A 229,612-nucleotide genomic window follows, 5' to 3' on the forward strand; every position below is an offset into this window, starting at 1 on the left:
CAAAGATTGTTCAAGAATGTAAGAAGAGGCTTAATTCTGCCGCAAGACAAAACAGGTTTGTACTTATATGGGTTCCGGAACACTCCGGTGTTCAAGGAAACGGAATTACCGATGAATTGGCCAACCGTGGATCAACGGTTCCCCCACAAGGGTCAGAGCCAATAATCGGAATTGGATCAGCGATCATGTATGCAATTTACATAAAGAGCGATGGTCTAGAACGCTGCAGAGCTTCAAAGTGTTTTGTGGCAAGTCCGAACAGAAAACTGTCAAACTTGTGATTAAAACTTGGAAGGAAAGACGTTTGGTTGATGCATATGACCACCATTGGAATCATTGGGGACCCGATTTGCCTGTCTTGCTTAGAGGAGCGGGATAGCACTGAGCACTTTCTCAGCAAGGCGACGAGTTTTGGGTTCCGCTGTCGTGAGAGGGAGTAATATTCGATCTCTAAAACTGGAGGATATCTACAGATTTACCAAAGATTCTAGAAAATTCTCACAGGACTAACCACTTTTATCTCTGTCTCTATTCTTTCCTATCTCTTTCTCTGATACTTTTCCTCTTCCCTCCTTGACTATCTACCGTCTTTCCAGAGCTCTAAGTACAATGGGCGTTTTACCCTGAGTGTTTTAGAAGCCACCAAATCTCTTGGTGCACCTTGGCTCGACCTATTCAAATTTCAAAAATTTCAAGACGATCTGTCAAGTTGGTGATCTTCCTTGAATAACATTCTTGCAGAATCGGTGTGAGAGAAAAATTTTTGGACATTTACACACTGGTGACGGCGAGTATCGTAGGCGTTGAAACAATGAGCGGTATGAGCTACACGACGACATAGACGTAGCGCAATGAATAACGATCCAACGGCTTCGTTGGCTGGGTCGATGCGATACCAGCTGGTGGTAGCAGAGGAAGAGAAAGGTCTTCTCTGTGTTGGAAAGATCAGGTGGAGAAAAACTTGGCTTCACTTAGTGTTTTCAACTGGCGCCGGTTGCCAGAGAAAGAAATGACTGGTGCGCTTTCTTGAACTCGGCCAAAATAACGTAAGCAGTTAACGCACCCATCAAGAAAAAAAAAGAATCAGTATTCGCAGCAAGAATGTAAACTCCTCAAACTACCTACGAATCGGCGATTGTAGATTGGGGATCAAACAAACTGCAAAGCTAGCAGAACGTTATGGCTCATCGACAACCTCACACAAACGTGAACATTGACAAATATGCAAAAAAAGGAATGCCTGCAGAACCACGGCAGTCATAACTGGCTTCTAGTCCCATACAATTCATACTGTCACAGTTTTAATCCATCGGAGAAAAAGGAAACTATCTTCCACTTCCTCTATCAATGCTCTGCCCTATGGAAGGCGAAGATGTTAACCCTTGTCAAACCGTTTTTTTGGAAACATCGAAGAGCTGACCGTAGATGTAAGCAACCTTATATGGTTTCTTAATCCCACAGACTGGATAGAGTCGTGAGGAAGTAATCGTATAATTTGTTGGTATAGAGGATGTGGTGCGCAGGCACTAATTGGATTCTTCGTGAATCATCACTTCAACCAACCAACCAACCCTTTTTTTGTGTCATCTTTGACTTTTGTCAAGTAGGCAGATGTACAATTTTTCAGGGTGGAACAACGCGTTAAAATTATTGAAACTTAATATAATATATTATGAAAATAGTCGATCTGTATGAACAACATATCGACAATTTATAATTTTTTTTGTGGAATTAATCGTGCGAATGAGTCGATAATTCAAAGGTTGTGTCGAGGATAGAAAAAGGACTGGCAGATTAAAAACTGGATGTTCTGTTGAGAATATTGCTGCTGTAGCGCAAAGTGTTGCTGAACAAACTCAACCTCGATATCTCGACGATCTGAAAAATTAGTCATTTATGAGTCGAATGGTTGCGAACTTCTCCTGTAGAATTGCCCATGGTGGACATTTAAATGATGTCAATTTTCATATCTAATTATTAAAAGCCTTATTTTGAAAAAAAAAAAAAAATAGTGAAACCTGAATGACCCCAAATTATTAGCTATTTCATTTTAAAACAGCAACTAGGCGCCCTTTTAAAATACCCATTACATATTTGCCTAATCCTCATTTCGTTGTATAGTTCAACAAAAGAAGGTATCCCTAAATTGGTCACTTTATAACTGCTTCAATTTTAGTCACATTTGTAGTAGTCAGTGCGACTTGTTCTTACCAACTACCAGTTCATGTACTAGAAAGTTTGCTGTAAAAAGCTAAGCTGTTTCACTGCAGGGTATCGCTTCCTGCGAAGGGATCCCTCTACTCGTCCCCTTCTTACCTCGTGCTCTAGGCTCACACATTACTGTCCTATGAGGTTTTGTTTTTAATTTTCTTCTTGTAAATAAGTATTATACACACAACACACACACACACACATTGCGGTAGTCGAAATGAAATTCCGTGGTGCACTAGCAAAATATTCTCACTCCTTTTTATATAACTTTTACACTAATACATTCAACTTCTCGTTTGGGCCCTTGGTTAACTTCGCAATAAAAAAATACAAACTTAATGATTTTTTCGGGCCCCTTTTATACATAGTTTTTATTTTATTTTTTTTCGGACAAAATTTAACAAAATGTCGCCACATTTATGGTGATGGCCACCTTTTTCGTGGACACAACATTTAGCAAGAACAACCACATACCGATGAGAACCGAAGCAAGCCAGAATATACACTCACACATATGTAGATGCAGAATCTAAAGCTGATCTACCCTGTAAGAATATTTACTGGTAGTGTACTTAACTTGAAGTTCATGACTTATGTTGGTTTTTTTTTTTGCAACATGCAATGATGAAATTGGCGGCCGTCTACGTCAAGTGGTTTTGTATGTGGTTATTATTGCTACGGCTTCGAAGCTCGCCATTGACACGAAATATAAAATGGGAAATGGAATAAAGGGAAGCCGCATTCAATGATAAACCTCAGAACGTATTTCTGGCACAAAAAGCTTTTGCCGATCATTAAACTATCGGTCCCTGTATTTGTTTGACATCATTAAGTGTAGAAGCTGTACAACCCAACAAGCTTAGATGGTGTTATTAGAAGCTTTTCACGAGAAAAATACGCTCGCTGTTTGCGATTTCTTTCCTGCCAAGGTATGATTACAAAAAAAAAAATTTTCAAAAATTTTAAACAAATAAAATAAAATAAAACTTTTTCAAGGGTATGAAATTTTTTCAAAACGAAATTTTCTGAAAACCAAACAAAATTTAAAAATGGTGTTTTCAAAACATTTCATATTCCACTATTAATAGAGAATACATTTTTCCAAGGGGTGTTTTTCAAAGCGGAAAAAAATCTTTTTTAACAAATCAATTTAAACTTTTACAAAAGTATGAAATTTTTTCAAGAACAAAATTTTCTCAAAAACGTTAAATTAAAAAAAAAAATAGTTTTTTCAAAATATTTAATTTTCAGCAATCAACTGAGAAGAAATTTGTTAGAGCGAAGTGTTTTTCAAAACTTCAAAAAACACTTTTTAACCAAAAAAAATAAACCTTTTTTCAAAAACAACAGGAATGATAACATTGCCTAACAATTTCTGCACTTTTGCACAGTCTAAAGAGGCATTGATACAGAGTGTATTTCCAAACATAGTTCAACATTACAAAAACCATGATTGACTCAGCGAAAGAGCAGTTTTAGCTGGGAAAAATAAGGACGTCAATGATATAAATTCAGCTATGTATTTTAGATCAAATACCTGGTGACATAGTTGCGTTAAAGTCTATGGACACTATTACTGATCAATATGAGGTCGTAATTATCCAACTGAATTCTTAAACTCACTCGATTTGCCAGGTCTACCACCTCATAATTTACGATTAAAAATTGTAGCACCGATTATTATGCTGTGCAACATTAATGTGCCACGACTTTGCAACGGTACCAGACTCGCTGTGAAGAAGCTAATGGGTAACCTTATCGAAGCAACAATTTTGAAAGGGAAGTACAAAGGAGAAGACGTTTTGATACCTAGAATTCCACTGATTCAGACGGATTTACCATTCGATTTCAAACGTTTGCAGTTCCCTATTCGCCTTGCCTTCGCTATGACAATTAATAAGGCGCAAGGACAGTCTCTACAAATGTGCGGTATTAATTTAGAATACCCAATTTTTTCTCATGGACAATTGTATGTAGCTTGCTCACGAGTAGGCAAACCATCGTCATTATTTATTTACGCGAAAGATAGAAAAACCAAAAGCGTTGTCTACCAAAAAGTGTTACAATAAAGTTCGAATGAAATTGTATCAAAGAATTTGCTTTGTTTCGTATTAATTTTATTCTCTTTCAGCAAATCATTGAATTTTTCGCCTAGCGAAGCAGGCGAGGGTACGCTAGTATCATTATAAAGCCAATTTTGCTATATGGAGTCATAGGCTGATGCAACTCAATAGAGTCGGCAACATCGGTGCAGAAGCTGAAGAGAGTTCAAAGGACTGCACTCTTTGAAATCAGTGGGGCGCTTTGTGCTGATCAGGGGCGCTCGAGCACTCTTCTGAGGTTAGCAAAATCTCAACTTTCGAGCTTCGTGTGTGTTCTCACAAGATTCTATCCGCGACGTCTGCATGCTGTGAGACTTGGAATTTCCTTTAGTAATTTTTGCGTCAGCTGTATGGAGGATGAGTTACTCTGTTCTGTCGGGTCTAAGATTTAGGCATCTTGGCTCTCATTTCTTTGCCACGCCTGCTGGTGTAGCAGATCTTGACATTAAATATCTGGCGAAGTTCATCAGCAGCATAAGCCGGTTAAAGCAAACGCAGCACAATTATCGTTCATAATCTACATACCATACTGCTATACTTAACACATTCTTTTATACTAAACATTGCAGAATGTCTTACTGCAATGTCTTGAGCTCAAAAAAATAAATAAATAAAAAATAAAAAAAAGTAAATTGAGACATCAGTTTTTTATTTGAGTACTCCCCTACTTCGAGACTAACATCGGCATCTCCTTTACAGACACACATATTTGTTTCCTCGTCGATCTTTTCTATGTTTTATAACTCCAAACCTTAAATTTATCAGTAGCAATAAAATCTCAGCCTGACTGTTTGGAGCAGTCTCATTAATTTTAATATAAACATTGCTTTAGCAGAGAAGAAACAAAAAGCATTTAAGCCTTCCTATAAACTGCTGAATTTATCCAAACTCTCCCGGTTCGAACTTCCGATTTTATGCGCATCTACTTATATTTTAAGTTACTTAGAAATGCTAAAGCTAGGAAGACATTAAGGATGCGTTCAAGTGGCATAATTAATACAGCTACACTTAGTTTATTACTTGCAAGCTTTCCCAATACTGATCTCATGGGCCAATGTGTTAATAAGTCATTATCATTCGGTTTGTCTAAGAAACCACGTTTGCTGTCCCCATCATTCTTCAAATGATAAAAAGCGTTTCTTCGAATGGCAGTCGCTCCTCAATGACAATCACCAATCTCCTCTCATAAAAGCAACTATGCACAAACTTTTCAGTACTAAATTAAAACGCACACCGCTATTTGAAATTCAAAAAGATTACCAAAAAATTTCACAATGATATTGCACCGAATTCATATTCATATTATTAATATTTCTCATTACAAATAGCCACCGATGGGCAGACACATCTTAAGTTGAAGAAATGTGATAGACTCCAGAGAGCACTTGAGCCACAAACGTGGCCGTCTATTTACTTTTTCTCGACCACAGATGGATATAACCATGTAACCAATGGGTAACTTTTAAGCAGCACAGGACTTCGTTTAATTGACAACTAATGCTTTGACATTCAACAAAGAATCTGTTTCTTTTTTCACCGACTATTTCAGTGGTCACTGCAGCCGAAGAGTTGGTGCGTGACTACTATTCGGAAGTGAACAGGTGCATGACAAAAAAAGTTTGTTTCTAACATCGAGTGAATTTCTGCCACGAAAGGGTTCCTTATAAAAAACCATCTGCCGTTCGCAGGCGGTATAAATGCTGTAGGTCTCCCCGTTTGTGGAAAATATCAAGACGAACGCCATAAGTATGATACAAGGCCGCTGAAATTGTGAACGGTGCTTATGATGCCGACACTGTAACCGCTAATTGCGAGCAATTTTGGTTTCGTCGATTCCGCTCAGGCATTTTTTATGTTAAAGAAAATGGCAATAATGTCGTTAAAATCACAGAAATAATCGAAATTGACCGGCATATTAGTACTCGTAGTATCGCACAGGAGCTAAAAATCGACCATAAAAGAGTCTTAAACCATTTAATCAAAGTAAAAAATAAAAATAAAGGATTTATGCTTCCTCTTCCTCTTTTCAAAACAGTTTTTTTGTACTGAACAGGCAGCTGAGGAATAAAATTATCTCATGACGATCAAAACCCTTATAAGTTCCTTGCAGAAAGATTTGGTGTGAAGTCTATGAACTTTTGCATTTTAGCTACTGCGAATATCGGATAGGAATAATGAGGGGTGCGGGGGACACAAGTATAGCGGCGTGATTAAAGAACTAGCTATTCTGATGGCTGGATTTTACCGGTTTAGAGATGAGAGTATGCTGGAAAAAGAAAAATAAGCCTCTTCTCTACTAAAAAAAAACTAATGGAGATGCCTTAAATGATCTCGTATGCTTGATTTTCGCTCCTTGGATCTTAAGATACAAGAGGAAGCAATGAAAGCTATGTGCAGCATCCATAAATATGGCCGCTGGCATGAAGACGCGACTTCGGGACACAGATAAAACTTTAAGGTACTACCTGAGCATCATCCGCTGTTTTTGGCACATAAGGACGACCTTATCCCCAAAGTTTCATTTGGAAGAAAATTTGATGTCAAATACACATTGCGTGAGCAACGGAGTAATCCAGCATACATTCAAAAAGGTTTGACGGATATTTTCTTTGCGGATGGGTTCAAGATTGAATTAGGTTCTGGAGCCGGATGGTACTTAAACGAGAGTACCTAATACATGTCATTATGCTATAGGAGGAATGACACTTGTTTTTCAAACGGAAATTTTTGCCATCCTGAAAATAGCCGAATGTATAATCGAGAGGAGATGGGGCGGGAAACAGATTGGAGTTTTCAGTGACTGTCAGGCTGCACTGAAGGCTCTGGAGAACGCAAAGCGAACCTCGAAGATTGTTTAAGAATGTAAGCAGAAGCGTAATTCTGTGGCAAGGCAGAACAAGCTTGTATTTGTATGGGTTCCAGGACACTCCTATGTTCAAGGAAACGAAATTGCCAATGAATTGGCCAACAGTGGATCAGTTGTGCGGGAATCAAGAAGTGGACTAGCGATTATGTATACAACTTACATAAAGAGCGATGAATTGGTCTCGAACGCTGCAGGCCTGCAAACTGTCGGTCTTTCTTCTGTAACTAGGAAGAAAAGACGTTCTGTTGACCGGTATTATTAACAAGACATAATCCATGGGGTAAACGTATGAATACCATCGGCATTCTTGAGGACCCGATTTACCTAACTTGTTTAGAGGAGGCGGATGGTATTGAGCATTTCCTCCGTGAGTATCCAGCATTTTGCTAGAGAAAAGTTACGAGTTTTATTTTCGATGTCATGAGAACAAGTAAAATTCGTTCTCTCAAACTAGAGTATATTTTCTGATTTATCAAAGAATCTGGAAAATTTTCACTAGTCCAACTACCAATATTCTTCTATTCTATCCTATATTTTTCCTTCTGTAATTCTCTCCGTTCCTTCTTAACTATCTGCCCTTTCATTTTCCAAAAATTTAAATACAATGAACTTTTTAGCCTGAGTGTTTTAGGAGTTAGCAAATCTCTCGGTGCCTCTTGGCTCGATCTTTCACATTTCAATTTAAATTTTAACTTTCAATCAAGATTAAATGTAATTTTGCTCATCTAAGGATGACAGATTATCCGATTTGGCCATGAGAAACAAAATTGTGAGAGTAACTTTGGCTGCTATGTCATTCGACAGCAGAACTTTGCTCGCTCATTTCGCACGTATTCTTACGCTCGTTCAACCAGTCGTCATTCAGATGGCAGCAAATTAATATGAACAATGGTTGCGTTGATTTTTTTTTCGTATATCACCAACACAATCGCAGTCTTTTCGTAAACACATCGCTGTTATGATCCCGGTTACGTCAGACAATCAAAATCGCTGAGAGCCGATGAATGCCCTGATGTTGGCTACACCTCTGTATTACGTATATCGTGTTTCTCATCCACCATAGAGATCATAACGAGCTTATTGTAGGCGCAGCCTTTCCTACAGTGCATTAAGTTGCCCTCATACGTATGTATGTAAGTGTGCGTAACATGTTTAAGTACCGTGTTTATGTGCCGTCGTAAATTGCAGCATTTACTTTCAAGATGAATAGCTTTACCATTTTAAATTACTCTACACAAATATGTGTGTGTGTGTGTACGTGTATTTTTTATTTATATATATTTGCACTTACGTAATATGTTTTCTGAAAGTTTTGCAACACATACACTCACTTACACGTACTTAAGAATATATTTATCGCAGAACTACATACAAATATTCGCACAACATTCTCACTTCCTTTTACATTAAATCACAGCCGCAGTGACACTCCAAGTGGGAGTAAGAAATTTTATAAAAATGCTACGCATTTACAGAAAAATAAATAAATGTGTATAAATAGATGTGTATATGGAATAAATATGAAATAAATATTTGATACAATAAGAAGTGACTACAAATAAAATCTGCGGATGCTGTAACCTGTTTGTGGTATTTGCTGAAGTGGAAACTCGCTCGAGTTTGTAGTTTGTTAGATAATGAAATAATGTTCTCAACGACCCTTGAAAACAGTTAGAGCTTAAGCTACAGTTAAACTGCGCATTTTGAAGCTAATTTTGCTGGCCTAACAGAAAGTCCTACAGTTATGTTAGCAGTGCGAGCAGGGTGTTAGAAAAAGAATATAAAACAGGTAAGAAAAAGAAGAAAACAAGTCTTAAGCTAACGGAAATAGCAACAAATGTTAGAGGTATAAAATAAAAACATGTAATTTCTGCTTCCTCTTCTTCTTGATTGGCACGATATCCGCTTAAGGGGACCCGGTGGTCTAGAAATTTCAAAAAATCGATTTTTTGTTTTTTCGATACCAGGTAGATACCTATGAAATGAGACTTTTTTTCAATTTCAAACGTTTACTAACAAATAATGCTTACAAATTTAATCTACAAAATAATAGCAATCGTTAGCGACACATTTTTCCCATCTCTCAGGCAATGGATGTGGATGCCGCGCCAAAAAATTTTCCGTCTTTGGCCACAAACCAATCATCGAGCCATTTTTTGGCTTCTTCGTGAGAATTGAAGCGCTGTTCAGAAAGTGCGTAGCCCATCGATGCAAGGAAATGATAATCGGAAGGCACCAAGTCTGGTGAGTAAGCCGCATGCACCAGCGATTCCCAATCGTACGTCTCCACCAATTCCCGGGTCGCTCTTGTCCGATGTGGCGGTGCATCGTGACATTGTCAGTTCACGCGGCACCCATCTTCCGACCTTTAAAATCATCCCCATGTCTTTCAAACATTTGGAAATGGTTTTTTGGGTCACTTCCAACTGCTCTGCCATCATTTTTTGCATTTGACCTTCATCATTATCCAACACTGCTTGCAATTCGGCGTCGTCAAAGTTTTCGGTGGCCGGCCACGGTCCCCGTTCTCCACGCTAAAATCGCCACTTTTTCAAACCACCTGAAGCACTGTGCTTCGAGCATGTCCACCATAAGCTTCTATTAGCATTTGATGAGCTTGAAAAGCGATTTTCTTCAATTGATAACAGAAAATAAACAATGTCCGCAAATCGCAGTTTGAAGGCACGAAATTCGGCATTTTTAAGAGCGACAAAAATGTATTGTTGATTGAAACGTAACAAACAATGATCTGAATATTGTTGACAGATGTTAGACGGAAAAAACAAGACATTTGGGAAGGTTCAAAAATACTCCTGGCGACATCTGTGGACTAATAGCTGAAAGTCTCATTTCATAGGCGTCTACCTGGTACCATATTTTGAAAGTAAGAATATTTTGAAAGTAAGAATATCTTAAGAATATACCACACTGTGAAATTTTCGTGCGGAAATTCTCAATATTATATCTTCTACAGCCCATTAACTAGGAAGAGAGCGGTCCGCGCGCTCCTGTACCTCAAACTCTAAACTCATTTACCTCGAAAAGACTTTTTTCCGCCTGGTGTTGTCAAAAAAACACAAACTATTCAAGCGAATCATCTGAAATTTTAATTAACACTACATGAATGGGTATCGCTTGTACTAGAATTATTATAATATTTCAATTATTTCGTTTTTTTTCATAAAAAAACTGAAAAACTTCCGATTTTTAGAGTGTCAAATTAAAAACGGCGCCGTTTTGTCAAATTGTCTAGTACGGGCCATACCTACATTCATATTAATTCATATTTTTTTTGTTTTTTTGTGTTTCAGATAAATAGAAGAGCCAAAATGGATAATACCAATTTTTCGGGAGAGTCAACTTCAGAGCCGTTTTTAAATTATTAAAATTAAAAATTTTTTTTTTGTCATTTTTGTGTGTAAAAGACGTTAAATAAAAAGCCTAAAAATTTTAAATATCGTTTTTAATTTTTTTTATTGTAAAAAAATTTCCTGAAAGTACCTCAAATTTTCGAGCTCTAGAACACCGGTACCCCTTAAGCAATATGGCCAATTTTAACAAAATGCGTCAGTCGCCACTTTCTCGTGAAAACCGTTGATGATTAAAGCTAATTTTGACAAAAAAAAGAAGTTTCTTTAGCGCGTGTTCCAATGTACTAAAAACTGCGTGATGCAGGTAGCATTGCCACGAGATGGGTGGATGCGACATCAGGCTTTACAAGGCCTGCAAAAACGAAGAGGAGGAAGAGTCCCTAGGTTTAGATACTTTTTCGCATCGTTCTTGAATAATATTGATGATCTTAGGGATATAAGTATGAGTCAGATCAATGGATTTGCACTTAAAACATAATGGTTTAGCGAGGAGTGGCTGGTAAACTGCTACTGTGGTACCACAATGAATCGGCAACGGTCCAAGTTAGTTGGTTTAAAGATTGAATGCCATTACGCCCTCTCAGAACGAACTAAGATGGAAAAAGATGATTGGAGGTAACGACAAATACCTTACGATGCCGCATAATCTCAAATAGAAATTAAATTAATAAAAAGGTCGCAGATTTGGATTTTCTTCTTCTCTTTGATTGGCGCGATAACTGGTTAAGCGATTTTGGCCAAGTTTAACAAAGCGCGCCAGTCGTTTGTTTCTCGTGCTAACCAGTGCCAGTTGGGCACACCAGGTGAAGCCAAGTCCTTCTTCACCTAATCTTTCCAACGCAGAGGAGGCCTTCCCCTTCCTCTGATACCACCAGCTGGAACCCAATCGAATAATTTCAGAGCCGGAGCATTTGAACCCATTCGGACGACATGACCCAGATAATTCGCTGCGCTATGTCTATGTCTTCGTAAAGCTCATAGAGTTCACTGCTCGATCGCCTGCGATATTCGCCGTCGCCCAAGTGCAAAGACCTAAAAGTTTTTCGCAGAATCTTTCTCTCAAACTCGCCAAGGGACGCCTCATTGAATGTTGCCATCGACCAAGCTTCTGCGCCAAACGTTCGGACGGTCATAATGAGAGCTATGTAGAGTATTTTAGAGGTGAAAGAAAAATGTTATTTTTTAATATAAAGAGGAAGGTATGCCGGTAATAGTGGAAAATAACATCAGGTAAATGACCCCCACGACCACGCTTACAGGACAATATCCTTTTCATTGAATTTTCTATAACTGAATTGCAAAGTGGCTGCCCTATGTCCTGGATAGCCTCACGAATTCCATCTTTGAGGTCTTGAATCGACCCTGGGCTCCTGGCGTAGGCATTCTATTTCACGTGGTCCCAAAGAAAAAAGTCACAAGGTGTTAAATCACAAGATCTCAGTGGCCCATTGTGATCACCTCTTCGAGAGATAACACGGTCCGGAAACTTTTCCCGTAAAATATGAATGGTTTCGTTGTTTGTGTGGTACGTAGCGCCGTCTTATTGAAAATAAACGTTCTCCAGTTCAGTAACATCCAATTGCGGCCATAAAAAATCGTTAATCATCTCTCAACAGCGCAATCCATTCACCAATAGCACCTGTTATTGGAAAACCCTATATTTTTTTTCGTCGAGAGAGGACTTTACTACTCAATTGCCTACTTAGTCCAAAGTATCACTTGTTGGCAGGAGAGATTTCAATGGATTTCAAGGCTGAGGGGACCTGCCACGTAATAATCCCGCCCATTGAAAAGAATTACGAAGCAGATTTGGTTCATGCAAATTCAAAACCTTCTCTATTCTGATCGTCAATCCAATTTTATTAGTCTGTGTAATTTTCAACTCTACTAAAATACAATTACAGCTTTACAGGTATTCGCAAACTTTTCGCTAAACTACTCCCAGATTGGATATTTGTTTTGCTGAAATTGCGCATAACTCTCAAATAAATATGACCGTTTTCAAATACTCGTACACACAGATACATACATACATACGCAATAAAAAGAAGGTCAGCTCAGGCAAACCACACTCGCTCCAGCATCACGCTCTCAGGTGACCAACAATCGTAAAATGGGAAGACACTTGTGCCAACTTGTAATTTATTTACTCCATAGGCCAAGTTGGAGCCAGAGAAGGCACAGCAGCAAAACACCAAAGCAAGGTGTTTAACGAACATTTGTTGTTGGCTTTGACTCAAAATTATTTGAATTTTCAACTAACAGCTACTTAGGTGCGTTTGTAAATAAATGACTGCTAGATTATTTAGTTGCATTTAAATGTAGTCTCCTTGTAGTCCGCTGGGGACCGAATCTAAGAACACAGCAAATAAAGCCAACTGAAGGCAATGGAACTGAAACTGGCTTGGAGACAACGGCACTTCGGTTGGCGCAGGTAAGTCAAGCAGCGTGTGCGTGCATGAAAGGAGGGCACAGAGGAGGTGTAAAACATGAAAATAAATGGAAGTAACTGCAAGCGATGTTGTTTTGAACTAAATTACACAGAGTTATAAAATATATTTGCAAGTGTCCGTATACTCGTACATATTACACTTGTATTTGATCGTACATATTTACGAGTACTTAGCAGCAAACTAATAACAAAACATAACCTATAAATTTTGTCTCTACATTCACACGCACGCACACACACCTGCATACCCGACTATAACTGGTTGTTATTTGTAAATGCAAGCTCATCTATGTAAGCGCGCGTGTGTGTTTGTGTGTGAGAATAGTGTAGAGTTGGTGATTATTGCATATTTATGTTTGTCAGGAGGATTTGGAGGAATGAAAAAATAAATTACCGTAAAATAATATTTTATGTTCAAATATTTCTAAATTAACCCAATATTCTATGACTACGCATTAATTATGGCAAATGTCAGTTGAACGAGAAATAATGTCTAGCTGCGGCTGAGGCAATAACAGCAACAGCAACACAATGAAAATGAACAACAGCACCAAATATCAAATGAAAGCAAGTTTCTCGTGTTCGACAATGCAAGATTCAATTGGGAACTGCTGCATTAGCACACACACACACACGCGCATGCAGCTAAAAACTTACACAATACTACTCGGAAGCAGAGATGCTTACTTAACAAAATAAATTAGATGACAAATAACGACAACCACAATAATACAATCATGCAATTGGAAAAAAAGAAAACAACAACAAAAGCAAGAAACATAATATTATAATATTCAAAAAGGAATGAAAAGGGCATTTGGTTGTTGTTAGCAACCAAAGTACAAGGAGCGTCTGGCAACAGCAACTCATTTTCTGTATATCTGCTCGTAGTGCATTAGGAAATGAAGTAAGAGAAAAGCAGTAAGGCAGTCTAAATTCAGTCCGCATAAAGCTTTATATAGCCGCGCATATTTTAGTAAAATTTAATCTAGGCTGACTGTTTACGTTTGGAATCAAAAGAATTCTTAGACAAGGGAGTGCCTCCCAGGCACGTCAGGTGACACCTCTTCAATTACGCCGACGAGATCCACAACAAAACAAATCGACAACTAATGGAAAGGTTCAAATGGATGTTTCCACGACAGTCGGTTCTACGTTACCGAAACGACCCGGATTTATATCCGGCCAAGGACTGTCACCCCAGCAGCATTTCCCGTATGTAAGTATGGGGAATGTTTATGCTGCTACAACAACAACAACAACAACAACAACTAATGGACCGGACAGTATACTGACAAACATTAAACGACTTTTATCGGGAGACACTTACCTCCTTCTAAAGCGCCCGACCCCCGAATGCCGTAATCGGAGTCCAACCACCATCCATAGCAGATGAAGAGCTCCAGCTACCCCGAGAGAGCCGCGTACCCTTCGCAAATTACGTTCTGAATACTGTAGCAGGTTAAACTCCTACCTATCCGGAATCTACCCCAACTTACTAAACATAAGTCCAGCAGGTGAAGGCACCCCGCACGACACTAACCACGCACCTAACACCCCTCTCCTTCTGGACCCAACCTGTTGAAACAGCAAGTTTCCTGGGCCTACCGTTAGTTGAGCTAGACGAAGACAACCGGTGATATACACTACACTGACAGGCTTAAGTATGATTCTACAACAACAACAAGGCAGAGATATAGCTTGTAAAATCACATGAACTGACGATGATTGTGGCTTAGCTTATGGAAAAGTTTATCTTCAAGTCCAATCAATGGCAATCTCCTGTAGGATATGACAGCTTTTTCAGGAAGATTTTTCCTTCCTTCTTTGTACTTCGTACGGATCTTTTCATCCGAAAACTGGGTTTTGAGGGTTGTGCTCGAGCTATCTTTCCAAACCAGCTGGATTGGAGAGAGTCTGCGCGGACATAGGTAGGTGTTTTCATCGACGGATCCAAGATGGAGTCCGGAGTGGGAGCGGGGATTTTCTCTTAATTAGCCAGGATTTCAGTCTCCTCCAAAATATTTAGGGATCGCTCTTAGGAGTGAGACTTAAATATCTTTTCCCATAGTCAAGCTGCGATTAAGACCCTGTCGACACCCTGTTGCAGCTCTCTTCTGGTCAACTTCTGTAAGGAGGAGATCAAACGTCTTGAATGCGCAGCAAACATTTCACTTATGTGGGTTCCTGGGTATTGGAACATAGAGGAAAATGAAATTGCCGATTAGCTTACCAGGAAAGGGTCGACAGAACCAGTTTCAGTTGACCCAATGTTGTTGTTGTTGTAGCAGTATAATTAACGTTGTCAGTGTAATGTAGATTTCCAGTCGGCTTCGTTTAGCTCATCCAATGGTAGGCCCCGGAAACTTACTATTTCGACAGGTTGGGTGCCAGATGGATAGGGGTGTTAGATGAGTGTGTTTGACGGGCATGTGAAAAGGTGGTTAGTGTCGTGCTGGGTGCCTTCACATACTGGACATATGTATAGTATATATATATATATATAATTAGCGCGTACACCCTTTTTGGGTGTTTGGCCGAGCCCCTCCTCCTATTTGTAATGTGCGTCTTGATATTGTTCCACAAATGGAGGGACCTACAGTTTCAAACCGACTCCGAACGGCAGATATTCTTATGAGGAGCTTTTTCATGCAGAAATACACTCGGAGGTTTGCCATTGCCTGCCAAGGGGTGACCGCTATTAGAAAAATGTTTTTCTTAATTTTGGTGTTTCACTGAGATTCGAACCAACGTTCTCTCTGTGAATTCCGAATGGTAATCACGCACCAACCCATTCGGCTACGGCGGCCACGATATGTATAGTATATTAGAGTCCACTCTAGATAGATAGAAGCTTAACCTGCTACTGTATTTAGAACGTATTTGTTCCAAGGTTCCGCGGGTCTCTCGGGATAGCTGGAGCTCTTCATTTGCTAAGGGTGGGCTTGACGATTTGTTTTGTTCTTGATCTTGTCGGCGTAATTGAGAGGTATCTTCTGACGTGCATGGGGAGGCAGCTCTGGTTCAAGCAGGTGTCTATATTGATGAAACCTGCAGTAGCACTCAAGAAGAAACTGTTTGCTGAGCAGTTTGTTGTGCTCCTTCACAAGGAGCATCTGTGCCTTATTGTAGGTGTTGTAAAGGGGACATCAGGAGGCATCCCGTCGCTGTCCGAATAGAAGAGTTTTGGTATATCTGAAGCTACTGCGTATCAGGCATTCCAGGCAAGGAAACAGGCAGAGCGCAATGTAGTACCAGCCGGTCATTGCTCCAAGTACTGCCGGCTAGCGATTTGAGCTCCTTGTTGTATACAAAAAGGACTGGCACCTCAAATTCAAATGGCTTATATTGTCGATAATAAAGTAGAAGATCGGAACATAATTCTAAGTATTTTCAAATGAAAGGCGAAGTATTAAAAAGAATTCAATTCCTCTACGGATTAATAGGTGCCGCTTCCAGTATTTTTTAACCAACCTGTATATACGAGTATATAAGTATGTGAATTAAACGGAGGTCAATGCTGCTCTAAAACTTCATATTCAAACATCAAGAAACTAGCTTTGACAAGTTTTTTAATACATGTCTAATCAAATGAAAGAAATATCACAGCAAACAATACAATCACCATCAGTACTCTGCTTTGAACTAAGATGACAACCCACCGGAATACCCTGTCAACACTGAAAAATAATGAGTAAAAATAATGAGAAAAAAAATGAACAAACAGCAACGAATACAGGGTTGCCCATATTCGACGGACCTATCTGGCAACCCTGTATCTTTTGACAAAAACGTCAAATCGCTTAATGACATACCGCGTTGGAAGCGTCAGTCCAAGCAGATTTTTACCATGGAACAGTACACGCCACGCGAGCGCTCCCAAATTGTTGAAATTTACATTCAACAGGAGAAGTCAAAGGAAAAAGAAGAAGTACAAAATCATCATGTCCGATGAGGCTCATTTCTTATTGAAGGGAACGGTAAACAAGCAAAATTGCCATATTTACGCCACTCAAAATCCTCACGGAATTCAAGAGGTACCTCTTTACGACGAAAAAGTCACTGTTTGGTGCGGCGTTGGTGCGAAAACGATTATTGGGCCGTTTTTCTTCGAAAATGAAGATGCTCAAGCTGTTACCGTTAATCAGGAGCGTTATCGCGATATGATAACCACTTTTGTGATGCCAATTATTCGTCGTGAGGCAGTTCTGGTTTCAACAAGACGGCGCCCCACCACACACAGCTCGCACTACAATCGATTTTTTGAAGAAATTGTTTCGTCGTCGTTTAATGTCGAAAAATGGCGATTTTGACTGGCCACCGCGTTCGCCCGATTTAACGCCAGCTGACTTCTTCTTGTGAGGATATTTAAAATCAAAGGTTTATATTAATAAGCCAAAGACCATAGAAGAGCTCAAGAGCAACATCCGTGAGGAAATAGCCGCTATTCCAGCCGAAATGTTAGCTAAAACTATGGAAAATGCTGCAAAACAGGCACAATACGCCGTAGGTGGCCATTTGAGAGATATTATATTAAAAAAGTGATGTGAACAAATCTACTTGAACCAAGTAAAAGGATTATTATCGTCAACATCAAAAAAATTGTGTTTTTCTTTGATTTAAAAAAAAAACACATGGGTCCGTCGAATATGGGCAACCCAGTATATCTCGTGCTTTTTAGCTGCGTGAGAACTATTGATTTAGATACTATGGTTTGACAGCAGAGAATGGCAAAATACAATATGTTGGCATTTCTGTTCAGTAAAGTTTGCTTTTAACGCCAGAACAGTGATTCCAAATTGTGGAAATTTACTTTGAAAAAAAAAATATGTTCCCGAGATTCAGAGAGCAAAGTGTCGAGAAGACGCCAAAATATCGGTTCATCGCCGTTCTCAGCTTACTGGCCTTTGTCCTTCGGACGTGGATAATTTTACTTACAATCTGAGCTTACCTGCCTATAAAATACAGCTTGGGCAATGAAGCCAAGTTACCATAGTTTGCGCCGCATTTTTGCTGATTGGGCTCAATTAGATTGTTTATTCAGATTTATTGGAAAAAGTAGTCAAAAATTGGACTGATTGAATGGACCGTATAATTTGCAGCCACGATGGGAATATGCTGGATATTATGTCCCAACAATAAATGTTATGAAACTGTCTGCCAAACTATAATAAAAAAACAAAATAATTCCAACAATTTTTCTGTTTTGTGTTATCCTTTCAGGTTCTCAAAGCTCCTAAAAAAGATCTTTAGAAAAGCTCCTTTTTTGGCGAATTCAAATTATTCAATTAATAAGTGATGACTACAGGTTGTTTAATAAGTTTTGCGGCTCGATAATAATGGGACTATGAATAAGTTCGTGCGGTTTTACAACAGATGGCGTAACTTGATTATTATTCCATCGATCCACATTTCCAAACATTCATTGGAGAGCTACTGTCGTAAGGCACAAACGTCAGTATAAGTTTTTTATTTGAAGCGTAAACAACAATATTTTTACCACACTTGAAAATGTCGAATTTCGTGCCAAATAATGTGTTTTTGCGGGGAATTCTCCTTCATTATTTTAATATGAAGAAAAAAGCAGCCGAAAGTCATCGTATCTTGGTGGAAGTTTATGGTGAGCATGCTCTAGCTGAGCGAACGTGCCAGAAGTGGTTTGCACGCTTTAAAAGTGGTGATTTTGGCTTGGAAGACGAAGAACGCGAGGGTGCGCCGCCAAAGTTCATGGATACCGAATTGGAGGAATTGCTCGATCAAGATCCGGCTCAAACGCAAGAAGAGGTTGCAAAAACTTTGGGAGTTGATCAATCAACCATTTCCAAACGTTTAAAAGCCATGGGAATGATCCGAAAGGTAGGCCATTGGGTGCCGTATGAATTGAAGCCAAGAGACGTTGAACGCCGTTTTATGGCATGCGAACAACTGCTTCAACGGCACAAAAGAAAGGGTTTTTTGCATCGAATTGTGACTGGCGATGAAAAGTGGGTCCATTACGACAATCCAAAACGTCGGGCAACGTATGGATACCCTGGCCATGCTTCAACATCGACGTCGGCGCAGAATATTCATGGCCTGAAGGTTATGCTGTGTATCTGGTGGGACCAGCTGGGTGTTGTGTATTATGAGCTACTGAAACTGAATGAAACGATTACGGGGGATGTCTACCGACGACAATTGATGCGTTTGAGCCGAGCACTGCGAGAAAAACGGCCGCAATACGCCGATAGACACGACAAAGTTATTTTGCAACATGACAATGCTCGGCCACATGTTGCACAAGTGGTCAAAACATACTTAGAAACGCTCAAATGGGATGTCCTACCCCACCCGCCGTATAGTCCAGACCTTGCGCCATCCGATTACTATCTCTTCCGATCGATGCAACATGGCCTGGCTGACCAGCACTTCCGTAATTACGATGAAGTCAAAAAATGGATCGATTCGTGGATTGCGGCAAAACCGACCGAATTTTTCACAAAGGGAATCCGTGAATTGCCAGAAAGATGGGAAAAAGTAGTAGTAAGCGATGGACAATACTTTGAATATTAAATTTGTAACCATTTTACGTCAATAAAGTTTCAAATTTCAAAAAAAAACCGCACGAACTTATTCATAGTCCTATTAAAATTCAAATTTAATAGCTTGAAATACACTTTATTATTCAGTAGAGTCTCTATGGACATCAATGCACTTATGATTTATGATTTCCGTCCTTGAAGTGAGACTCTGGAAGGGCTGCAAAATACGCTTCCACAGCTGCTGGGAACTCATCATGATGAAAAACGCTTTCCATGCATGAATTTGTTCAGACCTGGAAGCAAAGAGAAGTCGCTAGAGGCCAAATCTGATGAATGCCATGGATACTTTAACAATTCGAACTTTAATTCGATAATAATATTCAGAATTTATTGTTTTACTAGTTTGCAAGAAATCCACAAACAAAAATACTTTCGAATCCCAAAAAACTGATCCCAACACCTTCTCGGCCGATTCCTGAACACGAACTCGTTTGGGAGGCGAATAATCAGATTCACACCAGTCTTTAGAGTCTTATTTTCTAGCCAGAGTGATGAATCGACGCAAAAAATCCACTCTGTCCTTTCGAAAACGCTCTAAATGTTCTGAGAAAGTCGTATTCGAATGTGCTTTTGTTTTGTGGTTAGCGGATAACGAGGGCTTTCCAATAGGTTATAACGTATTTCTTCTACGATTTATTATGCTGTTGAGGTTTTTGAATGCCCTTGACTTACATCGTCCCTTTGCCTTGAAACCTTCAAAAAAAAAAAAATCAATCACTGCACGACACTTAATTTCTTCCATTGCATTCCATAGTAACAAATAATATCGCCTTCGGTCTTACCCAGAGCTGTTCATTCGTTCAAAGTCCCAGTTGCTTTCTATTCCATATACGCAGAGCTACTGCATGACATCCCAATCGCGTAGAATATTTCGAGATTTCCAGTAGTATTCATATTTACACTATGGGAATCCCACTTTTATTAGTTAATAATTAAAACCCTTGGGTGGGGGTTTTCGCCATTGCTGTGTAGAACCGCTTCCCACCTCTCGACCAATTTCTTGATGCCAAAAACCGCCCAGTCTGTTATCAAAAAGTTGTTGAGCCAGTTTACAAGGACCTCTTTGTTATCCAAAGTAACGCCCTTCACATGGTTTGGCAGGGAGCAGAAAATATGGTAATCGGTTGGTGCAAGGTCCGGAGAATACGGCGTATGCTAAAGGACCTCCCATTCGAGCTTTTGGAGTGAGGCTTTGACGACTTGTGCAACGGTTTGACCATGTCAAGTAGGTGTTTTCAGTCGAATAGTCTCATTCACGCGGTGAAGCTGGGAAATGTAGATATCCTTGTTGGAGGTGGCATTCTCTTCGAGAATTTCTTAGTACTCCATGACCTCCCAGTCAGACCAAACACATATTTAGATCTTCTCTGGATGAAAATCCGACTTGGCTCTCGGCTTTTGCGTATCTCCTGGAGCTACCCACTCCTTTCATTGCTTTATATTGATGTATAGACACCATTTCTCATATCCCGTGGCGATTCGGTACAAAATCGCTGTTCGCTGTTTATGACTGCGTGTTGCTCGATAGCCGGCGAGATGTTGAGAAGAAATTTGAAGACCACTCGAATACTTTCAGAGCCGGAGCGTTTGTATCCATTCGGACGACATGACCCAGCCAAGGTAGCCGCTGGATCTTTATTCGCTGCGCTATGTCTATGTCGTCGTAAAGCTCATACAGCTCGTCGTTCTATCGTCTGCGATATTCGCCGTTGCCAACGTGTAAAGGTTCAAAAATCTTACGCAGAATCTTTCTGACTGCTTAGAATAGTGCTGCCTAAATTTGCCGTTACCTTCCTTCAGACGAGTATTGCTTCTATCAGGGCAACAACGTGTGGTTCAACTCCAAAGTCTTCTAAAGCATATACTATAGCGCTCGCCTTTATATTGTTGAAGGCGCCTTCTGTATATACGAAGGCAACCATGGCAAAATCTTTATCTGATAAACATTTTTCCACCAACCCGATAAGCGAGTGTAAGGCGGTTTCTGTAGATTTCCCCTTAGTGTAGATATGCTGCGCCGAGGAGAACTTATTTATTGGTATAACGCCCTGTATGTACTCGTCGATTATCCTCTCTAGAAATTTGAGGAGGAAAGACGTAGACTGGTTGGTCTGAGGTCTTTGAGGTTAGTGTGTGAAGACTTGAGGTATGAAAGAGACTTTTGTTTCTCTCCATTCTAACGGAATGTGGCCCATGTTAAGACAACTTCTGATGATAATTTTGATAAACGGTGAGGCAATATTCCGTGATTTGTGCAATTCCGCAGGATAGATACAGTCTAGTCCAGGTGATTTATAAGGACCAAAAGTATGGATCGCCCATTTAATCTTTGCGTTTGTCACTAATAGACCTCCTAAGTTGGATTGCCTTTCATGATTAGCAGAATCGTTTTGTTCCACCGGCTTGTTTCCTGGGAAGTGTGTGTCTAGTAGAAGACCTAATGATTCCTCACTTGAAGTAGTCCATGTATTCTCTTCACCTTGTAGATAGCCTAGGTTACATGGCGTCTTTGAAAGAATTTTTCATAATCTGCCCGCTTCTGAAGTGTTTTCAATTCCTTTGCAACAATTTTGCCAGGATTCACGTTGTGCAGTTCTGACTGCTTTCTTATACTTTTTCAGTTCGGCCTTATAGGCTTGCCAGTCCTCTGACCTTCTCGTGGCCTTGGTGAGATTGAATAACGTTCTATGGTATTTTTATAGCGAGCTTAGTTGCTTGGTCCACCAAGGTGGTTTAGACTTTCCTCTGGACCTGTCAGCCGGGCGGCTAGCTACTAAAGAGATATTCATTGCTTTAGTTACCTGACTAACCAATGTAGTGGGGTATTTGGGGGCTATCTTTCGCAGTAAAGTTTTTAGTTTATTATTGTAAGCTCCCCAGTCGATTTTTCGTATATTTCTAAATTTACCGACTTTAGGGGATCTTATGACTATTTCAAATTCGATGTATCGATGGTCTGAGAACGAATTTTCGTTTGAAATGCGCCATCTCTTAACGTAGTTGGAAAACATGTCGGAAGCCAGGGTGATATCCAGAATTTCCCCTCTATTCATTGTGACAAAGGTCGGCTCTGAGCCTAAATTCAACACACTAATTTTGCTTTCTAAAATAAAGTCAAGTAAAGACTCACCTCTAGCGTTAGTGTCGTTAGTGGTTCGATGCTCTTTACTAAAATTAGATGAATTTTATCATTCCTTGTTAAATTTGTATTCAAAGATGCTTTTAGAAAACAGCAGTCATTAGTATGGGTAGTATGAATATATTTTGTTCGCCATATGGAGGAAACCAAGTCATATGCAGCTATTGAATTTTACCTCTTTGCAATAGGAGGTGTTAGAAAATATGAAAACCCACTTAATTTCAGTATTCAATGGCGTTCTACTCCAATTTTTCGCTTGTGACAATGCCAAATACTGCAATGTTTTTTCGCTATCAATTTGCAAAAGTATTTCATGCATGCACTACCCCTTACAAACAAACGGACATACATACACTCCAAAACAAACAAATTTGAATCTACAACTATAAATACATGCAATTAAAATGTTTGCTAGCTATAGTTTTTAGTCACCAGCAGCAGCTGCTGCACATAGTTTTAACTGTCGTGACGCCTTGGGAGTACCCCGCAATGTCTAAGATACCAGCAAAATAGAGAACAGCACAAATGAATCGGCCTTCAAGTGGCGCATGCAAGTCGAATATATGCGCTTTTAGCTGATAATTCAAAATTGCCTGCACAATTTAGTAAGCATACTTGCAGGCGCCGGAACTTGAGTGCACACATTTGTATGTGAGTTAAATGTGATATATGTGTGTAAACGGATATGTAGATGCATTAGGATGGCCCCCAGGAAATTTTAATATTAGTATCAAACTGGTGTTCCACTGGTGTTCCACTGGTGATATTACAATGGAAGCGAGTGACCATAGTGATATATAATGACTTAATATACAGCAGATTAGGTCAGGTTAGCCTGTTGGCAATAAGCCACGCATAGACTTAGCGATACCAGATGGAGACCGACCTCTATGAATACCGAAAGTAGACATCATTTAGGATGTCAGCGCTTTTGGCGAATCTAAGCAGAGCTAGGAGATCCGCTTTTGAGACGTCCTCCAGACCCTCAAACAATGGGGCTCCCAGGCATTTTAAACACATTTTAATAATGGCGGACAAACGCACAAAAGGTGTTCTAACTTTTCCTCAACATCCTCTCTCTGCATTTCCTGCACTTGTTCGTGCTAGCAATCCCTATCTTGTACGCAAGTGCAGCCAATAGATTATGACCTGTCAGCATACCTATAATAACGGCTGATTTTTTAGCTATTACCTTTCTCAACAGTTGGTTTAAACAGCTGACGCACGTTTCGTGTTTTCCCTCACTGTCAAACATCTTCAGCTTGGTCTATGATTTAACCATGAATCGTCTTACAAACGAACAACGCTTGCAAATCATTGAATTTTATTATAAAAATGCGTGTTTTGTTAAGAAAGTTTATCGCGCGCTTCTTCCATTTTATGGGCAGTTTAATCGACCCACTGAAGCGGCTATTCGAGCTTTTGTGACTAAATTTAGAACTAAGTTTACATTATTGGACATCAAACCACCAACACGCGTACGTAGAGTGCGAACTGAAGAAAATATCGCAGCTGTTTCGGCCAGTGTTAATGACGGTCATCAATTATCGATTCGTCGCCGTTCGCAGCAATTGGGCCTCTGTTACTCAACAACGTGGAAAGTTTTGCGAAAGGATTTAGGTGTGAAGCCTTTCAAAATACAGCTGGTGCAAGAATTGAAGCCGAACGACCTACCGCAACGCAGAATTTTTGGTGAATGGGCTCTTGGAAAGTTGGCCGAAGATCCACTTTTTTATCGAAAAGTTGTGTTCAGCGACGAAGCTCATTTTTGGATAAATAAGCAGAATTGTCGATTTTGGAGTGAAGATCAGCCAAAAGAATTGCAAGAGCTACCAATGTATCCAGAAAAGGTCTCAGTTTGGTGCGGTTTATGGGCTGGAGGTATCATTGGGCCGTACTTCTTCAAAGATGCTGCGAATCGTAACGTAACTGTGTGAGGGCTTCGTTTTTTTGCCCAAAATACAACAGATTGACTTGCATGACATGTGGTTTCAGCAAGACGGTGCCACATGCCACACAGCATGCGTAACACTGGACTTGTTCAGAGGCGAGTTCGATGAAAAATTTATTTCACGTTCGCGACCTGTCAATTGGCCACCCAGATCGTGCGATATCACGCCTTTAGATTATTTTTTGTGGGGCTATGTTAAAGCTCATGTCTATTCAGACAAGCCTGCTTCAATTAACGCATTGGAAGACAACATTAAAGCATTTATATGTGAGATACCGGCCGAAACATTGGAAAGAGTATGCCAAAATTGGACTACGCGGATGGACCATTTGAAGCGCAGTCGCGGTCAACATTTGCATGAAATAATTTTCAAACATTAAATTATATGGACTTTACTATCGAGTTAAATGAAAATTGCATGCATTTTTCTGAATTTTACGTGTGGTTTTTTGAAAAACTTTCCTATAGCTCTTAAAAAATCACCCTTTATATGAAAAATTTCATTCATCATTTTGTAAATGAGTCTTGCAGTCGTACTCACATACTATGAAAAAGTTCCTGGAACAATCGCCATGTGACGCTCTAAATCAACTGATTTGAGTGCTGTTTTTTTCTTTCTTTTTTTAAGGTTGCCACACTTGTGATTAACATTTCTACTATCGCCATTTTTCGCAATTGCCATTATAGTTTTTTCGTCTCTAGTAACTACGCAATTCATATATTTCTACCGTCTAGAAATTTAATTTTTATTTCGCGTCTACTCAAATGCGAGACCATAAATCCTTAGTACGTTGCTTTTAATGGAAGGGACTCATATGCGACGATCTTAAACAAGTTCCAGTCAAAAATATGCACTAAGTACAAACAAAATTTGCCATTGACTTGAAACTTCTACGGGATCTAATGAAAGATGCCCTCGGGTGAGCGCCAGAGTTATAGCTAAATTCCCGGGACTAAACTGCCACATCTGGCAAAGTTATAAATACGAGCCATTTTGTAATTTGGATTATCACAGTATCATTTTAAGAAAAATATGCTCCGAGTATATGTATTAAGGGGCCTTGGTAGTCTAGCATAAGTGCACCTGCCATACCAGAGGTTGTGGGTTTGAGTCCCACGTAAAGAACAGTCCTCGCACTTTTCCCTACTTTCCCTGTTTCGAACAAAAAAAAACGAATTCCTCAACCCCAAAAACTTATCCTTTCCATCCTTACTTCCGCACAGTAGTCAACGCATTATTTTCATTGCGATTGTGGCTGCTAAAACAAGCAAAAACAAAGAAAACACACAGTTACACATTGCATCTGTCGCGCCAGCAAGAGGAAGCGGTAATCGCACAGACACACCAAATTTAGCGAAGTTCTCAACCATCTGTGCGATCCTTCTGGCAGAAAAATGCGATACACAGATGGCGCTCAAAGCAGTAAGAAGTCGTTGTCCCTAAGCAACGACAGGTAGCGGCAGGCTCATTACCTACCCTGTCAGAAAGCAAATAGATTAACAAAACCAACGCAAGACTGAGTCTTGTCGAGGCCCTATGCTCCCGAGAGGAGTGAACAAGGAAAAAAAATATGTATTAAGTACATACAGTTGCGAACGAATACTTTTGAACTTGTTTCCAATCTATCTCAGTTTCAAGTTTTTTCAGATCATTTGGCCTGTAATTTCTTAAGATTTCTGCATAAGAAAATTTACAAAACTGCGTCGAATTGGTAGTGCGTTAAAAAATTCGACCCACACTAACAATGGACTCCCAATTATACAAGGGTACAAATGTCTATATTCATATTAAATACACACACTCACACATACATGCATAGACTATTCAGCGGCACCCGGGAGACTAGCTAGTTCTTTCTCATATTCAGGTTCGCAGCCATTCCAATGCAATGGTGACCATTGATTTGGTGCCTCCTCCCAGCGTAATTGCACCCTTCCCGCCGCTCTGCCTCCATCCTTATCATGCGCACAAGCTCACAAAGCATTTTGCAACAACTCCGACCAACAACCAATGCCTCGAATGCTCAATGGAAAATGCAAATTGACTCGTAATTAATGAGCGACAGATTTGCTTTAATCTCAAATTGCTTGCCGTCGCTTTACTTTTTGCTTTGCAGCGGCCCGCCTTAACTTCATAAAGTAGTAAATGTCTTCATTTTTGGTATGGTTTTGCTACAGTTTTTGTTGCATTTTATATGCGTCACTTAAATTTATTTGCATGGGTGCATTGAGGAAGAAATATTTGTCAAATGCTTATCGCATATTTTGAGTGCAAACTTAAAGCGCATTTCCGCTTTAAGTCGGATTGCTTCACTAACTTTGGAATATTTTTACATACCGAAGAATTTAAAAGCATTTTTGGGACCAGAGAAGAATGAAAACCTAAACCCAGTTCTGTTGCTGGTCACTAAATAGAAAAATAAGGGAATTTCATAATTTTGTTTTTATCAAATAGCTGATAGTCCAGCAACTAAAGTAGTCTTTCGGGTGTACAACATTTTCACGCAACTTTAGCCAGCCGGTATAATAAGCAAAGATCAGAAAAAGATTCCGTAGAAAGTATTGTACAATTCGTCTTCTTTTACTTTTGAATTAATCATTGGAGTGATACAGGATACATAAATTAACTCTGAGGCAAGAAACGATAAGAGAGAAAAAACAGCTGCTACTTAGTAGCAGTTCTAGTTAGCAAAATAAAACCTTTCCGCCACTAAACCTTCGTCCCGGTAATAAGCACTTTAGTGCTACTCAAAAGCTGGAGTTGCAAGCAGATGCGCTTTCCTTTAATAACATACTTCTTTACAATGTCTCTGGAATATGTATGGTGGGTCTTCCCAATCCAGGCCTTCGAAAAACTGTGCACAGTACCTCACTGGCACATAGTCGTCTATTATGAACGGGCATTTTCCCTTTTTATTCGCTACTATTCTGCACTACTGCCTTTAAAGTTCAGGATAAGCTCGATGCCATTTTTCATGAATTAATTTGGGCAGAGACTTATAACTTTAAAAACCACAGTTTTGAACATGCAGATACTCATATATAAGTACAAATTCACGTGATCAACAAGGACAAAAACAAAGCTTACAAAGAACAAACATTTTGATCAAGAACATTTTGATCAGATAGCCATGATGAAGGCACTTCGGTAATATATGAGGTGTGTTCAAAAAGCATCGCGAATTTTGTGTTTTTTCAAAAATTATTTATTTATTCATTAATATCTACTTTCTTCCCTTCAAAGTAATCCCCATGAGATATTATGCACTTGTGGCAACGTTTTTTCCAATCTTCGAAGTAAAGGGTGCTTAAGTTTCAAGAGCCGGTGTTGATTTTGAATAAAATACAATTTTTTTTTTTTAATTATTACCATTTCTCTTTATTATGATAATACTGATATAGCTCAAATACGTATGCAACAAAATATTGGCCAAATGGCCGCCACAGCCTCGACGGCACACCTCCATCCTATGGTTCAAATTTTCGATGACGCTGAGGCATAATTGAGGTTCTATGCCATTAATGTGCCAAATTATCTCATCCTTTAGCTCTTGAATTGTTGCTGGCTTATCGACATACACCTTTTCTTTCAAATAACCCCAAAGAAAGAAGTCCAACTGTGTCAAATCACATCATCCTGGCGGCCAATTGACATCGCCGCGACGTGAGATAATTCGGCAATAAAATTTTTCGCGCAAAAGAGCCGTTGTTTCGTTAGCTGTGTGACAAGTGGCACCGTCCTGTTGAAATCACATATCCTCCACATCCATATCTTCCAATTCGGCCCATAAAAAGTTCGTTATCATTTCACGATAGCGAGCACTATTCACAGTGCCTGCCTCACCGGCCTCATTTTGGAAAAAAATACGACCCAATGATGCCGCCGGCGCAAAAACCGCACCAAACAGTCTCTCTTTGTAGGTGCATTGGTTTTTCAGTAATCACTCTTGGATTATCATTCGCCCAAGTGCGGCAATTCTGCTTATTGACGAATCCACTGAGGTGAAAATGTGCCTCATCACTGAAGATGAAGTGCGCGATATGTATTTTCATTTGAACGCCCGGTTACATAAAAAGCCTGAATAACTTTAACGCGTTGCTCGATTATGTGTCTTTCCATGGTTCACATTGAGTCAGTCTGAAATTGAAAAATGTCAAATGAAATGTAAAAAAAAAAACTTGACGTTTAGGCGTGGTTCACATTCAACATCGGTCCTTGAAATTTAACCACCCTTTACTTCAAAAAATCATTTTTTTTATCTAGTTCAGCTCCTCCTTCGTTGCCGTCTTTATCTCGTCAATCGTAGCATAGCGTCGTCCTTTCATGGGCCTCTTCAGTTTCGGGAACGACAAAAAGTCACAGGCCGCAAGATCTGGGGAATACGGTGGCTGTGGCATCATTACTGTGTTGTTTTTGGCCAATTGAAAAAAATCGAACGGCACCAGCCAATCGATATGTCTAGGTCCTCAGCAACTTCTGTAACGGAGATTTGACAATTGGACAATACCATTTTCTTCACTTCATCAATTTTTTCGTCTGTTGTTGAAGTTCTCGGGCGTCCGGCACGCTTTTCGTCGTTCACATCTTCTCGTCCTTCTGAGAGCATTTTGTACCACCCATAAACGTTGCTTTGGTCCAAAGTAGCTTCTCCGTATGACACAGTCAACATTCGGAATGCGCACTTAATTTCGTGTTTTACACAAAATTGGATACAGGTTCTTTGATCCCTATTTTTGAATAGGTAAAAATCGAAGACGAGCCGAAACACGTGCAAGCAAAGCAGCTGTCAACAATTAACCCTAGAAGGGTACGGTTAAATTATAGGCGCTTATAGGTACCGATGAGTAAATTTTACTCACTTCAGAATTTTTACGTTATTGTCTGATTGATTTTGTAAAATAGTAGTTTTAAATGAAAAAAATTTAAAGCCAGTATATAATATAAGTGTAATTTTTTATTATATTGTAATATGTAAAATAAGCAAAAATAATACTTCATTATTGATTTTTGACGATTATGAATACATAAAAATTGTTTTTCAAGCACATTCAGGGCACTTTTTGTGTGCATGTTCACCGCAAATAGCTAATCCACAATTGCAATAAGTGGTGGTGTATCTACGTTTGGTATAACTACAAAAATTACAGTACTTTCTTGGCCCCTTTTGGTCTTCTCCGGCACTATGGGCCTCTTGGCTTACGCCTACAATATTCTGAATGGATTTTTTCAACGCCAGGCTTATGTTTGTATTAGTTGCTAATCTTTTACTTTCAAATCCTTCCGTTAACTCCTTGTGTAGAGATATTTAGCATAAAATTAAGTCGGGATTCTGGCTTTTGCCCACGGATAAACATGTTGTGCGCGTAAATGATGTATGCGTTTATTGCAGCTATGTTCATCATATTTTGGAAAAATGCTAGAGGCTACCTTCTGGTTTTCCTGCCATGGTTAATGTTTTGGCACATCTGGTCAAAACTGTCAACTCCTCCTTTTGTTGAGTTGTACACATGCACTATTTCTGGTTTTCCACCGGTCTCATGAATACTACCCGTACTGTGCAAACTAGACGCCAATAATACAAGTTTATTATTATTCGGCTTGTATGATACAACTGTCAAATCCTCATGAAATATAAACAATGAAGTGGATGCGGCTCGTTTTTGAAACTTTATATCTGTAGCTTCAATAGGCGATTGTGGTTTATTTTTTTTATTGTGCCAACAGTTGTTATTTTGTATTCATGACGGAGACGTTGAATGAGTGGTACTCTCGTAAACTAATTGTCTATCGTGACATTTCGGTTGGCGCCCTTTACATTTTTCAGCAGTTCAAGGAACACTTCCTTTTCCAAGGTAAACAATGGCATCCAACATATACTTTGTTCCGCTATCACAAGACATGACAATTTTGATGCCATACTTGTTGGGTTTAGAGGGAATATACCTACATCCTAAATGGACATTTGCCTCTAAATCCAACTAGTTGCTCATCAATGGTTATATAGCTTCCAGCCTTCTAGTTCACTCTGCAGTTCTTTAGAAGTTTGTCCCAGATAGAAGAAACTGGAGCTAGTTTGGTCATTTCTCTTCTAGCAGTTCTTGTTTCTTTGTCATCGAACCTTAGACAATTTAGAATAAATTTGAACCTTCTCTCAGGCATGGTTGCCTTGTACCTTTCCCCACAGTAGGGGGGGTGTTGCCAAGTGATTATCTTTGACAGCAGCGGACTAGACTAACAAACCAATAAATGCTTCAAGTTCGTCCATTTCCAAATTTGACAAAACCGCGTGAGATTTATCGTTATAGTTCTCCCTTTGAATGTTTATTTCTTTATTTGTATAAACCAAAATCTCTTCCAATATGTCTGCGGTAAAAAACAGTTTGAAGCAGTTGGCAGGACACAACGAATTTTTTGCATTTGCTGTTGGGCCAGGGCGAATGTGAACAATATTTTTTGAGGGAGTTTTTTGACCTAGCGCAGCAACAGTTTCCTTACTCCAAATAAAATTTCCATCTTTTCCGATCAGATTGTTGGTACTAGGTGTAATAATTGTAATTACCTCTTCTGTTTCACGAATTTCTTAGGCAGCTGATCTTTCATTTCTTCTCCCCTCAATAAGTTTCTGTTTTTTACGTTTGCTGCTTCCAGGTGTTTCCTCCCTTTCTTCCTTTTCAGCTTCTTCTGCATTTATGATTCCGTGTATCAAGTTTTCTTCGACACCATTTAATTGTTCCGGTTCTGGTTGATATTCCGGATCTGCAACACTGTCCAAAGAATCCTCATCAAAGTTACAAAGCTCCAACTCCGAATTGTCTTTTTCCTCAGATTCTAGTTCAAGTATTGCATCCAAAATATTTTGTTCTGATAGCCCGCGACCTGCCATTTGTATGTATGCTCTGTAGTTTTCTTTCCGGCAACATAATACAACACTTAAACACAATTGTCATAATTCAGCAAAAAAAATATTTTTTAGACACGTAGTAAGTTGCTGATAAATAAATTTGACTCACACAATTTAGTACGTAAAGGGTACCGATGAGTAAATTTTACTCACTAACTTTTTTTTAATTGTCCACAAGCGCGATAAATCAAACAACACCATTCAAAGCTTGCGGCAGCCGACTAATGACAGAGTAAGCCAAGCACTGCTAGTGGCTTGACTTTCAGTGTGGCCAACCTGCAGATTTACGAACAAATCTATTCCTTATGTGAGTAAATTTTACTCTCAGTACCCTTCTAGGGTTAAGTGAACATTCAAAATGACCGAATTCGTCGGCATGAGTGAGAGACATGAGTACCAATATATCGCCAGAAAATTCGAAATTCGCTATACTTTTTGCCTACATACATGCGGGCTTCATATATCCTTGAGTATGATAAAGCGGAATGTGGGCAACGGTGCCATTCACCAGAAGGATGATGAAGTCAGGGTGCAGGGTATCTCCAAAACATGATTTTCAAGGCTGTATCCGAACATTCATCAAATGCAACACTATTGGATATGAGACGAAGTTTATGAGTGCGACACAAATAAAGATATCAGGGGAGTGAGTAGAGAGTTGCGAATGAACCAAGACAACAAAACACCACATAGTTTTCAGTAAAAAAAGACAGCGATGCTCACGGTTTGATGGATTGCAACGGTATTGGACACCAAGATTTTTTAACAGGAAGTCAGACGGTTAATAAGGACTATTATTTGGGCTATACGAGATATTTAAGGGAAGCAATTCACCAGAAAATATAGGGTTTGCATTATCACCGTCGCACAGTGCCTTCATTATTCGCTTATTTTTAACCAAAAACGAATTGAATAAACTAGACATGTAAACGTCAAGTCCTTATTTTTGGCAAATTTAAATCAGGCAGGCAACGACTTTCTTTTTAATTGACTCGTAATAATATCTAATTATAAATTTAAATTTCAAAATTATAAAATTTTTTAGTTAAATTTGCAGAAATGACCACATGCACTTCTTATAACACAAACACTGATGTGTAAAAAATTCATGGAAAAATCTGTTAGCAGTACCTCGTTAGATCAATTTCAGTAGATATTTACTTTGTCACAGGCAGGCATAGTAACTTGACAACTTTGCAGCTATCTTTCTCGATATTTCGGTTTTTTGAATTATGGACCATTGAAGTAAATGAGCGATAGATTATTAGCAATAGAATTAAGTGTATAAATGGAAGAAAATAAAAATAGTTGTTTTTGAGAAACCTCAGCATCTTCGTTTCGAGCGAGAAACAAGCAAGTAAAACCCAGGTAAGTATCCGGTCAGTCCATAAGTTCGTGCTTTTTTTAAAGGTGGTTTTAAAATTAATAAAAAAACATTTTAAAGTATTTGTTAATCAATGATATATTTTTCTTCATTATTTACAATGTCTTGCCAACGTTTAGGCAAATGTTTAATTCCTTGCTCAAAAAAGTTGTTGTCCTTGGAGACAAAATACGTTTCGATATCCCTTTTTATTGCTTCTTTTGAGGAGTAGTTCTTGTTACTCATATGGGATTGAAGTCCACGGAAAAGGTGATAATCACAAGGTGCAATATCCGGAGAGTATGGTGCATGCGGCATTAGTTCCCATTCGAGCTCGTTCCGTTTGCCTAATGTTGGCCTTGCGGTATGACGCAAGACGTTGTCGTGGTGAAACAAAACTTTGCGTCTATTCGCTAGAGACGGTCGATTTTTGTTAAGTGCCTCATTCAGGTTTGATAGCTGATGGGAATAATAATCAGCAGTTATCGTCTGGTTTAAATTGAGAAGTTCATAATAAACAATACCGGCCATATCCCACCAAATAGGCAGGAGAATCTTCTTGGGGCGAAGGCCATCTCTAGGGGTCGGCTCTGGTGTCTCATATTTATCTAACCATTGGCGTTTGCGAACAGGATTATTGCAAAGAACCCATTTTTCATCACCAGTAACGATACGGTTCAAAAAACTTTCATTTTCAAGCCGTTGCAGCAGTTAAGAACACACATTCACTCCCTGCTGCAGGTTGGCGACGGAAAGTCTATGCGGAACCCATTTTCCCAGCTTTGAAACCTTTCCCAACTGAACCAGGAACCATGGAACCATGGAACCATGGAACGAAATTAAATTACTGGCGCAAAATCGGGACCAGTGGAAACAAATTGTTGAGGCAATATATTCCATATAGGAATAAAAGAATCAAATATAAATATGTATGTGTATGATCGGTATGCTCAAATGCTCGACATGGAAGTTCAAGTTCTTGAATGCAATATTTTGAGTTGTTTGACCGCAAGAGGTTCGTATTCATGTTAAAATTGCTAAAGTGGTAAGCTCCAAAATATTTAAAAATATGACAAGCTGCCACCAACCAAGTCACTGAGACCAAACAGTCTGGTTGTCCCGAAATACAATTCGCTTACTTCCAGCAGATGGTTTTTCTTTAGCGCTGCAAGACTGTGGAACTTGACTTATGAATCTTTAAAAAGTGAACTAAAGCGCAACTTCAAAATGGGCATAATTCAATGATTCAGTAGCATAGATTTGTCGTCTGTCTTTCGGCTGTAAACAATCTCCGTAATAGACTTTATCTGGAACTTTTTCTTTTCTTCATGCATCTATATATTCCTAAAATCAACTTTCTTCTAGCTAAGCTCTTGACAAATACTAAGTTTTCATTAAACATGAATGTAATTATATAAAATTTTTTAGTTTTTTCCTCTTTCTTAAGGTATTTTTGTCTTTATACAGGGTACGCCATCTTTTATGTCGGTATGAAAACATTGAATAACTTTGAAAAAAAAAACAACTGATTTGTATAAGTGAGGTATTTTTATTTGGTTTGGCTATTTACAATTTATTAAAATTATTTTTTGAATACAATATCAATCAAGTGGCCCCTTTTATTAGCAATCACAAACTGCGATCTTTGTTCTGCGTTTGTTATCACTTTGCCAAGCATTTCAGGTTTTATAGCGTCGTTTTCCGCACGAATGTTTCCCTTAAGGTGGTCAATAGTCTGCGGCTTGTTTGCGTAAACCTTACTTTTCAGATAACCCCACAAAAAGAATTCCGGGGGTTAAGTCTGGTGATTTGGGGGGTCAGTGGATGTCGCCTCTTTTTGACACTAGACGTCCCGGGAATTTTCGTTGCAGAAATTCAGTTGTTGAAAACTGCATGGCGCAGCGTCTTATTGAAACCAGTAACCGTCTAAACCTTTCTCACGCATTTGCGGGCAGACATAATGAGCCAACATCTATCGATATCGGTTTCCATTGACTATTTCGTTTTCTTGGTAAAAATATAGCCCAATGATGGTGCCAGCCCAAACAGTTATCTTCCGGACATGCAATGGCGTTTCATGGATCTCGTGTGGATTCTCAGTTCCCCAAGTGCGGTAATTTTGTTTATTCACGCTGCCAGAGAGGTTAAAATGTGCCTCGTCAGTCATAAAAATTTGCTTCCAAAAATTGGGTTCAGTGTCAACCATTCGGCCAACTGTTTGGGCATATTCCATGTGGCGTGAATGGTCTGTGGGCAATATTCTTTGTGTTAATTGCACTTTAGACGGAAAAAAATTCAAATAATCCTTTAAAATGCGCCGCATTGTGGTTTCACTGACGCCAAAATGCAGAGCGCGACGACGATATGACACTGTTGGCTCCTAGGCAACGCTTTCCCTCACTGCTTCAACAAGTTCATTGGAACGTCTTGGTCGTTGATGAACTACAGGTACTGTCCCGTGCTCAAAAAACTTCGGCACCAAACGACGAATAGTATTGTCAGACGATGCCTGTTTGCCGCGATATTTTGGCGATATGCGCGTTGAGTTAGAACAATAGAACGACTATTTTCAATGTATAGCGTCACTATTTCAGTGCATTGTTTCGGTGTAAAGCGATCCATGGTTGAAATTGTACTGATTTGACGTATCGAAAACAAGTATGTTGAAGTCGATCGGTTGCTAAATGACAAAGTTATTCAGCGTTTACATACCGGCATAAAAGATGACACACCCTGTATAAAATGTATTATAGTAAGCGTTTAAATATTGGTTGATTTAGATACTTATAAAACTCAGATTAGATTAGGTTAGGTTGAAATAGTTGCCCATAGGGAAAACACACTGGACGAAAATTAAAAACCGTCCTTTGTGATACCATTATAAAGGATATAAGAAGACAGGAAAGAGGGGGATGGATGTGTATTTAGTGATAACAACCAGTTACGGTCGTGTTAGCTGCTTCGTACTGCTGATGAAGTTTCTCAGGTTTTTAATATCAAGATCTGGTATATTAGCAGACGTTGCAAAGAGATGAGAGCCCAGATATTTAAATCCTCATGAAAGCAAAGCAGCGAAGGAGGAGATGATGAGATGATTCCACATCATCCTCCATACAACTGACGCGAAACGAACTCGAAGTAATGGCGAGTCTCTCAGCATGTATACCACATGGCCAGTTTCCTGCAAGGGCGCCCACGAAATTTGAGAGCTGATATTTTGTCGACCTTAGAATATTCCTCGAGTACCACCGATCCACGCGAGGCGAGAGAGATTTCGCGACCTTCCATGTTTGTATACTTGCCCAACATTCGCTGAGTTAACGCAAAGCCTATCTCTCCAGGAGCAGACCGCAGGTAGTCAACAGGAAGCTCTCCTGTCTGGCCAACTGATCCGCCTTGCAGTTTTCTGAATGTGACTATGACCTGGCATCCAGATTAGCTTTATATCGAAGAATTTGGATGCGATCGAAAGTGAAGTCAGGCATGCCCCAATCAGTTTCGAGTGTACCATCAGCGAGTCCCGCGTCCTAATTGCTGCTGTGCTGTCGAAGTAGATATTAACAATTCGTGACAGTTATTACGCAAGGGTGCAACAATTGCGGGTACCTCAGCTTGCAGTACACTACAGTGGTCTTGAGTCTGATGGAAAGCTCCTCGCAGAGTACGCCTTGGCCAACCCTTCTATCCAACTTCGAGCCATTCGTACAAAGGCTTACCAGGTCATGCCTCTAAATATTGCACCCTGCCCACTCTTCCCATTAAGGAATGTGAGTGAAGAATGTTTCACTCGGGCTAAGCAGGGATTCGCAGTGATCAGTTTGCAAGTAGATGAACCCAAAATTTCTAGGGAAACTTGAGTACCTTAGTTGTTCAAGTTATGAAATAATTAATTTAAAATTTAAATCGAATGATGAATAAAACTTTAAGCTGTATACCACATTAGTTTTCCTTGTATTATTTCCTGCCAAAATCACTAGAAGATCGCAAGTTGCCCGCAGTGAACAATTCCTACAGGGCATGTAAAATTGTCATCGATACATCAGCATAATAGCAGCACTTTTGTGATTGCGCGACAAACAGTGGACAAAAACCATTCATTAATGAGCCCAGTAATGATAGCTGGAACAATAACGAAAACAGAAACAATAAAAAAAGCATTAGAGGCTACAGCAGTAAATGCGCTAATAAATTCTATTAATTGCATTTATTATCGATTATAATAGCAGACTTGAATAATACAAAGCTTCGTATAATAAAATTGCAATTTTATGCGCTCTTAACTTATCTATTTGTAGTCATTAAAGATGAGATTATTGTGTATAATAGGGAATAATATAATATGTAGAATATGGAGAATAATATGACCGAAATAAAAGATGTAATAGCCCATGAAAGTAGAGAACTATTTTTCGAATTAAAACTATCGAAAGCTTACTGCCTTATTTATTTTGTGTTTTTACGCATTTAAGGGTAGGCAAACGAAATTAGCAGGCAGCGAGTGGACACATAAATAAATTAATTCGTTTGTACTCTTAGGCCACACACCGAAACCAAGTAGGCGTGCGCGCGAATCAGGCTTGATGTGTCTTGTCTTTGGCACTGATGTGTTTAGAAGCGACCACCTTGGCTCCTTGGTATCTACTCAGATTTCTTCGGAGGTCCGGTAGATATAAAGAAAATTAAAAAGGAATTCCGAATGCAGTACAATGGGCTTAATGGTGTCTGAGTGCTGTACTTGCTAGTATCTTTCGTCAAAAAAAAAACAAAGGCGTACCAGTATGTGCGATTAGCATTCAGTTTGCGCAAAGTTTGAAGCCCACTGTGTACTTGAAGCGTCAATTGGTAGACGAAGTATTGTTACTTGGCACGCACTAAGAAAACTTCAATTGCATTTCTTACATGAAAATCTGCTTAAATAAACTTGATTTTCTCTCGGCTGCTGACAGTTAGAATTTTCAAAAAATCAATTTTTTTAGAGTTTTTTCTTAATCTATGCTATAGAGGTAAATAATGTCTGTACGTTGTCCGGGCATCGCTACGAAACGACAACACCAAATGACGTAACAATGTTTATCCATTCATATTTTCACCCAATGAAGGTTATAGGAATGTTTTTATGATGGAACTCACTTCCCACATCCCCCAGGCCGCGCCACCACTCTCATTCGTCACTAGTAATCGAATATTTGCTCAAATTTAATCTAAACAATCTTAGTTCTCACTATTTATAGCACACTCTAGACTTCATAATCCGCATAAGCTGTTCAACTATGACCCAAATGCAAAGTTCAAAAACGGTTTGAGATATTGTAGAAAATTTATAAAAATAATTTTGCTTGATATTTTTCTGATTGGTTGTTTTGATTTTATTCAACGAGGGATGGCAACGGATGCCGGGTATTATAATATTATGGTTATTAATAAAAAAATATTTTCTATCAAATTATTGTGTAATTATTTTATATAGTACATATCCTAAATCCCTCAAAACTACTCCTACGCGAGCGGGGCCGCGGGTTAAAGCTATTGTACACATATTTAAGAATACACACAGAAAATTTAAAATAGTTCCGGTGAATATTTTCAAAGTTACACGCAAATTTGAAAAAGCGTTTCAGAGTGCTTGAAAGTACGAGGCCGGAGTGGTAGCGCGTTTTTCTCTAAATGGTGTTTTCAAAGCCGGTGACCAACATTACTCGAAAACGGCTAAACCGATTAGTCTCAAATTTTAACACTTAAATATATCTTTTAGTAATTAATCAAAATTTTTTTCTCACTGAGAAATATTTTTTTACAAACAATTTAAAGCCGTAATTTTGGTCAATAATCGATTTTTTCTTTTTTTTTTTGGAGAAACTGCCATTTTGTCAAAAAAATTTATTTTGCTTATTCCTTCGATTGATTACTAGACTTAACATTACTTTAACGAAATCTGTTTGGTTCTTTCATTTCAGAGGATCCAGTTCAGAGATATAGTGGTCACCGCAAAACGTCTTTTTTGAGAAGAGCTCCCGTAGATGAGCTGTAGATCCTTTTCAAATAAATATTTTTACTAATACTAAGTCTTAAGATACAGTTAAAAAATAACCCAATATGTGTACAAATTTTTAGATCACAAAATTTAAAAACTTTCTCAGAAAAAATTCTGGAAAATTCGCTTTTTTTCGGGCTTCTAACTGTATATAATCCCTTAAAGGCATTGGTGTTTCTTCTTCTTCTTCTTAATTGGCGCGATAACCGCTTACGCGATTTTGGCCGAGCTTAACAAAGCGCGCCAGTCATTTCTTTCTCTGGCAACCGGCGCCAGTTGGACACACCAAGTGAAGCCAAGTCCTTCTCCACCTGATCTTTCCAACGCAGAGGAGGCCTTCCTCTTCCTCTGCTACCACCAGCTGGTACCGCATCGAATACTTTCAAAGCCAGAGCGTTTGTATTCTGGATCTTTATTTGCTGCGCTATGTCTATGTCGTCGTAAAGCTCATGTATCTGCACGCCAATAATTTAAAGGCCCTCTGAGCTGCAGATTTATTTATTTTTGATTTCCTTTTTATAATTTTTTTACGAAAATATAATATAGTTGATTCACGTATAAAAACCATATAACTTAAAATATGAAACTGTACAAAATTTTAAAAATGTTCCCAAAAATTTAAAAATTTTTACTCAGAACAGTAGCTTTTTTCTCAAAATTCTGGGTATGCAGCTTAACTCTCAAATTGGAGTTAATAATTTTTTTGTTGGCGGTGCTAACCATTTTTTTTTACGGTGGATATGCAAAAGACCGATCTGCAAAATCTCTAGTATACCTGAACTCTTTGAAAAACTGGTTCATGCTTTGAATCTCACCAGAAATGTCGTCTTATCAGAATGGCTTTGTTAAGGGTTAGGTCTGCTGTTATGACATATTCACCAACTTTCGAAAGCGTTCGGTAGAGTCGGCCATAGTATTCTACTCAATTGGTCTTCACGTTAGCTTAACTAAGTGGCTTGCACCAAATTTCGTTCATATAAGCAATGTAAAATCGAATGCCATCAAAGTTACTTCAGGTGTACCTTAAGGTAGACCCCTCGCTTGGCTATTGTTCTTAAGGGGTTAGAGGTAATCAGAATTTTCAAAAAATTTGATTTTTGCATTTTCTTAAAGTATAATATCTTAAAAATAGTGTGTGGAAATTTGAAGTGAATCCGACAAATACTTTTCGAGCTATTCAACAATTAACAAAGTTCGCAAAACTTTAAATATATTTTTCTTTTTATAAATGGTATTCGAGACGTTTTTTGACATCGCGTTGTCTGATGTATTCAGATCACAGTATCTAGTGCAGAGGAAGCATGTGACTGGATGATACTTCAAGAGCGCTTAACAAGATTGGAAGCTTAGTGTGATGCTTAGAGTAAATTCCAGCACTTGTTCTCCAGTAGACGCAAAGTTGCGACTGATTTCGAGTATTACAAGTTGGGCACTACCATCCTCAAAAAAATGTATGAAAAGAAAGACTTAGGGGTAAAATTTACATCGAAAACATCGTTTGCGAAACATATAAACTTTATCACCGCCAAGTTTAGATCTGTGCTCGGCTTTGTGGTAAGGAACTCAAAGGAGTTGTAGGATCTTTCAACGCTGAAGAATTTGTAGCTTTCTCTTGTTAGCTCAAACCTCGGATATTGCTGCATCACCTGGGATCCAATCTATGTTAGTTTGAATGCTGGGGTGTAGAGCAGATCGCCTCCGCGTGGTGCACCCTGGATAGCGCAAAATGATCTGCGGCCTGAACGGCCTAACAACCTGAACGGTGACGACCCTTGCTTTCGTCTTTGGACTTTCTTTCTGTACGATTTGGAATCCTTTGAACCTGTGCCGGTGGTTGCGGCATTCTGCCACCTGAGTATGTTAGGGTGAAACTTAACAGAAACGGCTGGTGGGCTAATGCCGTGACCGCCCCCGTCCCGTTAAAACCCTGGCAGGCCTCGGAGTACGTTCCAAACCCGTCGCCATTGGGTTGGCGGTGTAGGTGCGGTTGAGAGGACTCCCGTCTTTGCGTCCGGTCTGGCTCTGAACGCATGCCTCATGAGGGCATGCGTCAACCCTCGCATGGCCTCCCTGCCGTGGCATAGACAACCATGAGACCTCTAAGGGACGACTACACTTCTACGGGCTTTGGATAGCGGCTCCGAGTGGGGACCCTATTAACATAAAACATGAACAACACAAAACAAACAAAACAAACAACAAAAACTTCAGATGGTAGCGGGAACTCGGAACCGAGTCCTAAAACCATCTCTCGCAGGATAGGAGGGGCGAAATCGCCCCCTCGTAAACTCTCCCGGGGTCTTACCCTGAGGGCTGAAGTTCCCAGTGGCGGGAAAATGTCGGAAGCGACTAGTAGAGTAGGGGGGGACCCTGAGGGGAAGTCGGAACCGACTTCCAGCAAGAACGTGGGGGTCACAAGCGGGAACCCGCTTATGGTAGGTAGGAGGCCGCAGGCGGAACCGGCTGCGTCTCCTAATTTAGCAGTACTGGATGGGATGGCCAGTACCAGCAAGGGGTCCTCCATTAGTTTTCCGGGGGCTTCGGGGTTGTCTCTTCGGGGACCCCCTGTTAAGCCTAAACGGCAGAGAGGGCAGAGCAAGCGGTCCTTCTCCGACCTCCGTCTAGCGTCCAAAATCTTGGAGCGCTACGGCGACCAAAGTGCTTCTCAGATATCTGAGAAACATTTTCAGACGCTTGAGTGGGCCAGGAAGGTTCTACGGGGGGCGGAAGAGGACAGAGAAAAGGGAGCGAGTGCGCCACAAGTGGATTCGGGGGCAAAAAGGCAGCGATCCCAGGAGGAGGATGTTTCCCTCGAAAAGAGACCCAGGACTGATGGCGGCATGCCCAAATCATTTAGCGAAGTCGCTAAACAGGCAGGCCACATCACTCTTGGAGTCATGGACAGTGCTAGGGAGGACGGCGCCATTTCCAGGGAGGAATGGAAGAGAGTAGCGTCCGCCATCTCCGCTGTCTTCATGAGGGTAGTAAGGGAAAACCCTGGACCCCCCCCCCCTGCTGTGAAAGCGCCGGATGGCACTACGGCACGTTTAAGAGAATTGTCTGCGCTGACGAACGGTCAGCTACTATGTACAGGGCGGCAGTGGCCTTGGTGGGAGAGGTATGGAAGGGAGCTAAGCTGAAAGCGGTGGACAAAAAGGATCTACCTATGCGTCCGCGAGCACGTGTCTGGCTCCCTTCCGAACCCTCTACCTCAGAGGAAATGGAGGAAATCCTCCGGTACTGCAACCCGAAACTCCCCACGCACAACTGGAAGGTGGTTATGGTGGAGAAGACCGAGAGATCATATCGGCGAGCGCTGATTCTGCTGAATGCAGAGTCTCTCGGCCCTCTTGCTGAAACAAAGGGGGTTATCAGCTATGGTTTCGAAAAGGTAGTCCTTAGGGTCTACCAAAGCGATACCAGAGCGGATGCCTCTGCTCATCCGGAGGTGCGGGAGGAAGAAGGGCCCACAGTTGAGGAAGCTCCTGTGGACATGGAGATAGACTCCGTCACGTCGGAGGCTGACAGTGTTGGTGACGCTCCCTCACGACCAGGGTCCGTTATCAGCATAGGGTCATTCTTCGACAGGGCGGAGGAGGAGAGGCTTCTGGCCTCGGAATGTGAGGACACCGACCTTGGGATGTTGGAGAGGATTATCGAAGATGATTATTCTTCAGATAAATCTTCAGCATTCTAAGGCGGCGTCCGCCAATCTACTGCTCCACCTTGAACAAGGTGGAGTTGATATAGTTCTGATCCAGGAACCGTGGCTGAGCAGCAGCGGCATTTCTGGACTCAGGACGAAAAGATACAAACTGATGGCGTACAGCGGGTTAGGTAAACCAAGATCTTGTATGCTCATCAGGAAGGAACTTAATGCATTTATCTTGCCTAATTTTAGCAATGAAGACATTGTGACTGTGAGCCTAGAGGGCCCTGCGGGGAAGCTATGGCTGATGTCGGCATATATGGCGCATGAGGACGAGGTGGAGCCACCTCCAATGATGCTGAGGGAAGCCCTGGCTGAAGCGAGACGCAGGAAAACCGGCGTAATTGTAGGGACGGATGCTAACTCCCACCATACCTGTTGGGGAAGTTCCAACATAAATGCAAGAGGTGAGTCACTTTTTGATTTTATTTTAAACGAAGACTTGTTTATTTGCAACAGGGGTAAGGACCCCACTTTCATTACCGCAACCAGGGAGGAGGTGCTGGATCTTACTCTGGCCTCCTCTTCACTGTTAAACCGAATTTTCGATTGGAGGGTGCTTAACACTCACTCCTTCTCGGATCACAGGTATATTCAATTCTCTCTCACTGAAACTCGTCCAAAAAGACTCTCCTACAGGAATCTGAGGAGAACGGACTGGGATATCTACGGCAGGAATCTGCTGAACCTTCTCCCCGAAGCACCCAGGGAAAATTTAGATCTCTCGGAAAGAGCGATCGATGATCTGGTGGAGATCTTCACCTCAGCTTGTAATAAGGCTCTTGAAAGCTCCTGTCCACTTAGAACGCTCCCTAAGAAGGAGAAACCACCTTGGTGGACAGCAGAGCTCTCTGAGCTTAGGGCCTCGTGCAGACGCCTCTTTAATAGGGCTAAAAGAATCAAGTCTCCCTCAGGATGGGAACTGTATAAAGTAGGACTTGGAATCTACAAGTCCGAAATTAGGAAGGCCAAGAGGGACTCTTGGAGGAACTTCTGTGGAAGCGTGGAGGGCTGTCATGAGTCTTCAAGATTCAGACGAATACTCACGAGGAGCTCGGCTCCCTTGGGATACCTGAGGGATGAATCGGGACGTTGGGCGATGAGCGGCGAGGAATCACTAAAAATGCTTCTCGACGCTCATTTTCCAACGAATCCGGTATCTAGCAGCACCAGCTCGGGAAGTACACCAATCGGTCTTCAGAACCGGGGCTGGCTGCTGGATGAGCACCGCTTGGCCTGGGCCATTGGCTCCTTCGGGCCCTTCAAGTCACCTGGTCCTGATGGCATCATACCTGCCCAACTGCAGAAATCTGTAGTGGTGTCATGCCGCTGGCTGACCCCCATCTATGCGAGCTGCATAGCCAGGGGCCATATACCGGGATCTTGGAGGGCTGTGAGGGTTGTGTTTATACCCAAGGCTGGCAAGAGCTCGCATGTCTCCCCAAAGGATTTTAGGCCAATCAGTCTCTCATCTTTCTTGCTGAAAACCCTTGAGAGGTTGATTGACCTACACATAAGAAGCGGAATTCCTCGGGGGCGTTTGTCGCACGCCCAACATGCATACTGTAAAGGCAGATCAGTGGAATCTGCTCTGCACACAATTGTTAAAGATATTGAGGAGTCTCTATATCAGAAAGAACTCGCAGTCGGCGCCTTCCTCGACATTGAGGGGGCTTTTAACAACGTTCTCCCGGAGGCAATCATTAAAGCTCTGGATAGACTGGGGGTCGGAGCCGATCTCTCCAGGTTTTTCTACAGAATGCTCAGCGACAGAACGGTCGTGGCAGAGTGGGGCGGCGTCTCTCTCCGCCGGCAGGTGAGCAGAGGCACGCCGCAAGGCGGGGCCCTCTCACCATTCCTCTGGATCATTGTTATCAATGACTTGCTGGAGGAGCTGGTGAGGAGGGGCTGTAGGGTGATTACCTACGCGGATGACGTGGCATTAATTGTTAGAGGAAAGTTTATAGATACCCTGTACGATTTAGTGCAGGGATATCTGAACGTAGTTGTTCGATGGGCAGCAGATTGCGGCTTATCGGTGAATCCTCTTAAGACGGAGCTCGTCCTATTTACGAGGAAATATAAAATACCCAGAGCTCAACTCCCCTCGATGGGGGGCGCTCCACTGGTGCTTTCTGACAAGGTGAAGTACCTAGGTCTAATCCTTGACAGCAAGCTGACGTGGAAGCCCAACATTGAGGAGAGAGTAAGGAAGGCAACAATCGCCTTGTATGGGTGCAAAGGCGCAATTGGCAAAAGGTGGGGCCTTTCGCCCAGAGTTGTATTCTGGCTCTACAACACCATAATAAAGCCAATTTTGTTATATGGAGTCACTGTCTGGTGGAACTCACTGGAGAGGACGACATCAGTCAAAAAGCTAGAGAGAGTCCAGAGGTCCGCTCTCATTGGGATCAGTGGGGCGCTTCGAACTACTCCTACTCTGGCGCTTAATGTAATGTTAAATGTCGTACCTATAGACATCGCAGGCAGAATTGCCGCTGCTCGTACCGCAATCAGACTGAGGGGCTTGGGCTATAAGCTCAACCTCACATATGGGCACTCAAGCATCCTCAGAAACTTTGAGTTCATCCCCTCGTCGACGGACCAGTGTGTGCCTTCGCTAAGTCCAAGCGGAACTTTCTCCACCTATACTCCACCAAGGGAGGAGTGGAGCGGGGGCAACACCTGGGGACAGGGCATCGTTAACCTGTTCACGGATGGCTCGAAGTTGGATGGCAGGGTTGGAGGAGGAGTATTCTGCAAAGAGCTCCCCATCAAACTCAAATTCAGGCTACCGGATCACTGTAGTGTGTTCCAAGCAGAGGTGGCCGCAATTAAAGAAGCAGCTGACTGGCTACTTACTTGCGTAATAACTGCAAAAAAGGTAAATATTTACTCCGATAGCCAAGCGGCCATCAGGGCTCTAGGCTCTATTATGGTGCACTCGAAGCTGGTCAGGGAATGCCTGGTCTCACTCTCGATTGCATCAGAATTCTTCGACATTAAGATAATTTGGGTACCTGGTCACAGTGACATTGAAGGAAACTGCGAAGCCGACGAGCTGGCCAGACAGGGGACCTGTGAGGCAATGTGTCCGCGAAAGGAGAGAATCGGGATCCCCCTGACAACCTGCGCTCTACTCCTGGAAGGATGGGCTATGCACCAACTCAGCGAACGCTGGGCAAGTACACGAACGTGTAGGGTCGCGAAGTCCTTCTGGCCACGTTTAGATAGGAGGCGCTCGAGGGATATCCTGGGGATGACAAAATGTCATCTCTCAAATTTCGTGGGCATCATCACGGGGCACTGTCCGCGAGGTACCCATGCCGTGAGACTCGGAATTACTTCGAGTCCTTTTTGCGTCAGCTGTATGGAGGATGAGGTGGAATCATCTCAGCACCTGCTCCTAAGCTGCCCAGCCTTCGCAGGACTAAGATTCAAATACCTTGGTTCTCACTTCTTCTCTGCGCCTGCTGATATAGCAGGCGTTGATAACAAAAATCTGATGAACTACATCAGCAGCATAATGAGGTTAACACAACCGCGGACTAGTCACCGTTCGTAGTCCACAAGCACTCACCACTCCCCATCCCTTCCCTTCCTCCCCCCCTCCTTGTCCTTCAATGGTATCATAAAGGACGAACCAAACTATTTCGTCCAAGTGGGCCCTATTGGGCAACCATTACAACCTAACCTAACCTAACCTAGTTTGAATGCTTTATTTGCTATTTGGTACTCACAAGTGCCTTTTCGCTATGCTTTCTGTTGTATTTGGTATTTGACTCTGTCAGCAAAGGCCGTGCCTGTGCATGCGAAGGCTGTGCCACTGCGTACGCATCAATCGTCGAAAGTTAGTTCGAATTCTGAGCCCATTTCATTTAGATGTTTATACCAAAAAAATGATTTTTCATATCACAATTTATGCGCGAGTTTGCTTTCTTTAAATTCATATAAAGTTTTAAAAATATATTTCATGTAAAATGTAAAAAAGCGACTTTCTTCAGCCGCGGTTTCCAGCAATATTGCATAGTTTGGCGTGAAGTCTGCTGTACTTAGGACCTTTTTTATGATGTATCTTTGCAATTTGACGACCTCATCCGATAATGTATAACCCCGCACTTGAACAGCACAAGATTGTATGGATCTACAAACAGCTTGATAAAGTTTCCATATACATATTTCCATTTTGAGCGATACTGACGGCTTAGCAAGAAAATCCTTCAAGGTGCAATTAATGCTTGCCTTGGCTGCGTTGTTTCTGGCTTCCAAATGTTTTCTGAATGTCATTTTTGGCGATATTCTGCCACCACCCTTACATCTTCGTCATTGTACCACCAGTTTTCTAAGTGATATCCAGTCGGCTTTTCTAAGCATAAAATTTTAACTTCCAGATTCCATTCCGTGCAAGATTTTTCTAGTCTATGTACCATATCATAGCTTGCTTGATATTTGGATTACCTGTTAGTACAATATCGGCCGCGCAGAGTAGTAGTCTTATATTAATGCTTTAAGCCATTAGACTAGTTCCCAAATAATCAGAACGAGGTCGTTCAGGTACAGCGTAAATAAGAATTCTGGCCATCCTTGATTCACTCCTGAGCTAGTCTCAGAATTACTTGACACTTCTTGTCCTGTTCACACAGCCGTTTTTAGTTTTGGTATATATTTTCTATAAAATTAACGAGTTTATGCAGCAAACGTAGTTTATGCAGCAAACGTTTTCTAGGGGCTCTGTCAAAAGCCTCTATGAAATCCACAAAGTAGGCGTACCCTTTTTTGTTTTCCTTGAATTTTGAGGAAAGTTCTTGTGTTGTTTAACGTACGCCAAATTATAAATAATATATTTTTGCACAATTGAAACTTTTTTTCTGAATTTTCCTGAAAACTTTTATATCCTTAATACACTCTTTAGGAGACTTCTGAGTATGCCATTTTATAGCCCAGTTGTTTCTGGTATAATGTTGTAGGCAGGCACCGTAGCCGAATCGGTTGGTGCGTGACTATCAAGCGGAGTTCGGAGAAGAATTTCCGAGAAGCACCAAATGATAGAAAAAGTGTTTTTCCTAATAGCGGTCGTTTGTCGATAGGCAATGGCCTTCTCCGAGTACACAAGGTGATGTCCAAAATAAACAAGACAGGCGTCATAAAAATGTTTTTGATGGCGCCTTCTTTTTAATGAGTTAGTGCATTGGAAACTACATCTCTAACTGACTTCCAGTGAAAACTTGGTGACATTCGGTTGAGTGGGAGCGAAGTTATTACGTCTAAAGTGTCAGTAGGTTTGTGTCATCGGTAAAAAAATGAGTTTCGAATAAAGAGCTAATATCAAGTCTTCTTTTGAAGTCGGGAAAACGTTTACCGAAACATTTGAATTGATGAAAAAAGTTTATAGCGATGATTATCTACCTCGTGCCAAAGTTCATTAGTGGTTTACACGTTTCAGAGTTGGTTGTGAGGACATAAATGACAATGAACATACGGGCCGTCCGAAATCAGTAATCATCTAAAGTTCCATCGAAATTGTTCGTAAATTTAGAAAAAATGAACCGAAATTGTTGTTGAAATTCATGGAATCGGAGTTGAATATCTCCAAAACATCGATTTATCGCATTTTAACTGATCATTTGGGTTTACGAACAAAATCGCTTTTGGAGCAGTCAAAAATCAGGTCGATGCTTATTTGTTTTTACGATTCCGAGGGAATAGTTCACAAGGAGTTCATGCCAATGGGCCAAACCGTCCATGCAATTTTCTATTTTGAAGCTTGTTGAAGTTTTTAAGCGTTTGTTGAATTGCATTCGTTGAATTCATCTTGAATACCGCGAATGGCGCTTATTGCATGATTATGCACCATTTCATCGATCCACTCTTGTGGCCGATTTTTTTACATCGCATTTCGACCATCAATCACTCACCGTATTCGCCTGATACGGCTCGCTGTGACTTGTATGTATTCATAAAATCACATTTCGCTATGAAAGGAAAACGTTTTGCGTCCGTAGGGGGTATCCAAAAGGCTGGTACCGACATCCTGAAGGACATTCCATATTCCGGTCAATGACTTGAAATTCTCTTTCGAAAGGCTTTTAGATCGCGCAAAATAGTATATCGAGGCCAGAGGGGACTATTTTAAATAAATAAGCTCGAAGTTTTCAGAAAAAAGCTCCTGTCTTTTCTATTTTAGTTCAGTGTGGTTTATTTTGGGCTTCACCTTGTATTTCTGCATTAAAAAGCTTTTTTTGTGGGCGAAGCCATACATTTGGTTCCATATAAGGAATGCTCCATTTTTTTTTTTTTTTAAGGAATCAATACACAAGACCACCTGCAAAAACCAATGTGATTTTTCAGCCACTTCAACTTTGCATTTTGTTATGCCACAATTGAAGTTTGAAACTTTGAATTTTAAAGTTTTTGTTGTAGTTTAACCCTTAGAGTAGGGAGTCTATTTTGTAACATAAAGGACGGAGTGGGCTCACTAAATCCCCGTACACAAAAATTGTTTTGTTTTGTTTATAAGTTGGCATATTAATATGATATTACAAAGAGTGTTGGTTAATTAAAACATGATTATTTAGATAAATTTACAGCATTTATTTTTAATAAACAAATAAAATACTTTGCACTTTCAAACATTTCATGTTTTGACATAAAATAAACTTCTTATTATAATTAATAATTAAAATAAGGAACACAAACTCAATTTTACTTCTTTCAACAATAAAAAATACAAAAAAATTAATATAATAATTCATTGCATCAGCTCCATCTCCATCCTTATCACCAAATTCTTTATTCAGTGTCACTAGAGTCCATAATATGTTGTAGACAAGCGATTTTCTTCAGTCCTATGTTCATCACAAACAAAGTTAGAGCATGTGGCACACTTCCATTTAGACTTTTTATCTTTATTTCTAGGACACAGAAAGCAACGACCACATTTTATTCCATCCTTTGTTATGAGATTTTCACATTTTTTCTTCAATTTCACCTGCAACAAAGCGCGTCGTAAGGTTGGAACGGTTTCAGTTTCTTTTAGCAAACGTTGTCTTAGGTTTGGTTCAGCTAATTTTTGACCAAGATTTAATATAAAGATCTTTTTTCGTTGCTGAGTTAGAAAGTTTCCATTCAGGGTTCTTCTCATAAATAAATATTCTAAATGGCCAATGTGCTGTTCATCTGCCACATGAGCATTCTCTTATAAGTTTGTCACTATTGTCTACCGCTCCTTTAGTTCGATTATAGTCCATAGTTATAATTGGCTTGAAATGAACTTCATTAGAGCAGTATTGCCTACATTCTGGTAAGACAGAGGACGTACCATCTGGTTCTTTTTAGGAATATATGATACCATAGATATGGTCTTTGGGAAAGAAAATATCAAAGAATACTCTTTCCGATTTTTTGATAACTTCAATTCCTTGGGTGTGTTCGTTTTGTTTTTTTCTGACAGTACCCAAGAGCGTCGTATTTTTTGTAAGAAGAGCTCCTTCTGTCGCCAAATCATAAGTTGTGAAAAAATTACCAGTAGTTATGCCCATGCCAGATCCAAACAAAGGCTCAGCGAGTTCTTTAAGAGCCCGTGCAACTTGATTTTTTTCTACATTTCCACCAGGAAGCTTTCCCGTATACACCTGCCGATTGTACAAATATGACGTTTTCACATCAGCGGCAGTCTAAATTTGTATACCATAACTTCCAGGTTTTGATTTTATGTATTGTCGAAATAGACATTTTCCGCGAAATGGTACCAATTGTTCATCAATGGCTATCGCACCAAAAGGATTGAATGACTTTCGGCAATTGTCTACAAAAGAATCCCAGATTTCCCTTATGGCAGCTAACTTGTTAGTCTCTTTTCGAGAGTCTCTGGTAGCTTTATCATCAAATCTTATATACTCAAACAATGCAATAAATCTATCATGAGGCATGAATGCAGTCAATATATAATATTACTGCGAATGGATTCGTCCTAACTCCACATTTCTTTCACATTTTTTCTTCCATAATGTAGCGCTTCAGCTGTTATAAGTACTCCGAGAAAGTTCACCTTCAGTTATTACTTTCCAGTTTTAGTTTTGCCTCTGGGGATATTTTTCATTGTACTTATCAAATACTATTTCGGCTTCTCCGTTAGTATGAAGACAGATTTTCTGTTTCATCATTGGTGTTATAAGATGATTGAATACATCATCAATTTCGGTTGTAATACTTATCCCTTTAATGTCAAATGTTGCTTATAGGCAACGTTATATATTTCTACGCGTAGTTTCTATAGTTGTTGTTATTTTTGCTAACGGTTTTTTTTACAGTAGCTAATGTGTGTGGACATTTTCTTGAGAATTTATATTTAGAACAGCTTAACCCTTTCGACCCCAATGTTGCCTGTGAGCAACTTCGGCAGTTTAACAGCTTACGGAAAGCGTTCGTTTTGTTTTTGTCTGTTCGTTATAAATGATAACGGTACTTTTATGTATCTACTCAAAATATGAGCAAAAAAAATATCAGTTGTAGATCATTTAGCGAAGTTATGTTGAATAAACAGCAAGTGCAGCGCAGAAAATATTGTTGTGAAATTCAAAAGAGTTTTTAAAGTGAGTGATTAACTTTTATAATAATGAAAAAAATTAAAAAGTTTATATGCCATGTTTTTTAGCAAGGATTTAGCTTTCTGAAACTGAATTTAAATTTGATTAGTTAAAAATATTAACCAGGTGAGTAATTTTTAAAGTTGCAATGTTGCCTGTGGGCAACCTTGGGCCATTGAAGTAATAAATATTTTTGTACTTAGTTATGAGACCGAAAGAGAAAGGATTGTCAGATGACGACATTGAGAGGATTGTTAACTTTGATTGGGATGCCTCTTCTGACGACGAAAGTGATGACGAGATGGATGACATTTCTGCAGTGCTAGAGAAGAATTTGGAAGGGATCGTGCAAAGAGGGGAAACTATAGAGATTGACCTTCTCGAAAATATGATTGCAGAAGAATGTGAGCCGAAATCTTGTGTGGCTAATAATTGCTTTGAAAAAGTTGACCCCAAGACACTAAAGTGGGAAAAAAGGCCATTTGCACCTTTGGAGACCAGTTGGGAAGAAAATACTTTGAAGGTCGACGATGTGATGATGCCAGTAGAATATTTCTGCACTTTTTTTAGTAGCCAAGTTTTTGATTTGATCACACAACAAACAGATTTATATGCGCTGCAAGAACACGGCATTGAGCTCAAATGCACTGTTGAAGATATTAAACGCTATATTGGTATTTTGTTGTACATGGGTGTTTTAAAATTGCCTCAACTCAAAATGGCATGATCAAAAGATTTAAATCTTACCGCTATAACAGATTCAATGCCGCGCGGAAAGTTTGAAAAAATAAAACAATGTTTACATTTCAACGATAACACTAAACAATCCAAAAAAGGCGATTTGAACTATGACAAGTTGTACAAAATACGTCCTTTACTAGACAGTCTCAAAGAAAATTTTGGAAAGCTACCCCAGGAAGAACATCAAAGCATTGATGAACAAATCATTGCGTTCAAAGGTATACATTCATAAACGTCATAATGAACATTTTAGTTTAAATTTTTGTTACAGGTCGATCGTCATTTAAACAATACAACCCTGCTAAGCCTCATAAGTGGGGTCTGAAAATGTTTACGCGTGCTGGAACCTCTGGATTAGTGTACGACTTTACGTTGTATGTTGGTGAAGGTACCTGTCCTGCTTATGGATTGGGCCTATCTTCGGATATAGTTTTATATTTGGCTAAAGGTCTTCCTAAGGACAAACATTTTAAGCTTTATTTCGATAATTGGTTTACGTCAGTAAGCCTTCTGATCTCGTTGAAAGAAATGGGCATATTTGCAACAGGAACTGTACGTAAAAACCGCATAAGCAATTGCCAACTACTTTCAGATGCTGAGTTAAAAAAGCGTGGAAGGGGATCTTTCGATATGAAATGTGAAACCAACAATAATATTGCATGCGTCAAGTGGTTTGACAATAAGCCAGTTCAAATTATATCTTCGTGTGAAAGCAATGAACCTGTTGGTATATGCAAACGTTGGAATCCAAAGGAAAAAGCTTATATTGATGTTGCAAGACCTGCGATTGTTGCTTCTTACAATAAGGGTATGGGAGGAGTAGATTTGGCTGACATGCTCATGGAGCTCTACAAGGTCAACCACCGTTCAAATAAGTGGTACATACGAATCTTCTATTGGTGCCTCGGAACATCCGTAACAAACGCATGGCTATTGTATAGAAAGCATTTAAACTTGATAAACCCGAGACAAAAGCATATTCCTCTAATAAAATTTCAACTAGAAATTGCTCATGAGTTGCTTACTGCCACTACTTCGCTCGGAAAAAGGAAAGGCAGACCATCGAATGTTGAAAAAGCTACCTCGATAGTATCCCTGAGCTCCCCATCAAGCAGCGTATCTTCCCAACAGTCCAAAAAGTACAGGTTCCAACCGAATCCTTCAGTCTCACAGCGTTACGATAAAATGGAACATTGGGTAGTCTTTAGTCAAAAGGGACGTTGCAGATTGTGCAAGACAGGAACCCCAATGTCCAAATGCCTTAAATGCAAAGTCCACCTTTGCTGTAATAACAATAAAAACTGTTTTTTGTCATATCATACCTAATTTTTCAAAATAAATAAAAATCATTAAAAGTTGTTCGAAAGGAAAAATTTGTTTATTTTGTATACCACCATTGCCCAAAGTTGCTCACAAGCAACTTTCGGTAGCGCTCAAACCGTGGGGCGTGACGACTCAAAATTTTGGGCAACTGCTTCTTAAACAAATACAAAAGGATTAAAATTAAAAAAAAAATTTTCGTTCCACAGGAAAAAAGTTGGGGTCGAAAGGGTTAATAGGGGTTCATTTGCGAGCTAGTTGAAGTGGTGTGCTGACGTGTGCAAAAAAAGTGAAAATAATCGTTCTATAAAAATTCAAATAAAAACGTAATACGTAAGATTTTCTTATAAAAGGTGAATTTTATTATAAACTAGCATTACCCAGTGGGCTTCGCACCACCATGCATAAAATGTTTTTTTATATCGCAAGAAATTTTTCATATTAAGTTTTCTTTATAGAACTCGTAAAATGTTTAAACAGTTGAATTAGTTGATTTTTTCATTCAACATACTTTCTAAAGATGTCACAATAGCCTTTTCTGTACTTTTTTAAAATTTGATTGTGGTGGTCACCTATATACAGGTAAGGTGAAAGAGCCGATATAAAAACTTGTAATTAAACTTTGATTCTTTAATTTCCATTTCAAGTTTTTACGCTAAATAAATTATGCTAAAATAAATTAAGTTAAAAATGTTTTTTCAGTTCCTCCTGGAGCATTCAATTTTTTATTATATTTTCGTCCAAAATGACTTGCAATTCAATAAAAAATGTATTGCTAAAAAGATTTGATTTGTGAACACAATAACGTACAAAATAAAATGAAATAATTTTTATTTTTATTTCGGAAAAAGAAAAGCAACGTTTAATTTAATACAATTGTATACACAACATTTTTTGTTTTATTTTGTGGTGCATAAATAAACACATTTTTTGGCGCTCCACCTCTCGAACATGTAACGTACAGTTGACCGTGCGAAAAGCAAGCTTCCTCTAAATTAACTCCAGACACCTGGAACGTTTGCCCTTGGGCTTTGTTTACGGTCATACCAAAAGATAGCCGAACAGGAAATTGAAGACGTTTAAATTCGAATGGCATGTCCGTTGGTATTAATGGGATGCGCGGTATTGGTACAATTTCACCTTTTGCTTTGCCAGTGACAATTGTTGCTTGAATTAAATTTGGCATCAATTTCTTCACTGAAAGTCTCGTCCCATTACAAAGTTTCGGTGCATTAAGATTTTGGAGAAGTATAATCAATGAACCAACTTTCAAATTCAAATTATGCGGTGGCATGCCTGGTGGTTCCAAAGAATTTAAAAATTCGACCGGATAATTGACTGCTTTTTCATTATTCATAGCAGTAGCAATGGAGTTATACGTTACCGAATCACCTGGCAATTTTTCCTGGATGTGGAAATTGATTTCATTGAGATTGATATTTTTTGGTGCTAAAATTGCACGTTCTCGTAACCAATCATGGTTATTGTAATTTTGAACAATATTTGGGAAAACGCGATCAATGAGTTCTTGTTTTGATGATACAATTATGCAAAAATTATTCGGTAACATGATAAACACATTGATCACTTGCAATTTTTCCATCGCCAATCTTCAGCAATTGCTTTGAAAACTTACGTGCTGATGAATCATTTTGAAGACGCACCCACATATTGGTCGTCAACGAAAGCCTTTGTACGTGTGCCCACAAAAATTAACTTTTCAAACATGCACTAATTTCATCAGCTGGTGTTGATCTCGGAATAACAGGCAACGTGTGACGAAAATCACCAGATAACAATATTAATGCACCGCTAAACAGCTGTTGACTCCGTCTCAAATCTTGCAATGTTCGACCTAAGGCTTCCAAAGATTTTTTATGGGCCATTGGACATTCGTTCCATAAAATAATCGATGTTTGTTGCAAGACTTTACCCATTCCAGAACTCCTTGAAATATTGCATGTTGGTGTTTCAATTGCTTGCATGTTCAATGCCAATTTCAAGGCGGAATGTGCTGTGTGGCCGCCATCAAGTAATGTAGCTGCAATACCGGAAGAAGCAAGTGCCAATGCGATTTTTCGTTCCGACCGAATCGTTGCCAATATCAATTAAATAAAAAATGTTTTTCCAGTGCCGCCAGGTGCATCCAAAAAATACAATTCACCAGTGTTGTCATTGACAGTTTGCATCACTTTGTCATATGCATCTTTTTGTTGATCATTTAATTGTGGAGTATACGTTTGTACGAACGCACGCATTTCATCACGATCGAATTGCTGTTCGCGTTGCAATTCTCGTTCAAATAAATCATGCATTGGACGATTTGGTTGAGTCAATCCTAATTGCCCTAATGCTTTATTTGCAATAGTAAGGCACAAATCTTCGATCATTATCTAGGCTTCATTATACATTTCCAATGTCAGCAGCAATGCAGGATCATTGGAACGATGTTGAAGTCGAATCAAAATGTCTTCAGCCATGAAATCTTTGTATTTATTTCACAATTCCAGTGGATTTGATGGAAAACATGTTGATATTATGATCGCAAATAACATACGAATTTGATTTGGTGGAGATGAAATTGATGTATCACGAAGCGTAGCATCCCAATGCGTATCATCTTCCAGCAAATACCTACAATTGTTGACATGCTTCGCGGTATGTGGCGCACATTTCACTATTGATAGTTTGGAATGATTGCGGTCCATGTACGTTTACCAACAAAAGTCGCAAGTAAAAACATTCAATATTAGCTGGACTAACTGTATAAATGCGTCCCAAAGCATCTGTTCGAAAAATACCTGGATAACCATCAACAAATGTGCCTTGTTTGCGACGTTGAAATTTTTTTGTTGATGCATTCCATGTGAAATAGTGTGGCACTTCTGAATATAGCAAAGTCCTGGCAAATTCATCCGTTTCACATAACTGGAAATAAGCTGTCAGTGTAGTTGCTCGTGGCTCTACTGCTCTTTGTTCGGCATTTGCAGCAGTGAAGTAAACACGTTGCCCGTTTTCAAGATGAACTGCCAAATGGACAACAACCGGATGTCTGTCATGAATTGGAAACGATAAAATACGCCATACAGCTTCATTCGTACTAATATAGCGCCCCATTTGATACTGCAAAATTTCATCATGACTATTTTTAGGAGCCACTCTAAAAACAGCCATATCGCTGCCCTTATTCACATGCTTGCAAATATATTTGATTGATTTTACAAAATTGCAATATTCTACATTTATGTGAGCGTTGAACATTTTTGACAGTATCGGTGAGTACGGAACTATCCACCGGTTATCGATTTCAACGTCTGGATTTTGAAGTTTAATTACAGTTGATTTACCTTGTCTTCAGTTGATCGTCGACGATACTGTGGATATCCATCATCTCCTGTAATTGTTTCAGCAATCAATTGTTTTGGAAAATGTTTCGGCTGTGTATTTGTTGTTGTTTTTCCCATACAGGCATTTCTATGAGAGGAAACTATTACTCACATAAAATGTCATAACTCAGGAACGGCTGCTCCGATTTCAATCAAACTTCACACAAATCTCCTCCTAAAAGATAGAAAAGAACTCTAAAATTTTTGTGTCAATCGGTTCGACGGTTCTTGAGTTATAAGATTACCAAGGAAATGTAACTTCTTTTTATATATATAGATAAATGGTAAGAAAATCAAATAAAGTTTACAAAACTAAAATAAAATTTTTTGTTTTATGTCAGGAATTTCGCGAACACAATGTTGCTTATAGGAAACATTTGGCCATAGTAGCAATAATATTTTGCATTTTATTCTTTTAGAAATGCGTCCAAAAGGTCTTACAGATCTAGAAATAAAACAGATAATAAACTTCGATAGGAATAATTCTGATGATGAAGAAGATGACAAAGAAGAAGAAGAGTTATATGATTCGAATCTGGAGAAATTCATTGAAGAAACGATGGATAAAGTAATAAAAAAAGAGGGGTAAACGTTGAAATAAATTTGATAGACGGTATTGTTGGAGAAAATGAGCATGCTGATGAAGAAGTTGAAAATGTTGCGGACACAGAAAACATCGCCGAGGTAAGTTATGAAAAAATCAATCTGGAGAAATTGAAGAAGATCAAGTTTGTCGAGAAGTCAAAGTGCCAATCAAATACTTCAATGAATTCTTCGATGATGAAATAATAAACAAGATTTGCAACGAAACAAATCTGTATTCAATGCAAACTAAAGGAGTAGAGCTAAACTGTTCGCCATTCGAAATTAGGCGATTCTTTGGTGTACTTCTTTATTTAGGCATTATACAAGTTCCAAATTTGAGAATGGCTTGTATGCCAAACTTCAGGTTAACGGCTGTTGCAGATTCTATTTCAAGAGCGCGTTTTGAGAAAATCAAAGAATCTTTCCACATAAATGATAAATCTCAATAGGCGGAGCGCGGATCAAATAATTTTGATAAACTCTATAAAATACGACCATTATTAAATAAAATGAAGGAAAAATGTAACAGAATAGACCAGGAGGAATGCCAAAGTATTGACGAACAAATGATTAAATATAAAGGACGTCACAATTTGAAACAATACCTCCCAATGAAGCCCAATAAGTGGGGCTTTAAAATGTTTACGAGAGCTGGAGTTTCAGGTATCGTATATGTTTTTACTCTCTACGTAGGAGAAGGAACATGCCCATCTTTTGGACTAGGGATATCATCAGATATAGTATTGGATTTAGCCTCAACTGTTCAATGAAATAAAAATTATAAATTGTTTTTTGATAATTGGTTCGCTTCCATAAGCCTGATGATTGCGAATTGCGATTGCGATTGGAAAAAGGTATATTAGCAGCAACAACAATAAGAAGCAACCGGATGAAAAACTGTTGCCTTACGGATGAAAAGGAACTTATGAAAGAAGGTCGTGGTTCTTATGATTTTAAATATGAAACAACATATAATTTAGTTGCTTGCCGCTGGTACGACAACAAGAGCGTTCAACTGGTATCAAACTATATAGCTGAAAATCCAGTTACAGGATGCAAACGCTGGTGTCGTAAGCAAAAAAAGTACATAAATATAGCTAGACCTGCTATTGTTGGCTGTTATAACAAGCATATGGGAGGCGTAAACTTAGCTGATATGTTGCTAGAGTTGTATAAAATCAACCACCGTTCCAAGAAATGGTATATGCGTATAGTGCACTGGTGTCTTTGCACAGCAGTAGTCAATAGATGGTTGATGTATAGAAGGGACCTAAAAAATCAAGCTTGGAAAACAAAACATATGTCATTGTTAAACTTTCAACTGATGATATCAAACTAGCTTTTACACGCATCTGATATGGAGCCAGTAAACCAACGCAAAAGAGGTCGCCCATTGGCAGCACTTTTAAGCATATACTCAGATTCATCATCACCGTCGTCTTCAGCACCGTAAAATATTTCAAGCGTTTCATCACAAGGTTCATCGCATTCTACAAAACGATCATATGTATCAAAACCTCCAAAATCCATGCGCCTCGATCAAGTCGGTCATTGGTTGAATGGGGAGCAAAGGGAAGGTGTAGGTTATGCCATACCGGAATACCAAAATCCCAATGCTCAAAATGTAAGGTGCATTTATGTTGTAACCCCCAAAAAAAATGTTTTGTTTCATACCATACATAAAAAGTTAATAAAAGTAATAAAAAAATAAATAAATATCAATATTCCTTTGTGTTTTGAGATATAACACTATGGCTAAATGTTGCTTATAGGCAACTTCTCATAACTGTAAAACCAAAAGCCCTAGAGCCTTGAAATTGATATCAGTTCATATTTAGGACTCTAACATCAACCTTATGTTGTAAAAATATGTTTAATTGCGCCCTTATGTAAAACTACTTACTCTTAGAGTTACGTTCACAATATTGCATGCTAACCTATGTGTATGTGGAAATGGTTTCGTAGACCAAACTCGACCAGACTCGTTTTCGTATGCTGGTTTCACTCGCATAAATATCAGGTATAAAATTGCAGTTGTCACTGTTACAAACTGCTTCTGCATCACAAGGATCCTCCTCACTGTCACTTCTGTCATCCAAATAGTCTTCTATCTGTTGCTGGGATAGATTTTTTTACCGGTTGTCCATTTTTGGCCCTAAAAAAACAAAATCTGTAACGTAAAGTATGAAGAGGGGTAACTGGGGTCCCCCAAACGAAAAACTTGCCCTATAATTATAAATAATTTAATAATAGAATGCCATTAATAAGTTTTTATACAGGACTTGAAATAAAACTCGACTAACTAAAGCGAATTTATTAAAGTAAAACTAATCTTGGGGGCCTAAAGCCCCCCCACTCCGTACTCTAAGGGTTAAACTATATTTTTATAAAAAAAAAAATAAAAAAAATGTAATAAAAAATAAATAAATGACCAAAACTTTGCAATATGTCATGCTGCTACTATTGTAAGCACAGAGGAATATATGTATGTATGTATGTATGTGCATAACTCTAGGCTGAATTAATTATTTGCGGATTGTCGTGAGCAGCGAATGAAGGACAGGAACATCAAATGGCATCACCAATCCAATGTTGTACTCGTAATTATTTTCGCCCATCAATTTTACTTAACGTTTTTATGCAATGTCATAAAATTCATTTTATTGTGGCGTACCATGAACGAAAGTGCATAAAATTTCCCAATCGCACACACACAAACACACTTGCAAATAAATGAAATGGAATGCTTAGCCACCCGATTAAAGCGTACAGTTCCTATAAACTAAGAGAGGTTTTGCTGAATGTCGTGAAAGATTTTTGTTTATGCCCAATACTAAAAGGTAACTTTAAGTTTGCTTATGATCTAGAAAATCTAATACGTAAAAAATATGTATTTGAAGTGCTTTGTTATCGGAGTTGTTAATGAGGTAAGTTTTGTGATAGAAATAAGTATAAAATAAAAATTTGTGGTACAAAATGACACTTTTCTTTCTGAGAATATTGCTCATGAAGAGCAATAAATTTAGGCATGCGCTTGCACCAATTTTCGAAGTACTCAACAGAAGCCTTTTGTGAACGATTATTAAATTTTGTGATGACCAACTCGTGCAAGCATTTCTCAATATCACAATCTCAAGCTAGATCACATGGAAATCGCGTAATATTTGTTCACTTACAGCAATAATTATTTTTACGTAGAGCAACCAATGGATTGGATGACCTTCGCAAAATTTTACCTGTAGCGAAATGCGTCTGCCGTTGAATTCGAGTACAAGCGGAGACTGGGAATTGATCGGAATAACGCTTTTGTTGGCTTTACCCACATCAAAAGGGTTGACGAGCTTACCTAGGATGAGTGCGTCGAACATACAAGCTGAATTCCATAAACTAGACTGAGCTGGCATAGAAAGGACAAGAGTTTTGTTCTGATAACTTCGAGTTTATTTATTCAAAATAGTCCCCTCTGGCCCCGACACATTGTTTTGCACGACCTAAAATCTTTCGGAAGAGTGTTTCAGGTCATTGACCGGAATTCGGAATGTCCTTCAGGATGTCGGTACAAGCCTTTTGGATACCCTCTACGGACGCAAAACGCTTTCCTTTCATGCCCAAATGCAATTTTCCGATTAGGTAAAAGTCACTAGGAGCCATATCAGGTAAATACGGTGAGTGATTGATGTTTTCGGTTCAGTTTTAATAAATTTATGAATGTATGTTCATTGTCATTTCGTCTTCATGTCTGTGGCGCGTGATAGACAATCATCACCATAAACTTGTTTCATCAATGGAAATGTAAACGTTTTACGTTACATTTTAAAACCAAATTTGATATTAGCTCTTTGTTAGAAACTCATTTTTGTACCGATGACACAAACATACTGACACTTTAGACGCAATAACTTCCACTGAACCGAATGTCACCAAACTCTCACTGGACGACAACATCTAACTTCTAACACACTAACTCATTAAAAAAATGGCGCCACACAAAACAGATTTACGAAAAACAAAATAATGCTACGAACTTGCAACACGAAAACAACCAACTTTATTCTATCCCTCCCAAGAAATAAAGTTAAAATATTCTTTGGAATACTGACGGAAAATTGTCTCCCTCTACTTTCTGAGTACGATTGCCATTAATAATGGTAAGCTTCACGATGACAATGCCATAAAATTATTTTAATATATTTTTTTAGCAATTAATTGAACACAAAAATAAGGCATATCACTGTTTATGACAGAACTGAAATAATTTTCAAATTAAGGAAGTGAGACGTTCAAGAAAAAGCTGCTATCTTCCAAAAATTTAATTTTCCATTGATTTATGAATATAACCTTCCAAAAAGAATCCTCGAGCAGAACGAAAAATGGTCAGACCCGGGTGCGCAACCGAAGGTTTAAAAAAGTTATCCAATGGAGGGTTAAGCTACTAGCTTTTTATAAATTACTAAATTCCATTCTCTATTACTAATTTATATTCACTACTGCAGCCACCGTAGCTGAATGGGTTGGTGCGCGATTACCATTCGGGATTCAAAGATAACGTAGGTTCGAATCTCGGTGAAACATCCAAATTAAGAAACAGTTTTTTCTAATAGCGAGCACCCCTCAGCAGGCAATGTCAAACAGCCGAGTGTATTTCTCCTCTAAACTATTTCTGTCGCTAGGAGTCGGCTTAAAACTGTAGGTCTCTCGATTTGTGAAACATCATCAAGACGCGAGAAAAGGAGAGAGAACTCGGCCAACCATCAAACAAGAAAAAAGGGTGTAAGCGCCAATTAAATTGGGTTGGCAACTAAGTAATTTTTTTTAGAAAATCAAAGACAATATTTTCATGGAACTAAATAACTTTATTCTGTAATGTATTGCCCATTTTGATCAATGACCTTTTTCCATCTTTCAGGCAGCATCATCAACAACCCACGTTCATAAACCTTCTGGTTTGTATTAGCAAAAAACTGAATCAGGTACGATTTGACATCTTCATCATTATTGAAATTTTTACCATTCAAGGAGTTTTGTAAAGATCGAAACAAAAAGCAATCAGATGGTGCAAGGTCAGGACTATATGTTGGACGTGGCAAAACACCCCAACCAAGTTCCAATAGTTTTGGCCGAGTGGCCAAAGATGTGTGTGGGCTTGCATTGTCATGATGAACCGCTTTTCTACAACTGCATTGTTTAATTTCGTTAGTTATTCAATGTAGACATCAGAATTGATCGTTCGGTTGGGTGGTAAGTAGACAATTCCTTTGTAATCTCACCAAACTGGTGATAAAATCTCCGTTTGATGAATTTCTGTTTTCGTTTTCGTTCTATGAACTTTCCCGCTTGATATTGTTGCAAGTAACCCATTTTTCATCGGCAGTTATCAGTCGTTTTAAAAATTGATCACTTTCATTACGTTTCTTTAGAAGATCGCAGCTCGTAAAGCGTTGCGTTAATGCGTTTGATTATTACTGGACGACCAGATCGTTTTTCATCTTTGAGTGAAAAATCACCAGAACGAAATTTGGCAAACCAATTTTGACACTGCCGTTCTTTTAAGGCTTCGTCACCATAAACAGCACATAACTTTTTATGAAATTGTGATGCGGTTTTCCCTTTGCCGAAATAAAAAAGCAAAATATGCTGAAAATGTTCGTTTTGATTTTCTATTTTTCAACGAACGCCAAATGAAAACTAAGCAACCGATCAAAAAACCTTTTTTAATGATTGATAGCTTAATCGAAAACTATCAAATAACAAAATTGTTTTACATTTGTACTACGTCTGCAAATGTAAAAATTCAACTGAAGCCATCTGTGAGTGAAATCCGTAATTACTTAGTTGCTAACCCAAATATGTATATATCTTCAGTTTGGTCTATAATTTAACCATGAATCGTCTTACAAACGATTATCGCTTGCAAATCATTGAATTCTATTATAAAATTGCGTGTTCTGTTAAGAAAGTTTATTGCGCGCTTCTTCAATTTTATGGTCAGTTTAATCGACCCACTGAAGCGACTATTCGATTTAATGATGACCATCAATTATCGATTCGTCGCCGTTCGCAGCTATTGGGCCTCTGTTACTCAACAACGTGGAAAATTTTGCGAAAGGATTTAGGTGTGAAGCCTTTCAAAATACAGCTGGTGTAAGATTTGAAGCCGAACGACCTACCGCAACGCAGAATTTTTAGTGAATGGGCTCTTGGAAAGTTGGCCGAAGATCCACTTTTTCATCGAAAAATTGTGTTCAGCGACGAAGCTCATTTTTGGATCAATGGGTACGTAAATAAGCAGAATTGTCGATTTTGGAGTGAAGATCAGCCAGAAGAATTGCAAGGGCTACCAATGTATATAGAAAAGGTGGCAGTTTGGTGCGGTTTATGGGCAAAGATGCTGCAAATCGTAACGTAACTGTGAATGGTGAGCGCTACCGTGAAATGATATCCAACTTTTTTTTGCCCAAAATGCAATGCACAGCACGCGTAACAATGGACTTGTGGAGAGGCAAGTTCGGTGCACATTTTATTTCACGTTCGGGACCTGTCAATTGGCCACCCAGATCGTGCGATAGATTATTTCTTGTGGGGCTATGTTAAAGCTCATGTCTATTCAGACAAGCCTGCTTCAATGAACTCATTGTAAGACAGCATTAAAGCATTTATATGTGAGATACCGGCCGGAGCATTGGAAAGAGTATGCCAAAATTGGACTAAGCGGATGGACCATTTGAAGCGCAGTCGCGGTCAACATTTGCATGAAATAATCTTCAAAAATTAAATCATATGGACTGTACTTTCGATTTAAATAAAAATTTCATGCATTTTTCTGAATTTTACGTGTGTTTTTTTGAAAAACTTTCCAATAGCTCTTAAAAAATCAGCCTTATTTCTCAATCTTTTGCAGTAAGTTTGATTGCATTTTAATATTATTTTTCGAAAATTTAATAAATTTTAAGTTTTCGGAAGTTAAACGTCGCATTTTTATTAAAGCGGGAATAAAACAACCAAAGTACATATTTTGTTTTCCATGAAAGAAGTCGATAGCTCCTGCGATTAGTGACATTATTCTTTCATATTCCTCCAAATATTGAATTTTTTCCTCATTACAAGTAGAAATTTCCTGCTTGTAGAACTTCCAGAGTGCCAAGTATAGGAGTCTGCTGTTGACACCGGGAATTCGTGATTTATTTCTCTAGGTTGGCTTACTGACATCGTTTAATTACAGCTCCTATCGATCAAGAAGAAATTTTATCAACAAACTCGTTCACCAGAGATTGTTGTTGGCGACAAAACAACTAAAAGGCCACATGGCTACATGGGTAAATTACCATGGCAATGCAACAACTAAGTGTATCCTTATTTGAAAAAGTTTACCGTGTTTGAGCCGAACCTTAGGAAAATTAGCCAAAACTCGGTTCTATTCGATTTTAGGCCTCAAAAAGTGGTGTTCAGTCGTTCTCTAGTAATATTGAACGTTTAAAAAATTTAAATTTTTTTTCCTTGTGCACTCCTCTCGGGAGCATAGGGCCTCGGCAAGACTCAGTCGTTAATCTATTTTGATTTCTGGCAGGGTAGTGGGAATGCCCACCTGTCGTTGCTTAGGCGTAACGCCTTCTTACTGCTTGGAGCGCCATCTGTGTGTCACATTTTTCTGCCAGAGAGATCGCACAGATGGTTGAGGACTTCGCTAAATTTCGTGTGTCTGCGCAATTACTGCGAGCGCCCGCTTCCTCTTGCTGGCGCCACTGACGCAATGCCACTGATTTTGATTGTTTTAGGGCTCACAATGAAAATAATGTGCTGGCTGTTGTGCGAAAGTAAGGATGGACCGGATAAGTTTTTGGGATTGACGACTGCTTTTTTTTTAGGGAAAGCATTTAAATTTGGAAAATTGCGAGGACCGTGCTTTACGTGGGATTGGAACCCATAACCTCTGGGATGGCAGGCTAGTGCACTTACGCTAGTCTACCATAATTTAATATTCTAAGCAAATGTGAATAAAAATCAGCTCCACTGAAAAAATTTGAAGAGGAAAAACTTTATTAAAAGTTTTGATCTGGATAATTACTACAAAATCCGTTGTATATCTGCTTCTTGTTAACTTAGTTAGTAAGAAAGGAATTCCTGGTATATTTTGTGTTAGCGACTGCACACCTACACAACTACAAAAGCATAGCTGAATTTTCGAATATATAAAATATTCGTCAGCGCGAAACTTTCAAGGTGTACACATATCAATTTATGGCAATTTTGTAGCTGTCACAGTTGTTGGCACAATAAAAATTATTATCAAAAAACAATAAAAGCGAAAAACGACCACGGAGAGTTTCTAACCAGAAATAACACCAAACTCATACTCAAATATTGAAAATTTAGAAACGGTGACAATAAACACAAAGGAATGCACAGGGTCGTCAAGGTGAATGCAGAAGAGTTAACTTAAAAATAAAAAAATAAAAAAGGGATAAAGTTAAAGTTACAGACATGAGCAAAATTCCATTATTTTTCCATTTGAAAAATCATTTTCATAATGAAGGAGTCTTCAGAACGTCTTTGGCATTATGAAGGTTTGCCATACCTTTTGCTTCAACTATGGTCAAGGGAGATTTCTGATCAGACTTGAAGGTGCCCACTAAACTGGCGGTTAGTATTAAGAAAGTATTCAGCTGCCGGTAATAATCCCTATGATTCACTCGAGGAAATAGAAGACGCGACGTCACCATCACCACTTACCGGTATTGCAGTTCTCCTGCTTCCTTCCCCCATTAATCTTCGTGCTAATATCTACTAACGAACTCTACTGCCAATCAAAAAACAATTCATTAAAAATATACTGCTTTTTAGCAATTTTTTTTTCCTAGCACCACTGCTCCAGCCTATTGTACAGGGTGTTACCAACTTCACACCATCTGGTCCATTTTGGAGAGCAAGGTGAGCACTAAAAAATATGCCAGTATGGATGCGCTGAAAAAAGCGATTATACGAGAATGGGCCAAAATACCTCAAGATCACATTCGTACAGCATGCAACTCATTTTTTGACCGTTTGAAGGCTATAGTCAAGGCAAATGGTGGTCATATCGAGCTAAAGTGAATATTTGTTAAAATTGTAATCATTTTTTAACAATTTTGTCTTTGAAATCAATAAAAACTAATTTCACACAAAAAAGTTATGGTGTTTTGAATAGGTAACACTTCATATCGTTCACCCGTAGATATTTTTCGGATTTACTTTGACGGGCCTGTACAGTAACTGCTACGGTAATACGGCAGGTAATATCAACAAGCGACATACCTACATAACAAAGATGATAATAAAAACAACTAAACGCTCTAGCAAAATAACTAAAAATATCAAAGCAATATAGAAAACAATAACAATAACGACGACGTCCAGCTAAATATGAAACCCTTTGGAAACTCAAATTACTGCCAACCACCAACTGCCAACTACTGATATTCCCACCACCGTTCAATTTAATTGCCAACTCCCACACAACGACAGCTGTTAGGTTGCCATATTGGTTTTGTAATTTGAATCCGTTCAAAGGCGCCGCAATGGAAGCCAGCAGGTGTTTGTCATCAGAAAGCCAGGCCAGTCATCGAAGTAGCGGAGCAGTAGAACTTGGGTTCCCGTAGGAATCACGGATACCCCTTTGACGTCGCCCAATGGTATTTTACTTGTTTTTTTTTTTACAAAATGAATCGCTTTTTGATATCGCCATAAATGTTTACAAAACGTTAACAGTTTTCAACGCTGGCGCAGTTAGTTGTAGTACAAAAATGCGAGCCAAGTGTATTGAAGGCATAAATGTTGTTTTTAAATTTGTTGTTGTTGGAATGGTGGATGTAAGCATTGACGTTCAATATTATTATTGCTTTTATTGCTTTCTTGATTTGTTGTGTTTTTTTTTTTTTTTTTTTTTTTTTGCTTGCAGCCGTGCCGCCATTCACTATTAAATTGCGCCTAATGTTGGAAATTGCTGTCAATTTAGTTTGTTTGTTTACTTTGCCTTGCTTTGGCTTCACTGAACTTATTCGCGGAAACAAAGTGCGTGAGATTCAAAATAAACAATGCTTGTATCTTTGATTTTGTTTGTCCTTTTGGTTTTTCACAAAATTTAAAAAACAAAAAAAAAGGAATCCATGTATGTTAATGTGTGTGGGCGTGTTAGCACAGGACGTCTGCATGTGGTCAATATATGTCATTCATTATGTACCATTAAAATAAAATAAAAATACTTTTTAACTAGCTTTTATGCGTCTGTTCTCATCTGATAGCTGTATAAGAGAAGAAGTCATTTCTGGGCCACGTGTGGCATTTTCAGCATATAATAACTACTTTAATTATTTTCTATAAATATATGCATTTTGGATGTTTTAAGAAAATTTATATTATTTTCCAAATTATTAATATTAAAACGGCAAAATGCGCAAAATAACAATAAAAAATTAAATTTATTTCACATTGAATAATTGAAATAAAAATGATGCACAAGAGACAATATGAAATGGAAAGGGACATATCCTATATTTCACTTATCCTTTCACATAGCGATGAATTTTGTTAAAACATTGAATACATAAGAATGGATTATTAGGGCAATCACTGCAAAATATCATCTCCCCTTTTGTGGTATTTCATGCGATTACACTTTTATAATTTTAGTCCGTGATCTCCACAGCATTTAGTTGCAACAAAACGGTGCTATTTGCCATTCAGCACGTGAAAAAATTTATTTACGGCGTCGTCGTTTGGACTTTTATTCGTGCGGTATGTAAGGTCTGTACACCCATTCTAGGTCCGTTTTCTACTCATATTCCCTCAAGGGATGAGTGGGCGGGGTGCAACATTTGGCGGCAAGGCATGGTAAACATGTTCACGGATGGCTCGAAATTGAACGGAAGGGTTGGTGGGGGAGTATTCTGTAAGGAGCCTCCCATCAAACTTAAATTTAAGCTTCCGGACCACTTTAGTGTTTTCCAAGCGGAGGTATCCGCAATTAAGGAAGCAGTGGACTGGACTATTTACTCCGGTAGCCAAGCGGCAATTAGGGCCTTGGGCTCGTTGTTTGTGTGTTCGAGATTGCATTCGAATACTTCGACATCAGGCTCATTTGGGTTCCCGGTCACAGTGGCATGGAGGGAAACTGCTAGGCTGATGAGCTGGCTAGACAGGGAACTTTGGCGATGGTTTCGTCGCGAAATGAGAGAATTGGGGTCCCCTTAAGAACCTGTGGTCTGCTCCTGGAAAGGTGGGCTTCGAGTCAACTCAGCGAGCTCTGGGCTAGTACTCAAATGGGCAAGGTCGCGGGATCCTTCTGGCCACGGGTACATCGGGGACCCTCGAAGGAACTCCTAAGGCTAGCAAAGCCCCAGCTCTCGAATTAGGTGGGCATCCTTACTGGACATTGTCCATTAGGTGTCCATGCCGTGTGACTTAGGATTGCCTGAAGTCCGTTCTGCAGAAGCGGTCTGGAGGACGAGGTGCAATCATCTCAACACCTTCTTCTCAGCTGCCCTGCTCTCATCTGGCAAAGATTTAGATATCTGGGCTCTCATTTTTTCGCTACACCTGCGGATATAGCGGGTCTAAATATCATAAATTTGGTGAAGCTCATCAGTAGCTTGTTGCGGCTAACTACGAACGCAAATCAGCCACCGTCCGCATCGTCGTAAAATGCATGGTCATCATCGTCTCGAATCCCAAGGCTGCTTCTTCCTTCCCTTCTCCTTTTTCCTCTCCCATGTATGGCATTACAACGGACGAATTTTCAATATTTGTTCAAGTGTGCCTTAAGCTAGGGCAGCCTAACCTAAAGTCTGAATACTTTGTGAATAAACCAGCTTTGATTGAGACATTGAAAATCAACATAACTAAAGTCATTCACGAGATACCGAACAGCGACCTAAGTCCTGCAGCGACTCATTCAAAATTGATGTCTACGGATGGACGAATTACGACAAAGTTGCGGCCAACACTTGAAATGGATTATCTTTAAGGGGTTAGGGGTAATCAGAGGCCCGAAAAAATGATGATTTTCAATATTTTTTTGTGTTTTGGCTGTTCGTTGGCTTTATTTTACAAAAATAAAAACATAGCATTAATACGTTATGTTTCGAGGGAGTTAGATGTAGATAATTTGTCATCTTTTTCAATAGAGTGAATTAAGTTAGATGGGCGGTGCCCGTAGAGTAAGTTCACTTTGTTTCGCAGGACTTTCGATGGAGTGTTGCAGTTTATATCCTTAGTGAAATTTGTGAAAGCCACACGTTGAGAAATTTTCGTTTCTCGTTTAAATTTAGCATTTGCCTTTTTATAATTTATAATTTTTAGTGGTGGGGTGTTGTTTGACTAGTTTTTTTCTAAGATCATGCAAGGTATCATTCCACCAATATGTTGAATATTTTCTTTTCCTATGGGTAGACATAGGAATTGTATTGTATGCACTTTGCTTAATTTTTTTGGTAAGGATTGCAACGGCTTTGTTTGGATTCATTGTATCGATCCTCAAGTTTTCCAGACCGTTTGTGAAGCGCATTTGGTATTGCTAGGCCAAATTGCATTTTTTAATATACATTTTTTGGGAGTGTGGTAGGTCGTGTTTGAGGTCATGTTAAATAGTGTTATGCTGACAGGAAAATGGTCACTCCCACAAAGTTTCTCGTTTACTTTCCAGCTGGATGCAATGTTTAGTGGTGGAGTGCACATGGAAATATCAATGTGTGAAAGTGTGAGGTGCGTGGACCAATGGGTAGGACTTTTGTCGTTTAAGATGATAAGGTGAGTATTTATACTAATATTATAAAGAGGAAAACTTTGTTTGTTTGTTTGTTTGTTTGTTTGTTTGTAACGAATAGGCTCAAAAACTACTGGACCGATTTTAAAAATTCTTTCACCATTCAAAAACTACATTATCCAAGAGTAACATGGATTACATTTTATTTTGGAAAAAAATAGGGTTCCGTAAGATATTTGTATTAATAATAAAGTCAACTTTTTGTGTGTGTTCGCTAACCGGCCGTGTCTGCACCGAATTAAACCAAACTTACACACATTGCTAAGAAGGTATTGAAGATGGTTTCCGTATAGCTTGGATACCTATTGGTGGATAGGGCTCGAGATATAGGTCAAAACGTGGACCCGGGTAACCTTCGAATGTGTATATACAATATGGGTATCAAATGGAAGCTGTTGGTGAATGCTTTAGTTCAGAGTATTTTTTATGCCGCTCCGTGACTAGGGTCTTGAGATGGAGACCAAAACGTGGACCCTAGAATGTGTTTGTACAATATGGATATCAAATTGAAGCTGTTGGTGAATGCTTTAGTACAGAGTATTTTTCATGCCGCTCCGTGACTGGGGTCTCGAGATATAGGTCAAAACGTGGACCCGGGTAACCTTTGGATGTGTATGTACAATATGGGTATCAAATGGAAGCTGTTGGTGAATGCTTTAGTTCAGAGTGTTTCCATCCGCTCCGTGACTAGGGTCTCGAGATAGAGACCAAAACGTGGACCCTAGAATGTGTTTGTACAATATGGATATCAAATGAAAGCTGTTGATAAGTGCTTTAATACGGGGTAATTTTCATACCAATTGATGACTAGGGTCTGGAAATATATGCCAAAACGTGGACCCGCCGTGTCTTTGCACCGAATTAAACCAAACTTACACACATTGTTAAGGAGGTATTGAAGATGGTTTCCGTATAGTTTGGATACCTATTGGTAGATAGAGTCTCGAGATATAGGTCAAAACGTGGACCCGGGTAACCTTCGGACGTGTATGTACAATATGGGTATCAAATGGAAGCTGTTGGTGAATGCTTTAGTTCAGAGTATTTTTTATGCCGCTCCGTGACTAGGGTCTCGAGATAGAGACCAAAACGGGGAGCCTAGAATGTGTTTGTACAATATGGATATCAAATTGAAGCTGTTGGTGAATGCCTTAGTACAGAGTATTTTTCATGCCGCTACGTGACTGGGGTCTCGAGATATAGGTCAAAACGTGGACCCGGTTAACCTTTGGTTGTGTATGTACAATATGGGTATCACATGAAAGCTGTTGATAAGTGCTTTAATACGGAGTAATTTTCATACCTATTGATGACTAGGGTCTCGAAATATATGCCAAAACGTGGACCCGACGTGTCTTTGCACCGAATTAAACCAAACTCATGCACATTGGTAAGTAAGTATTGAAAATGAGTTTCGTAAAGTTTGGTTGTAATTCGGAGCACTGGCAACGGGTACAGCGTTCTTTGAGCCAGCCATAATGTCGCTTACTTTTTTAACGCTTGGGGCGGAACTGAACTGTCAAATTGACAGTGTTAGTTACAATGTGTCAATATTTCTTTCTGATTTGGATGCCATAAGGAAAAAACGTAAGTGCAACATGTAAAAATTGTTTGTGAATTTTTTTGGAGTGGATTTTGGAACAGTGAATAATTTCTTACGAAATTTGAGAATTTAATGTGAAATCCGAATGAAATTATGTGTTCGTGGAAAAAACAATTTTTTTCGTTTTTTTTTTTTTTGAAAAATATAAATGGATAGTGGTTAAAAAAGCTCCAATGCTTAATAAAACATATAAATTGAAACAAAAAATTCATGGATGATCAGGAAAAATGACGATTGTTTATTCATATGCGTTGATTTGAAATTTAAAAACAATCTTCTTTTTTCCTGATTTTCAATTTATATTTTATATTTACTCGAAAACAAATAGAAAAACAAAAAATATTGTTTATGCCAAAGCGCTTGAATAAAGAATAAAGAAATAAATAATATGAAAACCATATATTTTCTGTTCTAAACCATATCTATTCTATTTTAGTGTGCCCAGCGAAGGGGGCCGGGTTTGCTAGTGTTCAATAAATTTGGTTTGGTATTGTTAAACCTTGGAGATCACCATAACGGGCTCCAAGCATTTAGATCACCCGCAATTAGCATAGGTCCATTTATTTGTGAAATGAGTTCGTGCAAATCATGCTCAGCAATTTGCTCGTTTGGTGGTGAATATACGTTTAGTAGAGTAAAATTGATTTTGGATTTATCTTGATTGCGATTGCAAGTAACTGAGTGTGTAGCTCAAAGGGAGTATATTCAATATTATCAGCAACAAGAACAGCGATTCCCCGTTTTGCGTTTTCTGCTGTTGTAATGTTATTCTTTCCATACACAGAGACATTTTTGGGTATAAATCTTATGGAAGGGCTTTCCTTAATTTGGGTTTCTTGCATTGCTACGATTTTATAGTTATTTTCTTTTACTAGCAAGCATAATTCATTATAATTGTAAGTACCATATTGAAATTTAAACTGTACTTTACTCTTCTAACGTATAACGATAAAATCTATAGGTGAGAGGAAGTTGTTTTACTTTTGTTGCATTTTTGCACTCTCTTCTATTGTGGAATTTGTGGGGTCTATATTGTGAGTGAGACATGTATGATTGTGGTCATTGGTGTGTTTGATAAGTTATTGGGCTGACTAATAAATTTGTATTGTTCATAAAGTTGTAAGAGATTCGGATCTAAGTGTAATTGGGTTGATGTTAGTGCAGAGTTGGTTGATAATTGATCTGTGTTTTCTTTGTTATTTGATTCGCAGCTTACGCTCTGGGAGCGGATTGTAGTTGTTGAGTTGTGTTTTACATATATTAGTTGTTGTTTTCGGTTTTGGTTGTTTGAGCTTCGACTTTGACCTTTCAAATCAATAATTAGATCCTCGCAAACACTTTTTGCCAAACCGACTTCTCTCAATCCACTTGATGACTCTCCGGAGTATATTTTCAACGACCAGGTGAATCCTTCAGTAGCGCAGAGCTTAAAAAGCTGTATAACATAAGGATGAGCTTTATTTGGTATATATTGTCGGAATGATAGTCTGCCTCGCCATGGAATAAGGGTATCATCAATTACTATGTTTTCACCTGGTACGTAAATTCTTTGGTATCTCATTTGTAGCATGTCCAATAGTGGTTTTATTTTATCACCTGGTACAATAGAGTTATTGTCTGGGAAGTGCAGTAGCCAGTTCTCTTCAATCAAGTCATCGCAAGAAAAATCATAGTCATCACTTTCTTCCAACGCTTCAAGTATTTCACGATCTCTAAGGTTCCGCTTCGCCATTTTTCAAATTTACAAAAATAAAAGAAAAAAAAAAATAAAAAATAAAAATAAAAATAAAAAAACAAAGAAAATAAAGAAAAATAAATATAAAGAAAACAAAAAAAAAGACAAATAAAAATAAAAAAAAAAAAAAAAAAAATTGAAATAAAAACAGATATAATAAAAAATTTAAATAACATTTTATTTCACATTTTCGTACGACAGTGATTTTTACGATTACAATTCCGTCGTGCAGTGCCATGTCATACGGACACGTGCGACATAAAAAAACCGCTATAAAATCCTAAATAAACCACAAAATCATCCGGGATTGGAGCAGAACTGAATATTTTCTACTTTTACACCAGTTTATAGCAAAAAATGTTCTTGACACCCGGGGAAGGTTTTCGTCAAAACCCCTTGGCGCTCAATGTGTTAAGGTATTTATTCGCCTGTTGTTGAGTTCTAACTAGAATAAGTAAGTCTGCTTCTTTAGTGAATGATATTTCTAAAGGTTTTCCTGTTGTTATCGATTCTAGTGCTTTGCTGACTGCGAAAATATTGTATGTTTTAATTGATTTCTCGGTTTTGCTTTTTATTAATACGAATTTTGGGCATGATAAGTTTTGTTGGGTACTTGCGGATTTGATAGTTTTCAGCGCTAGGCTGAGGGTTTTCGTTTAGTTTTTGGTTCTTTGCCTAAGATGGCGAAGTAGTTACTTCTGCCCCTTTCGGGGTCTTCTTGTGGTTTGTCAAAAATAAGCAAATTAATTTTTAACCTGTGTTATAAAGAGAGTTTGAATTAATAATTGGTGGCACCTTGGCACGTAAAAAATACGCTTGATCGAGTTTTATAATACTGCACAAGCGACTGTTCTAACGTGACCGCACTGTTTTATTTTTTTTAATTTAATTTTTATTCAATTTCCAGTATTTGAAAAAACAAATTAGATTAATAAATCGAGAATTCCCTCTCTACGTTTACGGCCCTAAAAATAATTCTATACAAAAAAAAAAAAATAATTGCCCAATCAATTTGAATTTTTCCTGTTTTATTTCAATTAAAAATCCAATTTATATACTTATTTTGAGAGAGAAACCACGCTGCCGCTCTAGTTTAGGTTTGTCCGTAGGTGCTGCGTTTTATAGTTGCGCCTACAAGAAATGCCTTTGTGTCATAATTTAACAGAGTCTATTGTCAAGAAATTTAAAAACAAACATTTTTATTTACTCAAACTTATTAATCAATTAATTAGATTCAATTAAATTTCAGTAAAGACCTTCACGTAACTTTTGGATATAATTAGTTGATTATTTAGTCGAACAGTTATTGTAACAAATCCTAATTAGTTAATTGGACGATATTAAGAGCGTGTTTTGAAATCCATTAGTGAAAGAGGATTCATTAAAATTTTCTGCTAAGCCAGATTTGTGATTTGTGTAAAGCGCGGTAATATCGGAAGATCAGCGGGAAGCAAAAAGTGTTTAAGATATGATAAACCCAACTCACTATTATGACTCATTTTTATGTTAAATATATTATAATAAAATATATCATGTATGTATGTATGTATCTATGTATATATGTATGCATGTCCATTGCAATGCATATAAAACCCTCATGGAATCCATTGCGTGCACGATGTCCACAATACACTGGCCCATGATTAGCTGATACTGATACAATTTTTAAATTGCCTGTTCCCAGCTAGCGGACAATCCTCTTCTAACTGCTTGTCCCCTCTCTCGCACTGCCACTGCCCTTTTCCGGTCTGCACCTATACTTAGAACAACATCACAAAAACTATGTGACAATGCAATAGTGTGGCACGTAAATAGCGAGGCATGAACGCAGCAAATATGCGTGCAAGAATACAACACAAAAATTAGAGAAATGGATGTTACAGGGGGGTAGGGAGTTAGGTAGGGTCGACACACCGGCTGTTCAGTTGGTCGGTCAGCTTCATTATGCAGAGAACATACGCACTTTGCATAAATCAAAAATTGCTGGCGCGCCTCAAACTATGCAAATGCATCTACATATAACTGTACATGTACATACATACTTATATATAGCCAGGTGTATAAACCCAGTTGGCATTTGTAAAAGAGTTTCTTCAGCGAAGTTCTTCTGACTTGCCTACACATGGAAGGTCTTTATTGCCCTTCTGACCAAGCTTACGGAAAAGCACAATTGAAAATTCTTAGCTCAAATGCATTCCTGCTCAACCCGCAAAAGCTGCCACAGCTTAGGATAGGATAAATGGCTACCCAAGGGAGGTACGCACTTAGAAAAATAATCAAAATTCGTCCGATGTGATATCATAAAGGAGGGAAACCGAAGGAAAAGAACCAGACAGGTGGAAAAACGAAGAAGAGGCTTTCGGATTAGAGGATGATGACCAACTCTGGCTAACTACATTTATATTAACCGCTTCAAGCTGCTGATGAAATTAAACAGGTGTGTGGTATTTAAACCTCCTATATCCGCTGTATAACGGTCGCTCCTCAGCAGGCAATCGCAAACCTCCGAGTGAATTTCTGCCATGAAAAAAGCTCCTCATAAAAAATATATGCCGTCGGCTTAAAACTGTAGGTCGCCACAATAGGAGGAGGAGCTCGGCCAAACACCCAAAAAAAAAAAAGTGCAAGCACTAATTATATATATATATATCCGCATGTGTAGCAAAAAAGTGAGAGCTCAGATATCTGAATTTTAACCCGACGAGAGCAGGGCAGCTGGAAAGCATGTGCTCAAATCATACTACCTCATCCTCCAGACAGCTTCTGCAGAAAGCATATGTAGCAATACTATGTCTCACCGCATGGATACCTCACGGACAGTATCTGGCAAGGACATCCAGCAAATCTGAGAGCTGCGGTTTAATTAACCTTAGAAGTTCCCGCAAGTGCCTTCCATCAGCCCCAGTCCAGCGCTTGCTGAGTTAACGCGAGTCCCATCTTTCTTCGAGTAGACCACAGATTCTCAAGGGAATCGCAGTCCTCTCATTTTAAAGTGAAACCGTCTCCAGCGTCCCATGTATAGTCAGCTCATCAGCACATGAGCCCAGCTCTTTTTCGACATGCCACTGTTACCGGGAACTCAAATGGGCCTAGTATCGAAGTATTCGGATGCAGTCGAGAGTCACATCAGGCATTACCCGGCTAGTTTCGAACGCACAACTAACGAGCTCAGTGCCGTAATTGTAACCTGGCTGGTGGAGGAAATATTTACATCCTTTAGAGTCACTGGCACAGCTTACATCTGATTTATTATTATTTGCATTTTTTTTATATTTTGTTAATTAATTTATTTAGTAAAGTTTTCAATTAAGCTTTGATATTGAACTAGAAACAGTTTAAAAATATTTTATGAGGATCTTTCGTAATTTACCTAACTTCTTTTCTTTAACAATTGGACAAATTTGCATATACTTTCCCAAAAAGACCAGCAGATTTTTTGTAAAATTTCATTTGCTCCATTTGCAGGAAAAATCCACGACGCACACCATAAAAAGGAGGAGGAGCTCAGCCAAATAGTTCTCATCCGAGATTTTGCGTAGTTTTCCATTCGAGGAAATGTTTACGTGGCGGCTTCCACACACAGCGCACAACTAATTATCCTAGGATGCTTTGCTTTCTCACATTCGCTCGCTCTCAAAAGGATGCTTGGAGCTACTCAGAGAATACTTGGGAAGTTGTGAGCTGCTTGGATCGTATGCAGAAGACTAGTCCTGGCCACTCTCAAGCGAATGGCAAACAGGGACTTTCCCCACTTGCGTGAACTTCTACACACGAAACCATCCTCCATCGTAGAATTTCTCTTACAAACAAGTGCTACAAAACTAACACTTTATAAAACTCTCATCGCGCCCGGCCTATCGTATGGCGCGGAAGCTTGGACGATGACAATATCCGATGAGGCAGCGCTTGGAAAGAAAGATTTGTATACCTTTGCACGTTAGCGATGGCGGATATTGTAAGCGATGGAGCAATGAGCTGTAGGATCTTTACAACGACATAGTACAGCGAATAAAGATCCAACGTCTACGTTGGCTCGGTCATGTTGTCTGAATGAATACAAACGCTCCAGTTTTGAACGTATTCAATGCGGTGCCAGCTGGTGGTAGCAGAGAAAGAAGAAGGTCTCCTTTGCGTTGAAATGATCAGGTGGAAAAGGACTTGGCTTTGCGTGGTGTTTCCAAATGACGCCGGTTGGCACAAGAAAGAAATTACTGATACGCTTTGCTAAACTGGGCCAAAATCGGGTAGGCAGTTATCGCGGCATTAAAGAAGAAAAAGAATCTCGGCCAAGCGCAAAACCGATAGGAGGATATAAGCCCCAATATACAATTCCAAATTTGTTTTCGAATAACTTTTTTACTAAATATCAAAAACCAAATTATTTTGAGTGATGGAAATATTTATTTGGACCTTTACGCTCTCCATCCAGAGCTGTCTAGTTCTCAAGTGTCAAATACGATTGACGAACGTCCCTATTTGCAAGAATTATAAATCTTCCGATGGAGTGATTTATTTTTCGCCACCCTGCATATATGAGTGGAAATCTTTCTAGGGAATGAGAGGTGAAAGGCATTACCAAATGAATCTTCTCGTATAAGAGAGCGAAAGACCCGCGGTCTGTCAAGGAATGTACCAGAAGTACTTCTAGAAAGAGTTTCCGCTTCTACCACTGCCAGCTGGATAGTTATATACTCGTATATATTTACTTATATGTATTAAGTTGCGTTGAACTAACGGCGCTACAGTTAAAAAAAACCATGAAAAAAAAGTTGAAAAAAAACGGTATGCTTTACAGCCAGTGCATGTTAAGTGAACAAGGAATAGTTCTATTGCACGCATAACTGTTAGGTGTAAAAAAACTACATACACATGTATGTATGTATATTATTTGTTCGTGTGTTTGTGCGTGCACATAAACATTTTCACTTGAACGCTAAATGAATTGCAAAGTTTTATAACGAAAAAAAAAAAACAGAAAACGACGTAAAAGGGGTCTAGTGCCATAAGTGTGGAGTGCCAACAAAATGGTATGAGTAGAGTTATATACATATACATACACATACATATGTGTGTCTGTATGTATGTATTTAGGTGTAAATGCGCATGTGTGTGCGGCAAACGAACGCGACATAATGGCGTCCACTTTACGGATACAAAAACGCTTTTATGCTTAATTTACTTAAAAGGCAGAGTCTTGTCATGAAATATCAGCGCAAAATTGAGTTGTGCGGTTACACTGCTTGTGCGGTAAGGTTAGTAGCGTGCGTATACGCCATGTTGTCACATGCCATTCGCATGCAACCACTACTTCCTCTTCCACCAACACTGAGTGTGCGCGTATGTATGGATGTACCACTTTTACTGCTCAACATATTGGCTTACTACCGTATAGTAAAGTCGGCTGTAGAGTGAATGGGTCATTGAAGAACGACGAATGTCCACGATATAAACCGGAAAAGCACTTACCTGTGTATGGGTTGGTAGGTACAAATGTATGTTTATGAGGGGAATCTAGCTGAAAATGCGCTGAAATGGAATAAAATTAAAAAATAAGAAACTCACTAAAGTAGCGCTATTATGCGAAACAAAAATATGTTTCCATTTACAGCGTGTGTGTGTGTGTGTGTATGTGTGCGTGCGTTTATGACTAGACGTGTGTATTTAGCTGGTTAGTGCTGTAATGAAACACGTGCTGCATAACGCCGGGCTATATGGTACGCCGCTGTCCAGCTAAAGGACCTTCAATGTCAACCCCAATAACAGTAGCTGCGTTTTTTGTTTTTGTTGTACTCAGTACTCAGAGTATGCTAATCTAATTTCGAGTAGACTGAGCAAGAGGTTTGCTTAAATAAATTTTCATTTATTATTTGTGAACGATGAGAAGTACATATTTTATGTGCCACGTAAGCAAAATTGTTAAATGTGACAGGCAAAAAATATTAATTAATTAAAATCTTATTTAGCTATTATGACATCTCTATATATGCAGTTGGTTCTTCAATCAATTTCGAGCTTCGATAAGAGAGGGCGTTGCTACTAACCTAGGTTGGTTTTTTTTTTTGTTATGTTGGGGCCCTCTTCATATGACTGTATGTGAAGTTTCATTTCAGTCTGCCAATTCATTCTTCCTACAATAGAAAGCATTAAGTATTGTGCTGTGATTGAATTCTTATTCTTGGATTGTTTAAAAGCAAAGGAAATTTATGCACGAATGTTGCAAGTGTATAGCGGCTTTTGGTCATAAATTAATGAAGCAGCAATATGGGTTGCTGAATTTAAAGGCGGTTGCACAAGCTTTGGAAAAGATCCACGTCAGGGACGTTTAAAAGCAGCAACAGCAGCAATACTCAAAATCATAGAAATACTACAGGATATCGAGTTGGAAAATCGTGGTGTGGCTGAAACAGATTTCGTAGAATCTGTAGGCATCTCAACGGAAAGTTTAAGCAACAGTTGTTGCTTAAAGAAGAAGTTGATTGAGATATTAGATTTAAGAAAGCTGTGTGCCCAATGGGCGCCACATTCGCTAACAATGGCACAAAAACACATTCGAATGCGACTTTCTCAGCAAAATTTAAAGCATTTTCGAAAGAAAAGGTGAATTTGGTATGTCAATTCATCACTACGGATGAGACTTGGGCCCATCATCGTGATCCTGAATATTAAATAAGAGACTTAAAAGTAATGCAAACCTGGTTCCTCGGCTCCAAAGGGAGTTCGTGTTTAGAAATCGGCCAAGAAAGTGTAAGCCTCATTTTTTGGGATTACAATTTCGTTTGTGGATTATAAACCATTAAATTGTGTTTTTTTTATCGAACTGCAAAACGTTTGCACAAACTAGAGTGTACTTCTTTGATCTGGTAGAAGCACGTCGAGCAGAAGGTCTCTCGAACACTAAAAGTCTTCTGGCAGTGTAAGAGAACCTTTCGCAAGACATGGGGTCAAAGACCGGCTATAGTACCATCTGGCTTCGATACACTGTTTTGCACGATCTAAAAGCTTTTCGAAAGAGTGTTTCAGGTCATTGACCGGAATCTGGATTGTCTTTCTGGATTTCGGTACTAGCCTTTTGGATGGCCTCTACGGACGCAAAACGTTTTCCTTTCATGGTCAAATGCAATTTTCCGAATACGTAGAAGTCACAGCGAGCCATATCAGGCGAATACGGTGAGTGATTGATGATTAAAATGCGATTTCTAGTAAAAAAAAGAGGTTGTCTGTAAAGTCGGTTTACTGACGATAGTTTAACGTGATAACGTCATAAGAAAATACTGATTGAATGGTTGCATTTTTCAAAAGAAAATTTTAATTTTATTTGTTTGATAGATATTTTGTATGGATATAGAGAATGAGTTAACATAACATAACATAACATAACATAACATAACATAACATAACATAACATAACATAACATAACATAACATAACATAACATAACATAACATAACATAACATAACATAACATAACATAACATAACATAACATAACATAACATAACAAATTACCCCGTATTAAAGCACTTATCAACAGCTTTCATTTGATAGCCATATTGTACATACACAACCAAAGGTTACCCGGGTACACGTTTTGACCTATATCTCGAGACCCCAGCCACGGAGCGGCATTAAAAATAATCTGGACTAAAGCATTCAGCAACAGCTTCCATTTGATACCCATATTGTACATACACATCCGAAGGTTACCCGGGTCCACGTTTTGACCTATATCTCGAGCCCTATTTCCAAAATAAGATATAATCCATGTTACTTGTGGAGGATGTAGCTTTCGAATGGTGTAAGAATTTTTAAAATCGGTCCAGTAGTGTTTGAGCCTCTTCATTACAAATAAACAAAGTTTTCCTCTTTATAATATTAGTATAGACAACATATCTTATAAGGTATATGGTAAATATTACCATACATTTTTTCCTTCATATATAATAAAAAAATTAATAATAATAACATTAAAACAACAGGTATTATTAACAAACTTGGTTTTATTTTAAATTCTTCAAGTGAATCAAATTAATAATAATCAATAAGAAGGCATATGCAAATACAAATACGTGAATTTATATATGTACGTATGCGCATATACATACATATATATGCTCACTTAAGTAGGAGAGAGCAAGATGTCGAACGTTGCCGTTCGTTTGCTTTGTCGTTCGTTTCGTGCTTTCGCTTGCAGTTCATTCAATGCAATAAGCAAGGTAACGACAAATGAGCAAGGTAACGGCAATGAGCAAGGTAACTACATATGGGCAAGGTAACACTAATGAGCAAGGTAACACTAATGAGTAAGGTAACTACATATGAGTAAGGTAACACTAATGAGTAAGGTAACACTAATGAGCAAGGTAACACTAATGAGCAAGGTAACGACACATTTTTTCGTGCGTGCAGCCTGTTAAATCGAATTATAAGACGTTATCACGTCAAAATCAGTCACAAGAGTGGATCGATGAGATGGTGCATTATCATGCAATAAGCGCCAGCTTCCTCCTACGCGGCATTCAGGGCGAATTCGACGAATGCAATGCATCAAACGCTCCAAAACACTAAAACAAAAAATTGCATTGACGGTTTGGCCCTTTGTTGCGAACTCTTTTTAGACAATTCCCTTGGAATCGTAAAAACAAATGAGCATCGACTTCAGTTTTGACTTCTCAATTTCCGCGATGATTTCGGTTCATTTTTGATAAATTTACAAAAACTTTCGATGTAGTCTTAGGTGATTTTGGGCGGGCATCTCTAAAACGTATTAACCACTCATGAACTCTGGCACAAGATAGACAATCATCGCCATAAACTTGTTTCATCAATGGAAATGTAAACAGTTTACGTTACGTTTTAAAACCAAATTTGATATTAGCTCTTGGTTCGAAACTCTTTTTTGTACCGATGACACAAACATACTGACGCTTTAGACGCAAGAACTTCGCTTTCGCTGAACCGAATGCCCCCAAACTTTCACCTAAAGACAATTAGGGATGAAACTTTCAACGCACTAACTCATTAAAAGAAGGCATCAAAATATTTTTATTTGGACTTATTTATTTTAGACTTCGCCTCTTTATTTCTGCTCCTACTATCTAAGGGTTTTTCGTTCTCCAGATATAGCAGTTTTGCTTATTAACATAGCTTATTATCTTTCCCACAAACGGACAGTTTGGACTGCACACCACTGAACTTGTAAATAAGTTTGGAATATTTTCCTACACGAAGACGTCGTACTGACTTTCAAGATTTCCAGCATGAAAGAGCTCTCAGTCTCAAAATGACATATGAAACAAAAACAAACAAAAACACTAAATGGATTACCCTCTACCTAGGGATAAATAAAAACAACTAAATTCATTATATTTTGATGTATCCTCCATTGGAATAGAAATCTATACGTGAGATACAGTCAAATCGCGTTTGAGACCAACTCGAATGCAGTTGATGACCGTTTTACGTTCGAAGTAAAGATCTAACCAGAAACCTATGTATTGACTGCATGCCATGCGCAAATGTACGAGCCACAGCGGCAACTTTGATTTTAATGTCTGGAGGTAAAACCTACCATGAAATGATGCAAATTGAAAGTGAGTAAAAATTTTCCTTACGAAACTTCATACATTTCATCGTTGCACTCATTTCACCTTTAGGCAGGACCGGATCAACCATATAGGGGGCACTAAGCAATGCAGTTTTCAGGGTTTTTTTCTTCATTTTCTTATATCATTGTTCACTCCGCTCGTGGGCATAGGGCCGACTGCGGCCTCTGCTCCCTTGGAGGTTTCGTTTCAATGCCATTCTCATGATGCTATCTGGTGGTTTTCTAACCGTGTGACCTATCCATCGCCACTTTCTGCATTTGGTTTGCCATAGGATGGGCTCCTTATTCGTTGATGTCCCCAGTGCATCATTGACCGCCTTCGCTTGCATGCCACTGAGTTTGTGAGAGAGGAGGCAGATGTGATCGGCGAAGTCCAAGTCCTCAAGATGTCTGGTGAGACTCCATACGGTGCCTCTTTTGTGCAGAGTCAATTCATTCATAACGTTGTCTATAACGATAGCGAAAAGAAGGTGGGCGGCAGGGGACAACCTTACTTTACGCCTGCGTTGGTGGTGAATGGATCCCTGATGTTTCCTTTGTAGAGTACTGCCAGTTCGGAGTTCTCGAAAAGGGTGTTCAATACATTACAGTCCGCCTTGTTTGTAGGGGACGTTGAGGTTATTCCTCGCCAGTTGCCGCATTCTTGCTCATCGCCCTTCTTGGACAGCTTCGCTATGATGCCTTTTGTCCAGACTTCGGTGATGCGGGGTTGCAAAATTTCGGCTGAAAAATGCGCGTAGACGATCAGTACTTGTGGCTGTATGCTATATTTGCCCGCGGCTTTGTTGAGCTTCATCCTTGATTGCTTCTTTGATCTCCGCTAGACTGGGCCAAGATGTTGTTATTTTGTTGCTGGTTATTGTGCTGCCCACTTTGAAGGTAGATTCACTGCTAAGAGCGATATTGCTAATTGCTTCAAAGTGTTCTTTCCATTTACTGATCTGGTCATCATTGGAGGTCAGTAAAGTATCAGGCAGATCTCATTGGAGGTCAGTAAAGCACCATTCCGATCTCTGATTACTAATACTTCAAAATACATTTGCACTTTATGAAACAGTTTTTTTTTCTTTTTTTCAGATAGTCCGGCTCTGCCTACACGTGCTTTATTTTTAGGTTTGTGCTACAAAATATTTTTCTTTATATTTGGCATACGAGTATTAGATATATATTTTTAGTAACGCACCCCAGTTGTCTTTAAAGGCTCCCTATATGTATTGCCTTCATATGCACTACAAACATTTTCTCTGCCTTGCGGGACCGCGGTAAATGCGTAGGACATAAATGAGTTTCATTTTACGCTTACTGAAACTCTTTACAAAAACAGAAACAAATAAAATTTACCTCACGTGACATTAACAGATATTCTAAAAGCCTGCCCGGCACAGTTGAGGGCTCCTTATTTAACTATTGGCACAGGGCGACATTCACAGTCCGTAGCAACTGAGCGGAAAAGGCACTAACAAAACTTAACTTCAAGGGATAGTAAAAACTTTAGAGGGCGCTATTGCACTTTGCAGGAAGTGTTGTACTAAAGAAGTGTTTTATATTCCCCCTCATATTCCGATGTCAAATGGCAGAGTCGTGTCAAGAGAATGAAAAAAAACTACATACATATGTGGAGATATATTTAACGTATGCCGAGTAATTTTGCAATACCATTTTTTTCTGATTTTACTTTTAAAAGAAAATAAAAATTAAAAAAAGTTGAGATATCTTTTTTGGAAGTAAATGAATTTTCAATTATTGTCTATGCCCAAGAAAACAAACGAAAAAAAGACGAAATACCGACAGTAGCATGGAAATTAAATTATTTAATAAAAAAAATTGTATTATATTATATTAGCGAATTTTATTTGAAATTGAAAGGCTCATTAATTAAAACATTTCCATTTAAATGCACCTCTGTGTTATTATAACGTCAAATTTTCGAATGAAATAAAAACAAGAAACATTAATTAAAAACAAGAAACAATAGGCCAATTCACTATTAAGAACAAATTGTCCAGGTATCACTTTCTCTTGCATTTGTTTGTTTTGTTCCTATAATAATTTGTAGTCACCGCGAACCTGGTTATTTTCACGTAATTGTGAGCTTTGCTAATGAAAAATGGATACCTAAAAAAATATTTATAAAGAAAAATTTACAAACAATGAATTTATTTCATTTTACGGTATAAAAAGTAGCAACAAAAAGTTTTATGTGAAACGAAAACTTTAGAATTTTTTTTCAAAATGCTACGTTGGTTTTCGAGAAATACATATGTAAAAATGTTTTTTGTATTCAATATTAATATTAATAAAATAGGTATCCACCGCACGTGCGTGTTTTTAAACACCCTGTAAAATGTGAGAGCCCAGCATGAGTTGGGAGGTATGCAATGATTTTCTAATTGCTTTAATTCTAATACTAATTTTACAATAATTAAAATTTTATGGTCGATTAAAAAATTAAATATATTTACTGAACCAATTTTAAATTACAACAAGAACATCTTTGAATTTGCAGTCGGCGAAATTTTTTTTCTAGTAAATACAAATTAAAGGTCTAATTATTTTCAACAAATATAAATAAATATCAAGAAATATATAATAATCTTTTGATCTAATTCAAATCTTTTACAAATGAATTGCACAATAACAGCAACAACGAATGTAGAAATATAAGTTTGTCCTGTTTTTTCTTAAAACAGCCCTTAGTTTTCGAAAAATCTAAAGTAGCCACCGGGTTGTGGGTATTCGGAATTCTTACTTCGATTTAAGATTTAAAAAAACTAACATAGTCGGCCCTACTAACTATATATGAATATGTTTGTGACCTTGTGCCGATTTATATGAGTACGAGGAATGCTGCTTAAGGTTTAGTAAAAAATAAATATTTTTAAATAAAATTTGATTTACTGACTCCGTTAATTAACTATAGCAAAAGGTATTAATGACAAATTTTACCAACCTATTGGCTTTTTATTTACTTTTAGTAATTTTCCCATGATAATATAGTTGATTCTGGTACAGAAAACATATACCCCTAATGGTCATCTCTATTTGATGGGCATCTATACGAAGTTTTAAATATAAATTTCGGCACAAATTACTTTTAAGCGCACCCTCTCTTGGCCGAACGCCGACATTTATTCAGTTATTGACGTGATAACGTCTTATAATTCGATTTAACAGGCTGCACTCACGAAAAAATGTGTCGGTACCTTGCTCATTAGTGTTACCTTGATCATTGCCGTTACCTTGCTCATATGTCGTTACCTTGCTCATTGCCGTTACCTTGAATGAACTGCAAACGAGAGCGCGGAACGAACGACAAAGCAAACAAAGCAAACGAACGGCAACGTTCGACATCTTGCTCTCTCCTACTTAAGTGAGCGTATATGTGTATGTATATGCGCATATGTACATATATAAATTCACGTATTTGTATTTGCATATGCCTTCTTATTGATTATTATTAATTTGGTTTACTTGAAGAATTTAAAATAAAACCAAGTTTGTTAATAATACCTGTTGTTTTAATGTTATTATTATTTTTTGACGTGATTATGTTATGTTATGTTATGTTATGTTATGTTATGTTATGTTATGTTATGTTATGTTATGTTATGTTATGTTATGTTATGCTATGCTATGTTATGCTATGCTATGTTATGTTATGTTATGTTATGTTATGTTGTGTTATGTTATGTTATGTTATGTTATGTTATGTTATGTTATGTTATGTTATGTTATGTTATGTTATGTTATGTTATGTTATGTTATGTTATGTTATGTTATGTTATGTTATGTTATGTTATGTTATGTTATGTTATGTTATGTTATGTTATGTTATGTTATGTTATGTTATGTTATGTTATGTTATGTTATGTTATGTTATGTTATGTTATGTTATGTTATGTTATGTTATGTTATGTTATGTTATGTTATGTTATGTTATGTTATGTTATGTTATGTTATGTTATGTTATGTTATGTTATGTTATGTTATGTTATGTTATGTTATGTTATGTTATGTTATGTTATGTTATGTTATGTTATGTTATGTTATGTTATGTTATGTTATGTTATGTTATGTTATGTTATGTTATGTTATGTTATGTTCTGTTATGTTATGTTATGTTATGTTATGTTATGTTATGTTATGTTATGTTATGTTATGTTATGTTATGTTATGTTATGTTATGTTATGTTATGTTATGTTATGTTATGTTATGTTATGTTATGTTATGTTATGTTATGTGATGTTATGTTATGTTAATGTTAACTCATTCCCTATATCCATACAAAATATCTATCAAACAAATAAAATTAAAATTTTCTTTTGAAAAATGCAACCATTCAATTAGTATTTGCTTATGACGTTATCACGTTAAACTATCGTCAGTAAACCGACTTTACAGACAACCTCTTTTTTTCATAAAATTGACACAAAAGCTTCTACTGAGCAGATGCGCACCTCTTTCCAAAAGACATTAAGATTACTTTTCATAATAAATCAAACAAAAACTTCTTTTGCGAGACTTCAAGCGGACGTAAATTCCATATAGGCGAACAAAATATTGTTAAAAAAATAGAAAAAGGAGATTTTCTGAATAAAGAATGATGTTTCCTCAAGCTAAATGTGTGCAAGCTTGATTCGCGCAGTGATTTGTGTTCAGTTACAGCGGATATACTTAATGCAATGGGAGGAGACCAATTCTTAGTGATATGAGAAAAGGAAAACAATTTGTCTATCCAGGTAATGGCCAGTAACTGTCACTGGGAAATGTAGATAAGACAGGTCTTTACTTCAGAACATTGCTAAACAAAATTTCACGTACAGCTTTAAAAAATGAGGTATAACGCGAAGGTAAATTAGTACAGAAAAAGCTTACTATATTATTGTACAGGGTGGGCCATATAGCATTTGCTTTTTGAACCACCTATTTTTTTGAGAATGAGAACACAAATGACATGTCAAATGTGTTCATAATTTACTTAGAGGTTTGACATTTACGAAATGGGACCCTATACGCTTGAAGAAAATGGGGAAATATTGAAAACCTATTTCCAAAGTGGTGAGTCTTCTCCTTCTTTTCTGATTTTCACATCGGTGGCTACGTCAATAAGCAAAATTGTCGATTTGAGGCTCAGAAAATCCACACGTTACTGTAGAGAAGCAAATGCATCCACAATGAGTCACTGTTTGGTGCGGCGGCATCATCGGACCATTTTTTTTCGAAAATGAGAGAGAAGCCGCGGTTACAGTAAATGGCGAGCATTACCGTGACATGCTCAACGAGTTTTTGTTTCCAAAAATTGAAGAGGATGACATGGGCGACATTTGGTTTCAACAGGGCGGTGCAACTTGTCACACTGCCAAAGTTACACTCGAACTTTTGGCTACCGATTTTGAATTCCGATATGAGCTGTGATTTAAGCCCATTGGACTATTTTTTTGTGAGGAGCCGTTAAGGACAAATGCTATGCGAACCATCCAGAGACGATTTATGCTTTAAAACACGAAATTGAAGTTGCCATTCATGAAATTGGAGCCCAAACAATCGAAAATGTGCTTAAAAATTGGGTTGATCGAATGGCCTACTGTAAAGCCAGTCGTGGCAGCCATTTGAATGATATTATTTTTCATTCATAAATGACAATGTTCAATCTTCAAAATAAAAAAAAAATTTTGAAAAAATATTGATTAGATTTTTTTTTATAGCCGATTCGAAAAGCAAATTTTACATGGCCCACCCTATATTATCGCCATTAATTTCTATATTCCATTTTTTGAACCAACCCAGAGTTTTGTTTAGGTCGTTTTGTAAAATTATTTGTGCTATGTTCGGCTCTCTATGAGACGCCATTAGGACAGTGTCATCTGCAAACGTCGCAATCATGTTATTTCCTGAGGACGGTTTCGGTAAATCTGCGGTAAAGATAAGATAAAGAGTGGGTCCTAACACTCTACCTTGGGGAATTCCTGCGTTCATGGGAACATGCGTCGTTATACTTAACATACAATTTTCTATCTTGGATATAACTTTTGAGCATTAGGAAGCAGTCATTTAACAACCAGGATTGAAGCTTACGCAGTAGTCCAGGTTGCCATACTTTGTCAAAGGCTTTAGCTAAGTCGAGATATACAGCCAAATATACTTGTTTATTGTTAAAGTCTTTATTAATTGTGTGAGTGACTCTGTGCACTTGTTGGATTGTCAAATGTTTTCGTCTAAATCCGAACTGATGTTGGGGAATTAAATTAATTTTTGTTATGTTGCCTCGGGCAACACTAGCTCCGTTATTTGAATTATCAAAAACTCTTGGGGAATTTACCTCAAATTCATTGAATTTATAACTATAATACAAGCACCGAAAACTTTCTGATTTCCTTTTCAACACGCTTAGAATATTAAAAAGTTCTAAAAGAAGCTACCACTCCCTTGAGTGGATATCTCTCTAGGGCGGACAAAAGTTGGCTGACGGTGAGGGTAACCTCAAGGAAGGTTTCAATGGCAATCCAAGTTGCCAACCTTGGGCAAATTAAAAACAAACAAAATTTTTAATTTCGAATTTTTAATCTGAATTTTTACAGAAATTTCTAGTATGCAGTTTTATAGCCCATGTAATTTTAGTTGAATAAAGTGCAGATTCCGCCGCGGCCGCCTTAGCCGAATGGGTTGGTGCGTGATTACCATTCGGAATTCACAGAGAGAACGTTGGTTCGAATCTCGGTGAAAGCAAAATTAATAAAAACATTTTTCTAATAGCGGTCGCCCCTCGGTAGGCAATGGCAAACCTCCGAGTGTATTTCTGCCATGAAAAAGCTCCTCATAAAAATATCTGCCGTTCGGAGTCGGCTTGAAACTGTAGGTCCCTCCATTTGTGGAACAACATTAAGACGCACACCACAAATAGGAGGAGGAGCTCTGCCAAACACCCAAAAAGGGTGTGCGCGCCAATTATATATATATAAAGTGCAGATTCCAGTTGCTCCCAAATTGCGTTGATTTTTGATTTTTTTTCTTACTGGTGGTCTTGCGCATTTTGTCCATATACTGACTACATACTTGACATTTTTTTTGCATGGAAGGAAACACCAAACATTGCGAGCTTGTCAGCAAAAAACTTTGCCAAAAATCAGCACGACTTTTGAGTTACTTGAAACTTAAACTTTATTTATTTATTATATTTCTACCAATTCTGAATTGAAATTGCGAAGTTTTGAGAAGTTTTTTAATGTAAGCCCAGAAGGTTTTATAAAGGCAACTAATATTAAAAAAGTGTGACTATTTACCTATCTATTTTGCAACTTCAAATTAGTTTCTTTGTAAAAAATGTTAGTTCATTCCATCATCTTCTTCTTTCACAGCACTACAACGCGAAGTGCGTCAAAGCTTCCATCGCAAAGCTCCTCGAAATCGATCGACCTTGCACTTTAGCTTCGTAGTTACGTATTCCAAAGTCCTGGAGATCGTTTTCCACTGCGTTTATTCATCTGTTCCTTGGTCTGCCTTTGGCTTTTACGCCCATTAGCTTTCCTGTCACGGCTTTCTTCACGGCACTGTCAGCATGCGCCAGGACTTGAAGACACTTGAACAAGAGCCAGAACTTGAACAAATTAAGGTGACTTGAACAATTCATTCTATAGTATTACATAAACTTGCAATATCTTCGGGCGACAAACCATTAAAAATCAACGAACAATTTTAACTACTTCTAAAATTCATTTTATTATATTATATAGTTTGCTATTCTCAGCTGCAGGCCCGTCGAGAGGGGGGGATCGGGTACTTTTTCCCCGGGCCCGGAGTTTTCAGAGGGGCTCGGACTCGAGGCTCACTATAACATAATATGCATTTTGATAAATAAAAAAAATTTGAAGGGGCCCGCATCTCAAGTTTGCCCCGGGGCCCGAATACTCTCTCCACGGCCCTCCTCAGCTGTGAAACTATATTTATTGATATCGATAGTTTCACAGCTGAGAATAGCAAACTGTTTTGACATCCCTGTTGAGTAAGATTTTCCAAGTCATCATGAATCCTTAAACGCTCCCAAATTGTGGAAATTTGCTTTGAAAAAAAAAAACACCAGTCTAACGGTTAGACGCGATAGAAGTGAAACCTTCCGTAAAACAAACTGAGAGAGAATAAGACGAAAGCAGCATTAGGAGCAAGATAATTATAGGTTCATTATAATTTTGCTATAAAGTTCATATTTTATTTTCTTCATTTTATTATTATTCATCCTCAATATTTTCAATTTCAACAAATGATACGAGTGGTTTATGACAGCTAAAATATGATACAAATGCTTTGGTTTCGATGTTGTCAACATGTCTTTGAAATACCGCGTCAATGGTTGTTTTTGATCGTGTTGTCGATTCAGTGCGATTGTTACACATTTTTAAATTGAATGTTGTATTGAGAACGTCAATTAAAGGAACCGCTGTGTCCAATGCAAAATTTACGTTAAAATCGCCACTTAAAATCATTGGAACTTTATTGTAATCTTTTCTAAGTATCCGCGATACTTCTGGTGTATACTTTATTAAATTTTCGTGAATGAATTCCGTGATGCTATTTATTGATTTTTTTTTCTGTCGATATTCACGACACTTTTCTGCATTATTTTTCGGCATAATTGCGGTAAATATTTAAAAATGAAAATATTTACGAATATAAAAATACACACGCGGTTGCTATTATGAGCGTCCCCAGCAAAACCTGCGTGACCGAAACTCTAACACAATTACATTTTTTTGAATGTTACAAACACATATGCACGCAGGTTTTGCTGGGGCGTGACCGAAACTCTAACACAATTACACATATGCACTCGTATTTGTTTGAAAATCGACTTTTTTTTTTGGTTCTCCGTCACCTTTGGAAAATGTGTAAACAGTAAGCAAACTTTATTTATATATTTTTCCTCATTTTTGCATCAGTAAAATTAAACAAACGCCGTAGCCGAATGGGTTGGTGCGTGACTACTATTCAGAATTCACAGAGAGAACGTCAGTTCGAATCTCGGTGAAAACACCAAAATTAAGGAAAACTATTTTTCTAATAGCGCTCACCCCTCAGCAGGCAATGGCAAAACACCGAGTGTATTTCTGCCATGAAAAAAAGCTCCTCATAAACATATCATAAAATAAAATAAAATAACTGTATAAAAAAATTTTTTTCTTGTGATTCGAACCAAGAATTTTGGATCGGAAGCTCACATTGCTAGCCGCTCGGCTATCGCGCCATGCTGTCGGCGCTGGCCTAAAAGTTATTTAGTTCGTCGCTACGTGTATATGTAATATTCGTAACCAAGAGTGTCGCTTTTTTCGTTTCACTTTTTCTCAAATCACTCCCAACGATTCTAAAGAAGTTTTCACTTCAAAAAAAAACAACCGTTCGCGAGATTCATAGAGCGCAGTGTTGAGATGACGCCAAAATGTCGATTCATCGTCGTTCTCAGCTTGCTAGCATTTATCCGTCAGGCGTGGACAATTTTACTTACAATCTTGGCTTACATGCCTACAAACTACAGCTCGGGCAATTGAGGCCAAATGATCATCGTTTGCATCGCATTTTTGCTGATTGGGCTCAATTTGACTTTTTATTCAGATTTATTGGAAAAAGTAGTTAAAAATGTGACTGCTCGAATAGATTATGTAACTCGTAGTCGCTACGGACATACGCTGGATACATTTTTTTATGTATCTATTTATTTATTTCAAAAATGGGGCTGTATCTGTGAGGTTTTAGGCTTTTAGACTGTAAGTCTTTTAAAACACATCGCTATTAGAAGGTACAAAATTCCAGATCAATTATTTTTTTATGATATTCAAAACATATATGCCATGAAAAAATGTAAAAAAATTCGTTCCAATAATATTTTTGTGAAATTGAAATTTTCAAGCTTTTAAAGAACATTCCTGCCAAAATTTTAATTAAAGGTTTCGAAATTTTGATGAAAATTTTTACGAATTTTTATAACATTTAATTGTAATGGCTTTTGTAGGAGAATAAACTATACTTTTATAAAAAAATATTATAATAAATTGGGAATAATATGGAAAATATATTCCCTAGTTCTTTAATATTTCATTCGTATTGTAATTTTTCAAAGTATTGAACACGATTATAAATGTCATACTTACGCCTCACAGCCCAACATAATTTCCCAATACAATAGTTCAGCGTACTATTGTCGCCTGCCATTGTGGTGACTTTTAAATTGCATTAGGCCTATATTTGAAGTATGGAACCCCCCAACTTCGCGTTTTAAGTCGTGTATCATAATGAATGACATTTGCATATATCTATCTATGCATTAAACAAAACTATCTTCTCTTCTCTTCTGCGCTAACTTTCCCTTAAACTTCCAACACGTTCACTTTGCGGAACTGTCTACACTTAATTCTCAGTCAATTTGTTGCGCATTGTTGATTGTATTGCCGCGCCATCGTTAGCGCCTGGTCAGTTACATCACACGAGAATATCCCTGCAGGAAAATCTGCTAGTAGTAAACTGGTTCGTTTCTAGTGAACTTAGTAGCATAGGTAGTACATAGAAAGTATGCATTTCTCCCCTTTTCATGTATGGAATTGGAGAATTTTATTGAATGATGTCTTAGGAAGTGTCAATGCCGCACGCTGCATCCTTGTTTCGCTATATTTGAATCAGTGTAAAATGCAATAAAACTATTTTCTAGCTCACGCCGTGGTTGCTACCGTAGTAAAAGGTGGTTAAGTTTCAAGAGCCGGTGTTAATTTTGAATCAAATACAATTTTTTTAGAAAATTATTGGCATTTTTCTTTACTATGATAATATTGGTACGGCTCAATTACGAATGGAACAAAATATTGGCCAAATAGCCGCGGCAGCCTCGGCGGCACACCTCCATCCGATGGTCCAAATTTTCGATGACGCTGAGGCATAATTGAGGTTCTGTGCCGAATTATCTCATCCTTTAACTCTTGAATTATTGCTGGCTTATCGATGTACACCTTTTATTTGAAATAACTCCAAAGAAAGAAGTCCAACGGTGTCAAATCACATGATCTTGGCGGCCAATTGACATCGCCGCGACGTGAGATTATTCGGCCATCAAATCTTTCGCGCAAAAGAGCCATTGTTTCGTTAGCTGTGTGACAAGTGGCACCGTCCTGTTGAAACCACATATCGTCCACATTCATATCTTCCAATTCGGCCCATAAAAGGTTCGTTATCATCTCACGTTAGCGAACACTATTCACAGTAACTGCCTGACCGGCCTCATTTTGGAAAAAATACGGCCCAATGATACCGCCGGCTCATAAACCACACCAAACAGTCATTATTTGTGGCTGCATTGGTTTTTCATCAATCACTCTTGGATTATCATTCGCCCTAATGCGGCAATTCTGCTTATTGACGAATCAACTGAGGTCAAAATGTGACTCATCACTGAATCATGAAGTGCGCGATTGATTTGAACGCCCGTTTTCATAATAAGCCTGAATAATTTTACCGCGTTACTTGATTATGTACTTTTCCATAATTGAAATTGAGTTAGTCTGAAATTGAAAAATGTCAGATGCAATGCAGAAAAAAGCTTGACTTTTAGGCGTGCTTCACATTTAACATCGGCCCTTAAAATTTAACCAGCCTTTAGTTGGTAGTGTTCGGCATAGGCGTTTTATTGCTGGTCCTAAGTTCGATACTTGGGAGGCCAAATAATTTTCAACCTCTGTTTTTTTTAAGTTATTGTATTTCAATTTATTATTTTTTTTAATTTTATGGAATTAATTTATTCCTATAATTAACATTTCATTAAAAATTCAAATGTGAAACAATGATTTACCTTCCTTTCTTTGTATATTCAATTACACCATTAGGTATCTGCCAGGCCGTCTTAAATCTATTAACCACTGCGTCAGAAATTCTAGTCATCATCAGATTCTAGTCATTACACGGCATCTCGAAAACTCTTGGGTATATAATTTTAAAGATCATTGAACTTTGGTAAAGTGTAAATCTCAATTGGCTCAAAAATCACACTGATTTTTGAGATTTTTTTTCGGACGGTGTCTTGTCCATTTTCTCCATTTATTGACTGCTCCATATTTTTTCATATGGGAGAAAACTCGCCACACCGGCAGTAGAAAATATTGTGAAGAATCAACGCAATTTTTGATCTACTGAAAATTTGCACTTTAACCACCACACCAAAATTCAATGATCTTTAAAACTGCATACTCGAAATTTTTCTAAAAATTTTGAGTAAGTAGTTTGAAATATTTATGAAAATTTGGCGAATTTTTACAAATTTTATACACAGTTCAAAACATTGCTTTATATGGTACTTTTTGCAGCATGAACTATATTTTCGTGAAAAAAATATTTCAAATTACAAAATAAACAAACAAATAGTCAAACCATATCAATATGTGGTGTACACTTGATTTTGACTTCAATCTGCACGTTTCTGCTTTAACGCTGTTAAGCTTGTAGACCAAATGCCCCTAGTATCAAAAAAATTTTGTAAAAACAGTTAACAATTTGCGAAGTGGTACGAATTCTGAATTGTAAATATATTCGACTAGGTTAGGGTTTTCCTACAGCGATACTAAGAGCTGTCATCTACATGCAATACAAACAAACAAACATTTACCAACACGCACAACTATCACTCCCTCACACACATTCACGCAGTTAGACGCATTCAAATATTTATATATAGATAAGAAGCATAGCAAGTAGTTTATTCGCAGAGTGGCGAGTGCTGAGTGCTGAGTGCTGAGGGCGGCGGGCAAGTACAGCCTTTCACAATAGTTGTCATTCAAGTCAATTGTGTTACGGTTTCAACAGACATACATATTGCACATAAATAAGTGTAAATGTGTGTGTGTAGCTATGCGTATATCTATAGTGTACTGTCGCCATTCCGATAATAACAATTTCAACATGCACTCCTACTATGCACGTCAAAAGGGAGTCAACACTTACTTGTACTCGTAAAGTCATAGTAGAGTTAGAATCAACTTTGACTCATAAAATCGACTTTTACTGACAAAATCGAAAATTTGGAAAAAACATTTCATAAGCCTTTTAAAATGAAATATGTACATTTTTTAGTTGCTTTTCTCAGTCGTTTCTTTCACGTGTTAATCAATTAGATAGACAAGTAAAGCCAAGTCCTTCTCCACTTGGTGCTTCCTTCTGCTAGCAACTTCGGGCAAAGTATCGGGTTTCAGAGCCGAACCGTTGGTGTCCATTCGTATCACATGACCTAACCAGCGGAAAAGCTCAGTCTTATTCAGCTGCATTATGTCTGCATACAGCTCATTGTTCCATTTTTTTTCTGACAATATAAAAAAGAAAATTAAGTAACCTTACAGTTTAGTGTGGTTCCTAGTCGGAATATAAGACGGAGACTAACGCATTCCATCTATCACGCCTTTGTGCAATTCCTCTAATATAGGGTTTTTCAGTAAGAGCGCTTCAACTTTTGAACTTTTTTGAATAAAGCACAAAGGGTTTGACTTTTTTAACTATTTTTTTTTTTTTATTATCGAGTTTGAACATATACATTTAAGTATGAAAGCCGATTTCTTTTGCATGACCACCGCGTGCACGTTTTACGAAGTCCAATCGTTGAACCCAATTTTCGACCACTCTTTTGCATAAATCGGCCGAAATTCCAGCAAATCCAGAAAAATCGGCAAATTTGTGGAAGACATTTATTTACAAAGGTTTACATACTCTGGCTGATTATATTAGTGACTTTTCGGGTTTCATTGCCATTTACAGTGTACAAAAGTCCTTAATCGTTCCACAGAATCTTTCTCTGAATCATTCCAAGGGCTGTTGCATTAAGGCTAAATCAAGTGTATGCCAAATCTCTTAAAAGACCCACATTGTTGTAGTCTTCTAAACCGGATATACAGCATATTTAATGACAACTAAACCAAAAATTCAAAAACAATTACAATAATCCGTCAGTAAGCGGCGAAGATTCTTTCCATGTGCTGAAATCAGACGCCTGTCAGCCGGGTTAAATACTTGACCTCACTTTCGGGCATTCAAATTTCTTCTAAAACTTTGAATCCATTTCTCTGGCTACTGATCAAGGCCCATCCTCACTTAAATTTTTCGATCGGGACATTATCCACTCATATTCCATATTCCCTCTTCCTCAAAAGAATGATGCCTATAATTGAAGAACGAGATATAATCCCAAATCGCCAGTTTGGTTTCAGGAAAAGACACAGTACCAGCGAACAAGTACACATACTCATAAACAGCATACACAAAGCATTTGAACAAAAACAATATTGCACAGCGGCTTTTCTCGAGATATCTCAAGCCTTTGACCTCGTTTGTCATGGTGGCTTACTCCATAAAATGAAAAACACTCTACCAAAGACACACTACCACTCTACTACATATTTATTTAGTCGAAAATCGATATTGCTTTGTCAAACAAGGCGAAGAACAGTCTGAACTAAGTGAAGCTCAGCTGGTGCACCCCAAGGGAGTATTACACTCGCCACCCTAAACTTGCTATACACATACGATCTACCAGCTTCCGAAGCAACAATAGTTGAAACGTTCGCGGATGACACTGTTGTACTCACAATTAACCCCCACCTCCATGTGGCCTTGCAAAAATCACAGAAAGGACTTGATAAAATAACTCATTGGTTGAGAGAGTGGCTCATTAAGCCAAACAAGACAAAATATTCCCAAGCCACTTTTACACTAAATCGAAAAACTTGCTCACCCGTTAAGCTCAATAATATAATCATCCCTCAAACTAACGTCATAAAATATCTGCGTCATCTTGATAGAAAATTTACATGGAAAACCCATATTTTCGCCAAATGGATGGCCCAAGGAATAAAACTTAGCAACCTAAATTGGTTACCTAAGGGTTTTCCAATAAGAGAAGCTATTCCCGTAAAAGATCAATGGTTTCGTTGCTTGTGTGGCACGTAGCGCCGTCTTGTTGAAAATAAACGTTATTCAGATCAATACCATCCAATTCCGGCCATAAAAACTCTTTCACATCACATCATAATCGTGCTATTCACCGTAACTGTTGCTCCTGCTTCATTTTCGAAAAAGTAAGATCCCATGACTTCGCCGGACCATAAACCGCACCAAACAGTCACACGTTGAGGATAGTGAGGCTTTTCAACAATAACTATTGGACTTTTTGAGCACCAAATCCGACAATTTTGCTTGTTGACGAATCCACTGAGATAGCCTCATTACACAATACCATTTTTCGATGGAATTTCGGATCATTTTCATGCATTTCAACGACCCAATCTCCAAAGACACGACGTTCTTGATGATCAGCCAGCTTGTGTTCTTGTGTTAACTGGACTTTATAAGCCTTAAGACCCAAATCTTTAGGCAAAACACGATGTAATGATGTTTCTGGAATGCCTAATTCGAAAGAACGACGAGGAATGGACAAACCTGGGTTTTCTTCAACACTTTCGGCTACAACAGCAATAATTTTGGCTGTTCTTGAGCGAAGTGCACGGGTTTTATTCTTCACATCACTAACTTATCCCAACAGCTCGAATTTTTTCAACAATTTCTGTATTGCGATCCGACAAGCTGCTTCACGATGATCCAAAAATGTTCGGGCTTTACGAACCGTCTCTGCCCAATTTTCACCATTTTTATAGAGAATTTTAATAAGTTCAATGTGTTGTGGAAGCGTAGTTTCTACTCGTCAATTATTAAAAAATAACAGCTTCAAAAGAGACATCTACCGAAATAGTGAGATATGCAAAATAACACCTGATACTGGAAAACCCTTTATTTGTCATAAAATTAGTAAATGGTTGCACCACTGGGTGAATTCCACAAATGTTTTTCTTCTAAATGAATTAAATGGCTTTGAGTAAAAATATGCATTTAAAAAGCAGATCGCAATAAAGAATTGGGTTTAAAAAACTATTCCATTAACAGAAAGCTGGGCTGAATGCAACATTTGCGTCCGTCAACCTGTTCACGGATGGCTCGAGTTGTGGCGCAAGAGAACTCTGCGAGGAGCTGTCCATCATACTCAAGTTAAAGCTACCGAATCTGTGTTCCGAGCAGAGGTGTGATATAATTACCATGGAAGTAAATATCTACTCTTGTAGCCAAGCGAAAATTAGGGCCTACGCTTAATGATGGTGTGCTCGAAACAGGTCGCCGAATGCCTAGCTTCTCTTGCGATGGAATCTGAATTCTTTAATATTTGGTTCATCTGAGTATTCGCCCACAGTGACATTGCTGGCAACTACTGGCAAAAGAGCTGCGAATGTAATTATGCGAATGATTAATTATTAGTACACTAACAGGGGATTTTTCAAGCTCAGTTTGAAGCTTTTTCGAAACGAGGGAGAATTTTATTATCGAACATATTTTGAAATCATCAGCATATAGTAAACAAATTACGAGTCAATAATACCTTTTTATGCCATTAATGAACAAAACAAGTACCAAGGGATCCAAAATACATACTACCTTGGGACCAGATGACGCGATAAAAGAATGCAACTGCAAGCTATCAATGACAGACACACATCTTCAATCCGAAAGATATGACTTGAAGCAAAGAAGAAATGTGGAGCGAAACCTAGGATAGCCTAGTTCTTTTAATTAGGATTTTATATAAAATTTTAGCAAATTCTACAGAAAAATCTGCATCGACCAGTGCAGCCGTCTATCCAAAGCCGACTATCGAAAGCCGACGTGAGTAAATTTAAACACTTAATATTTTTCTAACTTAAAAATCATTTTACACACTTTCTTTGTTGGACATAGTTTTGGTAATTATTCAACTTCCTATTTGTATAGTTATAAATAATCGGTATATATGATTTTTTTCTATTATAATAATTTTGCAAAAAACGCATAACTGTTGACTCACTTTTGACGCTCATAGTACATTTAAATACTCTTCAACATGACGGTCACGTATGTTGACGATTTGTCACAAAATAATTTTTACGACATCATTTCTTTAAGTGCGTGTATTTTGGGTTAAGCAGTTGCGCAACCACATTACCATTTCAGGCTCATTTCAGTGCACTCGTACAATACAAGCGGCGCAGTCATTCAGCCCACAATCCGGCTTTATTTAGCTCTTCATCAGCCAGGCCGTAAGTCAGTCAGCCAGTTGTTTGCCCCATTTCGTGGTTACTTAGACACTCCGTTAGTCAGTCATTCAAGGCAGGAACTTGACTTTATCTACAAACGCATTTTCGCGGCATGTGCGTATCCGGTCCCTTCCACGCTGTTCTAGCTCAGTGGGTGACAATATTTTTTCAGTTGTGCCAAACGTTGTCAACTTTGGGGATGGTGTACTTGTCTTAACAAATGTATTCGTATATTTAAGCTTGCCTTTCACATCAATTTTCCAAGGCTGAATGGGTGATTTCATGTTTCGATCATCAATTTAATTGTAGTGACAATTGACAAGTGGCTCGCGCGTTGACATGTCCGCGTGACTGTAGTTAAAACGCAGACAGACATGCAAAAGCATGTACTTTGTCAACTCATTTTGTTGGCCACTTAATGCTAACTTTTCCTTGGAAGCTCACGAAAAGTGGTTTGAGAAAGTTCTTTTTAACGTTTCGGCAATTAAATTCTTATAGAAAATGTGTGTAATACTCGTGGTGTTTTTTTTTTTTTTTGTGTCTAGAAACTATTTAAGGTTATATTCTGTGGTTTATTACATACAAAAATTGGACTCCTGAACTAACCGTCAAAAAAAGTTCACATAGAAGCAAACAAAAAATGTTTTTTAATTAATCCTCAAAATGGAATATCTCGAAAGCGGTTAAGTTTTAGATCTCATGCCGTGTTACCAATTTAATCGGAAATCATCTAAATAATATTGTCTTTAAGCGTTTATGACGACTTTCTCGGTAGCCCTACATACGTACGTGGCGCAAATTTAATCACCCTATTGGAAAATTTATTGAATAATTTTTGGAAATGGCGTCGTACGTCAATCACTTGTGAACTGGACAGAGAGAGCTCCAAAACCTAAAAGGCTTTTCTTCTTTTATTTATTAGGTGCGCCATTAAGTTCTCGTTGTTTTTTTTTCATGAAAATACCACTTTATTCTGAAAAACTGGTTACAAGTGAATCATTGAAAGTATTGCACATCGCCGGCTACTACTTTTTCCCATCTTTCTGGTAGATCTCGTATATGTATATGTATATATATATATATATTTGGCGCGTACACCCTTTTTGGGTGTTTGGCCGAGCTCCTCCTCCTATTTGTGGTGTGCGTCTTCATGTTGTTCCACAAATGGAGGGACATACAGTTTCAAGCCGACTCCGAACGGCAGATATTTTTATGAAGAGCTTTTCTATGGCAGAAATACACTCGGAGGTTTGCCATTGCCTGCCGGGGGGGTGACCGCTATTAGAAAAATGTTTTTCTTAATTTTGGTGTTTCACCGAGACTGGAACCAACGTTCTTTCTGTGAGTTCCGAATGGTAATCACGCACCAACCCATTCGGCTACGGCGGCATTACCGTCGCGGTAAAACTGTTCATCTTTTGAGGCTATTCACGGATCAAGCCATTTTTTGATGTCTTCATTTCCATTTCAGTGTTTCCAGGTAGGTTTTAACGGGTTTGGCAACGTGAGGCCGAGCGTTGTCAGCTTCATGCCTCTCCGCGTATTGCGGCCGCTTCTCGTACAGTGCTCGGCTCAATCGCATCAATTGAAATCGATACCGATCCCCTGTGATGGTTTCGCCTGGTTTTAAGAGTTCATAATAAATAACACCAACTTCGTCCCACCAAATACATAGCATAACCTTCGCAGCGTGAACCGGGCAGTCCCCATGACTTTCTTTGCTTTGGCTTGCTGTAATGAATCCATTTTTTATCACCCGTCACGATGCGATGAAGAAAACCCTTCCTGGAGCAGTTCTTCGCAGGCGAAAAAACGACGTTCAACATCCTTTGGTTTTAACTCATAAGGAACCAAAGTCCCCCGTTTCTGAATCCTAAAGTATGGCTTGGGAAATGGATTGGAAATGGATTGGCGGGTAACTCTTAATACTGAAGCAAGCTCTTCTTGCGTTTGACGCGGATCCTCATTGAGCAATGCCTCCAATTCAACGTCTTCGAAGGTTGTTGGTCTTCCTTCACGCGGACGGTCGTCAACATTAAAATCATCGGCTTTGAAACGACAGAACCAATTTCGGCACGTTGTTTTTTCGAATGAAAGAGGAGAATCAACACAAATGACGATCACTCGGCCCAAAATCAGACATTTTCACAAAACCAAAAGTATATGATACCAAAACAAAAGCACTAATGTGTCGCAGAAGTTTGTTTACCATATGTCTAAGCTTGGTTTATGATGTTCAGGTTATGTTAGAATCGACTAGCACACACTGCTGGCGGCATCTATTGACAAACAGCGGGAACTTAGTTGCGCACCTAATAGTAACAAAGTAATTTTAAACAAAATTAAATAATTAGTTTTGCACCACCTTGTATTAAGATGAAAATTAGGCACTGTATGCGCATCACATTCATTCATCTGTTCATACTTAGACGGAAATACAAAATACTTAGAGCGCAACTGCGCTCAATAGCGGATGCCCTTTGGTGCTCTCTGATATGGTAAAGTACCTGATCCTTGGCCCAACATTGAAGAGAAGATTAGGAAGGCAACAGTAGCATTGTATGGATGCAGTGTTGCCATCGGCAAAAGGTGGTTCTCTCGCATGTAGCTATATTTTGGCTATATAGCACAATTATGAAGCGATTTCTGTTGCATGGAGTCTTTGTCTGGCGGAACTAACTGGAGACGGCGCCATCGTTTAAGAAGCTGGAAAGAGTTCAAAAGTCTACCCTTATTGAAATCAGCGGCGCGCTTCGAACGGCTCCTACTCTAGCGCTTACGCAATGCTGAAGGTCGTAACCATTGTCGTTGCAGGTAAAACTGCCGCTGCGCGTGCCGTAATCAGGTTAAGGTAATCGAGCAAAAAGTTAGACTTAAGCGACGGCCACTTTAGCATACGTAGACATTTTAAGTTCACCCCAATGGCGACTGGTCAATGTATACCCTCGCTGAATATGAGCGATATTTTTTCTACTCATATACCCTCAAGAGAGAAGTGAAGACGGTGCAACATTTGGAGGCAAGGCATAGCTAACATTTTCACGGATGACTCAAAGTTGAGGGAAGAGTTGGGGGAGGAGTTCTGCGAGAAGTTTTCCATCAAGGTTTAATCCAGGCCGCCGGACCACTGTAGTGTTTCCGAAACGGAGTTAGGCGCAATCAAAGAAGCAGTGGACTAGTTGCTTACTTGTGTAATTACGCTCAAGGAGTTAAATATTTGCATCGGTACTCAAGCCGCAATTAGGGCTTCGTAGAATACCTAACTTCTCCGTCAATTGCATACGAATACTTCGGTATTAGGCTTATCTGGGTTCACGGCCACAGCGGCATAGAGGTAACCTGCTGGGCGATTGAGCTACCTAGATGGGGGATCCCCACGTTGGTTTCCCTACAAAATGAAAGGGTTTGGGGTTGTCTTGAATACCTGTGGACTGCTCGTAGAAAGATGGGCTTCACGTCAGCTCAAGAAGAGCAAGGTTAGTGTGCAAACGCGAAAGGTAGCAAGATTCTTCTGACTCTTGGTAAATCGAAGGAGCTCGAGAGAACTTTTGAGGCGAAGAAATCAGCAGATGTGAAATTTGGTGGTCGTCCTTGCCGGATATTAGCTGTTAGGTATTCATGCGGTGGTAATTACTATTACTACGAGTGTTTCCTGCAGCAGCAGTATGGAGGATGAGGTGGAATCATCTCATGCCCTTCTCCTTCGATGTCTTGCTCTCACCGATTTGAGATTCAATTACCTAGGCGCTCACTGTTTTGCTAAACCTGCGGATATAGCAAATGATTTAGCAGGTTTAAGTTTCACACAACTGATGAATTTCCAATTTCCATTTACCCCAAAATAAACTATTTTTTTTAAGCCAAATTATATCAGATGGTGCAACGATTACTGATATAAATGCAAGAATTAAAAGGGCCGAAGCGGCATATGCCAGCCAACTGACAAAACGCACTAAGTTAAGTACTTTAAATTCAAACATAAAATTAATTCTTCGCTATGGTTGCTAAGCTTGGCTCGTATCATTATCTATTACAGAAAACTTATAATAAACAAATAATTGGCGCTTACCCGTTATTATGTGTTTGGCCGAGCTTCTGCTCCTTTTTGTGGCGTGCGTCTTGATATTGTTCCTCAAATCGGGGACTTACTACAAACTCCACATTAGATTGGGTTAGGTTGAAGCGGTTGTCCTGTGGAACACACTCAGGCTCATGGCCCATTGTGATGCCTCGTGGGGAGCTTGTTCCTATCTCTCCTAAAACCAATGTGTGCTTTTCAGAAATTTTAGAACTATAGAAATCTGTAGAACTGAAATCATCCACATCATTCAAAAATTTTCTACCTAGAATAGTAAATCTCCGTCGGGATAGAGCTGGACAATTGCAGAATAAGTGCGAGATTGTCTCTTCCTCCTCCCCATCTAGACAACTTCCAGAGAAGTCAAGTGTTTGCACACCCATCCTTTGGGCGTGTCTACCTATTAGGCAGTGCCTCGTTATGACTGAAATCAGTGCGCTAAAATTGTGCTTATTTTGGCTTAGCAGAGCTTCTTTGCGTTTAGCATTGAGATTCGCCCACAGTTGCCAGGCGATTCTGCAGGGGGTTCCATTACACCATCATTCGCTTGCTTTCCTTCCGATTTCTTCAAAGATAAGTAGCTTGCGTGTTTGTAAGGTATGCCTATGTCATTGCCTATGTACTAATCGGTCAATTTGATGCTGAGTCTCGCTAGTTCATCGGCTCTACAGTTACCCCCAATGTCGCGATGGCCAGGAATCCATGTAACCTTTAAGTGAAATTACTCAGCCATCTCGTTAAGAGAAGCGCGGCATTTCTGGCTACCCTGGAGGTGGTCGACTGTTTTGTGAGGCATTTTATAGCCGCTTGGCCATCAGTGAAAATGTAGGTATCATTTCGTAGTAAGATATCGCTCTGTATCACTCTGTATCAGTGTCGCGGCTTTCATTATTGCTATCAGTTCAGCCTGAGACACACTACAATAGTCGGGGAGCCGAAAAATGAAGGAGTATATACTACCGCCCACCCTGCCGTCGAGCTTTGAACCATCTGTGTATACCTGGATAGACTCGCCCTATCTTAAACTGTCCCGTTCCAACTCTTCCCACGAGGGTAGGATTCTCGTGAACGTTGTAATGGCAAGTGTAGGTCGAAGTGCATAGTCCACCAGACCGGGAAGCCCCAAAATGCCAGCTAGGATTTTACTGTGACCGTGATCCGTGCTTGTCTACTTACTTAGAGGGTCCAGTTTTGCCTGCAGATCCACCGAAAGGAAGTTCCACATTAGCGCTATCATTAAAAATACTATTACTAGTGCCATTACCAGTACAATTACAAATACCTTTGAATTTACCATTATCATTACCAACACCAAAACAAATACTTTGCTTTTAAGATGCCTTTTACAATACATATAGGGTTTTTCAGTAAGAGCGCTTCATTTTATGAACTTTTTTGAATAAAACACAAACGGTTTGACTTTTTTAACTAATTTTTTTTTTATTATCGAGTTTGAACATATACATTTAAGTATGAAATTCGATTTCTTTTGCATGAGCACCGCGTGCACGTTTTACGAAGTCCAATCGTTGAACCCAATTTTCGACCACTCTTTTGCATAAATCGGCCGAAATTCCAGCAATTTCGCGTTCAATATTGGCTCTGAGCTCACAAATCGTCGCCGGCTTGTTACTGTAGACCAATGACTTCACATAACCCCAAAACGGGACGGCTTGTTAAATGGACCGTAAAATGGGCGTAATGCTCTTAAAGTAGCAGCAACAGAACGATTATTTTCATAAAAAATTTGCACGATTTGCAATCGTTGCTCAATTGTGTAGCGTTCCATGATGAAATGTATACTAATGAAGTTTACAAATGACAAGCGAAAAATAAAACATATTGCGTCGTTCGCCCTCCCTATCGGAAAAAAGTTGAAGCGCACCTATTGAATAACCCTATACAATTACGATTACCAATACATACTTAAATATAATATTACTGTTACCATCGACTTTATGAATTCTCACATTTTCAATAACTTTAAAGGCCATCAACTAACATTGGAAAAGTTTTCATTGCAATTATTTTTAGACCAAAATAAATGCCTACTTTAAAAACGAAAAAAAGATAAGACAGGCACATACATACAAACAAGCACTCACACATGCATAGCTACATGGATACATCTCGTACATTGCGGCACAAAAGGCTTATTTGTAACCTCGAAAACTGCACGCTGGCAATAAAACTTCAAAATTTTATGTGAATGCGTAATGTTGGTACTTTTGCTACAAAAACTAAATGTAGACATAAAGTACTGTGTCGTATACTCGTCTATGTGAGTGCGTTTGTATGTTGGGCTATGTGAAAATAAGCTAAGTGGCGAGTTATTTATTAACACAGTTTTACGCCAAATTGGCAAGCAACCAATAAAGTTCAATTTACCAAAAGACCGGCCACCAACCGTAACTACCACGAGTAGATCCCATACACACATACAGGCATATATGCATAAAAAATGTGTGTGAGTGTGTGTGCACCGAACGTAACAACAAAGCAAAATTCCAGCAGTCATTCAATTGCGCACATATTCAACTTAGAAATTATGTTTGTATGTGTGTGTATATATAAAATTATACTCGCATGGATGTGTGCAGGGTACAAGTATTTGTATGAGTGAAATATGTGCCAAAAATTCTCGAGAAACGTAAGAAGAGCGGCGAGGATGGAATTACAGTTTGTCAAGAATGAGTTTTCACACTGAAAATAAATTTAATTTTTTGTTTTAAGAAGCATACAAGTTCATTTATTTATTTGGTACAATTTTTTTTTAAGCTATTTATATTTAAATAAACATTTATAGTTACTTCATGGGAAAAGAATTAAAAATTAAACGGAAAGAAAACAAAAAAATACAACAAAAAGATATATTAGCTCATTTTGTAAGTGTCAAATTACTCTTTTCACAATTGATATTGTTTGCTTTCTTAAACAAGTTATTAAAGAAATGCATACTCTTTTGTAAAAATTAATACTTGGTATGGTTACCCTTTGCATCTATTACGCATTGTAGTCTTTTTTTCATGGACTGCACCAACTTTACCAGGTCATAATTGTTTGGTATATCATGCCACTCTTCTAATATGGCAGTTTTAAGTGCTGTTCGGTTTTTGGGCTGCCTCTTTGCTACTTTTTTTTTTAAATGCACCCATAGATTTTCAATGGGGTTTAAGTCGGGGCTCTGAGCTGGTGTATCCATAACTTTTCCGCAGTTATACAGAAGCCACATACGCACTCTATGCTCTTTGTGTTTGGGATCATTGTCTTGATAAAATTTAAAATAAGGTTTGTTGTTTGTTATGAACCCAAATTTCGTCGCACTGCTTACTAAATGTCTCTTTAAAATCTGCAAGTACTGCGTAGAATCCATAGTATCCTCTATGAATGCCAAATCTCCTACTCCTCTGCTGGAAATACACCCCCAAATCATGACTGACAACTTTCCAAATTTTACAGTCGGAATAATATTGCGTCTTTCTAGCGATGTTAATGCCTTGCGCCACACTCTTGCAGGCCCGTCGTTATAATATAACATCATTTTCGTCTCATCACAGAATATAACGTCGTGCCAATAGTCAACAGGCTCGGAAATCAGCATAGTTGCGAAGGACAAACGTTTTTCCACATTCGCTGAAGACAGCAACGGTTTTTTGCGTGCTGACCTTGAAAAATATTTGTGCTGCATTATGGTTTGGCGTACTGTTTCATGTGAAACAACAATTCCGCACTCTTCCTTAAGTTCTCTCGCAAGAGTTCTGGTCGAAACCTGAGGATTTTGATTAATTTTTCGCATGATTACGCGCTCTGCACGTTTTGTTATTTTTTTCGAGGGACCTCCTCCACACTTTGGCTCTAATCTATTCTCATTTTCAGCTCGATTTATCACATTATATATTGTTTTTCGACTTATGCAAAACATTTCAGACAATTCCCGCGCACTTTTACCCAATTGATGGTTATAATAAATCAATTGTACCACATCAAACGATAATCTTTTTCCGGGCATTTTAGAAGCACAATATTTTAATAATTTCCGTCCCGTTAAAGCAAAAACTAATGAGCTATTGACAGAAAGTTCATAGGGAATAGGAATGTAAAGCTTTTGTAACTTAAAGTACCGCTCTTCCGTGAATAAGCTCCAAAAAATTTTAAAAGCGATGTAGTGAAAACAGTTGTTTGACACTAACAAAACAAAGTGGGATAGGTTTTTGTTGTATTTTGCAATTTTATTTATATGAACTTGTGCTATTTTTTGCATACCTTTAAATTTATTGTATTTATAAATAAAAATCATCAAAAAACAAGTTCCAAAGAAATTTAATTAATACTTCTCTTGATCACTTTAAAAAAATTTGTGTTTATTTTCAGTGTGAAAACTCATTCTTGACAAACTGTATAAGAATCTATACGTACAAACAAATTTTTTAATTTTGTTGAATTTTTTTGGCAATAATTGGAATGATTTTCTACTTTCCAACATTCTTTGATGGCCATTCATTCATAGATTTTAATTTTTCTTATTTTTTTGTAACTGAAATTCCCTTTTTGATTCTGCTTTTCCGTTTTTTGTTTTTTCTCCTTTATTTTTTCCCAACAATTTCCGTCGTACGCTTGATTTGCTTTTGACAAATGCAAATAAAAATTTATTACTTGCGAAGACAATGAACACCATCAATAAGTCAGAGGCAGGAATTTCATTTCATTGTCTGAAAAATGAAGTAAAAAGTATAGATTGCGTGTAACAGTGTGTCAAAGGCAGTGTATAATGGCAGTGGGACAATTGAATATCTGAATATGCTTTACATATTGGTACTGAGGCGCATACAAGTATGCGTACAAACATACCCACGTACAAACATACTTACCAGCATATTACATTTTCTTCTAAACGTATGTCAGTGGTTAAAGAAGGCCAATTAGAAATTTCAATGCTTAGATGCAGTTCGATTTTAGGAAAGTACCTGGCGACTATACATTGAAAATTTCAATACTTTGGAATCCGAATTTGTGGCTAATAAATTTTATTAATTTTTTAAATATATGTATGTATACTCAACTTTTTTTAATAAAATATTATTATTGTTAATATATGCATTAGGCCGGGTCGATTTATGGGGAGGCAAAAAAATCGCCCATTGCTCTGTGAAAATCATATTCTAGGGATCAAAATAAGAAACTTTGCCGAAGGAACAATACCTCTAAAACGAATTCTGATGTTCCCTAATGTCCTTTTTCAAGGACCCTTTATAATATTTTGTGACTGCGATAGTGTGTTACTCAGACTACCTCGATTAAGCTGCTCTCTTCAATATCATCAATTGTTGAATGTACGTAAATATCAAGAGGAATATCGTCCAAGCTCACAGTATTACTTTACGGGGCGATAATCCAGGTTTTGCTTAATACAATTTGAAAAATTACAATCTGCTTCATAGCCGATATTTTTTCTACATAATTGTTCCTTGAAACAGTAGCCCACTCCATTTGAGGAACAACATTAAGACACACGCCGCAAATAGGAGGAGGAGCTCGGCCAAACACCCAGAAATTATATATATGTACATCTAGTAGTGGCATGTGTGGTAGCCACCGTAGCCGAGTATTTCGCGTATGACTACCATCCGAGTGTTCGCTGATTTCACGCATCTGTAAATAAGTATCATACATGAAATATCAAATGATAAAAAAGCTGTTTATAAAAGCGTCCACTCTTTGGTAGTGGCAAACTTCCGAGTGCATTTCTGTTATGAAAAAAACTTCTCATGAAAATCTTATACTCAGAGGGCAGCATAAATCTATAGGCCATTCTAAGATTGCTCCCTGATATTGAGCTTCTTTTGGTATCCAGGTTTTTTTAATTACTCTAAACTACATATATGGCAAAGAATGCTTAGATTTCCATGTTGTGACTTGTTAAGTGCTGGTATTCTTCAACACTTAGCGTTATTTTATAGACTGATTTGCGCGACCGAGTAAAATCACATACACATTTTCTAACATATCAAAATTTTGAGTATTCCAGAGAATAATTTTTAGATTTTTCGAACGACTTTTGCATCCTGTGCATGAACAATGGGAACCTCAGACATAAGGGAACGTTGAATTTTACAGCTACGCTACGTACTGCAGCTCATGACCCGTGGCGGACTGGCCTAATTCATTTCGCACAAATATATTTAAATGCTTCATTAGCGAAGGTTTTGGATGCGGTGTCTGCTTTTGGCGGCAAAAGATTAGAAAGACCTTGCGAGTGGAGAAGAGTTTGTTTCACTTGATGTTTCTACGAGTTACTGGGGCTTATTTGCGCTAATCGCTTATGGGATAGATTTAAAGACCTCTCTATTCTTCATTTATTTTTCTAACCAATCCGATTTCCAACTGTCTCTCTGGTTATCCGGTACGTTTCTATGAATTATCGTTCACATACATCCATGTTTGTATAGACTTATGCATATTAGGGCATGCCTTAAAAAATAAATAATATTGCATTTATAAAGAGGTTAAAGCTGAAATCTTCACATTTTTTATATCCTTTGATTGACCAAAGAAAATTCTAATAGCTGGAAGATAGTAACTTATTTAATATAATTATAGGACTGTTCCATCTAAACAAAAAAATATTTTTGCGTAAATTAGTAACTTTTACCAAATATTTTCTTCTAAGTGTCTTTAGCGAGCCATATCTGTATGTTTTTTTAATAGATAAGGTCGTTATTGCGAGTCAATGCTTTTCAACGCCTGAAGAAGCTGATGAAGCGGTTAAACTATTCCTTTTGGAGGAGATACTTCTGAGTGGCAAAAGTGCTTTGACTTTCAAGGAGAATAGTTTCAAAAGCAATAAAGCCAGTTTCAATATTATTTCACTCTGTTTTCATTATAGGGCGCAAAATATAAAAGACAACCCTTGTTAAATGTTTCAAGAACAATATAATTGAATAGATTCGGTCCCACATAACAAAACACCAATTCTAAACACTATCTGTTTAGTAGCTGACATCATTTAAGAAATCGAAAAAAAAATTTTAATAACTTAAGCAAAATAAAGCAAATTTGTATCGTAAATAGGAGCAGTCATATTGAGCACGAACTATAATGAATAAAAAAAGATTAAATTGCTAAGTTTTTGGTTTAGTCAGGTATTTTTAAAATTGTTTCTAATGAAATTTTACCCTCCACTAGTTGAACCCGAAAACCGCCTACAGTCAATTTCTTTAGTCTAAGTATTTTAACTTTTTGGATTGTCTAAAAGGCATAGCGGTTTCTAAAATATTTGAAGTTTCCATATAACATTTTTTCTTGTTAAAAATGTGAAGTAGGAAACACTTAATGGAAAATCGTAAACTCAGAATGTATCAAACGGCTTTTCTCAACTCACAGGGGTTGGTTCTAATTTTATGGATGATTTTTATTAATTGACAAATCCTTTACCTAAACCTAGAAAAAACATCAAATCTTTGAAATGACAATTAGAAAAAGTGGGCGTACAAGCAGAAAGAAAATAAATATATATATTTTTAAATCATTGTTAAAATCGTATGTCTCGGGCATTGTGTCATCACTAAATTAGTCAGAAATTACCTCAATAATAATGTTCTTAAGCAGACCCTGTATACATATATATAAGTCGCATCGGGTCATAGATTTGGTGAGGTTAGGGGAAGTGGTTGTCTTTTGACGCACCCAGGCCAGTTTGAGACCCCTTGTGATACCATCGGAACTCTGTTATCCTTACTCAGCTTGGTCCTCTCTGAAGCATTGTGTGGTCTTTAAAAGCTGGATATCCTAGATACTTTGAGATTTGCAACAACCGCAAGATTGTCCAGAAAATTAAAATCAGAGCCTTGCACTCACATAGAGGGTTTTAGACTGTGTCTTCCTCTTCTATATCCTACAAAAGTCAGTGGATGGTGCTCCTAATCTACTGGCATGTCTTCCAATTAGACAGTGACCAAAAAGGGTGTTTGGCCGAGCACCTTACGATTCTTAAATTTTCCTACTCAATTTCAGTAGGCTCTTAGTGCGATCCATGTCCCATTCGGGCCACGTTTGTCTACTCATAACACGGCTGTTTAAATGTTTCCAGTTAGTTTTAGCAACAGCAAAGGCAAGGCTGTGTATTAAAGGTTTACATGTTGCCAAGGACACGGGTATGTCGATCGTGTCCTGACAATTTGGAGCGAGAAGCCCAACAAAGCTAACTCATCTGCCTTACAGTTATTATGTCCTGGCACTCAGAGCGCCGTTGCAGCCTTCTTTATTATGTTCTGAACATTCGATTTCCGTGAACGATTCCTGTCAAGGATTAAACCAAGGTAGCTTGCCTTGTCCCTGACCGGCAGAACAGTTCCATTGAGTTTTGGAAGCCGAAGACCGGGAGTTTTAAGTTTCCTTGCAAACAAAAAAAGTTCCGTTTAGGCTCAGGTGTATATGTACTTTAAGGTTTTTTGCATTAGACTACAGAGAGTGCCTGGATATCTCTCCCTTAGTAGTTTAGCAACATCGTAAGCATAAGCCACAACCTGAATTCGCCTCTCCTCTAGATCTAGCAACAACATGTTCAGCATAGGATTAGCATCGGGTCATATTATTTAAAAACATTCTTTATCAATATGGAACGCGGGCTTCGTCAATCGCAGGATCATGAAATTTCTCACGAAATGAACAAAAGTTATCTAACAAAATGGCGCATAAATATTTGATCTAAGTCGGGTCTTTTTAATTTTTTAAATTTATTAAGCAAAAAACCAATTAAATTGGTAAGGAACACCCTAATATGAAAATACGTATTGGCACACTTTGAGCCACCAGCATTCCTTGGCATTTCGGTTTTGCCAAAAAGCTATTGTCAGTAATGGAAGTGACATTGACTGCATGTGCACAGTGAAGCCTCATTTAAAAGAAGTGCACAAGTTAATGGAAAGATTCTAAAAAAAAGAAGTATTTTAGTAAATATGAAATAGGTATACGAAATTTTGATAATTATTAATATATATAAGCGTTTTTTTTAAGACCAAGCTAATTGTAGCCTAATTTCGATTAGCGAGCTTACTCTGTATAATCACAGTAACAGTTAGTGCCCGCCCAGAATTTATGTTGAGAAAGTAACCCAAGTACAAATACAAGTACAAATTCGCCCGTGCATGCATACACACACACATAAATGCATATAAGAAGATTAAAAGAAAAAAAATGAAAAGAAAAAAGTTTAAAAAAAATTAAATCGTTTCGGATACGAAAAAAGAAAATGAAATTCTTGTTTCGCACGTCATTTAGATTCGACATTGTCACGCTGATGTTATAGCATAAATGCATATGCACATACACACACATTTATGTACATTAGGGTGAGTTAACTTGTGTGGTTTTTCCGATGTTATTCCAGATTCGTATTCTAAAGGGTGGTTAAGTTCCAAAGGCTGGTGTTGATTTTGAATAAAATACAATTTTTTTAAGAAATTATTGTCATTTCTCCTTACTATGATAATACTGGTATGGCTCAATTACGCATGGAACAAAATATTTTCGATGACGCTGAGGCATAATTTAGGTTCTATGCTGTTAATGTGCCGAACTATCTCATCCTCTAGCTCTTGAGTTGTTGCTGGCTTAACGATGTACACCTTTTCTTTCAAATAACCCCAAAGAAAGAAGTACAACGGTGTCAAATCACATAATCTTGGCGGCCAATTGACATTGCCGCGACGTGAGATTATTCGGCCATAAAATTTTTCGCGCAAAAGAGCCATTGTTTCGTTAGCTGTGTGACAAGGGGCACTGTCCTGTTGAAACCACATATCGTCCACATCCATATCTTCCTATTCGGGCCATAAAAAGTTCGTTATCATCTCACGATAGCGAACACTATTCACAGTAACTGCCTGACCGGCCTCATTCTGGAAAAAATACGGCCCAATGATGCCGCCGACCCATAAACCGCACCAAACAGTCCCTCTTTGTGGGTGCATTGATTTTTTGGCAATCAGTCTTGGATTATCATTCGCCCAAATGCGGCAATTCTGCTTATTGACGAATCCACTGAGGTGAAAATGTGCCTCATTACTAAAGATGATTTTCTTCACGAAGTACCCGATATGCATTTTGATTTAAACGCCCGTTTTCATAATAAGCCTCAATAACTTTAACGCGTTGCTTGATTTTGTATCTTTCCATGGCTCAAATTGAGTTAGCCTGAAATTGAAAAATGTGAAATGAAATAGAGAAAAAATGTTGACGTTTAGGTGTGGTTTACATTCAATATCGGCCCTTAAAATTTAACCACCCTTTATATAAAATTATTAGAAAACAAGTCCACTGGCGCACAGCTCTAATATCAATTTCGAGCCTGCTTAAATTTAAAAAAGAGCTACACAATATTTGCAATATCTTTCATGCAACTAAATTCTTTTCGTTCAGTTTTGATTAACAATGTTTTCATTGTTTAATAAAAACCTTATAAATCAAAGTTTCAAACTTACATAATACACAAAAATTAAATAAATATCATAAATCTTTTATTTGTGTTTAGAAAACTTCTGATTATGCAACTTAATGATCCATTCAATTTTAGTACGAAAAGTAGAATATTTGGTGTCGCTTAAAATCGTTTTGATTTCTAACAATTTTCTTTGGGAGTTGAGAATAATAGTCCAAATTGCATGCGAAACATTTTTTATTTGTGGTGCCTATTTTCTTTTTATGGACTTACAAATATCAAATTATACGCAATCTGTTGGTATTTTGAAGTTGAAGTGACTGCATGTTTAAGTTTTTTTATACGCAGATCAAAATAAAAATCTCAAAACATAAAAAAAAAAATACTTTTAGCATTTAGTATCATCTTGCAGTTTATTGAATAAAAAATAAATATCACAAATAAATTTTTCATACCAAAAGATCTCAAGTATAGTTTTCTATAAAAAAGAAGACTTAAGTAAATATCTATTAACCCGCAAATTAACTTCGTATTAATTAAAGATAGCCTCTCTTAAAAATTGTGGAACGCAAAATTGACTTTGAATCTTTCTTCTAATGGATTTTATTTTTAAAATGCCCTATAGAATTTAAAATTTCATATAGATTTCATCAGAATCTACCAAGAACGAAGTCGGAGAAAGCCATTGTAGCAAATTGACCCGTCCTAATGTGCATGCATACCTTCAAATGACAGAAAGGCGAAGCTACTACATTTGTGGTAGCAGCAATAGGCAAGCAATAAAATTCAAGCAGCTCCTAGCTACTGGTTAGGTGGCATTTAATTTCATTTACGGCGACAACGATGACGACAACACGACAACGCTGTACCAGCGCCATAGAGCAACACATGGAAAATAAACAGCCAACGAGTACACGCCTTACTTGGCATATTACTTTTACTCACACAGAAACAGAAACAGCGTTGAACACTTGAAGTGACATGGAAAAGTTCGTTATTGCGTTGATGTGGTGAGCTGATGGCGTTATTGCCACTTTATTTGGAAGACGCTGCAGGCAATGTTCAATGGTTTGGTTCACAGACACACACACACACACACATACGCATGCTTGTATTATATTCGTATCAGTGAAAACGCTTTGTCAGAGTCAGTCGCCATGGCAAATGATGAGCAAGGCCAAGTACTGCTTACACATTTGAGCTTAAATTAAATAAAATGAAATATATATGTAAGTCAATGTATGGCAATAAACAGTTCTAGTGTTAATTTTACCGTATGGTGGTGGCATGGCAGCATATGAGCACTCACTACATGCACGGATACCTGTGTTAGATTTGAGGGTAAACTTGTTTTTGAAAAAAAGAAAACGTAAAATTATGTTAGAAGAAATTAAAGCTATTATTGGCTTATGCGGCTATTAAATAACCAGACTGACACATTCACAAAACAAGTACACCTGTGCGAACTGGTAGCGATCGTCCGCTATCCCACTTCTGTAAACAAATCAGCAAAGCCCGTATAGATAATCACGCTTGTTTTTTTAAGAACACAAAATGAATTTTTATACTTTTTAATGCAAACTCATATATATTTCTTTTTTTCTTTTTTTACAGAAAATATTTATTTTCTTATTATATTATCATCATCAACCATTTCTTCCACCACTGTCTATAGGCCACAGTCAAGCGCTTTGTCAACTATCTACAACTTCCGTACAATTTCCGATGACGCATTCTTCGTCATTGCAGGACTAATACCGGTAGACATTCTGGCAAAAAAATATAGGGAATTTTTTATTTAAAAAGCGCGCGTTACACATATGCCTAATTTTTTTTTGCTGGAATGTGGGTACTACTGTCCTCTATAGTGTCGCAGAGTTTCAGCGAGATCTGTCAATTAGCTTTTTTTTGGCATTTTATCATATCAGTCAACCGCAGGTGAGCTCTGCGACTTTCACTATGGATAAAAATATCGAACAAAGAATTTGTCTGAAATGTTGTGGTTTGAATGGGATTTCGTGTGCTGAATCGTTGAAAATGTTTCATAAAGCCTATAGCGAGTGTGCTTTATCAAAAACACGATACACGGGTCCACGAGTGGTATAAGGCTTTTGCAGAGGGCCGAGAAGTCGTGGAAGATTTGCCCCGATCTGGTCGTCCATCAACGTCTTCAACGGATAAAAACGTCGACAGAGTCAAGGAAATGGTGCTGAAAAATCATCATTTAAGTTTAATGGAGGTAGCTCGTGCAATAAACGCGTCTGTCGAATCAATTCGCAACATTTTACACGATCAATTGGGCATGAGACACGTGTCTGCTCGACTCGTTTCAAGAGAGTTGAATGTCTTTCAAAAAATTTATTGGAATAAGGTGGCTGAAGACATACTTGAGCAAGTGAATTCGGGCCCAACAATTCCAGCGCTTCATAGAGGTGATGAGACGTGAGTATATGAGATGTTTGACATGCAAACCAGTCAACAGGCGACTGCATGGCGCTATTCACATGAGCCGAACTCGAAAAACCATGTCAAAGTCGGTCAAAAGTGAAAGTTGTGCTACTCATTTTCTTTGATTATCATGGTGTTGTGCACTCGAAATTCGTTCCAAATGGTTCAACGCTAAATAAAGAATATTACATTCTTGGAAGTTATGTGATGTTTGTCAGTGAATGTGCGTAGGAAACGAGCCAATTTGTGGTAAGAAAACTCATGGATCACGCCCCATGATAACGCACCGTCTCATAAGGCTCATATTGTGAATACTTTTTTTCATAGAAAAACCACCGTATTCACCGGATTTAGCCCCCTGTGACTTCTTGCTTTTCCCAAAATTTAAATTGCCACTCCGCGGACGCCGCTTTGAGTCGATAGAGACCATTAAGGTGAATTCGCTGAAGGAGCTGAAGCAGATCTCTTCCCACGCGTTTAAAACGTGCTTTGATGACTGGACTAATCGTTGGCATATGTGTATTGCTTTGAATGGAGCCTATTTTGAAGACGACGAAATATATTTGGATGATTAAATAATTATTTAGGGTATTATTAAACACTTCCCGGTACTTTTTTGACAGTATGTGTATTAGGCTAAGAGGAAAGGCAACGTTTGATAGCCCACTGGTCGGACTGGTGGAACAGGTCACGTAAGGGCAGATGGGCGCATGAGCTAACACTTCTCCTTACAACGTGGCTAGAAAGAGAACAAGGGGCATAAACTACCACTTAACCGAATTCCTTTCAGGGCACGGAGTTATTAGAAAATACCCCGATTCGGTCATGACAGTTCACACCAAACTGCCTAATCTGCACGGAGGGGAAAGAAGATGTTGATTACATCTTATTCCAATACCCACGCTATGCTTCCGAAACCTTTAAAAGTTTAAGCAAAGAAAATATTGGGGATTTTATCAACTAATCACTGGAAGAGAATCTGCGCGCATATAACACACATTTATAACGATGAAAGACGCGCGGAGTTTCCTAGGCGTCAACAATAACTTGAAGCATTTGAGCTAGCTACCACCGTAAGTCAATACCTTTTTGACAGTTGCGCGGGTGGAGTGCTAGAGTTGTTTCGTACGTAGGTGTAGCTGTGAGGCCACAAGTCATGTCAGCATGAGAGTTTCCTCTCCACGGGCGTCATCCCTAATCGCATGAACATTGACATACTGACAGACAGAGAATACCATTACATATCATTCACAAAAATATTAAACGAAAGGCGATCAAGACCAGAACCTTGCGGCACACCGGAACCAATAAAACAAGACGAGGAAGTGTTCTCCCTGAAAAATAGCTGATCAAAAGCTTGAAGAGCTATCAGAACATCGAAAAATGTGCTTAAGCCAACAAAGGTCATGATTTACCGAATAAAAAGCCTTAGAGAAATCCAGAAAGCAAAGACGAAATAGGTCACCGTTGGAAAACTGTATCCTAATGTCACCAAGTATTTTTATCATAGCCGTAGAGAAGCTATGCTTATGTCTAAGACCAGACTGCAGTGGAGACAATAAATTATTATCTTAAGTTATCTTCAAAAAGCATTATTAGGTACAGGGTTATGGACAGCGTTGACAGCAACGCTATACAAGCCGCTTGCATCCAGGTGAAGTGTTTGCATTTTGATTTAAGTTTATCAGCCGTGTATTTTCCACCAATATTTTCTATAAATCCCAGGGAATACTGGGACTTTTTCCAGAAGCTTGGGATAAGATTTCTTGCTGTTGGTGATTACAATTCCAAAAATCCCTGGCGGGGGTCAAGACTAATTAACCCAAAAGGCAGGCAACTTTATAAGTGCATAACTGATAATAATCTCTCCACGCTGTCTACAGGTAAACCAACTTACTGGCCTTCCGATCCTAGGAAGATTCCTGACCTACTAGACTTCATTGTATACTCAAGTATACCCCAACACCAAATAAGTATAGCTGAAAGCTTTGACCTGAGTTCGGATCACTCGCCACTCATTGTAACATACAGCTCCGTATCAGTAAAATGGAATTTTCCTTACAAGGTTATTACGTCGAAGACAGATATTACTACGTTCACTGTCTTGAAAATAAAATTGATATAAATATGCCACTAAAAACTGGCACAGAAAGTCTGTCGAAATGTTGACCAACAACATACACGAAGCTGGATTTTTGTTTGCGCCACCTCCAAAAGAAAGGGCAAGAAGTAGCGAATTTATATCTTTAGAAATCAGACGACTAATCAAACATAAGCGAGCTCTGAGGAAAAAATGGCAAACAAGCCAAAATCCTTTGGACAAAACAATGTTCAATAAGGCAAGAAATGATCTTAAGAAACGAATGGCTGAATTAAGAAATGAATCAACAGCTGATTTTCTAAAAAATCTTGATCCCTTTACAAATGATTATGAATAGACCCTATGGAGAGCTACGCGATATCTAAAGCGTCCTACTAGAAGAAATGTCGCTATTAAAGACAGCAATGGAGTTTGGTGCAGGTCAAATGAAGAAAAAGTGAAAGAAAATAGATGGAAAAACTTTAAAAAATCTGCCCCAGAAGTGTCTTCAACTATTAACGCGTATATAATATACAATGCTATGCTGAGACTTGACCATTACCCAACGCAGTGGAAATGTGCGGAAGTTATCATGATAAATAAGCCCAATAAACCTGAAAACATTATGTCTTCATACAGACCGATAAGTTTGCTGATAACATTCTCCAAAGTATTTGAAAGAATACTTCTAAGAAGAATGCTGCCAGTACTGGACAAGCATAATATAATACCGGAACACCAGTTTGGGTTTAGAAGAGGTCATGGAACAGTAGAACAATGCCACCGAGTCATCAATCATATTACAGAGGCACTGGAAAGTAAAAAATATTATACAACAGTTTTTCTTGACATACAATAGGCATTTGATCGAGTTTGGCCCCCGGGAATTTTATATAAAATTAAGAAAATACTTCCCACTCCATACTACTTATTACTGAAATCATATTTAACTAACCGAAAGTATTATGTTGTAAATCAAGGCGTAACATCTAATACATGCTCCATAAATGCTGGTGTGCCGCAAGGCAGTGTGCTAGGTCCGGTTCTGTATACAATATTCACTGCCGATTTGCCAGTGTTGGCAAATGTAAGCATTGCAACGTAAGCTGATGATACAGCTATAATTGCAACATCTCTGACCCCAGAAGGAACGTCGCTGAATGCACAGAAAGAGCTTTATGAAGTAGAGAAATGGATGCACAAATGGAGGATTAGAGTCAATCCCAAAAAATCTTCATAGGTACTTTCACTCTTAGGAAAGGAGACTGTCCTCCTGTTAATCTTTGTGGTACTCAAATACCACAAAATACGACTGTGAAGTATCTTGGTGTACATCTTGACAGAAGGTTGACCTGGAGATCGCATATAAACTCTAAAGTGAAGCAACTTAACCAAAAAAGAAAAAAGATGTATTGGCTTTTTAATAAAAATCGCAGCTAAGCCTGAAAAATAAAGTAAGAATCTATAATGCAATCTTAAAACCGATTTGGACTTACGCTTTACAACTCTGGGGAACAGCAAGTCACTCCAATGTGGAAATAGTCCAACGTTACCAGTCAAAAACTCTAAGACTAATAACAGGTGCTCCTTGGTTTGTGAAAAATGAGGAGATACATAAAGACCTCAATATTCCTTATGTTAAAGAAGAGATAAAAAAATATAGCAAAAACTATATTAATCGACTCGACAATCATTGTAATACCCTAGCTATAAACCTGTTAGATAATAGTCAAGGTATACGACGACTAAAACGATTCCATATACTAGATTTATCAAATAAATAATATAAAATATCCCAGCATATAATGGTTAGTCTCAGTGGAGACTAAACCATTTCTGTTAACTACCTAGGTTAAGATTACAAAAATTATAACATTTGCTTATTGTCGTCAAGATAGATTGCAAATAAAAGTATACATAAAAAAAAAAACTAAAAAAGTTATCTTCTCTAACCAAAATTTACTAAAGCATAGACAAATTGATCATTTTGCTACTAGTGTTTTTTTTTTTTGTGGGAAGGATAAATATTTTCGCAATAAGCCGAAAGCTTATAGTTGTTACTCTTTCAGATAAATAAATAAAAAATTAATAAAAATGTCAGAAAAATTTCGATTGATGCCGTCGCGTGGGGCATGCTCCCCTCTTCTCCTTACTTCCACCCCGAGACCTAATTTGCGCCACATCGAGGGTGAAGTCATGGTTGTGGCTTTCAACCGCAAAAGAAACCTGCGTCCAGGCTCTCTGCCTATGACGTATGAAGGTAATACGTCACTGATAGTCTTCATTATTTTCGTTATGAAGCAGATGGAACTTCGAAAGTGTGCGGTTATGTCATGTGCATTACAGTTTTGTCTGCGCATGATATGGTAATGAGTCGTTAACTCAAGGTCCGTAATTGCCATCTGAGTCGACCGTTCCAAAAGTGGTCGTTTCATGTTCAATTCAGCACTTGTTGGGAAGTTCGGTGTGATCAGACGCGGTCCAGGGCGTTGATATTATTTAGCTCTGGCTGCCGGTACTGAATCAGCTCTGTTGTTCGCCTTTCTTTGTCCTGCTTGCGTAGCATACGCAATAGTTGCTTGGCAAATTTGCCTGTAGCATCCCAGCAATGTTTTGAAGTGCACATATGGTACTGCCAGTTAAATTTGTCTCACTTGGCTGTCTTCCAAGGATCCAAGGGGCTAACTCCTTAAGTTCTCTTGCGAGTCTTGGACAGTAGAGGAGTACGTGTCGCGCGTCTTCAAACTTCTCTGCGCAGGTAGGACAGTGTGGTGAAGCGGAGAGACAAAACCTATGCAGATAATACTGGAAGCAGCCGTGTCCACTCAGCATCTGAGAGAGGAACTAATTCATTTCTGCGTGCCTTCATCGTAACCACGTGGCAAGGCAAGGGATGAGTTCGTGTGCCCAGCGACCTTTAGAAGAAAGATTCCCATTTTCGCTGTCATTCGTTAAGTGACACAATTCGCACCTTGCCTTGGATAGAAACGGTTTAGTGCACGTGCCCATGGATATGCAGTCGGATTTATCCCGAAATCTCGCAAATTGCATTCTCCGATACTTTGCGGTAAGCATATGCTACTCGCAAAGCATTCACCCTATAAACCTGCTTAGTCTCTCTGAGGTATGTTTCTCGGGCTTGGGGCCAAATCAGAGTGCCATATAACAGGATGAAGTCTGTCACAGTAGATAGAAGCCTCCGTCTGGCACCTTGGGCTTCCCCAGTGTTCGGAAACTACCATGTTAAAGACTCTGTAACTACAGCGCCTTTCGCGCTAACTTTCCCCACGTGGTTTCTGAAGGTCATGTGCGAGTCAATCCTAACCCCTAGATACTTTGTAGCCGGTTTAGATTGGATGTTGACACCTCCGACAATTAAAGGGAAACTCTCGCTCTTATTCCTTTTGCTCAACAATAATGTTTCTGTTGTTTGCGCTGCTAGCTGAAGTTTGAAATTCTAAAACTAGCGCTCAGGTCTCGCTATAGCAACGTTTTAGGTGAGTTCCGCATCAATCACATCTTTTCCTGTTACAACCAGCGCAATATGGTCTGCGTATCCCACCAGTGTCGCATTACTCGGCAGCTCTATTTCGAAGATGCCGTCGTACATTGCGTTTACAAAGTAAGACCAAGCTTTGCGGTTAACGAATTCTGAAACTGCTGCAGGCTTAATTTCTACGAGGAGGTTTGGATCTGTAACCGCTCATCTTCAGTCTTCATTGTGCCACTGCTGGGTAGTCGTATAAACATGTTCGGTTGTTTTTTGTGCCTCTTTACAGAGTCTACAAGAATAATTTTCTACCACACGAATTTTGTCCTGTTAATAGTTCAGTGTCATTATGTCATTTCTGCCGAGGTTCATGACTGCCTTTATTTTTGCGCGTTCTGAACTAATGAGTCGTTTTGGGTGCCGCATGCTCGTTCGGGCTCTCCAGTACTCGATTGTGTCGTGTTGTTGCCACTCAAATAGAAAGACACTTTTGAAGCTGTTATTTACCCCGCAGAAAGGTTCAGGACCTATGAAGTGAGTTTTTGCACCCTTTTTCACTAAAGTGTTCACAATTGATTCGCTTCGTGCACCTCATGTCACGGTATCCAAATCAGAAGTAACAAAGTTTTTTGATGCTACAGTATCCAGAATTCTAAAAACATTCCCAGACAAACCTTGATTGGAATGAGAAACTATGAGGCGATTTAAGGCCTGCTTGACTGTCAGAGAGAATCTTGACATTGGCACTACCCGTTCCTCGTCGAAGACATTCTCTGGCACATAGCTCATAGATCGTGTACCACCGCCTGAAATTAGAGGTCGATTTTTCCATTGCAATTGCATTCTTGAAATGTGGTCCGACAATTCTAGCCCCGGAACTGCCGTCTTTCATTTTGCACCCATCAGCACTCACACCTGTGCGCCCTGATTTGAAGACACTAAATTATTTCTCCTTGAAATGCCAGGAGAATTCTAATTTTCTTTCCATCTTATCATAGACCGTCAGGAACGGAGAGTTCAGCATTCAACACTGAATTCTTCCATGCTCGCTAAGATTGCCTTCTTTAAAATAAAGTAGATTAGAAAGCCTTAGAGCTGCACTAGCTGTCGTCACTTTGGCTACACGGTGGAGTGGAATGAGTCCAGTGACCATTCCTAAAGGCGTTGTGTGGCCAGTGCGCATTGTTCCCGTTGCGCCTAGACAGGCTATTCTGTATACCTTGTTTTTATAAGGATGATTTTTATTATATGAATTGTGTCTTCGAAATGAGACGAAAAAAAACTTTGAGAAATTTTTACTTTATCAGTTATTTACCTCTACAGATTAGAAAACCCTCATACCAGGGATATTGCAGCGCTCCTTCAGCCGAATTCTCAATTAATTTGGGCATATAAATGCATGTTGCTATAAATTGACATACTTCCAATAACCGAATGTGTCTGTAGATATGTTTATATGTACTCACGAAGAGTTTTTAGACATAGTCTTTCATTATTTCTTTGGTTGGTTAATTGGACAAGTTGTCAAGTGTTGTTCTTCTGTTTTATCCGTAAAATTCCAGCTTGTGGTTGATTACTTGGAATTAATTAACGTGACAAAAAGGTATTAGACACGGCCAAAAGCGATTTTATATTGCCACGGAAAACATCACATCGTGAAATATGAAAGTGATAAAATTCTGTTGGAATTTAGAAGGGGAAGAGCGTTTTTTTTTCGTTTTGTTTCTTCTGTGCTACCCCATTCAGTGTCCGCTAATCATATTGTGGTTGACAACTCATTGAAACTCTTCGTTCATTCTGTTGTCACTTTTGTTACTTTCGCTGTTGACATTCTTGTTTTTATTACTTTTTCATACTTTTAATTCCAACATAAATGCGCCAACATAATTTACAACTTTGCGGTTTTTAGCTATTTTGACGCTTCAATGCCTCGCTCAAGTGAATAGCGGTTGCTGTAACTTTGACTATAAAAGAGCGGCTACGAGGGGAAGGAAATCTATGTATGTAAATATTTGTATAAATATGTTTGTATGTAATATATAAGAAATGCAAAAAACAAAAAAAAAAACAAAAACAAATATCCCTACGAAAATTGCAACACAAAGCAATCCTACCAAAAAAACAAAACACAACACCGGCGACCGAACTTGTAAAATACCGCAAATGGAAACCGGAAATTTCTTTAAGGTAAAATATCACTGAAGCGTAAATCCGCTGCTGATTTGTTGCATAGATAGAGCTCGAGTAAGCTGTCTTTGAACCCCCGTTTGCGAAGGTTCTTCATTTTAAAAGTGAAGATGCCAATGGCAAAATTTATGTTTGTGTGTGGGTGCAACGAAAAGTCAAAGCGTTCTTTGCAGCAACATTCAGCAGCTGGAAAACATGCGAAAATCATTGAAAACGAATAATAAAGCGCCAAAGGTAAAAGGTAGAAAATTGTCGAATTTCCGTTTCAAATGCGTAATTTTACACAGAAATAATTTCAGGCGAGACGGAATTTTAGACTGCTTCTTCTGCGCTATTAATATTATTTTTATTTTATATTTTTTTGTTTTTATTTTTAGACAGAAACAGAAATCGATTATTAAATTTATTCGAGGAATACACGTAAGGTGCCTGAATTTCTGTAAATAGAGAGAGATTCATTCGTGCTTAATAAAAAGCGAGTATGTAATGGTTAATGGTTAATGGTAGTAAAGGGTTAAGGTATGGCCCTTTAGCACTGCGACCATATTGATCTATGGTGCACCCTTTGCTGTCTATTGACTGTTAAGTATGCTTATGAATTGTACCAGCTCCTTCTGAGGGAGTGATTGTAGGTCTCCATATATAAGCATGCACTTGTTTAAAAAATTTTTCCTTCTATGCGTCAGCCCCGGACATTCGATGACGAGATGTTCTATAGACTCCTCATCTTCGCAGCAAAATCTGCAGGCGCTGGTGTTAGTTGTGCTTAATTTATGTAGGTGTTTATTGCAGGTGAAGTGACCCGTGAGGGCGCCTGTTAGAGTGCGAGTGCTCTTTTTGTTTAACATGAAGGCCATGTTAGCTCTTTTAGCATTGAAACTTAAGAACTTTTTGGAGTGTCTACGTTGTTCCAATGCTGATTTATTAGAGTTTTGGCCCAGTATTTTACTTTTTGTTTTAGGCTGTTTTTGTTGAAACCAAACATGGGACTAGGTCCGATGAAATTTACATCTGCTCCTTTTTTGGCTTGAAAGTCTGCCTTTTCGTTGCCGTTATATCCCTCATGTCCTGGTACCCAAATTAATGAGACATTGTTTTTGGATGCCAGGTTATTGAGTGCCTTGTGGCATTTTAAGAGAGTTTTTGAGTTGTAGGTATAGCTATCTATAGCTTTTAGAACTGATTGGCTGTCCGAGAGTATTTTGATCTTTACTCTCTTGTGGTTTCTACGTTGCATGATGTTTGCTGCTTCCATTATTGCGTATAATTCCGCTTGGAAGATGGTGATGTCCCTGGTGAGAGGGAATGATTTGTGGATTCTGGGCCCCACTACTGCAACTCCTAAACCATAAGGTGTTTTTGATCCATCAATGTACCATTTTTGTGAATCAGCATTCATCCATTTTGGGTTTGTTTTCCACTCGTTCCTCTCAGGAAAGGTAACTGTGTATCCTTTTGTGAAACAGAGGGTTGGGTCAATGTGGTCTGAAACTTGAGCCATGCTTATGGTGTTTTTGATTTTATTTAGGATACTTAGGTGACCGGTGAGGTTGCCTAATTTGAAATTTTCTTTCCTGTGTAGCACGAGTGCTTGCGTAGCTGCTTCCTCTTGCATTGCTATATGAAGTGGTGGGAGATTAAGGAGTGCTTCCATGCCAGCTGTTGGGGTAGTTCTTATAGCTCCTGTGATGCATAGGCAAGCAAGCCTTTGTACTTTTCCCAGTTTGGTTATCGCTGTTTGTTGGATAGATTTGCTCCACCATACTAGAGCCCCATACAGTATGATTGGTCTAACCATTTGGGTGTATATCCAGTGGACAATACTAGGTCTGAGGCCCCAGTATCTCCCTAGTAATTGTTTGGTTATCCACAAAGATTTCGTGGCTTTTTTTGTTATATTATTTATATGTGACTCCCAAGTGAGTTTTTTATCTAAGGTTAAACCTAGATACCTGACCTCTTCCTTTAGTTCTATCACTGTTTCATTTATTTTCAATGCAGGAAACTCTAACTTTCTTTTTCTTGTGAAGGGGATAATTGTGGTTTTGTTAGGGTTGATCGACAGCACCTCCTTTTTACATCATTTCCATGTTGCGTTCAAGGCAATTTGCGTTAACTCTGTTAGTGTCCTTTCATGATTGCCTTTTATTATAACAGATATGTCATCTGCATAACCAGTGGTTATAAATTCTTTATTGTTTAGGTGCTGCACCAAGTCATCAACTAGTAGGGACAATAGCAGTGAAGAAAGAACTCCTCCTTGCGGACATCCCTTTTCTGTTGTTACCTTAAGTTCAGCTTGGCCTAACGAGGCTTTAAGAATCCTCTGATTAAGCATTTGGCTTATCCAATGTGCTAGTACAGGGTTTGCACCTCTTTTCTCGAGTGCTGTTTCCATGGATTTGTAATTTGTGTTGCCGAAGGCTCCCTCTATGTCCATAAAGGAACAAAGGGCTATTTCTTTTTGATTTAGAGCCTTTTCTATATTGACAACGTGTGTGTACAGTGCTGTGACTGTGGATTTACCTTTTTGGTAAGCAAATTGCAGCTTATGAAAGGGTTTTTTGAAGATTACTTCTTCTCTTAGATGGTATTCAAGTAGTTTTTCCATTGTCTTTAACATGAGCGACGATAGACAGATTGGTCTGTAAGATTTTGGAGAATCAGGGAGTTTGTTTCCTCTCTTAGGAATAAATATTACCTTCACTTTCCTCCATATCTTTGGAATGTATTCCAATATTAGATGCCACAATGCCTTTGGATAGAAGTGCTGGGAATATTCCATCCAAGCCTGGTGATTCAAAGGGTTTAAAGGAGTTAATTGCCCACTCTACCCTTTCAAAATTTATGATTTTATTGACAAATGTACCGTCGATCTCCGTTGATGGTGAGTTACCATGTCTAGACTATTCTCGATTGATGGATCATGACTTTTACAATCTGGGAAGTGAGTCGTTAGAAGAAGCTCTAGTGTTTCTGAGAATGTGTTGGTAATAGGTAGTTCCGTTTGGACCTTTTAGTGTCCCTATGGGACTTGAGTCACCTTTGGATGGTGATTTTTGAATTCTTGCTGTTGCTGGAGTATCTTTTAGATCCTCGCAGAAGTTTTTCCAAGAATTTCTTTTGGACTTCCTTAGTTCTTTGTTATATAGGGTTTTTCAATAACGGCGGGTAGATGTTGCGATGGAATAAAACAAGCTGCGTGTGAGTTATTGACAAAATTGTTTTTTTATTTGAAAGGCGCATATGGAATATGACATCATTCAAATGCCCGCATCGGCTTCTTATGGTGGAACGGATCCGAGTGGTCCAATTTTTAATGACTCTTCCGCATAGATCCGGCTGAATTCGAGCGATGGCCTGTGTTATGTTCACCTTTAGAGCATCGGTCGATTGTGGTTTATTTGCATAGACCTGAGACTTCAAGAAACCCCACAGGAAAAAGTCTAGCGGGGTCAAAGCGCATGACCTTGGTGGTCAATTCACATCACCCCTGCGAGACATAACCTTACCCTCAAATCGTTTATGCAGAATGTCAATCGTGGCATTTGCTGTGTGGCACGTAGCGCCGTCCTTCTGGAACCACATGTCGTCTAAGTCCATATGGTTCAATATGGGCCATAAGAAATTGGGTATCATCGTTGTGTAGCGCTCGCTGTTGACGGTGACCGCCTCACCAACGTCGTTTTCAAAAAAGTACGGACCAATGACCAACTTTTTGAGGATGCATTATCACCTGGTGAACCTCGTGTGGATTGGTGTCGTCCCATATACGGCAATTTTGTTTGTTAACACAGCCATTCATCCAAAAATGCACCTCGTCACTAAAGATGATTTTTCGCCCAAAACTGTGGTTCTCTTCCAAACGATTCGAAGCCCTTTTCTAGCTCCTCTGTTGATGTTGTTTTGCTTACGCTGTTATTAAGCTTAGCTTAAAGACATTCATTGTATCTTTTCCGGTTTGCTGTTTTTGCGCGTAAAATGTGGAAAACTTTACCACCCCATTTAAGTCAAAGAGTATGTAAACTACAAAACAAAAAAATATCTGCCGGTCGGAGCCGGCTTGAAACTATAGGTTCCTCCATTTGTGGAACAACATCAAGGCGCACACTACAAATATGAGGAGCAGCTCGGTCAAATATCTAAAAAGGGTGTATGCGCCAATAATATATAGTATATATATTTGTAGTTAAATCTGTATGTATTGTATGTAAACCTGAATTATGTATTAATTTGATATAATATATTTATATTTTCAAATGCCTCATCATCATGTATAGCACTACAGTTCGGTGTGGGCCTTAACTTCCACCACAATTGTTTTTCACATGCATCTCGATCCATAGCCATACTACTGTGTTTGGTCGCACATATGCGTCTTGGATCATCTTCAACGGCATCTAACCATCTTTTCCGCGGACGCCATCTTCGCTTTTTACCCCAAACATATATTTAATTGTGTAATTGCATCTGCTTTCAGTGTTCATCTTCGACATTCATATGTTGCCACTGGTCGAATCAGTGTTTGATATATTTTGATTTTCATTCTTCTACTCAAAACTTTACTTTTTAACAGTGGACCAAATATGCTCTGTTGGCAGCCTACCCACGTTCTTGGATAGCGATCGTTGTACTATCCGTTCTACTGAGAAGCAGTCTTAGATGTTTAATTTGATCCACGCTTTCAAATTTATGATCACCATTTGGAAGGTCTGGCGCTTTTCTCTACGTATCTTGCGAAGTATTTCGGTATGCTTTCACTGCTCATTAATCCGAAGAATTTTGCTTTTAATCGGAGTACTTGAAACACTTTTCTTGGAACTTTCATATTTCTCGCGAGTATAACCAGGTCATCAGCAAAGCCACATATTTGGGAAGTCTTAGTGAATATAGTCTCTGTTGGAATAACATCTTCAATTACACATTCTAGAATCAGATTGAACATAAGCTTAGACAAGACGTCTCCCTGCTTTTTTCCTGTTTCAACTCTGTGTAAATCAGATGCTTTGGCTTGTAAGAGCACTTTGGAATTGGTCTCAGCGTGGGTAAGACTTACTAGTGGGCCCAAATTTTTCGGTATTCCTTGCATGCGTCACAGTCCACGTCCATACATAGTCGATACATTACACGGTCAGTATGGTCTGAGTGCAAACCCAGAAAAGCAGAACTTTTACTCTTCACTACTAAGCTCAAGATACCAAGCAGCAAACAGGCAATAGCAGCTCAAGCTAATTTCTTGGCGTAATTCTCCACACTGAAATTAGACGAAAATCCACTATCAAACGTAGAGCTAAAAAGGAGACAAAGCCACAAAGTTAAAAGTGGGATATCCGATCAAGAATCTCACTCTGGTCTTACACTGTAATTTTGAGGTCTATCTTTATAGGTATACGGGCTATTGTTTCCGTTGCCTGTACTAGCTAAAACGCTCAGCCAAACCAAACTCAGGAGGAAGCAAAGATCAGCTTATAGTCTAGTAAAATTCTCATTATGTTCGAGCCAAAGCACTGCACACAACTTACTTATCCATTTAATACCAATAGTTTTTCACAACAGATGCACATTAGCAACTAGCGTAGTCAGCTGCATAGAAATAAAATGCTGGCCACAGATACTTTTACAAATATTATCATTTGCTAACACCATCACCGACTACTCATCACCAAACCTTCACATCCTTAAAGGTTTATCTGCGGTACTTCCATCTAAAGCAAATTTGCGAAGAACCGAATTTTCAGAGATTTTGATGCAGAAATCTACACCATCGGTCCAAGTAGACTACGGCACCGGTGCAAGATTCTTGTATTAAAGCCCAACGAAAGAGTCCAAAAAAGGAGGAGGAAGAAAGAGATCCCGACCAAGAAAGAGATGGTTTGATGACGTCGAAGCAGACTTAAAAGCGATAAACGTTCGTAATTGGAGAAATGAGGCAACAGATAGACTGAATTGCAGGAGGATTGTTGATGAAGCTATGGCCCACCACCGGCTGTGCAGCTAAGAGAGAGAGAGAGCGGTGTCAAAAATTCAAAAATCTCAACTTTCTTTAAATATCAAAAATTGCTGTAATGCCAACTTTTCCAAAATCCCTTTCATACTTTTTATAGCATATCTAATATCGTCCTTCAATCTATCAATGAATCTAAAGAGTTGAATGTAACTTTTGACAGTGGTTTCTCATTTAATAGACACATTCATTTCATCTTATCAAAATCTTATTCTGTCTTAGGCTTTGTATGACAGAATAGCTCAAATTTTACGGACCCTTATACCCGGAAATTTTTGTTTACTGTATTCGTTCGCTCCAGGTTGGAATACGTCAACTTTATTTGAAAGCCATATCATAAATTTTTAATTGACGGGATCGAACGTGTACGTTCTGATCATATCTTACACATCTCGTTTGCTTTTGATTAACCTGAACTCCGTAGAAAGTAAAAGATCGGTTCTTCCTCTCTCATTTGTTTTCAATATTATTAAAAGGCCAAATTTGACTACCCCTTTCCGCCTCAACGTAATAATTTTCTTACACCTCCTAGAATTCTTCGTAACGCTCTTACTTTCTATTTAAATAAGTTCAATACCAATTATGCTCGGAATGCTCCTATTGAACGTGCCCTTTGTGATTTGAATGAGATCTGCAATTCTCACGTGCTAGATTTTTCACTTTCTAAGAAAGAATTTTCTGTACTAATGAAGTTTATGGCTTAGTTAGTTAGATGTAAGTTTGTAATTGAATTATATAGTATATATTTTCATTATTTTTTAGTTTTAGTAGTCAGCCCGTAGTTACACTTTCTTGACTTCTTCAAATAAATAAATAATTGACAAAGGCCTAACAATTAACCACTGAAATGATTTCCAGAAGTTGTTTACGGAGCAGGACTTAATTTCTACCAGCAGCGCTATGGTTGGCGCTTGAGCTACCCCATGGGAGTTCACGGGTTCAAAATCTCTGGCATGAAACACCGAATGATAGAAGAATTTTCTTTCTAATAGCGGTTGCTCCACGGCAGGTAATGACAAACCTTTGAGTGCATATCTGCCATGAAAAAACTTCTTCTAAAAAGCAACTGCCGTTCGGAGGTGCTAAAGATTGACCATAGAATAGTTTTATTGAGGCATTCAAGTTTAGAGGCATGCATTTCGCTCGGTTTTTGAAGCGCGTTACAAAGGCAACAAAGATAATTGGTACTACCCTTTTTTTTATCATTTATTTATTAATTATTAATTATTACATTAAAAACTAACCTAAAAAAAAATTTAAGTTGACTAAACACACAATTGACACAGTCAAAGTAGGGGGTCCAAAAAAATTGAGGGTGTCCTGGCGTGCATGATTCTGACGCTCCTGGTGATCTGAAAAATAAAAACCTAACGGATTTTTTTATTATTATAGATGCTACTATCGAATGAAAGATAGACAAGTTAAAAAAAATTGTTTCACAATATGGCGGCTGTTTGAAAATATTTTTTTTTTGCAATTTTTTTATGAAATGAAACAAAAATTTTTTGCATTTATGTTTAATAAAAAAAATTTATTTAACTTTTTTTGTATGAAAACAAATTTTTTTTGCACTTTTTGATGGAACAAAATTTTTTTTGCATTTTTTTATGAACTTTTTCTTTTTGCATTTTTTCGAAACTGTAACTTATCATTTAGTATTTCAAAAAATCGGAACTGTTGAAAAAATATGTAAAAAAAAATTTTCATACAACATTTAGTATTGAAAAAAAATCGGAATTGTTGAAAAAATATCAAAAAAAATTTTGTTTCATACAACAACAACAATTCCGATTTTTTTTTAATAATAAATGAAAAGTTACAGTTTCGAGCTAGGATCATCCGGTGAAGGTCTATATAAAGAACAGCCTCCGCAAATTTGAAGTAAACCGGTTTACTAGAACTCGAGATATCTTTACCACCAGCTCGAAAAAGTATTTTTGAGAAAAACGCGTTCAAAGTTTTCAGACAAAACGGATCGGAACTGATGCCATGTCACCAAAAAAGCTATAACTCATGAAATAATATAATATATGGCGCGTACACCCTTTTTGGGTGTTTGGCCGAGCTCCTCCTCCTGTTTGTGGTGTTCGTTGTTGTTCCATAAATGTTGTTCCACAAATGTAGGGACCTACAGTTTCAAGCCGACTCCGAACGGCAGATATTCTTATGAGCAGCTTTTTCATGGCAGAAATACACTCGGAGGTTTGCCATTGCGTGCCGAGGGGCGACCGTTATTAGAAAAAACTTTTTCTAAATTTCGGTGTTTCACCGAGATTCGAACCTACACGTTCTCTCTGTGAATCCCAAATGGTAGTCACACACCAACCCATTCGGCAACGGCGGCTGATAAAATAATAGGAATTTTAAAAAATCCTAAATGTCTAAACATTGAAAATATGCGCACAAAAAATTTTGATTTTCTCAAATTCTACGCTAGCATACGCTTTTAAACCATTTGCGCAAGAATTTTACGGAAAAATAATACATTTATATTCTGTAAACCAGATTTCGAAGGGATCCATTGCGCTTTTCAGAAAAAAGAAGCTTTGAGTTCAGGTTCGGTTATCTATGTAAAGGGTGCATTTTTGGTAATCCCGCTTTTGCACTCTTCTATGATGTGAGTTTGATCTCAAAGTTGTAGTTTGAACAGAATTAAATAAATGTTTGCGCCTGAGTTGCACATAGAAAATATATATTTTATTAATCAAATTGAGTCGTAGCTGAATTTCACTACTTATGCAAAACACCTATTTTATTATTTTTAATCCTTCTCGAATTTACCTCAAAAATGTTGGCTGTAGGGCTTTCAAGGCATTAATTTAGAAAAATTTAGAAAATCTCTACCCACTCCAGCTTTCTATTACATTTCCTTTTTTTGTAATTTCTTTTTTTTTTGTATTTTTTTTTTTTTTTGGTGCTGTAACGTTTACAACTTCACATTTTTAGCCAAGTAAATTCCTGACAAATCCGATCATTTGCAAACTTGTTTCTCGAATAGGCTTTGTCGTACTTACTCGTATCAACGCACACACCCATTCACGCTTGCTTGATGTCAGTACATTTCACCTACGCATGTAATGCCACATCTTACATGCACCAAAATATATGTATTTCATCAACACTCAGCTCAGTTGTGACACTTGACCAATAACAACTTCTGAAAAAGCCGGAGCACACTCACATACATACATACACACTCACATGCACAGCATCCAAGTGGGAACCGCAAGAGTTTTGCAAGCACTCAAGCAAGCAGGAATCGGCTTTGGCCTGCCTTTGAGTACCTCTTTGTTCGGGCATGTTCATGTCAAATTGCCACTGACACTGCGAATTTGCGGTTGCCGTGCACATTCACACTCACTCACTCATCGCAATAAACACATAAGTGCATAGGTACGTACACTTCCTTCCGCAACGAGAGCTTATGCTGGCATGAAAGCCATACTTTTAAATTCTGTGCCTATACTTATATATATACATACACACACACATGCATACATTCACACACATATTTATATACGCTGTGAGCTAAAGGTGAAGCAAAAAGTAAATGTCCACGTAAGAATGTTTGTGAAATGAAATGAATATGAAATGCCAACGCACACACCGCAAAGAATTTCTTTCACTGTTGCTACCAAAATTGTTGTTGCTACAATATAAGCCCACTCACTGTAAAGTATGGTAAGTAAGGATGGCCGAGGTAACTTGCGATTGTCAGTGTATTATTACTCCATCATTTGTTTCATTTGTGTGCGACTACTTGTACATATTTGTGTAGGTGAGTGTTTCATCATGAGTTTCCACTTTTGCAATACTAACAGAATATTTAAAAGTAGACGAGTATAGCAACACAATTTGTTGTGCCGAAAATTTTAACACTCTAGCACTTAAGTGTTGTTGTAGAGCAAATACATACTCGCACATAAATCGGGCTAGGTACATAAATGCTTTATTTATTGACTAACCTGTTCGACGGTGTGCGTGTGTTTCAGTGTAAAATTGTTACTCTTGCTCGGCCATGATTTATGAGAACGGGACATGTGTAATTTAAGGTGCATAAATTTATCTGCCGAAAATTTCTGTGAAATGAAAATTGTCACAGAATTTTTGTGCACCTTCGTGTGAATGCAAATGGATGAATTGTAAAAAATTAAAATGTTGTCTCACGTTAAAGGAAATTGGCAACAAAAGTACACCTAGGAAAGCGGGGAGTGTATTAGGTATATTATATGGAAGACACTGACAATAATCCAAAAATGTTTTAACTACATGAAAAGACTACATAATTTTTTGGTAGATTTCAAAGAAATTAATTAAAAAAGGAAATGTAATTAAATATTGCAGTGACCTGTGTAAGAGTGAACAAAATCGTTTCACTAACTAAGTAGAATTCAAGCTGCGATTTATTAAAAAAATGCATAAAAAATAAAGAGTCTTTCAACAGTGACATCTAAATGTCCCAAACGGTATCTTTTTTATGTCATCTACAATTCAGAGCAATTACGAGCTCGGCGTAGTCAAGGACTTAGTCTACCTAGGATCGAACATTAGTTTAGGTTAAGTTAGCCTCGTTGACATTAAGCCGCGCATAGACCATTTGGTCTCTAGCGATACCAGATGGAGACCGACCTCTATGAATATCGAAAGTAGACATCATTTAGTATGTCAGCGCTTTTGGCGAGTCTAAGCAGAGCTGAGAGATCCGCTTTTGGGACGTCCTCTAAACCCTAAAATATGTAGTTTGTAATAATGCCGGGCATACGCACAGAAGGCGTTCTATAGTTTTCTTAATATCCTCTCTGCATTTCCTGCATTTGTCCGTGTTAGCAATCCCTATCTTGTACGCAAGTGCAGCCAATAGATTATGACCTGTTAGCATACCTATGATAGTTCTGCAGTCCTTTCGCGAGAGCGTAAGTACGAATTGAGTCAGTTATTTGTTGTTAGTTCTGCACATGACTTTTGCTGTTTTGCATGTGGTCAGATTAGTCCACCTAGCTTCCACTCGCCTTTTTATGTAGTCGTCCATTTCATTATATATTGTATTTAGCGGTTTTGGTATGACGTTCTCTTGTTCAAATGGTAATCTAACAGCACTTTTTACTATCTCATCTACTATTTTGTTCCCTACAATGCCTTTGTGACCAGGTACCCAATACTGTTTGCAGCTAGCTTTTCTATGGCTTCCTTGCTCCGCTGAGCATTTTTGAACTTAATACAATATGAACTCCTTGCTTTTATTGCTGTTTGACTGTCCACGTATATATTAATTATTGAGGTCTTTCTTGCTCTTATGTAGACTAGCTCCGCGGCTCTCTCCACAGCAAAAACTTCCGCTTGGAAAATACTGCTGTGGTCTGGCAGCTTGATAGGCTGCCTTTGAGCAGTAAATACGCGCTCCCATTCCGTCTAAAGTTTTAGAGCCGTCTGTGAAAAGTTCTATAGACAGGCTTCATGCCTTTGTACCATTCCTCTCTTCAATTGTAGTATGAAACCTTCTCTCCCAATTAAAGTACGGAGCCATGTATTCTGTGCAATCTACCCTCCTATTTTCTATTGAATTATGTCCGAAGGTTCAACAGGTAAATATTCTAGATGCCACTGACCTCCCCGCAGATTTCGCTGCCAGATTTTCCGCCATAAGGTCAATAGGTGGCATGCTGAATATCATTCCCAGCGCCGTCGTTGGAGTGCTTTTCATCGCTCCTGTTATGCACAGAGCAGCGAGTCGCTGAATCCTTTCCAGTGGCATTAAGTATGCCAGTTTTCTTGTCGCAGTCCACCATACTAGGGCCTCATACAGCAGTATCGGTCTAACTACCGCCCAGCCTTATTTTACATGCGTACAGCGCATTACTGGCTTTTTTCACCCTTTCCTCAATATTGGGCATCCACAGCAATTTACTGTCCAGTATTACCCCGAGGTACTTCGCATGATCTTTGAGAAGTAGTTCCTTGTTGCCTTACTTCGGGAGGTTCCACGTCGGGACCTTGTACTTCCTGGTAAAAAGTACCATGTCCGTTTTTCCGGCGTTTATCCCTAGTCCTGTGCGAGATGTCCATTGGTGTACAGTTTTAAGTGTGTTGTTCATCACATTACTGATGGTGTCCAGGTACTTTCCCGTAACTACTCTACCTATGCCATTTGCATAAGCCATTGGTTTGGGTGCCCCTCCGTCAAATTTCTTGAGCAGTTCATTTGCTACGAGTAACCATAATAGCGGCGATAGTACCCCACCTTGCGCAGTATCTCTGCATGCATATTTGGTAACGCTCGTATCGTTCCACTTCGCTCTTATCAGATCGCATTAACACAAACAACAACGTCCGCCAAGAAATCCAGCGAAGAAATACTCTTGCCAACAGACGTTACTTTGAGTTGAGTAGGCAATTGAAAAGCAAAGGCTGGATGCTCGAAAAAGAAGCTCTGCCAATCACTCATCCCCCCCGGTTTTACTGTATGGCGCTGAGTTCTCGACATTGACGATTCTTCACGAGATCTAAGGCCCAATTTGCATAAATGATGCATATCGAATAAGTTGGAACCACGAGCTGTACGCCGACATCGTCGGCGGCTGCGTTGGCTCGGTCACATTGAGTGAATGGACTGTTGTGTTCCAGCAAAGAAGGTGCGCTTTTCGAAATACACTGGTGGAACACGCAAAAAAAGACTTACTCATCTACGTTGGAAAAATCAAAGCGACGACGACCTGACCGCCCTTGGTATTTCTAACTGGCGTCAACGCGCACAATGCAGAGGCGAGTAGCGCAACATTTTGGTGCCGGCCAAGACCTGCCATCGGTTGTAGTTGCCAGCTGTGTAAGTAAGCTGACAAAATTCCAAGAAGGCAGATGTATAAACTTACACGATAGAATATCCCTTTTGAAGAAGTGAAACTTATTATGAAAATTGTCGATTTTTACGACAACAACATTTCGTAAAATTCGTAATTTTTTGTTGGCAATAATTGTCCGAATGAGTGAAGAATGCAAAGTTTGCTCAAGAAGTTTCGAGAAACTGCTTCAGCCGAGGATAAAAAAAGAAGTGGCAGACCAAAAATTGGAACTTTTGTTGAGAATATTGGCGCTGAGCAACATTCAACATCGATATCTCGCCATTCTCAACCATTAGGCAATCAAGAATCGCCTATCTGGGGCAATTTATTTAAAGACGTGCTCCTGTTGGTCATTCAAATTATGCCAATTTCCACGTCTAATTGCTAAGAGCCGTATTTTGAATAAAAATAGAGAAACCTGAAAGAAAACAACTTATAGAGACCTGTTTTGATAGACGCTTTATAATTTTTTTCTGCTCTTTGCACTTTACTAAAATTTTAACAAGGAACCCAAAATTTCTATTGCACTATGCGGCACGATTGTAAAAGGATGGCGGCGGATGTGAATATAGCCAAACTTCCAAAAGAGCTCAACAATATCTTTTGGTGGCACAGTTAAGTTCTCATATTTGTGACCAAGGTTATTTCAAAAAATTAGAAATAAAGTTAGGCCAGAGCCAAATTTAATGTTCGGTTCTATGGGATAAAATTTCAGGGAGAACCCACTGTTATCTCTTATAATACGTCGATTTGACCCTTGATAAGTACCTAAAATGTACCGTTAAGAAGGATGAGAGACTCCACCCACTCGTCAACCCTTCCGTCCAGCTTCAAGCCATCCGTAAACATGTAAGCAATATCCTGTCTCCAAATATTGCACTCGTCTACTCCACCCTTGAGGGAACATGCATGGAAAAGTATCACTCGAACACAGCGACGGTGTACATTGAGCAAACTCCATGTGGAGGAGTTAGAAGGTTAAAAGGTTCCAAAAATATATTCCGTAGTAAATTTCACAATGGGTCACCTATCACTGAAACCGGTATATTTGCACAAACTAGACACAAAGTACATATGTAGTTAATATTCGAAACCAAAGGCAATGGAATAATGAGCTATAAAGGCAGCAATTAAGTGCTATATTGCACTATTGTAGGGTTTCTTGCGCTACGCTCCAACCAGAGTTTAAGAAAATTGTATACACATTTATCTATATGAGGTTTCTAGCGACAGGTCGATATTGGCCGACTGCGGCATCAGTCTCGTAAATCTGTTGTTTATTATTCAATCACAGATTCCCATGAAAAGTTGTTCGATAGAGCTGCACGTGCATTTATAATATTTTATTTTGAATGATTGGAAGCTATAGAGCAGATGATGTTAAATGTTCATCTAGATTATGACATTTGTCTCTGCCGATTTTTCGTTAGCCGATGGTTACTTGTGCAAAAACTAACGTTAGAGTAAACAAATGTTTGATAACCATTCATTCGGAAACAACCAGAAAATATTCTTTCGCAAACGCTTCAAGCAGCTCGTAACCTCCAACTGATTCCACTTAGTAAAGTCTGGGTAGCGACTTATTTGGAAGCGATATATGTTAAGATGAACGTATTTTCTTAAACAGTTAACTAAATCTGTAATCTCTATTAACTAAATGTGGAAACATCAAACTTTTGCTGGGCTTAAGATTCCCCACCTATACATATACACTAGGCCGGGTCGATTTGTGGGGAGGCAAAAAAATCGCCCATTGCTCTGTGAAAATCATATTCTAGGGATCAAAATAAGAAACTTTGCCGAAGGAACTATACCTCTAAAACGAGTTCTGATGTCCCCCAATTTGGGTCGAACTTTTAGTGTCTTTTGTGGTGAGGCAAAAAAATCGCCCATTGCTCTGTGAAAATCATATTCTAGGGATCAAAATAAGAAACTTTGCCGAAGGAACCATACCTCTAAAACGAATTCTGATGTCCCCCAATTTGGGTCGAACTTTTTAGTTTATTTTCTCATGTAAAGGCCAAAAATGGTGATATTTTGAAATGATTGCATAGGGAACCCCCCAGGGGAGTTCCAGGGGGTGTGCCGCTGGCATGGGTGGATCGGCCGTCCAAAGTTAGTGGGGGTCGGTTATACATTTGGACTCGATTGGACCACTCTAAATGGGTCAAAGTGGGATTTTTCGTTCGACCCAAACTGGGGGACATCAGAATTCGTTTTAGAGGTATGGTTCCTTCGGCAAAGTTTCTTATTTTGATCCCTAGAATACGATTTTCACAGAGCAATGAGCGATTTTTAAATCGACCCGCCCTAGTGCATACGTAGCTATATACTCGAACAGTGGCGCTCTTTGTGGTTTTTTGTAACCGCCTACATCTCAGTCTCATCCGAATACCTCCGTCTCCGCAGCTACCGTTTTTTAATTTGAAAAAAAAAATAAATTGGAAAATGCCACTGGGCATCATTTTCCCACCGTGTGGCCAATTTCTGTGAGTCTCTCAGAATCTGTCTCTCACTGTGCATCCCGCACAATCCGAGCGGGAACAATATTCCGCCAACTTCCCATGCCTTTTCTTCTCTTCTGCCTCACGTGACTGATGCGCCATATTAGCGTAGTAATTTTACATTCAATGAAGTCCCTTTAGAGAAGTACTCAGAAAATAATAAAATTCCTTCCATACCCCAAAAATGATAGCCAAAATCTCCGAAGGTGTTTTTCAAACTTTGGATGCATTTGGTGGACTTTCTTTCTTTTTTATTAAATTTTCCACTCCATCGACTCTTGCTTCGACTTCAAATCATATTGACGTATCCGACTATCACCAAGACCCACAAAATATTTTTCATGTAAAATTTTCTTGTGAAATCTATCCAGTTCATTCTTTATTAATCTGTTGTTATTTTGTTATTGGCCGCAATTTAATTCTTCAATCGATCAGTACCATTTTTTTCTATCTTTTTGTACTTTGTCTTACGTTACTACCATCACTAGGCGACACAGGCGAGGATCATCGTCGAAGGTTGATATGTCTTATTGAAATAGTCGAAACCATTTTTAACCATTGCATAGAAAGATGGAGAATCCTTAAGGTACTTCTTCAAAAACTTTTCTCTGCGTATTTCTGTTATAAGCAAGGATGTTATGGATTTTGCTAGAAGGAATGGTTCAAGAAATAAATAAAAAAATGGTTAGTAATGTAATGTATTATTAGCAGAGTTGAAGTACACATCACTTGTAGAATGATAGATGTCCGAATATATTCGATGAAAAACTGAATGAGGTTATTAGAAACTTTAAGGCGGATTTAGTTTTAAAAGAAAATAAGACACCAGTTTTTCATGCCGCGTATACTGTTCCATTTAAATTGCGTGAAAAGGACGGTCAAGAGCGTTTATGTAAAGAAGAAATTTTAGAACCTGTTCAATATAGCCAATGGGCAAGTCCCATTGTAATTGTTGCGAAACCAAAGGGGGAATAAGGATTTGTGTCGATGGAAAAGCATCGCTAAATAAATGTCTCGAATTTGCTCATTATCCTTTACCTTTGGTAGAAGATATATTCGCAGAATTTGCAAACTGCAAGTATTTTCCTGTTATAGACTTAAAAGGTGCATACCAACAATTGAAATTATCCAATGATTCTTAAAAAATTCTGGTAGTTAATACCCAAAAAAGTTTGTATGCTTACAAGCGATTAACCTTTGGAGTAAGCTGCGCTGCGTCTATATTTCAATCTGTTATGGACCAAATTTTAAATGGTTTGCAATTCGTTAGAGCCTTTCAGGACGATATACAGTACCTGGCCATTGAATTATGACCGATGGCATTTTTTCTGAAAACTTCAAATATCAGGTAAAATTTTCAATCTAATTTGGTCTTTTCCACATAAAAAAGGCTATTAAGGGGTTTTTAACTTGTTCGTAGATGTTTTTAAGAGTTTCCGGTCAATTGGCCCGCGACGATTAGAAAAGGATCCGTTTTTTTTTGCTTATAAGTGAAAAGTAAAGTGTGCAAGTGCCAGTGCGAATTAATTCGATCTTGTGCGAGCATAGGAGCATAAAAGAACTAATTGAGATCGTCTGAAAAGGGAAAGAATTGAATAGTGTATTTACATATATCTAAAATATAACAACAGTAAGTACAAAATATACATATCTTTTGAATTTGTCACATGGATTATCCTTTTTTTCAATTTAACCAGTTTTTTTTTAAAAATGGGTCGAAAGCCGGATTTGAAATCGGGACAAACGCAACAAACTTCAGTTCATTTGAAAGCCAAGAAGCTTCAAACAATCGCCAAAATTGTCGCCGAGAACGCATCACCTCAACCAGGCAGGATCACAAAATCATCCAAACAGTTCTCTGCAACAGAAATGTTTCAAGTCGGATGATTTTAAGAGAGGTTCAGGAATCTGGAGTAAATATATCGGAAAGAACGTTACGACGACGCTTATATGAAAATGGACTTTTTTGCAGACGACCAGCAAAAAAGCCAAAACTGACACCCTGTATGCGAAATCGGCGCAAACTTTGGGCACAACTTCACAGAGACTTCGACGCGGAATATTGGAAAAAAGTAAGTTTAAAAAAACATGTTTTTCCTTTGTCAAATAGCAGTAGTAAGAAGATGTGAATATTCACACTTTGGTTGTATTTTTCTTCTTACAGATCGTCTTCAGCGATGAATGCCGATTAGAAGCGGTCACAAAAACAGCAAATTTTGTTTGCAGAAGAGACGGAGCCCCTAGTGTTATGGTTTGGGGCTGTATAACCTCAGAGGGACCAGGTCCGCTACATTTTGTTGAGAGAACAATGCGCTCTGTCCAGTACGTGGAGGTGCTGAAAAACGTTTGGATGCCATATTTAGAAACCCTGAAGTATCCGAGAGACGAATTCACCTTTATGCAAGATGGAGCTCCATGTCACACATCCAGGAAGAGCATGCATTTTCTGAATTCAATGGAAATAATGGTTTTGCCATGGCCTGGCAATTCATCGGACCTTAACCGCATCGAAAATTGTTGGGCATACCTTATATCGGCAGTATACCAGCGGAATAATACCACAATACAACAGCTTAAGGAAAACATCGAAGATGTGTAGTATAATGACCAAAATCTTAAGAGCAAGATAACACAGTGCGTAGTCAGTAGGCCTCAATAAATTGCGGCCGTCTTAACAGCAAGAGGAGGAGCCACGAATTAATTTAAAATACATATTTTTAATGCAAAAATGTCAAGAAGCTTTTAATAAAAACAAATATCTAAGCTTTTTTAAATGCTTTAAAACCGTTTGCTTTTTATTCGCTCTCAAAGCCATAAATATGTAATTTTTATCATCGGTCATAATTCAATGACCAGGTACTGTAATTATTGGAGGCTTAAATCAGCAACAAGCCATTTATAATGTTTACATAGTCAGCGATCGTCTGTCAAAATTCAATGTTAAAATTTATTTTGAAAAATCTCGTTTCTTAAAAACATCTGTTTTATATTTGGGTTATTGCTTAACAGATGCTGGGGTCAAACCGAATCCAAATAGAGTCAATGCCATTGTACCATAAGTGCCCCAGAACCAAAAAATTTGCAACAACTACAGTCGTACTTGGGTCTTATAAATTATTATAGGAAATTCGTTCCAAACATGTCAGCTGAACTGCTGCAAAAAGAAACTCCTTTTCACAGGAGTGAAGAATGTCAAAGGGTTTTTGAAAAAAGTAAACAGTTCATTGTTGAAAATAATTTATTAAAACTTTCTGACCCTAAGAAACCTATTGTTGTATGAACTAACGCAAGTTGTTACGGCGTGGGCGCAGTTCTCTCACATATCGTAAATGGTATTGAGAAGCCCGTCATGTTTGTTTCATCTACACTGTCACCGGCAGAGCAAAATTATTCACAAGTTCACCGTGCAGGATTAGCAATTATTTTTGCTGTACGAAAGTTTGGACAACCATTCACCATTTTTACAGATAACTCAGTAATTAAAGAAATTTTCAGCCCAACAAAGTGGAATAGTGCGGTGGCAGTGGCACGTTTGCAGCGATAGTCGGTTAAATTCTCTATGTACCTATCAATATGAAATTAAACATAAGAGTGCTAAGCAAATGTCTCATGTAGATGCATTGTCTCGTTTACCATTGGAAAATGAAAAAACGAAAATAAAATATATTTCAATTAATTTTTTAAATGCTTCCAATAAATTACTTTTAAATTTAAAATAAATAGCTAATGAAAAAGAGGTTGATGCAATTTTGTCAAAAATTTATTATTTCGTTAAAAACAAATGGCCAATTAAAGTTGAAGACAAATATAAAAAATATTTTGCTAAAAGGTCCAGATTGTCAATTGTCATATGTTCAAAATGCTTCATGAGGGTCACTTTGGCATTATTCGTATGAAAATGGTAGCAAGATCTTATGTTTGGTGGAATAATTGCGATAAGGACATCGAGAATTATGTTAGCAATTCCGAAGTATGCCAACAAACTAGAACACCAAATAAACTCAAAACCAAAACACTTTGGAAAAAATCTGAGTTTCCATTTGAGAAAATCCATACTGACTTCTTTGATTTCGCAGGAAAAAAATTTTCTTAATAGTAGACCCATTTAAGATATTTTGTGAAATAAAAATTATGAGTACTACTATAGCATCACGCGTCATAGATCAATTAGTTAGTGTATTTGAATGCTTTGGTTATCCTAAAAATATAGTTAGTGATAATGGTCCACCATTTCAAAGTAGAGAATTCATTCAGTTTCGTAGAAACGATGGTATTAATGTGTGTAAGCGTCCACCGTATCATCCGTAGCGGATTAGCGGAACGCTGTGTTCGTACGATAAAAACAGTTTTCAAAAAATATTGCTTGAGTAAAGAAAGTTCACTATCCACGGAACAAAGAGTAAAAAAGTTCTTGCTTTACTATCGTACTACATCCGTACGCAGAAGCGAACGCCGAGCAAAACCAATTCCTTGTTACCAATCATTCGATTTTAGAAATAAGAAGGGGAAGATGTAATGTATTATTAGCAAAGTTGAAGTACACATCACTTGCTTGCGCATACCTACTTATACATTAACATATCCAACACTGTAAATGATTTATGACAGCATAGAACTGCCAAAATGAATTAATAGGAAATAAACGTCACTTGCATTCTTCATTATAAAATGAGCCGACGTGTTTCTTCTCACACATTTTAGGTGTTAATAGTCAAGTAGATAGTTTTATATTATTTTTTATTCAATATAATATTCCTCAACTTCAATTCTTTTATTCCAATGATATTCAAATAATTTTATACCTTCGCTGTAATGATTTTTCGGAAGCTCTGCAAAATAAATACTAAAGGGTTTTTCAATAAGGGCGGGTAGATGTTGCGATGGAATAAAACAAGCTGCGTGTGAGTTATTGACAAAATTGTTTTTTTATTTGAAAGGCGCATATGGAATATGACATCATTCAAATGCCCGCATCGGCTTCTTATGGTGGAACGGATCCGAGTGGTCCAATTTTTAATGACTCTTCCGCATAGATCCGGCTGAATTCGAGCGATGGCCTGTGTTATGTTCATCTTTAGAGCATCGGTCGATTGTGGTTTATTTGCATAGACCTGAGACTTCAAGAAACCCCACAGGAAAAAGTCTAGCGGGGTCAAATCGCATGACCTTGGTGGCCAATTCACATTACCCCTGCGAGAGATAACTTTACCCTCAAATCGTTCATGCAGAATGTCAATCGTGGCGTTTGCTGTGTGGCACGTAGCGCCGTCCTGCTGGAACCACTTGTCGTCTAGGTCCATATGGTTCAATATGGGCCATAAGAAATTGGTTATCATCGTTGTGTAGCGCTCGCTGTTGACGGTGACCGCCTCACCAACGTCGTTTTCAAAAAAGTACGGACCAATGACCAACTTTTTGAGGATGCATTATCACCTGGTGAACCTCGTGTGGATTGGTGTCGTCCCATATACGGCAATTTTGTTTGTTAACACAGCCATTCATCCAAAAATGCGCCTCGTCACTAAAGATGATTTTTCGCCCAAAACTGGGGTTCTCTTCCAAACGATTCGAAGCCCAGTCAGCGAACAAACGGCGTTGTCTATGGTCATCAACTTTGAGCTCCTGGGTCTCGACGCAAAATTCGCCAAGTTGAAGTCTGCGAAAGGCCAAGTTCTTGTGTACACTTTCACGGACCGCGTCATTGTTCTCGGCTGATCTTGCGTTCCTTCAACGTACGGGTGTTGGCTGATTGTTTACTGACCCGATCGTCTCAAATTTGGCCACCAAACGTTGAAGAGTCGACTTTGAAGGGCCGCCACGTCTACCGAAAAATGGGGGCAATGCGCGCAACGTTTGCGTTAACGAACACTCATTTTGATAATAAAGTTTTATCATTTGAACGTGCTGTTCAATCGTGTAACTTGCCATGATAATTTGGCATAAACAACTGAATAATAAACAAAAGATTTGACAGATGTCACCAAAACAAAATGGCTGCCACAGGGCGCCAAAATCGACCCACGCCAATTGAAAAACCCTTTATTACTTGGCGTTGTGGTGAATTTGGCATGAAAGCGGCACTAACTTTTCACCCATTTTTCCAGTATAACTCTTTCTATAAAATATCCAGTGCTCATTCATCATCTAATACCTTAGACAGATGAAGGTGTTAAACGGGGTCAGCAGCGCAGTTATTCCAATTAAAATTTTGTGCGACAGACGGCTATTACGCGGATTAGTGAACAGCTGGTTTGTTTATAGGATAGTTTTGTCAGTACAAGACATTAGCTGCCCTGATACTAAAAAATATATATTTATTTAAAAATGGAAATGGAATTTCTGAAACTGCTCCGATATATGAACACAATTAAATCTTCTTTTAAAAACTTTTATAAATCTTCATTCAGAAAATTATTAATTATCATTTTCGGCAATGTTGTCATCGAAAATTCCCCTTATCCGCTTAAATTATGAGAAATAAGTTTAGTAGTTAGCCGCATTAGTTTGATTTTATGAGGAGTTTTTTCATGGCATATGCACAATCGAAGGTTTGGTATTGCCTGCCGAGGGGCGACCGCTATTAGAAAAAACTTTTTGTTCATTTTAATCTTTCACCGAAATTCGCACCGACGTTCACTCTCTGAATTTCTAATAGTAGTCACGCACCAACCCATTCGGCTAGGGCGACCGCATAGATGCCTATGGTATCAGCAATTTCAGGAAACTTGGATATTCTCAAATAATATCATAAAGTTTCTCAAAGGTTTCTGGTGTTGTTACACTTTTTGTGCGTCTACTATGGTTCATCTTCAACCCTTTGTCTTAGGACAACATGTGGGAGACGTGAAGCCTTGTTCTTGTCCAAAGTGAGAATCTCATTTCAAATACGAAATTGTTTTTACACACGAGGAAAGTTTACAGTGAAAGTGGCACACACAATCGTCGCTCGATTCATAAGGCCAGAGGTTAAACTCTACAACCCAGCGATGTGTACAGTTAGAAATGAAAAAAAACAGATTTTTTTTATTTATATTTACCATATATCGCACTAAGTTGGATTTGTCTATCTTGTATCGGTCGCGTTCCCAGGCGGCGGATAGGGCGGATATGTAGCGTAGGTGGGAAGTAAAATACCACTCGTGGACCAAAACAGGCAAAGCCGGCGTCTGTCTTGTAGTAAGCGGCTCACTATATAAATGTGACCCGGTAAGTAAACTCTACACAAATCCCCAATCCAAGGTGGAAGAGCGTATGCCGATGGATGAGTGGCTGGGGGCATCTAGTCGCTAATATGCGAACTTGGAGCGCCCTGGCAACGCTCGATTTCAATAAATGCCAAAAGTCCTAGTAGAGTGTAAGAACGCACTCAACAAACTGGCCACTCATAGTTAGATCTCACTGATTTGGGTACCGGGACATGAGGACACGAAGGAAACGAGAAGGCAGACTTTTATGCAAAAAAAAAGGGCAGAAGGGCTATTTATTGATCCAACTCCATTTTCAGCTTAAAACAAAAAATAATATAAAACGGGAAATCCAAAAATTGGTCCGAACAAAAACCAGGGAACACTGAAACGGATAAAAAGGGACTCAAATAACTCTGTGGAGCACTTACAGGTCACTTTGACTGTAATAAACACTTCACAACAATAGGGTTATCTAGTACAAGATCATACAGTTTCTGCTGTGATAAAGAGGAGTCTATGGAACACTTAATCACCAACTGTGAGGCATTAGGGCGCAAGAGACACAGAATCTTAGGCTCGTACCTACTTAAAGCGAAAGACCTACAATTGATCCCTTCTAAGGAGCTAGTTCGGTATACGCGGTATACTAAATAATTATAATTATTTAGGTCGTAGTGCATAACGGCCTTAGTCTTACCCTTACAACCTTTATCATGTATCCAAAATGGCTGAGCTGCTAGATGTAACGCTGAACTACAGACGTTCGTGGAAGGTAGCAAAAGACGGAAGGTCGCTCTCGAACCCCCGTAAGAACACTGCCAAACAAATAACAGATACTCCCACCTCTGCGACGACGAACCCGAAGCGAATAGCAACCAGCCCGGCTGCCCCTGAGAGCTATAAGAAAGCCAGGGCAAATGGACACACAGGGAATAAAAAAGGACAACCTGAGAAAACGGATGAAGGCTGGCAGAGAGTTACCAAGAGGGACAACCAAAAGAAGCTGAAGGATAAGCTAGCCGAGCCAATCAAAAGGAGCAAGCCGCGAACACAACACTTCTCCACTGGATAATAGGAAACCTTTAAAATCTACCTGTGTTCACTTACTCTTATATTTCTTTACATGAATAACGAAGAGCGCGAAGAGCCTGAAGAGCGACACCTCAGCACAACGCTCCTGGGCACATATTGACAAATGTGGATGGATTATTAGGAAAATTACGCTACAGAGTGCATGGGATGCGTCTAACAAAATGAGGGAGCAGATCAAGGTAGCCTTTCCGGGGAAAATTGCTGAATGGTACACTAGCAGAATGTCCATTGAAAGAAAAAATTATCATTGCTGTAGCCAAATCGCCTCTATTGAGATTAATAACTAATAACAGCCGTGTGCACTAGTGGCCACTAATATAAAGACCAGCTAAAAATTAATATAAATTAATTGTTGTTAAATTTTTAATGGTGCTTTCAAAGTTTGTAGAGATCTCCGGCATATTATCCCCGCTCTGTGAAAATTTTTTCAAATAAATAGTCTATGATAGCACACTTTTAGGCTGACATAGCGGCAGCGTAAACGGAAACGGGCTAAGAGAAAAGTTGGTGTATGCAACACCTGCGAGTGACGACGATTGTGTCGCTGGGGATAAGTACACAAATATATTTTCATTTTAAGTGCTCATATTTTTTTTGGTTTTTTATTTTTGAAAATGTCATGCGATATTTGCACTCCTACCAAATATTTTCTCCGCGCATTCGACGGCTACAAACATACTCGTATACAAAACAGGCAACGACAGACAATTCAGTATAAAACAATAAAATTTATCATCCAACCACAAGTCGCAAAATACTAAACAGAAACGTGACATTTGATATTTGGCTTGACAATGCTTCGGCGGCAGCGACGGGAGTGGCGTTAGCGGCAGCATCACACGTGCATCTGCATAAGTATTTCTCAGCAAGGTGGCATATATCAAGCCAATCAGACGTACAGCAAATTCCTATATTTTGTGCATATATGAGTGTGCGAATGTGTGTGGCATATGCTTGGATGCATATATGAGATTTTCATATCTCCACACACATGCACATCTGCACACAAACAGAGACAAACAATTTTTTTCTATTTATTTATGTTAAACATTTCGGAGTTGCAACTGTCATGATGCTACTAATATATGCACAGCGCATTTACATACTCATTAGGGTGGTACAACAAAAAAATTTTCTTCAGCCAAGACCGGAGTTGTAGAAGAATACTACAATATGAAAACAAGCAACAGAAGAAATATGCTACTTTTTGTTAATAAATTTTTGCTTGGAATCATAAGCAGTTCGAAATGTTATAAAATAGAAAAAAAATGCAAATTCGTAGCTGTTTTTTTAAATGACAAATACCATAAATATATTTTTTTTAATGCTTGAGCTTTTCCATTGAAATTTAAATTGTAATTTTAATAGGTTGAGCCAAGGAGCAACAAGAGATTTGATGGCTCCTAAAACACTCAGGCTAAAATGCCCACTAAAGCTCTGGAAAGTAAAAGGAAGGAAAAATATAGAGTAGAATAAACACATTGAGATAGCTAGTCCATTAAGAATTCACCAGATTCTTTGGTAAATCTGAAAATATCCCACAGTTTTAGAGAACGAATCTTACTGATTCTCACGACATCGGAACCCAAAACTCATAACCTTACTCTAGCAAAGGCAAGACAATCACAGAGAAAGTTCTCAGTGCTATCCGCCTTCTCCAGACAAGACAGGCACATTGGGTCCTCAATGATTCCAATGGTTGTCATATGCTGACTCTATGGGTGGTGTTCTGTAATAATACCCACCATCAACCGAACGTCTTTCCTTCCAAGTTTTAGTATTAGGTGCGGAACTAAGGTCTCCATGTTTTTTTGATGAAAATACAACTTTATTCTGAAAAAATTATTACAAGTGAATCATTGAAAGTATTGCACGTCGCTGGCTACTACTTGTTTCCATCTTTCTGGTAGATCTCGAATATCGTAGCAGTAAAACTATTCATCTTTTGAGGCTATCCACGGATCAAACCATTTTTTGATGTCTTCATATGAATGGAACTGCCGATCAGCTATACCATGTGCCATCGATCGGAATAGGTGATAATCGGACGGCGCAATATCTGGAAAATATGACGGGTGGGGTAGGATTTCCCATTTCAGTAGGTTTTAACGGCCAAGTAGGTTTTAACGGCCAACAGTTTGGTAACGTTAGGCCGAGCGTCGTCATGCTGCAGAATCCCGTTTTCATGCCTCTCCGCGTATTGCGGCCGCTTCTCGCGCAGTGCTCGGCTCAATCGCATCAATTGAAATCGATACCGATTGCCAGTGATGGTTTCGCTTGGTTTTAACAGTTCATAATAAATAACACCAACTAGGTCCCACCAAATACATAGCATAACCTTCGCAGCGTGAATATTCGGCCGAGGCGACGACGTAGAAACATGACCGGGCAGTTCCCACAACTTTCTCTGCTTTGGTTTGCTGTAATGAATCCATTTTTCATCACCCGTCACGATGCGATGAAGAAAACCCTTCCTTTTTGCCGCTGGAACAGTTGGTCGCAGGCGAAAAAACGACGTTCAACGTCTATTAGTTTTAACTCATAAGGACCCCAAGTCTCCTATTTCTGAATCATTCCCAAAGCATGCAATCGCTTGGAAATGGATTGGCGGGTAACTCCTAATACTGAAGCAAGCTCCTCTTTCACTTGACACGGATTCTCATTGAGCAATGCCTCCAATTCAGCGTCTTCGAAGGTTGTTGGTCTTCCTTCACGCGGACGGTCGTCAACATTAAAATCGTCTTTGAAGCGACGGAACCAATCTCGGCACGTTGTTTCACTTAAAGCAGCATCTCCATAAACTTTTTATAGCTCTCGATGCGCTTCAGCCGCCGTTTTTTCGATTGAAAGAGGAAAATCAACGCTTCCCGCAAATGACGATTATTCGGCACAAAATCACACAAAACCAAAAGTGTACGAGTATGATACCAAAACAAAATCACTCAAGTGTCGAAGTAGTTTGTTTACCATATGTCTAAGCTTGGTTCCTGACGTTTAGGTTATGTTAGAACTGACTAGCTCACATTGCTAGCGGCATCTATTGAGACACAGCGGGAACTTAGTTGCGCACCTAATAGAAAGTTTGACAGTTTTCTGTTCGAACTTGTCACAAAACACTTTGCAGTTCTGCAACATTTTAGACCTTTTTCATTAGTCTTTCATTTCTTCAAATTTATGCAACTTTGAAATACTCAAACTGATATTTTTACGTGTGGGGTTATTTATTTCTTATTATTATTATCTATGGTTCCTAGGAGCACATTTCCCACGCGCAAGATTTTAATACCTTTGAGTGGAAGTCAGAACTTCGGTCATTTTAAACTTTAGGTACCACGTGAACGGGAGATTGACTTTTAGGAGCGATGGTTAATGGGCTGAGAATGAATAAAACTAAGAGTTTATAAGTCTCTCAACATGACCGCCCTAACGTATGGCGCAGAGCTTGGACGATGGCAACATTTGATGAGGCGTCCCTTGGAGTGTTTCAGAGAAATATGTATACGTTACGGTGCCAGCTGATGCTAGCAGAGAAAGAGGAAGGCCTCCTATGCATTAGAAATATCAGGTGGAGAAGAACTTGGTTTCACTTGGTGTGCCCAACTGGCACCGGTTAGCACGAAATCGTTATGGCTAGCGGGCAAAATCACGTAAGCGGTTATCGCGCTAATCAAGATGAAGAAGAAGAGTCAATAAAAGAGATGAAATGCAATAAAATGAAACTCCAAAGCCTTGGCGACTACATCATTAACGGTTAACTTACGGTGTGGTAGTAAATTTTACAGTCACTCCTTTTTCTTCAACTCTACTGTTTGTTTGTCTATGAAAGGCTGTTGAAATAAACTACCAGTTTTTCAGAGAAAACCAAACATTTTATATTTTCTTTCCGAATAATTTAATTGTAATTTGAGCAAATTTGCAATGTTTTCGTAAGAAGTGAACTGCTCCCCAATGAGAGCTAACTACATTGATCTGAGTAGATGGTAATAGAAAGGTGCATGTCTGGGATATACGGTAGGTGGGGCAAGATTTCCCAATTCAGTCCCTCTGAATATTAATGAACAGATTTAGCAACGTGTGGCCTGTCTTTGTTATGCAGCAAAATCAATTTGTCATGTCCAGCGTCCCATTCCGGCCGCTTTTCTTTGGAAGCACGATTCAAACGCATTAGCTGCAGTCGGTAACGATCGCCAGTGATGGTTTCAGATGGTTTAAGGAGTTCATAATAGATGACACCCTTCTGATTCTACCAGATGCACAACATAACCTTTCAAGCGTGAATATTTTTTTTCGCTGACGATGGACCAGGTTCACCGGGCAGGCTCCAACATTTTGGACATTTAGGTTTATCATAACAGATCCATTTATATCGCCAGTGACGATGCGATGCAGGAAACCTTTTCTTTTCTGCCGTTCAACAAGCAACTCACACGTTATCAAACGTCTCTCGAAGTCCATCTGCTTCAATTGATGTGGCACCCAGTTACCTGCTTTCTGGCCCATTCCCATCGCGTGAAAACGTTCACCCCCGGTTTATCTGTCAACGTCCAACTCTTTAGACATATCATCAAGGGTTCGACAAGCGTCTTCATCCCATAATTTTTGTAGTTAAGTATCGAAGTTCGAATTTTTTCGGTGCTTCACGCTTCAAACGAATGCCAACTACTGCGGTCGCGACCTCACATATGCACCTTCAAATCACTAGAGCGAACACAAAAATAGTATCAACAGCGACACCTCTTTACGACGGCGGAAACTTATTCCCATACCCAATATGCAATTTTGGACCACCCTATTATATGTATATGCATATCCTCGTCCAGTTTATGGGCGCATGTACACATAAAAATATATTGTTGCTTTTCGTATAGTTGTTGTGCTTGTTGTTGTGTCGGTTTCCCTCATTTCAGATAACCGGTAACTTGTCTCTATTTATTTCATGCCACCTACCACAAAATTTAATAAATCCAGTTATGTCTTTCATAACTGAGACACGTACACTAAACTCACACACACACACACGCACGCATATGCAGTCTTACAGATAACGAGCTCTAACGAGTAACAAACGTTTATACATTTGTAATTGCTAACACAAAACAGCCAACTCTGAACTGTCGGACACTCTGAACAGTTGGGACACAGCAGCGTTGAGCAGTTGGACAGCCGTAGAGCGTTGACTATTTGTTGTCAGTTGTATGCGTGCCGGTGTGGCATTTAAGTCCTAGCACACACACACACATTTGAACATATAACTGTTTAGTGGTGTTGCATATCCTTTACATCACTCGTATGTTTGATTGTCAAGCAATCCGGCCAATGTTGTCGCATATCCTTTTCACTTACGTGTTGTGTCCATTCATTGACCTGGAAAACTCAAAGTGAATACTTTTCTTTGTTGTAAATGTTGGATAATTTGTGCGAGTGTGTTGATTTGTTGAGAGTCGCATGTCGTGATCGCTTCCAGATTGTCTTGCGGTGGTTGTGGTTTTGGCTTTAAAAAGCAACGGATCAAATATAATCATTGATGGAAATGGCTGTTTCTATTTTCTTTAATTAATTTTATCAAAGCAAATGAGAATTTAAAGAAATATGGTATGCACGGATTAGGATTATTTTTGACAAATATTTTCTCATTTTTTCACGACTTCTCAGCTTTCCAACAGATTGCGCTTGGCTAACCTCACTTTAAAGTATTTTCGGATTCTTTTCGTTTGCTCAGCAATTCGTCAAACAAAAATTTATTCGTTAAATGTAGATAAAATTACGAAACTGTGGCAATGCAGGAGCAATTTAATTTAAACTTCCAATTCGAACTCAAACTATTAAAGTGGCCTGCCAAGTCAGAGGTTAGTCAGGAAAACGGCCTTTGGATTATTTTGTATAAATTCGTCCAATTTTTAAAAACTATATCTGCAATTAAAATTCTTTAGTCCGGCTTTGGTAGTGTCGATAATAGTTAATGGTTTGAGGTGATACATTTACGATGCAATTTTATTCAAATTTGTTTTTATTCTTCATTCACAAAATTTTCTTCTTTAGTATTTTTGACTATAAAACTCCCAGACGTTACAACTGCAAACGAAAACAACAGTTTCGAGTTTTCTATAACACCTCCCAAACTCGTATTTTTTTTACAGTGGAGGCAAAGATACCCATTTCTTACAATTGACTTATCTTTTCCATGGTAACCTTTGCTGTACACCAATATTTCTTTTGGTTTTAGCATAGCACATCGACAATGCCGTATAGGCAAAAGATGGAATAAGTATCTACCAGTCCATACATATCGCTAGAAGTATTTTTAAACCTTCCCAAATGCCTTGTTTTTCTCGTCTGTCATCTGTCAACAATATTCAGTTCATTGTTTGTGACGTTTCATATGACAATGCATTTTTGTCGCTCTTAGAAATGTCGAATTTCGTACCTTCAAACTACGATTTGCGGACATCGTTGATTTTCTGTCATCAATTGAAGAAAAACGCTTCTCAAGCTCATCAAATGCTTATAAATAGAAGTTTATGGTGGATATGCTCTAAGTAGAGTACAGTGCTTCAGGTGGTGTGAAAAATTCCGAACTGGTGATTTTAGCGTGGAGATCGAGGACCGTGGCCGGCCACCGAAAAAGGTTGAGGACGCTGAACTGCAAGCATTTTTGGATGAAGATGACGGTCAAACGCAAGAAATGATGGCAGAGCAGTTGGAAATGACCCAAAACCCAATTTCTAAATCTTTGAAATACATGGGCATGATTTTACAGGTCAGAAGATGGCTGCTGCATGAACTGATGATGGCATGAACCGCCACATCGAACAAGAGCGACCCGGAAATTGGTGGAGATGTAGGATTGGGAACCGCTGGTGCATGCCGCTTTCTCACCACACTTGGCGCCTTCCGCTTATCATTTGTTTGCTTCGATGGGCCACTCACTTTCCGAGCAGCGCTTCAATTCTCACGAAGAAGCCAAAAAATGGCTCGAAGATTGGTTTGCGGTAAAAGACGGCCAATTTTGTTGGCGCGGCATCCACATCCATTGCCTGAGAGATGGGAAAAATGTGTCGCTAGCGATGCCTATTATTTTGAAGATTAAATTTGACACCATTTTTTGTTAATAAACGTTTGAAATTGAAAAAAAAAGTCTCAGGTATAATCAGCTGAATTTGCTAGCCAGACTTTGGACGGCTGCTGTATAGGCTTTGGGCTTCAACCACAGAGTTTCCACTGAGCAAAAGTTATAATGCATTCATAGCTATATTATATAAATACAGTACGAGATTTGCTGGCATATATTTTATGTGCTTAGGTTCAGATATTTCAAACTACAATTCAAACTACTCTTTACATTACTTAGAAAAAATATCTAAAATTGTTTGATACTTTAAGTAGCTAAAAAAATTGTGAAAAATATCTTCTAATTGAATATTTTGAAGGTCAGAATCATATTCTAAAGTCAGAATGTGTACTTTAGGAATCAGTAGAGTTGAGCAGTGTAGTGTACGCCAAGTCGATGTTTTTAAGGGGGAATGCCATTTGTAAATTAAAAAAAAAATCGATTTTTTTCGCATAAATTGTTATTATAACTACTCAAGAAAATGTGGTAACAATTTTAAAGCGAAATTCACTTTATTCCCGATTCTATGTGCACTTAAGTGAGCGCCCGTCGGTTCGGCCCCGTAGCCCATACGATACGATGCTTTATTTCAAACGCGTTTTTCTCAAAACGATTTTTTTTGATACTCGTTACGAAGACTAGTGAACCGATTTTCAAAATTTTGAAAATAACTATTTTTTTGGGCCTGTTGAAAATCACTAAAATGGTGAAAAACACTCATCGAAATTTAAATCACCACAATTTTGTCAAAAAAAAACAAAAAAAAAACAAAGGGTACGTACAACGATAGCCACCATTAGATTAAGATTAATAGAATTTTTGGTTTTTGGATTTCAAATGATTATTCATTGCTGTATCGCTGCCACCAGATGAATTCATTTTTTTTACTCCTTACGTTTATTTACATAAATTTGTCAATTTTCAATAATTTTTAATAAAAATTTACATCAACATAGTTCAATACATATAAAATAAATTGCCTTTTGTCCGATCCTCAAATGATTATTCCTACTTACAAAAAAAAATCCCAAAAATCTACTATTTTTTGACCCCCCACAATGGCGTTTCCCCCTTAAATCAATGAGACATAAGCCTTTGATAAATGAGTTAAACATTGTTTTCGTGCAACACCGAAAAAAAAAAATTATAAGAAATCAATGCGATTTTCTAGCTTCTTCATACTTGCACTTTAATATACCAGAACTCAATGGGCTATACTACTGCGAGCTACAAATTTTTCTGAAGATACTGATCAAAAAATTTAAAAGTTTTATGGTTATGTGTTTTTGTTTTTGTTTTTTTTTTTTAAGATGACATTGGGTTTATGTATATTATTTTTGTAGTAAAATGAATTATATTTCCATAACTAAAATTAACTGGAAATATCAAAGCTAAGTAATATAGAGCAATGGACCGGAATTGGCAATATAGAAATTTATTGAAGACTGCGAGAAATTGAGATATATATCATGGAATTGTGATTAATATGAATTAAAGGGCTGATCGACTCGCCGGGCCTGAAACATGGTAATCTGCAGCACCAGATTCCAGCATAAGAAGCTTGGTGTATAGCTACCTGGCTGTGCCCTAATAGAAAAAGGCGAAACCAGATCTATTATGTTGTGATAGTGGGAAGACACGCTTCTAGTGTATTAGAGATGCGTACGATCCGAGTACCCAACATCGACTCGGATCATTACCTTGTTACAGCCAAAACGCCTCTGTGCAGCTAAAAACGTACATCTACCTACGCAAAGAATGTTCAACATCGAAATGCTGCAATCACAACAGACAGCCAGAAGATTCGCCACTCGACTCTCACTCCTGCTCTCAGAGACCACTGCCCAACAAACCGGCATGCACGAGCAACGGAGCAACATTTCTCGTTCCCTACGTACCGCCGCCGAAGAAGAAATCGGATACCGGCGAGCCCGAAAAACCAGTTGGTACGACGAAGAATGTCATGCTGCCGCTGAAAGAAAGGATGCCGCCTATAGAGCCACACTGCGATCGGGCCCAACGCGAGCCATGTGGGATCGCTACAGAGAGCTAAGAAAGGAAGAGAGACGTATTATCAGACCTTGGTCTTGGAAAAGACCCATTAAAGGAGAATCGACACACGCCATCTTGTGGTCTACTTTACTACATTCGACAGTACGAAGAGGAGTTATCTATATGCCGCAATGTCAGAACTGTTGGCATCTGCCGGTGATACTGACATCATCGGCCTTAGCAACCGCGCTCTTAGTTCTGCCTTTTAAAGCGAATGGGTCTGGTGCACTGGCTTATCGGCACCCACGTCACTGTTGAGAGTTGTGCTTTTTTAAAACACTTTGTTTATCTAAGAACCACCGATAATAATGTCAAAAGCCTTGAAATCCAACGTAGAATCTCTCTTGCCAACAAGTGTTACTTTGTACTTAGTAGGCAACTGAGCAGTAAAGTCCTCTCTCGATGAACAAAACTAACACTCTGCAAGACATTCATCATGCCCGTCCTAACGTGTGGCGCAGAAGCGTGGTTGATGACCATATCCGATAAAGTGTTGCTTGGAGGGTTTGAGAGAAAGAATCTCCAGAAGAGTTTTGGACCTTTGCATGTTAGCGATGCATCAATGAGCTGTAGGAGCTTTACGATGTCATAGACATAACGCAGCGTAAAAAGATCCAGAAGCTACGTTGGCTGGGTCATGTCATCCGAATGGATACAAACGCTCCGGCTCTGATGCGGTACCAGCTGGTGGTAGCAGAGGAAGAGGAAGACCTCCTCTGCGTTGGAAAGATCAGGTGGAGAAGGACTTGGCTTCATTTGGTCTGTCCAATTGGCGTCGATTAGCATGAGAAAGAAACGACTGGCGCACTTTGCCAAAATCGTGTACGCGTTTATTGCACCAATTAAAAAGAAAAAAACTATTATATGTTTATGGATAATGCAATATTCATATGAAACTTTTGTTAGTAAAGCAAAGTAATGTTTATAAAACTGTATGATTGCCAAGATTCAAAATCGAATTTACAAATAAAGAAAAAAAAGAACCAGAAGCAAACAAAGTGTCAAACCGCAAGGATGATAGATTATCAGGCAACGAAGGGTTGTCATTAGTTGATTCTTTTCGTATATCACTAACACAATTTCAGTGTTTTCGTAAACAGGCTAGCTGAATTAAGATGACTTGCGGTGACGTCAAAAGAAGTATATTTAGGTGGGTTGAAATGGGGTCTGGCGGCTTGAATTTTTCGATCTCTTAAACAAGAGAAAACACAAAACCAAATGGTCATTGTGGAGAAAAAAAGTAAAGCTCCAGAAATGAGCGTTACGATATAAGGAAAAATTGTCGATAAGAAAAAGATAAAACCAAAACATAATCATTATTTTTTACGAACAATTTAAAACTAAAAAATAGTGATTATTTCATAATGAAAAAATTACACTAGAAAAATAAATTTTATTTTGGATCAACAAAATATAATTCGATAATTATTATTATAAATGGTGGTTAAGTTTTAAAGGCCGGTTTTATTTTAAATAAAATACAATTTTTTTACGATATTATTACCGTTTCTCCTTATTACGATAATATTGGTATCGTTCAATTACATATATAAAAAAGTATTGGCCAAATAGCCGTCGCGGCCTCGGCGGCACACCTCCATCCGATGGTCCAAATTTTCGATGACGCTGAGGCATAATTGAGGTTTTATGCCGTTAATGTGCCGAATTATATCATCATTTAGCTCTTGAATTGTTGCTGGCTTATCGACGAACACATTTTCTTTGAAATAACTCCAAAGAAAGAAGTCCAACGGTGTCAAATCACATGATCTTGGCGGCCAATTGACATCGCCGCGACGTGAGATTATTCGGCAAAAGAGCCACTGTTTCGTTAGCTGTGTGACAAGTGGCACCGTCATGTTGAAACCACATAGCGTCCACATCCATAGCTTCCAATTCGGACCCTAAAAAGTTCATTATCATCTCACGATAGCGAACACTATTCGCAATAACTGCCTGACCGTCCTCATTTTGGAAAAAATACGGCCCAATGATGCCGCCGGCCCATAAACCCTTTGTGGGTGCTTTCGTTTTTCGGCAATCACTTTTGGATTATCATTCGCCCAAATGCGGCAATTCTGCTTATTGACGAATCCACTGAGGTGAAAATGTGCCTTATCACTGAAGATGAAGTGCGCGATATGCATTTTGATTTGAACGCCCGTTTTCATAATAAGCCTCAATAACTTTAACGCATTGCTGATTGTGTATCTTTCCATGGTTCAAATTGAGTTAGTTTGAGATTGAAAAATGTCAAATGAAGTGCAGAAAAAAACTTGACGTTTAGATGTGGCTCACATTCAATATCAACCCTTGAAATTTAATCACCCTTTATTATTATTTCCACGCTACTCCATATTTTGCGTTTATATTATGCTTTTCTATGTACTCGGTACCGGAAAGTACAGGATATCCTGTAAGTATGCGGTCTCTCGTTTCTGCGTATATTTGGCATCTATGGCATTTATCATCTGAGATGTTGGGATCTTTCAAAATGTAATTTGGATAGTTTTTGATGAGTATAACATGATCCTGAATGGCGATCACAAATCCCTCAGTTTCAGGATAAAGTTCTCCTTGTTGTAGCCAGCTGTAGCTGTTCTTCTGGTCAACGTTTTGGTCCCGCATTATGTGTTAATACCGTGTAGCTGTTTCTGTGCCCAAACTGCTTTTTTTCGTCTATTGTTGTAAATGTTATTATATGGCCTGTGTTGTAAAGGTTTAGTGGGGAAAAGTTTATGTCTGCTATAACTATTGTTCTATGTAAATTAGTTGTTCGGTTTCGGAAAAAATGTTTCAGATTATATATTTGATTGTTGTACAGATTGTGAATGTCTATAACACCTTTTCCTCCTTCTGTTATAGGTATTGTAATTCGTTGTATGCAAGATTTTGAAGGCAGTTTTCTATATTTTGTCATCTGTTTTCTAGTTGCTATTTCTGTGTGAGATCTGTGTTAGACCAGCGTATGATCCGAAATGAGTATGATAGTATGAGGATTGCATATGTATTTATGGCTTTGGTACGATTTTTGGAATTCAAATATGTTTTAAGGATTTGTTTGAGGCGCTTTTTCATATTGTGTTGCAAGTTGTTTTTTTAATAGTTGTGCGGTCTAGTTTGTGGCTTTGTTGGAAACCCAAATATTTATAGGTTTGGTTTTCTTGTAAACTGCCCATGGTTTGATTGCCAATTATTTCTGTTTGTGCTACCACCCACCTTCCTCTCTCCACGTGTTGTGCTTTACATTTACTTATTCTGAATTGCATTCTTTCATATCCGTTTAGAATTCTTCTGTGATTTTAATGGGGTTCTTTAACTAGGCCTGTGTTGACGCATATAGTTTAATGTCATCCATATATACTAGATGGTTTATTCTGTATTCTGTAGATTTTTCGTGTTCGAGCTCCTCCTCCTATTTTTGGCGTGCGGCTTCATGTTTTTCCCCAAATGGAGGGGCATACAGTTTTTTTTCATGGCAGAAATATATTCGGAGGTTTCACATTGCCTGCCGATGGGCGACCGCTATTAGAAAAAACTGTTTCTCCTGTTTTAAGGTCTTCCACCGAGTTTCGAACCTACGAGAGAAAATCATTATTAATTCTTCTAATAAAACCCATAACGATTACCGTTGTGGTCAAAAGTTCAAATAAAATTTGTTTCTGCTCCAAGCACGAAATACATAAGTGAGTGAATATATATGAGATTAAAAGAAATCCAATATTTTTTTTTTATTTTGCACAAATAGCTTAAAACTGTTTTATAGTCGATCTTGCCGAATATGTGATTTCACCGACATTTCCGATAGCTCCTACAGTCTCGGCGCCATAAACATCAATCACTGTTTCAGCTGCCTGGTGTGCGTTTTCGTCTTCATCAAAGAAAAACTGTAAAATGTACGGAGTTTTCTCTTTGCTGACTTCCATTGTTAATAGCCTGTAACTAACAACTGAATAGAACAAACAAAACACAGCAAACGAATTTTTTAGTGTGAAAAAGCGCCTTGACAGCGAGCATAAACTTTAAATAGTTTGATCGATACTTTACAAGATATCGTTCACTAAAACCATCTAACAAGAAAATAATGAATTTTTTCCCCCATTTTTGATTTTAAGATTAATCTATTATAGGCTATTCTGGCAACGCCCGGAGAACTTTATTCAGAGAGTTCAAAACTCTGAAATGAAAATCTCAGAACATATTTGTGAAATATTGCGTTTGATGCATTGGAAAGCTTAAATAAAACTAAAAAATAACAGAGAACATATTTTATTTTTAATCTTCGATCCCTGAACAGATGTAATGCCAATACTCAGCTCAGTGTTTAAAAATTTAAAAATAATCAATATTACGGGGTTAGGGGTTGCCAAAGGCCCGAAAAAATGATGATTTCTATAATTTTTTTTACTAATCAATTTCTTTATTATACAAAAATAAAATCATAGCATTAATACGTCATATTTCATCTTGACCTTAGCAAAATTTCCAAAAAATAATTAATAATTGTAAAAGTTATCGCTGTTAGTCAGGAACCCGTTTCTCTAGAGGTCCCTTGCAGTGATCATCACAAGTCCTTGGAGATTCATCTAAACTCAATCGGATAAAAAAAATTAGTTTTATTAATAGATAATATTGTGCCTGACCAAAGCTTTTTTTTAATTAACAATATGGCGGCCTCAGGAAATATTTTTAGATTTTCGAGAAAAAATTAATTATTTTAAGAAACTGAAATTAAAAAAAGAGTCGTTCGAGTTTTTTATGTTTTTCTAAAGCAGTATACATTTTATTGAAATCTACCAAGCGGTTCTTAAGTTACAGTGATCACCAGTTCAAAAAGCATAGTTTTGAGAAAAACGCATTTAAAGTTTTTCTATCCCATGGGCCCCTTGTTAATTGTTGAAAAACTCGAAAAGTATTGGTCGGATTCACTTTAAATTTTCACATAATATTTTTCAAATTATATTATACTTTAAGAAAATGAAAAAAATGCAAATTTTTGAAAATTCTGACTACCCCTGACCTCTTGTATCAATAAACAAAAAAACGCAGTAGTTTTATTTTTCAATAAAAAAAGTGAGTTAGAAGGGAAATTAAAACTCATTTACAATTTTTATAAAATACCATATGCACGTCTTCTTTACAACCAGCCATTCGCATATATCGCCGGGCAAACACAATTCTACCAATAACGCCAAAAATCTATATATGTAGGTCCTATTTCCATGCACCGCCCATGCCATTATCAGTGCTATTATGGCTACTACTAGAAATATGTAAGTTTTCATAAATTAAACGCTTCATTATTATGCGCATTAAATTTCACTTAAAATCATTTTTTACGGCGCTACCTTTTCGTGGCTGCTGCAATCGTAATAACTTGCCGCCTAACCTCACGATGACCACTGCCAGAGATGGGCACTAAAATATGCGAGTATTTACGTACGTGTATGTGTATGTGTGAAACAAAAATGCGGCCGTACCTCCCTCCTCAAAAAACGCAGGCAAAATTAAATTGACGGCCAACTGCCATGGAAGCTGCGAATATCAGCGCCACTAAATAGGCGCCACGCGTTAGCTTGTAAATGAGGCTGGTGGTGGTGGGTACGTAAGCAAAGCGTAGATGGAGCAGAACGCGTGCACTGGTGAGAGAATGATCGCTGTTGATTTATGTGCTGCCATAGCTGGTGCTGCATTACACCTTCCAGTCAGATACATAATTATAATATTTTTTATTAGCTTATCTGATCCTTGAACAACAAAATAACATAAATTTCAAGCGGTCCTTCGTTTTCCACTTTCTTCTACCATCTTTTTTATGGACGCTTTTGCTATTTCATTCTTGGTGTCTAGTCTGTAATGTTAAGGAAAATAAATATGTAGTAGCAATGAAAAAGGTGCCAATACAACAACAAAAAATGCAAGGTGTAATGCGCAGCTAATAGCCCTCAGTACTATAGAAGGCATTTTTTTTTGTATCATGGAGGGTTGCCTTTTTGTTGCGAGCATATTTGTTGTTGCAGTAGCCTTATATTGTACTCATTATTATAATAAACAGTTATGTACAGGTGGATCTGGCACGTGGACACAATACATATAAATAGACTCACTTGTACATCTGTGCGTTATAGTAAAAATTCTTCCTCGCTTTGATAGTGAATGTACTAAATATGACCGAAGAACCGCACAAACGACAGTTGCAGACAACTGTGGTTGGCCGTTTAAAAGGTTCTGCAAGACTCGCACAAACAGGTACTTTTAACATACATACAAATTCCTGCTTTCTTGTAATATGTTTATATGTTTATACATACATACAATAATAGCAAAGGGCAGTTCCATTTCGAATGGATTTCCATGAGGTGCCATTGTGCTGAGCACCTAAAAGGCTTTCCTATGAGACCTTCAAAGGAGTAGAATTTGAATTGTTTTAGAAATAATTATAAAAAATAGTTTCATTAGTTTTGAATTTTATCCTAAAAAGTTTTTACATCTATTCATTCCAAAATTAATATGTTGAAGTATTATTATTTATTTATTTATTTATTTATTATTGAAGTAAAAATCCAATTAATGATCAAAAATCAATTGAAGCAAACTTTACTTGCATTCGTGCTTGGATTTGTATTCGTATTCTTTTGCATATTCAATTTCGTCAGTTGAAGTGTTGGAAGTAAAAATGAGTTCCAAAAAATTTAATTTTTTAAAGTTAAACAAAAAGGCGAAGATTTTGAACAAACTCAAAAAGGGTGCAAGTGTGACGAGCTTAGGAAAATAATACAATATTACTAAGTCAACAATATGCGGAATTAAAAAAGAAGCAATTTTAAAGTCACATGACACATTTTCTGGATCTGGAAAAATATAAACATTGAGGGCCTCAGAGCTGCCCAAAATGGAGGAACCGTTGGCTTACTCGAATGCGAAATAAGAACAATCCAGTAAGTGGCTTAATGCAATGCAGGAGGAGGCTAAAAATTACACTTAAAAATCAAAGAGAACGAAAGTGGATTTAATGCCAGTAATGGATGGCTGCTGCGCTTTAAAAAAAGATAGGGTGTTGCCTTACTTACAATATCTGGAAAAAAACGGTCTTCGCAGTCTCAGTTGGGGATTCATTAAGGGATACATTTTTTTACAGATTATTATTCTTTATAGTTTTAGGCGTATTTCTATGAAAGTCGATTGTAAAAATTCCCCATAGATACGAAGTTATGGTAGAAAATGTAACTGCCCGACGAGAGTTTGATGCGCACAGGTGCACAGGTCTATCGTTTGAGGCACTTGAAAGTTGAAACTACTTTTTCCGGCCCGGTCTGCATGATACAGCAGCATACAGTTTTTAATATTTTTCGATGCGTTTTTTTTTTTTAATATTCAAAACGGCTTTCTCTATAGCCTTTCGAGTCGGGTTTTAAATATTTTTATTGAAAATTTTTATAAACATATTGTAATTAAAGTGTGACATTTATGACGTAAAACGCATACTTTTTTTAAATGCCGTAAATTGCAAAATTTTTCGAAATAAAAAATCCGGTTTGCCAGATTATATCTGAAACTTTAGTTTACAAGAATTTTGCTTCAAGGAGAAATGATGCAGACCGCAGAGCAACTTTTTTTCATTGTTCTTTGGGTCGCGTGTTTTTTGCATACAATTTTTTGTAAAGAACAATTAAAATAAATTTTATATAAAGTTTAAGTAGTAATAAACAAAGTATAAATTTTTTTATTTTTATTTCTATTTTTATCCCTTCTAAAAACAGTTTTTCTTCTAGCGCATTTTTGGCGCTGCTGGACGTATGTATGTTAAAGCTTACAGAAAAAATTCACGAATTGGAATTGTGGAATAATCAGTTGTGTGATGCCAACTAGTCTGGTTTTTTTCTGGAAACTTTTGCCAGAGAAAACCTGTACATTTGCTCTATGAAAATCGTATTCTAGGGATCAAAATAAGAAACTTTGCCGAAGGAACCATACTTCTAAAACGAATTCTGATGTCCCCCAATTTGGGTCGAACGAAAAATCCCACTTTGACCCATTTAGAGTGCTCCAATCGAGTCCAAATGTATGACTGACCCCCACTAACTTTGGACGGCCGATCCACCCATGCCAGTGGCACACCCCCTGGAACTCCCCTGGGGGGTTCCCCATACAATCATTTCAAAATACAGTAGGTTCTGTTTTTATGCGGTTTGAAATAGTGCGGTTTTTTTTTTAAATTACAAAATGCATGTCGACCTATCGGAAATTGTACATATAAACAAGATTCTAAACCAGCTAAGCAAAAACTCATCACAGATTACATCAGAAATGCTAACCCTACAAGTATGGAACCGCCTGCATAACTATCTAGATCAGACGTGTACATTTCCTAAAGTGACGGAAGTGATTTTAGCCAAATCCAAAACGAACGCGCAACATGTGGGTATTGTCTGATTCTATTTCTGACTTAAATTTATTTTTCGATTCTAACGTTTCTTGAATAAAGATATAATTTTCAAAAATACAATATTTTGTTTATGCGATTTTATTTAATTATTTCAGATTCATGCGGTTTTAGCATTTGAAACGTATCTATAGTTTTACTATAGAACTAGTAGCTTTTTTTATGCTGTTTTTTTTATGCTGTTTCTTGCGGAACGTATCTTCCGCATAAAAACAGAACCTACTGTATCACCATTTTTGGCCTTTACATGAGAAAAGAAACTAAAAAGTTCAGTACATAGCCAATACATTTTTTGTAAATATCGAAAGAAAGCATTATATTTTTGTTTGTAGATTGATTTCTCACTATCAACTGTTCAAAATTGGAATGAAGATCGCTATATAGATGACTTAACAGAGAGCAAAGAAATTGAACCAGATGCAGCCACCGATAGCGATGACTCTATCACAAAGAATAAGTGCCTGCGATGTGATCGAAATTTTTAATAAAGCGATTGAAAAGAGCGGAAATGAAGATGTTGAACAGATTGACGTCAATGTACTTCGACGCTTAAGGGAGGAAGCTGTTTTCCAGTTATTAGAAAAGAACAGCAATTAGAAAATTGCAGAAAAAAGTTGCTCTAATTTATGTTTACAGTGATTTGTGCTTAGAAAAACGTGGAAACGTGAACACTTTGGGTTTTAATTAGTTCACCTTTTCGCGAATGTACTGTATACATATGTATTAATATTCATACTCATACTCATACTCACACTCATACTCATAATCATACTCATACTCATACCCGTACTCATACTCATACTCATACTCATACTCATACTCATACTCATACTCATACTCATACTCATACCCTTATTCATACTCATATTCATATTCATACTCATACTAATACTCATACTCATATTCTTTCTCTTGCTCATACTCACACCCATACTCATACTCATACTTATACTCATACTCAAACTCATACTCATACTCATACTCACTCTCATATTCACTCTCATACTCATACTCACACTCATATTCATATTCTTATTCATACTCATACCCATATTGATATTCATATTCATACTCACTCTCTTTCTCATGCTCATACTCATACTCATAGTCATACTCTTACTCCCCATATTCATATTCATACTCACACTTATAGTCATACTCATACCTAAACTCATATTTATACTCATAGTCATATTTATCTCTTCGTTCAGCTTTTTCTTTCTTTAATACTGTAAGGTTACCGCGATATTCCCAGCAAGCAATTATTGTCAACTCTTCCACTCTTTACCCACTCGTTAACAGCGCTTCTTCTTCATAGCAGGCGTTTAATAAGAAGATCCTCTCTGAGCATAAGCATCTCTTCTCATTGGCTCTAATATATGGCTTAGTGGCATCGCCTTTTTAAGTGAAAAACTCTGTGGAAAGTAATATAATAATAATATTACATTGGTCGTATTGTACAGATGAATATAACTCCGAAAGTATTCAATGTGATACCTACCGGTGAAGAAAAGAAAGACTTGCACTAGGTTAAAATTACTTAGTAGAAAAATATTTGTATTCCCTTGATGTTTCTAACAGCCCTTCGCCTACTTCTCATTACTGCACCTACAACAAAAGTCATTAGAGAGACAGATCATAAGTTTACCATGCCTCTCCAGTGCCCATGTCTTTCCATTCGGTAGTAACCAGTGTTGCAATGGAAGGCCGATCTAAAGTAATTTTGGACCTTGATCTGTGTTAATTTCTGCTAAGTACCCGGCCTGCTTGTTAACTTTACATAGGGCACTGCACAAAACTCTACTAGGACTACAATTCCTCCTAAAACTCAAATCAATCAGCAATCAAATCGGTGCGAAATAAGTGAGTGCTTTTTAAAGTTGTGACATGAACTTAAAAAAGAACAGCTTTTCAGCCAACAACCACAAATCCCAGTCACCTGATTATACTGGAAGAAGCTATTGCCAACTTACTTTTAAATAAGTCGCACAATTTCATTGAAATCTGGGGCAACGAAAATTTCCAAAATGTTATAACAACGATGGTTTTACTATAAAAATAATCAATACTTTGTTTATTCAAACTTAAGAGAAATCTCTTCAAACGAATTTTATTCTAAGACAAGTAAATTTTGTTTATTTATATTAAATTTTTCTTCCAACCATTAAAGCGCCTAAAAGTTATAACTACCGCAAATTACATGTGGAACGCCCCAATGTATGCTTTAAAGTATTTGGCTTCATGTTTCTTATATGTATTTGTGTAGTTTCAAGTGTTTGGCTCTGTACTCACCGCTATGTTTGTTTATGATAATAGAATAAATGGAAAAACGAAAGGTCGACATTTATTATAACGCTTATCAGCAAAGGACATTTGTCCTCTACCATGAGCACTATGTAAGTATAAGTAAATAATGGTGCGTGTGTGAGTAAATGAGGAGGCTTAAAAGCCGCGCTCCCTCATATACTCGTATTTCATAATTCAAGATTTTTATTATTGCTCGTTGGGGTGGCTTGCTGTTGTTTGCTGTGGTTTTTTACTGACACACAAATTCCTATGATACCACATAATTCCATTGTTGCTTTTGATGCTGTTGCTCCCGCATTCGTAAATTGTTTATGTTCATTTATGCGTGTTTCCGAGTCGTAAGAGGATACATAGATACAATTCGCTGTATTTATTCAAGCATTCACTTGCTTTGTATGCCTTACCTGTGCCGCGGCTGCCTGACAAGAGATTTCGATTGGAAGGGCACAAAAGAACTAAGATGCTTATTACCAACAGCTTCTGCAGTTTAGTTACACTCTATTCTGTAGATCTATGCGTGTGTGTGTGTGTGTGAAATTGTATATGTATGTACGAGGTGTGTTCAAAAAATTAGATAATTTTTTTTTATTTTTCTCAAAATATATTCATTTGTTCATAAATTGCTATTTTATCTCCTTCAATGTAGTCCCTCTCAGATATATTACACTTGTTTTTTCCAATCCTCAAAGCAGTTCTGATAAGCACTTTTTGGTATGTTCTTGGCTTCTTTCAGCGATTTGGTTTTTATCTGCTCAATCGTCGCGAAACGTGGTCCTTTCATGGCTCTTTTCAATCTTGGGAACAGGAAAAAGTGAATATGGTGGCTGAGGTTGGATAACGGTGTGGTTTTTGGCCAAATAATCTCTCACATGCAAAGATGAGTGCGCAGGTGCATTATCATGATGCAAAAGTCATGCATTTTTCCCCCAAAATTCCGAGCTTTCTTTCGAATTCCTTCACGCAAACGGCGTGTAACTTCAACTTCAACTTCTTTATTTACCGTACGACCTTGTGGTAAGAACTCCTGATGCACTACGCCATGGTAATCGAAGAAAACAGTGAGCCAAACCTTGACATTTGGTCGAAGCTGGCGTACTTTTTTTGATCTTGGCTCTCCTGGACTCTTTCATTGGGCCTATACTGCTTTGGTTTTGATGTCATAACCATATACCCGTGATTGGTTTTGATAAAAATTCAGCAATTTTGGAAGGAACTTCGTTGCCCCACGCCACACGCTTTATGCCCAAAATTTTCGAAAAGATTGCCTTGCCAACCGATATGCCGACATCCTCAGCAACTTCTGTAATTGTGATTCGACGATTCTCCAATACCATTTTCTTCACTTTCTCAACATTTTCATCAATTATTGATGTACTGGGACGTCCACAGCGAGCACCTTCTGTGAAAAGCTTATACCACTTGTAAACATTTATTTGTCTCAAAAATTTGAAAATTCACCTTCTTTTTTGAACACACCTCGTATTTTTGGCGGTCGATTGCTTAAAATCTATGCAGCAGTACATAAATGAAACTGAAAGTTGTCAAAATACTTAAAGCCATAACCAATTGACTAATTTTAAAGATAAATTAAAAATTGTCGGCACTATTTTATAGCTCTAGCACTCAAGCGATGTTCGGTTCACGGATAGTACATACATAAACTGGATATGTGTTTCAATACTTCGCAAGATAATCAATTAATTTTATTTTTCCGAACAGGAGACAACTGCGTAGCTTGATGAATCTATTTGTACAGGTACCTGAAGACTACTATGCGAGACCCAGTGAACTCTTCAGGAGTAAGGAAGAGCCTCAGCTCATTAGCGAATATTTCGTTGTATAGATAAGTTTTCCGACAGTGCCCAACCTGGCATCGAAGTCGCCTGGCATTATTTTTATGTATCGGCAGGACAACGCTCATAAGTGCTCATGGAAGGGTCTGTAGTCACATTGTCCATCTATTCCGCTAGAACGTGTGCGAGATGTTGATGGAGTGAGATGTTGATTCGGACTATGGCGGGAAGCTCATACACTGAAGTGAGCAAAAGTTTTTGCTGGCATAGTATGGCATCGACTACAAATTCGATACGAAGTTGCGCTTATTTACGTCACAGCAACACTTAATAGACGTTTTATTCTTCAAGTAAAAGTTTATAAATTTAAAGGTAAAATTAAAAATAAAAAATTAAATAATTGGCGCGTACACTTCTGTTAGGTGTTTGGCCGAGCTCCTTCTCCTATTTGTGGTGTGCGTCTTGGTGTTGTTCCACAAATGGAGGGACCTACAGTTTCAAGCCGACTCCGAACGGCAGATATTTTTATGAGGAGCTTTTTCATGGCAGAAATACACTCGGAGGTTTGCCATTGCCTGCCGAGGGGCGACCGCTATTAGAAAAATGTTTTTATTAATTTTGCTTTCACCGAGATTCGAACCAACGACCTCTCTGTGAATTCCGAATGATGATCACGCACCAACCCATTCGGCTACGGCGGCCGCCTTATAAATTTAAAGGTATCGGAATTTAAAATGAAATAAAACCAGGAAAATTCAAATTCATTAGGGAATCTCTATTACTGTTATGTAGAACCATTCATGACATTTATTTTTTAAAGATAATCCCTTTTCAACATTTGAAGGCAACTGCGCCGTAATTGGGCCATCCGTAAACTTCAATTTTGCATGACTCGCTGAAGGACTTCGGTCAGTATCTCGTGAAAAACTTTAGTCATGTTGCTTTTATCCTGGTTTATTCACAAAGTTTTTTAGGCTTTACAAAAATGTCCCCCAAATAAAAGTCAAAAGGTTGCGATACCACGCGATCTAGTGGCCAAACCACTGGTCCAAGACGAGAGATGAATTGCTCACCGAAACGACGACGCAGTAAACCCATTGACGGGCTATATGGTAAGTAGCCGAGGGGTCGTCTTGTTGGAACCAAATGTTATGGAGATCTTCTACTTCTTGATTGGCACGATAACCGCTTACGCGATTTTGGCCAGGCCTAACAAAGCGTGCCAGTAGTTTCCTCTTCGTGTTAACCGGCGCCAGTTGAAAACATCAAGTGAAACCAAGCCTCTCTCCAGCCAACGTAGTCACTGGATTCTTATTAGCTGCACTGTGTCTTTGTCGTTGTAAAGCTCATACAGCTCATCGTTCCATCGCCTACGATATTCGCAGTTGCCAACATGCAAAGGTCTAAAAATCTTCTGGAGAATCTTTCTCTCATACACTCCAAGTGACGCCTCTTCGGATGTTGTCATCGTCCAAGCTTGTGCGCCAAACGTTAGAACGGCCATGATGAGAGTCTTGTAGAGTGTGAGTTTTGTTCGTCGAGAGAGGACTCTACTACTCATTTGCCTACTTAGTCCTAAGTAGCACTTGTTAGCAAGAGAGATTCTACTTTGGATTTCAAGACTGACACCATTATTGCAGTTAATGCTGGCTCTTAAATACACGAAGTCTTTTAATAGTGACGTGCGTGCCGACACGCGAGTGAATCGACTGTTAGTTTGATGACAGGAGGTACTTCGTTTTGTCCTCGTTCACCACGAGTGCCAATCGCTGTGCTTCTTTATGTAGTTTGGACAAGGCAAAAATAACAGCTCAGTTGTTAATGCCGATGATATTGATATACGTCAAAAATTGTAAGCTGTTATCTTGTGAGCTCTTATTTTGTCATCAAAGAGTCATTTATGATGACGCGAAGGCGTTCGCCATTCATTGGCGTCAGATTCGTGTTTGAAGAAATATGAGCCGATGATTCCTTTAGCCTATAGGCTGCACAAAAATGTATTTTCAATGGATGTGATGGCTGATCTTGAAAGGCCTTGAGATCGGCATGCTTGCAAATTATAGGTCTTATATGGTTTTCAGAGTGGTCATTAAGGGGACAGATACCTGTAAACGGCCATATTTTCCCTGATTTTCGTTAAAATTATTTAAAATGAAGAAGTCAATATATTGTTTTCCAAAATTAGCATACCGTTTATTTATATATATTATTAAAATAATATAAATTTTTTTTTTTCTTTTAATCATTTAAAATGGCGGATGTACACTCAATTCTTCCAGGAAGGTCGAAGCGGGGCTTCTCAATCGGCGTGCATTATAGCATCGGCGTCAGTGACATGAATACAACCAAAATTTCTTTTGTTTATTAATGCCATAATTTTTAATTGAATTAACAATAAATGGAAAAAAATCGGGGAATAAAATGCTTAAAAAAATTAATTTTGGGGCGAATTTTCCTACTATTCTTGTTTCGAAAAAATTATTTGTTCGAAAAATTTTCATATTTTAAATTCACATAGAAAGTAATGTCATAAAAAAAATATGTGTGCAAAATTTCAGCGAGATCGGTCAATAATTTTTCGAGTTATCGAGTACGCTAATTCGAAAAATATAGTTTTGAGAAAAACGAAGTCTATAGTTAACTATACCTCTCCCAGCGCTCGAACCCAGAAAATAGAGTTGTCACGGTTGACGATCTGTAATAAAGGGTTTTTCAATAAGGGCGGGTAGATGTTGAAATGGAATAAAACAAGCTGTGGGTGAGTTATTGACAAAATTATTTTTTTTATATTATTTGAAAGGCGCATATATGCCATTGAGTGTGGAATATGACATGATTCAAATGCCCGCCTCGGCTTTTTACGGTGGAACGGATCCGAGTGGTCCAATTTTCAATGACTCTTCCGCATAGATCCAGCTGAATTTGAGCGATGGCCTGTGTTATGTTCACCTTTAGAGCATCGGTCGATTGTGGTTTATTTGCATAGACCTGAGACTTCAAGAAACCCCACAGGAAAAAGTCTAGCGGGGTCAAATCGCATGACCTTGGTGGCCAATTCACATTACCCCTGCGAGAGATAACCTTAGCCTCAATCGTGGCGTTTGCTGTGTGGCACGTAGCGCCGTCCTGCTGGAACCACTTGTCGTCTAGGTCCATATGGTTCAATATGGGCCATAAGAAATTGGTTATCATCGTTGTGTATCGCTCGCTGTTGACGGTGACCGCCTCACCAACGTCGTTTCCAAAAAAGTACGGACCAATGACGCCGCAGGCCCAAAACCCACACCAGACGGTAACTTTTTGAGGATGCATTATCACCTGGTGAACCTCGTGTGGATTGGTGTCGTCCCATATACGGCAATTTTGTTTGTTAACACAGCCATTCATCCAAAAATGCACCTCGTCACTAAAGATGATTTTTCGCCCAAAACTGGGGTTCTCTTCCAAACGATTCGAAGCCCAGTCAGCGAACAAACAGCGTTGTCTATGGTCATCAACTTTGAGCTCCTGGGTCAGTTGGATCTTGTACGGGTGTAGGCCCAAATCCCGACGCAAAATTCGCCAAGTTGAAGTCTGCGAAAGGCCAAGTTCTTGTGCACGGCGAGGAATAGACTGCCTCGGGTTCTGCTGTACACTTTCACGGACCGCGGCAATGTTCTCGGCTGGTCTTGCGTTCCTTCAACGTACGGGTATTGGCTGATTGTTTACTGACCCGGTTGTCTCAAATTTGGCCACCAAACGTTGAAGAGTCGACTTTGAAGGGCCGCCACGTCTACCGAAAATTGGGCGCAATGCGCGCAACGTTTGCGTTAATGAACACTCATTTTGATAATAAAGTTTTATCATTTGAACGTGCTGTTCAATCGTGTAACTTGCCATGATGATTTGGCATAAACAACTGAATAATAAACAAAAGATTTGACAGATGTCACCAAAACAAAATGGCTGCCACAGGGCGCCAAAATCGACCCGCGCCAATTGAAAAACCCTTTATAAGAAATACTTAAATTTACGTTCTAAAATTTTTTAACATATTCTTAAAGGATTATATTAACATTTTATGAAAAAATTTTTTTTTCGAAATTTTACAGGAGTTTCATTCGAGGCTTTCTTGGTGTTTTCATTGAAAGTTAGCGAATCTCAAGTCCAACGTACAATGTCAATCAGTGGGATATAAATTCTACAGCTACTCCTGGTGGACTGACACTGCCTATTTTAGTGGGCCCTTATACAGAATATACCGGATTAGTGCCACTAAAATTCCCGTCCTTTCTGCTGTAGCCTGAGGTGACGGATTTGTTACGCATTTTGCACATTGGCTCCTCACGTTGATCAGGGTGCCCGAATGTAGACGCTAGATTCGGCATTGTGTGTAGTCGAGCAACTGTTTCTGCATACCCAGAAGCACCCAATTGCACCCAAGCTTTCATTTTGCATTCAGTAAATTTCCTATCAAATAAACTTTTCATATGATAAGAGACTAATTTCCAACAGACATACAATTTCATATGTACATATCTACATATGAACATATTTAAATGTAAGTTGTAGTTTCATTGTATTGTAAAACAAATATCTAAATGCGAGCGAGTGATTTACTTATATAAATTAATTTATAACCCAACTGAAACTTCTTGCTTTTACTCAACTCCTTGCTCAGCAGCAAATGTGTAGACAAAAACATCAAAAAAAACAAAACTCACGAGTTACGACTTACGAGTATTTCCAACGAAAAACAACAACAAAACATATACCAAAGTAGTCACAGTTCCTGTGCCGCACATCATACAATATGCAGCATAAGAAAGTTGCATGTTGCAGCATATAAGAGAAGCAGAGAAGAAGAAGAACAGAAGAGCAGAAGCATAGAAGAGGACGAGTGGAGGCAATGTAATTATTTTTACAGGCTTCTTAACGCTGATTTAGAGTTTGGCTTTTTGTGCTACATGTACGCACGGCCAAGTTGATTCGGCTTTGGTTAGATTGTTGCTTTGTCTCTGTGTTGTAGTACAACACCTCGTAGCTTGCAATGCGCACATACGCACATACAGACATCTATATATGTATGTAGTTGGATGTACATTCGTTTATATGTATTTTACACGTAGATCCTTATTTATGGCGATATAAACAGAATGCAGTGTAAACTTTGTAATCCAAATTGTCTTCCGAGTTTGAGTTACGCCAAAGTTTTATATGAAGTACAAGCACTAGCATACACACATATGTACATACATGCATCCATACATACACACATGCATGCATACATACACACATGCATACATGCATACATTCATACATACATTGATGCATGCATCTATACATACCTACATACATACAAACACACTTATATTGAAAGATTTGTATATTAATGCAAACCAGCATGTGTGGATGTGTATGTGAGTATGTACAAGTAGTGAAAAGTTTTCATAGCCATTTCGTAGTTGCGCTTTAAAGCGTGCCAAGGAAAACACTTACAAGCGCACATATTCAGAAGCAAATTGCAGTACAAAAGGTACCTGCGTAGATTTGTATGCAATTCGTAGCTTTAAATGAAGTTCAATGTTTACATTTTTACGATTTGTTCTTTATTTGTATGAATATTTGTGTATTTGGTTAATTGCGGATACAGTTGGCAGGGTTAACATAGCAATTACGATTGAAATATGCTTGTACATACGAATATAGACGTGTTATGTATGCGTGTATGTATGTATTTTTATCAAATAAATTACTACCAACTATTGGCTGCCATTTCGGATTGCTCAATGTTGGGGAGAATATTTACTAGAATATTGAGAAAATGTGGAAGATGGCTTACAACTGGAAGAATATTAGAAATAATAAAAATACAGTCGAACTTCTCTACAGTCAACTTCCATATAATGAAGCTCTCCTTATAATGAACTGGTTTCGAAGACACTGCTTTTTCGTTCGACTTTCGGTGTATTTTTGTCTCCTTATAATGAATTTCTATATAGTGAAGTTTTCTATATAATGAACAAATTTTACAGCTGGAAATACAAGCGTCCTAAGTTTTTGTCTCCATATAGTGATTTTTTTCAAAAGTTTTCTGTTGCAAAAAATAACAGTTAGATGTGGACAAACTGTAATGAGGGGAATCCCAAAATTAAAACAGAAAGAGCTGAGCTATTACAGTTTTATCCAGTGATTGAAGTTAAAATGACGCATCGAAGCAGCATTTCGCTTGAAAAAAAGTTATTAATGATTAACAAAGTTAATGAAGGAAAGAAAAAAAAAAAAGATATTGCCAATGAATTCGGAGTTCTTCCCAGCACTTTATCAAATATTTTAAAAAATAAGGAAGTGATTTTAAAAAATGCGGAGGATTTGGCAGTAAATACCAAACGCAAAAGACTTCGACCTTGTCATTTTGAGGATATTGACGAAGCAATGCGGAAATGGTTACTCGTTGCACGTGGTAAGAATCTCCCTTTATCTGGACCATTATTGAAGCAAAAGGCCAAAGATTTTGCGGAAGCACTAGGACACCACGAATTTGAGGCAAGTACAGGTTGGTTAGACAAGTTCAAAAGTCGGCATGGCGTTATTCAAAAGACATTATGTGGGGAAAGTGCTGACGCCAACATAGAAAACCGTCATGAATGGGTAACGAACGTCTTACCGAAATTAATTGAAAATTACAACATTAACACTAGAAGGGTCGCGTATCTAACTATACCTTCAAAGACCGCAGCCGTCAATTTGACGGTATTAGAGATTCAATCAGAATGCACATGAAATTATTGTATATTTCGCTTCGAAATTAAACAAAAATATTTAAAATTTTATTTTTATTAGTAGTTACAAATTAAGGATAACACTTAAGTCGAGTAACATTTGTAACAAATAATATTTTTTTTAAATCTATACATTTACCACAAACAGCTTTTTTACATATTGTGCAGTTTTCACATGTTCTATTTTTTTTACAATTATGATTGACTTAACATTGCCGCCTCTTATTGTTTGTAGTAGATTGTTCACTTGTTTCAAAATTACTTTCTTGCCTTTGAGTCGTAGCTGAAGTAGTTCTTTTTTTTCAAATACTCTGTACGTAGATCGTTCACTAATTGTAAGATAAAATCATGCCGAGAAATATTTATTCCCGTAAGTTTTCGGTACAGAATCCATGAGTTTATAGCTGCTAAATCAAGTATATTGTAAAATACATGAACGGGCCATCTTCGTGTTCCAGCTTTTACGGTGTACTTTCGTGCCATTTGGTCAATGATGTCAACACCAAACTTCATTTCATTATAAAATTTTACTGTCTCGGGAAGCTTTTTTCGATCAACTCCTATGCTCATATTTGGGTGCAAAGTACTCAAAATAATAACATTTTTTCCTGGTTTTCCTTGGTAGACAGTAAGAGTTGTATTAGTCTCTGATTTCAGTATAAACGATTCATATCGTGTGGTACGAATATTTTTACAAATTGGTGGTACTTCTCGTCTTGCACCCCGCATTGTTCCAACAATACTAGTCTTTTCGACCATTAGTTTTTTAGCCAGATTTATCGACGTGAAAAAGTTATGAGTGGTAACGTTTCGCCCTTTTTTGAAATAAGGTTGTACTAGTTTCAAAACCACATGTTCGGGTAATGAAATATCGTTCGGACGGTTTTCGTCTTTTCCTAGATAAGGGAATCCACCACATAGATACATACTCTCGACATCCACCAGCAGCCAGAACTTTATGCCAAATTTATCCGGTTTGTTTGCAATATATTGTAAAAATGGACAGCGAGTTTTTGATGGAAACAACTGCTCATCGACTGTCAAATTTTCTCCAGGAATGTAACACATTTGACAATTATCTATAAATTTCTTCCATATGTCAGAAATCATTGCAAATTTATCATTAGCTAAACGAACAGAACGCATGCTTCTCATATCAAATCGTAAGTATTTCATGATTTCCTTGTATCTATTTTTACTCATAGTCTTATTGAAAACGGGTGGCCCCCAATCTTCAGACCACAAGATATCCAAATCAAGGTGGCTCATGTTGTAGGCTCCACGAGCATAAATCAAAGCAATAAAGGCATCGAGTTTGTCTAGAGATAAGTTCCAAGTTTCATTTTGACTCTTGTCATGTGCTTCCTTTTCAGTACATTCTTTTATACGTCGAACAATGTACTCATCAATCAATAGCCTCCACGCAGAAATTGGTTTGTTATTTTCAATATATCCCTTGGCGTATGGAGTAGGTCCTGAGATTTCTCTAAGTATATTTTGCTGACTGCAACGTCCTACTTCAAAAGCGTTGGGCGAAATGCAAGTCCGTTCTGTGCCGTCACTTGCTATCTGTAATATACCGACTTCTGCCCCGAAGTTGTCCTAGATGGACGTCCACCGCGCCCTGTTCGTCCGCCACTAATTGATCTACGAGAAACCCCTCGACCTCTGCGCAAATTTACAGTAAAAGTGTTACCTGTATCAGGGAAATCTTAGTTCGTAGAAAGCATTGTTTTCTACTATTATCGCTGCCGTCAAATTGACGGTATGCGGTCTTATTAGGTATTTCTAAAGGAATTTCATAAACCAAAAATATACTAAAAGTTTTCTATAGTTATTTGAGCAAACAATAACAAATTAGGAAAAGTAATAAAATATGAAAATGAACAAAAACATATTTTGCAAAATATTTAAGAATGAAATCGTGATGCCGTCAAATTGACGGCTTTGGTCTTTCTAGTGTTAACGACATTTTTAATGCCGACGAGACTGCTTTGTTTTTCAAATGCTTGCCAACTAAAACACTGGCAAAGCAAGGAGAAAATAACTGTCCTGGTGGGAAGCAATATGACTGGATCAGAAAAGCTAAAATTGCTGGTAATCGGAAAGGCCAAAAATCCGAGGTGCTTCAAGGCAATAAAATCTTTAGGTGTCGATTATGAGTTTAACAAAAAAGCATGGATGACCAGTGAGATTTTTACGAAATGGATTGTTAAACTCGACAAAAAATTTTGTGATCAAAACAGAAAGGTGTTGTTTTTTGTTGATAATTGCACTGCCCACCCTAAAGATGTAAGAGACAAGTTGAGAAACATTCATCTCGCTTATTTTCCTCCCAACATGACTCGTTACTGCAACCAATGGACCAAGGCATTATCTACAGGGTTGGCCATATTAAACTGACCCATTGAGTAACCCTATAACTTTTTACTGTAATTTGAAATCTAAGGTTTACGTCAACAAGCCAAAGACACTAGGCGCACTTAAGACCAATATCCGACGGGAAATAGCCGCCATATCGGCCGAGACGCTGGCCAAAACTATGGAAAACGCCGAAAAACGGGCACATTACGCTATACGAGCTAAGGGCGACCACTTGCGCGATATCATATTCAAAAAGTGATGTAAACGAATCTCCTTGAACTAAATTAAATGTTTTTCACAATGAAACACAAAAAACTGTTTCTTTTTCCATATTTTTTTAATAATCACATGGGTCAGTTTAATATGGCCAACCCTGTACAACATGAAACAACATTACAGAAAACGAATTTTAACGAATATATTGACTCAAGTGGATGAGGGAAATTCTGTTATGGCCATAGACTTACTGCAAGCAGTTCGAAATCGTAGCAATGTATGGAATGTCTATGTTAAACCAGAAACAATTGCCAACTGTTTTAAAAAGGCTGGATTTTCAAAAGATGCTATGCAGATTCCATTTGAGCATTGGGATGAAGAGGACCTTCTTTCAATATCGGATTTGGCTGCTTTACAGTCGTCATTTAAAAAAGTAGCAAATATCGAAGCATCGTTTGATGACTACGTAAATGTTGATAATGGTGTGCAGACTTGGGACAACCCCTCCGAAGAAGATATTCTCAACAGCATTTTTGAAAGTCGCGGAGTTCCAGCTGAACCTGGTAAGCATTTATCTTTTTATAGTCAAACCAAAATTTAATATGTAAATATTATTTCAGATACCGATGAACACGATTTGACCGTTGAAGAATTGGCAGAAACTGAGGAGGCATTACCTACGTTGATACAAGTTGCTTCATCCATTAGCGTAATTAGAACCTTTGTGGAAATGAGGAGTGACGTGCCGATTAATGCTTTCAACTCTCTACATGATTTGGAAGCTTTTATTGAAAATGAAAAATGGAAGACTGTAATTCAAACCAAACTCACTGATTATTTTAAATAAAATTACATAAAAAATCAATGTTTCTTTATAATGAAGTTTCTATATAGTGAAGTGATTTTCAGGTCCCGTGCGAATTCACTATATGGAAGTTCGACTGTAAAAATAAAATAAAAATAAAAAAAAAAAACAGAACAGAAAGGAATCATTCTATAAATTGTACATAAACAGTGAATCAAAGAATTTTTACCTTTTTTTACTCAATTTTTTACTGCTTCTCCTTCTGCGGCCGCCGTAGCCGAATGGAATAATCCAAATCCGAATCCAATAATCTGGGGCTAATAGTGGGCTGTGACGCAAATTCACAGAACATTGTGTGGGGAAGCAGCAAATGCAACCCCAGAGGTCTCAAGTTACTGGATTTTATCCTGTCATCCGATTTGGTCATCCAAAACACTGGTAACAAACCAACTTTTGTGACCAGAAGGAGACAAGAGGTGATTGATTTAACACTTACCAATAGGTCAGTTGGAAATCAGATCAACCGATGGCGAGTTTTGGAAGAGGACTCTCTTTCTGATCAGCGTCTTATCGAATTCCAACTGGGAATTGACACAATATCAATACCTTCCGGTAGGAATCCTCGAAATGTGGACTGGGACAGGTATGGTGAGCTTGTAACAGAGCGGTTACCAAACCTGAAAAAACTCAAATCAGCAGAAATGATTGAAGATGCTACTAAGAAATTAGAAGGTACTTTAATCAATTGCTTTGAGGAACTGTGTCCACTCAGGCAAAGCAGACAGGGGAAAGCGGTTCCTTGGTGGAACCCTGAACTGTCGAAGCTTCGTGTACGGTCCAGGAAACTTCTTAATAAGGCCTTGAAGACCAAAACAGAAGAGGACTGGGCCAATCATCGACTTACACAGAGAGAATATAAGAAAAAACTACGGCAAGCCAAACTTGAATCCTATAGAAATTTCTGAAGTAACGTCGAAGAAATGAGGGAAACAGCGAGACTTTGTAAGGTCCTTCATTTAGACCGCTCAGTAAGGCTGGATTCCATTCGAAAACCTGATGGTTCATACACCATTTCCAAATCGGAAACGTTTAATGCTCTACTCGAAACCCATTTTCCGGGTAGTAGAACTCTCTCTGAAGCTGAGAGTGGCATGAACAATGACGGTGGCAACGGTGGAACCTCTAGGTACAGCTGGTATATTGCTAGTCGGATAGTGACAAGGGAATCGATAAGGTTTTCCTTATCTTCCTTTGAGAACTTTAAGTCCCCTGGACCTGACGGAATATATCCAGTAATGCTTAAAAAAGGAGGAGACAGGCTGATTGAGGCCCTGAAAAGGATCTTCACAACCTGTCTTGCATTTGGTTATATACCATCCCAATGGCGACGCGTAAGAGTAGTATTTATTCCAAAACCAGGAAAAGATGACTATTCCCTAGCAAAAAGTTTCAGACCAATCAGTTTGACATCGTTCATGTTGAAAAGTCTGAAACGAGTGGTGGAGAAACATATTCGAGTGGGGTTATTGCCGAGAAGTCCACTTAGTAGAAACCAACACGCTTACCAGAGTGGAAAATCATGTGAATCAGCCTTACACGATCTTGTTAGCAAGATTGAAGCTGGGCTGGAAGCTGACGAATACACAATGGGCGTGTTCGTGGACATTGAGGGGGCTTTTGATAATGCCACTTTCGGCTCGATATGTTCTTCTGCCGAACGGCATGGAGTTAATCAAGCCATTATAAAATGGATATACTCCATGCTCTCTGAGAGGCTGTTAACCGCTGGTGGGAACGACGACGAGCAAATCACAGTCAGGGCCAAGCAAGGATGTCCCCAAGGGGGTGTTCTTTCTCCGCTGCTGTGGTGCTTCGTCGTAGACTCGCTATTAGCGGAGATGCAGGAACTCGGCTTTCACGTCCAAGCATATGCGGACGACGTCTGTGCGCTAACATCGGATAAATCCTTAAGGAGGCTTTGCACGAAAGTGCAGAGGATCCTTGACAAAATCGATGATTGGTGCATGATACAAGGTCTTTCCGTTAATCCGAACAAAACAACCATAGTCTTGTTTACGAGAAAACGGAAATTGGATGGACTCAGTCTTCCAACACTGAAAGGTGTGACACTTGGTCTCTCCAACGAAGTTAAATATCTAGGAGTAATCTTGGATAAGAAGCTGACCTGGGAGACACACGTTTCACTGAAGGTGAATCGTGCATTGAAGATTTTTCAGCAATGCCGTAGAGCCTTTGGCAAAACTTGGGGCCTGAAACCTGCTGTGGTCCTATGGATATACACAGCACTTATCAGACCAATCATCACTTACGCTTCTGTGGTCTGGTGGCGACGGAGCATGGTTAAGTCCACAATCCGGGAACTATACAGGCTGCAAAGAAGTGTATGTTTATGCATCACGGGTGCCATGAGTACAACCTCTGGTGATGCCCTAAATGCTATGCTTAATTTGCTCCCCCTGGATCTTAAGATACAACAAGAAGCAATAAAAGCAATGTGTAGACTCCATAAATATGGTTTCTGGCACGAAGATGGAACTACGGGACACAGAGAAATCTTTAAGTTGCTGTCGGAGCAGTATCCACTGTTTTTGGCACCTAAAGATGACCTGATACCCACAGTTTCATTCGGAAGGAAATTTGATGTCAGATTTCCATTGCGTGAGCAATGGAGCAATCCAGAATGCATGCAGGGAGGTTTGACGGATATTTTCTTTACCGATGGGTCCAAGACTGAAATAGGGTCTGGAGCCGGATGGTACTTAGACGATAGTTATAAGTATCACTATGCTATGGGGGGAATGGCAACTGTTTTTCAAACAGAAGTTTTTGCCATCCTAAAAGTAGCCGAATGGGTAATCGAGAGGAGATTGAGCGGGAAACAGATTGGAGTCTTCAGTGACAGTCAGGCTGAATTGAAGGCCCTGGAGAACGCGAAGCAAACCTCGAAGATTGTTCAAGAATGTAAGAAGAAGCTTAATTCTGTCGCAAGACAAAACAGGCTTGTACTTATATGGGTTCCAGGACACTCCGGTGTTCAAGGAAACGAAATTGCCGACGAATTGGCCAACCGTGGATCAGCGGTGCCCCCCCAGGGGCCAGAGCCAATAATCGGAATCAGTCCCGCAGGAATCAAGAATTGGATCAACGATTATGTTCCTATGAAATCTACATAAAGAGCGATGGTCCGGTCTAGAACGCTGCAGAACTGCAAAGTGTTTTGTGACAAGTCCGAACAGAAAACTGTCAAACTTTCTACTAAAACTTAGAAGGAAAGACATTCGGTTGATGGTCGGCATCATTACGGGACACAACCCATGGGGTCAGCATAAGACCACCATTGGAATCATCGAGGACCCGGTATGCCTGTCCTGCTTGGAGGAGGCGGATAGCACTGAGCACTTTCTCTGTGAGTGTCCTGCCTTTGCTAGAGCGCGACTACGGGTATTGGGTTCAGATGTCATGGGAATGAGTGATATTCGTTCTCTAAAACTGGAGGATATTTACAGATTCGCCAAAGAATCTCGAAAATTCTCACAGGACTAACTATCTCTATCTCTGTCTCTATTCTTTCCTATCTCTTTCTCTGATACTTTTCTCCCTCCCTCCTTGACTATCTACCCCCTTTCCAGAGCTTTAAATACAATGGGCTTTTTAGCCTGAGTGTTTTAGGAGCCACCAAATCTCCTGGTGCTCCTTGGCTCGACCTCTTCAAATTCAAATTCAATTCAACCATTCGGAATTCACAAAGAGAACGTTGGTTCGAATTTTGGTGCAACACCAAATTAAGAAAAACATTTTTCCAATAGCGGTCGCCCCTCATCAGACAATGGTAAACCTCCGTGTCATGAAAAAGCTCCTCATAAAGCTCCTCAAGCTCGAGTGTGTTTTTCGAATTTAACGATGGAAATTCAAGTTGAACAAAGAATTTGTTTGAAATTTTGTTATTCCAACAAAATTTCGGCTTCAGACGCCTTAAAAATGTTGCAGACAACCTATGGGGACTCTGCTCTATCGCGTGCACGTGTTTTCCAGTGGTACAAATCGTTCAAAGAGGGCCGTACATCAACCTAAAAGCCACGCCAAAGTCACTCAAAAATTAAGGTTATGCTGACTGTTTTTTTCGATTACGAAGGTGTGGTGCACTCGGAGTTCCTTCCGCAAGGCCGATCGGTTAACGCTGAATATTATTTAGACGTTTTAAAGCGTTTGACGAGAACATTCGTCTTAAAAGGAAGGAATTGTGGGACAACAAGTCATGGTTCTTGCATCACGATAATGCACCAGCTCACACATCACGTCTTGTTCGCGATTATTTGAACAAAAATAATGTTAATATCGTTCCGCAAGCACCGTATTCGCCTGACATGGCTCCATGTGATTTTTTCCTGTTTCCCAAGCTCAAGTTGCCGCTCCGTGGAAAACATTTTGAGACAATTGAAGTCATAAAAGAGAATTCGAAGAACACACTCGAGCTTGACTTATTTACAGTAGCACAGAAAACAAACTATGTGACATATCACGCTGAAATTTGCCATGTAAGCTTATAACAGTCCTACCAAAAAACAAAAAATCTATTTTTGCCATCCGCGGACCGTTTTATTGATAACGTCTTGTTCATATTTGAGCAGAAGGTATATATATTTAATTTACTGCTTCTGTTAGGAGGCTAATGAGTTGAAAAAATTTCGTTGGGAAACTAATTATGCAATTTTCATTTTCAATACATTTTTTTCAATAAACATAATAAACAAACAAAAATTATGTTGAGTGATAAAAATCTTTATTTTGATCTTTACACGCTCCACTGCTTGTATGCGTGCACGCTGCAGCTGTTTAGTTGACAACTGTTAAATACCTATGTACACTATGATCAGAAAGTACGGGGAATAAAACAAAACAGAGATTTCAGGCAAATTTGTTTTTATCTCCTTCCCATATGACCCGTCTTTGTTTCTTCTTTTTTTCTTTTTTTTATTGAGCTGGCAAAAAGCATTTGAAGCCGAAAAGTGTGAGACTTGTCTTTCGACTTACCCACTAAAAACCCACTCTAGCTCCGTTTCCCTCCCGCGGGACGACCGTTAGGTAATACTTCACGGGAGGGGGAGTGGCCTATTTCCTCTACATAAAAACAAAGAAAACATGCTCTGCATCTTCAACTAGACTGCCGCAAAAGGTGCAGTACGGGTCATCTTCGTGCTTAAATCTATCCAGATATGCCTTAAAGCATCCATGCCCACTAAGTATCATACTTGGGTCAGGTAGAAATCTATCTGTTCATGCTTTCAATTTATCCATCTTGTGATATTCGGAATCAATCGATATGTCCATCGTCTGTTCATGGATTTCCTCCATTCCTCCTGCCAAGTACGGATGCTTCGCTTCCGTACAGTCCATCGGTTAGTCAGCTGTATTGGATCCGCTCGACTGTCAGCTTAACTGGTAGTCCTCGCGGGTGACTAATACAGCATCCTGTGATACTGTGCGGAATGCACAGCACACCCTGGGGGCACATAACCGATATACCGATTTAATGCCTTTCATGTATGTGCTGCAACTTGTTGTTTCGACCCAGGCTGGGTCTACACTACTAAGCAACTTCCTAGAAGCCTGCTTAGCACCTCTCGTATTCATCATAATACGTGTCAATGCAGTTAAAGCCTTCACTGCTTTATCGCTGGCGTAAGTTAGGAGCTGTTTAAAGCTCAACCTGTGGTCAATCATTACCCCAAGATATTTGATGTACAGCTTAGACTCCAGTGCGGTCACCTACTCTGAGATTTGCTGTTTCAACTATTTTCCTGCTACTGATGAGAACGGTCTCTGTTTTATGGTTTGCAAGGCTTAAACAACTATTGCGCAGCCAATCTTTTGTGATTTCGACAGCTTGGTTGCAAATCGCTTCAGCCTGGTTAAGGAATTTAGCAACGACTATGATTGCAATGTCATCAGCAAATGATGATTGGGATCCTGGAGGTAGTTTGAGACGCAAGACTCCATCGTACATTAAATTCCAGAGTAGTGAGCCAGCACTGACCCCTGTGGAACTCTTCCGGTTACTCTGTAACTTTTCATTACTTCGTAGGTTTTAAATTGCAGCACTCTGTTAGTGAAGTAGCTTGGAACCATTTTCCGAATGTAAACTGGGACTCGGAAATTCTCCAGCGCATTTAGGATGCCCCAGTTTGCTGTATTAAATGCATTTTTTACATCCAACGTTGTGACTAGGCAATACTCTTTAGATAGCCAGCGAGAACCTTCGATCGTTTTGTGACCGATGCGCTTAACCGCTATAACAGCATCTATGACCCGTCTGAAGCAGCAAACATTTGCCAACGTTTAACACAGTCCTCGATGCACCCCTGGTATGCCTATGGCCTTCAGCTCCTTCGTCGCATTCTCTTTGATCTGCTCTCTCGACTGAAATCTCCTTTCACGAAGTGGTTACTTCAACTAGGGAAACAGAAAGAAGTCGCACGGGGCCATATCAGGCGGATACGGTGCTTGCACGATGGAGTTTACTTGGTGTTTGGTCAAATAATACAGCACATTTCCGGCGTTTTCCGACGTATAGTATCTTTCAAACGCTTCAAAGCGGATAAATAATATTTTTATTAACTGTCTGGCCTACCAACATAAGAAAAAAGCATGAACCGCTTCCCACGTGCGCGGTTCGTTTAAATTAAACATTCCCGATACTTTTCGATCATGATGTATGACGCCATTTGCAAAAATTAGAAATCTTTCGTTAGAGTGATTAATTTTGCGCCACCTAGTAATTCATCTTTTGATTTATTTCTGTGATTAACTGTCCTTTGTTTTTTTTGTTTTGCCTTGTTCACTCCAATCGGGAGCTCAGGGCCTCGACAAGACTCTTCCATCGTACACGGTTATGTGCTGTTGTTTTTGTACCGTCCCATGAGATGTCGGCATCTGCTATTTCGCGCAACATCGACCTACTCCAAGTGTTTTTTGGTCGACCGCGACCTCTGCTCCCTTGCGGATTCCAGTCAAGTGCCATCTTCGTGATGCTAACTGGTGGTATTCTCAGTGTGTGATTTACCCATCGTCACTTTCTGCGTTTGATTTGCCTAATAATAGGTTCCTCGTTCGTTAATCTCCACAGTGCTTCGTTACTGATGGTGTTTGATCAGAATATTCTGCAGATGATGCGGAGGCATTTGTTGATGAAGGATTGTAGCCTCTATCTGTTTGAAAGAGAATAGGCAGATGTCATCGGCGAAGTTCAGGTCCTCAAGATGTCTGCTGAAACTCCATATGATGCCTCTGCTAAAATCCGAAGTGTGTTGGCTTGGTCAACACAGCTTCGGCGAGGGCGAAAACCAGCTTACTCGTCTCTTAAGGAGCGTTCGATATCTTTGTATGATTATGGCTATAATTAACGGCTAAGAAATATTTTTGATTCTCCTCTTCCTTTGGATTTCTTCCTCAGCCCCGGGACTGCTTACGCATTGCTTCGAGGTAGAGATCCAAGACGTCCTGAGGACACATTCGCTTACTTAGCCTGCGTCCAGGGCATTCCATTTTTCCTCAAGCATCATCATTTCCTCGATTATTCCTTTAGATTTACATACACCAATAGTGCATTGCAGAGCTGTTCTCTCTCTATTCCAACTCTCCCATTTGAAGAAGGTTCCTCCGCGTCATCGTATCAGTATCTCCATGTATGCAGTTTGGTAGGTTCACTTTTCCCATTCGCCATAAATGCTTGCGAAAGAACCCATGTCCAGACAAAAAACTGTGTGAGTTAATATATAGTAAACCTCACCGTGCTTTCATTCTACCCATTAGACTCGCTGTCCATCTACCGTACTGTTCAGAGTTCCATCTTATTTGCCAAAGTGTGAGCGTTTGAACCCTAATATCGGAAAAGCGTGGTACTGCGATGCCTGTGATGTTTGTCTCCCATGTCCGTTTGCGCTCTTATGCTAAATGGATGGTTCCGCTGATAACTAAAACCGCTGCTTCTGATATATAAAGAAATCGAGTTCGTCAAATATATTAAAAGTACTTTTGTTTGATTGCAGTCATTCCACAATTCATGATACCATAAAATTTGATCTTTTAAAAGTGAAAAATAATAAAAAAAAATAAGTAAGAGCATAATTGCTCAGGGCAAGAACAAAATTATATGTATCCATGTTTTCCGGATTTACCTCGACGGCCCTATATTTTTTTTATTTCATGACTTCATATTTGGGTGCAGCATATCATTTTCAATTAAATTGGTGCTGCTAATGCTGTGATTATTTTCTTATCGATAAGTGTGCATTGAGGATTCTAAATATAAACACCAGACAAGTTCCATAAAAGTCAAATTTAGAAACCTCGAAATGCATTTTAGACTTATACCATACACGATTTACTTGTTTGTAATAACAAGGAAAATCATACAAATGGCGACGTCAGAAAAAAAATGTCCCCAATACTTTTACCAAACGCTTTTGCAGCAGCAGCAGCGGCAGCTATTTGCGCATTTCCTGTTTCCGTTACTTTATTTACGAAATGCAACTGATAGGCGTGTGGATTTTACGCTCATACACGTATGTGCATATAAATAAGTGTGTGCGTGTTAATATATATGCGCGTTTGAATGTTTACCTCCTCACTTAAATTTTTCCATCATTTTATGTGCACTGCCATGTCTAATACGAGTTTTTTTTTTTTTTTTTTTGTGGGGGACAAAGGGAAAATTAAAAAAAAATTCACTCAGTGTTTGAAAAAAGACAAAAAAATTACCAACAAGACAAAAAAAACTTATTTTTTTAGGAAAAGAAATTAAATTCATATCATAATGGTTCATATCATATCGATTGATCAAGCGCACCGCATTACTCATGTAATTGAAAAATCACTGGAAGAAAAACAAATCTGTTCTGCGGTATTCCTGATAAAGTATGGCATGAGGGAATAATCCATAAACTTCAAGCAGTTCTACCAATCCAGTACTCAAACATTTTAAAATCCTACTTAACGAGCAGATAGTTGAGAATAAAGCAAGCAGATGTCTATTCAGAACTGAAAGATATCAATGCAGGTGTCCCGTAAGGCAGTGTACTCGGGCCAGTTTTGTATCTCTTGTATACTAACGATATACCCACATGCAGCAATACAACAACTGCAACATTTGCCGATGATACTGCAGTATTAGCAACTGATGAAAAACACTTAGAAGCAATTCAGAAGTTACAAGCATCAGTAAATGCAATTTAAAATTGGACCAAAAAATGGCGTGTCAAGTTAAACGAAACCAAGTCTGTGGATGTTGACTTCACCAATAGAAATATAAATTATAAACCAATATTTATCAATAATACGGCAATACCGCATGCAAATACGGCAAAATATCTAGGCATGACCTTAGATGCTAAGCTGAGATGGCTTTGTGCTTTACATGTCAAGAAAGAACACGAGGAGTTAATTCTTAAATACAAGAAAACGTATTGGCTGTTAGGCCGACATTCTAAACTCTCTATTTATAACAAAATACTTTTATACAACCAAATACTGAAACCCGTGTGGTCAGCTCTGGGGCTGCACCAGTGAAAGCAACAAAAACATCATTCAACGATTCCAAAATAAAGTATTACGCGACATCGTTAGAGCGCCGTGGTACATTCGCAATTGCAATCTACATAAGGATCTTAATATAGACACCATTACGGATATCATAAAAAAAATCGCAAATAAACATAAAGAGAGACTTCAGCAGCACATCAATGATGAAGCAGCCAAACTACTTGTAACTGATGACCTCACGAGAAGATTCAAAAGGACGAAACCGCATGATTTCTTTTCATAAAATTTTGTCCTTACTTGAGATGTTTTAATTTAATTAAATATATGTAAAATGAATTGCTTATTAGTTTTGTTAACTAGATTGCAATAGAAATAAAATAAAATAAAAAAATATCATAATGGAATAAAAACAGAAAATTAGTTGCGTGAAAAGAATAAAAAAAAACTGTAATTTGCTTTCGAGAGAGTCGTCTCTCTCTGCCGGCAGGTAAGTAGGGACACCCCACAAGGCGGTGTTCTCTCATCATTTCTCTGGATAATAATACAATGGCTTACTGGAGGAGCTGGTTAGGAGGGGCTGTATGGTGATTGCCTACGCGTACGACATGGCACTGATTGTTAGGGGAAAGTTTGTAGATACCTTGTACGATTTGATGCAGGGATATCTGAACGCAGTTGCTCGATAGGCAGCGGACTGTGATTAGTCGGTGAATCTTCTTTAGACTGGGCTCATTCTATTCACGAGGAAATATAAAATACCCTGAGCTCAACTACCCTCAATAGGGAGCGCTCCGTTGGTGCTTTCCGACAAGGTAAAGCAGATAGGCCTAATACTTGACAGTAAGATAATGTGGAAGTTTACCATTGAGGAGAGAGTAAGGAAGGCAACAATCGCCTTGTATGGATGCAAGGACGCAAAAGATTGGCATTAGCAAAAGATTGGACCTCTCGCCTAGAGTTGTATTTTGTGTCTATAATTCAATTTTGTTTATGGAGTCATTGTCTGGTAAAATTCACTGGAGAGAATGGCATCGGTTAAGAAGCTGGATAGAGTTGAAACATCTGCACTCATTAGAATTAGTGGGATGCTTCGAGCAAAACTGCGATCAGGCTGAGAGGCTCGGGCTTCGGGCTCGACTTCACTTATGGGCACACAAGTATCCTGAAAAACTTTGGGTTCATCCAATGATAACGGGATTAGTCCAAGCGGAACTTTTTGAACACCTATTCCATCAAGGAAAGAGTGGGCCGGGTGCAACACTTGGGGACAGGGCTTGGTTAACCCTTTCACGAATGGCTCGAAGTTTGACAGTAGAGCTGGAGGAGGAGTATTCTGCAAAGAGCTCCCCATCAGATTCCAATTAAGGTTAGCCGATCAATACAGTGTGTTCCAAGCAGAGGTAGAGGCAATCAAAGAAGCTGCTGATTGGCTACATAGTTGCGTAATAACTGTTAAGAAGGTAAATATTTAATCCGATAGCCAAGTGGCAATTAGGGTCCTAAGCTCTATTATGGTGTACTCGAAACTGGTCAGGGAATGCGTGGTCTCTCTTACGATTGCATCCGAATTCTTTGACGTAAGATTGGGTTCCTGGTCAGCGCGACATTGCGGGAAACTGTGAGGGGATGAGCTGGTCAGACTAGGGACATGTGAAGAACTTCTTCAGCAGAATAAAGCGGCCAAAACAGCCACAAATTAGTCACCGTTCGTAGTTCACAATAATAAAAAAACAATTTGGGCTAGCAGCAAAGCGCTCTCTTATCGAACCGTTAAACTTATTGAACAACCTATTATTTAGCGGCTGTAGGAAGTCAATAAAGTTTTCGCTGGTGGGCATATGCAGAAATATTCATAAATATGCATAGATGTGCATTAAAGCAGGAGGCGTATACTACATTTTACGCTTCAATTTAACTCTACCAACACCACTTAGCGCGTGGCATAAAGGGCACAACCAGAACAAAGGCAATTTATGTAGAAGCTTATGCAGTAAAATGGCTACGAGTGACAGATTTTGGCATAGCAGACGTTTTTGGCACGCATATTTGACCAGGCAGCCGACAAGCGGCGTGACGCTTGAATGAACTTAGCCTGCTAAAAAACACAAACTCGCCTTAAGAATTAAAAAAAAAAAATTTGAATATTAAAAAAAATTTTAAAAAGTAAATATCGAAAATTTCACAAAATTTTAAGCAGTCACGCTCCTTTTAAGCTGCAGCAAAGGTCATAATCAATTTGCGAGCATTCAGCAGCTGCTTATGCCATCAGCTAAAACACAAACATATACACACACACACATACACAGCATTGCCTGAAATATACGCTAAAGCGCCCAATTAAGCTATAAAATATCGAATATACTGCAAAGCATAAACCAGCAACGCACACAAGCACAATTACCCGAGCACACACACACACTTGCATATGTATACCAACTGCAACTGCTCATAAGTAGTAAAGTAGATTTCCCTATTTGCTCATATTTCTCGGGTGCAAACAAACACCTACGAAAACGTACACTATTACCTACGTATTAAAGTCCTGCTTATTCTTTTTGCTGTTGTTACTTCTTATACGCCTCGCCGCCCGTTCCAATCATCGTGATTTTCATTTGTACGCTGCCTTGCAGCTGCAACATCAAAACGGTTGACGACACCCTGAATGCTCGTATTTTTTATATTTTAATTCAACACTCTTTGCTAGTGGCATGCAGCGCCACTGTGTGCTAAATATGAACATACTTACTTGTATACACACACACGCGCATATAGTTTATTCTATTCATCGCATGTACTCAAGTTGGTTTGTTGTTGCACAAATGTTGGATTGGCAACAAGCAAATATGCTTGCAATACAAAACTTATTTCAAAATATATTTATGAAAATTGAACAGAAAGGCAAAATCGAGCAGGCGATCATAAAATTTCGAATAAGAGTATTTACAGTCTCTTTACTAGGTGTCACCCGATGTCATTGAAGTAAAGAGTTGCAACCATTTTCCGCTAGATGCCTTCGGTGAGTCATAGCTCAGAATGCAGCGGCTCGTACTATAAGGCGATTCAAGTTCGGGATTCATTCTAGTCCTTTGAAACTGAGGGTACCCAGATAGCATAGTCTAGTTTTCAAGAGAGCCGGACAGTAGCATAGACGATGCTCCAGGGTTTCTCCCGTACACGGCTCATTATATTTTCATTAAGAGTTAGGTTTAGCTTGCAAGCATGAGCTGCAACTAGGCAGTAGTCTATTAGTACAGCAACTACAGTTCCTTCTATCGAACGATATTACCGATTTAGCATACCTGTCATCATATTCGCGTTAACACATGATCCGGGTAACCTTGCAATTGGTTAAACTAAGCCATTTTACCTTTTGTCTTTCTTAATCTGTGCTCCTATAGTTTATTTTAAATATGCGCAGGGGCTTAAGTACCTGGCTTATTTCATCTTCTACAAGTCGCACGCCTTCTTTAGTTATTTCGTCGATTATATCATTTCTTTCATGCCCCGGAACCCAAGCCTGCGATTACCAGCGAGCTTTTTGATTGCTTGCTTGTACTCGTGGACAATTTTGGATGATTGACAGTATTACTTGATCGCTTTTATAGCCGCTGATACACAGGTATCACCCATCTGTTAGTTGGCTAATTGACAGTCCAGAGTACTGTTTATAAGTTCCGAGAGTAAGCGCAAAAACAGAATAATTAATAATTAGTTTTCTTTTTGTTTTTATTTTTGTTTTTTATTTATTTATTTATTGTCTTTGAATGGATACATTCTTACAGACTATATTAAGCTAATGTATATACAATAGTTTAGTAGTTACTAAGAAAAGAACGATTTAAGATGATTGACTAAGATGCCATACTATACGGTCATGTAAAATCAGCACCAGAAGAATTGAAAAACATATTTAAATCTTCACATGCCCTAGGAATCGGAGCATTCACCCCACAGTTGGTTCTCGAGAAGCCAATTTTAAAGGTTTCGTACTGTCGGAGCCTCATATTGGGTACATTGAATTGAATTTTACTTAAAAGGGAGGGACAATCAATAGATCCAGATATGATACGAATAATAAATGAGTACGATAGAATATATCGTCTGCTATCAAGTGGTTTTAAGTCAATCAGTAAACACCGAGGGCGGTATGATGGTACAGGTTCAAAAAAGTTTAAAGATCGGAGCGCAAAACGAAGAAAGACTTTCTGAACTCTCTCAATCCGATTAGACAGACCTATTTGGTACGGTCTCCAAATAATAGTGGTAGCTTCGCGAATCGTCATGGAGGTGGTTATCAAAATACTGTAGCGTCACGTGAAATGGTTCAAAAAATGAAGAAGCGACTTCAGCGAAATTTCCGATGAAGTGCCAGTCAAATGGCGAAAGAACTGAAAATATCTGATCGTAGCATCCGCCGCATACTGAAAAATTATCTCAAAGTCAAGCTTTACAAGATCCAAGAGGCGCATGATCTCACACCAAAGCAGCAATATGTCAGACTTGAGAGAGCGAAGGAGTAGCTTAACCTTCGGTAGTCAACCTGGGGTGCGAGTCGCGTTACAAAATATTTGATGGGTTGTGGTTTAATTATTTCTAACAACGTCGATTTTACTCACTGAATTCGTGCTGTAAGTCCTCAGAAGTTGGCACCGCACCGAACTTATATATATATATATGGGGCATTCTTTCTCAACGGGAGAACCCTATCTGTCCAAAAATGTTTTTGACCTAGAGAGTTCTAATAGGGCTTAAAATTTAGCTCTTTTTATCTACTTTTCAACACAGAGTGGCCAAAAACGAAATTCAAGATGGCTCATTTAATATGGCTAAAAATGTAATCAAAATTCATTAAATTCATTCTAATAACCTATACCAAAAAAATTCATTTCAACGGAAAGAGTTGTACGAGGTCTCAAAATTTAGCTAATAAAGTTTACTTTAAAATACAAAAAGAAAAATTTTAAAATCCAAGATGGCGGCCACAACATGGCGGCTAATTTTTTAAAACTACTCAAATCCACTTAAACCCCTGAGTAACGAGTTTCATGCGAATTCATGAGTTTTTTCAAAAATCCGTCCGCCATATTGGATCCGCCATTTTGAAATTTTGAAATCTAACACCAGATTTGTAATCAGCGACCCAAAAAACCCCCGAGTAATATTATACATTTTAAGTGGATTTGAGGAGTTTTAAAAAATTAGCCGCCATGTTGTGGCCGCCATCTTGGATTTTAAAATTTTTCTTTTTGTATTTTAAAGTAAACTTTATTAGCTAAATTTTGAGACCTCGTACAACTCTTTCCGTTGAAATGAATTTTTTTGGTATAGGTTATTAGAATGAATTTAATGAATTTTGATTACATTTTTAGCCATATTAAATGAGCCATCTTGAATTTCGTTTTTGGCCACTCTGTGTTGAAAAGTAGATAAAAAGAGCTAAATTTTAAGCCCTATTAGAACTCTCTAGGTCAAAAACATTTTTGGACAGATAGGGGTCTCCCGTTGAGAAAGAATGCCCCATATACATATAATTGGCGCGTTCACCCTTTTTGGGTGTTTGGCCGAGCTCCTCCTCTTATTTATGGTGTGCGTCTTGGTGTTGTTCCACAAATGGAGGGACCTACAGTTTTAAGCCGACTCCGAACGGCAGATATTTTTATGAGGAGCTTTTTCATGGCAGAAATACACTCGGAGGTATGCCATTGCCTGCCGAGGGGCGACCGCTATTAGAACAATGTTTGCACCGAACTTATACAGGTCTAAAAAAGTGATTTGGTGATATTTACCCCAGTGCGTAGTTCGCGTACTGTTTTTGTGTATAAAATCAACGTCAAAAGAAAATCTACACCAAATACTAACAAGTCTAGGACACTATCATAGCCAGCAAAATCAATTATTTCACCATCCAAATCATATAAAACATTTTCCGTCAAAGAAAGGTTAGGAATGAATTTAGGACCCTACAAATAATAAGAAAATCATTTAACTATCTCCCTGAGTAAGAATGAAAAATTTTACTAAAATAACTCAAAAGTTTCGTTTATCTTTTAAATGTTCAATGCATTATTAAAGGAGAAATGGTTTACCATAAATAAAAGTATTTTTCCACGAGCTTACTAGCAAAACTATATAAAGGGTCCGCCATATAACTTTACGGAATTAAAAATGCTATAAAAAAGAAACTACTCAATATTTTTCCAAACTGTTTTTTTTATTTTGAAGTACAACCCTTGCGGTTAATGATGGAATACAACTTTATTCATATGGCTGCCTCGTCTAGCCCTGCACCATCCCATACGATCGGTCCAATTTTTCAACACATTTTCAATTGTATGCGGCTGTATTTCAGCTATGACATCGCGTATGTTGGTCTTCAGTGCATCAATTGTTGCTGGTTTGTTGGCATAAAACTGGTCCTTGACGGCACCCGAAAGATAATAATCCAACGGCGTCAAATCGCAGCTCCGAGGCGGCCAAACGCAAAGTAACGCACATACGCTTCATTTGGTGATTTTCTTCTTCCCATTGCCGTACATAATTTTCGTACACATTCTGCAACATTACCATGATTTTCAAAGTAATGTAGCAATATTTCCCAGCGTTCTTTGAGCATATACACTACCATTTTCGTTCATCGGAAGACTAAAACTAATTTTCTGTCCAATCAGATGACAGCTAAGTGTTACCATTCTTCAAATAATACCTAGTTCAAATCCATAACGATAGATGGCGGGCCTTGTATATATTAGGCCGGGTCGATTTGTGGGGAGGCAAAAAAATCGCCCATTGCTCTGTTGAAATCATATTCTAGGGATCAAAATAAGAAACTTTGCCGAAGGAACCTTACCTCTAAAACGAATTCTGATGTCCCCCAATTTGGGTCGAACTTTTTAGTTTCTTTTCTATAACTCAGTTAAATTGATTTTTTCATTTACATATGTTCTGAAAATGAATTTATTCGATATTTAGAAAATATAGGCTTTTAAGAATTTACTGTGAAATTTTCTTGTGGATATTCCCAATATCATAGCTTCTACAGCCCACTAACTAGGTGGAGAGCGGTCCGCGCGCTCCTGTGCCTCAAACTTTAAACTCATTTATCTCGAAACGACTTTTGTCGACCTGGTGTTGTCAAAACAAAAAAAAAAGTTAATATGTTGTTCACAACATCAATGGCTATCACCTGTACTAGAATCATATTATTATTTCAATTATTTCGTATTTTTTGATAAAAAAACTGAAAAAACCCGATTATCGGGTGTGGAATTCAACATCGCGCCATTTTCTCAAATTTTTTATTTATTCTAGAACGGGGCACAGTAAAATGGTCCAGGTCCAATTTTTCGGGAGACTCACTTTCAGCGTCGTTTTTAACCTTCATGTGCCCGGCTTACTACATTTGTAGTAAATTGTGAAAAAAAGTGAGATAAAAAAAAATTTTCCGAAACAACAATGCCCGAATTTTTTAGTAGCTTCCTGATTATCAAATCAATTAAGAGTATAATAACACTCGAACTATTATTTGCCTGACCTCTAGACCCTACTTGAAAAAAACATCATCTTGCGGCCGGCTTACTACATTTGTAGTAACCATATAAAATGTATGCAAAATAGTATTTTATAGTTGACTTCATCTTGAACTAAGAGCATTTATAGGTCTTGTGTTACTAGCAGGTGTAAATAAATCAAATGACGAAGATGTGGATGTGCTATGGAGCCAAGAATGCATTTGCTTTTATCGAGCAGTAATGCCTAAGTCACGATTCAAAGAAATTGTTCGATTCATTAGATTTGACAGCGAGAGTACAAGAACAGTTAGGCTAGAAGCCGATAAGGCTGCTCCAATATCTGAATTGTGGACACAAATAAACGCAAATCTACGCAAATATTACCAACCATCTGGAGAAATTACTGTAGATCAACAATTATTTGCTTATCGCGGTCGAACTAGGTTTACTCAGTACATACCCTCTAAACCTGCCAAGTATGGGATAAAGGTTTGGTTTGCGTGCGATGCTAAGTCATTCTATCCACTCAAAAGTGAAATATATACTGGAAAAAACTCAAATGCTGGTCGAGCAAATAACGTAGGTGAAGGTGTTGTGCAAAGGTTAGTATGCCATGGGAGAACACCGGAAGGACTATTATTTCTGACAACTTTTTTACATCGCTAAGCTTAGGCAAGTATATAATGTCCAAAGGTCTTGCTATTCTTGGTACTGTTCGTCAACGTTTGTACCATATGAAATGAAGGCTGACCGCAATCGTGCTGAAGAATCTTCCATTTTCGGGTTTCTCGGGTTAAAGTTTTCTTTGGTACCTTATGTTCCAAAAAGAGGCAGATCAGTTATAATACTTGCCAGCACACCTTTGACAAATTCAATTGTAGCTGAAAAGAAAAACAAGCCGCAATACATTCTTGATTACAATGCAAACAAAGGAGGCGTCGACGTAATGGATAAAATGCTTTCTGCATATTCAACGAAACGCAAAACATTGCGTTGGCACTTGGCCATGTTGTATAACATGCTGGACATACTTGCATCATTCATCATTTACTCGGAAAACAATCCATATAACCGTCGCACAGACGCGCGACGAAAGTTCTTGCAGAGCTTGTCTAAGCAGCTTTTTATGCCAGCAATTGAACAGCGCTCTCAAGTTCCCCGGGTGCTGGGATTCCATCAAACACATAAAGCTATCGAAATGGCACTGGATCGATCCCTTTCTGCTACATCTAATGTTGATTCATCTATTTTACCTGATATTACCAACGATAAACAACCAAAATATCCTGTACCTTGTCAATACTGTGAAATAGGAAGTCGTAACAACACACGAAAAATCAGTAGTTGGTGCAAAAAAGCAGTGTGTAATGCACATGCCGAAACATATAATAGGACTATGAATAAGTTCGTGCGGTTTTACAACAGATGGCGTAACTTGATTATTATTCCATCGATCCACATTTCCAAACATTCATTGGAGAGCTATTATTTTGGGAAAATGCTGTTGAACTCCTGAAAATTAAAACATTTTTTGTATTAAAATTATCACCTGAATTCAATATTTTTAAATGAAAAGGTTATTACACACGTACAAGTTAAAAAAAGCACCATACAAGTCTTTTTTTCTTAACATTACATTGGTTTTGCATGCAATTACGTAGTTACTACAAATGTAGTAAGCCGACCGGGTACGTAAGTTTAATATCCCGGGCACATGAAGGTTAAAATTATTAAAATTAAGAAAAATGTTTATTTTTCATTTTTGTATTTAAAAGACGTTAAATAAAATGCCTGAAAAACTTAACATCGTTTTTAATTTCTTATTGTAAAATAAATTGCTGAAAATACCCTAAATTTTCGAGCTCTAGACCACCGGGATATTACCTCCCGGTTCACTTTGCGAAAACAATAACAGAAGAAAGGATAGATAAATATGTATATACCCTATGATAAAAATGTCCCGGGAAGGAGATTTTGACTGTTTCCTTCGTTGCCAAGGCGTAGTGCACCATGCGTACCTTCCACGAGGCCAGACAGTCAGTATAAAATATTATTTATCCGTTTTGAAACGTTTGAGAGATGCTAAACGTCGCAAGTGGCCGGAAATGTAGGCAAACAATTCTTGAATTTTTCATGACGATATCGCGCCATAGCACCCAGCTCAAATTGTGCTGGATTATTTGACCAAACACCAAGTAAATACCATCGGGCAAGCACCGTATCCGCCTGATATGATCCCGTGCGACTTCTTTTTGTTTCCCAAGTTAAAGTTACCACTTCGTGGAAGGAGATTTCAGTCGATAGAGGTGATCAAGGAGAATGCGACGAAAGAGCTGAAGACTATCCCTTCTTTGGCCTACCAGGGGTGCATGGAGGACCGGGTTAAACATTATCACATGTGCGTTGCTTCAGACGGGTCATATTTCAAAGGAGGTTAAATAAATTTGCCTGAAATTGAACTCTGTTTTGTTTTATTTAAACATTCCAGGTACTCCCTGATCATAGGGTATATGTTGTTAATTAAAGGTCTTTCAAAAGTGACGCCTAGATGTAGGTGGTGAATGATTCTTTGACGCTCCTTTTTTATGTCATCTTTAGCAATTTTCAAGCTGATAGACTGACAATTTTACAAGATAGAACAATGCGTTGAAACTATTAAAAGTTATTATAAAAATGGTCGATCTTAGTAGAAATAATCATCTAAATGAGTCGACAATTCAAATAATGGTGAAAAAATTTCACGATACTGGTTCTCTCAAGGATGGAAGCAGGACTGGCATGCCAAAAACTGGACTTTCTTTCGAGTATATTGCTGATGTAGCTGTAGCTGTGTGGCTGAACCACCTTCAACATCCACATTCCAAAGTACCTCTAAGCGTGCGTATGGTGGGCATGTAAGAGCTGCCATTTTTTCTCATATAGTTATTGAGAGTTTTTATTTGAATAAAAATAGTTAAACATACCTTTTATCGAACTTAAAATACATATTTTTAGACTAAACGGAATAAAACAAAACTTAGTGGTTGCAAGAGCGAGCTCTCAGTTTGCAGCATAAAAGAATCAACGCACATTGCTAGTATTTTCATAAAACATTTATTAAAATTAAATAGGAAAGAAATAAATCGTCAAAACTTGCCAATAATTTCCTATGCTGTAGTTATAAAACGCACTGGATATATTTATAAATAAATCAGCTATTCATTTTTATACGTAAACATGTTCAAAAAAAAACCCAATACGCTACGATTATGCAACACGCAGCCGCTATTAAAAGTGAAGAGCCAACAGAAACCTGTTAAAAGCTACGAGCGTAAAGTCAGAGAGGTTTGCTGAAGTGGATAGGTGCATAAATTATTAATTTCCAAAAATCGTTTTGCATTATTTTTTTAATTTTATTTTTCTTTTTAGTTTTTTTCTTTTTTTACGCCTCATTCTCCTAACTACAAATACATTCATAAATACACGAAATTTCCGCTACTTCTCCCAAACTCAACCACCAAATTAAAAATTCGCATACACAACATCAGCATTGGCAATTGCGTTCGTGTCCTTGTCATTGCCATAGTTACCGTATTTTCATTACGCTGCTAAAATGATCGAATTTCCTCACAGATAAGTCAAATTAATTAGCATTTCATGCGCTGCATTGGCATAAGGGTTCTTGAATCGAAAAAGCAGCGGTTTTGAAGCGCGATTTTATCATACAACAAAACACACACAAAAAAATCCCTAAGCATCCTCTACTGCTTTTCTATTTCAAAATCCAGCAGCATTTGCTTAATAAATAACTCAATAGTGAAAAAAGAAATGCTGCAGCTTGACTGGTGATAGGGTGATGCCACTACCGCAATTGGCAGCACGACGGGCCGGTCGGTGTTGACCTGCTTTGCGTCCATTAAATTGGCTCTTGCATTAAATACACTGTGGTACAAAAAAAAAAGTTGCAAAAAAACTTTGGATCGGACATGGTGAGGGTTGTAGCTTATGAAAAACTGAAAATAATGGTATAGTTGAAATTTCCAATACACCCCCAAAATCTCATTTTATGGCCATAAAACCGTTTTTCAGTAGGTTGATATGAACAATCACTCCTAACTTCGCCAATTTCCATCCGATTTCGAATTTGCTTTTTTAGTTCGAAAGAACAAAAACAAGCCTTTTTGACAGTGTGTTAACATTTTTTCTGAAATGACAACTGACGAGACTGTAGACGGAAGTATTTGGAATTTTTTTATTTTTTCTCTATTTTTTCGACTTTGACATAATTTTTACGATATTATCCGATATTGAGGATTTTTTTTAGTACACTACTGTTATAGTAAATTTAATTTTGCGTCGAATGAGCTATATTTGACTGTAATTGAATTAAAATTAATAGAGTTGTGTGGGTTTTAAGATTTTTTCTTTTTTTACTACGAGATTTGGTATGCGTTTCGAAGCATGAAAATAATAACAAGTGTCATTATAAACGCATAATATTTATTGGAGTATTGTGCAGTGCAGCACTGTACGGTATGGTACGGTGCAGTACACAACGGCACTGGTTCCAAACTTAAAAATGCATTGGAAACAGCCCTTTGGAGTTTAGTATGGTACGGTACATTTGTCATTTCTTCATCAGTTTTGAATACTTCTCTGTAAGAAATTCAATCATCATCATTCATCTGAAGTAGTCATCAACTAAATTCAATTGTTTAAATCGAGAAGCGAGCGTTTCAGATTGTCTTCCCGATAGAAGTATGTAAATCACGAGAAAGATCCTGAAAATCTGAATGTGATACAATGTCTCGTTCTGAAAACTTAGAACCAGACGGAAAGTACTCTTCTTCATCAGGTTTATTGTTATCAGTTTGATCATCATCAGCAATGAGTTGAACTTCCTTCAGTTCATGACCTGCAGTTGAGTCAATCATATCGTCCAAGACTACGGGGTTCTTAACAGTTGCAACATCAGCATACTTTATGTGCTTTCGAGTTTTATAATGATGACCGTTTACGTCCGTTTTACAAAAATAACAATCATCTGGTTTATGATAAGGCTGATGATGCCATATCATCGGAGAATATTGAGAAATTTTACTTTTCTGGCAACGTTTTGATTTATATCTTTTGAATTTCAATGAAACAAACAATAAAACTTTGACGTTTTAATAAGGTTAAATTATAATAACAAATTTCTTTTGTTAATCAATGTACAGTGTGAACTTTGGCACACTTGGGAGCTTTTCCATATTTCTATTGAAAAAAATGTGCTATAATATGTCAGATATTTTCGTAAGTTCTAACCAGTTCTGTTGTATGCAGTACAGTGTACTCTTATGTATTCATATATACTCCAATAAATATTACGTATCTATAATAACGCATCAAAACACGTCCTTATTCCCATTTAGCGTAAGCTATACCAACATTCCAAATTAGTAAAAAAAAAACAAAAAATCTTAAAACTCGCACAACTCTACTAATTTTAATTCAATTACAGTCAAATATAGCTCATTTGACGCAAAATTAAATTTACTATAACAGTAGTGTACTAAAAAAAATCCTCAATATCGGATAATATCGTAAAAATTATGTCAAAGTCGAAAAAATAGAGAAAAAATAAAAAAATTCCAAATACTTCCGTCTACAGTCTCGTCAGTTGTCATTTCAGAAAAAATGTTAACACACTGTCAAAAAGGCTTGTTTTTGTTCTTTCGAACTAAAAAAGCAAATTCGAAATCGGATGGAAATTGGCGAAGTTAGGAGTGATTGTTCATATCAACCTACTGAAAAACGGTTTTATGGCCATAAAATGAGATTTTGGGGGTGTATTGGAAATTTCAACTATACCATTATTTTCAGTTTTTCATAAGCTACAACCCTCACCATGTCCGATCCAAAGTTTTTTTGCAACTTTTTTTTTTGTACCACAGTGATATTTGTAGGGATGTACGAGTTTTAGCAGCGGTGTAGTAGGGAAATGTGTACCTACTAATATGTTTGTGTGCATGTGTAATAACGTAAATTTTATTCAACTTTTAACTTGTATTTCCTTTTGCGTTGCCTTGCCTCAGTTTTGCTCGAGCGCATTGGCTTTTACTTCGGTTGTGCCGCCCTTTGCTACGGTTAGCCAATTGCGAAATCATACGCCAGTTACCATGCACATTTACTTTTCCTCATAATGTTGCTGTTGTTGTAGCCGTTGTTGTTGTTGTTGTCGGTGGTGGTTCTCACAGGCACGGTTGTTGCCGCCACGTTTGGTAATTAACATAGCCGCGGCTTAAGCACTTTTTGCCTGATAGGGTGAGGCTTCGAAACGTTTTTCCAACTCGCTGCTGCTAAACATTCATATCCGTTGCCCCAATTTACGCTGTGACGGTATAAAATGTGAAATGCTTGGCCATGCTACCCATCTGCAGCAGCAATAATGAAGCGTTTTCTATTTGTGCTCTTCGCTTTTAACATTTTTATTATATTCTCTTTTGTCTCGGCTTCTTCACAGAAAGTGATACTGCCTAATTTAGGCTAACTAATATGCCAGAGCTGCAAAGGGTACCTGTGCTGCTTACTGGCCGACAAGAATTGAATTTGATTTGATTTTGCCAGCGCTTGCTGGTTCCGGAAATCTGTTTCTTCTCAACAGAAACCATTTTCTTATAAGAACTTAAGTGAACTAGGTGCGCTTTTTTCATTTCTGACCCTTCTGCTGCTTTCATTGTAATAAGCCACCACAATTTGTGACTCTTTCTGGGCAAATTTGGATAGTCGGTGACGTTATATGATTTGATGAAAAAAGGTTATGGCGATGATTGTCTATCTCGTGCCAGAGTTCATGAGTGGTTTACACGTTTCACCGAAAACTACATCGAATATTTTTTGTAAATTTATCAAAAATGAACCGAAATCATCGTTGAAATTCATTAAATCGGAGTTGAATATCTCCAAAACATAGATTTATCGCATTTTGACCGATCATTTGGGCTTGCGAAAGGTCTGTGCACGTTTCATTCCGCAACAACTTAACTGAGGACCAAAACTTGCTCAGAATTCAACATTCGAAAGACCTCATTAAAGAGGCGAGAAAAGACGAGAACTTCTGTTACAACATTGTAACTGGTGATGAAAAGTGGTGTTGCCAACATGAAGCTGAAACTAAGCGTTAAAGTGCCGAATAGAAGGCCCCTGACGAGCCACCACCCAAGAAATCGCGTTTGTCGAAGTCAAAAATCAAGTCGATGCTCATTTGTTTTTACGATTCCAAGGGAATTGTCCAGAAAGAGTTCGCAACAACGGGCCAAACCGTCAACGCAATTTTCTATCTTGGCGTTTTGAAGCGTTTTTTGCATCGCATTTGCCGAATTTGCCCTGCATACCGCGAAGGAGGAAACTGGCGCTTATTGCATGATAATGCACCAGCTCATCGATCCACTCTTCTGACTGATTTTTTGACTAGAAATCGCCTTTTGCTCATCAATCACTCACCGTATTCGCCTGATATGGCTCGCTGTGGCTTCTACCTATTCGGAAATTTGCATTTGGGCGTGCAAGGAAAACGTTTTGCTTCCAAAACGCTTGTGCCGACATCTTGAAGAACATTCTGGTAAGTGACCTGAAACACTCTTTCGAAAAGCTCTTAAATCGCGCAAAACAGTATATAGAGGCCAGATGAGACTATTTTGAATAAATAAACTCCTGTCGTTTCAACTTGAATACCTATATATGCCAAGGCGAATTGAAAACGGAAGGTGGCGTCTTCTCAAACCAGCTACTTTATTTTTAGCGTTATTGACAAGTCTGACGTCAGACTTCATTCCAATACAAAACATACAAATAAAACAAAAAAAGACAGAAAAGTTAAATATTGGGTATGGGAATAAGTTTCCGTTCTTTCTTAGCCGAAGGTATGAATTATTTGAAACAGCTTAATAATACATGATATTATGTGAAGTATGTGTCATTGGAAACTACAACTTTACTCCATCTTTCAGGCAGCATACGGATTCCTCTGACGAAATTTCGAGTTCTTCTGATTTGATCAGTTCGTTGAGCCAGTTTGCGATGGTCTCGTAAGAAGTGAACCGTTCTCCAATAAGGGCTGACTGCATTGATCGGAAGAGATGGTAATCCGAAGGTGCAATGTCTGGAGATTTCCCAATGCAGACCCTCTGAATATTTCTTGACCGATTTAGCAACGTGTGGCCTGGCGTTGCCATGCGGCAAAATCAGTTTGTTATTCAACCGCATTAGCTGCAGTCGGTAACGGTTTCCAGTGATATTTTCAGATGGTCTAAGTAGTTCATTGACACAGTTCACAGATGACACCCTTCTGATCCCACCAGATGCACAACATAACCTATGAAGCATGAATATTTTTTTTCGCTGTCGGTGGACCTGGTTCACCTGGTAGGCTCCAACATTTTTGACGCTTAGGGCTATCATGATAGGACCGCTTTTCTTCGCCAGTGACGATGCGATGCAGAAAACCTTTTCTTTTCTGCCGTTCAAGAAGCATCTCACTCATCATCAAACGTCTCTCGATATCCATTTCCTTGAATTGATGTGGGTTCCAGTTACCTGCTTTCTGAACCATTCCCATTGCATGCAAACGTTTACCTAGGGTTGATCTGTCAACATCCAACTCTTTAAGCATATTGTCAAGGGTTCGACATGCGTCTTCATCCAATAATTGTTGTAGTTGAATATCTTCGAATTTTTTCGGTGCCCCTTCGAGATCTTTATCACTCACGTCGAAATTGCCACTTTGGGAGCGTCGAAACCACTCTCTACAAAAGGTATTTTATGGAGCTTGATTACCGTAAGTACTGATCAATATACGATACGTTTCAGTTGCATTTTTCTTTATAAGGTAATAATGAAGTATGACTTCCCGCAAATGCTGTGTTTTTTGGGACGAACGTAGACATTTTTGACGTCAGATAAAAAGGGATATTTACGTTTGGCACGAAAGTCAACTACTGCGATGGAGACCTCACATATTATATATAGTACACCTTCAAATCACCAGTAAAGTACTGGAGCGAACACAAAAATAAAGGGTGATTTTGTAAGTACTATAGGAAAGTTTTTCAAAAAAACACAAGTAAAATTCAGAAATATGCATGAAATTTTTATTTAAATCGAAAGTACAGTCCATATAATTTAATGTTTGAAGATTATTTCATGCAAATCTTGACCGCGACTGCGCTTCAAATGGTCCATCCACTTAGTCCGATTTTGGCATACTCTTTTCAATGTTTCGGCCGGTATCTCACATATAAATGCTTTAATGTTGTCTTCCAATGCGTTAATTGAAGCAGGCCTGTCTGAATAGATATGAGCTTTAACATAGCCCCACAAAAAAAATCTAAAGGCGTTATATCGCAAGATCTGGGTAGCCAATTGACAGGTCCCGAACGTGAAATAAAGGGTTTTTCAATTGGCGCGGGTCGATTTTGGCGCCCTATGGCAGCCATTTTGTTTTGGTAACATCTGTCAAATCTTTTGTTTATTATTCAGTTGCTTATGCCAAATCATCACAAGTTACACGAATGAACAGCGCGTTCAAATGATAAAACTTTATTATCAAAATGAGTGTTCGTTAACGCAAACGTTGTGCGCATTGCGCCCATTTTGTGGTAGACGTGGTGGCCCTTCAAAGTCGACTCTTCAACGTTTGGTGGTCAAATTTGAGACGACCGGGTCAGTAAACAATCAGCCAATACCCGTACGTTCAAGGAACGCAAGATCAGCCGAGAACATTACCGCGGTCCGTGAAAGTGTACAGCAGAACCCGAGGCAGTCTATTCCTCGCCGTGCACAAGAACTTGACCTTTCGCAGACTTCAACTTGGCGAATTTTGCGTCGGGACTTGTGCCTACACCCGTACAAGATCCAACTGACCCAGGAGCTCAAAGTTGATGACCATAGACAACGCCGTTTGTTCGCTGACTGGGCTTCGAATCGTTTGGAAGAGAACCCAAGTTTTGGGCGAAAAATCATTTTTAGTGACGAGGTGCATTTTTGGATGAATGGCTGTGTTAACAAACAAAATTGCCGTATATGGGACGACACCAATCCACACGAGGTTCACCAGGTGATAATGCATCCTCAAAAAGTTACCGTTTCGTGTGGATTTTGGGCCGGCGGCGTCATTGGTCCGTACTTTTTTGAAAATGACGTTGGTAAGGCGATCACCGTCAACAGCGAGCGCTACACAACGATAATAACCAATTTCTTATGACCCATATTGAACCATATGAACCTAGACGACATGTGGTTCCAGCAGGACGGCGCTACGTGCCACACAGCAAACGCCATCCATTTCCATTTCAACATCTACCCGCCCTTATTGAAAAACCCTTTAAAATGTTCACGGAACGCGTCTCTCCACAAGTCTCAACAAGTTTTGTTTGTCCATTTGTAGAGCCTGGCGACACAACGACACGTGCACGTTTAAGTCGTTCTAGGGTGTGAAAGTCTCAGACAACAATATCTGTGGCAAACAGCCCACGGTCGGGGTTCAACCAAACATCGAGAACAAATTCAAATATTGAACTCGTCGCTACAAGTTTATATGATAATCCGCGTCAATCCGTGCGCAAAAGCGGCTATACAGGAACTTCTAAAAGCTATTATGCATGAAATATTAAGGAAGGATATTGGACTTAGCCTAATAATTGCAAATAATGTAAATATTTCAAGAAGACAATGTTGGGGCGTCTTCGTTCGGAACACACTCTCTTTTGGAGTGAGGAAGCCCATTTTTATGTAAATGAAAGTGTAGATAAGCAAAATTTCCGTAATTGGTCACCTAAACGACACAGCTTACTATTAATACATTAATAACCCCTTCCTAGTCCCAAATTGAGAGTTTAGTTTGCATTGTCAAGCAGTGGAATAATTATACCAGATTTTCTTGAAAATCGTCAAAGACTTGCATTTTGTTTGGATGGTGTTTCTTAAGCGAAAAAATCATTGAATGTCCGAAATGATTTTCTTGCAGTTTCTTTTTCTCACAAAACGTATGACCTAAGCTCGATTTTACCCGATGTTCAACTGAGTATCGTCAGAAAAAAATTAACATATGACTAATAATTTCTGAACTGAATTTCTGGATTAAACTTTTTAAATAGAAGCTGGTGAATAGACCTTCCAAAATATCGCTATATAAATCTATAGTCCTTCCAGTTCTGTGCTACCTATCGGAGACTATAAGTGAAAAAGGCAAAAATAAACTCTAAGTATTCGAGAGAAAAGTTTTGAGTCTAATCTTCGGTGCAGTTAAAGAAAACGGCGAGTGGCACATAAGATGGAAAATGTTATGCGGTTCATCAAAGCTCAAAGATTAAGATGTCTAGGCCATACCATTAGAATGGATCACACGAGTGCTAAACGAAAAATAATTGACGCTAAAACGTTTGCAACGAAAGCAAGAAGCAGGATGGGTTGACGTCGAATTAGAAGACGGCATGGAGAAACTCAAGGTCAACAACTGGAAGAAATCAACCAAGTTTCTGGCCAAATGGTGACTTTTTGTGCAGCAGGCCAAAGCTCACACAGAGGTGCAGTGCCAAAGGATAATGTTGATCATAGTTTCTAACAAAGCTTTTCCCAATTAAGTACACAAGCATTTTTTTGAAGGCATTCCACCTTAATTTTTCGAAATTATTATTGCGAAATATTCAAAATTGAATGAGTGATAGTGGAATCTCCAGAGACGAGTCGAAAAAAAGTTGTCTTCTTGTGAAAATCGTTAATCGCATCAGAATCATAGATGCCTTGGTTAAAAGAGATGTTTTTTAAGGTATCCCTGGGAGAAGGTTTTTTCTGATTTTTAAATTTTTCATAACACTTATAAGCTGAAAAAGATTTCATTAAGTAAAAAAAAATAAAAAATAAAAGAACCATTAGTAATATCTAGTGATTTATGTGAAGAAGTACTGGGCAAAATTTCAAAACGATTGGTTCAGTAGAGTCGAGCGGATATAGAAACTCGTCCTGGTGCAACGGACACTCAAGTACTCATACGAGGGTTGTTTCAAAAAGGCTGTACAGAAATGAAAAACTATTAAGTTTTTGCTTTTATTTTTCGACATAATCTCCTTTTAGGCTTGTAAATTTCGTCCAACGCTGTTCTAGTTTGTTGATACCTTCCGAATAATAGGATACCTTCCAACTCTAAAAAGTAATAAGATTTATCCCAGTCTGAAAAATAGTCATTCGTTTCTGCAATTATCTACTCATTCAAATGAAATCTCTTTCAAGCCATTTCTTCAAATTGAAGAGCAAAACAATCCGAGGGATCTGATGAAACCAAGTCTGTAGAATAGGGGCGATGTGAAATTAATTGGAATCTTGCTGAGGCGTCAGCTGGTGCATTGTCGTGATAGAGAAAATCACTCGATTCGTCGATTCAAACTGGTGACAAATACAAACCAATAGACCGATGTGGCTGAAACTTGGTGAGTGTGCTTCCAAGAGATGCTACTTACTAAACATAACCTCGATACGTGCAACTTTTTCCACTCACATTCCATCAAGGGAAGAGTGGACGGCGGGCTAAACTTGGACGTGCTGAACTTGTTCACAGATGGATCGAAGTTGAAAGGAAAGGTTGGTGGAGGAGTATTTTGCGAGGAGCTCCCCATTAGACTCAAATTCAGGTTACCGCTCCAAGCAGAGGTAGAGGCAATCAAAAAAGCAGATGATTGGCTACTTAGTTGCGTAATAACAATCAAGAAAGTCAATATTTACTCCGACAGCCAAGCGGCAATTAGGGTCCTCGCGTCAAGGAAACTGGTCAGGGAATGCCTGGAGTCAGTTTCTATTGCATTCGCTTTTTTTGATATAAGACTGATATGGGTGGCGGGAAACTGTGAGGCGGATGAGTCGGCCAGACTAAGGACATGTGGGATGATTTCCTCGTAAAGACTTGGGACGCCCTTGACTACCTGTGGTCTGCTCAGCGAGCTCTGGACAAGCACATAAACTTATAAGATCGCGAAATCCTTCTGGACACATATGGATTGGGGGCGCTCGAGCGAGTTTCTGAGGTTGAAAAAATCTCCGCTCTCGAACTTCGTATGTTTTCTTACAGAACACTATCCGGGAAGTATGCATGCTGTAAGACTTGGAATTACCTCAAGTCCTTTTATGCGTCGGATGTATGAAGGATGAGGTAGAATCATCTCAGCATCTTCTCAGCTGCCCTGCTCTCGCGGGGCTAAGATTTAGGCATCTTAGTTCTCACTTCTTTGCTCCGCCTGCTGATATAGTAGGCTGTGACATTAAAAGTCTGCAACTGGAGCATAGTCATCGTTCATAATCCTCACACACACTAAACCCATCCTTCTAACCACCCCACCCCATCTCTCTCCGCCCTCTCTTTACGTTCCATCAGTCTTCTTCTACTTTACTTCCTTGACAATATATCACAGAGAAAAAAATCGTTTTCTTCGTCCATTTCTTGAGCAACCATTCTACCTAACCTAACCTACGTGCCATTTCTTTGTCTTTGCACGGACTTTTCAAATGAGCCTCTTAACTTTGCCAATTTTAACCGAACGATTCACATAAAATTGCTGAGATTCACTAAAAAAATAAAGAGTGTAAAATATGTTTCAATACCATGAACTGCAGTTTTTGTATTATTAATACCAGATGCCTATCGCCTTCGATCAGCAACTATTTTTTGCAATGGCATTCCATATTGAGGCATACGCACCACAAATCTACAAATGAATTGCTGGGCAGAAAATTCAATGCATAATAGCAATTATTTACTTTTTTAATCATACATTCAAATAACCTAAGATTGGATTGCACAAAAACAAAACAAATACAAAAAAAAAAAAAAATTAAAGTGGAAAAAAATAGTGAATGAAAGCGAATGGAAAGCGAAATAAATTAAAGGAATAAAAAAGTCTGGAAATTAGGTTATACTGCACATTTGCACCTGCAGCACAATCAACAGCAACAACACCAACGGCATCGATGCTTTTATGCATAGTTCACCTGCTGGACAATTCATGCATACATATGCACACACACACACACGTATTTACTTTACATACTTATAGAATTCACGATGGACTTTGGTTAATCGCAATGAAATACAGTTCAAAGGGTGGGCGTTCATTTTTCCGAAGACAAGTGTGTGCGCGTGTGTTTGGACATGAATGCCGCCTGGTCATGCATGAAAGTGTTTGCAAGTGTGGGCGAGCGTATTCAACTGTACTTGCATACATGCAAGCGAATCGCTTCAAACACTGGGGTGAACCGCATTGGTTGAGTCAGCTGCAAATAGTAGGAGCACTAAAGGCATGGCATGGGCGGAAAGGCGATCGGTGGGCAGCTAGTGATGGTGACTGAATGTCGATAATGATGTTGCTGCTGTTGTTGCCGTTACCAATGCAGCAGCCACTTGCCACGCTGATGATTGCGGTCTTACTACCCTGCTGCAGCAAAGCAGCAGTAAAGAAAAACAAAAACAAAAAACAAAAATTACCGCTAAATGTGGTGTCGATGATTGTACGCTGTATGTTTGTATGTTGTTGCGGGTTTTCGTGCATCAACTTATTTGATATGATGGGTTTTGCGCAGTTTCCAAATGCTAATTTAATAAAAATTAGATTTTCTCATCCGACAAAGATGCGGCTGACCCCATTTGAGTGGAAAAGTGAACAGCAATCAGCGGAAAAAAATGTATAAATAAAAGGATGCAGCGAATGGAATAAAGGATTAATTGGTTGAGTCGAAATTGAATGGGGCAAAGTGAAAGCAAAAGCAAGGTAAACACTGAGATTTCCTTTCACCAGATATTGGTTGTATTTTATTTTGAATACCTTTAGCTGTTTATGAATTCAAATGAACGAAAAATTTATTGAGCGAGGATATGAGTGGAAAATATGTGGAAAATGTACGTTTGTGCCCAGCTGCGAGGGTAGCACATTTGCAAGCGCGCAAGGCTACCAATTTTTTTTTCAAGGTAGAATTTTTACGAAATGAAGCTAAATTGAAACCAATCCAATGAAATGATTCAACTAACAAATAATGGTTCCCAATGGAACGGGTATGATGCCACCAGATATATTGGCCTCTGAACAAAGTCAAAAGCCTAAACAGGCGACTAACGGCGGGGGAGCGTAAGGAGGAAAGACAGAAGCGAATAAATGAATGGCAAAATCGCTGGAACCTAGCGACAAAAGGGAGGTGGACGTATAAACTCATCAAAAGCGCGCAGTTATGAGTTGAGAGAGGACATGGTGACATGGATTACTACCTAACACAGTTCCTGACAGGACATTGATGCCACAGAGAGTGTCTTCAAATACTCGGCCACGAAGACGTAGCAGACTACTCGTTCTGCGGCAACGGCAAAGAGAACGCGAAACATATCTTCTTCTCCTGGCTGAGATATGCATCTGAAAGAGCGTGCATTGAAGAAATGATAAAGGAAAGAATATCCCCAAGCAACATTGTAAATCACGTGCTGCAATTGAAGTGGGTGTGGGTCAAAATAAAAGAATAATCCGCAAATGCATTACAGGAACTGCGAAAAAAAGAATGGGAACACAGTAAACAAAGAAGACGAACAAGTAATGAAGGGTAGACAGAGACAGAAACATATATGAAGAGCTATACTGGCCAGCTTGGCCCTGCGATGCAATGCTTAAACGGCGGTACCGCAGGGCAAACTAAAGCTACAGAGGTCAGAGTTAAGGTTAAGTACGTAGGTGTACAGTTTCGCAAGTCCAGTTTAGTAGTAATACTGACTGTGCGTGGCCCCCATTAGATGCACCTTTAGTGATCAGTATGAATCGTGCATGCCATCTATGTTGACGGTATCTCTGTAAGATTCCCCCTTCGAAAAAAAAGAAATGGAGCAAATAAAGACCTTCAGTCGCACGAAACCAAAACAAACTATAATTTTATTTCGACTCGACACGTGTTTTCGATACATTTTTCAAAAAATGATATGCAAGTGGTCAAATCCCGCGCACAATTAGTTATCAACTTAATTTTTAAATAACTTTTTCTCAAAAAAAAAATTATTTTAATCCCTAGAATATGATTTTTACAGAGCAATGGGCGATTTTTTTGCCTCCCCACAAAAGAAACTAAAAGTTCGACCCAAATTGGGGGACATCAGAGTTCGTTTTAGAGGTATGGTTCTTTCGGCAAAGTTTCTTATTTTGATCCCTGGAATATGATTTTCACAGAGCAATGGGCGATGTTTTTGCCTCCCCACAAAAGAAACTAAAAGTTCGACCCAAATTGGGGGACATCAGAGTTCGTTCCCCACAAATCGACCCGACCTAATCTACATATATTAGGTGCATAAATTTGCTTCTCGGTTTTTCGATAAATAGCTGTACTGGCAAAAGCGATGATCAGAAAAATCATATCTGCATAGCTTGGATATCTGTAAACATGTTATGTTAGGTTGCTTGTTTAAGACAAGACAAAGTGACCCTAAGGCCCTGCGGCAGAAGCAGGACGCTTAAAGTATGTACTAAGGATCGACTGCCATTCAATTTACAAACTGATAGAGGTGATCACCGGTCTTTGATTCTTCGGAGCACACGCAGCGAAGCTTGAACTTCCATGCAACCCCCATTGCAGAAGCTGTGGGGATCCTGCAGAGAAAGAGACTTTTGAAAACTTTCTTTGCAAATGTCCGGGTCTGCCAGCTAGGAGCTTGAGGTTCTTTAGTGTAGACTGAGACAGTTGTCCATACTACATCAACAGCACTGGTTGGCTTTCCTTCCTTTAGATTTTGTAATTTTCCTCCACCTACAGTGTTCCCGTTTTACTATTGCCATCTAACCTATCTACTTACCTACCAAAAAATATGCGCTCACTTTAATCTTGAACACAACAACAGAAGCCTAGCTTTCTTACTAATACTCAAATAGCAATTAAGGTTCTCAACTCTGTCCCGCTGCTTACATCAAAAGTGGTGCTGTAATGTTTTGTTGAGTTGAATATTTGAGGCCAGAGCAAGCACGTACCTATCCGATGGGTTCCAGTGTACATAGGAATTACTAAGAACGAAATGGCAGATAAATTATCGAGGAAAAGGGTAGCCTCCCTGTTTATAGACCGAAAACCATTTGGTGGTCTAGCAGAAAGTAACTTATCCGCTCTTATTCTGAAAGTAGAGGAAAGAAAAGAAGGTCATACTAAACAAGAAGAAGAATATTGCCATAGACAATCAAATGGGCTGATCGGAATAAAAATCAGTGATACACAGCTTTAACCCAAACGATTTAAGGGCTATATACAATTAAATAAAAATAATTTTGGAATCATCCCAGGGATTCTTTTAGATTGAATTATCATCTATTGTGCGCAACTAAGTTCTCGCTGTTTTTTTTTATGAGAATACAACTTTATTCTGAAACAATGGTTACAAGTGAAACATTGAAAGTATTGCCCATCGCTGGCTACTACTTTTTCCTATCTTTCTGGTAGATCTCGTATACCGTCGCAGTAAAACTGTTCATCTTTTGAGCCTATCCACGGATCAAACCATTTTTGATGTCTTCATATGAATGGAACTGCTGGTCAGCTAGGCAATGTGCCATCGATCGGAACAGGTGATAATTGGAGTGCGCAATATATGGAGAATATGGCGGGTGGGGTAGGATTTCCCATTTCAGTGTTTTCAGGTAGGTTTTAGCGGGTTTAGCTACGTGAGGCCAAGCGTTGTCATGCTGTAGAATGACTTTTTCATGCCTCTCCGCGTATTGCGGCCGCTTCTCGCGCAGTGCTCGGCTCAATCGCAGCAATTGAAATCGATACCGATTGCTAGTGATAGTTTCGCTTGGTTTTAACAGTTCATAATAAATAACACCAACTTGGTCCCACCAAATAAATAGCATAACCTTCGCAACGTGAATATTCGGCCGAGGCGACGACGTAGAAGCATGACCGGGCAGTCCCCATGACTTCCTTTTCTTTGAATTGCTGTAATGAATCCATTTTTCATCACCCGTCACGATGCGATGAAGAAAACCCTTCCTAGAGCAGCAGGCGAAAAAACGACGTTCAACATCCATTGGTTTTAACTCATAAGGAACCAAGGTCCCCTGTTCCTGAATCCTAAAGCATGGCTTTGGAAATGGATTGGAAATGGATTGGCGGGTAACTCCTAATACTGAAGCAAGCTCTTCTCGCGTTTGACATGGATCCTCATTGAGAAAAGGATCCAATTCAGCGTATTCGAAGGCTTTTGGCCTTCCTTCATGCGGACGGTCGTCAACATTAAAATCATCGTCTTTGAAGCGACGGAACCAATCTCGGTACGTTGTTTCACTTAAAGCAGCATCTCCGTACACTTTTTGTAGCTCTCGATGCGCTTGAGCCGCCGTTTTTTTTCGAATGAAAGAGGAAAATCAACACTTCCCGCAAATGACGATTATTCGGCACAAAATCAGACATTTTCACAAAATCAAAAGTATATGATACCAAAACAAAATCACTAATGTGTCGAAGCAGTTTGTTTACCATATATCTAAGTTTGGTTTATGACGTTTAAGTTATATTAGAATCGACTAGCACACACTGCGGGCGACATCTATTGACAAACAGCGGGTGAAATGATAGAAGTACCTCTCGAATAATTCCCAAGTAGCACTAAAGCGCCATTTTGATACCATTATGAGACCTCCAACGGGCAGACACCTTCAACCAGTCAGAGCTGTTTATGTAAAATGGATGGGATTTAGTTTGAAGCACTGTCTCAGGCTGTCTAATAAAGGAGCACCCAGTGCACCCAGGAGCACCTTAAATGTCTATCTGCCCAACTTGGACATTTACAAAGAAAGTGCTTAACAGTCTTCTTCTCTGAAAGGTCCCCACAGGTTCTGCATTGGGGATTAAATGGCAAACCCAGCTTTTCCGCATGTTTGCCGATCGTGGATTCACCAGGCCTTTCTGAGTCCTATGTCTATTGAACTGGAGCCACAGGGTTCTCGAAATAGCACATGGAGAAATGGAGGTCCATCTCTGCTGCGCTTCCATGAGAAGTAAGTTGTGCAAGTCCCTTTAACAACTGTCAGAAGGATCCCGATGACCGGTCAGGAGGTATCTCAGACCAATTCAGTCCCCTTGCTCCCAAGCTCGTCAGCAATATCATTTCCCTCTGCGTTTCTATGGTCTGAAACCAAGATCAGAGGAATGTTACCTGCACGCCCAACAGATTGGATCTTCTCTTTATAGGAGTAGACTAGTTTGGATCTGCACCATGCCATCATGGGAGCCTTGATCACGGCTCCCACTTGATCACGCTCCCACTCCGGATTACATCGTGGAGCCGTCAGTAAAAAGAGAGGTGCCCATATCCGCGCCGAGTCTCCCCTCTTTCCAATCTTGCCTGCTCGGAAAGATGGCCCTAACATAACCCTCAAACCCAGTTTACGGATGCAGATACAGTGCGAAGTACAGCAGTCCTACAGTCACCTTGTAGGACTAAAACTATACTAACATTTCTTGAAAAAGTTGGACTCAGAGAGATTTTCTGCATAACTGAAGGTGGCACAATAGATTTTTTCATGTCGCAGTGCTAAATCCTCATATAATTGTAATAATAATTTGGAGCTCTGCAGTCTGTTACATAAGAGTTTAGTCACTGTTACACGTAGACAAAAAATCAGAGCATCCTGTTTCTTTTTGTATGATATAGAGGGCACGTCAGTCCTTCATGCTTTTTGTAAAAAGTCAGCTGTCTGTGCAATTTAGTCTTCAATTGAGTGGTTTTTCGAAACGAGTGCTGTTTGCGCCTTTCGCTTTGAGGCAATTTTTGTATGTTTGCATGAAAAAGGACCCAAATTTCGCAGTTGGTTAGCAAGTGAATAAACCGCTATAAAAAGGTCGGTAACGTTGATGATTTGCCTGATCGCGGAAGTGCAAGCAAAGTCTCAAAAAAAGGCGAAAAAAAGATTCTCGTATTGTTCTTGATTTGACGTGGAGCTGCTGTCAAATTGAAAGCAAAAGGTGTTGACATATCTTATGGAACGATTCGCAGGCACTTGCTTGGCAATAAACTGCAATTTCGCAGTGCTTTGTAAAAACCAATGTTGAGTGCAAAACACGTTGAAAAACGATAGGAATGGGCGAAAGAAAACTTGGACCGCGATTGGAGCAACATGATTTTTTCTGATGAATCCTCCTTCTGGGCATTTCCGAGCATCAAACACGCCCGGACAATCTCCACCAGTAGTATGCTTCAACAGACTGTTAAACACCCCGTCAAGGTCCATGTTTGGGGGTGCTTCTCAAGAAAAGGTTTCTTCACTTTGTTCTTATTTATCGAGAATTTAAATGCCGAGAAAATGAATAAAATATATCAAAATGCTTTGTTACCATCTGCTAAGCAACGGTATATCAAGAGAAATGAAAGCGGGATCCTTCAAGAGGACAACGATCCGAAACATCGGCGTCGAGCGTGTAGCGAGTGGAAAGCGCAAAACGGAGTTGTAACTTTAGATTGGCCATCTCAGTCAACGGATGCAAATCCCATAGAATATGTGTGGGCTGTGATGAAAATGCAGGAGATTGAATTTGCTACTGAGGTATTTGCATTGGGTATTCATGACCAAATTATCAATAAATTTGCGAATTTTCGAAAAATCAATTGTTGTTATTATTTAACAGTGATCACGCTCTTACGTAACAGACTGTATAGAGCGGGGGCTGTATGGAGTTGAGTGTGCAAAATGTGAGGACCGCATTCTATAAATAGTTTTGAGCTCATAAAAGCTTGCAGATTATGATTCTGGATGTTGCCGGGAGATTTGATGGTCCATTTTTTTTTTACCCCACCCCCTTAGTATTCAAGTAAATGGACTAAACAAGTGCTTTGAAACCATTTCAATGATTGTTTTAGTGATAAAATTCAATTATTTCTTATGATTAAAGATAATTTTAGTTAGTCAAAAAGAAAAGTAAAAAATAAAGCACATATTTTTGATAAAAAATAATTTAATAGGAAGAAGAACATTTTAACATAAGTCATACAAAAAAATACAAATAATTAATCTTTTTTATTTTGGCAGTTATTATTAATACATTTGCACAACGAAATACAATTTAGTTGTAACTTTTTGGAAGAACAAGCCTTTGTCGCTTCGTCAATTGTCGTGGATACAATTTACCATCTTTTTTTTCATAGCCTAATAAGGTGTAATCAATAGGCTGTAGTACTGTTTGGTCAGAATTTATCCATATACATATATGTTTGTGCTGAAAATGTAGAGCATCTGATGTGCAAATTACTTTTAATAAATTTAAGCCGAAGCCGATATTTTGACAAATTAATTTATAGCGAAGTTCATCAGCAGTTAATGTTTTTTTTGAGAAAAGATAGGTGCAAATGATTTCTCATTCCGTTAACTGTTCGACTGTTAGGTATGGATTTCCTAAATGCCTTAGACCATTTTGCACAAAATCCAACGATGCAGCTTTTAAACTATTTTTTTTTTAGCCCAATCTGCTAGTCGAATCGCAACCAATTGACGTTAGTACTTCTTTATCGATGTTTTTTAATGCTTTGTAATTAATCCTAGAGAGATAACCCTATTGGAAGTTACGGAGAAGATAACCATACGTCTGTGGGACGTATCATAGTTTTTCTTTATGGTGACAATATTTTTGGAAATATTTTTTACCTTTTTGTACTGTCGTTGGTTCTTTATATATTTCCTTATTTTTTAAATGCATTTTTGGAGAAAATTTGTTTTTATTATGTAAGAAAAAATCGCATTTATTCTTATAAAATAAACAAAAAAACTAGTATTTTAAAACTAAAATGAACACGTTCCTTTCGCCTTTTAAGCCTATTTAGATAAAACATTTATGATAAATAAAGAAAAATATTACATATATTTACACACACCATTTTACACACGCGCTTTTTTTGTGAGAGGCATTAGGAACAGTATCTTTTTTTCTTTGGTTCAGGTTCTTCTCTGCCTCCCTTATTGTCTCTTTCAACCTGTTGAGGCAATGCATTTTTTATATTTCGCTTCAAAGCGTTACTCAAACTAGGGGCCTCCAAGCGCCTTTTCATCCATGGCGATGTCAACGAACTGGATAAAGTTTTCATAAAGTTTCTTCGACCAGACGGTTTTTGGTTTCGAGACTGCAGGTTGTGGCAATAAATAACGTATGAATTTACAAAAGCTATGTTGAGCAGTCCGTAAAATATTGCCATAGGCCAACGGTTAGTTTTCCTTGAGCACGACATTATTGAACACATTTGGTCGAACGTGTCGACTCCTCCTTTTGCTTGGTTATAATACAAAATCATGTCTGGCTTACCACTACTTTCATCGATACTGCATTTTTCGTTGCAGGATGAGAGCATGAATACCATTTTAGAAGGCTTTGGCTTATAGGACAAAAGCGTTAAAGGTCCATCATAACAAAATCTGGCACTTCCGAACTCTCGCGATCGTGATTTTTTCATTAATTCCGGAATTTCACGTTTATTGGACCTTATAGTTCCCATCAAAGTCAATTTGTACGGCTCTTTTAACAAGTTCTTTGCCAGTGGAACTGACGTAAACCAGTTGTCACAAGTAATATTGCGAAAAGTCCCATGTATTGGTTTGGATAATTCCTTCACGTAATATTCCCCCAAAGGGACGTTGTTAGTATTAGTCGATTTGCCTAGGTATGGAATGGCATTGAACATATATTTTGTGGCACTGTCGCAAATCATTACAATTTTGATCCCATACTTATTTGGTTTAATGGGAATGTACATCTTAAATCGACATCGGCCACGAAAACCCAGCAACTGTTCGTCAATTGTGGTATGCAACCCCGGTGTGTAACTGGTTTGGCATTGTTCAATGAACATATCCCACACTTTTCTGACAGGCAAAAACCGGTCATTAGGTTGAAGAGAAGGTCGCAATGCTTTGTCATCCATTCGCAGGCATCGAATCAAAAATTTAAACCTATCGCGACTCATAGCTGAAGTATACAGCGTTCCACTGTAGGTATTAAAGTGGTGCACAAATGACTTGCTTATTACAAAGCAACAAGTCACACATTGCATGTGACACTGTTTGTGAAGACAAAAAGCAATGTAGGCACACAACTTGAACAGCAACGAAGAAAAACTGTCTTCAACAAGCAATACTACTTCGGCTCTATCGACAGTGCACGAATTGCACGACGCTGCTTATATGCTTGCATGGCAATGGTAGAAAAACATTCTCATACAAGCTTTGCCGAAAGACATCAAGTACAATGTGTGAATTGGTGTCATATGTATGTATGTACGTAGTGTATATTAGCAGGCAAAGTGTAAGTTACATTCAAATATTAATCAGAATTTAATTTTTATTCTACAAAACCATCATACCAAACATTAACTGCCTATTTGATTTTAAAATATCAGGAATTCATGTAAGTAAATAATCCACATTTGACACAATTCACTTGTTTGAATTGAATTGTTTTTCATTGCCTTTCAGTGTCATTGCTTTTCTTGCTATCTTGCCGAAATATGTGTGTTGTGATAATGCTGAGAGAGAAACAAGTCATACAAAAGCATGATTTGGTTTTCTCTCTAGCTGCTATTGCCTGTTACTGTTAGTTGAGAACAAAACACTGCATTGTTGTGTGAATTTAACAAATGACTTGAAAGCACATATATGTCGACTTGTGCACCACTTTAGTAGGTATTATCAAATATTTCATCGGTTGCCAGATGGTTATCTTTTAACGCAGCTGTCAAAATGAGAATTCCAATCAGAGCGCGGAGTTCGTGTTCACTTGTATCCCTATAAGTTGCTGTCGTCATTCCATCTTTACGTTTCAGGGATATTTCCACATTTGTCCATTTCACAATTTCCAGAATAATATCGTCGGTAAAAAATGCATTGAAGCAGGAAAGGGGCTCAAGCAATGATTTAAATTGTCTAGTGGGACCTCTTGCCGTTCGAACAATGTTGGATAAAGAAACTCTGCCAACGTTTTTACCTTTCGACGTTGTCCAGCAGAACTTACTTTTGCTTCTAATAGTAGGTTCAGAAAACGTAAGAATACGGCTATCTGAAGAAGAAACACAATTGGAAGATCCTGTAACTTGGTCCTCCAATAAAGCTGTGTTGATATCACGATCTTCGCTGGCGATTTCCTCATCTTCGACATCGCTCTGAACATCATCTTCAAATAATTCATTTTGTGTTTCACTGTTATCAGATGATTCCGGATCGTCCGATAAACCTTGCAAATACGTACTTATTTCAGTGTCATTTAAGCATCCATTTCGGGCCACTGTTCTTGGTTTAACTGATGAAAAAACGAAATCACGATCAAAACAAATTTATTCAAATTTAGTGTAAAAGTCACACAAAAGCTAATCATACGTCTCCGAGACGTATGCGATCGCCAAAACTCAAAAAGTATCGAACTTACCACAACAAAATAACCACCACCGGCAAGCTACTGTAGAGGACTGAGAAAAATAAAAACAGCAACGTGATACTAAAACATTCGAGAGAGGGAGAGCGAAAAATTAAAAAGGCATACGTCTCTCAGACGCAGGTTATCTCTCTAGGGTTAATGCAATGACCAAATTTATTCATCACATTGATTAAATTTTTCGATCGAGTCAAATGATGAATAGATTGAGCTAAAGCAATATGCTTTGGAGTCGGTGGCTCAGTAATCGTGAAGTATATATCATGAAACACTGATAACGTTCGTCGATTGTAATTTTCACTTTATTTTTTTATTTTTAGCACTGAACAAGACTTGCATAAAAATTTGCCAATTATTCGGTAAATTATTTTGCTTTAAAAATTGTTCAATTAAAATTTCATCACATAAAAACACTTTTGGTATTACTCCAGTACTTAATATTTCTTTACGAAGTTGTTTTGCCACTTGAACAATGGAGTTTGTTGAAGTTATGGTACGAATATGTTCAATGACTTCATCCAGTGGTATGTTGCCCATAAACACTAATGATGATTTCGATCGATCATTTGGATATGAAAATAAAATGTTTTCACCATACTTATCTATTAGCAGTGCTTTAATGTCACGATTTTCTACAACTGCATCTTCTATGTCAGTAAATTCAGCTAGTCGCTTAGCTAATTATGACACTTCAAAAGAGTGAGTTGTTAATTTATGTTTTATTTCATTAGTCAGTTTCTCAAATGCCTCTATAAGAATGTCATGTGGTATTTTATTTGGAGGTCTACCTGCTGCAGTTGCTGAATTTCTTGGTAGTCGTAAATAGTCACGATAACGGTGTTTATGATACCTTACTTCCATTGCAAATAAATCGGCTGGATGTTCGCAAGTGTCAATTCGTGTAAAAACATCATCTTGTCTTTTTCGGGCAGTATTTAAGACTTGTTCCGCTGCTGACATTTCGGAGCACAAATAAAGTGTTTTGTTTTTATTTCTTGTTTGTTTACCACAGATTAAACATTTTAGATCTTTATTAAATTTTAAATTTGTTCTTGATGACCTTCGAGTGCCTTGAGTACCTGTCACACTAGCTTCTGCAGAGCAGGTAGAAATAGAAACATTCTCCTGCTTTTGTAGTGCCAATTCTCGACGTCTTATCTTCTCTTCGCTAATGTAACTTGCCATACAAGTTCGATGCCAAGTACATTTGTAATCAGTAAAGTCTGCATTATTTTTAATTTTCTCACTAATGTCATCTTTTCTCCGATCTGCTGCTCTCTGAATATTTATAAATGATTGTGGTTTTGGATTCATCACTAAATTACCCGTTTCATCACAAAACAAACATGAAATTTCGTATAATTTTCGTTTCTTTATATTTATCACTTCTAAAGACATTGTCCATGTGTTTATTTAAACAAAACACTAATAAAAATCTGAATTATAAGAAAACTTAACTAAAATAATTATGTGATTACGAAAAAATAAACCGTCATGCGCCGTCTACTGACTAATACGAGTGCTATGACACAATAACGCTTGGACAAGGTGAAGGGCAGGGGAAAGGGAAGGGACCATCACAGCTGCCGGCAACATGTTTTTTTTTTGTGTAGGGTCTCAGGTAAAAGAATTTCAGCATTGTTGCCGGTCCTCACATTTTGCATACTCAATGTCCTTTAGCGCCTGCACTAGTAACAGGTGGCGCTAAAGTAACCGCCCTATCAGAAAATGCTATAAATTTTGCGATTGGCCTCTAATGTCAGTTCTGTTTTGACATTTGTGTAGTAAACACATGCGAAATACACGTTAATGAACAATGTTACGCTGCACTGCTCCAGAACGCGGAATATTTCTGACTATTTATTTGACCAATAATCGGTCGGTGACTTTGTCACAACGTGAATTTCGTCGCAGATTTCCTCACCATCCAATGCCTACTGGTGAAACACTGCGACGTTTAGCCGCTCGCCTCGAAGAGACTGGCACAACACGAGATGCTGCCAGGCGTGGCAGACTCCGGAGTAGCCGTTCTGCAGAGAGTATTGCTGCTGTAGCCGAGGATGTCATGGAAGCGCCGTCGACATCGACCAGACGACGTGCCACGCAAATGGGTATCAGTCGACGGTGTTTACAGCGAATTTTGGTACAAGATTTGAAGATGTTTCCGTACAAAGTCCAGACGGTGCATCAGCTGTTAGCTGCTGACCGCCAATCGCGTCTAACATACGCTCAAGCCATCCTTAATCACCACCAAGAGGAAGATGATTTTTCATCAAAAATAATCATGAGTGATGAGGCCCATTTCCATCTTAGCGGGTACGTAAATAAGCAAAATTTACGCTTCTGGGGCACTGAAAATCCGCGTGTAACCCATGTATGGTATAGTGTGCTGTTTTCGCTGGAGGAGTCATCGGACCATTTTTCTTCGAAGACGTCGCGGGCCAAACGGTTACTGTGAATGGTGAGCGCTACAGAGCAATGATCAACGAGTTCTTTTTGCCGCAACTTGATGAATTGGGATTGGAAAACATGTGGTTCCAACAGGACGGTGTAACGGTACACACTGCACGTGCCACAACCGATATGCTGAAGGATGCATTTCCCGGGCGCCTAATCTCCCGTTTTGGCGATTTGCACTGGCCAGCAAGGTCGCCTGATTTGAGCGCTCCATACTTCTTTTTGTGGGGCTTTTTGAAGTCGCGGGTTTATGTCAACAAGCCTCAGACTCTTGCAGCTCTTAAAGACAATATCCGTCAAGAATGTGAGGACCTATCGCCGGAAGTTTTGGCCAAAGTGATGGAAAATGCCATAAAAAGGGTTCAAATGGCAATCAACTGTGGCGGCGGCCATTTACATGACATCATATTCTCGACTTTATGTAAAAAAAAACTAAAAGACTAAATAAAAATAATCCACAAGAAGAATCAAAGTTTTTCTTTTTTTTTTAAATTACAGCCAAAAAACATCGCAAGGTTACTTTTGCGCCACCTTGTAGTTTATAATGCATTATTTTCCAAAAGCAAAATGGAGAGCAGCGCTTTTGCTCCATTTTTCACTTACCTGGTTTTTGCGCTCAACAAAATAAGAAACACCGAAAGCCACAGTTATTTTACAAAATTTTTTTGGTTTGCTTTTTATTTTCTTCATGTCAATATTTGATTTATATGTATATATATAATATATATATATTTATTTTGTTGGTCAATTGTTTGTTTGACTTACTTTGGTTTATTATATTTATTTATTTCATAATTTTTTGTTTTTGTTTTTGTTAATTTTTGTATTTGTTGCATGTTTGTGTTTTATATGGGTTTGCTTATGGTAATACATTTTAATTTCTGCTTTGACTGCGTCGTACTTGTTGTTGTTTGCATTTTTGGTTTGTTTGTTTTGCTAATTTTGTTTTCGGAGTATTTATTTACGAGCGCGCCGCAACTGTACGCAGCAAAAACATTCGTAATATTTTTCAATCCAATTTATTTGCGAGCAGCGCATTTTGGTTTTGTTTTCTGTTGTTTGTTTGTTTGTTTGCTTTTTTCTCAGTATTTGGTATTCATAACTTTCTTATAACGCTGGTGTGTCTATGTATAAGTGTGCTGGTGTATATGCTTGTATATATTTGTATATATATATATATATATATATGGGTATGTGTGGGTGTGTGATTTTGCTAACAGTTAATTTGCAGCAACTGCTTGCCAAGAGTTCTAGCTTTTTCGTTACAAACGTATTTGGTTTTTTTCTTGTTTACAGTTATTTTTTTTATTACTAAAATTTAATGTTAATTTATTTATCTTTTTCGAATTTAGTTGTATAACTCAGGGCGCGCGTGTGTGTGTGTGTGGTTTAGAGCGCACCAAAAATGGTTTTAACAAAATGTTTGGTTTCTCGTAATTTCATTATAATTATTATAATTTATTTTTTCTATATATATTTTTTTCTTTTTATTATTTATTTTTCACACACACTTGGCCAGCAGATTTGGAATTTCATTTAGTAAATTTTCGCCAATTGTATAAATAATTTTGAGTTACTTGCATGTATGTATATATTTTTTTTTTGTTTTTTTTTTGTTTGCTTTCATTACTGTTTTACTTTTGCGAGTATTTCTACTTTCTAGTTGCTATAAATCATTTATCAGTATTTTGCCTTACTTTTTCGTAAGCTTCCATTTGTTTGGTTATTTTTTTCTTTTTGATGAATTTCTAATTTTCTTCATTCGTTTTTAATTTTCATTTGCTATACATTCTTGCTGCGGTTAAACGCTCAACCATTGCTTAAATACCTACAAAATATTTGCAATGCTGCAGTCAATAGGCTACCACTTCATTTATTGCATTGCTTACTCCTTCTTACCCCTTACCCTTCTTATCCTTTTTTACTACAGTGGCTACTCAAACACATTCTACTATGTTTTCGTTATATTTCCCAGTTACATATTTTTTTGCTTTATGTTTTCCTGTTACATTTATGGATACTAAGTTGTTGGTTTTGTTGCTTCAGTTATTAAATTAATTCGTTTTTCTCTGTCTAGTTTACATTTTATGGTATTTTTTCTTTATTTAGTTTTACGTATTGCTGTGTGCATTTTAGGCTGGACCAATTTACTTTTTTGGAATTCGTTCTGCAGGTTAGCTTCGGCAAAAGTGCAACAGACTTTGAGGTGAATTCAATGGCAAACAAGAAAATAATATTAATAAACTGATAATATAGAGTATTTGCCGCTAGAAAAGGCAGATGCTGAATACCATAAAGAAATGATTTTTAATTCATTTAATTTAGTTTATGAAAAACTTCGTTAAGCTCAAAGTGATTTGGAAGTAAAACCGCTTGCCTCCAGCAATCACAGCTCAACCTTTGAAAATTGTGAAATTTCATGTTTCAAAAGGGAACTTAAAAGCCAGAGTTTGAGTTTATTTGTATCCAGCAATCACAGCTCGGCCTTTGAAAATTGTGAAATTTCATGTCTCAAAAGTGAACTTAAGACCCAGAGTTTGAGTTTATTTGTATCCAGCAATCACAGCTCAACTTTTAAAAATTGTGAAATTTCATGTCTCAAAAGTGAACTCAAGAACCAGAGTTTGAATTTATTTGTATCCAGCAATCACAGCTCATCTTTTAAAAATTGTGAAATTTCATGTTTCAAAAGTGAACTCAAGAATAGTTTGAGTTTCGTTCCAAAAGTTGTTAAATTTCCAGGCACTTGGCCAATGAAAAATTTCTCATATCTGCTGTCATACGAGTACGTAATTTTTATACAAAATTAGTGGGAAATTTTTTTTAAATTAATATTTTTTTGTGTTTCTTAATCAAACTTTTTAAGCAAAATTAGTGACAGGTTTTTTAAATTAAAATTTTTTTTTGTTTCTTGAACAAATTTTTGTGCAAATTTTTTTCAATTAATAAATTTTATGGAAAATTAGTCGCAAATATTTTTAAAGTAATATTTTTTTGTGTTTCTTAAACAAACTTTTTATGCAAAATTAGTGACAGATTTTTTATATTAAAATTTTTTGTTTTTTTTTTAATCAAACTTTTTATGCAAAATTAGTGACAGGTTTTTTAAATTAAATTTTTTTTTTTTGTTTCTTAAACAAATTTTTGTGCAAAATTAGTGGCAAATTTTTTTCAATTACTATTTTTTGTTGTTTCTTAAATAAATTTTTATGGAAAAAATATTTTTAGAGTAATATTTTTTGGTGTGTCTTAAACAAACTTTTTATGCAAAATTAGTGGCAAATTTTTTTAAATTAAAATTTTCGTTAGTGTTTCTTAAACAAATTTTTTATACAAAATTAGTGGCAAATTTTTTTAAATTAAAATTTTCGTTAGTGTTTCCTAAACAAATTTTTATGCCAAATTAGTGGAATTTTTTTTTAAATTAGTTTTTGTGTTTCCGAAAAAAACCTTTTATGCAAAACTAGCAGCAAATTTTTTTAAATTAATAGTTTTTGTTTTTTCTTAAACAAATTTTTTATGCAAAATTAGTGGCACATTTTTTTTAATTAAAATTTTTTCTTAAACAAACTTTTCATGCAAAATTAGTGGCGCATTTTTTACACAAAATTTTTTTTTTGTATTTCACAATCAAACTGATAATGGCAAATTCCAAAAAAATTGCATAATTTCGAAGTAATCCAAACAATAGAATATCGATATAAAAAAATCATATTTCCCAAATCTCCTTCGAGAAGCAGTTACGAGAAATTGTATTGTTTTTCAGTTTAGCATAAGCCTGAGCAAATTTAGTTAAAGAATTTTCGTAATTACTTGAATCACACCTTTTAAACGAAAATCTTATTTCGAAATTCGAAATATTTCAAAAACCAAATGGCATGATTGAAAAAACTTTTATTAGATACCAACTGCCTCCAGTTAGTTTTTACGTTGAGCCGCAGGCCAATAGCCCCAGCTGGCAGACTTCGAGCTACATTTTTGCGTTGAATGCACTGAGAATGTGCGAGTTGCATTCTCCTTTCATCTTTTGTTGAGATGCATACAAACTCTGTGAAATTTGCCGAAAAGTTATGTCTTTCTCTATGCTTTAAAAGCTCTCTCTTGGTCTTAAGTACAATGGCCAATATTGACGGAGTGCCTCGAAACATTTTCAGTCATTCAAAATTCCATTTCCAAACAAAATCTGATATTTTTCGTTGGGCGTTTATGGAAAATTTTAAATTATGTTTTTTATGCAGCTTTTTCACTAATGGCCTTTCTCATGTATGCAATTATTTTTAATTCAACATCAATTTCATTTTCCATTTTCAAAGTACATTTAGTATAAAAAAAAAATATGCTCAGTTTACTGACATTTTCATATGGCGCCTTGTTTTCCCTGCACTTTTGCTTAGCATTTCTGTATGACTTATTTTTGTTATACGACTTCGGAAATATGGTATTCTCCTTTTCCCTTTGAGTTCAGCCCGCCTTGTTGCACATTTAATTTCATATACTTGTATTTTATTTTATATATAGTATGTGGTATATATATTTGTATATTTATAGCTGCTTGATTTTGGTTTACTGCTCATCATTTTGATTTCAATATTTGCAATGCATAAAATTTTTTTGATTCTTAAAATGTTGAACTTAGTTTTCTTGTTTGGCTGCTTCTGAAAATTTAAATATTTATACATTTCGTCGAGCCTTGATTTTTAATTAAACTGGATACTTTTTTGTAATGATGCTGTTACACTCGTCATGTCAATAAAATGTGCGAGTGAGAAGTTTCGCCTTGAGCTTTCACTTTTCACAAATTTCGTGGAATTGTTTTTTAATGTTATTTGCTAAGCTTCCTGTAGTCACTAGCAAACAGCTTCATTTAGTTTCAAAACTTTCTGTTGCCTGAAAGCATCACTAGCAAGCAGCTTTCATTTAGTTTCAAAACGTTCTGTTGCCTATAAGCATCACTAGCAAGCAGCTTTCACTTACTTCCAAAGCTTTTAGTATCTTGAAAGCATCACTAATGGGCAGCTTTCATTAACTTCGAAGAAGTGCTGCGTTTTCAACCAACAACTGCAGAATGTTCTGAAGAGCAAAAGCTGAACTTTTCCCTAAGCAAAGGTCAGTGAAAGCTTTCATAACAGAATTTTTTATTATGCAAAAGATTTTTTGTTGCTAATATTTTCAAAAACAATTCAAAAAATCGTTTTAATTGCTGTCTTGGTTCAATTCAAAGTTCATACAACCTAAGCTGGCTACTTTTCTTGTAGATGTTTTATAAAAATGCTCAATGTTTTCTCTAAAAAACTAACTTTGGCGCTTACACCCTCGTGCT

The 229,612-nt window shown here is 38.2% G+C and overlaps 2 protein-coding genes across 2 annotated transcripts; both read left to right on the plus strand.

The window, feature by feature from the left end:
* The first annotated feature begins 42,054 nt into the window (after positions 1-42,054).
* LOC129237617 (piggyBac transposable element-derived protein 3-like) lies at positions 42,055-55,436 on the plus strand. The gene is made up of 6 exons (XM_054872474.1): positions 42,055-42,524; positions 42,871-43,085; positions 51,467-51,937; positions 51,998-52,222; positions 52,276-52,812; positions 55,267-55,436. The coding sequence occupies exons 1-6, from the start codon at positions 42,055-42,057 to the stop codon at positions 55,434-55,436; spliced, it is 2,088 nt and encodes a 695-aa protein (XP_054728449.1).
* Positions 55,437-57,131: 1,695 nt separating this feature from the next.
* On the plus strand, positions 57,132-180,388 carry LOC129237623 (tigger transposable element-derived protein 6-like). The gene is made up of 4 exons (XM_054872487.1): positions 57,132-57,278; positions 57,321-57,394; positions 179,725-180,104; positions 180,162-180,388. Exons 1-4 carry the CDS (start codon positions 57,132-57,134, stop codon positions 180,386-180,388), a joined length of 828 nt encoding a protein of 275 aa, XP_054728462.1.
* Positions 180,389-229,612: the final 49,224 nt, after the last annotated feature.

The sequence above is a fragment of the Anastrepha obliqua genome, chromosome 1, assembly GCF_027943255.1.
Source record: "Anastrepha obliqua isolate idAnaObli1 chromosome 1, idAnaObli1_1.0, whole genome shotgun sequence".
NCBI classification, from domain to species: Eukaryota; Metazoa; Arthropoda; class Insecta; order Diptera; family Tephritidae; genus Anastrepha; species Anastrepha obliqua.

Coding starts and splice junctions, on each gene's coding strand:
- LOC129237617 (XM_054872474.1), top strand. CDS start 42,055: ATGTACAGGGCGGCAGTGGCCTTGGTGGGAGAGGTATGGAAGGGAGCT. Junction 52,223..52,275: donor ACAAATCATTGCGTTCAAAG/GTATACATTCAT, acceptor TTTTTGTTACAG/GTCGATCGTCATTTAAACAA. Junction 52,813..55,266: donor TGTTGCTTCTTACAATAAGG/GTATGGGAGGAG, acceptor TACCCATTCCAG/AACTCCTTGAAATATTGCAT.
- LOC129237623 (XM_054872487.1), top strand. CDS start 57,132: ATGCGTCCAAAAGGTCTTACAGATCTAGAAATAAAACAGATAATAAAC. Junction 57,395..179,724: donor ACACAGAAAACATCGCCGAG/GTAAGTTATGAA, acceptor ACAACATTACAG/AAAACGAATTTTAACGAATA. Junction 180,105..180,161: donor CGGAGTTCCAGCTGAACCTG/GTAAGCATTTAT, acceptor ATATTATTTCAG/ATACCGATGAACACGATTTG.